The 277,862-nt window shown below is 38.1% G+C and overlaps 3 protein-coding genes and 2 long non-coding RNA genes across 23 annotated transcripts; 2 read left to right on the top strand and 3 right to left on the bottom strand.

The window, feature by feature from the left end:
- Positions 1–14,215: 14,215 nt before the first annotated feature.
- Positions 14,216–17,518, bottom strand: LOC145546296 (uncharacterized). The gene is made up of 3 exons (XR_014082732.1): positions 16,901–17,518; positions 15,880–16,051; positions 14,216–15,155 (listed from the first exon to the last, which is right to left on the bottom strand). It is a non-coding gene; the product is annotated as an uncharacterized LOC145546296 (long non-coding RNA).
- On the top strand, positions 16,988–102,984 carry KLHL5 (kelch like family member 5). 10 transcript variants are annotated; one of them, XR_014082712.1, is made up of 14 exons: positions 16,988–17,283; positions 44,287–44,763; positions 45,890–45,988; positions 61,909–62,091; positions 65,075–65,211; positions 65,708–65,904; positions 70,818–71,030; positions 79,962–80,148; positions 87,035–87,259; positions 90,436–90,598; positions 94,790–95,002; positions 96,950–97,121; positions 98,841–99,191; positions 102,064–102,984. XR_014082712.1 is itself a non-coding variant. In XM_081592739.1 (14 exons), exons 3-14 carry the CDS (start codon positions 44,381–44,383, stop codon positions 102,118–102,120), a joined length of 2,229 nt encoding a protein of 742 aa, XP_081448865.1. In that variant the 5' UTR covers positions 22,508–22,679; positions 23,443–23,477; positions 44,287–44,380; the 3' UTR covers positions 102,121–102,984. The 10 variants fall into 10 exon arrangements, 7 of the variants coding, with proteins under 7 accessions (XP_081448855.1, XP_081448844.1, XP_081448890.1 ...); XM_081592739.1 differs by lacking the exons at positions 16,988–17,283; positions 98,841–99,191 and adding exons at positions 22,508–22,679; positions 23,443–23,477; XR_014082716.1 differs by lacking the exon at positions 45,890–45,988.
- Positions 102,985–117,137: 14,153 nt separating this feature from the next.
- Positions 117,138–192,142, top strand: WDR19 (WD repeat domain 19). Its single transcript, XM_081592593.1, has 37 exons — positions 117,138–117,264; positions 120,411–120,502; positions 120,794–120,859; positions 123,088–123,213; positions 125,170–125,285; positions 129,286–129,401; positions 132,774–132,854; positions 134,609–134,721; positions 134,994–135,167; positions 139,735–139,805; positions 140,498–140,670; positions 140,758–140,872; positions 141,756–141,862; positions 142,811–142,933; positions 147,229–147,378; positions 149,289–149,436; positions 149,566–149,770; positions 152,715–152,874; positions 153,062–153,172; positions 157,065–157,174; positions 160,944–161,001; positions 163,138–163,278; positions 163,359–163,441; positions 163,923–164,006; positions 165,234–165,380; positions 165,701–165,825; positions 167,693–167,805; positions 169,878–169,946; positions 176,366–176,443; positions 178,444–178,540; positions 178,738–178,862; positions 181,908–181,989; positions 183,635–183,785; positions 184,382–184,505; positions 185,255–185,331; positions 185,663–185,787; positions 191,827–192,142. Exons 1-36 carry the CDS (start codon positions 117,259–117,261, stop codon positions 185,772–185,774), a joined length of 4,029 nt encoding a protein of 1,342 aa, XP_081448719.1. The 5' UTR covers positions 117,138–117,258; the 3' UTR covers positions 185,775–185,787; positions 191,827–192,142.
- On the bottom strand, positions 182,198–184,082 carry LOC145546276 (uncharacterized). The gene is made up of 2 exons (XR_014082708.1): positions 183,996–184,082; positions 182,198–183,717 (listed from the first exon to the last, which is right to left on the bottom strand). It is a non-coding gene; the product is annotated as an uncharacterized LOC145546276 (long non-coding RNA).
- Positions 192,143–193,289: 1,147 nt separating the features above from the next.
- On the bottom strand, positions 193,290–266,248 carry RFC1 (replication factor C subunit 1). Of its 10 annotated transcripts, none has more exons than XM_081592670.1 (26): positions 265,671–266,248; positions 254,389–254,514; positions 247,896–247,971; positions 246,058–246,199; positions 244,944–245,066; positions 224,567–224,799; positions 223,579–223,656; positions 219,685–219,762; positions 218,430–218,517; positions 216,810–217,081; positions 214,283–214,390; positions 211,102–211,281; positions 209,848–209,952; positions 207,391–207,790; positions 205,769–205,878; positions 204,153–204,267; positions 202,594–202,685; positions 202,268–202,405; positions 202,023–202,118; positions 201,801–201,899; positions 200,477–200,631; positions 200,232–200,349; positions 198,699–198,844; positions 197,104–197,317; positions 195,710–195,901; positions 193,290–194,685 (listed from the first exon to the last, which is right to left on the bottom strand). In XM_081592670.1, exons 4-26 carry the CDS (start codon positions 246,122–246,124, stop codon positions 194,602–194,604), a joined length of 3,291 nt encoding a protein of 1,096 aa, XP_081448796.1. In that variant the 5' UTR covers positions 246,125–246,199; positions 247,896–247,971; positions 254,389–254,514; positions 265,671–266,248; the 3' UTR covers positions 193,290–194,601. The 10 variants fall into 10 exon arrangements, with proteins under 10 accessions (XP_081448796.1, XP_081448807.1, XP_081448758.1 ...); XM_081592681.1 differs by having other exon boundaries at positions 246,058–246,196; XM_081592632.1 differs by having other exon boundaries at positions 205,769–205,881; positions 266,145–266,248.
- Positions 266,249–277,862: the final 11,614 nt, after the last annotated feature.

Raw genomic sequence — 277,862 nt, 5'->3', positions numbered from 1 at the left:
GTTGTAAAAACATCATTCATTCATTTACTTATTAAGTGATTATTGAATCCTTTATTTATTTATTGGCCAGGCCACAAGCTTGCAGGATCTTAGTTCCCTGACCTTGGCAGTGAAAGTATGGAGTTCTGATCACTGGACTGCCAGGGAATTCCCTATTGACCCCCTTTTAAGTGCTAGGCACTGTCCTGTGTTCTGGTGTTCAAAAAACAGTATGTCTAGAAAACAGTAAATAGCACAAAATATAAGGATAAACTATGCTATGCTATGCTAAGTCGCTTCAGTCGTGTCCGACTCTGTGCGACCCCATAGACGGCAGCTCACCAGGCTCTGCCGTCCCTAGGATTCTCCAGGCAAGAATACTGGAGTGGGTTGCCATTTCTTTCTCCAGTGCCTGAAAGGGAAAAGTGAAAGTGAAGTCGCTCAGTCGTGTCCAACTCTTAGCGACCCCATGGACTGTAGCCTACCAGGCTCCTCCGTCCATGGGATTTTCCAGGCAAGAGTACTGGAGTGGGGTGCCATTGCCTTCTCCGAAGGATAAACTAAAGACTTGTAAAATTCTGGTTTTACTTTTCTACACTGCATGTGTGTGTGTGCTTAGCCATGTCCAACTCTTTGAGACTCCATGGACTGTAGCCTGCCAGGCTCCTCTGTCCATGGAATTTTCCAGACAAGAATACTGAAATGGGTTGCCATTTCCTTCTCCAGGTATTCTTCCCAACCCAGATATCGAACCCACATCTCTTGCATCTCTTGCATCTCCTGCATTGGAAGGTGGAGTCTTTACCACTGTACCACCAAAAGCAGTAAAATGAGACTCATTAAACCTAAAGCAATGTGATTACTGTTACAGAATCCACATGTTCAGTTCCCATTAAAAAAAAAAGATCTTTCATTATGACAATCCAAGTGAAACAAAAATGCATTGTCTTAGAATATTAATAAAGAGTAGGCAAAATTCATGGTGAATAAAGAATAGGTACAAACTTTTATTCCCATTCTCTTGTTTTCTGACTTTAAAATAAAAACAGTGGTACCAGATATCTCCAGTCTTTTCCTCCTGCTCACTTCATTTTGTACTCTCACCACCAATCCATTTCCATTTATCCTATTTCTTGTTCTTACCCACCTAGCCCTAGGCTTTATGGAACAACAGGTGAGCTGGGGATAGGAGTGAGGAAACAAAGGTTGTCCTGTGAATATATATTGTGAATATGAATTAACTGTTTTTCTTCTGATTGGGTGCAACAATTTGATGGACAAATTGGAATCATGGATTAAGGGACTTTAGGACCTGAGTCTAAAAACAGTCAAAACTGGAGTATGACTTCAAATATAAGACTTATTTTATGAACAGTGGTAAGGACCATTCAAAGGAAGAGAGGAATTGATGAGAGTTATGGCCTGCACCAATCAATGGACTGAGACATACCAGATTACAGGTCAGGCAGTGTCTCCAGTAGAGATGCTGGTAGGGATGGGTGGGAAACCCTGTTCATTAGTTCTCACAGGTGTCACTAAGTGCTCAATGGAGCCTCTACTTCCCATTTTCACCCTGTTTTGATTCCCTCAGACATTCTATGTCCCATTTATGAATACAAACATTCCAATCATAACTTTACCAATGAAGATGAAATTGATCAAGAAAGTATTTAATTGACAAAACCATTGTCAGTTTAAATTCCTGGATGAATTTCCTTATAAGAGCAGTTAAACCACTTCTATGTTTTTCCTCTTTAATTTTGATTTTACTGAAACTACTTGCTGTTAGTATCTGTCCTTTTCTATGAACAATACTGCTTTAGTTCACAAACTCTTTCGTCCTTACTAAATTCTATGGATTTGTGAGTTTCGTGCGTGTGTGGTAGTATTTCTTGTAGATCTACTTCTTTCCTTCCTACCCTCTTCCACCCAATATGAACTTAGGCTGGTAATCCTATCCTAGAACACCTGGAAAACAGACTTCCCTAGCAGCTCCATGGGTGCTTTGTCAATGATGGGCTGTTTCATGTTCTCTGCAGCTGGCTTTCTCTGGTGCTGTACAGATGGTGGATGTCAGGAGACCAGTCCAGGGTCCCTTAGTCCCAGGTCACGCCTGGCTGCTCTGAGGATGTAAGGGATCCGGGTCTCATGTGCATCCATGCATGCTGCGTGCTCAGTCGTGTCCAACCCTTTGCAACTCCATGAACTGTAGCCTACCAGGCTCTTCTGTCCATGGAATATTCCAGCAAGACTACTGGAGTGGATTGTCATTTCCTACTCCAAGGGATCTTCCTGACCCAGGGATTGAACCTGAATCACTTGCATCTTCTGCCTTGGCAGGCAGATTATTTACCACTGTGCCACCTGGGAGTGTCTCATAACTGGCCTACAATCCATCTGCTGGATACTAGTGTGTCATCTCCAATTTAGAAAATCATGAGAAAATTATTATATGCCCTCAGATATTTCAGGAATCTTTTATTGTCCTCAATTATCCTCTTATATTTTCATCTAATTTTTATAAATACTTTTGATCATTTTGCCTACACTTACTAACTGCTTAAAGGGTTAGCAGAACAATAATCAACAAGTTCCAAGTATCCCCTAGGTCAATCCTCCAGGATTCAATAGCAAGGGTGAAAAGGTTGAAGTATCTTACTTTTTCTGACTGTCATAATTTGCCCATTGAAATGTTTTATTATAGAAAATTGCCACATAAAATACATCACTAAATACTTGGATTTTAAACACCACCAATCACTAAAATGTAAGAATTAGGCTGCAGTTTCTTGAAGGTAATCCAACTTAAAATGACAGTGCCTTGATTGGTTGGTTGGTTTAGTCACTAAGTTGTGTCCAATTCTTGTGACCTCATGGACTGTAGCCCACCAGGCTCCTCTGTCCATGGGATTTCCCAGGCAAGAGTACTGGTGTGGGTTCCCATTACCTTATCCAACAGTGCCTTAGAAATAAATAAATATGGGTTGTGCTCACTTTGGATTTTATCTAACTTTTTATTTTGAAGGCAGAACTGAAGCAACAGAAAAGTTAGAAACAAGTAGATAAGCATCTAGTGGTGTGTAGGAAATTTTCTTTAACAATGTTGTTTGTGACTTCGGAGGACAGAGATGTATTAAGCTCTAAACCTCTAAGTGTGTAACTCTGACATTGTTAGAATTCAGTGTGGATATTTACCCTAAGGAATTGTGAGAGCCCAAGGGACTCCCAGAGCTTAAGAAGTGGGTAAGAGTAAAGGTCACTCTTCTTTAGATGTTTCCCCCTTGCATCTGAGCTCTCTCTCTCTCATATTTCTGTACCATCACCTATCTGTCAGCGAAATGTGAAAGCTCTGCAGAATAAGTTATTTCTAAAGATTATTTGATTTTTAATGGCCCATAGATAGATCAAAATTTATTTAACCATACTCCACTTAAGTCATTAAAATTTTTTTTATATAACACCACAATGTGAGTAGTCACATGCATGTATCTTTGTGAAAGTTTAATTACAGAATTTAATTATGAAGACAAACAGTGTGAAGATTTTTGAGGTTCTTAATTCATATAGACAGCTGTCTCCAAGAAAAACTGTGTCAACCTATACTCTGCCCACAGTGGATGAGAGTGCCCTGTATCACCACACTTAATGCTGGCCATTTTATTCTTTTAATCTTTGTCAATTTGAAAGGAAAAAAGAATGAAAAACTTGTTTTAATTTGTTTTTCTTTGATTGCTAGTAAGTCTGAATATTTTCCGGAGAAGGCAATGGCACCCCACTCCAGTACTGTTGCCTGGAAAATCCCATGGACGGAGGAGCCTGGTAGGCTATAATCCATGGGGTCGCTAAGAGTCGGACACGACTGAGCGACTTTGCTTTCGCTTTTCCCATTCATGCACTGGAGAAGGAAACGGCAACCCACTCCAGTATTCTTGCCTGGAGAACCCCAGGGATGGCAGAGCCTGGTGGGCTGCCGTCTATGGGGTCGCACAGAGTCGGACACGACTGAAGCGACTTAGCAGCAGCAGCAGCAGCAGCAGCTGAATATTTTCTAGATTTTCTGGCAGTCTGAATTTCTCCTCTTGTGAATTGCCTCATCATGTCTTTTTCTGGAGCGCTCATAGACTTGTTGTTGCTTTAGAGGCCTCTTTTCTCTATTGGGAATATGTATCTTTTGCCATATGTGTTGCAAACATTTTTCCCAGGTTGTCATGTTCCTTTTTGTTTTGTATACAGTGGGATTTTTCCTCCCCCATTTTGTGACAATTTCCAAAGCACCTTCACAAATATCAGATTATAAAAGGAGAATGACTACAAATCTGCAGTTACTCACCCACTGTGGACTCTACCCACCTACTTCAATGAAGGAATAAAACATTAATAAACCTAAAACCCAAGAGATTATTGATTCTGCTCTAGTGTTAAACTTCCCTAAGTTTATATTTTGTATCTGAGACTCGGGTTCTGGAATTATTTTAGCATATCTATAATTCTAATGGGAAAAAGTCTTAATAATTTTATATTGTGTGCTAGATGCAATTTTATTTTTTTAATGAGAGAATCCTTTATCTCAAGGAGCTGCTCTTACCAGAAAGAACAACATAGGTTTTAAAAATATATAACCACTACCCTGGTGGTCCAGTGGTTGAGAATCTACCTGCCAATGCAGGGGACATGGGTTCAGTCTCTGGTGCGGGAGGATTCCACATGCCGAGAGGCAGCTAGGCCCATGTACCACAACTAAAGAAGGCCAAGCGCCTAGAGCCCATGCTCCCCAACAAGAGAAGCCACCACAATGAGAAGCCTGCACACAGCTAGAGAGTAGCCCCCACTCGCCGCAGCTAAAGCAAGCCCTCATGCAACAATGAAGACCCAGCACCGCTAAAAATTAAATAAATTAAAAAATAATAATAAATAGTCTTAAAAATTATGGTTTGGATTTAAAGTCTGTGTAGTTATCTCTTATCATATGAAATACACACTTGTAATACTTTACATGAGCAATATTTTTTCTATTTTTCTTTGTCAAAACTACCCACAATTCCTTTACTGTATTCTGTAGAAAGATCTTTTTGAGGTCAATAAAAACAATGTGCTCATGTGTTCAGTCATGTCCAACTCTTTGCGACTCTTTGGATTGTAGCCCACCAGGCTCCTCTGTCCATGTGATATTTCAGGCAAGAATACTGTAGTGGGTTTTGTCCTCCAGGGGATCTTCCTGACCCAGGGATTGAACCCACATCTCCTGCATTGCAGGCTGATTCTTTACTGCTGAGCCATCAGGGAAGCCTACCCTCAATATCTTCACTATATTCTGTGGAAAGATCTTTTTAGGTTAAAAAAAATAGCAATTATCAATGACATTTATTGAATATTTACTATGTGCTACTACAGTCCTGGGTGTTCATTGGAAGAACTGATGTTGAAGCTGAAACTCCAATACTTTGCCCACCTCATGCGAAGAGTTGACTCATTGGAAAAGACCCTGATGCTGGGAAGGATTGGGGGCAGGAGGAGAAGGGGACAACAGAGGATGAGATAGTTGGATGGTATCACTGACTCCATGGACATAGGTTTGGGTGAACTCCGGGAGTTGGTGATGGACAGGGAGGCCTGGCGTGCTGCGATTCATGGGGTCACGAAGAGTCGGACACGACTGAGTGACTGAACTGAACTGAACTGAATTGCACTACACATTCTTGACCAAAAACAGACTACCAATTATTTCTCCAGAAAAAAAAAAGCAAGGTTTATTTAGTATCAACAAAGAATTGCAATCCAGGCTCTGCAATTATGGCAAGCCACAAGCAAGTCCCCAGCAAAAATGAAGAGGAGAACTCTTTTTATAGAGTGCGAAGGAAGCTGGAAGGCTATAGTAAACAAAGAGTGCATAGCTTTTCGTTGGCTGAGTTGGGACAGTCTCTCATTGGCTGATCTCTTGTCAGGTAAGAAGAGGAGTCATTTTTCTTCCTGTTGGGCTCTCCTATCATTGTAGGATATGAGAGTTCCCCTCTCTGATCTGCTCACTCTATTTAATTGAGGTTTCTGTTGATTAATTTTTCACAACATTATTGAATATTTATATGGATTATTTTATTCAACCCCTAGCAACTTTCTGAGTAAGTTTCTACTGTGATTCCATTTAGAGGCAAGGAATATGAGGTACAGAAAAGTCAAATAATGTACTTAAAATCACATTGTTAATAAACAGTCAAGCTAAGCTTCAAACCCATCGAGTCTGACAGTAGACATAGTGCTCTCAACCACTGTGCTATAGCGCCAGTTTCAGACTGTGTGAGAACATTTATGAAATAATAATAACAGCAAACACAAATATAGCCTTTTCTGTGTGCCAGACACTGCTCTAGTTCAGGGTTTCTCAGGAATGGCACTACCAACATTTGGGGCTGGGTAATTCCTTGCACGGAGCTGTCCTGTGCATTGTAGAATATTGAGCAGCAGATTCCATTAGCAACCCTCCCCCCACCAGTTTTGACAACAAACAACTGTCTCCAGACAATTCAAGAAGTCTCTGGGGTGGGCAAAGATAGTTCCCAGTTGAGAGCTACTCTGGTAAACTCTTCACTTACTTTAAGTCATTTAATCCTCATAACACCCATATGAAATAGTTACTAACATTACTTCCATTTTACTCACTTCCGACCAGTTTTATACATGGCATTCTAATTATCCAGAAAGTGAAAGACTCATAATCTGGATCAGTCTAATTACCTCTCGTTGTATTACTTGCAGATAAGCCATCTACTTTTGCAACACAGCCATGCTTGGATTAACACATTTTGTGGGAGGAAATAATCTTTTATTAATGAGATCTGGCTAAGCATAAAGAAGTTTGGGGGAAGCTCCAATGTCCTCATTCAGTATGCAGTTCATTCAACAAATATTTACCGAACATTTCCATGGTGTCAGGCAGTGTTCTGAACCTTGGAGATGAAATGGTAGATGAAGCAAAGTCCTGGTGCTCCCATTCTAGCGGGTGTGTATGTTCCAGGGACAGATGACAGGCAAGAAAATCACAGCAATAGTTTATTTTCAAATAATGTTGTGTTCTAGGGGAAAAAAATAAGAGTATGATGTGCTAACAGAGAGTTGGGCAAGGTACATGTTGGTTTGAATAAGAATGTTAAAGAAGGCTTTCTATCATTTCTTTTATATGGCACTAAGGAAAAGCAGGAACAGAAAATAGGCCAGTGGTTGCCAGAGGCTGGAGGCAGAGGAGGGGTTGACTACAAAGGCACAAGATGGAATTTTTAGGGTGATGGAAATATTATCTTGATGATGGTGACACTTACATAACTGTATGCAAAAACTCTAGAACTGTACACTAAAAAGGGTAGATTTTACTTTATGTAAATTGTAACTCAATAAACATAATTCTCTCTCTCTCTCCACATAGCCTTTTTACTGCTTTAGAAACAAACATTACTGAGAAACATGCTGGGAGGTCCCTGGGGCTGAGAGTGTGGGTCAGAACCTGAACTTAATTAGAGAGTGAGAGAGAGCCTCAGATCAGGCTGACGGGAGACCACAGCGCTGACCTTTCTTGCCTTGTTAACCTTCAGTGGCTGTGGCGAGGTTGTTGCAAAGAAACTTGTGGCCACGTGGACACACAGGAGTCGCCCATTAGCAGCCACTGCAGCCTAGCCAACGTGGGACATACATCCGGCCCCTCAGAGAACCAGAGAAGATGCTCACCATCGCTCAGACCACAGGCTGCGGTTCACTGAGCTGCCTTTCCTTTGTTCACCTCCCCTCCGGGGGCCATCTGGTTTGATCTGCCACCACTGTGTTTAGAAGGCTGGAGAGTGGGCAGAGTGCACCTGAGGTCTTCACCCACAGGCCTCCGCAGAGGTGTCAGGCCTTCACGTGCCCAGCCCACACATGGCTGCTTTCCCTACACTGGCCCCACTCCATTACCTGTGTCAGGAAAAGCACAGTCTGTTTTCACTAACAAAACCCACTGCAGTGAGATAGCAGCCTGAATGGGAAGGAACGTGTTGGGGCCACTTTCCTTGAAAGGAATAGGAGGCAGGCTTGTCTGCCCAGACGGTACAGTGAGAGAGGGGAGGCCACAGGGAAAGCCACCCTAGAATGGATTCCTGGGAACACTGCAGTGTCTTAGCCTCTGGGAACAGCTTCTGGCAACGAATCTGACCTTGAAATGTATTATCATGTTAACGACATGTATCAAGAGACAGAAATCACAACTGTAACATTTTTCACCATTCTAGCATAGAACAAGCTTTGACTCTTTAGGTAACAGAGAAAAATCAATTGCTGAGAGTCTGAAAGTTTTAGATCCAATAGGTCCAGACTCTGATAATTAAAAAGAAAGGAGAAAAAAAAAAAAAAAACTGGCTGCAACAGGAGAGCTCTTCTAAATCTAATTAATACTAGTTCTTGATTTTCTTGGAAATGGAGGGGAGAAGAACAAAATGCATTCATAATTTGAAATTGAAACGCCCTCTCGTTGCAGCCTGTTCTTTTTTTCTGAGACTGTACCTACTGCACCTAATACTTTCAGATGCTGAGTGATTGATTTTCCTCTATTTCCTAAAGAGTCAAAGGTTTTTCTATTCTAACATCACAAAGAATGTTTCCATTGTGCTTTTCTGTCTCTTGATACATGTAATCTGTAAGTAATACTATGTCTTGATTTTCTTAGGGACAGGGCAAAGGAGAATGAAATGTTTGTTTTCTTCCCTCTTTGTCTTGCTGAGACCAGTAAATCTTAGACTGTCTTCGAATGTGTACCGTGTGTGCCACCTTCTAGTCACTCACTGTTTTTGTATCTCAGGTCAGCTGCTTGTTAACCAGAACCTTTCCTCAAGTATTCTGTGCTAAGTATAGCCACTGAATTTAGAATGCAGGTGTGAACAAAGGGATGTGTGCTATAGAAAAGATGACGAACTGGAGGAGTAAGAGGAAGCACAATGATTGATAAGAACTTTTCAGTTTACATATCTGTCTGAATCATCTTTATTTAAAACTCTCTCCCATAACAAGTAGCACAGTGTCTTCTATGCTGTAGGCCTTTTCGTCACATCTGGTGAGTGCTGCTGCATGAATATTCCATAAGCAAACCATCAGCACCATGCCAAACCTAAATGCTTAACCCTGCATAGTGGTTGTAAACTTGTTCTCTGAGACCATTAAGATGGAAGCCGGATAAGTGGTTCCTGTCTGTTAGGTGGTGAACCCAGAAATAATATTTCAAATATGAAGATCCTGGAATATTTTTTAACTCACAAGAAATCAACATCAATTAGTAGTATTGCAACTTTCATTTTTAAAAAGCAAAACAAGTATATTGAGATGCTGGAAGAATTTTTTTTTCTTGCATGAAAATACATACCAGTACTTTGTGTTCACTCCTTTCCTTAAAAGTTTATAGAATCCTAAATTAAGGATCTTCTAAAGTTTAATGAAACTGGTAGTGTAACACTATAAATTAGAGGAAAGTTTCCATCCATATATGTTATAATGTTAATAGGTAGAAATGGCCTTGCTCTAATAAGTAGCTGTTTCTCAAGGCTTCGTAGGGAAGGCGTGCTTTTTTTTATCCCTCCATTCATTCATTCAACAAATATTTATAAGTGCCTGTCATCATAGATGTGGGTTTAGAGCCTTGGGTTCTTGGAATTAATAACAGTAATAATAATAGCGAACATTTATATAGTAATGAGTGAAAGTGTTAGTCACTCAGTCGTGTCTGACTCTTGCAATCCCATGGCGCCTCTGTCCATGCAATTCTCCAGGCAAGAATGCCGGAGTAGGTTGCCATTCCCTTCTCCAGGGGATCCTCCCGACCCAGGGATTGAACCTGGGTCTCCTGCATTGCAAGCAGACTCTTCACCATCTGAGCTACCAGGGAAGCCTATCCATATATGTTGTAATGCTAATAGGTAGAAATTGTCTTGCTTTAATAAGTTGCTATTTCTCAAGGCTTCATAGGCAAGGGGTGTTTTTTAATCTATTCATTCATTCAACAAATATTATAAGTGCCTGTCATCAGAGACGTCTCAACTAGTCAGGGAGGCAGACAAGTAAACCAATGTTCATAGCCCATTAAGTACCAGTGGTGATAGAGGAGGGTACAGGATATTATGGGAACACAGAGAAGGAACAGCCTCAGCATGGAAGATTAGGATAATGATTGCCAGAGCAGGTCCCATTGAGTTGAGCCTTGAGGGACTCACACAAGTTGAGATTGGAAAGGCTGAACTTGCCAGAGGGAGGAAAGCTATTTGAAAGTACAATTACAGAAGAAATGATACATCTGGACACTGCAGATCATTCAGAATGGACACAGGCCTGGAGAGGGGTTAGATTACAAAGGATCTTACAACAACTCTAAGATGTTTGAACTCTACCTTGAAGGCAATGGAATCACTGGAGCTTATTAAGCAGGGTCCTGGGGGATGAACAAACTGAGGTTTGTGTTTAGGAGATGGGCAGGAAGTGTTTAAATTGTTTTACAAAAACCTTTTTTTTCCAGTCAGAGCATAGCCTGATTATTGGAGGCCTACTTACAAATGAAGGAATGGAAATAAGTGCACGAGAGAATGCACATTCTTTCCCCTGTCCTCAGCAGGTTTGCTGGGGTGGAGGCGGGGAGAGGAGGACAGAGAGGCTTTTTTTTTTTTAATTTTTGGTAGAAAGTTGGCTTTACTCATCACTTATTTACATTATCTCAATCATGGCATTTCGGCATCCACCCGCCCCTCCATGATCATTAACCTCAGAGCGTGAGCCCGTGCCTTGCAGGGCCCTGCTGAATGGTTACAAGCCGCAGGCAGGGAGGCAGGGTTGCAGGGCTCACCTCACAAGGCTCAGTGCCCTCCGACTCACAGGCTCTGAGCCTAGTGACTGCTGCCCTGCCTGCCAAGGGCCACAGTGTTCCCATGGGTGGGACTGAGCAGACTGTGTGTTGGAGGTGATGCCAGGTCTCTGCTCAGGACAGGATCTGACAGGGCCATCCGTGACAGTGATATGTCCTAGACTGCGGGTGGACAGACCTGTTGGACCCATCTGGGTCCTGCCACTGACTTGCTGGGTAGCTTTAGACAAGTCCCTTCTTGTCCCTCTGTCAGTCTGTTTCCTGGTACTTACGGCCAGGGAGGTCTCCTGGAAGCCCCTCCTGACTCAGAAGCGAGTCAATACCAAGTCTGCACTTCTACGGAACTGTGACCATGGCTTTGTGCTTTGAAGGTCCCTGTGTGTCTGCGGCTGGTGGGGGGCATCTCTCCCCATAGAGCCGCCCTTGCCATTGCTTTTCTCTCCTTCGAACAGGGCTGCCCTCCAGTGAGAAATCCTCAAGACTGTCAGCACCTGACTCAGCTGTCTCTGCTGCCCTGTACTGCCAGGCCCCTGTGCCAAGAAGGGTGTGCTTGAAGGACAGTTCTTACGTGAATGCTCTGAAGATGAAAAGAAGTGACCTGACAGTGAGCTTAGAACGACCTTTCCTCCATTAAGAGAGTTCCACCTAAAGAAGGAGCTCCCTGTGATTGGACTGGGACTATGCCAGCACCCTCTGACCGGAAGTAAGAACTGAACAGGTGTACAAGTCCAGCGGTTGTGCCTGGGACAAGCCTGATGCTTCTCATGTAAAAGACACAAAAATGACCCTACCATGTGGAGAAAGAAAAAGAGCCAGGAGAGAAGGAAACTAGGCAAACTGCCTATAAATTTATACCTGCCCTTTGGGGATGGATGTTTGTTCCTGGAAGAATGGAAACCTTAGGAGAGCAGTTGAACAAATGAATGGAGTTACAGGTGCTGTTTATATTTTTCATAATAATTTCATTTTCATTTTCCTCTAGAATTTGGTCTTTAAAAGTTCATTTTGAAAATTCTAGATTGGCTTGGCTGTGGTAAAGAAAGCTGAGGAAACTTTTTGTTTATTTTGGTGTTTGCATCAAGCTCAGTTGGTAAAGAATCTGCCTGCGATGAAGGAGACCCCGATTCGATTTTTGGGTTGGGAAGATCTGCTGAAAAAGGGATAAGCTACCTACTTCAATATTCTTGGGCTTCCCTTGTGGCGCAGCTGGTAAAGAATCCGCCTGCAATGTGAGAGATCTGGGTTTGATCCCTGGGTTGGGAAGATCCCCTGGAGAAGGGAAAAGCTACCCACTCCAGTCTTCTGGCCTGGAGAATTCCATGGACCGTATAGTCCATGGGGTCACAAAGAGTCAGACAAGACTCAGCGACTTTCACTTTTTTTGCATCAAGTTAAAAGGGGGAATGAATTGCCCTGGGGAACCAAGAGAAACCAGAATGAGAATCTGAGGTAAAATTCAAGGGGACATATTTTGGGTTGGATTTACTTGGCCACCTGTTCCTCCCAACATGGAAAGTCTCCTTCCAGGGGTATGATCTGCTCAGACCTCTTAAAGCTGTGTATTTTCATAGGAGGAAATGTCGCCTGCATGGGCAGGCAGATTCTTTACCACTAGCACCACCTGGGAAGCTCCACATAGTAAATACTCAGCAACTATTTTTTGAAGTGATGAATAACTTCAGATAGGAAAGATAGGTTGTATTCCTTTTCGTAATAGCCAAAGGGCTTTCATGAAATTTATCTTATAACTGGAAAGATCCCCTGGAGAAGGGTATGGCAACCCACTCCAATATACTTGCCTGGAAAATCCACATGGACAGAGGAGCCTGGCTGGCTACTCCATAGGGTCACACAGAGTTGGACACAACTGTGTATTTTCATGAAACATAAGGATGTTTCATGTCAAAACATGCAGAACAACAATACTGTTAAAAGTAATCCTAAAGCCTCTAAAAGCAATCCCATTTGTGAGATACAGATTTTGAACATAGATGCTACATAAAATGATATTTAAGCCTTTAATCCTCCCCACCCATACAACTGATAATCAGAGAAGAAAATGAAAAGTAAAACCATTTTTTTATCAAGTGCAGCCATACACTAGGATTAAGTTCTGTTTGCTATCAGTACTACACCTTAACTAAATTCAAACATTAATTGTCACCCTCCCTATCATGATTACTCTCGACTAAAATCATTTGAGGATTCAAAGGACATTGTATTGGCACCATTTATCAAGTTATCAGTAATCACATTTTAGGTTCAATTATTCCACTTCTGATTGCTGCTATATCATCTCAGGGAAAAAATACTAAGACTTTGACAGTATTTATTGATCTATTATTACTCTCTGATTCTATGGATCCATTTAAGGGCCAAGTTGTAAGATTTTACCATAAATTCTTAGCTGTAAATGCTTCTTCAATTCCTGTTTCTTAGTATATTGCCAGAATAAGAAGTTAAAAACTACCATTTTCTAATTCTAATTTTAAATAAGGTAAAACCAGGCTGCAATTGAGACCTCATTAATATGTCTAAGTCAGATGACCCCAGTTACAAGATAAATTTCATGAAAGTCCTTTGGCCATTGCAAAAAGGAATACAACCTATTTTTCCTATCTGAAGCCATTCATTCCTTCAAAAAATAGCGCTGAGTATCTACCATCTGGAGAAGGAAATGGCGACCCACTCAAGTATACTTGCCTGGGAAATCCCATGGGCAGAGGAGCCTAGCAGGCTCACAAGTACATGGGGTCACAAGAGTCGGACACGACTTAGTGACTAAACCACCACCACCACCATCTACTATGTGGGGCTTCCCAGGCGGTACTAGTGGTAAAGAACCTGCCAATGCAGGAGAGATAAGCTCCCTGGGTGGGGAAGATCTTCTGGAGGAGGGCATGGCAACCTGCTCCAATATTCTTGCCTGGAGAATCCCATGGACAGAGGAGCCTGGCCGGCTATAGTCCATAGGGTTGCACAGAGTTGGACACAACTGAAGCGACTTAGCACGCATGCACACATCTACTATGTGACAGACAACACTGGAAATTTAACAGTGAACTAAACAGACAAGGTTCTGCTGTCCTGGAGTTTATATTCTAGTGGGAGTAGAGAAACATATAAATGTCAGATAGTGCTAAGTGGTGAGAAATAAGGAGATGGCGTGGGGGTTATGGTTTGCAAGTTTATATAGAACAGTCAGGAAAGGTGACATGAAGGAAAAGGGAGAGAGTCGTGTGTATGGCTAAGAGTGTTCCAAACAGAGACATGCAAAGACTTCACTGGCAAATGCTTGGTGTGATGACAGAAAAGAAGTCCACTGTGGGGAACAGCCTGAGAGTAAGCATGTTGTCAGCTGAGGCCAACAGCAGGATGTCAGGTCATAAAGGACGTATATTTGATTTGCTTTCATTGGGGTGGTGGAACAAATAACCTGAAAACAAAATTAGTAAATCAAAGAGAATAGATTTCAGCTCAGTTCAGTCACTCAGTCATGTCTGACTCTTGGCGACCCCATGGACTGCAACCCACCAGGCCTCCCTGTCCATCACCAACTTCCGGAGCTTACTCAAATTCATGTCCATTTAGTCGGTGATGCCATCCAACCACCTCATCTTCTGTCATCCCCTTCTCCTCCTGCCTTCAATCATTCCCAGCATCGAGATCTTTTCCAATGAGTCAATTCTTCACATTAGGTGGCCAAAGTATTGGAGCTTCAGCTTCAGCATCAGTCCTTCCAATGAATGTCCAAGACTGATTTACTTTAAGATTGACTGGTTTGATTTCCTTGCAGTCCAAGGGACTCTCAAGAGTCTTCTCCAACACCACAGTTCAAAAGCATCAATTCTTTGGCTCTCAGCTTTCTTTATGATCCAAGTCTCACATCCATACATGACTACCGGAAAAACCGTAGCTTTGACCTTTGTTGGTAAAGTTGTCTCTGCTTTTTAATATGCTGTCTAGGTTTGTCATAGCTTTTCTTCCAAGGAGCAAGCGTCTTTTAAATTCATGGCTGCAGTCACCATTTGCAGTGATTTTTGGAGCCCAAGAAAATAAGTCTCTCACTGATTCCATTGTTTCCCCATCTATTTGCCATGAAGTGATGGGACTGGATGCCATGATCTTCGCTTTTTGAATGTTAAATTTTAAGCCAGCTTTTTCACTCTCCTCTTTCACTTTCATCAAGAGGCTCTTTAGTTCTTCACTTTCTGCCATAAGAGTGGTGTCATTTGCGTATCTGAGGTTATTGATATTTCTCCCAGCATCTTCATTCCAGCTTGTGCTTCATCCAGCCTGGCATTTTGCATGATGTACTCTGCATATAAGGTAAACAAGCAGGGTGATAATATAGAGACAATATAGACATACTCCTCTCCCAATTTTGATAGACTTCAAACAATATATTTAGCATGAAATAAAGGAGAAGGAATTCCTATTTCTTAAATTAGGATTCATTTTTTTTTTTACAACTGCAATTGTAATCTGATTTGATTGTAATGCTTTTCTAGCCCTTCTCACTATAAACCCAAAAGACTGAACTAAATTTCCAAAACTGAACAACAAATAATGAGGAAACAAAACAAAACTATGAGAGCAATGTCATTTGCTGTGAATGTGCACAAATGTTAACACGGAGAAATCAAATGAAGGCTGAAAAAAAGCATTCAACTCCAAAAATTCAGGCTGTGGGTTTCACAGCTGTCTTTTGTAATTAAAGACAATGCTATTCAAGTAATTTTTATCCATGCATGTAGGTGTGATTGCAAAGAGGGAGTGGGGAATCTCTTCCAGGTGGCTCTGATTAAAAAAAAAAATGCATCCTGTGCTTTGTGGTTGGAGCTCTCACTGGGATTTTGTAAAGTATCTCTTCCTGATTGCAACAGTTTAAAATCAGCCCATCCACTTCCTTTTGAACTAGCAGTCCATATCAATGCCTCAGTGTTTTATATTCTGTTGGTTTTTCTAACCACTTCCCCAAGTGGGAGTGTACAAAAATAGATCCCTAAATCTCCCAGCCACCCCAGGCTGTTGCCACGAACCTGATTGGCCAAGGTGTTCTGCTGTTGACTTGACCCATCAGTCTTCTGGACCATTTTCTTGCATTGGGTTTTCATTATGGACACATGCTAAAGATCTCCAGCGCAAATTTCATTTTGGGAGGACTGACCAAATGCAACCTCACGGACAGGATGACAATGTATCACAGGAGCACTGAAATTGCAAATAATGAACAGACGCATTACTTTGAGAACAGAAAACAAGTGGACATTTCCTTTACACAACACTTGGAGACAAACTAAGGAAACCTCTTCCTTCCCTTATCCACCATGAGCTCCGTGGGTGCAGGGACCTTAGCTGCTGTGCTTAAGACTGATTGAGTTAAGCTATATGAAGTGCTTTCGATTGGTGTTGGGATATAGGCGCTGAATAAACTGAATTCTCAGCACCTGGCATATATACATAAACACGCACACTATATATGTATAAATACATGCATTAATATATATTGGCTAGGGGAATGAAGAAGGAACCAACTTCAGCGGAATTCCTATTATGCCACCATTAGAAAACAATGATTATGGCCCCAAAGTTGAGAATCGTAATTATCATGTCACGTATCCACAAACCCACTATGGAGCGCAATAATTACCAGCGTGTTGCATGGGGGAAGGGGTATAGAGTCTGGAGAAAAGAGGCAACTCTTGGTGAGTTCCCCCAAAGCTTTAGAACAATACAGTCCTGTCCTCCAAGGAATGAAAAAAAAACCCAAAAAACAAAAAACACAGGCCGGCTCTCTGATCGCCTTCCAGCCCTGCAGAGGGACCTCTTCCTAAACTTCCACCCCCAGGAATTTTCCCTTATCCCAGTTTCAAGGGGCAGGGAACAACCGGAATCTTTGTCAGGTCCTCCGCGCCCCGCCCCCTCCCCAGAGCCTCTCCCAGCCTGACGTCCCCCTCCCCCACAAGCGCCCCCTGCTGCACCCCGCCGCTCCCCTTCCTTCTCCCCCAACTGCCCAGGCCGTCGGCGCGCACCAGGCCAGAGAGAAGGGAAACCACCAACCCCGCGGCAGCGGCGGTCTCCCGGGGCAAGCGGGCCGGCGGGGGCGGGGCGGAGCCTGGCGGAAGGGGGCGGGGCGGGCAGCTGCTCGCGCCGCGCCGGGACTGACGGGCTAGCGGGCCCCCGACCCCCAGCCGCCAGCTCGCCCCCCTCTAGCGCTGCCTGAAGAGTTTCTAGCCCCCGGCCTCGCATCGCCGGACGGAGGGGGAGTGGCCCGCCCCGGGCCGGCCGGCGGCGGGCGTGAGGCCACCGGGAAGGGGTTGGGGGCGCCCGAGGGGCCGAGCATCCTTCTCCTCAGCCCGCCGGCCCCCGCCTCCCGCCTTCCCTCCGCCCGCCTGGCCGCCCCGCCCCGCCGTGACCCCCGGCCGCCTCCGGAGCCCGACGCGGTAAGTGCGACTTCTTCCTTGGCGCCGGGGAGGGGGCCGCGGCGGGTTGGCCGCGCACCGAGGCCCGCTCCCCGCCCCCACGGGACCCTCACGCCGGGCCCTCGGGGAGGCGGCCCGTGGCGTTTAGCTCCGGAGGGTGGGCCAGGCTGTGACCTCCGGGGGTCGAACCGCTGTCCGTTCTCCCGCCGCTCAGTCGCGAGCTTGGAGCGGCATCCGGGCCGCTCTTGAGTTATGCAAAGTTCTAGACGCGGGCTGCGACGTGGGCTGCTGTCCAGAATCAGTGCTTCCTCCCGTACTCTTCCACCAATAAAACTTAACTGGAAACCATTCTGGATTTTTTTTTCCCCTCGTTACCCTCAGGCTACCATAGGCTAAGTTTTTAAGTAATTGCCTCACCCTGGGAGTGTGGAAAATAAGAAAGAGACTTTATTTCAAGAAAAACCAGCATGTCTGGTTGAAACTTTTTCATTTAGGGATTTCAGTTCTGGTTGAAACTTTTTCATTAGGCATTTCAGTCGTACGCAGAGATCAAAACACAACGAAGAAAGTTTGCTGTATTAAAGAGTAAAGCATTTCTGCCGTCTTTATTATCGAGTCATTAAAAAGATTTTTTTAGATAATTGATACATTTACAAAATTCACAGTACAGACGAGATACGCTGTCTCACCCCACCCAGCAGTATTACCAGTTTCTTGCGCATTTTTCCAGAGATTATGTATATGTCAATGTCTTTGCTTCTTTAAAAAAAAAAAGAAATACCGAAGTGTTGTGTATTAAGTGCCTAGCAGTTACTGGTACCCAATAAATGGCAACTGACCTTCCGTTTAAAAAACAGTTTAATAAGTCTTTTTGGTTATTAGACCGCTGAAAAACCAATAATGACCTCTTTAGTTTTTAAGCACAGTGAATATGACTATATTGTGAATGTGTATGTTCTGTTGGCTTCTCAAAGTTATGTGAATACTTCTACACAAAGGTGACACTGATATTTCGAGGTACTGGGACAGATAGGGAGAAATCAGTATGAAATTGTAAGAAAATAGAACTTGATGTATATAATGGTTCCAAAAATGATTTAAAGCAACTTAGTGTCCATATGGTACTGTGGGGTAAAACAAAACTAAATGTAAAGTTGAAGCAGAGCAGGAAAAAAAAAAGACTACAAACTACAAAGTCAAGGGTAAGATAATACCTACCAAGTCCGTAAGATCCTGTACTAGAGGCGAGTCACAGATTTGGCTCTGAACATCGCTTGCAGCCAGGGAGAAGAAAGAGAAAGGAATAAAGTAAGTTTCAGGGTATTTCGAATTCTGAGATAAAAACAGACCAGTTCTTCTGCCTAAGCCCAGCATTTTCGAATAATTAGGCCTGAGAGGAACGTTTTCTCATGGGGCCTAATAAGATTGTTGTGATGCAGTTGACAACATCTTTAAAGTATCTCTACAGAAACTGATGAATTTTGGATAACAATGTACTTCAGTATAGAGCAATAGTAAGACTCTAAAGGTAAGTTCTGTGAAGGCTTAACTTGATCCATTCATAATGTGTAGAGTTACCTAGAATAGTATTTCCCAAACTGTGTTCTGAGGCATGAGAAATCAGTTTATTTCTTGAAATAAGATTTTAGCGTAAATAAGTTTCAGATAACTGGCTTAGACGAATTTCAGTTGGTTTTTTTTTTCTCAATTTCTTGGCTAATGTTACAGTTTACTTTCGTAAAGGGGGATGTATTGTATGACATTTTCCAAATTTATTTGATATGGACCACAAATTGAAAACCACTGAACCTGTAGAAGTGGGTGGATTGCTTATCCTTCAGGCAGTCTTTTTGAATATTTCTTATAGCTAAGATTTGATAAGAATGAGAGCAAAGGGCCTGAGGTTTACCAATTTATTAAGAGCCAAAGTAAAGATAAAAGTAAGAGTCAGAATTTTAAAATGTGTATATGTACTCAGTTGTGTCCAATGCTTTGCGACCCCTTGAACTGTAATCTGCCAGGCTTCTCTGTCCATGGAATTTCCCAGGCAAGACTACTGGAGTGGGTTGCCATTTCTTCCTCCAGGGGATCTTCCTGACCCAGGGATTGAACCAACATCTCTTTGTGTCTTCTGCACTGGCAGGTGGGTTCTTAACCACTGCGCCACCTAGGTAGCTCAGAATTCTAAAATATTTTACATCAAAGGGAAAGGCTACTTTCCCCCAGAGTTCTTTTACAGTTCCTCCTTGGTCTGCAAATTGCCTGTGGGACCAAATGATCTCTAGAACTTCTTCCTGTTGTTCTGTCCTTCAGGGAACTTGGGATCTTGAATTAAACTAGGTTTAAAACCCCTTAAAGGATGATTTGGAGAAGGCAATGGCACCCCACTCCAGTACTCTTGCCTGGAAAATCCCGTGGATGGAGGAGCCTGGTAGGCTACAGTCCATGGAGTCGCTAAGAGTCGGACACGACTGAGCGACTTCGCTTTCACTTTTCCCTTTCATGCACTGGAGAAGGAAATGGCAATCCACTCCAGTATTCTTGCCTGGAGAATCCCAGGGACGGCAGAGCCTGATGGGCTGCCGTCTATGGGGTCGCACAGAGTCGGACACGACTGAAGCAACTTAGCAGCAGCAGCAGCAGCAGCAAAGGATGATTTTAATTATTCTTGGATATAGATACATTATTAACATTCGCTTTTTATTCCAAACACTACTGGTACTATTACTGTCAAAACCTAGAATTCTGTAGCTATAAGACATCTTGGAAAGCATGGTACATAATGGAAAGGGATTTGGAGCCAGAAAATCTGGGATTGTGCCGTTAATGTGCAGGGTTGTTTCCAGTAAGTTTATGAACCTCTCTGAATCTGTTTCCTTATTTGTAAGATTAGAATGATGACAGTATGCAGTTCATTCAATGAATGTTGAGAGTCTAATAGGTACTGAGTAATAGAAAAACAGCTTTAAGAGTGCAAATGAAGTAATGTATCAAGAATCCTTTACTATAAATTATTTCCATTCCTGAGTATAGATGGCAAGAGTTTGAACAGCAAGAAATATCATCCTATCGAAATATATGTGGCCTGTGAGTTTCAGATAGCAAGTAGTGAGAGTTGAGAGAATGAGGGATTAGTCCAAAATTTTGACTCCGTTCAGTTCTTGCGTTTGGATTTGGAGACTTAGGATAATGAGGGACACTTCCATAGAAAGTATTCTATAAATCAGTGGTCCTGATCCTTTTGGGCACAGGGATGCGTTTCATGGAAGACAGTTTTTCCACAGATGGGGCGAAGGGGGGGGGGGTGTTGTCTCAGGATGAGTCAAGCACACTACATTTATTGTGCACTTTATTTCTATTATTATTAATCAACCCTACCTCAGATCATCAGGCATTAAATCCTGGAGGTTGGGGATACTCTGCTATAAATGGTTCAATACTATATAAAATGTTACCATCCTGAAGATAAATTGAGGGCCAAAGGTATTCATTGTCTTCATTTATGTGGTAAAAAAAAGACCCTCATATCTTAGTGGTTTAAAACAACAGAAGATTGTTTCTCAGTCATGCTAAGTGTCCAGTTAGGATCAGCAGGAGAGCTCTGTTGCAGTAGTCATTTAGCGCCCCAGATCGTCAGAGGCTCATCTTAACACCTGCTTCCACATTTGTTAGGCAGGGGGAAGGATGTGATAAATTGCACATTGGCTTTTAAAGACTTTTAATGACACATATAACTTCCACTGCCATTTCATTGGCCAAACAAGTCATATGACTGCAACCCAACTTCAAGGAGGAGGGGAAATGTAATTCTATCTTGTACCCAAAAAGAGGAGAATGGGAATAATCTTGGGATGGTCTTTTGGACTACAACTAAGCAGACTTTATAGTTCCATGAGTTAACACAGTCTGAATAAATAAAATCCAAACCATGTTTTTCAGTATTCTATTTAGGGAATAGAAAACAGCATTTCTTTGTGTATATGTAATCATAGAATTATGCTAATGAGAATTATAAAGAACATCTTTTATTAATTGGAACTGAAGTGCTTTTGAAAACTCCCAATTAGACAAAGTGTTTGGCCAAGTGAATTTCATTATTTTTTAATTACATGTCCATTCAGTAAACATTTGTTAAATGTGGTATTGTATGAGGCCCTGTGTTAGATCCCATGAGGGTAAAAAAGCTGAATGGGAAATTTACACCCCAACAGAAAACAGCTATAATTGAATTCTCTCTCTCCTTTTCTTTCTCTTTAAAATAACATAAACAATCTTTTAATATGATAAAACTTGTTTATGTATATCTACATCATTACACTTTGCTTCTAATCATCTTTTTTGGTCTTATAAGCAGAAAGAGTGTTTTGTTAGAAAAGGGATATAGCTCTCTGTCAAAGAATCCAAGGGCAGGAAGTGCATTTGCTCAGAGGCAACTGGCATCTGTAGCAGAAAGTTAGGAGCTGGAGCTGCTTTTCCTTTCCATATCTGTATAATTTCTTGCCAGTGTCTCTCTCCACACATATACTTCATTCTTCTTTACTCTGTTGGCTGGCTTTCTCTATTCTGCTCTTAAATGGGTACATTTAACCTAAGAGTTCACAGACTTAAAGGAAACGAATTAGAGCCTTTGGCCATTTCAGAAGAACTACTCTTTTTCTAAGTGCCACATCTTGGTTAGTTCTTAAGGTAATTTACTGTCAGAGTCTGGAAATGATCGAGTTGGCCCTAAAGTATAACAAGTTAGGGTAATTGACAACTTTGTAATAGAGAGGCAGTTCTAATAGCTTAGGATGAAAGAAACCTGTGATGTCCGTGAAAGCGCTACTACATAATTAACATCAGCTGGCAAATCTGGTGGGACAGGCTGATTAGAATAATAAGGATAAGAGGGTAGAACTGGAGCCGATTTGTAGCAACAATATCCCCTCCCAGAACACTGGCAGATGCCATCTCCATTGTAATACTGTCAGCCATCTCTTTTCCCTCTCCCAAGGTACAGATTACTGAATTGTCTAATGCTTATAAATCACCTACTTCTGATGCTAATACAGGGCTCCCTTGTTTCTTCCCATGACTAATAATGCAGGAAGACTGCTTTTCTATTCTTTTCTATCCTTCAAATTGGTCTAGACAGTCTCCTTGGACATTTTACCCTTTAACATGCTGTTGCTATATTTCTCCACCAACTTAACCTATTTTTATTGTCAATAAATTTTCATTCTTTTTTTTTAAACTGTGTACTTAGCTTTTCTAGCAGAGTTCCCTTGACATTCTTTACCTATGCAATGTCTCTGTTCATTTGAGTTGAAAAACATCCATAGCTTCACTTCAGCAGATGCTGAAGGGATGGACTGTGGAGAGGGATATGTTACCTGGAAGAGGGCATCCCAAGGAGAAAAGAGTAACAACAGAGGAAGGTGAGTAAAAGCTGTGTATGAGATTAGGTGGGATTTATCAGGGCTATATGTTAGGCTAAAAAGGGCAAAAAGAGGAATGAGTTTGGATTCAGATTGTAGAACATCTGCAACCTCATTTAAACTGCTATAGGCTTGTTTACTCAGAAGATATCAGACAGGAACCACAGCTGGCTGGCAAGGCAGCGTCACATATTCCTCATCAGTGCTTGTGATCCTTACAGCAGGCCATGTGAGCAGTTTATGGAGCCACCTGGGAGACATCTCTCCACATGAAAGCTTAGGTGCTAGGAAACAAAGCTCACATCAGGTAGATCCCAGAGCCGGCTTGGCTTAAAACACCTCATGTCCCACAGGAGACATTGTCTCTTATATGACTCCATAGATTTAACTTTCAGGGTCCCCTCAAGGGATGTGCCAATTTCAAGAGCTATCACACCTAGGAAAGTCAGAGCCGTGGCTTCTTATGAGGTATTTATAGTTCATTATAATTCCTCTGAGTCCAGATGCAAATTTACTAATCAGGGGCATCATTTTTACTTGAGGAATGTTGCCAGGTAACATAGTTAACATACCTACTTCATTAGATTGCCAAGGAAGTAGAAGCAAGAGAGTTAACTGAAGGTTGGTAGTAGAAGAGAAAAAGATTTTACCCACACTTGTCATTATCCACAGTATCTTCCATAGCCCTTTTCATTTGGGAAGTATTCAGTAATATTCATTTTGCTAACTTTAATGTTGTGTGTTTTAACTCTTTTCATAACAGGAAGTATGAGATAGAGGGAAATAGAGAAGAGAAAGGTAAGGCTGGAAGGTAGGCCGGGACCATTAGATTGTCAAAAACACTAAATTCCATACTAAAGAGCTTGGCTTTTATTTTTTGGGGGGGTTGGGGGTGGGGAAGTTTTAACTAAGAGTGATGGGATCAAGAATTACACTTTGAAAGGTTAACTTTGGCTGTAGTATGGAGAGCAAATTAGAGATTTAGATTTGAGGAGAGTTGGCTCATTTCTACTAAATCTGCCCTTCTTTGGGCAGAGAGTTCTGTGATAAGCAGAAAGAAGGGATACTCAGTTCTGTGCTCTGCAGAGTTTAGAATTACTGGACAGATTCTGTGTGGTACGTTGGATGGAGGGGCCAAACCACTCGTTTTTCTAAGTTTATTTGCCATCCCCTCTCCCAACTTGGAGACTGGGAGTTTGAAAGAACGGCTTTGAACTTCCTGAGAACATTGGATTAACACTAAGAAATAACCCTTGCCTCCACTGGTCTCCACTAATCACCATGTGACTCACTTAGATTGCCTTATTTTGCTTTTTGCTGCTGCTGCTAAGTCGCTTCAGTTGTGTCCGACTCTGTGCGACCCCATAGACGGCAGCCCACTGGGCTCCACTGTCCCTGGGATTCTCCAAGCAAGAACACTGGAGTGGGTCGCCATTTCTTTCCCCAGTGCATGAAAGTGAAAAGTGAAAGAGAAGTCACTCAGTCGTGTCGACTCTTCGTGACCCCATGGACTGCAGCCTACCAGGCTCCTCCGTCCATGGGATTTTCCAGGCAAGAGTACTGGAGTGGGTTGCCATTGCCTTCTCCATTTTGCTTTTTACCGGAGTTAAATTATAAAACAGTCATTTGGTGGCTTTTTCTCTTCTTTCCTTTTTGTTCTGTTTTTTAGTTCTTGATTGTAGGTCAAGCCAGGGAGTTTCTTTAATGGCTAACTGGTTTAACATTTGTAGTGATTAACCACTTCTAATTATAAGCTGTTGAGAAACATAGTGCTTTACATTTTTCTCCTGTTGTTTACATTTACCTTTTTACCCTTTCCTTACCTAGCTTAACACTGTTCTATCTAATATAAAATGCAGTTTGTAAAATCTGATTGGTCCTACAAAAGAGTCAAGTTAATCTGTGATTGACACATTGTGTTCCAAGAACTCAGGCAGTTTTGCTTGATTATATTAGTGTCTCAAGAGTACTGATTGCTCACTTTTTTCCATCACTGTAAAGCTACAAACAAGACAGAAACACTTACTGGATTTTGTTTGAGTCAGTGAAAAACAAAATTATAGCTATCCAGATTATTTTTATGGCACATACATAAGACAGCTGTGCGCATGCCAAACATGAAGTATGTGTCAGGAAGTTAGCAGTGGTTTGCCATCATATTTATGGTATTAAGATGTTCATGTTTGTGTCACAACAAACATATATTCACAAAATCAGGAGTGGGCAGCAAGGAAATCTTTTTTACCTGTCACAAGTCAAAGAGCTATTTAAAAGTAAATATTTTGTTATAATTGAGCTTCCCTTGTAGCTTAGTTGGTAAAGAATCTGCCTGCAGTGCAGGAGACCCGGGTTTGATTCCTGGGTCGGGAAGATCCCCTGGAGAAGGAAATGGCAACCCTCTCCAGTATTCTTGCCTGGAGAATCCCATGGACAGAGAAGACTGGCAAGCTGCAGTTCCTGGGGTTTCAAGAGTTGGACACTAAGTGACTAAACCACCACCACCACCATTTTGTTATAATTATGCTGTAGTCTTCAGAATATCAGTTGTGATAACTTGTATAGATAAGTTGGGGATTAAAAAGTCCATAAAATATTAATTTAGCTGATTTTTTAAATGTTACTTGCTCTTCTGCTGTCTGTAAGTACTGATACACTGTTGAGAAATGAAAAGGTACTTTTGATATTAATGTGGGTCAGCACTTCATCGTATGAGAATTAGTGACAGAGGTTGGCAGGGAGCTTAAGTTGGGCAGAATCTGTGAGGCATTTGTACTTGATGAATAAATGCCACATTGGCACTTAATTGTAATAATGTTCAACTTAATAGTATATTGTTACATTAGGAGTGATATGTTAAGTCTGTCCTATGGCTGTCTTCTAAATAGCTAACCTTGATAACCTAGATATCAAATCAACTATACTCTGAATCTGCTTCCCAGTTTGCACAATGGTAGTAATTACCTACTCTACCTTCTCACAAGGTAGTCATGAGCTGCAAATGAGAATACCTTAAAAACAAGAAGCAGTGGGGTATCCTTGACAGTGTGTGGTCTTTACAATCAGTCCTGGATTCAAATTGAACCCTGCTACTCACCATTTATTAATATATGTAATCTCACTTCATTTCAGTGTCCTCATCAGTTTCAGTTCAGTTGCTCAGTTGTGTCTGACTTTGCGACCCCATGGACTACAGCACACCAGGCTTCCCTGTCCATCACCAGCTCCCAGAGCTTACTCAAATTCATGTTCATCGAGTCAGTGTGCCATCCAGCCATCTCATCCTCTGTCGTCCCCTTCTCCTCCCGCCTTCAATCTTCCCCAGCATCAGGGTCTTTTCCAGTGAGTCAGTTCTTTGCATGAGGTGGCCAAAGTGTTGGAGTTTCAGCTTTAGCATCAGTCCTTCCAATGAACATTCAGAACTGATTTCCTTTAGGATGGACTGGTTGGATCTCCTTGCAGTCCAAGGGACTGTCAAGAGTCTTCTCCAACACTGCAGTTCAAAATCATCAATTCTTCAGCCTTCAGCTTTCTTTACGGTCCAACTCTCACATCCATACATGATGACTGGAAAAACCATACCTTTGACTAGATGGACCTTTGTAGGCAAAGTAATATCTCTGCTTTTTAATCTGCTTTCTGGATTGGTCATTGCTTTTCTTCCAAGGAGCAAGCAGATACGCAGATGACACCACCCTTATGGCAGAAAGCAAAGAAAAACTAAAGACCCTCTTGATGAAAGTGGAAGAAGAGAGTGAAAAAGTTGGCTTAAAACTCAACATTCAGAAAACTAAGATCATGGCATCTGGTCCCATCACTTCATGGCAAATAGATGGGGAAACAGTGACAGACTATTTTTGAAGGCTCCAAAATGACTACAGTGTCCTCATATATAAGGATAAAAGGGATGAACCCTGTCTGCCCAAGTGACTGTAACAATCAAAGGCCACATTCAGAATAAAGTATTACATGTTACCTTACACATTTACACATTCACAAAATGGTAGCTGCTGTTACAAATTCAAATTCTTTTTCGATACTTGTACACGCTACTTACTGAATCCCATTTAACTGAAGAGAAAATCAAAGATGGAAGAGGTGAAGTGATTTGTCCAAATTATGTGCTAGCTGGTGAGAGGCTCGGTTATTGGCTCCAGTTTTTTCTCCTGTGTCACTTAGGGTACCGTTAATAAGTGATTATGTGGGGCAGTGAGAGCAGAAACACCCCCACCATCTACCTCTGCACTGGCTCATGGCTTTAACCTAATGCACTTTCTTCCCTCTGTAAAATGTACTTACTGATACCAAAGACTGAGAAATGACTCATGGCTGAGTAGGCTGCTCCAGGGCAGACCTGCACGACTTTGTGCCTGCCAACTGAGTTGGGTCCTTACCGAAAGTTGGTTGTGTTTATTCACAAACCTGTTTTTAACTGTTATGCTTGTTATAGTAACTATAAAACATTAATAAACAAATTAATGGGAGTGTAAGGAAAAGATTTATTCTTCAAAATTAAGTTGACTGCTTTGGTGTATCATCTCAATATAAAGGAAACAACAAATTTGATGAAGCCTGGAAAACTGTAAAAGACTAGGGGGAAAATCCTCAAAGTCGAAAGCAAAGCCTGTCAAAGTGTTCAAATCCGTGGTCCAGCTAATTGGTTCTTTAGGCTACTAGTGATTCTCAAGGAATCTCCAAGCCAGACTTCAATAGTATGTGAACTGTGAACTTCCAGATGTTCAAGCTGATTATAGAAAAGGCAGGGGAACCAGAGATCAAATTGCCAACATCCGTTGGATTATCGAAAAAGCAAGAGAATTCCAGAAAAATACTTGATTGATTAAGCCAAAACCTTTGTGTAGATCACAACAAACTGTAGGAAATTCTTAAAGAGATGGGAATACCAAACCACCCTACATGCCTCCTGAGAAATCTGTATGCAGGTCAAGAAGCAACAGTTAAAACAGGACATGGAACAACAGACAGGTTCCAAATCGGGAAAGGAGAACATCAAGGCTGTATATTATCACCCTGCTTATTTAACTTATATGCAGAGTACATCATGCAAAATGCCAGGCTGGATGAAGCACAAGCTGGAATCAAGATTGCTGGGAGAAATATCAATAACCTCAGATACGCAGTTGACACCACCCTTATGACAGAAAGTGAAGAGGAACTAAAGAGCCTCTTGATGAAGTGAAAGAGGTGAAAAAGCGCTTAAGACAACATTCAGAAAACTAAGATCATGGCATCCAGTCGCATCACTCCATGGCAGCTAGATGGAGAAACAATGGAAACAGTGACAGATTTTATTTTCTTGGGCTCCAAAATCACTGCAGATGGTGACTGCAGCCATGAAGTTAAAAGACGCTTGCTCTTTAGAAGAAAAGCTATGGCCAACAGCATATTAAAAGCAGAGACATTACTTTGCCGCAAAGGTCCATCTAGTCAAGGCTATGGTTTTTCCAGTAGTCATGTATGGATGTGAGAGTTGGACCATAAAGAAAGCTGAGCACCAAAGAGTTGATGGTTTTGAACTGTGGTGTTGAAGACTCTTGAGAGTCCCTTGGATTTCAAGGAGATCCAACCAGTCAATCTTAAAGGAAATCAGTCCTGAATATTCCTTGGAATGACTGATGCTGAAGCTGAAACTCCAGTACTTTGGAGACCTGATGTGAAGAACTGACTAACTGGAAAAGACCCTGATGCTGGGAAAGATTGAAGGCAGGAGGAGAAGAGGACGACAGGATGAGATGGTTGGATGGCATCACCAACTCGAAGGACATGAGTTTGAGTAAGCCCCGGGAGTTGGTGATCAACAGGGAAGCCTGGCGTGCTGCAGTCCATGGAGTCACCAAGAGTCAGACATGACTGAGCGACTGAAGTGAACTGAAGGAAGTAAGGAGCCCACACCGGAATGTAGTTAATGTAAATTAACTATATCACTAAGCACTGTTTGGATCCACTGACACTTTTTTCATGGTAAGACTTTCTCCTTGAAGGAAGCAGGGCATTAATTTATATTCTGGCACAACCTTTGTATCTTGTGGTGGATACACCACTGGGCTGTTGGATTCGGTATTCATACTCTTTCAGAAGTGCTTTTAAGTTCTCTCTCCATTTATAGAAGCCATAAGTGGAAATCATAGATGGTGGGTCATGGTGGGCATGGCTTATGCAAGAAAGAGGACCCAAATTCAGTAGGAGACCCATAACAAATATGTGGCATTAACCCTATATGAAAAGATTTGTGAATGAATGTGCATTTATGTGTTTAAGTTGAAATAAAATCTTTAAGAATATCTTTAATAAAATCTTTAAGCAATCCCACTGCTGGGCATATACACCGAGGAAACCAGAATTGAAAGAGACACGTGTACCCCAGTGTTCATCGCAGCACTGTTTACAATAGCCAGGACATGGAAGCAACCTAGATGTCCATCAGCAGACGAATGGATAAGGAAGCTGTGGTACATATACACAATGGAATATTACTCAGCCATTAAAAAAAATACATTTGAATCGGTTCTACTGAGATGGATGAAACTGGAGCCCATTATACAGAGTGAAGTAAGCCAGAAAGAAAAACAACAATACAGTATACTAATGCATATATATGGAATTTGAAAGATGGTAACGATAACCCTATATGCGAGTCAGAATAAGTGACACAGATGCATGGAACAATTTTATGGACTCTGAGGGAGAAGGTGAGGGTGGGACGTTCTGGGAGAATAGCATTGAAACATGTATATTATCGTATGTGAAACAGAACACCATTCCATGTTCGATGCATGAGACAAGGGCTCAGGGCTGGGGCAATGGGATGACCCAGAGGGATGGGATGGGGAGGGAGGTGGGTGGGGGGTCCAGGAAGGGGAACACATGTAAACCCATGGCTGATTCATGTCAATGTATGGCAAAAACTATTACAATATTGTAAAGTAATTAGCCCCCAACTAAAATAAATAAATTTATAAAATTAAAAAAAAAAAAAGAATATGCAAATACAGTTTTTATGCTTACTAACTTTTTCACTTAATGAACCAGCTATGGATTTCATCCAACAAGGGGGCTTTTATTATACTCAGAGTTCCAGCTAACTAGAAATGTATCTTTGACCTCTGCAGCTGTCTTAGGATCCTGTGCTTGCCCCTATATATATTTACCATGCAGTATTACAACTTTAAAATTGAATGTGAATTCCTGTGCTGTAATTGGTTCAAAACTGGTAGTCCTTTCTGTAGCCTTCATAGAGTTTCTAGTCCAGGGAAGAAAGCACACATTAAGTAAATAATTTCAATGAGATGATTAAGTTATCTGAGCAAGTAGTTTGGATGCTATGTCACCATATAGCAAGGAGGCATAATTTAGTTTAAAGGTTAAAATTTACCCCACTTAATTTTTTTTTACCATGCTCTTAAGTAAGTCATAGATCACAATGCTTTTAGGGTACAGCAGGAAATAAAATCCTTGTGTTAAATGGCTAGAACTATGAAACTAGCCTTTATTTTCTGTGTATATGAGAGTTTCCAGCTTCTGAGTTTTCAATCTACCATGTAACTTAAAAAGTTAAACTAAATCTCTTAGTTTGTTATACTGAATTTAAGTTAAATACTTACTTTTAATTTTACTGATTAATCAGAAATATTTCCCAAATATTTTTAACAGAATGAAAGACTTAACATGCTAGAAATTTAAATTTGTATTTCAGACTGTATTTCTAAGCTTATTTTCGTTACAAGGGAAATTTTGATGTCATGTGTTTTTGGTAACTATTGGAAAGAATGCAAAGATAATAAGTGTTAACAACCCAGGATATATCTATCCAGTCTTAAATTTCTGGTTTCTTAAATAGATTGCAGATTGATTTTTTAACTGTAAGCTAAACATGGGCTTACCAGGTGGCTCAGTGATTAAGAATACACCTCCAGATGGAGGAGATGTGGATTCAAACCCTACGTTCGGAAGATCCCCTGGAGTAGGAAATAACAACCTGCTCCAGTATTCTTGCCTAGAAAATTCCATGGACAGAGGAGCCTACAGTCCATGGGATCACAAAAAGTCTGACATGATTGAGAGACTGAGCATACATGCAGGAAAATAGGGTTCTAAATGCCATATTCCTTGCTGTTTGGTTGCTAAATACATAATTAAAGCCAGATTTGTCTAAAGTTACTCAATCTTCCTGAAACTGTATCCTTCTTGTATATATATCAGTTCAGTTCAATCACTCAGTTGTGTCCAACTCTTTGCCATCCCATGGACTTGCAGCATGCCAGGCTTCCCTGTCCATCACCAACTCCCAGACTTTACCCAAACTCATCTCCATTGAGTCGCTGATGCCATCCAACCATCTCATCCTCTGTCGTCCTCTTCTCCTCTCACCTTCAATTTTTCCCAGCATCAGGGTTTTTTCAAATGAGTCAGCTTTTCGCATCAGGTGGCCAAAGTATTGGAGTTTCAGATTCAATATCGGTCCTTCCAATGAACACCCAGGACTGATCTCCTTTAGGATGGACTGGTTGGATCTTCTTGCAGTCCAAGGGACTCTCGAGAGTCTTCTCCAACACCACAGTTCAAAAGCATCAATTCTTCAGCGCTCAGCTTTCTTCACTGTCCAACTCTCACATCCATACATGACAACTGGAAGAACCATAGCCTTGACTAGACGGACCTTTGTTGGCAAAGTAATGTCTCTGCTTTTTAATATGCTTTCTAGACTGGTCATAACTTTTCTTCCAAGGAGTAAGCATCTTTTAATTTCATGGCTGCAGTCACCATTTGCAGTGATTTTGGAGCCTAAAAAAATAAAGTCAGCCACTGTTTCCACTGTTTCTCCATCTGTTTGCCATGAAGTGATGGGACTGAATGCCATGATCTTAGTTTTCTAAATGTTGAGCTTTAAGCCAACTTTTTCACTCTCCTTTCTCACCTTCATCAAGAGGCTCTTTAGTTCTTCACTTTCTGCCATAAGGGTGTTGTCATCTGCCCTTATATCTGCGGTTATAGATATTTCTTCCGGCAATCTTGATTCCTGCTTGTGCTTCCTCCAGCCCAGCATTTCTCATGATGTACTCTGCATATAAGTTAAATAAGCAGGGTGACAATATACAGCCTTGACGTACTCCTTTTCCTATTTGGAACCAGTCTGTTGTTCCATGTCCAGTTCTAACTGTTGCTTCCTGACCTGCATACAGATATCTCAGGAGGCAGTTCAGGTGGTCTGGTATTCCCATCTCTTTCAGAATTTTCCACAGTTTATTGTGATCCACACAGTCAAAGGCTTTGGCATAGTCAATAAAGCAGAAATAGGTGTTTTTCTGGAACTCTCTTGCTTTTTCGATGATCCAGTGGATGTTGGCAATTTGATCTCTGGTTCCTCTGCCTTTTCTAAAACCAGCTTGAACATCTGGAAGTTCACGGTTCATGTATTGCTGAAGCCTGGCTTGGAGAATTTTGAGCATTACTTTGGTAGCGTGTGAGATGAGTGCAGTTATGGGGTAGTTTGAGCATTCTTTGGCATTGCCTTTGGGATTGAAATGAAAACTGACCTTTTCCAGTCCTGTGGCCACTGCTGAGTTTTCCAAATGTGCTGGCATATTGAGTGCAGCACTTTCACAGCATCATCTTTTAGGATTTGAAATAGCTCAACTGGAATTCCATCACCTCCAATTGCTTTGTTCATAGTGATGCTTCCTAAGGCCCACTTGACTTCACATTCCAGGATGTCTGGCTCTAGGTGAGTGATCACACCATCATGATTACCTGGGTCGTGAAGATCTTTTTTGTACAGTTCTTTTGTGTATTCTTGCCACCTCTTCTTAATATCTTCTGCTTCTGTTAGGTCCATACCATTTCTGTCCTTTATCGAGCCCATCTTTGCATGAAATGTTCCCTTGGTATCTCTAATTTTATTGAAGAGATCTCTGATCTTTCCCATTCTATTGTTTTCCTCTGTTTCTTTGCACTGATCATTGAGGAAGACTTTCTTATCTCTCCTTGCTATTCTTAGGATCTCTGCATTAAAATGGGTATATCTTTCCTTTTCTCCTTTGCTTTTCGCTTCCCTTCTCTTCACAGCTATTTGTAAGGCCTCCTCAGACAGCTCGTTTGCTTTTTTGCATTTCTTTTTCTTGAGGATGGTCTTGATCCCTGTCTCCTGTACAATGTCACGAACCTCCATCCATAGTTCATCAGGCACTCTGTCTTATCAGATCTAGTCCCTTAAATCTGTTTTCACACTTCCATACTTAACCAACTTATAAATAACATATTTCTTCAGACTAGCTTCTTAAAACACTGACCTCTATGAGGTATTTACTGTGCAATAACTGATTCATTTTTTGAGAGCTTGAAACAACCAATGATACTCCCTCCACTGCTGTTAATTAGTGTCACTTCCAAGAAGAAAAATTATCCTGTTGTAAAAACTGCTTTTAATTCTTGAGGAGGTTACTAATAGCAGTAGGATAGAATTTATGTTACCTAAAACTACTTAATGTTCTTACACTGTAAGCATTGTTATTTTACCCAAGACAATTGTAATTTTATTGTAGCTTATGTAGTTTGGGGATTTTTGTTTGTTTTTTTGGAAACATGTCTTATGTTAAACACTATGTACTTTTTGCATTGTCCAGACTTCTTTATTATAAGGACATGTTTCTTCTTTTAGGCTAAATAGTAGAGTATTGCCAAAATAATGGGGCCTGTGACTTGAATGGATAGAAATGAATAAGCTGGTTTTGTTTTTTCAAAATGGAAGTAATTTAGATTTTTGTTTTCTCATAAACAAATTTTAATTCATTCTTAACCAGTGAGAATTGTTTGTATTATGGAGAAAAAAAAAGGAAGGTAGTTTCCTATTTGGTTTTATATATATTAAATAAATGTGTAAAGTAACAACCAGATGTTATTAGAATTATTCTTTAGCATTTATAATTTTCAACTGCTATTATATTTCTTTGTGTGAAATTTTAATCAAAAGTGGTTAAGAGGTTAACAATATACTTTGAAAGAATATCTAAAAGGTTTTTTAAATGTTTGAATTATCACATCACACAAAGGCTGATTTCTAAAAAAAAATTAATAAAGTATTTATTTTGCCTAAAAAAAAAAAAAAAAAAAAATAATCTGTTTTCACTTCCACTGTATAATCATAAGGGATTTGATTTAGGTCACACCTGAATGGTCTAGTGGTTCTCCCTACTTTCTTCAATTTAAGTCTGAATTTGGCAATAAGGAGTTCATGATCTGAGCCACAGTCGCTCCTGTTCTTTTTTTCGCTGACTGTGCTTCTCCATCTTTGGCTGCAAAGAATATAATCGGTCTGATTTCGGTGTTGACCATCTGTTGATGTCCATGTGTAGAGTCTTCCCTTGTGTTGTTGGAAGAGGGTGTTTGCTATGACCAGTGTGTTCTTTTGGCAAACTCTATCAGCCTTTGCCCTGCTTCATTCTGTACTCCAAAGCCAAATTTGCCTGTTACTCCAGGTGTTTCTTGACTTCCTACTTTTGCATTCCAGTCCCCTGTAATGAATAGGACATCTTTTTGGGTGTTAATTCTAGAAGGTCTTGTAGGTCTTCATAGAACCAAATTCAGCTTCTTCAGCGTTACTGGTCGGGGCATAGACTTGGATTACCGTGATATTGAATGGTTTGCCTTGGAAATGAACAGAGATCCTTCTGTCATTTTTGAGACCGCATCCAAGTACTGCATTTTGGGCTCTTTTGTTGACCATGATGGCCACTCCATTTCTTCTAAGGGATTCTTGCCCACAGTAGTACATATAATGGTCATCTGAGTCAAATTCACCCATTCCAGTGCATTTTAATTTGCTGATTCCTAAAATGTCAACGTTCACTCTTGCCATGTCCTGCTTGACCACTTCGAATTTGCCTTGATTCATGGACGTAACATTCCAGATTCCTATACAGTATTGCTCTTTACAGCATCAGGCCTTACTTCCATCACCACTCCCATCCACAACTGGGTGTTGTTTTTGTTTTGGCTCCATCTCTTCATTCTTTCTGGAGTTATTTCTCCACTGATCTCCAGTAGCATATTGGACACCTACCGACCTGGGGAGTTCATCTTTCAGTGTCCTATCTTTTTGCCTTTTCATACTGTTCATGAGGTTCTCAAGGCAAGAATACTGAAGTGGTTTGCCATTCCCTTCTCCAGTGGATCACATTTTGTATATATATATAGCTCATATATATGTATATAACATATATATGTAACATATATATATATGTTAATTGCTCAGTCATGTCTAACTCTTTGCAAGTAACATACATAGATATAAGAAGGATACAGTATCCTTCTTACTTAACCTATTTATGTTAATATTAGCGTTTATATAGCCACCCAGGCTTCCCTCATAGCTCAGTCAGTAAAGAATCTGCCTGCATTGCAGGAGACTGGGGTTTGTTTCCTGGGTCGGGAAGATTCGCTGGAGAAGGAAATGGCAAGCTACTCCAGTATACTTGCATGAAGAATCCCGTGGACGGAGGAGCCTGGCAGGCTACAGTCCATGGAGACAGAAGAATCGGACACGACTTAGCGACTCAACCCTAGTAGCCATCCATGTTTGAAAATGCTGACATCTTTGACCTCTTCCTATCCATTTGCCATGGGCATTTTATAAGGCCTGTCCCTGTAATAGGTTTTAACAGCCACTCCCCTTTCAGATCTCATTGCTTCTAACCAAGGTTACTATCCTCACACCTCAAAGTTTTCTAACTGATTTTCCCACCAATGGCATCTTCCCTTACAAATCCATTCTTCACTTGCCAAATTAATTTTTTTTAAGGCATACTTCAAAATTCTCAACTCAAGAACCTCATCTATTCCCAAATAAAAAACATATTTACTCCTTGATAATTAGTAAGGGTTTCATTCAAAACCCTCTTCAGCTATATTTTAAGACCTTTCAGATGAAGGTCTGTGCTATTAATTTAGTCATTTATTCTTTGATCTAAATTCAGGAAATGTTTGAATGTTGTACACTGTACAAGTTGTTAGGAGTATAGTGACCCCTGCCGTGATGGATTTTGCTGTCTATTTTCTCATCTTTGAGTTCTTTCTACATATAGCACAATTCATTGAGTTTATATAATTACAGGATTCTTTTTTACCTTTATAATGTTTGCTTTTATGAGTTTGAAAAAGAGGTACAGAGTATCTGATATATTTCTGGAATTAAAGTTAAATCTCACATCTTTCCTGATCTAGGTACTTAACGAACATTTTCTGCTTTCATACATTTTAAAATTTTAGTGGAATTAAATGTCTTCAAATTGTTAAAATAAGCCAAATTCTGATAAAAGACTTAATTTGACAGTTTTAGAAGTATCCTTGAATTACCAGACTGTGAAAGTTTCTTTGAAATCGTATGTTGTAACTTATTTTAGTTGAGAGGAAAACTGGGGAAGTGAAGTGCTGCTGAGTTAGTACAGTAAATTAGTTCTTAATGTGTTTTATGCCGTATATATTATTGGTATATAAAACATATACCATATATATGTTTTATGAGATATATATATATTTAGTATATATTAAAACTATAGGAATAGATTCATTAAAATTGATTACCCATAAAACAAACACTGTTGTTTGTGAAAACTCTATGTGCAGAGAGTTTTGTATGATAGTGATTACCCATATAAACCAGTTACTGGATGGCTGTAATTTGAATTGCTGAGTGAAGCTATAGCTTTGAAAGCCACACTGTTGAAGTGAATTCATCAGCAGTCTATCTTAATGACATCTCAGTGTTGCTATTGTCATATTGAATAACTTCATCTTTTAAATTCACAAACTAACATTTGAGCAGTTTTGAAGCAGAAGTTGCATGTGGATTCCTTAATTACATTTTGAAAAATGTATTCATAATTGACACATCTATTTTAAACAATGTGTGAGCCTTTGTATCTCACGTTTAAGTAAAGCAAGGTTATTAAAGCAAGAAAGAGCTACAGAATATAATTTGATAATCAGTTTGAAAAAAATGTTATGTCAATCTGAAAAGACATTTGTTGTTTAGCCAATAGATGTCAAAGTGATAAAAATTTTTATACCCAAAGAACGAAATAGAAAAAAAGAAAAAGGTTTTCTCACCAGCAGTAAATGTTTTCTAATTTCTTTTTAACACTCAATTCTTAAGTTTATCTTATAATTCGAGAAGTGTACATTTCAAATATATGTCTTTTATTATTGCTCTTGTAGTTACTGGATTCATTCATTCATTAGAGAAATATTTATTCAGCACCTGTCTTTCAGATACTGTTCTAAGTGCTAGGTACAGCTGTGAGCCAAAGCTCTACCGCAGCTAATTTGTGGTGAGCATAAAGATAACAAATATGGGAATAAACATGTAATATGCCTGATGGTGACAAGTGCTATTAAAAAAAGGAAGAGGGTCAAGGAGATAGTGATGATGGATCTAATTTTTATATGTAACCCTTGCAAACCATTTTGATAATTTAACAGTGTAATGACTTTTAATATGTATTGATCTTTCATCAGTAATTACTGTAAGAAGTACTTCTCATCAGAATTGCATAAATTTTTGAGTGAAACAATATGATATTGTATAGTAAAAGTTACTGAGACAGAAGAAAAAGTGTTATTTAAATAAACTCTGAATTCCATGCCATGAAAACATTAATGCTTAAGTTTGCTACATATTTTTCATAAAGAAACTATTTGGCCCAAGAATTCAGTATTAACACTGGAAAGTAGTTCTATAGACCCTTTTCTATCATGGTGAGTATAGCAAGCTACTTTATCAATAGATAATCTTTAATAGATGTTGTTAAAGTGAAGATTTTTTTTCCCAAAATACATACCCAGGCTTAAACTTAGGCAGAAATTGTTAGAGACCTAGCTATGAAGGATTTTTCAGCAAATTTGGTCTTTGAGGAGGATTTTCCAACTTTGCTTACCTAAATTCTCTACATTTGTCGTCATTACCCTTATTCAATTTGCCATTTAAAACTTTTCTTGGATTGATTATTAGAGGAGAAACTAAAGAATTAAGAAGTAAAATAACAGAATTAGATCTTTTATTTTAAATATTTTAATGGTCATGTCCTCTTTCTAAGTTCTAATTTTTCTTTGATTAAACTTTCTAGAAGGGAAGAGAAGATACTGGCAAATTTTTAGAGCTAGGCCTCTAATTCTCTCTTTTTATTTCTTAATTCTTCAGTTTCTCGTCTAATCCTTATTATTTCATGACTCCTTTTAGAGGGGTTTTCAACCCCTTGAATAGACGGCTTAGTGCTTGTCTTTTCTTTCCTTTTAAAATCAATGCATTTAGAAAGTCACAGTCTTACAGTAGAGGAATTATCCCACCTACAGTGACTATCCAAGCCATCCACTGTGCTTAGGTACCATCCCTTTTTCTTTTATCAAAGTCTCACTTTTTTTTGCTCCAGTGCTGCCGCCTACAATCATCAGTCTCACCTTCCTGTTGGATCATTCTCGTCATTCTAATATGTTCTATATATTTTAAAATCAACAAATACGTAGACAAAATAGATCCATTACCTTGATTCCTCTCAATTCTTCCAGCCGTTATCTCATTCCACAGCCTCACTATGGAACAGAATTTTCTGAAGGTGTTGTCTATACATGCTGTCTCTTATTTCTCATCTTCCATTAACTCTTCAACCCATCACAGTCTGACTTTCGTCCCCAACCCTTTACTGAAACTGTTCCTGTCTGATTTGGCAAAATTTTCTATGTTGCCAATTCTATAGACATTTTTCTTCGCACATGGTACCTGACCTCTTATTTGACATAGAGACCATGCCTTTTGCCTTAAAACACCTGTGTTCCTTGACTTGCCTAACACCAGGCCCTGCTGATTTTCCTCTGCTTCATTGGTTATTCCTTCTTGGTGTCCTTTGGTGCCTTTATCTGGTAGAGTTCTTTGGAGCTTGGAACTGAGTTCCAGGAACATTTTTCCAGCTATCTAACATCTCCATCTTGATGTCCCAAAGTTACCTCTAACTTGAAAAGAACACTAATTTTTAAAATATCATAGCTAATGAGGGAATATGAAAATGGGTATAAGATAAATGTACTCAATATTTTTATTATAATGGGAACAACCATGTGGAAATGCTAGAAAAAAATGCATTTACAACAGTGAGAAAATGAGAAAAGAACAAAATAAAAATTTTAGTAAGGCACAGGGCCTATAGACAAAAGATTTAAAAACCTTACTGTTGAGCATAAGATCTGAGTAAACTAAAACATGTATGCTTTGATGTGAAGCCTTGATATGGTAAAATGCCAATCATCTTAAAGTTAATATACAAATTTAATACAATTCCAATTGGAATCTTAATAGGGTTGGAGTTTTTTTGAGAGGATTGGGTAATATTGAAGTATATATGGAAGAGTAGATACTAAAAATTAGCTTAAAAATTATTGTACAAGAATATATGTGGAGATGGGAACTTTAACAGATATTTAACATTTTATAAATGTACTGGAATTAAAACACTGTAATATTGGCATAAAAATAGACAGAGTGGAACAGAATTATCATCCTGATTTGCTAAAATTCATTACAAAAATAATACCTCAATTTAGTGGGAAGAGGGTTTATATCAAAATGATGTTGGTTATAGAGGGCTCATACTGGAAATGTGACTACCGCACAATTTCACTCATCTCACACGCTAGCAAAGTAATGCCCAAAATTCTCCAAGCCAGGCTTCAACAGTATGTGAACCGTGAACTTCCAGATGTTCAAGCTGGTTTTAGAAAAGGCAGAGGAACCAGAGATCAAATTGCCAACATCCGCTGGATCATCGAACAAGCAAGAGAGTTCCAGAAAAATATCTATTTCTGCTTTATTGACTATGCCAAAGCCTTTAACTGTGTGGATCACAACAAGCTGTGGAAAATTCTGAAAGAGATGGGAATACCAGACCACCTGACCTGCCTCTTGAGAAATCTATATGCAGGTCAGGAAGCAACAGTTAGAACTGGACATGGAACAACAGACTGGTTCCAAATAGGAAATGGAGTATGTCAAGGCTGTATATTGTCACCCTGCTTCTTTAACTTATATGCAGAGTACATCATGAGAAACACTGGGCTGAATGAAGCACAGCTAGAATCAAGATTGCCAGGAGAAATAATAATAACCGCAGATATAAGGGCAGATGACACCACCCTTATGGCAGAAAGTGAAGAAGAACTAAAGAGCCTCTTGATGAAAGTGAGAGAGGAGAGTGAAAAAGTTGGCTTAAAGCTCAACATTTAGAAAACCAAGATCATGGCATCCAGTCCCATCACTTCATGGCAAATAGATGGGGAAACAGTGGCAGACTTTATTTTGGGGGGCTCCAAAATCACTGCAGATGATGACTGCAGCCATGAAGTTAAAAGATGCTTGCTCCTTGGAAGAAAAGCTATGACCAACCTAGACAGCATATTCAAAAGCAGGGACATCACTTTGCCAGCAAAGGTCCATCTAGTCAAGGCTGTGGTTTTTCCAGTAGTCATGTATGGATGTGAGTTGGACTAGAAAGAAAGTTGAGCGTCGAAGAATTGATGCTTTTGAACTGTGGTGTTGGAGAAGACTCCTGAGAGTCCCTTGGACTGCAAGGAGATCCAACCAGTCCATCCTAAAGGAAACCAGTCCTGAATGTTCATTGGAAGGACTGATGTTGAAGCTGAAACTCCAATACTTTGGCCACCTGATCCAAAGAGCTGACTCACTGGAAAAGACCCTGATGCTGGGAAAGATTGGGGGTGGGAGGAGAAGGGGATGACAGAGGATGAGATAGTTGGATGGCATCACCAACTCAATGGAGATGAGTTTAGGTAAACTCTGGGAGTTGGTGGTGGACAGGGAGGCCTGGCGTGCTGCAGTCCATGGAGTTGCAAAGAGTCAGACACGACTGAGCGACTTCACTTTCACTTTTCCTTTTGTGCGCTGGAGAAGGAAATGGCAACCCACTCCAGTGTTCTTGCCTGGAGAATCCCAGGGACGGGGGAGCCTGTTGTGCTGCCGTCCTTGGGGTCGCACAGAGTCGGACACGACTGACTCAACTTAGCAGCAGCAGCAGCTGCAGCACTGGGCCTGTGAAAATAAATAAGGATACACTCACTTTAGTTTTGAAACTATGAATTTTATGAAAGTTAACTATCTTTTCAAATTTACAATAGACATACTTTCAACCCAGCAATTCCACTTCTGTGAATAAATTCCATAGATAACAAAAGTCTCACAAGGATTTTTATTTCAAAATTATTTTAAAAACAAACGTAAAATCAATCTGCATGCCCACTAGCAAGTTTAATAAATTGTGTTTTACAGTTATGAAATATTATGCAACTATTAAAAAGATCATTATTACTTTATATTTCCATGTACATAATTTTGGTGAGAAAAGCAGAATGCTAAAAATACGTATATAAGATCTCTTTTATAAAACAATAATAAAAATTCCTATGTATGTGTATGTAAGTTTGGTTATGAATTTTATAAACATGGAGAAAGATGTGAAAGGCTATACACCAAGCTGTCAACATTGATTACCAGGAAGAATGAGTGGTGAAGATCGACAAAATAAGTGTCTCTGTGAAGAAAAGCATGCAATGTGAACCTACTGATGTAGAAGGATGGAGCAGAGCGTTGTATATACATGCATATGTGTGTATTTATGCAACTAAACCCATGATTATTACAGCAATGGTTAAAAACTGCTGCTTGGCCATTGCCAGCCAAAGATGCTAGTTTCCCTTTAATCAGAGAGCCTGTTTCAGGGGCTGATCTCCCACCTGTATCTCTAGCCTACTCAGAAGAGCTTCTCTACTTAAGAGGTATTTATTTAATGCATTTCTCAATTCCCCTGTGAAAAGGGTCTTTGGCCCCTCTTGGGACTGGAGGTGTGGTTCAACATTTTAACATTCACATCTTTGGATTTCTTCTCTATCACATATTGAGAAATGTCTGGCATCTCAGTGGCCTTTAAAGTCCATTCTTGTGTTCAGGCTTCAACCAGTCAACCAAACAGCAAAACAATTAAAATTAGTTATTTGAGCTGGCACATTGTAAATGGACTCTCTGGTAAGTGTTCTCATATTGACAGATTGAATCCAATTTAAAATTTTATTTGTATAAGTTATATTTATTAAGATATATTCTTTATTTGTAATGTTCATTTAATTATTCTTTCCTCTGCCACAATAAATATCCCTCTTAAAAGAAAGATCTTTGTTATTTATCTTTCTACCTCTTGTGGTGCCTTAAACATATAAATGCTTGGTAAATATTATACTTATTTGCATGAAGACAGTGATGGTAAGATCATCATGAACTGCTGCAGTGGCCTTTCTTCATTGTGTTGGTCTATACCGGTGGCATTTCTTCATTGTGTGGGTCTGTACTTGCAGATATTTACCATCTCTGGCCTCTGCCCACTCAGTGCCCTCTTTTGTCATTCCAGCAACTAAAAATCCACATCCCCTACTTTCAGGGTGTGGGAGCAGAGGGGTTGGTGCTACTTGTGTTGAGACCCGTAAGGCTAGAGTAATTGGAGAAGCCTTTCTGAGGGGCAGCAGTGCCAGTGATAAACCTTGAAGGATGAGTGGATTTCGAAAACTAGAAAAATTGAGACACAAACAGCATGTGAAAAAGGAAGCACCATAATGTAGACTCTGAAGTGATGTGTCCATGTTGGAAAATAGTTAGAAACAAAGTTGGATAGGTAGAGTGAAGTTAGAAGGTTGTGGATAGAAGGAGTCTGACAGAGGTGAAGAAGAGGGAAAAGTATCATTTCATACTCTAATGCATACTGCATACTACTGCCAAATTAACTTTCTAAAAGCATTGCCCTATTCAACAGTCCACTTAACATTGCCCGCTAGCCTTTACACTTTCGCTCTGTGCTCAGGACATTTTATGTCATCTTACGCATGCAACTTTGTCTCTTAGTACTCCTTAAAATTAATTAGGAATGTCTGGTTGGCTGATCAAACTGATAGCTCCCCCTCTTTCTTTGTCAGTATGCTCACTTCATGCTTTTATTGATACATTTCTTCCTTGATAAAACCTTTCAACATTCTGCCTACGCAACCTCTTCCCATTCTTAGAAGCCTTCTCCCTAATCAAACTGACCCATAGCACTCCACACCATGCTGATATCTCCTTTCTCTTTCTTATAGTATTTATGGTTTGTTGTACAGTGTTTCACACAGAATTGTATATGGCTTTTCATGCCTCTCATTCTTATGTCTCTGAATAATTTTTATTCTCCTAAAGAGCTGTGTAAGGTTAAGGTATATGCCTCACAATATTTTGTATGCCTCCAAAGCAGCTTTTGTTTTTGGTCATTTGACATAGCATTAGATATTGGGCATCCTGAAAGCTCAAATTCTGTATTTGTAGGTAACAAAATGTTATACTGCAGCATTATAGTGTTTCTTATATTTAAGTTCTCATTTTTTGTTTCAGTAACTCAGTTTAACTCTTTTTGAGGGTGAGAACAAAGATGTATGTATCTGTGTCCCCCACAATGCCTGGTAGAGTGTCTTGCTCACAGTTACCATTCAGTATTTTAAAATTTGATTGTATTTGATAGATTTTTATTTGCTTTATCAATGTGCCTTAGCTATAACCATGTTCAGACTATTACTTTGTTTTGTCAACAACAGAGGGTACCATTAGGGTATTTGTACACCCGAGAAATAAACCTATCCCAGTCCTAGGTATCAAGGTATCTTTCTTGAGCCACATTTTCCTTTTGCTAAATAGTGTCATAGAAATTTGTCTACTGTACTAAATCAGAATGGCTCAGTCATAATTATAGAGCCATACTGACTTCAGGTTATTTATTTGAAAAAGAGTAAGTACTGTCATATTTTGATCCTTTGTAGTTTCCAAACTTTTTCTTTCTCTTTAGTCTTCTCAACATTCTTTGCTCAAATGAAGTCTTACCCAGTATCGTACTATATTAATGAAACACCCTCCTTTCCTTAAGGGAGAAGATAGAAGTGGAGAGCAGTAAACGGGAGCCCCACCTTTGTATTTATCCTCCTTTCTCACCCCCATCCAGAGTACAGCTTCAACATCACTATAACTCATCTAATTTAAAAATGCTTTCTAAAAAAGTGATTGTGAAATTTCATTTAGGAACTTAGTATAAAAATAGAAATATTTTAGTTTTACAGTGATTTTTAAGTACAAAGGAAAATGCTGTGGAATACATTTCTTGTTTCAGCAATAAAAGAGTTAACACACTAAGCAGCAGAGACAGACACTGCAACGGGATAGTGCTTTCTGTCTCTGTCATTTGTGGTTTAAGAAAAGGGGGTGGTGTTCTGCATTTAAAAGGACTTTAATGAATGCTGTCAGTGTTTGTGAGAGCTAATGGTCAGTAAGGGAAAGGAGAGCAGGGGAAAGTCTAGCTGCTTCAGGATAGGTGGATGAGAGTTTGCTCTGATTGTACGGAATGTTCCACCGTGTTTCATCTTTTTTTCATTGTCCTTTGTTCTTTATAATCTGATATATTGGTATAAAAGTAAATGTAGATATATATGTGAATGTGATTTATTTTCCTTTCAATTTGTTTATTGTGTACAGCAGGGCATATACTTCTCTTGTCTTGGTTGGATGCACAAATCTGTGTGCAGTGCTTTTTGCCCGTTGCCTAGACGATCACTTGGTTTCTCTGAGGATGTCTGGTTCTCGTAAAGAGTTTGATGTGAAGCAGATTTTGAAAATCAGATGGAGGTGGTTTAGCCATCAAGCATCATCTCCTAATTCTACAGTTGACAGCCAGCAGGGAGAATTTTGGAATCGAGGACAGACTGCAGCAAACGGTGGGAGAAAGTTTTTAGATCCATGTAGCCTGCAATTGCCTTTGGCTTCAATTGGTTACCGAAGGTCCAGCCAACTGGATTTTCAGAATTCACCTTCTTGGCCAATGGCATCCACCTCTGAAGTCCCTGCATTTGAGTTTACAGCAGAAGATTGTGGCGGTGCACATTGGCTGGATAGACCAGAAGTGGATGATGGCACTAGTGAAGAAGAAAATGAATCTGATTCCAGTTCATGCAGGTTGATTATTTTTTTTACTGTTAGAAATGGGGTGTGGGGGGATATTCTCTATACTGTTTAAAATAATTCAGTATTACTGTTTAAAATCTATGATTATACATATATATGCCTCTACACACACATATATATATATATATATAATAGTATGTATATGTGGTACTTTTAGTGGGATTTTTTTAATGTTCTAATATTGATTTTAATTCTGGAAAATTATAAAGACAACAAATAACTTTCATTTTGAAATATCTTGTGTTCCATATATAGATCCGGCTCTGCCTTGAAAATAATATATAGTAGCAGTTTTATGCATCATGCCTTGTAGTTTGCTTCATTCATGTACCTTCTGTAGTCTTATAGCAAAACTATAGGAAACATTTCTGTAGTACAAAAAATTTTATGACATTTCAGTTTGCAATGGATTATAGTCATTTTTTAATTTTAATGAAAGTGAAAGGTTTTACAAGGAGATCCACATTGTAGTTGGCAGTAATTTTTATTTATACCATTGTGGTTGTCAATAATATTTTTCTTATGGTTATTTCTCTTTGTCCTATGTTGCAGCCCTCTTGACTAAAACAGAGAATACAGTAGCACGTCTCTTTCTAAGATGACAGCTACTAATTCCTGTTACGTTCACTTCACTGAAAATTGTGCTATTTAGGGAAATGAAAGACATTCCTTCAGGAAAATATAAGGGAACATAGAGGAGCTAGATGTGGTCAGCTGGTAAAAAGGGGGCAAAAAGAAGGGGAAATGAGTTTGAAAATTAAAAATTGGTTAAATTCATATGACTTTATCCATCTTTACCCATGGAGCCCTGCTTTACTTTTGAAATGAATTTTCTTCTTAATCAGTTTAAACTACTATCACATCTTAAGAAATAAGTTAGAGCCTGAAAGTCACCCTTCTGATTCATCTTCACTCCAAAATATTTAAAGGCTTATTTTTCTTGATTAATTACTGGATCCTTTTTCTTTTAAAATTTCTCTGTAGGTTTTGATAGCACTTGTAATTTGTATGTTGGTTATTATTAATATAGGCATCATAAGAGATGGAGACAAAATGAGTTCATATATTCAAGTATCTCTTACTTGGGGTATTTACCACCTTCTCTTCTAATCTTCAGAATATGGAATTCTGAACTGTGGTGTTGGAATAATAACAAATATAGACCAGTCATCTATGCTCATTTGTGTAATGGAGAGAGGGGAATATCTTTACATAGGTAACTAGTATATTTAATTTTTTTAAATTTAATTAGTTCATGATTTAGCATTATATTAAGAGAATAGAAGCCACTGATAATTTTCATATGGAGATCATTTGAATTAATATGGTTTCATTGTTTTGTGTTTTCTTTGGATACTTGTTGCCATAAAAGGAATAATTTATTTAGTGAAAGGTTCAGGGTTTACCATTTTTGTGAGAAACCAAAGAGAAATCATCTTTGCATTTGAAAATCAATATAATGTATCACGAATATTTTAACAAAATTAGAAAAAAAAAGGGTTCATTTATTTACCAGCGTAAGTTATAAAAGTGTTAACATGTGTCTACTACCTGGAGAGATTATACATATGTGAGGGAGTATAAAGTTTATATACATGTATATAATCCTACGTTACACGCACATGGGTCACTGTAATTTACTTCCTTACAGCAAAGGTAGTTTGCAAAGCTAATGATTACCAACATTAAGTTACTCTATTCTTTAGTATCCACATTAAAATGTCACCTTGATGGGATATTCATTATGACAGAAAAAGATGGCTTTTTTTTTGGACTGAGATTGCTGTATGCATAGTTCAAGAATATATAATTGACGTTTTTATTTGTAGGAGTTATAAAAATCGGAAAATTATATTTTCTAAAATTTAAAATGAATGTAGTTGTTTTTAAAATGCTAATAGAGAAGATTGAGAAAGTAAATAATAAGGGAATAAACAGTTCACATCTGCAGTGACCAAACTCTAAAATATTATTTCAAAAATGTACTTAAAATGTCTTTGATTTTTAGAGATGAGAGGAAATGTGTCAAAGAAATTTAATATTCCTGGTGGCTTAAAATTTCTATCCTAACATCTTACTGCAAAAAAAGTAAAAATCATTTTAGACTTTAGAAATGTCATTTGTGTGTGTACTTTTACTTTTCCATTTTTTTTTCCAGATTAAATGTATCTAATTTTCATATCCTTCTTCAATTCTCCAGCTCTAAGTCTTTGATCTTCATCATGAGGATACATTTATTTGCCGCCAGCTTTTTGATTAAGTGAGCAATCTCTCTAGGTGGTTGCCCTTCTACTGTAAACAAATCAAAAACTATCACTGTTAATGTCAAAAGAAGCTACACTGACATTCATCAAATTTTGTATATAATTTGGGAATAGTTCTTTTCCTTATATAGTATTTGCAGTAAAATATATAGCAAACATTTTATTTCAGTATACCATAGACTGACGTGACATGATGGGGGAATACGTATGATATACGTTTCATCAGTTGTATTCAAACGTGCCTGACTCTTCAACTTATGGTAATTTCTGCTGTCTCACATCTAAGTGATTTAAAAGTTTCTTATCTTTTAACTTTGATCTTGTGTCTGTAGCTTAGCCACTTTCTCTCCAATGTTGTTACTTTGTTATTCAAATATGAACTTCGATTTTTACACCTTGAGGAATTTTAGGCCCTAAGTAACAGAATTGTGACCTTTTGTATGAGCAGTAGGTTTCTATGACTGTAACTCAAGATGAATTTTCACCAGGGCCAGTCAGGTTTACATGATAGCTCGTCATGGGACCGTAACATAAACACGGTTTACACTGTATTTGATTGTCCAACTTAGAAATTATGGAATTTTTACATAGTGGAGAAATTTTCATTATTTCAACCTTGTTTATAAAGTTATAGATTAACATTTTTTACATCAGACTATTTTTTAGTCAATATATATAAAATACTACTGTATTTTATAAATATCCCAATAAAATAATAGCTAATACTGACTGGGTATTTAATATCTGTGAGACACTGTTCTAAGCATTTTAGTACTATATTACATCATTTAGTCTTCACAGATTTCTGAGTTAGATTGCCACTATTGTCATTTCTAACTGTAGAGATGAGGCCAGTGAGGCATGGAAAGGTTAAGTAACTTGCTCAAAAATAGTAAGTAAAATGAAACTGCATTTTTAAAAAACTAAAGTTTATATTTTTACAATACTTTCAGATTTACAGGAAAATTACAGAGATAATGTAGTGAGTTCCTATATATCCCACACCCAATTTTCCCTATTATTTCCCTAACAGTTATTAACATGTTAGAATATGGTGTATCCATTACTGTGAACCAATATGATACATTAGTATTAACTAAAGACCATACTTTATTCAGATTTCCTTAATGTCTAAATACCTACAGTTCTTTTTCTCTTACAGGATCCCACCCAGGATACCGATTACATTTAATCATCATATATCCTTAGGCTCCTACAGGCTGTGACAGTTTCTCAGACTTCCCTTGTTTTTGATGACCTTGGCAGTTTGGGGAGTAGTGGTTAGGTATTTTGCAGAATGTCTTACTCAGTTGGGATTTGTCTGATACTTTTCTCATGATTAAACTGGGGTTATAAGTTTTAGGGAGGAAGACCACAAAGGTAAAGTGCCATTTTCATCACACCCAAATCAATGATAGATATCATCAATCTGACATTGTTAATATTGACCTTGATCTCTAGGAAATAGCTGCATTTTGAACCCAAACCATTAACATGTAAATTTCATGCACAAATACCAGTAGGCAGTTCTGTGACTTTTCATTTAATCACTGAATTCACTTTGGATTAACATAAAGTTACTGATTCATTCTAACCAGTTTTACCTTCTCTCCTCAACTAATTTTCTCAGTGTGGTTCTTGAAAAAAGCCACCTCTGAGTGACTTACAGGTATAATCTCTTGACAGCCATTTACCCACAGTCATCTCATCCATCGTATTCATTGCTTGCTATTCTGTTTCAGCAGATATCCTTAAACTCTTCTGTTCCTTGGTCTGTTGATTTGCCCTTCTTTGACTCGTCTTGAAGACATTTAGGCCTTTCTCTCCCAACAAGGGGTTATGTTAGTAATATAGCATTTCTAATTCTTGACCCTTATTTTTCTCATTAGATGAAGGATTCTTTATTTATTAGAGGTCTAGATTAGGACAGATCTTAATAGGACCATACATTTTAAACCCAAGAATTTATGTGGAATTAATTGAAGGTAATTAGTAGTGTCTCTTTCTGTTGTTGACCCTTTTTAATGTTAAGTTTTTATGTCAAACATCTTCTTGTTTGAACCAGTCTATTAATTCTGATTCATTTTAAAATTAAAATCTTATACATCTCCACATGAAAAAAACCTTTGCTTCCGGGAATGGCAAAGAAGTTCTACTATATTGTACCTATATCAAGGAAGGATGTATTGTAATGTCCTCCTCACACATAAGCCCAAGTCATATCTTGGATTCCCTTGACATAAGCTATAGAACCTTTCCCCAGAAAACCCTCTGTATGTGTGTGTCTATATGTGCATGTACGTGCACACATATGTTAAATATTTTATATAGGGTTCAGTTCAGTCACTCAGTCATGTCCGACTCTGCGACATCATGAACCGCAGCACGCCAGGCCTCCCTGTCCATCACCAACTCCTGGAGTTTACCTAAACTCATCTCCATTGAGTTGGTGATGCCATCCAATCATCTCATCCTCTGTCATCCCCTTCTCCTCCTGCCGTCAATCTTTCCCAGCATCAAGGTCTTTTCCAATGAGTCAGCTCTTTGGATCAGGTGGCCAAAATATTGGAGTTTCAACTTCAACATCAGTCCTTCCAATGAACATTCAGGACTGATTTCCTTTAGGATGGATGGACTGGTTGGATCTCCTTGCAATCCAAGGGACTCTCAAGAGTCTTCTCCAACACCACAGTTCAAAAGCATCGATTCTTTGGCACTCAGCTTTCTTCCTAGTCCAACTCTCACATCCATACATGACGACTGGAAAAACCATAGCCTTGACTAGACGAACTTTTGTAGACAAAGTAATATCTCTGCTTCCTAAATCCCCTAAAGCCTATCTTTACATTGTATCAATCAGTGTTCTTAGTTTTAAGCAACTGAAACTGGCTGGTTTAAACAGAATAGAAATTTATTGGAATCATTAATTCCCAAAAAGAATTAGCTTAGCAAAACGACTAATGGGTTCTAGAGTTGCACAACTGACCTTTGTAAGTCCAAATTTTTAAGGCAGAGGAAACTTTTATGACACTTACTGCTTATATGTTCATCCATTAGGAACTAGACAGTGAAGTTTTACATTTTTAGAATTGGATAAATTAGGCAGGAAAACAGTGATACAGACATACAATCACTCATATGCACAAAGCCATATAATTTGGCCATTTGACTTTAGGGAGTATGTTAATAGCGAATAGGCTAAGATAATATAACAAAGAGAATCAGAAATACAGTGCCTCAAATAAAATAGAAGTTTATTTCTCTGTCATCTCAGTTCAGTTCAGTTCAGTCGCTCAGTCGTGTCCGACTCGGCGACCCCATGAATCACAGCACGCCAGGCCTCCCTGTCCATCACCAACTCCCGGAGTCTACCCAAACCCATGTCCATCAAGTTGGTGATGCCATCCAGCCATCTCATCCTCTGTCATCCCCTTCTCCTCCTGCCTCCAATCCTTCCCAGCATTAGGGTCTTTTCCAATGAGTCAACTCTTCGCATGAGGTGGCCAAAGTATTGGAGTTTCAGCTTCAACATCAGTCCTTCCAATGAACACCCAGGACTGATCTCCTTTAGGATGGACTGGTTGGATCTTCTTGCAGTCCAAGGGACTCTCGAGAGTCTTCTCCAACACCACAGTTCAAAAGCATCAATTCTTCGGTGCTCAGCTTTCTTCACTGTCCAACTCTCACATCCATACATGACTACTGGAAAAACCATAGCCTTGACTAGACAGACCCTTGTTGGGAGAGTAATGTCTCTGCTTTTCAATATGCTATCTAGGTTGGTCATAACCTTCCTTCCAAGGAGTAAGCATCTTTTAGTTTCATGGCTGCAGTCACCATCAGCAGTGATTTTGGAGCCCAAAAAAATAAAGTCTGACACTGTTTCCACTGTTTCCCCATCTGTTTCGCATGAAGTGATGGGACCAGATGCCATAATCTTAGTTTTCTGAATGTTGAGCTTTAAGCCAACTTTTTCACTCTTCTCTTTCACTTTCATCAAGAGGCTCTTTAGTTCTTCTTCGCTTTCTGCCATAAGGGTGGTGTCATCTGCATATCTGAGATTATTGATATTTCTCCTGGCAATCTTGATTCCAGCTGTGTTTCTTCCAGCCCAGCATTTCTCATGATGTACTCTGCATATAAGTTAAATAAGCAGGGTGAAAATATACAGCCTTGATGTACTCCTTTTCCTATTTGGAACCAGTCTGTTGTTCCATGTCCAGTTCTAACTGTTGCTTCCTGACCTGCATACAGGTTTCTCAAGAGACATCTGTCATCTCACAAATGGGCAAATGGCTCAGGGCAGACAGGTAGGTCTGCTACCCAAGTTCCCTCAGAGACCTAGGTTCCTTCCATACTCTTTCTCCATCCCATAGGGTGTTATTCTTTCTGTATGGTCAAAGCTTCCTCAGCTCCCCCTCCACATTCTAGCCAGTGGGATTGAGCAAGGAAAGAACAGGGAGGACGTTAAGCTATTAACACAAATTACAGATATCAGTTCGGCGAATGTGACATTGTTGAAAACCTAGTCACATGGCCTCAGTGAGTAGCAAATGAGGTTCTGGTGTGGTCTCTGCCTGGGTCGCCGAGTGTCCAGGTAAAACTCACTACTGTGGTGGATGTGAAGAATGGTTTGGGGGTTATGATCAACAGAGTGCAAGAGGTAAAGAGAGCTGGATAGAACTCTTCAGAATCCTTTTGATCTAATTTTTGATGAGTTTTTTTTCGATATTGTGTACTTTTCTTTTTTACCACTGAGACATTAGCAAATAGAGATAAGCAAAAATGAAAAAATAAAAATCACTAATTACCCTACCACCTTGAAATAATAACTTAGCAATTTGAGGAAGTGTTCTTCCAGTATATTTTATACTAGTATAGAATAAAAATATGTTTTTAGAATAAAAACTGAATTTTGTTGTGCATAGTATTTTGCAACATTTTTCCCTTGACGTACTCCTTTCCCTATTTAGAACAAGTCTGTTGTTCCATGTCCAGTTCTAACTGTTGCTTCCTGACCTGCTCACAAATTTCTCAAGAGGCAGGTCAGGTGGTCTGGTATTCCCATCTCTTTCAGAATTTTCCACAGCTTGTTATGATCCACACAGTCAAAGGCTTTGGCATAGTCAATAAAGCAGAAATAGATGTTTTTCTGGAACTCTGTTGCTTTTTCGATGATCCAGTGGATGTTGGCAATTTGATCTCTGGTTCCTCTGCCTTTTCTAAAACCAGCTTGAACATCTAGAAGTTCACAGTTCACATATTGTTGAAGCCTGGCTTGGAGAATTTTGAGCATTACTTTGCTAGCGTGTGAGATGAGTGCAATTGTGCGGTAGTTTGAGCATTCTTTGGCATTGCCTTTCTTTGGGATTGGAATGAAAACTGACCTTTTCCAGTCCTGTAGCCACTGCTGAATTTTCCAAATGTGCTGGCATATTGAGTGCAGCACTTTTCACAGCATCATCTTTCAGGATTTGAAATAGCTCAACTGGAATTCCATCACCTCCACTAGCTTTGTTTGTAGTGATGCTTCCTAAGGCCCACTTGACTTCACATTCCAGGATGTCTGGCTCTAGGTGAGTGATCACACCATCATGATTACCTGGGTCGTGAAGATCTTTTTTGTACAGTTCTTTTGTGTATTCTTGCCACCTCTTCTTAATATCTTCTGCTTCTGTTAGGTCCATACCATTTCTGTCCTTTATTGAGCCCATCTTTGCATGAAATGTTCCCTTGGTATCTCTAATTTTCTTGAAGAGATCTCTAGTCTTTCCCATTCTATTGTTTTCCTCTATTTCTTTGCACTGATCATTGAGGAAGGCTTTCTTATCTCTCCTTGCTGTTCTTTGGAACTCTGCATTCAAATGGGTATATGTTTCCTTTTCTCCTTTGCTTTTCGCTTTTCTTTTCACAGCTATTTGTAAGACCTCCTCAGGCAACCATTTTGCTTTTTTGCATTTCTTTTTCTTGGGGATGGTCTTATCCCTGTCTCCTGTATAGTGTCACGCAACTCTGTCCATAGTTCTTCAGGCACTCTGTCTATCAGATCTAGTCCCTTAAATGTATTTCTCATTTCCACTGTATGATCACAAGGGATTTGATTTAGGTCATACCTGAATGGTCTAGTGGTTTTCCCTACTTTCTTCAATTTAAGTCTGAATTTGGCAATAAGGAGTTCATGATCTGAGCCATGTCAGCTCCCAGTCTTGTTTTTGCTGACTGTATAGAGCTTCTCCATCTTTGGCTGCAAGAAATATAATCAGTCTGATTTCGGTATTGACCATCTGGTGATGTCCATGTGTAGAGTCTTCTCTTGTGTTGTTGAAAGAGGGTGTTTGCTATGACCAGTGCGTTCTCTTGGCAATACTCTATTAGCCTTTGCCCTGCTTCATTCTGTACTCCAAGGCCAAATTTGCCTGTTACACCAGGTGTTTCTTGACTTCCTACTTGTGCATTCCAGTCTCCTGTGATGAAAAGGAAATCTTTTTTTGGGTGTTAGTTCTAGAAGGTCTCGTAGGTCTTCATAGAACCATTCAACTTCAGCTTCTTCAGCATTACTGGTTGGGGCATAGACTTGGATTACTGTGATATTGAATGGTTTACCTTGGAAATGAACAAAGTTCATCCTGTCATTTTTTAGATTGCATCCTAGTACTGCATTTCAGACTCTTTTGTTGACTATGATGGCTACTCCATTTCTTCTAAGATCATGGCATCTGGTCCCATCACTTCACGGCAAATAGATGGGGAAACAGTGACAGATTTTATATTTGGGGGCTCCAGAATCACTGCAGATGGTGACTGCAGCCATAAAATTAAAAGACACTTGCTCTTTGGAAGAAAAGTTTTGACCAACCTAGACAACATATTAAAAAGCAGAGATATTATTTTGCCAGCAAAGGTCCATCTAGACAAAGCTATGGTTTTTTCCAGTAGTCATGTATGGATGTGAGAGTTGGACTAGAAAGAAAGCTGAGTGCAGAAGAATTGATCCTTTCGAACTGTGGTGTTGGAGAAGACTCTTGAGAGTCCCTTGGACTGCAAGGAGATCCAACCAGTCCATCCTAAAGGAAATCAGTCCTGAATATTCATTGGAAGGACTGGTGTTGAAGCTAAAACTCCCATACTTTGGCCACCTCATGCGAAGAACTGACTCATTGGAAAAGACCTTGATGCTGGGCAAGATTGAAAGCGGGAGGAATGAGATGGTTGGATGGCATCACCCACTCAATGGACATGAGTTTGAGTAGGCTCTGGGAGTTGGTGATGGACAGGGAGGCCTGGCGTGCTGCAGTCCATGGGGTCACAAAGAGTCGGACATGACTGAGTGACTGAACTGAGCTGAAATATAAAATTTGGGGCTTTCCAGATGGCTCAGTGGTAAAGAATCTGCCTGCCAAGCCAGAGATGTGGATTTGATCCCTGGGTTGGAAAAATCCCTTGGAGAAGGAAATGGCAACCAACTCCAATATTCTTGCCTGGGAAATCCCATGGGGTCGCAAAGAGTCAGACACGACCTAGCGACTAAACAACAACAAACTTAAAATTAGGTCACAAAAGGCAGAAACCCAACTCAAACTGACAAGGGAAAACTAAAGTTTTTGATTTACAGAAGTAAATAAAAGCTCAACTTTTGATGTGATGAATCCAAACACTCAAATAATGCCAGAAATCCTTTTTTTCCTCCCTTTCTAGATTCTCTTTTCCTCTGTGATGGCATTTCCTTATGCAGGCTATCTGTGTGGTAGCAAAAAGCCGCTAGCAGTTCCAAGCTTACTTTTTTTCAGCTTAGCCTCCTCAGTGGAAAGAGAGTGACTCTTTTCCAAGAGTGTCAACAAACATCTGGAAACAGACTCTCTCTGGCCTTGTTTGGATCTCATGTCCACCCAACTGATCGTTATTGCCAGAAGATGTCACACTCCTATTGGCCAGGCCTTGGTCCCTTGCTCACCTCTGCCCAGTGGGAGGAGTCTCCTCTGCCCAATCCCTGAGAGCTGAGGTAGGGAATGTGTGGTTTCCCAAAAGGGAGAGATGGATCCCCTAAGAAAGAATCCTGGATAGGCAAAGGCAGTATCCAATAAAACAGCCTGCTATGGCATTAAATGTTCTCCTGTATCTTTTTAAATGGCTGAATCATTCTATGCACAGACAAAACTTGCGGTTACTTAACCAATATTTTCCTATTGGAAACAACCTGTGATAACCCCCTCTCCCCTACACCCCCAGATCTCTGTATACAGATGACTATTTCCTCTAGATAAAGCCCCAAGAGTGTACACATTTTTTAGGGTTTTTGATCTGTATTCTCAAAGTCGTTTCAGGAACATCAAGTGTGTCCATACTCAGTCGCTTCAGTCACGTCTGACTCATTGTGACCCCATGAACTGTAGCCCCACCAGGCTCCTCCATCCATGGTATTTTCAAGGCAAGAACACTGGAGTGGGTTGCTATGCTCTCCTCCAGGGGATCTTCCCGACCCAAGGATCAAACCTGCGTCTCCTATGGCTCCTGAATTGCAGGTGGATTCTTTACCCACTGAGCTACCTGGGAAGCCCTTCAGGGGTGTTAAGTATTTTAATTCTCAGCAGCATTGCATGAGAGTGCCCCCTGGCCCTTCTCCTTCACACTGGTTATTGTTTTAGAAATTTTGATTCTTATATAAACAGCATTTAACTCTCTTCACTACAGATATTCTGGCCACAGGGCCAGCAGAGAATGCCTTAAATTCCAAAATATTTCTCTTGAGAAGGGAAGAGGTGAAGGTATTCTTTTTCTTTGCCTCTTGTCATTTCTCTGTATGCACCTCGCATTGTCCTCGCCTTAAAAGAGATGACTCCAATTCCTCTTCCTCATTACTCATCTAAACTCGTAGTTTCAGTAATCAGATCTCACCTGTTACTTGTTGCCTTTCCAGATACTAGCCCATACTGACCTTTCCTTTCTGTGTATTCTGATACCAGTTACATTCCAATTGGGAATGTACAAGATGATTTGTTGGAGGAATGGTAAAATATAGATAATTGGAATGTATTTATTTACATTTTATCTTTTAAATCTCTATTTTTTTGTTTTATAATACAAATAATTGTATGATGATATATGTATATCTTTTATAAACTCAAATGTGTATATATTGGGGCACATGCTCAAAAGTGTACTGTAAAGAATATGCATAAAAATTTTTTTAGAGACTGCTAGCCTATACTAAGCAACTTACATTCTTATTTTAAATTTGTGACTCTGAATATGTGCAAAAGATGCCAAAAGATTCATGATATAGTCATTTGCACTTTGGCAAAGGCATGAATTCTGAATGCCAAAAGCTCTGAAGCAAGTGGCTAGGAGTAAATCACTTACCTAAAGAGTGAGCCAGACAGACCATGAATAGAGTTTCAATGCAGCTTTGTTTTCTACTCAAAATCATATGGTGTATAATCCTTGGGAAGTGATTTTTAAAACTTCTTTTGAAAAAAATTACTCCGTTAAGAAAGCCTAGTTCAAGTACTTCCTTAGTGGTCCACTGACAAAGACTCAGATCAGAGCTCCCAATGAAGGGGGCCCAAGTTCCATCCCTGGTCAGGGAACTACATCCCACATGCCACAACTAAAATTCCTGCATGCTACAACTAAGACCCAGCACAGCAAATAAATAAATACAAAAAAAGAAAAAGAAAAGAAAGCCTAATGCAAGTTCTGGTGATGAAAGTGAAGAAATCTAAATAATTTGTAATAAAGAGGTAGTTTTGGCTGTAGTGCAGACTGTGTGTGTGCACACATGTAAAATCTGAAGAATTGCAAGTGATTATTGTTGCTATTACTTTTTTTCTACTTCATAAAACTCAGCTCCTCAAATTCCAAGTCCCTTCACTGAAAAAGAAAATCATATCTTCTTTGCATCCCCACAGTTTTAACAACTGGTGCAGTGCTTCATCTTAAATTGTTGGTGACTTGATTTGTTTGATACTTGCCTCTTTTCTGTGTTTAGGCATTTTTCTGACTTAAAAATTCATTGCCTACTGCAGATGGACAGTAAGCTAGAAATTAAATGTTTCCCTGTGACCTGGAAATAGCCAGCAGTATAGAGTTCATTATTCTATATTGAATGTCTGTTATAAAAGATTTGAATGATCTCATGATGCAGTTCTTTGAAATATGACTTACCATCTTAGTAACATCAAAGAAATAAAACTAAGTGGAAATGTTAGATATTTTCCTCTGTTACCATGCAGAGATCAAGTAGAACTCACAGACAGATGTGTTTTAAATGCTCCATAAATAGCCTATTCCCAGATGTTTATATTATGGGTTAGGATGTCTACTGGGTGTATTAAGTCAGTTCAGTCGCTCAGTCATGTCTGACTCTTTGCGACCCCAAGTACTGCAGCACGCCAGGCTTCCCTGTTCATCACCAACTCCCAGAGCCTACTCAAACTCCTGTCCATTGCGTCAGTGATGCCATCCAATCATCTCATCCTCTGTTGTCCCCTTTTCCTCCCGCCTTCAATCTTTCCCAGCATTAGAGTCTTTTCCAGTGAGTCGATTCTTCACATCAGGTGGCCAGAGTATTGGAGTTTCAGCTTCAGTGTCAGCTTCAGCTTCAGCATTCCTTCCAATGAATATTCAGGACTGATTTCATTTAGGATAGACTGGTTGGATCTCCTTCCAGTCCAAGGGACTCTCAAGAGTCTTCTCCAACATCACAGTTCAAAAGCATCAATTCTTCAGCACTCAGCTTTCTTTAAAGGTCATTTTAATTAGGAATTAGGAAATTTCGTTATAAAAGTTAATAGTGCTAGGGATCATTTTTCAGGAAGACAACCAAATGAACAACAGTGTGTAAGACAAAAGACTGAGATTACAGGTCTTTCCGTTGACCTTTGAAAAGTGAGGCTCTACTACAGGAGTTGATTTACCTTGATTGTATACTTATTCTATGCTAGGGCTATGCATTCATTACTTCATTTAATAATCTTCCCATGAGGGATCCTCTAAAGATAGTATTATGTATTACTTATCTGTATTTCTGTTGGAAGTAAAACTTAGAGAAGTTAAACACTGGTCCAGATACATGGTGACAGAGTCAAATCAGCACTATGCAATAGAAAGCAATTTCTGCAATGACAGAAATGTTCTATATCTGCACTGTCCAATCTGGCAGCCACTAGCCCCATGGGGCTACTTGAGCATTTGAAATATGATTGGTTCAACTAAATAAGTGAATTTTTATTTTCATTAAATTAAAATAGCCACATGGGGCTAGTAGCTACTGAATTGGACAGCACAGCTCTAGAACCTTCCTAAAATACTCTTAATCATGCACCATACCACTCCAGTTCACACCTCCAAACCAAAGCACATAATAGGGAAAAAACGTTAATAGTAATAATAATGACACTATAAACTACACAGACCCAGAATATTAAAAACATTTGATTAGCCAGAAATAGTGATATTATCTCTACACATAGAAACCTAGGAGACTCCTTTTCTCTTATACCTAGCTAACGGGCAGTACAGAGTAATAGACTTTTGTCTAAGATCTTTAATTCTAGTGTCGTCTTGTTGTTAAACTATCCTCATTCATTTTGTACTATCATTCTCCTTTCAAACCTTTAGTCTTTGCACTCACTGATGCTTAGGGCAGAGGTTACCAAAAATTTCCATTCCTTTGTGAGTGGTTTGACCAACATTCTGAATGCCTTCAGGTCCTGGCTTTGTGTCCAGCTGCCTGTATGTCCTTGGTTGATCGCTTTGTGCTGTTCTGGGCCTCAAAATTTTCTCATCTGCAGAGTAAGGGAGTTGAATTAAATGACCACATAGGTTCTTTCTAGATAAAAAGATTCTGTATATAATGGTTATAATGGCTAGGGTTCTATAGTTGTATGGATATGCAGTAAATTCTTTTTTAAGTAAATTCTTACATTATTAAAATTGTATGTACAAAACCCCAAATTTCCTAGAACAAAAAATGTTGGAAAGCTGTGCAGCTTTTCACGTGTGATTAGCTCTGTTCCTACCTCTTTCATGTTCCTTTTGTGAATGGATGGCTTCAGTCTTCCACAGACTACAAATCAGAAACCTGTACTTCTTTTGATCCTTCATCTGAAGCAGTGGGAATGATTGCTATACCCAGAAATCTCTGAATTAATTGTCGCATTGAAATAATATGTTCAACACGTCATTGAAATGGCATGTTTAACACATGATAGTAAATGAAGCCTTGAAAGCGAATTAAGTTAAAAATGTTATTTTAGAAGCACAAATAGTTGTTTGTTAATGTGTATGTATTTAAACAATTTTAATGTTTTACCATTATGCTCATTTTGAAAATAACAAGTATTCTATTAAGTTCTACTAGTTCATTTAAAATATTCAAAGAAATTCAGTTTACACATGTTTGAAGTATCTATTACGTATATCAGTGTTTTGAATCTGTACTGACTTTATAATGTATGCATCTCTTGTCTGAAGTGTATCTATGGTCTTTAGCCCACAGTGTGTTAGGATCACCTGTAGGGCTTTAAAAAATACAATTTTCAGGTCTTACTTCAGACCTGCTGAATCAATCGTAAGGAATTAGACCTTGAACACAAAAGCTGAAATGTTTTCCAGATTGTCCTGAGTCGTGTCTTGGATTGAAGAACTAAACACCTTGAAAGTTCTTGACAAGAAAAGAGATGGCCCTTTTATTAATTGGACTTATACCGACTTCAAAGCTAGCCTGTAATAATTTAGTGATGTTACTATTATAAAGTTCTGTTGTTCTTTCAGAATTAAACATTAACGTGTGTTTTGATGATGGCAATTCATCATTCAGAAAACACTCAGCTAATTCATTGCCCAGTCATTACTGAGAATTTATTATAAAGTATAAGAAATGTGATGCAAAATATAGGAGCACCCCTCCCGCCCCCGCCAACTTTACTTCATGTGTTCTTATTCTTGAAAGAATTTGGGCTTATCAAATCAGATGTTTGGAGACTTCCCTGGCAGTCCAGTGGTTAAGATCCCACACTTCCACTGCAGGGGATCAGAACTAAGACCCTGCATGCCATGCTGTGCTGTCACACACACACACAAAATTAGGTGTTCTAATCTTCCCTCATCCTTAGATCACTAGTCCTCATAATCATTTGTCAGTGTTTTGACAATAGAAAACTACATTTTATTGAGAAATGTTCTAAATTTTCAAGTTGGTATTCATCAAAGTCAACTATTTGTTTTTGGTTATATTACATTTTACCCTAGATTTTAAAATAGTTTCTAATTTTCATTTATTTATATAGGCAACATACAGTTATATAATACTCAATATGTTTTTATACTAATGATCTTAAATGTAAAGTTGAGTATTTTATATCGTGTTTCTCAAGTCATTACACCAATAATATTCATAGTGTGCAATATATACTTTCTAGATAATCTATATTTTGCTTCTATTATCATTATTCACAGTTATCCTCTAAGAGCATTCTTTAGGACCCATATCTGTATGACATTGAAGATGCGATGGGTAGGGAGGCTTTAGGTAGAGATATTTAGTATTCATGGCCCTGCTAACTTTCAAAACTGATACATCTGAATCAACATGAGAGTTATTACAAGTAGAATCTGTGTATATAATCCTAGTTATGAACACTCATGTATATTTTGCCTCTTCCTCCATGTAAGTCCTCAGTGCTCTTGGCCACTTTAGCTGGGAGGTGACACAGTTCATTTCCACTGTAAGACCACACCCATCTGCAAGAAAGGCTGGGAAATGCAGTCTAGCTATGTTCTCAGGAGAAAAAGGGTTTTGGTGAACACAGATTTCTCTGCAACGGCCCTATTTCTGCCATGATCAAACTCTGACTTTTGGCAAAGCAGTTAATCTCCTTGGCTTCAGTTCCCTTTATTATAAAAGAGTCAAAGACTTTGATAAGGTTATTAGATATTTACATTAAGAAAGTTCTCAAGATATAGTGAGGCTTGATTCAACAAAGCATTTATCAGAATCATAATATCCTTAAAAGTAGATCTGATGAGAAATGAGTACTAAGTTATGGCCCAGTCGGTGGTTTTGTGGTTAATTGCATAACCACAGGATGTTGATTACTTGATTCAGGTAATCTTGGAGAAGGGATCTTAGGGGGAGGGGGAAAGGGGTGGATTTAGGATTTCATTCTCAGTCTCAATCTTTTCACTTTTTTCCATCAATAAATCATAATGAAAATATTGAACTCATACTCCTCACATTATAATTTGGAAATATCAAATAATTTTTAGATACCATCTAAAATTCTTTGGATTAGACCATCAAATTCTTTTAATTTGTAATCTAAGTTATAGGTTACCCAGGCTTTTGAACACTGATCAGAAAATCAAATGAATTATTTACAATACTGTTTTTATGATCAAATATTTTGTAGTGTAAACAGTTGTCTTACAAATGAACTGTGAAACATAACCCATTTTTAAATAAAGATGGCTTGGATTTATATCTGCAAAATAGTTTAATTGCTTTCCTGCCTTCAAAAAGTGATCTCTTATACCCTTAAATATAATGTTGGAGCTATGGCTATCAGTATGAATATAGTTTGGCTCTTCTTCAGCAGAGATGTCATATTGACCAGAGAAGAGACCTCAAGGACAGGCAAAGAGTATGTGTTATATAGCTGTTAGCTAGAAGGTACCACATTTACTCAGAATGTTTGTAGGACACACAAATGATTTGATCTATCATTGATTTAAAAAGGCAAAAATGATAGATGATTATACATTAATATTGACTGGTATCATTCTGTTACATTTGAAGACTTTGAAAGGACTTAATAGGAAAGATACTTTTAATGTGTTCATAACGTTTCAAAACACGTGTTCTCTTTCTTTTCAGGACTTCCAATAGCAGTCAGACATTATCATCCTGCCATACTATGGAGCCATGTTCATCAGATGAATTCTTCCAAGCCCTTAATCATGCTGAACAAACATTCAAAAAGATGGAAAACTATTTGAGACACAAACAGTTATGTGATGTAATTTTAGTTGCTGGTGATCGCAGAATTCCGGCTCACAGGTAAATTGTTTTCTAAATTTCTATATGTGTGAAATACTTCCTTGATCATTTAGTAATGTATGTTGAGGTAACTTGTTCTAATTGATTATTCAATGGAGTATTTTGGTAAAGGAGTATATTTCATGGACTCTCTGCAAAGAAAACAGTGCATATGAAATTACTACACAGTGCGTGCTCAGTCGCTTTAGTTGTGTCTGACTCTTTGTGACCCTATGGACTGTGGCCCACCAGGTGCCTCTGTCCATGAGATTCTATAGGCAAGAATACTGGAGTGAACTGCTATGCCCTCCTCCAGGGGATCTTCCCGACCCAGAGATTGAACCTGCATCTCTTAAGTCTCCTGCACTACAGGCAGGTTTTTTTGTTGTTTTTTTTTTAACCGCTAGTGCCACCTGGGAAGCCCTATTACACACTAAATGACCCCAAAAGTATTCCTTTCCCTCTGCAGAAGCATGAAAACAAAACATACCAGCCTGAAGTTTGTCAGTATCATTTGGTATAGTTTTCAGCTACTATTTAAGCTGCACCCCACCTAATTTTATCTGTTGTATAACTTTCAGTAAACTTAGTGGAAATTAAAGTGGTGATCATTTAGAAACAAACTGGTAGAATGGAGTGGCAAAACTGTTGAGTTTTAAAATAGCCAACTCTATCCCAACTTCTTGGGGTAGAAAATGGCAATCCACTCCAGTATTCTTGACCGGAAATTCCATAGACAGAGGATCCTGTCAGCCTACAGCCCATGGGGCTGCAAAGAGTTGAACATGACTGAGCGACTGAGCACCCACGCACATCCCAACTTCTGTTTGCTGACCTCCAGAAAATGTGAAAGACAGTAGTGCTAGGAAATAAAAGCATTTAATAGTAATGAAGTATTACTTTTTGTTGTAAGAAAAGGAAATGGAAGCTGTTTAATAAAGAACAATTTTTCTCCTGATAATTCCATATTTAATTGTTCAGTGTTAATCACCATTATGATCCCAGAGGTTTTTTTTTTTTCTAATACCTTTCAAAACTAATTAACACTGTGTCCCAAAAGTTTTGTTAAACCTTCCAAAGTGAAAGTAAAATTAGGAAGCATGGGCTAGGTCTTATAGTCTTTAATGCCTGAATCAGCATACATTTATTGAGATGCTACTATATGTTGTGACCAAAAGTCCATGTTGTGAGTGTGGGTTTATTAGAAAGATATTTCAACCAGAATTTCTAGAGGCATTTCAAATTTCCTGTTTCCAAAACAGAACTCAATACCTTACCTGCAACACCTGTGTAAGACACCATCATCTCACTTAGATTATTTGTGCAAGAAACTCCTAACCCCTCTCCCTGTTTTCACTCTTTTCCCCTACATTCTGTTTGCTGTACAGCTGCCAGAGTGGCCCAGTAAAATGGAACTCAGATGTGGTTGCTCCTTTGATCAAACTTTCTAATGCTTCCTCACGTTGCAGCGTGAAACCCCATGTCTTCCCCGTGACTTCTGTGACCTAGCCTGCCGTTACTTCTTTACCATGCTGCCCGCCATCTTACTCACTCCGCTTCAGCCGCTCTGAGCCCCTCGTTGTTCCCTGCATGTGGCAGGCAAGCCACGTCTGCCTTTTGATGTTTGCCCTGGCTACTCTTCTGTCTGAATGCTGTTCCTAAATAGCTGTATAACTAATTCCTGCACCTCCTTCAAATTTTATCTCAAGTGTCACCTTCCAGTGAGGCCACCTATTTAAACCAGCTCCCCATTTGCCCTTACCCTACATTTTCCCCCATGGCACTTATCACTTCTTGCCATAATTTAGAATTTACTTCTGCTGTGTATTGTTTGTCTTCTTGTAGACTATGACTCCATAAAAGAAGGGATCTTTTGTCTAGTTTTCACACCAGTATATCTCAAAGTATCTAGATCTCTTTGCAACTCCATGGACTGTATCCCACCAGGTTTCTCTGTTCATGGGATTCTCCTAACAAGAATACTAGAACGGGTAGCCATTTCCTCCTCCAGGGGATCTTTCCGACCCAGGGATCAAACCTGAATCTCCTACACCTCCAGCATTGGCAGGCGAGTTCTTTACCACTAGTGCCACCACTTAAAATCTAATTTTGCATATATGTGACTATCAATAATTTGGACAGAGACATACCAATTATATAATAAAGTATTATTATAAAAAGATACAAAATATACTTTTGTATTGTGGTAACAAAGATACTATAATTTTATAACAAAATATAAACATTATAGTATACCCTAATAATTTAAAAATCATAAAAGTTAAAAATAACCTGCTAAAACTAATGTCAGATGTCTCCCATGTATTTATTACTTATATAATTAAAAAAAAAAAAGAAAAACCTTTGGTTGTTTTAAAAAACGATAAGCTGGATAACCTTTACATTTTTCCCTGCATTTCATATATCATTAGTTTAAATGATATTACAACTTTTTTTCAGGATGTTAAAAAGGGATATTTGAGTAGTGAATGAGTAAATCATTTACATCAGCAGAAAATTTTCAGTAATGGAAATTTATTATTCAAAGGAAGAGACTAGAAGTTAGGGAGCTTGGGATCACCATGTACACACTGCTGTATTTAAAATGGATAACCAGCAAGGACATACTGTATAGCACATGGAACTCTGCTCGATGTTATGTGGCAGCCTGGATGGGAGGGGAGTTTGGGGGAGAATAGATACATGTATATGTATGGCTGAGTCCCTTTGCTGTCTACCTGAAAACTCACAGTGTTGTTAATCAGCTATACTCCAATACAAAATTAAAAGTTAAAAAAGACACAAAAGGAAAAAACAAAGGAAGAGACTAGAGCATAAAGCAATTTATCAAACTTAAAATGCATTTCTCAGTACCAAACACTTTCTATGGGTAGCAAAGTTTTTTAAAAAACAGAAGAAAAAGAAGGAAAGAAAGCAAAGTGTTTACTACTGAACATCAGCTTTGATGTTGGCACTGATTTTTTTTCTTCTGATGTGTTCTTAGATTGGTACTCTCCTCTGTCTCAGATTATTTTGCTGCCATGTTTACTAGTGATGTCAGGGAAGCAAGACAAGAAGAAATAAAAATGGAAGGTGTAGAACCGAATTCCCTATGGTCCTTGATTCAATATGCATATACAGGTAATAAATCTGAAAATATGAATTTAAAACCTCTTAGATTTAAGTTGTATTATTAGATTTCAGATTTCTGCCTTTAATAAGCCTACCACAGTTAATAGTTCTGCTGTTATAATCACCACCCTTGGTGGTACCTTTATAGATAAAATCTCTATATTAGAACCTTTAAAATGGTTATTATAATTAAGCTTTTGAATGATATTTTTACATGTTAATATAATAATGTGATGAATTATATGATGTTTTTCAATTTTTGCATTATTACTAATTAAATCATTCTTTGAAAATTCTGGAAACAAGCTGTTCATTTTTTATTTTAGTAGACGTCACAAAGCACTAGTAGCTTTTTTTTCACATTTAGTACTTTTTTTCTTTTTGAAATGTCTTAATCTGGAATGAATGTAATGAGCTCTTAGAATTATTATTGTTTGTATCAATTACCTTATAAACCAAAGTTAATATAGTTCCATAATTAATGGCATTTCTTTTTATCATTAAGGCCGCCTGGAATTAAAAGAAGATAATATTGAGTGCCTGTTATCTACAGCTTGCCTTCTTCAGCTTTCACAGGTTGTAGAAGCATGCTGTAAGTTTTTAATGAAACAGCTTCACCCATCCAACTGTCTTGGAATCCGTTCTTTTGCTGATGCTCAAGGTTGTACAGATTTGCATAAAGTGGCTCACAATTATACCATGGTATGTATTTTTCAAAAAGCAGGAAGGCATATGCTCTTGCCTTATTCTTTATTGTTGCAGGCTTATCTGCATGTTGCTATTTTCTCATGGTTCTGCTATATGTCTTGAGGTTCAGGTTCACTGTCTAGTATGCCATATTTTCATTGAGGTCTGAGGGGAAAACCCCAAGTAATATTTCTACTGGATTTATAAGGCAGGCCTTAAATTATCACAGCCACTAAGAAGCAGAGCAGTATTTTAGAACTGTTTCATTCAAGATTTTCAATCTGCTACTTTTAAAACCAGATTTCCCCTAGACAATTTACCTCATAGCATATGGATGAATTTCAGAAATTATCCCCTTACTCACTGATGGAAGTTGGTGATAGTGATAGTGTATTGGTGCAGTACTAATACAGAAGATAGAAGGGTGGAAGAGGGAGGCTATTTATTAAGGATAAATCTGACTATATGTAGGAAGTATCTTTAGCTACCTAGAAAGATGTTCCTATTGATTGTAGCAAATTCTGTGCTGAAAATAAATCCCAGGGAGTTCTGATTCAGAAGGCTAGAGGATAATGGATACAAGTTGATCTAGGACAGCAAGAAAATCAGGGCATGTTGAGAGAATGCTGTTAGGACCAGCCTCCACCATCAAATAGTAGAGGGATTTGAGCAGCAGAGGTGTGTGGATTTTTAAGGAGTGACCATTTTGCCATGTGTGGGTTTTCACACCTGGGTAGTGATTGAAGATTTTTGCTTTAAATGCTTCATTTAGGGCAATGCAGCTTCTGAGAGAGGAAAGAACGTGAATATTCACATACACATATGTTATTATCCATGTTGCTGATTTTGTCAACATTTAAGAGAGATATTTTTGTCTACCCTGTATTCCATTCCCCATCCTTCCATTGAGTTGGTTCATATGTGAAGGGAATGACCAGTACTTTAGGAATCTTGCACTAGAGAAATAGAAATTGGGAAAAAATGACAAGAACTGATGTTTATAACCATTGGGAAGATTAATTCCACCTATTTCATAAGCTTAAGGCAAGGATTAAGTGAGTTAATAGAAGTTCAGCACTTAAAATAGTGATTGGTATATAGTACCAATTAAACAGTGGTTGATACATAGTATCAACCTGGTCATTAAATGACACCATCATCATCATCATCATCATTATTTATATTTATTCTCCTCCACACAGTAGGGATCTATGTGAGTGAGCAAAAGCCCTCAGGCAAAAGCACAGCTTTCATGGATGTTATTCTCCCTGTGGTGTAACTGTTCCTGGGAAATGTTTTTAGTTTATGATGTCAAACTTCTTCAAGTGAAAAAAGAGAGATTGTGTGACAGGGCAGTACTGTACAGACCTAGCATGGTATTAGGTTAATGTCTTATAAATTAAGTCCTTTGAAATATTCCCCCCCTCCCACTCCAGTCTTTATCCTTCCTTGTAGATTTCTCATTTTAATTTTTACACCTCAAGTTCAGATGCTTTTTGGAATAAAATACGCATAAGTAAAATAAAGCTGCATTTTTTTTCTTTGTAATCAGTTCATAATATCTCTTACCTACGAAGGAGTTTTATTCACATGCAAACATTTGTATGCATTTAGGTCATTCTTATTGTTTACAGTAGAGGCATAATTGCTACTTTAAGGCTTAGATATAAGTTAAATCTAAATTAGCTTGTATTTATAAAGCTATATTCATAGCCAGTTAGTTGTGGTAGCTTTTTTCCTCAAGGCCATTATTTGACTTTATTCAATTTCAACAGATACATAAAATTGAATTCTAATAAAAAGTAATTTAGAGACAGATTGTGTGATTTGAATTGTTGCTATGGGAACTGAATGAAAATGTATAGCCAAATTCAATCTTCAATTTAAATAAATCCCTCAGTAACTTCATTTGCTTAAAAACTATTCCAAAGGAGGAAAGAGCATAATGCTAGCAAGTGTTTGGTAGCATAATAGCTGTTTATATCATAAAATGGATTTAAAATATGAAGTAAGCACAGTGCCACAGAATGAAATCAATTGTCACAATTAGTAAATAGTGCATATACTTGGGATGTTCATTCATCCTGCATGAATACAAGTAGGAAGGGATGAGAAGTTCCTTCTTGTAATCCTGAAATGTGGAAACTTTTGTTCTCATTCTGACTGCCGCTGAACATGACCTGAAAAGCATCGTTTAACCTGTACAAAAAAGTCCAAGACTTGTTATTATCATTACAGATATTTAATGTCACTATGGAATAAATACAAACATTTGATTTTTGCAGTTTTAAATTTGGTTTCTTGACCTAGAAAAACTATTTAAAACATTGAATTTTGCTAAAATACCTGCTTCAAAACCAAATTAATAGTTTTGAAAAGCACTTTGTGTTTAACCTTGAGTTCAGTAGTATTTCCATAAGGTGTTGAAAAACTCCATTTTCATTTAATACAAATTATACCAGAATGGAATGGGCATTGTTCTGAAATAGATATATCAACAAATAAACTATTAAATGAATATTTGTATAATCTTTTTCTCACTGATGAAATGCAGTTAATATCATTTCAAAATATGGCAATAGTTACTTCAGTGTTGTATAACTGTTGATTGTACTATACACTATACTTGTGAACAATTAGAAATGTATATTATTTTGATTTCTTCAGAATCTCATCTAACATTAAATAATAAATATCTATTTATCTGTGTGATCTTTGTCCCTAAAGTTTTTGATGTCTGAATAATAGCCAATTGAGTTACAACCCCCTAGAGCTGAAGATTTAGGCTGTTTCTCATTTTTTTTTTTTAATATTATAGATAACAATACAGAGAAGCATCAGCTTTTTTCCCCCCTCTTATGAATTATTTACCAAGGATTAAGCTATTCATGGGATAGCTACAAGTTGAGAGCTTCAACATTTTTATAGCTCTTGCTATGTGTTATGAAATCATTTTATAATGTCAGTATACAATTGAGTAGAACAATTTGCTTGAAGCCATTCCAGCCCTGAGGTTTTATTAAAATATATTTCTGAAAAATGATAATCAGTCATTTTAAAATAGATTCATTTGGGCCTTTAACAAATCATGATGAATTGAAGCTATTGAATATAGTTAATTATTCATGTATGGTTTTCATCTTAAGAATTTCTACGAAAGGAATGAAATGTCAACCCAAGATATATCTTTGATCAGTACCTAAGTTGGGTTACTAGAGGCTATGTGGAAAATATAATTCTCATCTTAATATAGAAGATAATTTTTTATAGTCGTTATCTCTAGCTCTAATTTAAATAGCTTAAGTTATTTTTAAACAGCTCTAATTTAAACAGCCTTAGCTTTTTTACTAAAACTCTGTGCTGAGACAGCCATAGTGCATTAAGAAGCATAAGAAAAACATTAAGGGACAATACTTAGAGCATTTGCATTTATATTATAACTATATAAACAACCCATGCATTAAGACTTGTACACCAGAAGACTATTTTCCTTCTCTTTAGATTGTTTAGCATAGTAACCTAGTAAAAATTATTATTACTATCTCACACCTAAGGACAGTTTATCTTCCATTTCAAATTACAAAGAGCGTGATTCAAGAATGTGGCCAGAACTGAGTCATCTTCAGTCTAAGATCCTGGATTCCCAGTACATTCTAGTCAGCATTTTTGTTTTGGCTCTGAAGTCGCTAGGGGGCTCCAGGGAGCTCCAGTTCTTTATGTCTCAGCACAGAAAGAATTCAGTGAGAGGCCAATTCTGGAGCAGATATCACACTTCCATCATAAGTCCTCCTCAATATTGGGCAGGAGAGTTTTCTTGTCCCTACATGGACGAGGTGGGATTGTCGTGGCACTATGGAAATATTATTTCAGGTCCCAGTTGAGAGTCTTTCACTTTGAAATGTCACCTTTCCATAAAATACTGTTGTTGCTGTTTTTTATGTGTGCAGAGAGCATGTCCTAGGGGGTCATTAACTTACTGAGCTCACTGGGCAGGATGTGGGTCCCGTGCCACCATTGTTTTATTGTTTGGGAGCATGTCTCATACTTCTGTCTTATTGTTTTGTTGGTAAGCAAGGCTGCTTGGTTTTGTGGTTAAGAAAACCTGCTTTCTTGAGTGACCATTAACTTCCAGGAGTCTCCCATACTTTTTTTTTCTACTTACAGTCCCCTAGGGCAATTAACTATTTAATCGCCTATGTTGTCCCTTTACTCTATCCCTATCAGCTCTTTTTCCTATGAGATCGAAAGAACTTTGTACATAGATTGAGGTTAGATGAGATTAAAGTTTTCACATCAGACCTAAAACCCTTTGTGGTCTTATAAATAATACTAAAACACTTTAAAAGGCCAGTTTGGGTCTAGGATAGCTCTAAGGACACAGACTCTTGCCAGGCAGAGTCTGAGAAGACTTCCGTGGTCCAGAATGGTCTTGGGAAATGTAGCCACCCTAGAAGCCATTTCTGGGTAAGAGAAATACTTTACTCTTACCCAGGTATTTGGCTCCCCTGTTGGCCAAATTCTTCAGCAACCACAAATCTGAACTAACTTTTGATGTTGGAGTATCATATAAAGTGTCTTCTTTCATTTTTTCTATTGTCCTTTGAAAGACTTGTCAAAACTATTCCCTAACTTGAGCAAAGCAATACCAAAAGTCCTAAATTTATTTTTTAAATTGTAATACATGATACATCACTTTAATCCTGTGTATACAGAGAAATTAGAATTTTAATAACAATTACAGTTCAAATGTTATTTTCTACTTTTTTTTTCTTTTCCCCTTTTAAGCAATAATACATTGATAATACATTGTTAGAAAGGGCTAAAGTATAAACTGTGTTTTGGCATCTAATTAAGAAATATTTAGTTTCTTTTAAACTGTGATGGAAAGAAGAAACAGTATTGTTTATATACTCTTTTTTTTCCTCCAGGAAAATTTCATGGAAGTAATTCGAAACCAGGAATTTGTATTATTACCAGCCAGTGAAATTGCAAAGCTCTTAGCCAGTGATGATATGAACATTCCTAACGAGGAGACAATATTGAATGCACTTCTTACTTGGGTTCGTCATGATTTGGAACAGAGACGGAAAGATCTCAGTAAACTTTTGGCTTATATTAGGCTACCTCTTCTTGCACCACAGGTAAACGTTTTTAATTATTTAAAATCAATGCCATAATTTCAACAACTTTGAGTAGACACCATTCCACACCCACAGGCTCCACATCCCGAGTTCAACAAAACATAGATTGAAAATTTTTTTCAATCCCAGAAAATTCCAAAATGCAAAACTTGAATTTGTTCTGTGCCAGCAACTATTACATAATATTTACATTGCATTTACAACTGTTTATGTAGGAATTGCATTGTATTAGGTATTATAGGTGATCCAGAGATGATTTAAAGTATATGAGAAGCTGTGCAGAAGTTAACTGCAAATACTACATATTTAAATTGAGATACTGGTATCCACATAGATCCTGGGACCAACCCCCTGTCCCCAGAATACTGAGGGACTACTAATTACATTAATGTGAGCTAATTACAATATGCTAATTACATTAATTAATGTACATTAATGCTAATTGTGTTAGTCGCTCAGTCATGTCCAACTCTTCGCAGCCCCATGGACTGTAGCCCACCAGGCTCTTCTGTCCATAGAATTCTCCAGGCAAGAATACTGGAGTTGTAGCCATTCCCTTTTCCAGTGGATCTTCCTGACCCAGGATTAAACCTGGGTCTCTTGCATTGCAGGCAGATTCTTTACTATCTGAGCCACCAGAGAAGCCCATTAATATTAGCTTGTCTGTAGGTTTTTTCCCTAATCTGTTCAAGGTGGTTGTTTTATGTATGTTCCTATGAAATGTTAAGGTGAAAAGATAGTGAGCTAAAAATATTTGTTTGTTTTCAACCCAGAAAGTCTGACTACCTAAATTGCATTCATTAAGTAACATTGTTGCTTTGGGGTTAGTAATTTTATTTGACTCAGCTACAAACCTATCCTAGCAATTGAAGAATTAATAAAGCTGCTAATGAACACTGAGCTCTAGGAACCAGAAAATTTAGATTAATTCATGTGCCACACATTTATTAAGTATCCACTAAATGCTGGACTCTGATGATAAACAAATTAATGAGACATAGTTTTAACTCTGACATTTTAAAACTCTGTGACTTGGCATGTTCACATACCTTGGTTTCTTCATCTGTCAAGTGGAGATCACATCCTTTCTATCTCACAGGATTTTTATGAGGATCAGAAAAGTGCTCTGAAATAAAATATGCTATAAATAATGATAGTATATTTATTATCACTATTTTAGAATTGAGAGATACCTAGTTGGTGTATTCTCAAGGCAATTAGTCATAACATATATACATGCATGGTTTCCCCTTTTTACAATTTCAGTTGGAATATACAAAAATTTCCTCTGCCTGCTTGGCTGCTTTGGAGAAGGAAATGGCAATCCACTCCAGTATTGCCTGGAAAATCCCATGGACAGAGGAGCCTGGTGGGCTGCTGTCCATGGGTTCATAAAGAGTCGGACACGACTGAGCGACTAACACACACTTGGCTACTTATTTTGAGGCCTTAAGTAGAGTCCTTGAAAGAAAAGAAAAAATGAGCTATTACTGCTCAAAATCAGATTTTTTTGTTGTTGTTTCAAGTGCTGTGTGTTTCATTTGGTTTGTATTTATCTTGAGCATTATGTATTATTTCCAGCTGTTGTGAGCAAAAGTTACTGTTTGTTCTCTACCTTACAGAAACAAAAATCAGTGTGATACTTCACAAGAATGACTTCTCTCTTCAGAGGTAGAATATTGTGTGAATTCATAGGAGTGAAGGTGCATGACTTGACAATTCAGGAAAAATAACATCATAAAACATTTCTTAAAATCAGATTTAAAGAGGACTATCTTTATTGGTATCCAGCCTAATTTTTTTCCTTATCCTTCTCTAGAGGAAAGAAAATAAAGTCTGAAAAATCCTAGTAGACTTTGAAAAGAACCTGTGCAATTAAGTAACCTGACAATTTACTTCAGCCCTGTAGTTTCAAATATTTATGATACTGTATTTGCATGACTCTCAGAGACCTTTAGAATTTCTTTTATCCAGGATACTGCTGATAATCATAGTCATAAGATCTTAAGAGTTGAAAGGCATGTTGGAGATCATTTAGTCTAACACCTGTTGTACAAATGAAAGAACAGATTAAAAAAGTAAATCCATATGTTCAGAATCACAAAGTGATTGCATAAATCATGTTCTTCTGCACTGTGGTTTTATTTAACTTTAGATTAGAGCTAATAAGAGACAGGGTCTTCCCTGGTGGCTCAGTGGTAAAGAATCTGCCTGCTAATGCAGAAGACTCAAAGAGACTCGGGTTCGATCCCTGAATTGGGAAGATCCCCTGGAGAAGGAAATGGCAACCCACTCCAGTATTCTTGCCTGGGAAATCCCCATAGACAGAGGAGCCTGGTGAGCTACAGTCCATGGGGTTGCATAAGAGTTGGACATGACTTAGCGACTGAACAACAAGAGACAGAGGTAGACCTTAAACCCAAATAAAGTTGCGTGCCTTTTCTACTGAACTGTTCTGCCTCTTGCATGTTCTCCGTGTAAAATTGCCAGGTAGGGAAGATATCAGGTGGAGGAAGAAAACAATTAAAAAACCAATCAGTAATTACAATATAATGAGGTGAAGTCTGTGATAGACATGGCATTATGAAAGCAATCGGAGTGGCCCACCTAGACTGATAATGGAGAAGCTAGGAAAATCTCTTATGTGTCACTCAATTTGCAAGCCAAGTTAGTGACCCGAAAGAATGAGCATGATAGCCCAGAAAAGATAGGAGTCCTGGCTATGGAGCCGTGAGCAAATATATCATGTTCTGAAATCTGGAATAGCATGCATAGCTAAAGTTACAGAAACAAAAAGGACAATATTGAGAGATGAGACTGGAGAGGGAAACAGACCAGATTGTGGAGGAATTCTAGTCATGCCAAAGAACTGGGATTTTATCTAAGAGCAATGAGGAGGCACTAAAGGATTTTAAGTAGGGAATAGCATAATTATCCTTTTATTTTAGAAAGATTCTATGATTGCATTGCAGAGAACAGATTGGAGGGATCAAAGTAGAAACCAGCTAAGGAAGACTATTGGATTCCAACAAGTGAATTAAGCACTTAAAGAAAAAAAAGTGGAAGGTTGAGAAATTAATTACGACAGTCAAGAGCTATTTAGGAGGTAGGATTGATGCACTGGAATGATCGAATGTACAAGGTGAAGAAAAGAAAGAGTCCAGAATAATTCTGATTTGTGCAGTGAGGTTGCTGAAGGTGCTGTCAGTTAAGACAGAATACAGGATGAAGTATTGATTTTGAAGATGGGGAAGGAAGTAGAAGAAGCACATTCTCAGAGCTTATTGACACCTTTAATCCTCTTAAAGTCTAAGAAGAAGTTTTAGAAACTACTTATTTAGGTTGTTGAAGCCAAGGGGAAGAGAGTGACACCAATCAAAGAGAATGTAAAACCACTAGAAGTGGAACCCTAGGAGATATTAATGTTTAGTGGTAGTCCCAAATCTGCCTAAATAACTGTAGTACTATTGAAAAGAGATTGCAGATTCAAGAAAGGAAATTTTGGCATCATTAGATGCTGCAGAGAAGACAGATAAGGACAGTAAATGCATTGGATTAGCCCAGTGTTTCTCGAAGTGTGTTCCCCAACTGTAAGAGCAGTACCACGTGGGTAGTTGTTTAAAATGAAAATGATTAGGCTTCCACCTACTAAATCTGAAACTCTGGTGGTGGGGCCAAGCCAGTTGTGTTTCAATAAGCCCTCAGTGCATCTGATGCACACTCAAATTTGAGAACCACTATCTTAGCCCAGTGAGTAGCAACAATAGAAGCGACATTGCTCTGTATAATTTAAACAAGTTAATAACACCTCTTTGAGCAATGTTTTTTTTTTTCTACAGTGATAATACTATATGGCACCATTATGGCATTCAGAGATACTAGCAAGGTTCTTTTTTTTCCTTACTAAAAGTAAAGGGCAGATATGGAGAATTAGAGTTGTCAAGTGATAAAGTATTGAAGTAGACTCTAAAATCATCAAGAAAATCTTGGATTATATTCTGAATGTTTTATTTTAAAAGATAGGAAAAGAATGAAATTGCTAAGAGAGTAGATCTGAAAAGTTCTCATCACACACACAAAAGAAGATAACTACGTGGGGATGAATGTTAACTAGACTTACTATTCTAATCATTTTCCAATATATAGATATGTCAAGTCATTCTTTTGTACATCTAAAGCTAATGTTATATGTCATTCTTTTGTACATCTAAAGCTAATGTTATATGTCATTTATATCTTAATAAAAAATAAGACTGACAAATGAAAACAAAAAATGTCTAGTGCCTATCAAGTAAATGACTGATTTTTTAAAAATTACCATTACATCTGGCTTGGAGAATTTTGAGCATTACTTTACTAGCATGTGAGATGAGTACAATTGTGTGGTGGTTTGAACATTCTTTGGCATTCTTTCTTTGGGATTGGAATGAAAACTGACCTTTTCCAGTCCTGTGGCCACTGCTGAGTTTTCCAAATTTGCTGGCATATTGATGCAGCACTTTCACAGCATCATCTTTTAGGATTTGAAATAGCTCAACTGGAATTCCATCACCTCTACTGGCTTTGTTTGTAGTGATGCTTCCTAAGGCCCACTTGACTTTGCATTCCAGGATGTCTAGCTCTAGGTGAGTGTTCACACCATCGTGGTTATCTGGGTCATGAAGATCTTTTTTGAATAGTTCTTCTGTATTCTTGTTGCCTCTTCTTAATATCTTCTGCTTCTGTTAGGTCTATACCATTTCTGTCCTTTACTGTGTTCATCATTGCATGAAATGTTCCCTTGGTATCTCTAATTTTCTTGAAGAGATCTCTAGTCTTTCCCAGTCTATTGTTTTCCTGTATTTCTTTGCATTGATCACTAAAGAAGGCTTTCTTATCTTTCCTTGCTATTCTTTGGAATTCTGCATTCAAATAGTTATATCTTTCCTTTTCTCCTTTGCCTTTAGTTTCTCTTCTTTTCTCAGCTATTTGCAAGGCCTTGTCAAGTATGTGAGTGAAGATAAAAATTTACAAATTGAAAATGTTTCTCCTCTTTTCTAAATGTTTCCACTTTAATAATTTGCCATTCTTTTTTGGCAGAGAAAGTACATGATGTTACCCTAAAATGCAGAGTATAAGAGAGTCTGTATTTTGTAGTCCTCTCTCAGTGCCTCTGAATCATTTTCCGAGTGATATCTGGTCTTCCATTCATGTGATGCTTATATTACTGGATTCATGTTTTGTTCCATTACTGTTATCTCTCTACTTAAATATAATTAATCCCATTTATTCATAAATTACAGATACTGTCAGCATGCTAAGAAATATATTTTTCTGGTAGTAACTGTTGAGTCTTCTAAGACTTTACTTTCTACAATTTTTTCACATTTATTTTTATTTAGAAAGGACTAAAGCATTTCTGTATAACAGAAGTAATAGAAACACTGAGATTAATCTAAATGAGCCATTTGATGCATATTCATTAATGAATTGTAACAAGTAAAACTATATTTTGTGTGCATAGGATAACATGGAATGATTAATATCAGAATTTACACTCTGCCTTAGATCCTGAGACTTAGGTCTTTTTTTTCAGTTTTAGTATTTGTTTTCATTAAACTATAGTTGATTTACAATATTGTTAATTTCTATTGTACATCAAAGTGATTCAGTTATACACATGTATCAATTCTTTTTAATATTCCTTTCCATTATGGTTTATCATAAGACACTGAATGTAGTTTTCTGTGCCATCAGTTATATATAATGATTGACATCTGCTAACCCCAACCTCCCCCTCCATTTTTCCCTCAACCCCCTTCCCCTTAAAAATCACCAATCTGTTCTCTATGTTGAGACTTCTGTCTCAATTTGGCTTTTTTTGCCTTTCGCATGCTGTTCTCAGTTGCCAGATGCCACAAACTATTTTACAGTTACTTTTGTTGGAGTCTTCCTTCTCTTCCATTATCAAAATATGCACATATTCTCAACCTTATTAGCCATTAAGTAAACTCACATTTTTCATCCATTCAAGTGGCTGAAAAGAGAAGACAGTAATAATTGTTGGTGAGAATGTGGAGAAACAGGAACCCTCGTAGATAGCTGGTGGGAATATAAATCGTACAGACACCTTGGAAAACAGTTTGGCAGTTTCTTAAACAGTTAACATAAATGTACCATATGACCTAACAAATCTACTCTTGAAAATATATCCACACAAAGACTTGCACACAAATGTTCTTAGCAGCCTTATTCATAATAGCCAAAAACTTGAATTAAGTGCCTATCAGTTGGTGAATGGTTAGGTAAAATATGATGCATCCATACAATGAAGTAGTATTCAACAGTAAAAAGAAATGGATACTGATACGTTACACATCGATGAACCTCAAAAACATGATAAATGAAAAAAGCAAGACACAGGAGACCATGCATTGTATGATCCAATTTATACAGTGCATCTAAAGGCAAATCTATAGAGACAGATTAGAGCTTGGAACAGAAGATAGGAACCGAGATTAATAGTAAACAGGCATTCAGGATCTAATCAGGGTGATGAGAATGTTCCAAAACTGTTTTTATGGTAATGGTTGCACAACTTGGTAAATTTACTAAAAATCATTGAACTATATACTTGAAATGGTGAATTATACAGTATATAAAATATACCTTATGTTGTCAAATCAGTCCTGCAGTATATCAAAAGGGTAATACACTATGACCAGGAAGATCTTTTTCCAAGAATATAGGAATGGTTGAGTGTTAGGAAATCTGTCAAGGTAATTATATTAATAATTTAAAGGAGAAAAAGCCATATAATCATATCACTAGCTGTATAAAAGATATTTGGAAAAAATTAACCATTCTTAATTTTAAAACTCTAAAATAGGGAGAGAAGAAAACAGCATATCTATAATAAAGATAAATTATTTAAACACAGTAAAAAAATTAAATGCTGTAGTAACTATTATCCTAAATAGTGAAACACTAAAACCATATCAATTTAAATTATAAGATGGATACTCTTTATCGCTCTAATTCTTTAACGTTGCTTGGAAGGTTTTAGCAATTGCATCAAATAAATGAAAATGATATAATTGGTGTATACATTACAAAAAGGTGTAACTATCCCTATTTGGCAGTTATTATGATTGTATGCCGAGAAGGCAATGGCACCCCACTCCAGTACTCTTGCCTGGAAAATCCCATGGACGGAGGAGCCTGGTAGGCTACAGTCCATGGGGTCGCTAAGAGTCGGACATGACTGAGTGACTTCACTTTCACTTTTCCCTTTCATGCACTGGAGAAAGAAATGGCAACCCACTCCAGCATTCTTGCCTGGAGAATCCTAGGGACGGCGGAGCCTGGTGAGCTGCCGTCTATGGGGTCGCACAGAGTCGGACACGACTGAAGCGATTTAGCATAGCATAGCATAGCATAGCATGATTGTATGCCTAACAGGTGGAGTTTGATAAGGGAATGTGGTGAAGTAGTAGGTTAAAATACAAGTATGCAATAGTGAATAGAATTTTTGTCCTCCAGCAAAAATGCAAAGTGGAAATTCAATAATTTATTTCTAGTAACAATGAAAATAATAAAACTTGTAGGAATATATTTAATAAAAGATATGATACCTACATGAAGAAAACTAAACAATGGGAACGCTTCTTGAGCTGGAAGATGTATTATAAAAATATAAATTCTCCCAAAATTAATAAACTTAATGCAGTTCCTATTAGAATTCAAGCAGGATCAAGATGGTGACGGGGAATTAGACAAATCTGTCTTAAGTTTATATGGAAAGTAAAGACTCAAAAATAGCCCAGAAAATTATTAAAATGAATAGTGAAGGTAGATTTATGTCAGCTAAGCAAAAAATGTCATAAGACACTGTAATAGGGACTTCCTTGGCAGTCCAGTGGTTAAGACTTTGCCTTCCAATGCAGGGGGTGCTGGTTCCATCCTTGGTCTGGGAAGTAAGATCTTACATGCCCCATGGCCAAAAAAACCAAATCATAAAACAAGCATATTGTAACAAATTCAATAAAGACTTTTTTAAAAAGATACTGTAGTATTAGGGAAGGAACAGGCAAATATATCAGTGGAACAGAATAGAGAATCAAAAAACAGATCTCATATATCTTGAGACTACTATGATCAAGGATCAATTCAGTTGGGAAATGGAGGGAATTATTTTGGCCTAGAACTAGCTATTTGGAAGAAAAAGTATTTTTCAACTCATACTCTGTTTAAACAAAGATTAACTTCATATGGGTCAGTATCCTAAATGAAAGAAATAAAGCAATGAAGAGGTAAGTAGGGGGATGGAGAACCAAGCACAAAAGGAAGAGAAAGTCATGTTTTTTTCTTTTTAATTCATATTTTAAAGGCAGGGTATAACCATACTTGTGCATTTATGTAAAATTACATAGGTAAAAAATGTAGAATTCAATGAAGGACAAGGAATTTTAGTTCTTTTAAAGTAATCACCATTCGGAGTTCTTTGCCCCTTGGAAAAATTGGAAAGTTTGTTTTTTGCTGTTGTTGCGGGTTGAACATTCTTTAGAGAGGTCAGATAAATGCAGTCTAATTAGTCAACTCCCATTTATAATTATTCTTCAGTTAAAACTATTTCTAACTTAGTAAAATGATTTATTTTAGAAAATGTGGAAAATATAGAAACATACCAGAAAAGTTATTTTAAAAAGCACCAGTTTCACCACTACCCAGAGATAAGCACTGTTAAGATTTTAAAGCATACCACTTTTCCTTAGTTCTGTTTTTCAGTAAAATGTAAATTTTGTAAATGTTGAATATTTTAGTTAAAAATAAATGTCCAGACTTGGATTTTTTTTTAATGAGATAATTTCCATTTGTGAACATTTATGTTTATTCTTTTAGCCTCATTATTTTCTTGATCAGTCAATATACATACTCACTGTTTTTTTCTAGTTCCTAGCAGACATGGAAAATAATGCACTTTTTCGAGATGATATAGAATGTCAGAAACTAATTATGGAAGCAATGAAGTATCACTTACTACCAGAAAGACGGCCCATGTTACAGAGTCCTCGGACAAAACCTAGGAAGTCAACTGTTGGTACATTATTTGCAGTTGGAGGAATGGATTCAACAAAAGGTATTAAATAATCTTTTATTTGAAGAAACATACAAGATGAATTTTTGTTTTTCTTTGAAGTATAGTTGATTCACAATGTTGTTAGTGTGAGGTGTACAGCTATACATAGCCATAAATCCACTTTTTTTAGATTCTTTTCCCATATGGGTCATTACAGAATATTGAATTCCCTTTGCTATACAGTAGATCCTTATTAGTTATCTATTTTTTTATATAGTAATGTGTATATGTCAATCCCAGTTTCCCAATTTATCCCTCCCCTCTTCTCCCTGTTAACCATAAGATTGTTTTCTACATCTGTAACTCTCTCTTTTTTTTAAAGAAGTTCATTTGTACCTTTTTTTAGATTCCACATATAAGCTATATCATATGATATTTATCCTTCTCTGACTTACTTCACTCAGTGTGACAATCTCTAGGTCCATCCATGTTGGTGCAAATGGCATTATTTTGTTCTTTTTAATGGCTGATTAGTATTCCATTATATATATATATATATGTATCTCTTACTATATATAATATATATATGTATACCACGTCTTTTTTATCCATTCATCTGTCGATGGACATCTAGGTTGCTTTCTTGTCTTGGCTATTGTAAATAGTACTGCAATGAACATTGCGGGACATGTATCTTTTTTAAAGAAACAGAAAAAATGAATTAGTAATAACTAAGGTTTATGAGCTCCTTGGAGAAATAGCTGGTTCTAGCACTGAGGTAGGAAAAGTACAAGATAAGCCTAGAACTTGTAGTGCCAGAAAGTAAGGAAGTGCCCAGTGATGGAAACAGGTCAAGAGATACAGCAGACAGTTTGTAAGGGCTACCACTGTCCAAACCTGGGATAATTTCAACATCAAAATAAATAATGGTAGCAAAAGATTATAAATAAGTATTCATGAATTCATACTGATACAAACAGAAGGAGAAGGGAATGCTCTTCCTTACAGTAGAATACCAACTAATTAAAATATAGAAGCAAAGATAGGATTAGAAAAATCACCATTTGGCAATCATCATATAATAAATAATTCAGTCAATCATCAGTTCTCTAAGACTCATGGGTGAAAGTTTTTGAGAGCAGGATCTTTAGTCTCAAAGTATCTCCCAATCACTTGCTTATTAGTTAAGCATAGGTTATGTCTTATGGTAGAGAAACTTGACACACAACACCTAAACCAAATAATCAAAGGTCATATTGCCAGTAAAGAGACTAACCAGAAGCCTGTGCTTATGTCATGTACTGAGAACTCACCTGAACATCTGTGGTATTCTTGCCAAAAGTATATAATCTGGACTTAATCATAAGAAAAAGGCAAACAAATTCAAATTGAGAGACATGCTACAAAATAACTTATCTGAAGTATTCCAAAATGTCAACATCATGAAATACAAAAAAAAAAAAAGATTTAGGAATTTGTCTCAGATTACAGAGATATGACAGCTTTTACAATACATCATCTTGGATTATCTTTTACTGTGAAGGACATTAAAATGAAAGTTGCTCAGTCATGTCTGATTCTTTGCAACCCCATGGATAGTCTGTAGGATTCTCCAGACCAGAATACTGGAGTGGGTAGCTGTTCCCTTCTCCAGGGGATCTTCCCAGCCCAGGGATCGAACTCAGGTCTCCCACATTGCAGGCAGATTCTTTACCAGCTGAGCCACAAGGAAAGCCCAAGAATACTGGATGGGTAGCCTATCCCTTCTCCAGTGAATCTTCCCAAGCCAGGAATCAAACTGGAGTCTCCTCCATTGCAGATAGATTCTTTACCAGCTGAGCTGCCAGGGAAGCCATAATTGGGACAAATGATGAAATCCAAATAAGGTCTGTAGATTAGATAGCAGCATTGTATAAATGTTAATTTCCAGATTTTGATGATTGTATTGTGGTTTTGTAAGAGGATTTCTGTTGCTTCTAGAAGAAGCAACACTGAAATATTAAGGGATACAGGGGCATCATGATTCCCAATGGCTCAGTGGTAAAGAATCCACTTGCAATACAGGAGATATGGGTTCAATCCTTGGGTCAGGAAGTTTTCCTGGAGGAGGTTATGATAACCTACTCCAGTATTCTTGCTTAGGAAATCCCATGGACAGAGAGGCCTGGCGGGCCACAGTCTGGGGTCACAAAGAGTCAGACACGACTGAACGACTAAGCATGCATGGTCATCATTTTTGCAACTTACTCTGATGAAACAGTTCAGAAAAAAATTCATGCATACACATGTACATACATAGAAAACAAATGTAAAATATAAATATGCAGGAAATCTAGGTCAAGAGTATCTGGAAATCTTTGTACCCTTCTTGCAGCATTTGTTATTCATAGTAACGTTAAAAACAATAAACACCATGCCCAATGCCTACTCAATGCCAGATATTGTGCTGGAAGCTTTCTGTTTATGTGTATGTATTTTTTCTCAGCACACATTGATCTCCTCTTCCTCTGAATTCCTAGTACTAATAATTTGCAGTCTCCTGATAATACCTCTGACTTCTGGCTACCTCTGTGGTCTCAGTTCTCTTGTATTACTTGTGTGACTAAAACACTTGATGCAGTGGTCATATCTAAAGGTTTCTCCTCTCTGTGATATTTCTAAGAAATATCAAAACATGAGCTCTAATTGGAAATCTTGCATTGTTATTTAACTTTTAGGTTATAAAATATAAATAAATGTAAATAGAGCTATTATTGCACCTAGCATATAGTGCTATGTATATATAGATGCTTAAGTTTTAAATATAGACTTGATGACTCAGTGTTGTAGAAATACATAAAGATAACTGATTGGAGTTATAATGTAAGTATTTGAACATTTTTGGAGACCTCCACTGTCCAGATAACTGATCTGCAAATACTTATTAAATAACCTGCTGTATGTCTGGAACTAGTGCTTTGCTTTAGTCACTACCAGCACTTACTCTTCTCCTCAGTCTTTCCCTCTCTTTTTCAAGGCTTTAAATGTTATCTCTGTATTAATTATACTCTCACATTTTGATTTTTTATAATTTATTTTATTGAAGTCTAGTTGATTTACAGTATTGTGTTAATTTCTGCTCTGTAGCAAAGTGATTCAGTTATATATACATCCTTTTTTATTTTCTTTTCCATGATGGTTTATCATAGGATATTGAATATAGTTTCCCTGTGCTATACAGTATGACCTTGTTGTTTAACATTTTCTATAAAATGGTTTGCATTTGCTAATCCCAAACTCCGAGTTCATCCCTCCCCCACCTCCCCTCCTCCTTGGCAACACATCTATTCTCTATGTCTGTGAGTCTGTTTCTGTTTGGTAGATAAGTTCATTTGTGTCATATTTCAGACTCCACAAAATAAGTCTTGCACTTTGATTTTATTCCCATATTTCCAACTTGTATAAAATACCCATTTGACATTTGGTTTTCACCTTAAAAGTCATGTATTCAAATCTTCTCTGACTGTGTCTATCAGACTTGAGAACTTGTGATCACAGTTCAGTGCTCTTCAGAGGATATCAACTCTGGCTCATTTAAGCAAATAAGGAATTTATTGGAAGACTATTGAGAAATGGATAGGACTACATCCACTCCCTGATTCTTTATAAATTGTGCTTTAGGTTTTAATTCCAAGTTCAGACATCCATTTGACTAGCTTTAGGTCAGTCATAGGCCCTAAAACTCCAAAGACAATGACTGTCTTAAGTCCAAAAAAGAGGGGTTGTATGTATACATATGACTGATTCACTTTGCTGTACAGTAGAAACTAACACAACATTGTAAAGTAACTATACTCCAATAAAAAATTTTTTAAAAAAGAAAGATCTGCCTTTTCAGTTTTCTGGGAGATGGGTTCCTGGCTCCCATCAAGGATCATACATGCATAGGAAAAGTCCCCAAACTTGGGAAAGGAACTTGAATTCTAAGTAGCCAAGTAAACAATACTTATCTCCTCTCTCCTTCTCTCTCTCAAACTTCATTATGATAGTCACCAAGTGACTTCGTTCAAATGACTCCTAATTCCTCCAAATCTCCACTGCTGTCTTGATAATTCCAGTTAGCCTTCTCTCAGCCCACAAATTTTGATTATGTTAATTTTGTGGGAGTAGCATTCATTATTACAGTCCATGGGGTCGCTAAGAGTCGGACACGACTAAGCAACTTCACTTTCACTTTTCCCTTTCATGCACTGGAGAAGGAAATGGCAACCCGTCCCAGTATTCTTGCCTGGAGAATCCCAGGGATGGCGGAGCCTGGTGGGCTGCCGTCTGTGGGGTCGCACAGAGTCGGACATGACTGAAGCGACTTAGCAGCAGCAGCAGCATTCATTATATTGTTAATAAATGCCGGCATTATGCTAAGAACTTGACCTACATTGTTTCATTTTATCTTCCTAGCAACTTTCAGAGCTGTATGTTAATACTGCCCTCTTTTACAGAAGAGAATACTGAGACAGAAAAGTTAAATAACTTTCCTAGGCTCACACAACTAATTAGTGATGGAATCAAGATGCAGATAGGCATTTTGACTTTGGACACTATACTCTGCTTAATTCCCATGTTAACTCTTCTGTTAACATCCCACTGCTCTGCTCAAAAGCTTCAGCAATCTTTATTTATTTATTGCACAAGGTATAAATTCCTCTCTCTAGGTTTCAAGACTTTCTGTAATCTGGCCTTTGCAGTTTGACCAAATTTATTTCTAAGTCTCTCTTAATAATGAAATATTCTGAGGTTCTGTCCTACTCAAGCTATCTTCCCAGGCCTTATGTTATTCCCAGTGTCTTCATAATGAAGAGCAATTTGCATTAGTTAGATAGGAGTCTGATTATTGAGTTCTTGGTCCCTTCATATATCTGTTTAGTATAGACCCCCTAAATGAGCTAGTAATGGTTCTAAATAGCCATTAAAATGATATCAGGATATATTTGTGCTTACTTTTTTTTTAAAGGTCAATCCTTCAGTATAAATTAGGGAAGTTCCAAGCTTTTACATAGGATTTTTACAATTACTAAGATTTTGTTATTTGGAGATAATATTTTTTAAAATACATGTTTCAGATTTTAAAATCTTATGTCTTTAAGAATTACATTTGATATTAACAAAATAATTTTTAGTTACTAGTTTATATGACTCTGATACTGCTTAGTGAACTGGATCTAAAAGGAACAACTTAAAATTCAAATTAGAAATATTCTTTAAATTCATTAGTGAGGAGAGAAAATTAGCAGGGCCTTTTTATTTGAGGAAGAAAGAAGTTTTTAAGGTCAAGTTTAGAGTAATGATTCAAGTATACTGTTACATAAATATTTGTATCAGTAAAGTCTCATTTTGGATAAAAATCACAAAGATTATTAAAATTCAAAAATATTTTTCAACAGCTGCTATATACAAGAGTCTATTATATGACATTTGAGAATGCAACGATGGAAAAAGACTCCGTATTTATCTCAAATAACTTAAAACTTTTGTAAGGTAAATAAAAATAATAAAACTAATTTAAGAAAAATATATGCATACACACAGCCCTGGTGGCTCAGCAGTAAAGAATCTGCCTGCCTGCAATGTAAGAGACTTGGTAGAAGCTATGGGTTCAGTTCCTGGATCTGGAAGATCCCCTGGAGAAGGAAATGACAACCCACTCCAGTATTCTTGCCTGGAAAATCCCATGGACAGAAGAGCTTGGCGGGCTGCAGTCCATGGGGTTGCAAAAGAACCAGACACAACTTATAAACTAAACAAAAATATGCATACACACACGTATTAAAGACTTTCAAGGTTTCTTGCCATATGTATAATGGCAAAACTATTTCTAAATTTTAGGAGACATCAATAGCGTCAGTGCTCTGACGACCTAGTTGTGACAAATATTTCAGAATAAATGCTTGTCTTGATTGTAGTGCTATAAGAATAGCACTGATTGCATGTTGTATTAGAGGCTTAGAAGAGAGAAGTAGATACTAATTGAACTCTTCATAACTGAGGGTTGGCTCTTTGTTTGGAGGAGTGGTTCTTTTTTTTTTCTTAACTCCACTGTTCTTACCTCATAAAGAAAACAGAAGAGTTCTTTGGATCTTCTAATTCTTAATAACATGTAGACACCGTCATTCCCTAAACTTTCTACTCTTAGGGTTCTCAAAACATTGCATCCACTCTTAAGCTCTTGTCCTTCCTGGTTTTGGTGAAGTGTGTATCCCCCCTCCTCCTACGAAAGCCAGCCTCTCACCTAGGCCCTGATACTGCCCTTTCCAGCCTCCTCAGGAACTTGCACGGTTAAATAGGAGCCCTTCGTCTCCTATATTTTCAGCTTCCTTCCCGAAGCTAGATCCTTCCCATTAACTCAGGTTTATCCACTTTTAAAAACAAAACAAAACTTCCCTCAACCCACCAAATAATTCTTATCTCTCTCCATCTTTTTGTAGCCAGACTTCTTAGAGGAATGACTGATGCTCATTGTCTCCATTTCCTCACCTCCCAGTCCTGTCTCAACTGCTCAAACAAAGGACTCTCCCTAAAGTCATGAATGACCTCAATGTAGCTAAATTCAGTCATACTTTCTAGTCTTCATCTTACTTGATCCTCTCAGCAGCTGTGCCCTTTTTTACTTTGGCTTCCACCATGCTAAACTACCCTGCTTTCTTCCCTTCTGGCTGTTGCTTCTCAGCCCTCTTTGACAGACAGTCCTTTCTCACTTGACCTTTTAGTACCAGAGTCTGGTGTATGCACTAGAGAATAGAAGGAGATGAGGGCAGGGATACAAGCAAGGTTGAGATCATGCAGGTGCTTATGGAACATATTAGAAATATTATTGTCAGCGCTAATCCTATACTTTTATATGTCTAAGTTAATAAAATACTCAATAATGGTGAGCTTTTTATTTGCATAACTTCTTTCTGTTAATATTAAGGAGCAACAAGCATCGAAAAGTATGATCTTCGTACAAATATGTGGACTCCTGTAGCAAATATGAATGGGCGGAGGCTGCAGTTCGGCGTTGCAGTGTTAGATGACAAACTGTATGTGGTTGGAGGAAGAGATGGACTGAAGACTTTGAATACTGTAGAATGCTACAACCCTAAAACAAAAACTTGGAGTGTGATGCCTCCTATGTCTACACATAGGCATGGCCTTGGTAAGATAACTGCAGATTTTTTCATACTTTCATGTATAGGCCTGCAAGACATTTTCACATTCTTTACCTAGCAGAAGATCAGTGTCACATCTGCTGAGCCAGCAGCAGTCACCAGCATTCCCTCATGCTCCCTGTTATCTGAGAAGTAGAAGCAGAGAAAACAAGCATGTGTATGTGCAGCCAGCACAAGGGAAAACATGAATATTTAAGAATTATGGTGTAGCACGATGGACTGACAAGCCACCTTGTGACATATGTGTTCTATGTTGACATTTAGTGTTATCTAATTGAAATGCTTATTTAAAAATCTTCCGCAGTATTTTTTTTCATGTATATTCCTTGGTTTTTAAGCAGAAATGAATAAGATGCAGAAAAATTTTGAGGTGGCACAGAGAATGTCATGATAGAGACTTTTCATTCTTTAATTCAGTAATTCACTGAGCAAATATTGATTAGCATGTGCTGTGTGCCATGCTCTGTTCTGTAGGTACATAAAGATGAGGAAGACACTGTCTTCAAGAAACTGATGACTCATTCTGAAATGGACAGAAGGGAATTTGGGGATCTTGTATCAGATGACTTCTCTTTTCTCATAGAAAAAAATGGAAAGAATTGTTTGCTGAGAGTGAAGAGATGAACATATTATAAAATTAGATGGGGCTTGAAATGTATGTATATGACCCATATTTTGCTATATAACAAACCACTCCAAAACTTAGAAGCTTAAACCAAGAATCATTTCTTCAGTTCATGAAACTGTGCATCAGCTGGGTAGTTCTTCTAGTCTGGGCTGACTTAGACGATTTCCGCTAGGTTTTCTCATGAATCTGGAGTAGGCAGTCAGGCTACTTGGTAGTTGATCTAGAATGGCCTCACTCACATGTATAGTGTACACAGGCTATCAGCCTAGGCAGCAGAGGCAATTGGGCCACATGCCTCTAGACATTCAGGCTAGCCCAGTATTCTCATGGTAACAGTCACAGGATTTCAAAAGCAGCAAGAGAAGGTAAGTCCCAATGCACACACATTTTTCAAGCTGCTTCTTGGCTCATGTTTGCTAATATCCCATTGGCTAAAATAAGTCACATAGGCAAGCCCTGATTGAAAAGGTAGAAAAATAGACTCTACTTCTTGATGGGAGGATCTACAGAATCACATTGCAAATAGACACGTCTTCTGGGAAAGGGAGAATTTGTTACCATATTGTCAATTTATCACAGTTTGGAAAAGGCTTAAAATAGTTGCAATAAAGAATTTGATAGGTTATCATAAAAGATGAATGAGTTACAGTGAAGAGATAGTTGAGTTTAGATAGCTTGGCTTTGTACTATACCCAATTTATTAATACTGAGCACCAGAGTAGAGATTGCCCAAAATGCCAATGAAAATTATCTAGGCATGAAGCTTGGTATGGTAGTGGGAACAGCAAAAGATCAAAGAGACAAGGGATTCTACTAGTTGCAATTAGCTTTCAATGAAAGATGATCTTAAGTTTCAAGTTAGATAAGGAAGTAAAACCAGAGAGTTGGGGCTAAGGTACTGAGAGAGGAGCTTAAAATTAGCTACATGAAATTCAGCAAACAAAACTAAAACAGTATTCTTGAGTCCATAAAATCAACTATTACATAGGCACAAAATGGGAAGATGTATCTTAAAAGCAGCATGAATGAGGCTTCTAAATTTGTGTTGAGCATAAAATCCAGGGTCAAAAGTATGATTCAGCTGCAAACTTTTCCCTATTATGGGGAAAAGAAAAAGTCAATTCTAACTTAATGTAATTTCTTATAGTACATAGAATGAGAATGGCCATGATCTAGCTATGTCTTGTACAGATGAGATTGTGCATGGGATACTATCATTAGTTCTAGGTACCATACAAAAGAGTTTATTGAACTGTAGCAAGTTCAAAGGAGAATGATCAGATCATATCATTCAAAAGTGTCTTCTTTAAGCCTATATTTCCATTTTTGTGTTGTTTAGAACAGCTTTGTTCTTACTAATTTACCTTATAATAAATGTTTTAAACATTATTTAAGATAATGTTTGAACTTACAGAAGAAATCTTAAGTAAATTTTAAATTGCTTAATTACACCCACACACACGTAAAAATATAAAATTGTCTATGTTTTATAGCTAGAACTGGTAGGACTCAAATGAGTAGAATGGTATGTTGATTTGGTTCTTGCATGGACGGTGACTATGTCATCTGGCTATGATTTCACAAAAATAGATGTTTTTGTATCACAATATTTGTATTTTGGCCTTCAAGTGATATGTATTTATATCTCACCTGACTATGGTCTTGTCATACCTCTTGCCAAAACCCTCCACTGGCTTTCTGTCTCATTTAGAGTAGAATCTAAAGTCCTTACAATTGTCCCGACCACTACATGATCTGAGTGCACCCTTCCCCTTATCCACTACTCTCTCCCCCTTACTCACCAGCCTCCTAGCTGTATATACCACAGACACACTAAGCATGCCTCAGGGCCTTTGTACATGCTAGTCCTTTTATCTCATCTTCTCTTCCCCCAGATACCTTCAAGCCTGGTTTCCTAACTTCATTCACATTTCTGTTTAAACGTTGCTCTATCCGAAAGGTCTCCCTGATCCTCTCTACCCTTTTCCTTTATTCCCAAGTAAAATATTAGGTCCATCAGGGCAGAGCCCTTATCTATCATGCTCTATTATAAAGTACCTGACACATGGTAGAAGCTCAGTAGCTATTTGTTGAATAAATGAACATATGAATCTGACTTGGCTCTTTTGTGATGAATCAGACCAATATATTGTGCTATCAAATCTAACTAGAGCAAAATCTCATGAATTTGAATTAAAGGAAGAAAGGAATAAAATTGCTGTTTTCAAATATATTGTAAATCCAGATTGTTGAAAAATGTTCTAAATATGGCAAAATTGTGCATATTGTATGCTCTTTAAATAACTTCCCCCTGTTGGACCTCAAAATGCTGCCTCTAAAACTTTTAAGACCAGGGTTACAGTGCTATTTGTCCCCCTTACCCACCCACCTATCTATCAAAAAGAGCTGTGTTCCTCATAACCAGATATCTTTGTCATAAATTTTTGCTCAGTTAAATTTGCTTCTTAAAGGTTCATTTTACTTAATATTTCAATGAAAGATTTTTCAGTTTGCTTCTTTCCTGTCTCCTTGTAGGCGTGGCTGTACTGGAAGGTCCTATGTATGCAATAGGAGGACATGATGGTTGGAGCTATCTGAATACAGTAGAAAGATGGGACCCTCAGGCTCGCCAGTGGAACTTTGTTGCTACTATGTCCACTCCCAGGAGCACAGTTGGTGTGGCTGTACTAAGTGGAAAGTAAGGATATATTTAAAGTTCCACTTATATGTATCATGTCCAACTTAAAGATGCATAGAAATCATGAGAGAAATACTTTGAATGATGTAAACAAACTTTTCAGTCTCTTTTTTATAATAGTTCTAAATATAAATAGCTCAACATTAAGTTAGGGTTTTATTCTAATGTACAGATATTATAAATTTCTAGTTATTTTAAGTAAATTTTATATAAATATTCAATATAGTCAAAATCTGGTGGTTTATATAGCTTGAAAAGTTTTTTTTAAAGTTATATAGTCTTGCTCATATTTATCTAAATAATTCCTTCTATCTCTTCTACTGATCTTTCCTTACTTAAATATGTGTGTGTTTCAGTCGCGCAGTCGTGTCTGACTCTTTGCAACCCCATGGACTGTAGAACACCAGGCTCCTCTGTCCATAGGATTTTCCAGGCAAGAATGTTGGAGTGGGATGCCATTTCCTTCTCTGGGGGATCTTCCTAACCCAGGGACTGAACCCAGATCTCCTGCACTGGCAGGCGGAGTCTTTACCAGTGAGCTCTGGGGGAAGCCTTTCCTTACTTATGCTTCTTTCTTATCTTGGTAAACTGCTAAACACTAGAATGCATTTAGAAAGAAGGGTTTCCTTGTTTCTTGTCTGCTCTAAATAAACATATTTGGATAGTTCAGTTCCGTCACTCAGTCGTGTCCGACTCTTTGCGACCCCATGAACTGCAGCACGCTAGGCCTCTCTTGTCCATCACCAACTCCCGGAGCCCACCCAAACACATGTCCATCGAGTCGATGATGCCATCCAGCCATCTCATCCTCTGTCGTCCCCTTCTCCTCCTGCCCTCAATCCTTCCCAGCATTAGGGTCTTTTCCAATGAGTCAGCTCTTCGTATCAGGTGGCCAAAGTATTGGGAGTTTCAGCTTCAACATCAGTCCCCCCAGTGAACACCCAGGACTGATCTCCTTTAGGATGGACTGGTTGGATCTCCTTGCAGTCCAAGGGACTCTCAAGAGTCTTCTCCAACATCACAGTTCAAAAGCATCAATTCTTCGGTGCTCAGCTTTCTTTCTAGTCCAACTCTCACATCCATACATGACCACTGGAAAAAACATAGCCTTGACTATACGGACCTTTGTAGGCAAAGTAATGTCTCTGCTTTTTAATATGCTGTCTAGGTTGGTCATAACTTTCCTTTCAAAGAGTAAGCATCTTTTAATTTCATGGCTACAGTCACCACCTGCAGTGATTTTGGAGCCCAGAAAAATAAACTCAGCCACTGTTTATGCTGTTTCCCCATCTATCTGCCATGAAGTGATGGGACCGGATGCCATGATCTTAGTTTTCTGAATGTTGAGCTTTAAGCCAACTTTTTCACTCTCTTCTTTCACTTTCATCAAGAGGCTCTTTAGTTCTTCTTCTTTCTGCCATAAGGGTGGTGTCATCTGCATATCTGAGGTTATTGATATTTCTCCTGGCAGTCTTGATTCCAGCTTGTGCTTCCTCCAGCCCAGCGTTTCTCATGATGTACTTTGCATATAAGTTAAATAAGCAGGGTGACAATATACAGCCTTGACGTACTCCTTTTCCTATTTGGAACCAGTCTGTTGTTCCATGTCCAATTCTAACTGTTGCTTCCTGACCTGCATATAGATTTCTCAAAAGGCAGGTCAGATGATCTGGTATTCCCATCTCTTTCAGATCGAGCCACCACTAATAGCTCTTGGTTACTCAAAAACTAAAACATAGAGTATCTTTTCCAGGCCTTTCTTCCATAAAATGAAGACCTGTATGGTTATTAAATAAAAGTTGTTTGTTATATAACTTTACTCATTTAAAATGCTTTATCATCATCTCCAGAAGGAGAAAAGAATCAAGGTTAAAATACAGAAACTTAAAATTATTTGTAGGATTGTTACTGATTATTAAAAGATTTAGGTTTAGATTTTATGTATGATGAAGTACAGGCAGATAGAGATTAAATAACTCGTCCAAAGTCACAGCTAGTAAGTGATAAGTGGTAGAACCAGAATTCAAATCCAGAGAGTTTGGCTCCAGGGTCCATTCTCTTAATCACTGTACTATACCACTTTTCACAAAGAAGACCCAGGAATTCACTGTGAAGAGCATACAGTACCTAGAAACCTATTATACTGTGCATGTGTATATGTATTTTTAGTTATTGACATTTTCTAGTTGTTGATTCCTTCTAACATTCTGTGATCTGTATTTATATAGTTACCAAGTATTAGTTTAAGATGAGGACAGTTTACTGTTAAGGCAATAACATCAAAAAAATAGTTTTTAACATAAAATTTTAACAGGTTAAAGTTTCAAATAAATTTTGAATTCCATGCTATTAATATATTTTAAGTTTAAAACAAGATACTGCTGCAACTATATTTTGCTGTTTAAGATATGTTATCTTATTATTTAAGAACCAGTTTGAGACCTGGGTTCGATCCTTGGTCAGAAAGATCCCCTGGAGAAGGGAATGGCTACCCACTCCAGTATTCTTGCCTGGAGAATTCCATGGACAGAGGAGCCTGGCAGGCTATAGTCCATGGAGTCACAAAGAGTCAGACATTAATGAGCAACTAACACTTCACTTGAGTGGCACAGGTACTATAAATTATGAATTAAAATTATGAAATATGTCTTTTAAATATGTATATCTACCCAAATATAAACACTTAGAGTTTTAATGGGTAGAAATTTGATATAGATCAAGTGCTATTTCTTAAGAATTAAAAGATAGCTGAATATTAACTAAGGTATCCATAAATTCAAAATGTGTAAGCTTTTGTACATGCAGTAAAGTGAATTTATTATTTTACAAAAAACTGATAGAAAAAATATCTACAAAGAGTTTCCCAGGTTAATAGTAAGTATAAGAAGATTTTGTGCTTAATAAAAAATATTCATATGTTCACATATTTAAAATATTTTACGTATTTTAAGATCAGAGTAAAAATATTTTTAATTAGGGCTTCCCTGGTGGCTCAATGGTAAAGAATTCACCTCCCTGCTAGTGCTGGAGACTCGGGTTCTATCCCTAGGCCAGGAAAATCCCACATGCCATAAGGCAACTAAGCCCGTGTGCCACAACTACTGAGGCTATGCTCTAGGGCCTGTGAGCCATAACTGCTGAGCCCACGTGCCACCACTACTGAAGTCTGCACACCCTAGAGCTGTGCTCTGCAACAGGAGCAGCCACCACAATGAGCAGTACTCACACCACAACTAGAGAGTAAGCCCTGCTCACTGCAGTTAGAGAAATACCCACACACCAATGAAGACCTAGCACCACCAAAAATAAATAAATACATAAAATTAATTTTTAAAATAATATTTTTATTAGTGCAGTAATAATATAATTAATAATCTTAGTGCAGTATATTGATTGATAATGAATTTCTATTGGTTTACTAGGCAACATTTAGAACATTAACATACCAATGAATGTAAATATGGTATTTTAATGTCCTGAACATTGTCTGGTAGATGAGTATATTTGAATCGATAGTTCTGTTCTCTTATTTCACTATTACAAATACATCCCAGATGACAATTGACTGTACAGCTGCTCAATAATGTAACTGTTGTCCTGCTTCTACTTCTTACTGGGTGTCCACATGCAAGTTTCTTAATCTCCGTGAATCCCAGTTTCTTTACCTGTGAAACAAGGATACAAATAGTTTGTCATAGGATCACTGTAATGATTAAATTAATACATGTAGAGTGCCTCGCTTGAGGAGTGCTCAGAGAAGGTTAGTTTCTTTTATTTATCACCAAGTCCTGTCTTAGCTATTTAAGAAATGTCATGGTATATTTATATACCATCTTTTATCTGTTTTAAGACACACTTTAACATCTCTAAAATTGTGATGTATTCTACAGTCAGTGGTAACTTGTCAGTTAGATGGCATCTGTGAAAAAGTTGTCTTTGCTCACATGAGTTTATGTTTTCTTTTTTATGTATGTACAGAATGATATGTAATATATACAAATATATGATATATACATGTGCCATTTAATAGGTAGCACATCTTCTTTCTTAATGGCACATAGATTGACAGTATTTCTTATAACTGATGACACCTTGAATTCAATGAGTTAACATAAGAATAACCTCTTTCTTTGTCCTATGCATAATAATAGCACTGTCTCTTATTTACCATTCAGTTTGTTCTTTTTATAGACTTTATGCAGTTGGTGGTCGTGATGGAAGTTCCTGTCTCAAGTCAGTAGAATGTTTTGACCCTCATACTAATAAGTGGACACTCTGTGCACAAATGTCAAAAAGGAGAGGGGGAGTAGGAGTCACTACCTGGAATGGATTGCTGTATGCCATCGGAGGACACGATGCGCCTGCGTCCAACTTGACTTCCAGGCTGTCAGACTGTGTGGAGAGGTATTTCCTGTGAAAGAAAAGTAGGAGTGAAGAAACAAACCTAAGCCTCTGACACTTCCACACAAATTAATAACTCTTTTTTTTGTTTTGTTTTGTTTTTAATTTTAATTGGAGGCTAATTACTTTACAATATTGTGGTGGTTTTTGCCATACATTCACATGAATCAGCCATGGGTGTACATGTGTTCCTGATCCTAACCCTCCCTCCCACCTCTCTCCCCATCCCATCCCTCACGGTCATCCCAGTACACCCTGAGCATGCTGCCTCATGCATCGAACCTGAACTGGCGATCTATTTCACGTATGATAATATACATGTTTCAGTGCTATTCTCTCAAATCATCCCACCCTCACCTTCTCCTACTGAGCACCCATGTACAAGGCAGTTCATTATGAGCTCTGTAAATACTGGGTGGTCTGCTCAGGCCATCTCTTGATCTGTCTCCAGCAGCCCCCTCAGAGTCATCCCTCAGTGTTACCTTAGAATTGATTACAGAATTCATTAATTGAATCCTATGACAAACATTTATTGTGTACCTATTTTGTACTGGACATTGTACCTAATAAGAAAAGGAGTCTGATGAATTTTACAGAGAATGAATTAGGAGCTGGAAGCCAAATAAGCGAAAAGGAGAGGGACATTTCTGACGTGTTTTGATATAAAATGAAGTAGTATGAAATAGTAAAAGAAAATAAAGGGCTAGTAAGACTTAAAAGTTAAACAAGTTATCCATGTTCAAAACTCATATATGGGTCTAGGTAAAGAGCCTGACGTCAACAAAAGCTCTGGACAGTGGTTCAGGCCCCCATCTTCTGTGATCAGTGGGATGGAGAGAATTGAAGGGATTTAGGAAGTAGATTCAGTAGGAGTGTGTATGAACACACCAGAAAGGTATATGTTTCATTCAGGAAACTGGGAGGCAGCCACTGTCACTGGAGAACACAGAATGATAGAAGTGGCAGGAAAGTAGTCGGGGGAGGTCGGGGCAGATCATGTAGAGTCTTGAGGCCCTGTTAAGGATCTTGGATTTTAAAGAGCAATGAAAAGTTAATGAATATGTGTATGTGTGTGAATTATTTAACAAATTATAAATGACTAAAAGAAGGATAAAAAATGAAGGTTTGTTGATGACAGTGAGTGCTTTCTATGAAATAATAAGCAGAGTTGGTGTTTTTTGAGAAAGCAAGATAGTTACACCTACGTTTCATCTGTGTCAGGGAGAAAATAATTCAGACTTTGCTTGCTGCATGTTAAAATCCAGGAAACATATATGGAAGTCTTTAAACACTTTGTCCCATAAATTACAGACCCACTATAGGACCACACCCAGTGAAAAATTGTTCATTAATACAAGAAGCATATACAAGTCATTTGGAAGCAATATAAGTCATCTTAGCATGGTGTATCTGCTCTTAGACAATTTGGGAGCAGTTCTAGTTAACATACTTCATGAAAGGGACAAGAAACTCTAAAACTGAGCAGTTAACAGTGATTGAGGGGAATTCCCTGGCTGTCCAGTGGTTAGGACTACAAGCTTCCATTGTGAGGGGTACAGGTTTCGATCCTAACACCACCCCCCCAAAAAAACACAGAAAGCAAAAAAAGCTGCAATTGAGGCTGTAAGTCATCTTACATAGAGCACCCATCTTATATAGAGCTTCATGAATTGATTTCCTCAGATTTTCAGTAGGCAATCTAAAACCCTAAAGCAGTTTTAAACATTTACATGAGCTCTTTTGGACTAGTTTAAATGTTACACATCTGAAAATAATTCTGTTGTAATTTAGAAGTTTTCAGGAAAATACTGATTTTTTTTTCTCTAAAATGTGTTCAAATGTACTTTATGTAATAGATAATAAGACATAAAATAGAATTAAAGGACAGAAGGATTTTATGTAAAGTGTTGTGAGAATAATGTCAGCTCCATTTCTAAAATTTCCTTTCAGATATGATCCTAAAACAGATATGTGGACTGCAGTGGCTTCTATGAGCATCAGCAGAGATGCCGTGGGGGTCTGTTTACTTGGTGATAAATTATATGCTGTTGGAGGGTATGATGGACAGACTTATCTTAATACAGTGGAGGCTTATGATCCCCAGACAAATGAGTGGACCCAGGTATGGCATTTCATGTTTCATTATTACACTTACTGTATTTTTGTTAAAAACAATTATTTTGGTAAAACAGATCCTAATTATGTCCAGTATCAAAATCCATAACATAAGCATGATAAAGTCATCTCTTAATTAAATATAAGAAAACAGAGGGAATTTTTAATTTTATAGTATAGTTAAAATTCAAAATTACCTTTAAAGTGTGAGTTAATGCTCAGAGAAATTATTAATTCGTTATTATTGTTGTTGTTATTACTATTATTAGCTGCCACCATTTGCTTACTGAGAGTTGATGAGATGTTCTAGCATCAGTAGAGCAGATAGAACCACAAGAGGCTGTAATAAAGAAAGGAGAGATTGTGGAAAATTAAAAAATTGAACCACTTTCCCATAGATGAGCAATAATTTTTAAATACTCAAGCAGCTGATATTTGGGAACAGAGAAGGACATGGCAGCCCACTCCAGTATTCTTGCTTGGAGAATCCCATGGACAGAGGAGCCTGGCAGGCAACAGTCCATGGGGTCACAAAAGAGTTGGACATGACTTAGCAACTGAACAACAACAAATGTCTGGTTATAACCTAATAAAGATGGCAGTCTTACGTAACATTAACAAGTAAGAAACTTGACTTGGGAAGCTTATTAACAGAAAAAATTCCATCTTTATCTATTTCTTTAAAAGAGTCTAGAGCTTCTGAGAATGATCTTTTGAGATCTTTGTTTCCATCATCACCCAGAACAGAACCATGAATTTTCTGCCTCTGGCACTCAATTCAATATCTGGGACAAAAAAGGCACTTAGATCTTTAATTGAGCCAAGGTTTACCTTCCCAGACAGTAAAGAATCTGCCTGCAGTGCAGGAGGCCTGAGTTCAATCCCTGGGTCAGGAAAATCCCCTACAGAAGGGAATGGCTACCCACTCCAGTATTCTTGCCTGGAGAATTCCATGGACAGAGGAGCCTGGTGGGCCACAGTCCATGGCGTCGCAAAGTGTCAGACATGACTTAGCAACTAACACCTTCACTTTAACCTACATACAAGGAGTAGTGGTAAGTACTGTCAAGATAACAGAATTTATGAGAAGCCCTGCTATCATAGAACTTAATTACTTGGGTCAGTGAGATCTGCACGTGTAAAGGGAGGATCCACAGTTTGGAGCATGAAGTGTTGGTATGAAGTTGGTATGAAGTGTCACATGGTCTAGGCAGTGAGTGGCATGGGAAATCAAGAGAAGAGAGAAAATGGTTGTTGAGAGGGCTTCAGTGAGGAAGAAGTGGGATTTAATGTAAGCCTTAATGAATGGATCTAATTCAAAAAGGAAATCATATAAGAAAACATGAAATAAATGTCACTAAAGCAGAAATATGCAGACTATCTTGAGGAAGTGGGGCTGGTTATAAGGCTCCGTGCTTGAGAAGAGTAGGAATTCTTATTGGAGAGGAAGATTGGCATCAGGATGGAGGTCTGTAATGGTTAACCTAAAGAGTTTGGTAGTGAGAAGCCAGTGGAGACATTTAACCAAGAGAGCAATGCAGAAATAGAAAGTCCACATGTCAGAGGCTGGGGCCAGAGTAAATTGGGTTGGGGCAGGGTAAGTGAAGGCTGGGTGAAAGGACATTTAGAAGGTTGCTTCATTTCTAAGGCTTGAAGTGTTGAATACATAGATGGATTCAAGAGATATTACCAAGTCCTGTTAATTTTTTCTTTATACACTTACTAGGTTGTATAGAGAGGTGCAGCTTCTGGAGAAAACAGCAAAAGAATGATCAGAGAGTGTCTTAGTAGATAATGAAACAGAGCATTAAAAGAAAGGAGAGAGGATTTCAATAACAAAAGAATGAAGAAGATGTGTCATTCATGAAGTTGTGAGGACCTTTGAGAATGTGATAGAAGCAGAAGCCACCACACAGTGTAAAAAGTAAAGAAAAGATTAAAAGGAAATGTGGGAGCTAGAGGGGCATACAATTTTAAAATAACGATAATGATAGACAGTTAACACTTAATACATTTTATGTACCCGGCTCTGTTCTAAGCACTTCACATTAAAGAACCTTCCCAACAACTCTATGAGGTAAGTACTATTATTTCCTCACTATATTGGATGAGGTGTCTAAATAGCTGACTCAATGTCACACAGCAAGTAAATGGTGGCATTAAAATTTGAGCCTAGGATCTTTTTCACAATTAAAGATAAAGACAGGCGAGTTGACAGAAAGCAAAGTTGAAGGCATTTTTCTGAAAAGAAGGACAGGAAACAGAATTGAGGGCAAAGGCAGGAGGAAAGTTTTTATCCTCCTCAGACTGGAGGAAAGGTTTTATCCTCCAAAACTGGAGGGGAAGATGAGAATATGAGGATTGAAAGACAGAAAGTGTTTTCAAGTGAAGAGAATGGTAGGTAAAGAGACTTAGATTGTATGACCTTGATCTTATTTTTTAAATAAGTGAGATCACTTGGTGAAGGGGAAAAGGCATAATTTGAGGACTTGAGTTAGAGCTACAAGATTTCATTAGAAACTACCATCAGCCTCCTACCATGGCAGAAGTGGTTGTGAATGATAACTGAAGAACCCAAGAAGAGATAGAAGAATCTCTTTTCCTGAAATGTATTTCATTTAAGCCCTTAGGCCAGTTGTAAGGAAATCTATTTCAAACTTGCTATTACAAATAATGCTTTATACTAAATCACTCTGTATCAGAATTCATAATCTGTGACCACACAGCCCTTTGGTTTACATGCCATCTCCATTACTTTTTAAAATTTTTTTTATTGAAGTACAATTGATATACAATATTATATAAGTTACAAGTTACAATATAGTGATTCACAATTTAAAGATTATACTCCATTTATCCATACTATAAAATATTGACTATATTCCCTGTGTTGTACTGTGTATCTTTGTGGCTTATTTTATACATGTGTGTGCTCAGTCGTGTCTGACTGTTACCCTATTGATTGTAGCCCACCAGACTCCTCTGTCCGTGGAATTCTCTAGGCAAGAATACTGGAGTGGGTTGCCATTTCCTCCTCCAGCAGATCCCACCCAGGGATCAATCAAACCCACTTCTCTTGGGTCTTCTGCATTGGCAGGCAGAATCTTTACCACTGTGCCACCTGGGAAGCCCCATTTTATACGTAGTTATTTGCAATTCTTAATTCTCTACCTCTATTTTTGCCCCTCCCCTCTCCCCAGTGGTAACCACTAGTTCTCTAGATCGATGGGTCTGGGTTTTGTTGTTGTTGTTGTTGTTACATTCACTAGTTTGTTGCATTATTTAGATTCCATATGTAAATGATTTTAAAGCTCCTAAATGTGAACTTATAACCATAGTATCTGAAAAATAAATGTTTTCCATTCAATGGTCCTACAAATGGACAGGAGGACATTTATTTGTATAGGAAATGAAATATGATTATGAAGTCTTAAGCCACCACTCACCCCACTACCAGCATTGACCCAAAACAAGGTGACCACATTGCGTTTAGTAAATTCTCAAAGCTAAACTTTCTAGCTAGTTATCATGATAACATCAACTATTCACAGGGTAGAGACAGTGTCTTGAGTGTTTTGAGAAAAACTACTAATTATAGACATTTTGATTTAAATGACTTGGAAGTTACTTCTAGAATACTGTAAGTAAGTATGGTTTTAAAATAGGTTATTTGATCAAAAAGATGTAACAGTGATCAAAACAACTGATTCAGGTGGAGAACAACCATGAATTCGCTCACATTGAAGTCAGGTGTATTCTTAATTGGTCAGGAGAGGAGAGGCAAAATGACTAGAAGGTCATTTTGATATCATGTACAGGTAGCACAGTGGTAAAGAATCTGCCTGCCAAGCAGGAGACCTGGGTTCCATCCCTAGATCGGGAAGATCTCCTGGAGAAGGGAATTTCAACCCACTCAACTGTCCTCCCAGGATAATCCTAAAGACAGAGGAACCTGACAGGCTACAGTTCATGATGCACAAAGAGACACGACTGACAGACTAACCCCCACCACCATTGACAAAAACACTTTATGACATATCTGTACATGCATAGATACAAAACAGAACTCTTCCCAAATGCTTAATGTTTTAATTCTCTTAGCTCAAACGCATAGATTCTTACGGGGCTCAAAATAGTCTTTCTTTTAAAACTATTCTTGTCTACACTTATCTCCACTATGAATTACCCCAGTGTCTAGAGTACTTTTGGGGAAAAAAAAAAAAGACAATTAATGAAATATTTAAGAATTGTTCCTTATTCATAAGTTAAGATTATATTTTTTCCCAAGTGTCTCATATTTCTATCTCACTGTTCTCACTGTTGTAGAGTTTATTCACCACATTTGTTTTTACTCCCAAGAAGCTAGGTGAGTGATATGTATTATTTATTCACTCTTCTAACAAGTAGTAGAATGAGTTTAGACTTTTCAGCCATGCCGAGAAGGTCATCAATAACTGTGAAGTTAGTGGTTCTTCCAGAGTAAGCAGATCCCAGGCATGCGGTATGTTTTGTGTACTCTCTGAGACAGCAAAGTCACGGCCATTCTGGATAATACTTGGTATTTTCTCCATATTAGTCACAAAGTTACTTTAAGTGTTCAGCCTTGCCTCACATCCATATTTTACATCATTTTGGCCAAAATAGCATTTCACATAGTGCAGTTCCTGATCTATCTTTAAAAGTCATCTTTAAACAGAAGTGAATGCTACATTATTATGTTATATACCCAAAACGATTTAGTCCTTGAAGCTTTGGCATCAGGAAGGAGGATCTCGTTTAAGAAAAGGGCCAGCAGAAGAGCTCGGACAGTAGGGTTCGAGCAGCAGCTCTTTGCCAACCACTGTGAGCAAACTGTTTCAATATTTCACTGGCTGTTGTGGTATTATCAACATTTTTACCCACAATCCCAACACAAGTCTTGTTGGTTTTTTGTTTGTTTGGTTTTTTAGGTTGCTCCACTGTGCCTCGGAAGAGCTGGAGCTTGCGTTGTGACTGTGAAACTTTAACTTAGTGCTTGTTTTTCTAAATGAAGATATCTTCTTCCTTTATGAATTTAGTATAATTATTCTACTATCAATGGATACGTTTTTAGTAAATTTGCAACGCCACATTCCTGGGCACAAAGTGCCTGATCTCTAAATGAAGATGTTAAAACATGGGAGGAAAGAGCAGAAGAACCAGGATTAAAAACTTTCACTTCTTGGGAAATCAAAACTGCATCTGGTGGATTGTGAATGTATGTTCCTGATATGTAAAATATGACAACAAATGCACTGCTCCTAACACAACCCAGGGTTAACTGGGAATTTCATTTCTTTTAATAATCAAGCACATTTTACTGATACTATTATCTGGATTTCTTTTATTATAGTGCAGATACATCTGATAAAACTTCTAATGTATTGCTTTGTAACTTTATCATACATGAGTTGTAGTAATTTTTATTCATTTGTTTGCTTAACCACGACCACTGTTTTAACAATATACTAAAGATTATGCATTTAGTTTTTTTCAGGAATAGCTGAATTTTCTGTGCTTTGGTTGTGAGTTTTATTTCTAAAATTTCTAAGTGAATCAATTTAATGAACATTAAAGAATTATAACAATGACCAAATAAAAGCTTGTTTTGATCTTTGGGATCTGTTTAAATATTCATTCCATCCAGATTCATCAAGAACTCCATATTATGATATTCTTCATTTGGAACTGCAACAAAGTATTTTACCTTAAATTCAAGATATGCAAATTTTGTGGAGAAAATAAATGCTATGTACCCTCTAATGTTCTTTCACCTAAGTAGTATTTAATTATATAAATTTGTTTTCTTTTATATTATTAAAAATGTTTTGATTTTGTCTTTTTATATCGAAGAACTGTTTGGATATTCTTATGTCTCAAGTCTGTATTTGCCTCTCCTGCCTTGTTTCTTACCTTTTGCCAGAATTAGTAATCCTTTGTGCATCTTTGTAATCAAACAGTTTGGGGGGGATGGGCTTATTGAATGTTTGGAAAATGAGTTTAAAGTATTTATTACCCAAAATTTTGTACATTTGTAAACTCTTAATTACACATGTGAATGTTAATACTCTCAGTGAATTATTTATTGTTTGCACAAGTGCACTGGGCAGTATTATTTTATGATAAATTCTTTAGGGTATAAGTCGTTAACTTATATCTTAATATAAAAAGTATAAATTCTCACCTTTTAAAAGTTCATATTGTGGTTAATGTGTTTTTACATTCTGTATCAGTGTAGCCTTTATTTTAGTTGCTTCCTTTAAAGATTAAGCTTTTCCTTTTTTTTTTTTTGAGCTGATTTTGAATACTCATGAAATTTTTCTACCTTTGAAGTCAACAAACTTAGGACTTCTATTCTCAAAGAAAATTCCATGGGCATTTTACTGGTGTGGGTACTAAGAAAATAGCAGTGATCATGACAAATATATTATTATTTCATATATTCATTATAGTATGTATATGAATTCAGATATTTTCCTCACAAGGAGGGATCAGCTGTAGAGTATATTTATGTATTTAGGGTAAGAGAGAGAAGAGGAAAAAGGTATAAGAAACAAAACAAAAATTTCAAAAGCAGAAATGTGTCTACATCATCCCTTCATGTGGAGGCTTACGCCTGGATTTGAAAGGAAAGTATTTATCCTTGTGGTTACTTCTTATCTCTATTCATCATTCACTCTCTCATTCCCTGTGCATGCAATAGAGTCAGACTCACCTTAAAGTAAAGGAACTGATTCTTGTCCCTGAGGATCTTCCTTTCCTTTATGGGATTCATTAGAACAGTTCCTTTGATTTTCTATACCACTGGAGGGCCTCTCTAATGGAGTTTTGTAGTCAATAGGACCTGCCCTTCTGGATACAAATGAAGAAAATGAATTTCTTTTCTCTCGACAGAGCATTTGCCAAAACATGTGTTCTTCTCTTAGACTGGGATCTTGTAAATCTAGAGGAAAATATGGCCCTTCCTTGTGTGCATCATCCAACACTGCTGTCTTAACTTGAACTATGAGCTTCTCCATTATCCCAATGAACATCTCATCCAGCTGCTCTTTATTTTAGCCCCAATTAATGACCACCTTATGAAAAATAAGAGTATTTGTGAACTATTGAATACTTATGAATTAGGAGCCAAGTTTTTTGCATGCATTAATGTACTTAATTGTTCTCCTTTTATTATTCTTCTTACACAGATGAGGAAACTGGGGCATGGAGAGTTTAACCCCAAGATTATATATAGCAAGTTAGTGTCAGAGTAGGGATTCGGGTGAAGGAAGTCTGGCTCAGGAGTCCATTCTGTTGGCACTCCTGCTTCTAGGTAGAAAAAGAAGTTTCATTTCATGTGAGAAATCATTTATTTTAATTTAAAAAAACTTTAAATAAATCATTTAGTTTAATTTAAAAGAATGTTAATGCTTTAGAAGTAAAATTTATCAGTTATACTCTTAACAGAAAATTTTGGTTCCTTGATATTGGGGGGATATTGTATTTAAATAAAGCTCATATGTAATTTTATATACATTTTGCTTTAGAAAAGTAAAAGTAAGTAAACATACTTCCAAGTTTTATGAATATTAGGTAAATTTCATGGTATTTTGGATGGCTCAATCATAAACAAATCAAAAATAAGCTTTATGGGACTTCTCTGTTGGTCCAGTGGCTAGGACTCCACACTCCCAATACACGGGGCCCAGCTTCAGTCCCTGGTTGGGGTCCTGGCTCCCACCTACCACAACTAAAGATCCTGAATGCTGCAATGAAGATCAAAGATCTCACATTTCACAACTAAGACCTGGCACAGCCAAATAAATAAGTAATAAATACATTTTTAAAAAAATGTTTTATTGCCAACAAAATAGATAACCTATATGAAACAGACAAATTTCTGGAAATACACAAATCACTAAAACTGATTTAAGAAATAAGTCTAAATAGATCTAACAAGTAAAGAATTGACTCAATCATCAAAACCTCTCAACAAAGAAAGTTCAGAACCAGAATTTGGTAGACTTCACAAGTTTATAAGACCAGCATTACCTTGATACCTAAGCCAGGCAAAAGCAGATTTTATACCATGACAAACAAAGAATTTATTACAAAAAGATAGGGATGGTTCAAATACAAAAATCAATCCATCAATGTAATTTACCACTTAATAGAATGAAGAGAACTCAGCTAGAAGAAACTATAACAGTGACATGAAAATAAAGCTCTTCATTATTAAAAAAAGATAACATTAGCATCTCAGTTGACAAGAAAAAGCATTTGACAGAAACCAATACCCTTTAATGATAAAAGCACTCAGCAAACTTGTAAGAGAATGGAATTTCCTCAACCTGTTAAAAGACATTCATGAAAAACCCACAGTTAACCACACAATAAATGATAAAAGACTAAAAGGTATTCCTCCAACATTGGGAAAATGTCCACTCCCACCATTCCTAGTCAACATTGTACAAGAAGTTCTAGCCAAAGCAATTAGGCAAGAAAGAAAGAAAAGGAATCGCAATTAGGAAGAAGTAAAACTCCATTTGCAGCTGTTTTGATCCTGTATATTAAAAATCCTAAAGAAAACACATACACGCATAACTATTAGAGCTATCATTAATGTTACAAGGTCAACACACAAATGCTAGCTGATTTCTATATACTGGCCAAAAGTGTAAGATGAAAATTAAAAGCATTTCATTTACAACAATTGGGAATAAATCTAACAAAGGAGGTATAAAGCTTGTACACTGAAAAGTACAAAACATTGCTGAAGTAAGACCTAAGTAAATGGAAAGACGTGTGCATAAATTGGAAGACTTAAGATGGCAATACTCCACAAATTATAGATCCAATGCAATCCCTGTCAAAAGTCTAATGGACTTTTTTGCAGAAATGGAAAAGCCAATTTTAAAATTCCTATAAAATTTCAAGGGACCCAAAAGAGCCAAAACAATTGTAAAAAAGAATAGCAAAGTTGAAGGACTTTCTTATATCAAAATTTATCAAAACAGTGTGGTACTGTTACAAGGATAAACATATAGACCAAAAGCATAAAATAGTCCAGAAATAAACTATAGTCAATATCTTATGGTCAGTTGATTTTCAATAAGAGTGCTAAGACCATTCAATGCAGAAAACAGTCTCTTCAACAAATGGTGCTAGATGCATGTATGCATGCTCAGTCATATCCAATTCTTTGCGACCCTATGGACTGTAGCTCACCAGGCTCCTCTGTCCATGGGATCTCCCAGGCAAGAATACTGGAGTGGGTTGCCAGTTCCTCCTCCAGGGAATCTTCTCAACCCAGGGCTCGAACCCACATCTACTTCGCAGGCGGATTCTTTACTGCTGAGCCATTTGGGGATCCCCAAGTGCAAAAGAATGAAATTGGACCCTTACTTTACAACATATTGTTGCTTAGTCACTAAGTCATGTCCGACTCTTTTGTGACCCCATGGACTGTAGCCTGTCAACTTCCTCTGTCCATGGGATTTCCCATGCAAGAAGACTGTAGTGGGTTGCCATTTCCTTCTCCAGGGGATCTTCCTGACCCAGGATCAAACCCAAATCTCCTGCTTGGCAGGTGGATTCTTTACCTCTGAGCCACCTGGGAAGCATGTGCTGTGCTGTTCTTAGTCACTCAGTCATGTCCAACTTTGTGACCTATGGACTATAGCCCACCAGGCACCTCTGTACATGGGGATTCTCCATGCAGGAATACTGGAATGAGTTGCTATGCTATCCTCCAGGGGATCTTCCCAACCCAGGGATCCTACCCAGGTCTCCTGCATTGCACGCCACTTCATATCCACTAGGATGACTGTAATTTTAAAAAGAGAAGGTGTTGGAGAGGATGTGGGGAAATTATATAGCAAAGAAAATGGTAAACCAAGGTGGGGCTTCCGACATCAAGAAAGTTATTGAAAGAAGACAGAGGATGAATAACTGAGTCTCTGGGCCTGAAGACAAGCAGAGCATCTCTTCGGTTTTGAAGCATTTAAATGTAATTAGGCTAAATCTCATGTTTTATTAAATTTCTTCAGACTTGGCCTTTTGTTTACTGAAATATAGGAAGGTTGAGTCAACTTGATTGTGTGGCAGATACGTGCTAAGCATGTCATATATATGTTCATACATTTAATCTTTTCAATAGCCCTATGAAGTAGATATGATTATACCCACTTAATGATGACTACCCTGTGGAAAAGATTAGAGAAAGTGAATGGGGCATGGAAAGAAATGCCGAAAACTTTGGAATGAATAGCATATTCTTTTACACATTAACTAAGAACATAAAAAGGTATTTTATACTCAGGGCTAGCCTTAGGATTTGAAAGACCTGATGTAAGCAGAGTGTGTAAGGGCCTTAGCTCTGTTATTCTAGGGGTCCTCCTGTGAATATGAGTATCATCTAGAAGAAATCTAATGGCAGGTCTTGGGCCTCTGACCACTCCTGCCCTGTAAGTCTGATCCTGTGTGTTTATCATAGACTATTCTAGCATAACAGTTACATTACTTATCTATAATTTCTATTTTTTCAGAAGATTATTTCTGAAACAGTAACTGTTCCCTAGGTCCCAAATATATCCCATTGCTCGGCATTTTTAAATACTCTCAGAATGTATTGATATCTTTTTTGAAGAAAAATTCACATGTCTGGCATGTTTTCAAGAAAAATCTTGAAGTCTGCAGCTACTTAAGACAATATTGACATACTACTAGCCTTATTTTTCCTATTCTCTTTTTATTTTCCTTAATTTCTTTCCCTCCCTCTGGTGTGCTTGTCTTCTACCCTTTTAGAGAAAGCATTATCTTCAATCATTTACCCTTGGTGGATAAGTCCATCCAGAAGTTTTTAAATCATTAATAGTAATTATTGAAACAAGGGATACGTTTTAGTCACTGCATGATCCCTAAACACCCAGTTATTTTTAATAAATTCAAATCCCGAAATACAGTATATCCTTAGGTGTATTCAGAATATAGGTAAGTCAGTTTCTACCTAAGGCTCTTTATGAAACAAAATGCCTGGATCATGTGATTAAGTAGATAAAATAATTGTTTTATGACAAGCTTTAATCTAATTTTCAGAGTAGCTAGTTTTGTTATATCAGTAAAATCACATTAACTATAAAGATTCAATGTTTGTTCATAGGTTTTTCTTTTAAGGCCAAATTCATATAACATAATATTAATCATTTTAAAGTGAACAATTCAGTAGTAGTTAGTATATTCATAGTGTTGTATATCTGAGGTTACTGATATTTCTCCCACTCTTGATTCCAGCTTGTGCTTCCTCCAGCCCAGCGTTTCTCATGATGTACTCTGCATATAAGTTAAATAAGCAGGATGACAGTATACAGCCTTGACGTACTCTTTTTCCTATTTAGAACCAGTCTGTTGTTCTATGTCCAGTTCTAACTGTTGCTTCCTGACCAGCATACAGGTTTCTCAAGAGGCAGGTCAGGTGGTCTGGTATTCCCAACTCGTGAAGAATTTTCCACAGTTTATTGTGATCCACACAGTCAAAGGCTTTGGCATAGTCAATAAAGCAGAAATAGATGTTTTTCTGGAACTCTCTTGCTTTTTCAATGATCCAGCGGATGTAGGCAATTTGATCTCTGGTTCCTTTGCCTTTTCTAAAACCAGCTTGAACATCTGGAAGTTCACGGTTCACGTATTGCTGAAGCCTGGCTTGGAGAATTTTGAGCATTACTTTACTAGCATGTGAGATGAGTGCAGCTGTGCGGTAGTTTGAGCATTCTTTGGCATTGCCTTTCTTTGGGATTGGAATGAAAACTGACCTTTTCCAGCCCTGTGGCCACTGCTGAGTTTTCCAAATGTGCTGGCATATTGAGTGCAGCACTTTCACAGCATCATCTTTCAGGATTTTAAATAGCTCAACTGGAATTCCATCACCTCCAATTGCTTTGTTCATAGTGATGCTTCCTAAGGCCCACTTGACTTCACATTCCAGGATGTCTGACTCTAGGTGAGTGATCACACCATCGTGATTATCTGGGTCATGAAGATCTTTTTTGTACAGTTCTTCTGTGTATTCTTGCCACCTCTTCTTAATATCTTCTGTTTCCATTACGTCCATACCATTTCTGTCCTTTATCGAGCCCATCTTTGCATGAAATGTTCCCTTGGTATCTCTAATTTTCTTGAGGAGATCTCTAGTCTTTCCCATTCTGTTGTTTTCCTCTATTTCTTTGCATTGATCGCTGAGGAAGGCTTTCTTATCTCTCCTTGCTATTCTTTGGAACTCTGCATTCAAATGGGTGTATCTTTCCTTTTCTCCTTTGCTTTTCACTTCTCTTCTTTTCACAGCTATTTGTAAGGCCTCCTCAGACAGCCATTTTGCTTTTTTACATTTCTTTTTCTTGGGGATGGTCTTGCTCCCTGTCTCCTGTACAACGTCACGAACCTCCGTCCATAGTTCATCAGGCACTCTGTCTATCAGATCAAGTCCCTTAAATCTATTTCTCACTTCTACTGTATAGTCAGAAGGGATTTGATTTAGGTCATACCTGAATGGTCTAGTGGTTTTCCCCACTTTCTTCAATTTAAGTCTGAATTTGGCAATAAGGAGTTCATGATCTGAGCCACAGTCAGCTCCTAGTCTTGTTTTTGCTGACTATATAGAGCTTCTCCATCTTTGGCTGCGAAGAATATAATCAGTCTGATTTTGGTGTTGACCATCTGGTGATGTCCATGTGTAGAGTCTTCTCTTTTGTTGTTGGAAGAAGGTGTTTGCCATGACCATGGCAAATAGATGGGAAAACAGTGGAAACAGTGACTCACTTTATTTTTCTGGGCTCCAAAATCACTGCAGATGGTGATTGCAGCCATGAAATTAAAAGACGCTTACTGCTTGGAAGGAAAGTTATGACCAACCTAGACAGCATATTAAAAAGCAGAGACATTACTTTGCCAACAAAGGTCCATCTAGTCAAGGCTATGTTTTTTCCAGTGGTCATGTATGGATGTGAGAGTTGAACTATAAAGAAAGCTAAGCGCCAAAGAATTGATACTTTTGAAATGTGGTGTTGGAGAAGACTCTTGGAGATCCAACCAGTCCATCCTAAAGGAGATCAGTCCTGGATGTTCACTGGAAGGACTGATGTTGAATCAGAAACTCCAATACTTTGGCCACCTGATGCAAAGAGCTGACTCATTTGAAAAGACCCTCATGCTGGGAAAGATTGAGGGCAGAAGAAGAAGGGGACAACAGAGGATGATGGCATCACCAACTCAATGGACATGGGTTTGGGTGGACTTTGGGAGTTGGTGATGGACAGGGAGGCCTGGTGTGCTGCGGTTCATGGGGTTGCAAAGAGTCGGACACGACTGAGCGACCGAAATGAACTGAATGTTGTATAACTACCACCTCTATCCAATTCCAAAACATTTTCATTCTATCTAATTCCAAAACATTTTCATAAGCCCCAAAGAAAACCCCATGGCCAGTTAGTGCCCTACCTGACCCCCTTTCCCCAGCTCCTGGCAACCAGCAGTCTGCATTCCATCTCTGTGAACTTATCTATTCTGGATATTTCATGTAGAATCATATGACATGTGGCTCTTTACGTCAGGCTTCTTTCACTTAAGATATATTCAAGATTCATCTATATTGTAGCATGATGTGTATCAACACTTCATTCCTTTATATTGATGGAACAATATCTCACTATGTGTATACCAAAATTTGCTAATCCATTCATGGACATTTGAGTTGTTTCTGCCTTTTGACTAATGTGAATAGTGCTGCTATGTACATATGTGTACAAGAATTTGTTTGAATCCCTGTTTTTAATTCTTTGAGATAATACCTACGAGTGGGATTGTTGAGTCGTGGTAATTCTATGTTAACTTTTTAAGGAACCATCAAGCTGGTTTCCAGAGGAACAGAGTGAGCATAGGTTTTTTAGCACAAGTAGCTATCCATCTTCAGAAACAAAACAGGCTTTCCATGTGCTTCTTTACATTTGGCATACTCTAGACCAATGGTTCTCAACTCTGTGCACCACAGAATTTAAAAAGTGAGAGAGAGAAAGAAAGAAAGAAAAGGTAGGCTTCGTCTCTAGAAGTTCTGTTTCAATAAATCTGGGTTGAGCCTAAGCTACTGCAAGTGAGCCCCAGCCAATTCTAATGGCAGTAAGGATTAAGAACTACAATATGAACTCAGGGGAAGTAATGCAAAAAATTTCTCCAGAAAATAGCAATCATTAACTTGTCATGGACCCAGAACTAATTTTAATTTATTAATTTCTTTGGCTATTTGATTCACAGTCAAGTATCTGCACCTAGAATCATGCTTGGCACAGAACTAGACAAAAATAATTGGCTTAATGTTGAATCTTCAATTATATTTTAAGCTTAAAATTAATCATATATAATAGCTATTAATTTTTAAATGACATTAATATTTTTAGCTACTAATATTCCTTAGGAAACCAAAGGGAACTGTGCTCAATTTAGGAGCCCCTGATCAGATATTATTTTTGAATATACTATCTTTCCCTAGTTATTAATTGTCATGCTTATTAGACTTTCTACATAATATTGGTAGAAAATTATTTATTTTCTCTAATGGGCAAAGTTAAAGTTTGGAAGTATAAACAATAAATTGAAGGCAAAACATAAGATGATCAAACAATACTGGCATTTACTGGAAATGTTGTATACAATAAAAATTTTCTGTATCATCTCTATTTATTTTAAAAATCTGAATTCCACCTAAATTTCCTAGTTTCTTTATATGTACTTAGTATTAAATGTCATTATTTTCCATCCCCAATCCCATACTATCCCTCTTTCTCTTCACCATGGAAACTCCTCTTTCATTTTCTCTCTTTCTCTGGAAAAAAATTTTTCTGGTATTATAACAAGTTAGGTTATTTTTCTCAATATCCTTTTGACAAACTTCATGCTATTTTTTGCCAATTTTTATAGCAGATTCTGACAAACATTTTTCATAATGCCATACTTTAACAAATAAATTAGAGGTTCCTGAAGACTGCTATCTTCAGGATAGCATATTTAAAAGACATTTATTTATACTTAAATAAGCAATCAATTTTAAGTTATTCAGTTTATTTTTTAAAATAGCTCTGTGCACTCTAGAATTACCCCCTACCATAGGTTGTATAACGGATTGGCTAACTCTTCAGTACCTCTTTCCCAGCACGTGGACACCAGATCCTTTCCCAGATGAACAGGCTTAATCATGTCCCTAGTTCTTAAACTTTAGAATGAGACACTGTATTTCCCTCCTTTCCCAAATATTCATTTCAATTCAGTCATTCAGTCATGTCCGACCTTTTTGCAGCCCCATGCACTGCAGCATGCCAGGCTTCCCTAGTGATGGGAGTCCATCACCAACTCCCAGAACTTGCTCAAACTCATGTCCATCCAGTCAGTGGTTCCATCCAACCATCTCATCCTCTGTCGTCCCCTTCTCCTCCTGCCTTCAATCTTTCCCAGCCTCAGGGTCTTTTCCAATGAGTCAGTTCTTCACATCAGGAGACCAAAGTATTCGAGTTTCAGCTTCAGCATCAGTCCTTCCAATGAATATTCAGGACTGGTTTCCTTTAGGATGGACTGGTTTGATCTCCTTGCAGTCCAAGGGGCTCTCAAGAGTCTTCTCCAACACCACAGTTCAAAAGCATCAATTCTTCATCACTCAGCTTTCTTTATAGTCCAACTCTCACATCCATACATGACTACTGGAAAAACCATAACTTTGACTAGATGGACCTTTGTTGGCCAGCTAATGTCGCTGCTTTTTAATGTGCTGTCTAGGTTGGTCATAGTTTTTCTTCCAAGGAGCAAGCATCTTTTAATTTCATGGCTGCAGTCACCATCAGCAGCGATTTTGGAGCCCAAAAAATAAAGTCTGACACTGCTTCCATCGTTTCCCCATCTATTTACCATGAAGTGATGGGATTGGATGCCATGATCTTCGTTTTTTGAATGTTGAGTTTTAAGCCAACTTTTTCACTCTCATCTTTCATTTTCATCAAGAGGCTCTTTAGTTCCTCTTTGCTTTCTGCCTTAAGGGTGGTGTCATCTGCATATCTGAGGTTAGTGATATTTCTCCCGGCAATCTTGATTCCAGCTTGTGCTTCATCCAGCCTGGCATTTCGCATGATGTACTCTGCATATAAGTTAAATAAGCAGGGTGACAATATACAGCCTTGACGTTCTCCTTTTCCTATTTGGAACCAGTTTGTTGTTCCATGTCCAGTTCTAACTGAAGCTTCTTGACCTGCATACGGATTTCTCAGGAGGCAGGTCAGGTGGTCTGGTATTCCCATCTCTTGAAGAATTTTCCACAGTTTGTTGTGATCCACATAGTCAAAGGCTTCAGTGTAGTCAGTAAAGCAGAAGATGTTTTTCTGGAACTCTCTTGCTTCTTCTATGATCCATCAGATGTTGGCAATTTGATATCTGACTCCTTTTCCTTTTCTAAATCCAGCTTGAACATCTGAAAGTTCATGGTTCATGTACTGTTGAAGCCTGGCTTGGAGAATTTTGAGCATTCTTCTGCTAGCATGTGAGATGAGTGCAATTGTGCAGTAGTCTGAACATTCTTTGGCATTGTCTTTCTTTGGGATTGGAATGAAAACTGACCTTTTCCAGTTCTGTGGCCACTTCTGAGTTTTCCAAATTTTCTGGCATATTGAGTGCAGCACTTTTACAGCATCATCTTTTAGGATTTGAAATAGCTCAACTGGGATTCCATCACCTTCACTAGCTTTGGTCGTAGTGATGCTTCCTAAGACCCACTTGACTTCGCATTCCAGGATGTCTGGCTCTAAGTGAGTGATCACACCATCATGATTACCTGGGTTATGAAGATCGTTTTTGTACAGTTCTTCTGTGTAGTCTTGCCACTTCTTCTTAATATCTTCTGCTTCTGTTGGGTCCATACCGTTTCTGTCCTTTATTGTGCCCATCTTTGCATGAAATGCTCCCTTGGTATCTCTGATTTTCTTGAAGAGATCTCTGATCTTTCCCATTCTATTGTTTTCCTCTATTTCTTTGCACTGATTACTGAGGAAGACTTTCTTATCTCTCCTTGCTGTTCTTTGGAACCCTGCATTCAAATAGGTATATGTTTCCTTTTCTCCTTTACCTTTAACTTCTCTTCTCTTCTCAGCTATTTGTAAGGCCTCCTCAGACAACAATTTTGCCTTTTTGCATTTCTTTTCCTTGGGATGGTCTTGATCACTGCCTCCTGTACAGTGTTATGAACCTCCGTCCATAGTTCTTCAGGCGCTCTGTCTATCAGATCTAACCCCTTGTATCGGTTTGTCACTTCCACTGTATAATCTTAAGGGATTTGATTTAGGTCACACCTGAATGGTCTCATGGTTTTCCCTACTTTATTCAATTTAAGTTTGAATTTGGCCATAAGGAGTTCATGATCTGAGCCACAGTCTGCTCCTGGTCTTGTTTTTGCTGACTGTATAGAGCTGCTCCATCTTTTCCCAAATATTATTTTACATAATTTTGTATTCGGGTAAGGATACACATATTTCCAATGGATACAAATACTTCCAGAAGAAAACCACAACCAAATATACTTTTACAAATTTTCAAGTTTCATTATAGATAAGTGAACCTGAGGGGAAGTTCCCTGATGGTTCAGTGGTTAGGACTCGGAGCCTTCCCTGCCATGGCCGGGGTTCAGTCCCTGGTCATGGAACTAAGATCCTGCAAGCTGAACAGCATGGCCAAAAAAGAAAAAGAAAAGTGAAGTTGATAATTGTCACTACAGTGGCAATCATATTGCCATATAAAAAGGTATCAAATTAACATGTTGTACACCTTAAATCTACACCACACTCGATGTCAAATATATAACTCCATTTTTTAAAAGTAGAGCTGAGAAAGTTAAGTACATAATCTAAGTTACTAAGAGGTTGTTATTGGGTTCACATTGTCTACATCTTCCCCTGTACCTCATTACCTCTAAATAGCCTTCTCTTTCATCCACAGATTGAAATTCTGCCTATTCTGTTACCCTAAGGAGAAAAACAGAAAAATAAAAAACAAGAAACTAGGCATTAATTAGGCTCCCTGCTTTATGTAAAATAATAATACCAAATGTTCCTTGCAGCTTAAAAATAAATTGACAATTGACTTTTCAGAAGGCGTATACCTGGAAAAAAATTGTTGCTTTGTAACACCATGAAAAATAATACAGAGGATTTAGGAAACTAATTTAGAGAACAGTGGTCTCAGTGTAATCCAGAGGGGCATCATCAGCATCACCTGGGAATGTGTTAGACCTGGAAATCCTCCAAATCCACCCAATGACAACTAATCAAAGACTGGTGGTAGGGCCAAGCAATCTATGTTTCACCAGGTTCCCAAGGTGATTCAAACACCCGCTAAACCTCTCAAATAACACAGTAAAGTTACAGAACCAATGATCTAAATGATTCAGCCTCAAAAGTTGTAGAAAGGAGCTGAAAAAATTGATTACTTACTAGGGGAAAATTAAAACCTATTTTATTTAGGATTGTATCCTCTGTTACTCAGTACTGTCAGGTCAGTTTATTTCTCTTGTTTAAAACAACAGACAAGTTACAATTAAAGCAGGCAGATATTTTTATTCGACAGACACTCCCAAGACATGGGAGCAGGCCATGGTCATAATGATCCCTCTTGGCCTCTCCCTTTTTATACTTCCCGTCTCTTCCTTTTGGTTGTGCCCTGTACAAAGTAGGGCTTGTACCCACCAGCAATCAAGAAAGGGAATGCAAATGGGCATACACTCAAGGTCAATTGGCATCTGCAAGTTATGTAATTGCAGGCTCTGTTGTGCATGTCTTCCCATAATTCTGTTTTAATAAGATATATATGTGTGTGTGTAGAATATTTATGAACCCTTAATTGGCTCCTAGTTGCCTAAGCTTACTTGAGGAAGCCCCTGTGGTTAGGTTGTACCCACTGTGTGCCTAGGGCACATGTGCAGGAGTTAGAAAAGTCTCTGTGGTTATTTCTATAGCATCTGTGAATTCTCCTGAGTGTGTCTGGGAGGGGTTTTAGAGATCAGCTTGCATCCTTTTTGGCTAGGCCACTCCCTGTTGCGCATGCCTAACTTGCTACCTAACAGTACTAATCACCCTAAAAAATGTGCTTTATTATTTGACCTAAATAACTGTGTCAAATACACATATATCATAATTATAAACACAAAGTGAAACTGATATACACACGGACAAAAACTAGAGAGAAATATAGCACCCTAATTAATACATGGATGTGAGATTTCATGTTTTGTTTCCTTTCTCTTTTTAACTAATTTAATTCTCCCATATCGGGTAAACATACTACATATAAATTCGTAAGCTTTTCTCCTGTTAATTGGTCTTCTGTCAGTTTAATTCTCAGCCCCTAAAATAAAAAGTTTCTTCCTCTTAACATTCCCTAAATCTAAGAAGTCCCATTCACTCTTTTAATTATTATCAATACAAAAACAATTTCCGAATTTCTACTTCTCTAACCTTTTTCTCCTTCACCCAATCACCTATTAAAGACATCTCCGTTTAAATGTGTGGGTCTTGCAGCCAAATTTAAATATCTGAAGACACAAATATATTCCCAGCCAAAATCAGCCTTCAAATCGAATATCCTTTGAACAGCTGCAGTGTGAGCTCTCTGCATGAACTGCGTAAGAGTACTGCCCCCACGAACCAACTCCCGCCTCTTCTTATACAACGCTCAGCTCCTTGAAGCTCTCAGCGTCCCTACCAGCCACCACTGATTTCTTTGTAGTCAGGCCCTAAATTTACGCAGGCGCCTTCTAGATCTCACAGAACCCTCCCCTCCCGTGTGTCTCCGATGTCATCCAATCAGGGTCTAGCCAGAAAGCCAAGGCTCAGCAAGGCCTCACGACGCTCAACTACTCAGGGCCTTGCTTCGCTGGCATCACGTGACCCAAGTCCCCGCCTCCCTCCCACTCCCCCCGAGGTTGTTTGGAGGCACCGCCCTTCAGCTGGCGCTCGCTGATTGGTTATTGCTCGCGCGGTCTCCTGGGTGACGGGAACGCGGTAGCTTTCTTGAAGAAGACTGGGTGCGCTTGCGCACTTGTTAGATCGCAGGGCTGCTGGATCTTTGAGATGAAGGTAAATAACTTACAAACCCGGGAGTGCGGGAACATGCGACCACTGGCCCTTCCCTTGAACTCTCCGAGAGTCGCTTTGAAGATAGAGGCTTGTGACCTCCCTTTCTTCTCCCGAGTGCTTGAGAAATGGGGAAGGGAGCGGGGTGACCAGGGAGAGCAGAGGCGAAGCTGAAGAAACAAGGCAAAAGGAAGGAAAATTGAAGAGGAGAAGGCGGGGAGGGAGGCCTCTCATTTCTGGGACCGCGGACGGAGTTGGTGCGTTTTGGCCACCTCTCCACTGCGGAAATGAGCAGACGGGATCTGAAGAGACTCCAAATTCGCCCTAATTCACACGGCGGGCAGAACGAGTTTGGGGGGAAAAAAAAGCTTTTGGAGGGTCTTGGTGAAGTTGGCTCGTTCGAGTGTCAGGAGCTGCCTCATTTCTTGCAGCTAAACACCTGGCAAGCCTCGCAGCTGTTCAGCTCCTTGAAATGAGTGAAAAGCTCCTAAAGAATCTCAAATTGTATTGGCTGTGACTGGCGCGATTTACAGATCACCTGGTGACGGTGTATATTATTGACGAGGCAATCTGCATGCACAGATCTCAATCTCTAGAGCGTCATCCTCTGCATGCACCGTTTTTAGGATTGGGCTTCTCATGAACCCCATTCCCGGGTCACTGGCTACAGCTCATTCACTCTTCACCTTACCAAGCAATACCCCCGCCCCACTCCTAGTGCCCCACTCCCCACTCCACCCAACCCACCGCCGCACACAGGCCCTGATCTGGCATAGAAATGGAAAGCTTAATTTTTTTTTCATTGTTTTGTACATTTTCGTGGCTATAGTGGAAATTGGAGTTGTAATCTTAACTCACATTTCTAAAGCTCTCCACCATTTACGAAGTACTTGTAGCTCAGTTGATAAAGAATCTGGCTACATTGCAGGAGACCTGGATTCAATTCCTGGGTTGGGAAGATCCCTGGAGAAGGAAATGGCAGCCCACTCCAGTGTTCTTGCCTGGAGAATCCCATGGACTGTAGCCTGCCAGGCTCCTCTGTCCATGGGGTCGCAAGAGTCCTACACGACTTAAGAAGTAAACCACCAGAGTAAGGAGATATTGTTATTCCTGGTTTACAGTTGAGAATTCTGTTCTTGAGGCCATTTAATAGTCCTGCTTTAAGCCCTACGGCTAACAGGTGAAAAGCAAAATCAAGAGTTTCCTGGTGGTCCAGTGGTTTGGATTCCTTTCTTTCACTGTCAAGGGTCCAGGTTAGTTACCTTGTTAGGGAACTAGGATCCCACAAGCCATGTGGGGTGGCCAAAAAACAATTGTATTAAAAAATAAAGATGGGGGGGGGAAGCAAAATCTAAAGGTTCATTTTCTGGTTGTGAAGCTAGCACTTTTTTACGGGGTGTTTGTGTATGGAATGCCTGTTTAATCCTTTGAAGAAAAATAGTGTGTAAAATCACAACCAGAGGAGGTGTACCAAGAAACTAGTGACATTCAAGTTTAGGGAGCCCTCACTTGTATGTAGGAGTTCCAGGGCAATGTGGTCATAAAACTGCAAAAGTAAAATGCTTTTATACTTTTTTTTTTTAAGGGTGTCTTCTTGCGCCACACAACCTGGATGCACCTGTGATTATAGGCACCTCTGTTTTCAATAGAGGTGGATTTGATCATCATTTTAACGTAGTAATTGCCTGTGATTGGTGTAAAATTTAGACCATTGGAAGATTTTTGTGTTACCATTGAGACTATCACACCACCTGCAGTTGTATCTAAATTCACTTGCCTAGATATAGGCATCATTGTTTAATTTTTAATTTAACCTAATGTTAAAATGTAAGTTTATTCATTCAAACTCTTATGGTCCTGGATGTTTTGTATCAACAGTGTTTAATTTAAATATAATGTGAGCCAGTGTACTTTAAAAAATTTAGTAGCCACATTAAAATGTTTTTCAAGAAACAGGTAAGGTTACCTTTCGTAATATATTTTGTTTTACTCAGTATGTCCAAAATATTATCATTTCAACATGTAATCAGTATGAAAAATTATCAGTAAGGATAGTTTGCCTTCTTTCCTGTATTGTCTTTGAAATCATATAGTCATGTGTGGTTTATAGCACATGTAAATTTGGACTACCTTTATTTCAAGTCCTCAATAAAATTCCAAGTACACACGTGGTTTGTGGTTTCTATATTGGATGTGCTCAGTGGTATTTGACCCTTTGCAACTTCAAGGACTGTAGCCCTCTCCAGGCTCCTCTGTCCATGGGTTTCTCCAGGCAAGAGTACCTGAGTGGGCTGCCATTTCCTCCAGGGGATCTTTCCGACCCAGGGATCGAACCTGGGTTTCCTGCATTGCAGGAAGATTCTTTACCACTGAGCCACCTGGGAAGCCCTCCATATTGTATATACAGTTCTTTGTTGTCTAAGTGAAAAGAATGATTTTTTAGTTGAAGAAGTATCCACCCAATAGCCAAACTAAACACTTAAAGTGTATCTAATGGAGAAAGGAGAAAAACTAATTTTGAAGGAGGTACAGATATTTTGTATTTCTGTCATGGTTAAGGTTTTTTAATAGCAATTTTATTAAGTTTAATCTCCCCAAATCCATGCTATTAGTAATTAGCTAAATTCCCTGATAGCTCAGTTGGTAAAGAATCCACCTTCAATGTGGGAGACCTGGGTTAGATCCCTGGGTGGGGAAGATCCACTGGAGAAGGGATAGGCTACCCACTCCAGTATTCTGGCCTGGAGACTCCCCATGGACTGTAGTCCGTTGTGAAGAGTTGGACACGACTGAGTGACTTTCACAAATTCAAGTTTAAATTTTTTTAATTTTTAATAGTTATAAGACACTAAATCATAAATTTTTATAAAATTAACATTTAGAAACATTCAAAAGGAAAAAAGTCTTATAGTAAATGCTCCTGTGTATGTTGAGGTCTGTACTTGACCAGCCAGATTATGGTTATTTGGTTGGTTGGTTGGTTAATTGGTCATTTTATTTGTTACACTGTTGACTTCTTTTGGGTAAGCTCTAGCATAAGCCTTCACCATCCTGAATCCTACTGTTTTCATCATTATGTTTTGACATCTTTTCTGACCAGCTGTTAATTGTATGTTTTAAAATATAAAAATTGTGTTGTGCTTTTTTAGCGTGTTTTCTCACTACTAGAAAAGACTTGGCTTGGCACACCAATACAGTTTACCTGGCAGAAAACATCAGGAAACTATCTTGCAGTAACAGGGTAAGATACCAGTGATTGTTAGTAAATCATCCTGAGTCCACATGGTTGTATGCCCACCTAACCACACCATCTTTTCAGTAGAAACTCTTGAATGATGGTTGCATGGTGAGAAAAGTAATATATTAATTTCCATTAATATCACAATTCATAGAACATTTCTCTAGTGATAACTTTTTATATACAAATTATGAAACTCATGAGAAAATATAGAAATCACTTGAATGTATAAGAAAACTCTTTAGATACATAAGTAAAATTTAAATCATATCTTTTTGTTCTAATTGCTTTTAGAGCTGATCATATTGTGAAAGTCTTTGATCGCCATGGTCAAAAAAGAAGTGAAATCAACTTACCTGGGTAAGTGCAGAGGTAGATCAAAAATTTTTTTAAACTTTGTGGCCTAAAAGATAAAAAAGCACTGTCTTAAAACTTATAATCAAGTAGAATTTTCTAATTTATGTCTAACTTGTAGCTCTTCTTTTGCTTTCTCTATTTGCAAAGAGATTTAGTTTTGTTGTATACCATAAGCAGTTAATGAAATAGATATATAGCATATAAATTAAGAGTTTAATACATTCATTGACAGATAAGCTTTAAGGCAGAATTGTAAAATGAGTCTATGTGAAAGAATTCTTATTTAATTATAAACAAGCCTTAGTGTATATATTTGCAGATAAGCCCTTATTGATGTAGTATTCCTCTCTAATATAAATTGGAAAATAGTTGCTTTCCACACTTTTTTTTATCCTTTTTAAGGAAGTCATTCTAGATTATAGTAAGCATAACTTAGTGTGATCACTCCCTGTATTAGTTATTTTACCCATAGTCTTAGTGGTTATTATGATGTTTGCATAAGACCTAAGTGGTCTTAAGCTGCCAGGCTTTTTAAATTCACATTAGCCTTCTGTAGTTTATCAGCCACCATCTTTGCAAATCAAGTGGCTCTACTTACCTCACACCTACCTAATGCCACCATTTTAGCATTTCTTATTGCTCTCTTAATTGTTGCTTCTGGTTTCTATATTCTGGGGAACTGAGGGCAAGCTAGTTATAATTATGTTTAAAATAAAGTAAAAAGGCACTTAGTAAAAAACTTCTTTGAGTAAGTTGTATGAGCTTTATTGCATAATCTCTGCAACATCGCTTTTGGTTATGCAATGTCTTTATTTTTTTTGCTTCTGAGTTCTTTTGCTGTATTCAACATAGCTGAATTAGACCAACAAAAGATGACCAGATAAACAAAATGCTATAATATGTTGTCTTTCATGATTTTATTAAGAATTTGAAAGCCTCCCTCTTCCATACCTCTCAAAATCTGTGAAAGTACTGTAGAAAATTAAGATCCCAAAACATATTTTAACAGTTTGAAGAATAAAATAACTGAAGTGATTCCCAGATGTCTTAAATGGAAAGCTGAGTGTTGCTTCAGGGGCACTCAAAGTCTGGGAAATAATGCCTGATCTGAGGTGGAGCTGATGTAATAATAATAGGAATAAAGTGAAGTCGCTCAGTCGTGTCTGACTCTTTGCGACCCCATTGGACTTTAGCCCACCAGGCTTATCCGTCCATAGGATTCTCCAGGCAAGAATACTGGAGTGGGTTGCCATTTCCTTCTCCAGGGAATCTTCCTGACCCAGGGATCGAACCCAAGTCTCCCGCATTGCAGGCAGACACCTTAACCTCTGAGCCACCAGGGAATAAAGTGCACAATAAATGTAATGCACTGGAATTATCCAGAATCCATCTCCCTAACCCTGGGTCCATGGAAAAATTGTCTTCCACAAAAGGCCAAAAACGTTGGGGACCACTGGGCTGGTGCCCAAAAACAAACAGTCTCCTAATGAAAAACAGAATCAGAGAAGGAAGAAAAGGTTAATGTCCAAGGAAGTTCTTAAATTATAATAAACATTTGGAGTAATTTTAAACAATAAGAAACATATTAAATAGAGCATTTCCTATTTATAACTATTTTGTTACCTTCTTATCTATCTAAATCACTCTCCTTATTCTATTCAATATTAAGATATGAAATGAAAATAACTTTTCTTACTATGTATTTCAGAATCCAGTCTTTCTTACTGTTTGCAATCCTACATCTAGCCAGCCTTGATCTGTTTAATACACAGCTTGTCTAGATATTTCACTTCTTATCATACCTTTTTCCCTCTGTGCATCTGAAATAACCTTTCAAAAGTTGATCACACAAATTTCCTCTTGATTCCAGACGTGATTCCTTTCTAGAGGTGCTTGATGAGTATTTTACCACAAGAGCCCGGCTCTTTACAGGTGTCAAGAAAATCTGCTAACCTATTAGATATAATTGCATTTAATATAGTATGTGAAAATGATATTTAAAATAGAATTCAAAATGTTTCCATCCCCTCAACAACAACAAAATTGGTGTTCGTGTTATCCAGGCAGTGAATATGGAGTTCTATTTCTTACTTTAGAAAGTTTATGACTTTAAAAATAGATTAAATGGACTTGCTGTAGACAAAAATCACAAATAGATGAGTGTTTAAATTTCTTTCCCCTACTTAAAAAAAAAAATGTATAGTGATGTTTTGTTCTCTTTTTTAAAAAAGTAACTGTGTTGCTATGGATTGGGACAAAGATGGAGATACTCTAGCAGTGATTGCTGAGAAATCCAGTTGCATTTATCTATGGGATGCCAATACAGACAAAACCAGTCAGTTAGACAGTGGCTTCAGGTAAGGATAACTTTTTTTACGTTTTAAATCTTCACTTAGAAATACTGTTTGCAGCTTTGATGCCAAAAAGATCTTACTACATTCATTATAAATATGCACTGATGAGTTATTTTCTTATAAAGGGAAAAATTCATTTCTTTTTAAATTTGTTATATATAATCCTATTAATTTTGCCCCATTAATTAGAATATAGCTATCATTATAAAGTATAAAGAGCTTCTTAAAAAGTTGCTTTCAATGGAATAGACTAAAAAGTGCGAAGAAGGGAGAAAACATTTATGGGAAAATCTGAAAATAGGATGACTGCAGGCATGACTGGATCTAGGGGTTGTAATGATGCAGTCTAGATATCTCACAGCTCTTTCTTTCTCTGTATTGACTTCTTCTAAGTCAGACTGTCTCTCTCCTTTTTAATTCTGTTGAAGTATAGTTGATTTATAATGTGTTAATTTCTGCTGTGCAGCAAAGTGATTCAGTTATACATATAGGTACTTTCCTTTTCATTTTCTTTTTCATTGTGGTTTATCACAGGATATTGAATATTGTTCCCTATGCTATACAATAGGTCCATGTCGTTTATCCATCCTATTTATATTTAGACTCTTTTGATGGCTACTGGAGGGTATCAGCCTCTACCATTCTTCACAGCAAGTTATGCCAGAGAAAAGAGCATGCCACTATTACATCACCAGTATCCTCTCAGTTCTTTAAAAGGTCTCTGAATAGGGTAGGCAGGGCCATGGGATCCTGCTTGTGAAGGTGGGGCAGTTCACAATGGAAGAAATCTTGGGCAGACAGAATAAATTACAGATCTCCACTAAAATAGAAACTGTTTGCCATATGGAAAAGAAAAACTGGTCAGTATTTACAACTGAAACTGCAATTTTGACCTTGAACAAGTTGCTTAACCTCTGCTTAAACCTCTGTTTCTTCGTATATGTAAAATGAGTCTGTAATAATATCTGCCTCATAGCATCATGTGGCCTATAAGTGCAGGAAGAGATCACACATCTACCATGAGATTAGACTTTACTTTTCCGACTTACTTATCAAGGAATAACAGAGCAGGTCAAAACATCCCCCTAGTGCAGCTTCCCTTGACCCCGCAAAGTGATGCACAAGAAATGCATCCACAGGCAATAGTGTCTGACCAACATCAAGTCTTACTGGATCTGAGAACCTTCACTTCTTGCTCTGTCCTTTTCCACTTCCATACCTCACTTTTCAGAAGGATGTTACACACTCTGTGCTTCCATTCAAGAAAGTGAAAGTGTTAATCGCTCAGTTGTGTCCAACTCTTTGTGACCCCATGGGCTGTAGCCCGTCAGGCTCCTCTGTTCATGCAGTTCTCCAGGCAAGGATACTGGATTGGGTTGCCATTCCCTCCTCCAGCGGATCTTCCAACCCAGGGATCAAACCCGGGTCTCCCACATTGCAGGTGGATTCTTTACCATCTGAGCCACCAGGGAAGCCCAAACCTCCTTCTGAGATACCCTTAATAGTGACAGAGCTGGAAAATCTATATCCTTTTTCAAATCATGAATTCCCAATAATTTTTTCAGTTTACTGTATCACATTTTTAGACTTTTTAAAAGCTTAAGATGTTATCCATTAAGATTTTACCACAATTAGAGTTACAACAATCATTAGTAGACAGATTAATAACTGTCTTATCATTAGTTATCTCCTGAAATTTGAGATTCTTTCATGACTGAATTGAAGCCTTTTATTCATTATACATTGGTATTTTAGGTCTCACTGACTTAAGATCATTTTATAGTGTCTCAAAATGCCTTTAGCACTTATTCTTTGTCCTAAATCATTAAAATAGTAATTTTATACTTCAGCTTCTAAGTAGATATTAGTTATTTTGAAATTCACGAAGCACTTTTTAAAAGGACTGCTTAGGAGGTTATGGTTGTAAATTGTTTAGTAATTTATATCTTAATGTTATAGGGATCAATTGTCTTTCCTTCTTTGGTCAAAATTTGGAAGTTTCCTGGCTGTTGGAACTGCTAGAGGAAATTTGCTAATTTATAATCCTCGGACATCTCGAAAGATTCCTGTCATTGGTAGGTTACAGCTGGAAACACTGCTAAATATTTGGGATGCTTTAACATAAATGTAAATTTTATCACCTCAGATTTCCCTGATATTGCAGGGGAAATTTTTTAGTTTAAAATTGACTTCCCTTGTCAAGCCATACCTCTGTCTAACTAGAATATCCATCTTCACTACCTACTAAGAACCTCCCAGGTTACATAGAACCAGTTGCCCTAAGGTGAGTGAGCCTGTACCTCTGGACACCAGTACATTAATAGCAGGGTTTCCATCTGTCCCTTTTTCACCCAGATTATGCTTCTGGCATGGAGTAGCTCATATGCCTATCAACACATTAGTAGATGGGGTAAAACATTTGGCGACTTCTTGGACAGAGTATATCCATATTCGTATTTCTGACCCCTCACTCTCTCCAATCACCAATTTAATCTAGGAGTTATTTTTACCTCAGGGGATATGACTGGAGGCTATGTGTATTTATTCCTTCTTTGAACTTCTTGATTCAGCCTCTTTGATTCCCCTAGCCTCTGGGCACTTAGCATCTGACTACCTAAAAGAAATAGTATTAACTTTTTTCAATTGTTGTAACATCATGCTGGTGAGGGGTGAAATGGATATGCTTAATTACATACAAGTGGCCAGTATAAGTTACTACTAATGGAAGAATTAAATGCTGGAGATAATAATGCCCACAGAATACTTGAGAAAATGCTTTTCAATTAAAGACACTTATTCATTTCAAATTATTTTCACATATATGTATATCTTTCATATGTGTATTTTTAGCACTCTAACTATATAGTTACATCATTGATCCATTTGAAAAGTTGAACTAAAAAATCAGCTTTCACCATATAAATTAATTTGTTTGACTTCAGTAGGCATTTTCTGTATCCCACTTCATTTACAGGCATGTCCTACCAGTTAGCTTACAGTCCTTAGATAGCTTGACACTTGAGGTAATAAGAAAATAATTTGTCAAAACGTGATTATTTTGTGTCATTATTTGTTCATATGTACATGATTTTATATGTGATCTTTGTATTTAATATGAATATTGATTCTAATCTCAGTCTAGTTTATTAACTGTGTAAAATAGACCTGAAAATATTCAGGTTAATTGTACATTTTAGGCCCTTTTGCTGCCTCTTTCAGAGTTTGTTGTGATTTGTGGCTGTGCTTTTTTTTCCTTTGAAATAATTTAGTTTTCTAAAACCAAGGCATTTTACTTCCAGTAGCAGCTACACAAATGCACAATCAGCAAGTGGTTTTTACAGTAACTAAATGTTTGTTCCCTTGTTACATCTTGCTCTGATTTCTTTCCTTGAACTGGGTTAGATACAGGCAATTCTCACTTTGCATGATTCTAACATGCATGAATTTCATTGACCACAGTTTACTTAATATTGCCTGTCTCCCGATAACATGATTCACATTTCAGTGACTGTGGTATATTCCTGTAAGTTAATATTAATTAAATGAGTCAGTACCTGCCCAGAACACTGTTAAGTCAGCACATGAAAGTATATCACTGATGTTAAGACTAACCTGAGTTCTGAGCACTAGAAGAAAAGGAGAGATTTTCTTCTCTCTGTCCCGAGTGTAGGATGAAGTTTGTCCTTGGCATCTTTCCACCTCTCTTAATGTACTCCTTTATCCCTTCTAATACCTATTACTTTCGATACCCCAGTTCCATTGTACTACCTAAATCTCTTAATCTATGATCAGCAAAATCTCCTATATCCGAGTCTCTTCTCTGAATGTTCCCTTCATTTTTGTGCTCTGGTCTCCTGGTTTGAAATACTACCTCTGTAGTCCCATGTTTGTCTCTTCCAGACTCTTAGACTGATACAAGCAATTGCTTACTCAACAGCTCCAATGAGATTTCTAGTAAATGTCACTAAACCCTGCAGCGTTCCCTGTAATCATTGCTATCTTTTCATCCTCTTAGATGGAGAAGGCAATGGCAACCCACTCCAGTACTCTTGCCTGGAAAATCCCATGGACGGAGGAGCCTGGTAGGCTGCAGTCCATGAGGTTGTTAGGAGTCGGACATGACTGAGCAACTTCATTTTGACTTTTCACTTTCATGCATTGGAGAAGGAAATGGCAACCCACTCCAGTGTTCTTGCCTGGAGAATCCCAGGGATGGTGGAGCCTGGTGGGCTGCCGTCTATGGGGTCGCACAGAGTCGGACACTGCTGCGAAGCGACTTAGCAGCAGCAGCATCCTCTTAGATGTTTAAGCCAAATCTTACCGTTATCCTGACTCTTATCTTCCTCATACCCTCTATACCAAATGTGCCAGAAAATCTTACAGGATCTGCCTCCAAATATGTCCAGAATCAACTGGGCTCATCACCTCTACCACCACCACCACCACCATGGTGTGGGGCTCAGACATCTTCTACCTGCATCTCTGCAATCTCTGAACTGGTCTCCCTGCTTCAACTCTTGCCCTGCTATAGGAATATTCTCAACTCAGAAGCCCGAGCAAGCCTCTGCTCAGAAATCTCCAGTGGGTCTTCATGTCACCCAAGATCAAAGTCAGAATCCTTACAATGGCTAGCCAAGCCCTCTATGACCTGGCCCTTAAAAACTGTGATTTCATCTCTTAGTTACCTTTCTTTACTTTCTGGCCTCCAGCCACACCGTTCTCCTAGCTGAGCCTCTAACACACTGGACACACTCTTCCTTCAGGCTCTGCTGACTTAATAACTGTTTATTTAGAGCCTGCTTTCTACAGAGATACTGTATTAGGTTCAATAAGGGGTACAAGGAATAAAATAAACATGATCTCTGTCTCAATAACAGCTAAAATAGCTAACACTTATATAGCACTTCTGTATGGCTGGCACCCTTCTGAGTGCTTTAGCTCATTTGATCCTCAACCCTGTGAGATAGCTTCTACTATTATCCCCAATTTTTGGACAGTGTGACTAAGGAATAGAAATGTTAACTTACCCAAGGCTTTGTGATAAATAGTGGAGCCACTTACTCAAAATAGACAGCCTGCCTCCAGAAACTGTATACTTAATTAACCTTGGGACCCTTGAGTATTTATCTATTCTAGGACCTTTAACAAATACCTGGTGTCAAGCCATGTGATATCCACCCCAAAATGTAGTTTTTGCACTGGCTAGATTGTTTCATTAAAAAGCGTTCTGATACTTAGTGGTTCTCTAATATCCCTCACTAGCTAAATGACTCAGTTCTTACATAAGTCTCACTAAGGTGCATTCCTGTTTGTACCTCAATATTGTCACAAATCATGGTATGTCTTTTAATTATATACAAATAATCAAAATTGTGTTGTTGAATCTGCTTATGCCAAGGGTCTCCCACATCATAAAGCTGCATATAATAAAGATAACTTCAGTGCTTTGAGATTTACTTCTTTTAAGACATTACTGTGATAGGTTTTGGAGAAGGCAATGGCACCCCACTCCAGTACTCTTGCCTGGAAAATCCCATGGACGGAGGAGCCTGGTAGGCTACAGTCCATGGGGTCGCTGAGAGTCGGACACGACTGAGCGACTTCACTTTCACTTTTCCCTTTCATGCACTGGAGAAGGAAATAGCAACCCACTCCAGTATTCTTGCCTGGAGAATCCCAGGGATGGCGGAGCCTGGTGGGCTGCCATCTATGGGGTCGCACAGAGTCGGACACGACTGAAGCGACTTAGCAGCAGCAGTGATAGGTTTTCTTATATGGTTAAACAAACAAATTTGTCTAGGGGTGGGATATCTTTTACATATAAGGACCTATGCTCATATTCACATAAAAAGTTAGATAATAGGATTGCCCTTATATACAGTTATCTTGATTTAAAACTTGGTTATAAACTGTTTTAAATAAGGTTGCTTAGACACTAAACTGCTTTGATGAGATTTTAAATTCCTTGTTTGTTAATTTCCATAGTATATTATCTAAACTTTAAGATTACCATCACAGATTTTGTAAATTATTTTTTTGAGAAATCAATATGTACAAAAATCATCTCTTTTGCAGGAAAACATACTAAGAGAATCACATGTGGATGTTGGAATGCAGAAAACATGCTTGCTTTAGGTGGTGAAGATAAAATGATTACAGTTAGTAATCAGGAAGGTGACACAATAAGACAGGTAATACAGTAACATCTCTTTGATTTGCTATGTTCAGATTTTCCTCCAAAATAAAGTTTGTCTATCAAACTGACCTATAAAATTTTAAAATCTCTGTGAGAGATGTTTACAATAACTTCATATTCTAAACATCAAGCTTTTTCTTTTTATGTACTAGGACATTTTTCTTTTAATACGAATATTTTTTCCAAATTTCCTCCTTTGTACACTTCCCATTGGCTAGTGTTAGCTTGGATTATCAGCTCTGTGGTTATAATCAACCATTGTATTTGTGAATATCTCTTACTTTATATGTGTATTTACAATGTGAATCTTAACCACTGGACTCAGATCTGCCTGATTCTAAAGCCCACTCCTTTAACTGATATGTTATATTGGTTCCAAACTAATCCTAATTAAATTTAATTTTAGGATTAAATTTTACTGCTGTTCAAATTTCCCAAGATTAAGGGAATTTGTATTACCCATAGCTATATAATCTTATCAGTGGCAAAATTTCAATTCGGATGACTTGGCTTATGATTTAGTATTTCTAGAGCAATAGTGACTGACACATTCTTTGAATACTGCTAGTTACATTAATAGGTCCTACATTAGCTATTTATTCCTGCATAACAAATTACCCCTGAAACTTGGCAGTTTAAAACAACAGATATTGCTTTGCCGTTTTTGTGGGTGAATAGTCCAGACACAGCTAAGCTGAGTGCTTCTGCCTCAGGGTCTCTCATGAGGCTGCAGTCATTTTAGCAGTCTACTGCAGTCTTATCTGAAGTCTTGACTAGGGACAAGTCTATTTCCAAGCTCATGTGGTTGTTGACAGGCAGGCTGTTAAGCTCAGGGCTTAGCTCCTCTCACTATTGACTGGAAGCCTGCCTCATGTTCTAGCCACATGTATGTCTCCATAGCATACCTCACAACAAAGCCGCTGGCAAGAGAGTAAGAACAGTCATTGAAGACTTAAGCCACAACCTCTTGATAAATAACCTGATCTCAGAATTATTTTTGCCATATTCTGTTCTCTAGAAGTAAGTCACTAGGTTCAGCCCATACTCAGGGTCTGGGTGGCAGTTGCACTAAGGCATAAAAACCAGGATGTGAGGGCCATTGTGGACCATCTTAGAGGCTGCCCACCATAGGCCCCCTACTCTCAGGATGAGAAAACTAATCATGATAAAACACGTGTAGCCTTATATGATTGTCAAATATGTGACATAGCTTACAAACCCTGTAACATTTGTGAGATAGAGGAGATAAATGAATGTTGGATTGTGAATTTGTAAGAGTGAAGATCTAAATCAGTCAAGGGTGTAGGCTAAACTATTGTAACAGAGACCCAAAATGACAAGGACTCTAAGAATATAGTAGTTTGGGTGGCTTTTTCCTATTTCATTTTATCATGTAACAGAGATAAGAAGGTCATCTGTGTATCTCTGCTTCTCCAGGTTTGTGTGAAGTCCCCCTTCTTTCCTTCCCCACCCTTCCTTCCATCTTATTGTTTTGCCATTTATTAGGGTGTTTTGCCCTCATTAGTACCACATCTGCATTTCAGCCCCAGGGAAAGGAAAAAGAGAAGTGGAATGCAAGAAATTTTAAACTACCTGATCTGGAAGATGCAGTCATTACTGCCATTCATATCACATGAACCTAGTCATATGGTCAAACCTAAATGCTGCCATGGAAGGTGCAAATTTAGTCTGCCTAGGTGACCATGTACCCTGCTAAAACTTGTTATAGAGGATGTTGGAAGACTTTTATCAGTTGCTGTCATTCACGCCAAGCAGAACAGAACAAAGATAAGAGGAAAAACTTACTATGCCTTGTTCAAGACTGGAATGACCGAAAATTTGGGCTTTGATTGAGAATTTGCAGAAGTCTGAAGAAGAAAGTTTGTTCTTGTATCTGGAAAGCTTTGAAAGTGAGGTAGAAGTAACTCAGTCATATTGAGCAGACCACAGCATGATTCCAGTGATTCTTAAGGAAGCCATTGCTGTAAAAATAGTTTCTAGAAACCTTGTAATTTTCATCAATCTGTATTGGTGTCCTTTAGAATTCTAATACTACAGGTCCCCCTTCTTGTGTCCATACCAGACATCGTCAGTAGATATTGGCATCTTTTTCTTCACTGAATCAAGACATGACCTTAGAATACTTTTCCACATATAATGTCCCAGGAAGCCTCTACCACTGAGCTATTATTTGCATACAAGATAACTATTTCCCATTTTTAATCCCAAGAATTATGCTTCCAGAATATGACATACTGAAGTTGTAATTTAGTAAACAAAGCATACATTATAAGTATTGTTTCATCTGGTATTTTCTCTGAATTGCTTATACTTGGCTATTCTGCAGAGCACTCCATTGTTACTCCTGTGGATTTATTTTTATTTATCCTGCTTGTCTTGCTTCATAAATCTGAAGATTGCTGTCATTCATCAGTTCTGAAAAATTCTTAGTCATTGTGTATTTGAAATTTGCCTCTTGCCCTTACTATTCTCTTTCTGCAGCAACTGTTAGACATATGTTGGACCATCTTATATCACTTAATCTCTCTTTCATAGTTTCTTTTTGTCACTCTGTGAAATCTTCAGGAGAATTTCCACAAATCAGTTCACTTATTTTTCAGATATGTCTAATCTGCTATCCCATCAGTCCTTCCCATTTTAATGACCCTAATTTTTATTGGTGGAAAGGACTTTGTACTTCTTTTTTAAAACCTGCTTGGACTTTAAAAGAAAGTGTTGTCTTTTCTTCTATTTATGAGTCTTTTTATGTTTGTAATCATTTTTAAAGTATTTTATGATCTTTATCTGATAATTCTGTTCTTTTTAGATCTGCTGACCCTTGCTCTTGGTCCATTGCTTGTGAATTTTCTCATTTTGAATTGTGAGCTCATCTCCTGTAGGAAGTTGTTTGCAGCCTTGGAAGAGGCTTTAGATTTGTTTTTGCTGAACACTGCAGGGAGTTTCTAGACCACTCAGAGTATAACTTTGGACCTTAGACCACAGCATAGGAGGGAAACTGATTTGAAATGAATTTTTTCTAACCAAAGCCCAGCTCAAGTCAAATGGGTTCATTATCATCTCTCTTTATCAGCCGGATATATGCAGCATCAGTTCCTGTACTCACTTTGCTTTTCAGTTTGATCTTTGGTTATGGTCCACAGAAATCTTCCTTACCTTCTTTCAGGCTTATCTTAGCCATTTAATAAGATACATGTTCAGTTTCATCCTGAATTTCTAGAACTTTGTAGCAGTAGGGTTTTCAGGTTGTTCAGTCCAACGTATTCAGAAATGAAAGCAAGCTACCTGTTTTGTTAATGGAATTTGGGTGTAGAGTTTATTCATGGTGATAGTATTTTCACCTCCGCAGACAACAGTGAGATCGGAGCCTAGTGACATGCAGTTTTCCGTGATGAAGACTGATGACCGAACCTCTGCTGCTGAAAGCACAGTAAGAGTTCTAAATCCAAGCCCAGATTATTTTGGTAATTGTGTAGGATATACTGTCTGCTTTTCTAAGATGGTTCAGAATCTCTAGTGTTACAAAAAAAATTATGGTACATCACTTATTAAACCAACATAGACCCCAGTTTCTCAGGCCTAAATGTTGTTTTTGCTGCCACCTAATATCAAAACAATTGAAGACAGCGTCCTGTCACACTGTTGCTGCTCTCCTTACGGCAGCAAAAATAGTGGGGGCGCCTTGACAAACAAGAGTATTGATTTCTATATCTTTTAAAATTTTTCATTCTTACCAGATGTGGGGACCAGAATGCCAGAAATTACTAGTTTTATTTTTTAACACGTTAGATTTATTTTCCCTGCCACATTTTAACATTCTGAAGTCCAGATGGTTTTCACAATCAACAAGAATGTATTTAATGAAGTAATGTTTTTCTTTATTTCTTAAAAAGATGTATATTGATAATGACTCTTAATCGATAGCATCTTCAAAGCAAGGAAATATACCAAAGTGTTTCTCTTTTTATATACATATCCATTACCCTTAGTGAGCCCACATTGGTAATGTATTCTTCTCTCTCAACACAGTTACACTCTCAGCTGAGAATTACAGTTTAGTATTGGCCTGTGAATAACAGGGATACTAGTCTAGCCACATTGACCAATGCCCTGCAGGTGATGGGAAAAGTGATGATATAAAAAGCTGAGCTAGATTATCCACAAAGGTGTGGACAGGTAATCCCACATGGCTCAAAATAAAAATCAGATGGCCTTAGGGTAGAAGAGTTGCTATACTCTGAATGTGAGTTTAATTCCAATGATACTATGTCACACTTACCTTCTTGTACTGCACAGTACTCTTATTAGAGGTACAGAGAATTTTAAAAAGTTACTCCATTGAGCTATTTTAGTATACTTCCAAGGGTATATTGGGTATGTGTAAACCCAAGGATCCTTCCCAGACTACATTTTAGGAAAATGTTACAAATGTTTTGAGTTAGTCACATTGTTTCCTTACTAATTTATAACATTTAACACTAAATTTGGCTCAGTTGTTTGCTAAATTAGGTTTATGCTGTTTGAATTTGCTTATTTTTGGGCTCCAAAATCACTGCTGATGGTGATTGCAGCCATGAAATTAAAAGACACTTACTCCTTGGAAGGAAGGTTATGACCAACCTAGATAGCATATTTAAAAGCAGAGACATTACTTTGCCAACAAAGGTCCGTCTAGTCAAGGCTATGGTTTTTCCAATGGTCATGTATGGATGTGAGAGTTGGACGGTGAAGAAAGCTGAGCACTGAAGAATTGATGCTTTTGAACTGTGGTGTTGGAGAAGACTCTTGAGAGTCCCTTGGACTGCAAGGAGATCCAACCAGTCCATCCTAAAGGAGATCAGTCCTGGGTGTTCATTGGAAGGACTGATGTTGAAGCTGAAACTCCAATACTTTGGCCACCTCATGCGAAGAGTTGACTCATTGGAAAAGACCCTAACGCTGGGAAGGATTGGGGGCAGGAGGAGAAGGGGACGACAGAGGATGAGATGGTTGGATGGCATCACTGACTCGACGGACATGGGTTTGGGTAAACTCTGGGAGTTGGTGATGGACAGGGAGGCCTAGCGTGCTGTGGTTCATGGGGTCGCAAAGAGTCAGACACGACTGAGCGACTGAACTGAACTGAACTGATTAGTCTTTTCATGAAGTACTGAGCATTCCTCTCATAATTCCTTTTTTTGGCAGATAAGTGTAGTGGTTGGCAAGAAAACTTTGTTTCTTTTTGATCTGAATGGACCAGATACCCCAATTGATCTGGAGTTTCAGCAACACTATGGCAACATTGTCTGCTACAGTTGGTATGTACAGAAGCACAATACAGAAAGAGTGTTTTTCCTTACTAATTATAATGTGTTTCGTTTTTCTCTGTAGCATTTTCACTCCTCTATGTGACATTTTCTGGATTGCAGCCTGTGACTTAATGTGTGAAACTACCTAGCATGTTATCTGGCAAATAGGCCCTTGATAAATGATATTCTCTATTTCCTTAATGTTAAGGTATTTGTTTATTACTGTATTGCAAGTGACAGTTAATCTCCCTTTTACTGTATTATTGCCTTTGTTGCTGTAGGTATGGTGATGGCTACATCATGATTGGTTTTTCACGTGGATCTTTTGTGGTCATTTCCACTCATATTCAAGAGATTGGTCGAGAGATATTTCAGACTCCTGAGCATAAAGACAATCTAACCAGTATTGCAGTATCACAGACCCTTAACAAAGCTGCTACGTGTGGTGACAACTGGTAAGTTATATTCATATATTCCTAGGCAAGCTTATTTAAGGAATAGTCAAGAGATTCAACAAGATGTTAACTAATGTCAATCTATCTACCATACTTGCACTATTAGAACATGTTTGCAGTTGAAATTTTCTAAGATACTTTTACCTTTGCCTTGAACACTCAGGGTAAAACCTAAAATACTAAATGTGTACCAAATACAAAACCTAAAATGGAGTATACTTGAAAATCAGTCATAAAAATAAAATGGGCACTTCTGGGTAACAGGGAGTAAGCACCCTCCACCCTGTCTCTCTCACCAAATACAGCCATAAAACCTGAAGAGAACCCATGAAACAGCTATGTAAGGACTCTGAAAAATAAATAGTAGCAGGCAGATTGGAGAAGAAAGCCAGCGTTTGAAGTACCACTGAGCTAGCGGTGAGCCTCCTGTTTGTCTTCTGGTCTCTCTCAGCCAGAACTCAAGGCAGCCTGAGACCTGGACATAAGCACTGCAGCAGAGACAGAGAGAGGTCTGAAAGAAGCCCTTTAGTTCTGGCTCAACTTGCAGTAAAGAGAACTCCTAACACTTAGACTAAGTTAGGGAAATCCCTCAATTTTCTCTTTCCCCCCCCTTCTTTGTTCTCTCATGCCCCAGCCACCAAGCAGTCCACCATGACAGTGACAGCAAGGACCCACAGGCACCTGAAATCCTGAAGGAAGCTAACCTTCCTCTCCAATTGGGGGAGCTATGGTCCCAAGAAGATGGGGCATACCCCCACTGTTTATTTTTCTCTCTGTCCTCTCACTGCTTGGCTGCCGGTGCAGTTGTAGGAAGACCCAAGCAGAGTAACTAGAGCCCAGATTTTGTGCTGGAAGACCAAAAAGGGGAAGCCCAGGTATATTCTGATATACCTGGGAGGTCCTAGAGAAGGAGGAACTCTGGAAAGCGATCCTGTAAAGATATTTATGAAGTCCCAGGTTCATCTCTGAGCTGTGTGTGTGTATCACATCCTACATGCCTGACAAAGACTTTGAGAACTGAACTAAGGGATAGACCATAGCCCAGGTCCTGTACTGGCCACTGAGTGGGCCATACGAGGACATACCCGAATACCACTGCAAAGGGTTTGGAAGTGTAACAGACATTGAAATCATAGCCCACAGAAGGCTGGTTGAAATGTGTGGCCCGAACCCAACTGGGCCAATCGCCTCCTTAAAAAAAAAATTTAACTTCCTCCATGAGATTTAAACAAAACAGGGTCTCATAACATAATTTTCAAAATGTCCAGAATATAACTCCAAATTGCTTGACACGTGAAGAATCAGGAAAATTTTGACTCACTTGAGAAAAGATAATCAAAGAACACCAGTGCTGACGTGATGCATGTAGCAGCTATTATAAAAATGTTCCAAAAGGTAACAGCATTCTCAAAACAGACTGAAACATAACCTCGGGGGTGGGGCGGAGGGGGGGGATGGGAATGGAGCCTATAAAGAAGAACCAAATGGAAACTCTAGAACTGAAAAAATTAATACAGTGTATGTAATATCAGAATGGAAATCACAGAGTAAAAGAGTTGGTGAGCTTAAAGATAGATCAATAGAAATACCCATTCTGAACACAGAGGAAAAAAAAGATTAAAAAAAAAAACAGAGCCTCAGGGACCTTGAAACTACCAAAATGTCTAACATTTGTGTCATAAAAATCTCAAAAATAAAGGCTGGACGTGTCTCACATTTGACGAAAGACATAAACCTATATATTATACAAGCTCAGCAAACCCCAAAAAGGATAAATCCAAAGAAATCTAGGCCCAGACTCATCATGATTAAACTGCTAAAAACTAAAGGCAAAGAACAGGTTTTGAAAGCAGCCAGAGAAATGACAGCAGATTTCTCACCATAAACCATAGTGACCAGGAAGAAACTCATAACATTCTTAAATTGCTGAAAAGAATTGTCAACCAAACTTCCATCTATATCCAGTAAAAATAGCCATCAGTAATGATTAGGAGAATTCTCAGATGAGGGAAAATGAAGAGACTTGACTGCCAGCGGGCCTCCTCTAAAAGAAGTACTGAAGGAAGTTCTTCAGATAGAAGATAACAGATGACAGAATGAAACTTGGAACATCAAAAATAAAAAAAAAGGCAACAGAAACGGAAAATAACTGGGTAGATAAAGGGAAGGTGTTGGTCACAAAGGCTGCTGGTGAAATCACATCAAGAACTTATATTTGCTTGTGACTGTGGGCTGCTATGAAGGGCATGCATGTGCATAAAGGGACTAGTGTTCATTTAGCATCGCTGCAGGCCACTTGGCCAAACAAAATAGATGCCAAGGTGGCTATATCATGGTGTAACTTAGTTAAACTCTCAACAGACTTGGATAACACTATAAACCAACTAGACCTGCAGACATCTACAGAACATTCTACCCAAAAACAACAGAGTACACATTTTTTCCAGGCACCTGTGGAACATTCACCAATGTAGACCATAGCCTGGAGCATGAAACAAACCTCAACAAATTGAAATTGAAATCATACAAAATGTGTTCTCTAGCTATCATGTAATCACACTTGAAATCGGTAACAGAAAGATAACAGGAAATTCTCTGTATACTTAGAAAGACAGCCTACTTCCAAATAATTCATGGGTCGAAGAGTAAATCTCAAAGCAAATTAGAAAATACATAGAACTGAGTGAAAATGAAAATGTACATTTATCTGTTGTTGTTCAGTTACTCAGTCACGTCCGACTCTTTGTGACCCCACGCATGCCAGGCTTCCCCGTTCTTCACCATCTCCCAGAGCTTGCTCAAACTCATGTCTGTTGAGTTGGTGATGCAATCCAACCAGCTCATTCTCTGTTGTCCCCTTCTCCTCCTGCCTTCAATCTTCAATAGATGTACATAGCAATATCTATTTCAGGCAGCTAAAGCGGTGCTGAGAAGAAAATTTATACTACTAAATTGATATAGAGGAAAGAGAAAAGACATTTAATCAATTATCTAAGTTCCTATCTCAAGAAACTAGGAAGAGCAAAATAAGCCCAGAGCAGAAGGAAGAAAGTAACAAAGAGCAGAAATTGAAAATAGGGAAAAAATTTAAAAGCTGGGGTTTGGGGGGGGAAATTGATAAATCTCTAGCAAGGATGACAAAAATAGAATACAGTTCACCAATATCATGAGTGAAATAGAAGTATCACTACAGATCTGAAAACCACTAACAAAGCAATACTACAAACAACTGTATACTCAGAAATTTGACTTGGAACATAGGAAACAACTCAGCAGAGGGTACGTTTTTATGTGCCTACTGGCCATCTGTATGTTGTCTTTGGAGAAATGTCTATTAAAGTCTTCTGCTCATTTTTCAATTGGGTTGTTTAGTTTTTTTGTTGAGTTGTATGAACTGTTTATATATTTTGGAGATTAAGCCCTTGTCTGTCACATCATTTGCAAATACTGTCTCCCATTCTGTAGGTTCTTTTCATTTTTTTTTTTAATGGTCTCCTTTGCTGTGCCAAATCTTGTTAAATTTGATTAGAGCCCATTTGTTTATTTTCACTTTTGTTTCTATTGCCTTGCTAGACTGACCTAAGAAAACATTGGTATGATTTATGTCAGAGAATGTTTTGCCGATGTTCCCTTCTAAGAGTTTTATACTATCTTGTCTTAGATTTGTCTTTAAGCCATTTTGAGTTTATTTTTGTGTGTGGTGTGCACAAAAGGGTGCACACCACCCTTTTGAGGATGTGCTGTGACATCTGATCTATATGCAGCTGTCCAACTTCCCCAGCACCACTTGCTGAAGAGACTGTCTTTTTCCTATTGTGTATTCTTGCCTCCTCTGTTGAAGAGTAATTGACTATAGGTGTACAGATTTACTTCTGGGCTCTTTGTTCTTTCTGTTATTTCTTACAGTCACATGTGGACCTACAATTATATCAAAAGTTTAATTAAATGAAAACAGGGAAAATATATGAAGGAAGCACTGGGAGGGCGGAGAAGGGACAAAGGAAGGAGACAGAAAGAAAGAAATATCACTATTAGGTCCCAACATCATGCTACACAGTTTTCACTTGCATAAGCCTACTTACCCTTCCCAATAACCCTTTGAAGTAACATTATGCCTCCACTTTTCAGAGCTTTCCACCTAGGCCTTTCCACATCTTTCTGTTATACCTCTCTTATTTTTGTAGGAAAGAACTCTTGGAGCAGTGGATGGGGGGAGGGGAGGGGAAGACACATTAAAAGAGAAACCTGCTTCATGTTACAATAATCAGTACTGCTCAGGGGAAAGTTTCCCTACTCAAACTTTTCCTCAGGATCTTCAGCCTCCTTGTTCCTGACTGTAGATCAAAGAACTAAGCTGGGCACCACTCCCACCCCCATATCAACAAACAAAAATTTTAAAGAAAATATAATTAAATATAGAAAGTTTAATATTTTCTTACCTTAACCCTATATATCCTCCTGTACATCCCTTTTTGGAGAACCCTGACCTGTTCCATAGCTTATAATTGCTTGAATTTAACTTAGTGCTCATATTTAAAATATATATATGTATTTTTTTGTTTTTCAGCATTAAAATCCGTGACTTGGCAGAATTAAAAGACATGTATGCTATAATCAACCTGGATGATGAACATAAAGGTATTGATTTTTCTGATGCAAAATGACATTTGGTCATTTTAGTAAGAGAGTAATGTGTTTGTTAATGTATGATTTGCATTCATTGTAGGAGGAAGCAAAATAACACCTTTCACTAGAATTCCCTAAAGTAGCCTCTTTATTAGTAATTATGTTGAGTCATACTCCTTGACTGGGCTTCCCAGGTGGCTCAGTGGTAAAGAATCCACCTGCCATTGCAGGAGGCACAGATTCAATCCCTGGGTCACGAAGATCCCCTGGAGAAGGAAATGACAACCCACTCCAGTACTCTTTCCTGTGAAATCCCATGGACAGAGGAGCCTGGCGGGCTACAGTGCATGGGGTCACAAAAGAGTTGGAAATGACTTAGTGACTAAAAACAAAAAACTTCTTGACTAGGAGGATGTGAATATACTTTGATTCAAAGATTTCTGTTGTATTTTATCCCAAATCCAGTTGCAAAATCTCAATTCTTACATATTTCCCTTTGAGCCAGTTTTGAATGCATTGGGGCTCATGCTTATAAGCCAATCCCTGATGAATATTCTAGTCTAAATAAAAGCTACTCAAACTATTTTTAAAACTTTGAAGATTTTTATACCTCTGGTAGCTTAAGTGAAGGTATTTAGTGTGCTTGGTTTCCTGTAACAGCGTATCTGTTTTTGAATAATCCTTTATGTGCTCTGTCATTTCAGGGCTGGGCACCTTGTCCTGGACAGATGATGGCCAGCTGCTGGCACTGTCCACCCAGAGGGGCTCGCTGCACGTGTTCCTGACCAAGCTCCCCATCCTTGGAGATGCTTGCAGCACCAGGATTGCATACCTCACCTCCCTCCTTGAAGTCACCGTAGCCAACCCTGTTGAAGAAGTACGAAAACAGTGTTATCTTTATTTGTTAATAAAATTAAAACAGTGTTAACAGTTGATTCACTACTGCTACTTTTCTTTATTATAGGAACTGCCAATCATGGTTTCTGTCGATGTGGAGCCCAACTTTGTAGCAGTGGGACTTTATCACCTGGCTGTGGGAATGAATAATCGAGCTTGGTTTTATGTCCTTGGTGAGAATGGTGAGTGTAAATCCAGTTGTTTTCTTATCTAACATATAATTTGTTTTTTTGTCTGTTTGTTTGGGAAGCACTAATAGTTTCTTTTAAGATCAAATCTTTCTTTTTCTTCAGACATCTCTTTCTTAGCTTAAATGGTTTTGCGAATCTTCTAAAAATTTTGCATAGTTTTGGGAAAGGTTTTGTTCTTTATCTTTGTTGTGAAGACACTGTGGTATCCTGAGCAGATTGTGATCTTTAGAATTGGGCCCTGGGTTCAAATTCCCTTCTGCGCCTTTTAGCTGGGTGGCTGTAGACAAACTGTAGACAAATTCTTTACCTCTCTGAGCCTTGGTTTCCTCATCTGGAAAATGAAGATTCTTCTAGTTGTAAAGCGTTACGAGAAAAATTATGTGGAATAAAATATGTGATCTACTTTTGCTCATGGTCTTTCTTAGGCACCCGTTGGTCTGGTAGGTACTTAGTAAATGTTAATTCCCTACCCCTCCCACTGTCTTCTTTGAATAATGACCACTGACATCTGGAGGGAGCCTCACTTTTTCTTCTTCTCCTCCTCCTTCTCCACCCCTTTCCCACAGGAGGTCAGATGTCCTTCAGGAATAGAGCCAGCCTGAGAATTATCCTCAGATGTTCCATTAAGCTTCTTGTCACTAAGGTTTAATTTTTGGTTGTTTTGCAAGTGACTTTTTTTTTTTTATTACTTTGTTTCTTATGAACCGCTATGAAATTCCTAAAGGCAAATTTATATGGAAACTAAGATTTTCTTTAGAATGGCTTAAATAAAACTTCCAGGTTCAGAATATTCTTTCAAAGGCACACGATTAAAACATATTTGCAGATCATTAGATCATTTTGTTTATATTTTATTGTGTTTTGATTACTACAGCTGTTAAAAAATTGAAAGATGTGGAATATCTGGGGACAGTAGTCAGTGTCTGCCTTTATTCTGACTATGCATCTGCACTTTTTGAAGGCAAAGTCCAGTTACATTTGGTAAGTATTTTTGATGTCCTATGGCCTGCTCAAGTCAGTGATGACAATGAATAGCCTAATGTTTTGCAATCAAGAACTTTGGTCAAGAAGCAACCATGTACAGACTAGCTAGAAAGCCATATGTGATAAAAGATTGACAAAACTCTTTACCCTTCTGCATGAGATTAACCCTCAATTAACCCTTTAACTCTGTTCCCAAGAAACCCAACAAAGTTTCAGCTGTGCTGCTCATAACATTGCTTGTGTAAAAATGGCCATGTAAAGTGCATCTAGAATGAACTGTAAGTAAGTTTAAAATTGATGGGAATGCCATAGGTCTGGCTTCCTGGAATGGATTGACCCATGTGTTTGGTCCTGTCACTGGTGGGGATCTTGAAACTATGCCCCATGAGTTGTTCAAGAGATGTTGGCCCTTGAAATATGGGGCTTCTCAACCAGGACACTTCCCACATGTATTTCTTGGCTCTTTACTTCTGGGAAGCCAAAGAGATTAGCTTCAAGACAACTGCAGAGCCTACTGCAAAGACTATTACTGTTAAAGAAAGTGAAAGTGTTGGTCGCTCAGTCCTGTCCGACTCTTTGCAACCCCTTGAACTGTGGCGCGTCAGGCTCCTCTGTCCATGGAATTCTTCAGACAAGAATTACTGGAGTGGGTAGCCATTCCCTTCTCCAGGGGATCTTCCCAACCCAGGGGTCAAACCCAGTCTGCTGCATTGCAGGTAGATTCTTTACCATCTGAGCCACCAGGGAAACTCGTTAAAAAGGTTATTTAATGTGCCCTGCTGGCAAGCTGGGTTCCTGCCTGATACCTTTCTGAGTAAAGTGGTTTATCTGGTGAGCCTGAATATTTAGTAGAATTTAAGAAAAAGACTCTCTCTTACCCCCCCAGATGTTGCAAACCAGATTTATTCAGTTAAGTCTATGAGCCACTATTATTCTTTGTTTTAGATAGAAAGTGGAATGTTGGACGCTCAAGAAGAACGTGAGATGCGACTTTTCCCAGCAGTGGATGATAAGTGCCGTATTTTATGTCATGCCTTAACTGGTGATTTCCTCATCTATGGCACAGATGTACGTGTTGTCTTCTGTAATATAGAACATGGGAAAATTTCTCATTTTTACCTTGTAATTTATTATATATGCGTGTGTATATATATATGTTATATAGACACTAGATGTGCATGCATGCATACATGCTCAGTTACTTGTTTGTGTCCGACTCTTTGCAACCCCGTGGACTGTAGTCTTCCTCTGTCTGTGGGATTATCCAGGCAAGAATACTGGAGTGGGTTGCCATGTCCCCCTCCAGGGGATCTTCCCAACCCAGGGCTCAAACCCATGCCTCCTGCATTGGCAGGCAGAATCTTTACCACTGAGCTACCTGGGAAGCATTATATGTGCAAAAAATTATAAACATTATATATGTATGTAGAGCACATTGGTATGATTTTCTATTATCAAATGCTTTTGTAACTATAAGCAACTTTGATGTCACAATGAAAAGGACAGACTTTGGAGTCTGGACAATCTGGGCTCAAATACTAGTCCTCTTACTTGCTGCTTGACACTTCCCAGTCTCATTTTCCTTGTCTTGATGCTTTCAGGATTTAATTTGATGACAAATGTAAGACACCTCATTCGACTTTAGTTGTCCAGTGCCTACATTTAACGGGCATTTAATTAAAATTAATTGAATATTGAGAATCCCACTTCAACCTTTTGGTCATTTGAACCACCAACACCCTGTATTCTTAAATATTACATTAGCTACATGTACATAAAACATAGTTTAGTAATAGCATTTATATTTGTAAAAACTTTTCAAAGATTTTTCAAAGCATATCATACCTGTTACCTCGCTTAGCCTCTAGAAGAATTCACTAAGTTGGTTTAAAAAAAAAAAAGGCAGTATTTTCCACATTTGTTGCTATTGTTCAGTCGCTCAGCCATGTCCGACTCCTCCATGGACTGCAGCACACCAGGTTTCCCTGTCCTTCATTAGAAAAACAATTAATCACTATTTCAAAGGTTCTGTTTTCTCACATAGTTTTTTTAAAAGAGCATATTTTAAAACATGCTTATTGCCGGAAGAGAGACTTTTTAAATTTGACCCAAAATCAGTTTTTGAGCTTATATACACAAGTAAGGTAGGTCTCATGTATCAGATAAAGTGGTGGTGATATGGTAAATAAGTAGTAAATAAATTAATACTACATTTGTATAACACATAACAGTTTATAAAGCCCTGATCTCACTTATTTGATCTCATTAACTCTAAAATAAGCAGGGAAGCTATATATATATGTATATATGTGCTTATATATATTGTATATATATGCTTATGTATATATAGTGTATATAATATGATATCCACATATAAATGATACCATATGATTGTCTTTCTCTGTCTGACTTACTTCACTCAGTGTGACACTCTCTGGGTCCATCCATGTTGCTGAAAATGACGTTATTTCATTCTTTTTTGTGGCTGAGTAATATTTTATTGTATGTATGTACCACACCTTCTTTATCCATTCATCTGTTGGTGGATGTTACGTTGTTTGCATGAACAGTTTTTTCTTTCAGCACTTTAAAGATGTAGCTCCTCTGTCTTCTTGCATACATTTACTCCAGTGAAATCTCCATCATTCTTATCTTTGTCCCTCTGTGTGTCATCTTTTTCCTCTGACTGCTTTTAATATTTTCTCTTAATCGCTGGTTTTGAGTAAGTTAATTGTGATGTGCTTTGATGTAGTTTTCTCCATATTTCTTGTGCTTGGGTTGTTGAGCTTCTTTGAACCCAAGGGTTTATAGCTTTAATAAAATTTGGAACATTTTCAGCCATTATTTCTTCAACAATGTTTTTCCTCTGTCTGTTTGCATTCCAATTTCAGAAAGTCCAATTACTCATATATTAAACCATTTTAAGTTATCCCACAGTCAATGCTATTTAAGTTTTTTTACTCGTTTTTTTTTTTTCTCAGTTTCATTTTAGATAATTTCTACTGCTGTATTTCAAGGTTACTAGCCTTTTTTTCTGTCGTATTGAATCTGCCAGTAGTTTCATCCACTGTATTTTTCATTTCAGACACCATAGTTCATATGCAGAAGATACATTAGAATCTGTTTTTATATCTTGCATTTATCTATTTAAACATATGCCATAACATTATATTAACTGTTTTAGTTACCTTATTTGCTAATTCTAATATTTGGGTCAGTTCTGGGTCAGTTTTGATTGATTAATTATTGTCCTCAATATGGGTTATGTTTTTTCCTACTTATTTGCATACATGGTACTTTTTCCTTTTGGGGGTGCTGGATGTTTTGTATTCCTAAAGATACTTGTGAGCTTTGTTCCTGGAATGCAGGTAATTTGCTTGGAAACAGTCTGATCCTTTTGAGTCTTGGCTTTTGTGATTTGTTAGGCAGATGTGGAACACTACTTTTGTTTTGTTGTTTAGTTGCTAAATTGTGTCCAACCATTATGCAGCCCCATGGACTATAGCCCCCAGGCTCCTCTGTCCATGGGATTTCTCAGGCAAAAATACTGGAATGGATTGCTATTTCCTTCTGTAGGGGATCTTCCCAACCCAGGGACTGAACCCCCATCTCCTGTGTCTCCTGCATCGGCAGGCAGCTTCTTTACCACTGAGCCATCAGGGAAGCCTGAAACACTGCTTAGTCTACAACTAATTATTTCCCACTTTTGAGGCAAGATCTTCCTTTGTACTCTATCCAATATCCTGTGAATTACGTTTTCTAATCTGCCTATTGGAAACAGTCACTGTTCCCAATCCTGTGTGAGTGCCAGTCACTGTTTCCTCCAATGCCTTTGGATGGTTCTTTTCCCTGGCTTTGACAATTTTCTCATAAGTGTGCAGTGATCAGTACTCTGCTGAAGACTCAAGGTGGAGGACCCTCTGAAGATCTTCAGGGCTCTCTCTCAGGGCATCTCTCTCCTCTCTGGTATCATACCCTGAAAGTCTAGCCACCTCCCTTCTGCCTCACTGAATCCTCAGCTCTATCTCCTCAACTCAGGGAGTCGTGCTCCACCTGCATGTTCCCTCCCTTTGCCATGGCTTGAAAACTCTCACAAGGCAAAAACGGGAGCAGTCACAGGACTTGTTTCCCATCTCCAAGAGACCATTGTCCTATGTGGCCTTATTCCAATATCTTGAAAATTGGTTTTCATGTATTTTGTCTGTTATTTTTGGTTCTTTGGGGTGGGCAAGTTAAGTCCGGTCACGCTATCTTGGCCTGGATAGAAATGTAAGATGTTAACATGTGTTTTTATTTTAATTAAACTTTCTATTTTGAGATCATCGTAGACTCACATGCAGGTATAAGAAACAATACAGAGAGATCCTATAAATCCTTTTCCCAGTTTCCCCCAATGGTAACATTATATTACATATCACAACCAGGGTATTGACATTAACAGGCAAAATATAGAACAATTCTGTCACCACCAGGATCCTTCATGTTGCATTTATCTCCACGTCCACTTTCTTCTTGCCTCTACGTTATCCTTAATCCTTAATAACAATCTGGCTTTTCTAGTCTATTCCAATGGTCTGTGTGTCTGTCCCCCCACCAGTACTACACAATGATTACTGTAGCTATAAAAAAAAAAATTAACAGACTAATTTTCCCATTTTTTTCACAACTGTTTTACCTATTCTAGTTCCTTTGCAGCGCCATATAAATTTTAGAATAATCTTGTCTGTATCTAAAAAAAATCTTGTATATCAATTCAGGAGAAATAACATCTTTACTCTGACACCAATCCATAAACACAGTATACCTCTCCATTTATTTAGATATTCTTGGATTCTTTCATTAGTGATTTTTAGTTTTCAACACACAAGTCCTATGCATGCTTTGTTAAATTTACACCTAAGTATTTCATTTTTTTGAGTGATTATAAATGGTATTATATTTTTAAATTTTGATGTCTACATGTTCATTGTTATTAGAGAATTATGATTGTATCTTGTGGGTTTTTGTTTATTTTAAACTTAATTTTCTAATTTATTAACAGCAAAAATATTTAAAATAATATGACTTGAAAGTTACTCTTAACCAATAAGAGTATTTCTTACAAGTGGAAAATCTGAAAATCAATTAAGCTTTAATATGACTAAGGATATTAGAACTAATAATAGACTGTTGACTCAGATGTACATACACGTTTAAGTTACTTTCTTGGATCTTTACTTTGCTTATATAGTAAATCTTATTTTTAGACTCTTGATCAAAAATATGACTTATTTTTTTCAAATTAGCAAATATGCTTAATGTAAATGCTGAAATGTCAGTATTTTCTTGACAGCTTTTCATTTCTGTGACTGGATTTTTTTTAGACTGGTGTCATTCAGTATTTCTACATTGAAGACTGGCAGTTTGTTAATGATTATCGACATCCCGTCGGTGTGAAAAAGATTTTTCCTGACCCAAATGGGACTAGATTAGTTTTCATTGATGAAAAAAGTGATGGATATGTCTACTGTCCAGTAAGTCTAGAAAAGTTTTCAAATAGTTTTTTTAAATGGCAACATATGGGGAAAAAAAGTGTTTTTAAAATATATTTCATGTATGAGATCACTTTCTCTTAAACAGTGTGGAGAATTATAGTACTTTGTTATTATGTTTGTGATGTATTTGTGATTTGTTTTCATGACTGTTTCCATCTAGAAAACTTTTTACATTATTTTGTAATTTTTAAGTGTTAAAAAATCTTAGACTTTTTAATGGAAAGAATAGTTCTTATTCTGCATTATTTTAACCTTATTTATGGCACACGATTACAGTGTATCTTCAGGTAACATATGAGTTTTCTCTCTGGAAAAGCAATGGCTTCAGAGAGCAAGGACTGTTCCCTGTCCTTTCTGCCTGCCTCAGTTGATTTTCCTCTTCTCTTAAACATCCTGAACACAAAGGAAAGATTTTTTTTAATTAGGTGATTTAAAAACAGATGAATCCATTTTTAGGCTTTTTTATTGTTATTCAGTCATTCAGTTGTGTCTGATTCTTTGCAACCCCATGGATTGCAGCATGTCAGGCTTGCCTGTCCTTGACTATCTCATGTCCAAGGTAAAGGAAGTTTTTATCTTGGAGGAGTTTGCTCAAAGTCATGTCCTTTGAGCTGGTGATGCCATCCAACCATCTCATCCTCTGTTACTCTCTTCTCCTCCTGCCTCCACTTTTTCCTAGTATCAGGGTGTTTTCCAATGAGTCATTTCTTCACATCAGGTGGCCAAAGTATTGGAGCTTCAGCATCAGTCCTTCCAATGAATATTCAGGGTTGATTAAGATTTTTAGATTTAGTTACTCTTATTTTTAAACATCCTTAACTTTTACAAGGCTAAATTTATAAAAAAAAGAAAATATTGTAGTTTTACCTCATTTATTATACTTGGATTTTTTTTTTGATATCCAGTTAATGATTTAGTATACTCTTGTTCATAGTTCATACAGCCTACAGCTGTGCTTGGACCGAACCTTAGCAACTGTTCCCAGGCATCTGAGCTTTATCACAGTGAAGACACATTCCCTGAAGACAGCTCTCACTTCACGATATACTCTCCTAGATAGTAAAACTTCCTTTCTCCCTTCCCTTTTTCTTTTCTCTTCTCTTTATTTCTTTTCTTTTCTTTCATTCTTTGACAAATGTGTAACAGGTTTCCACAGAAGTGCCTGGATTATTTATTCAAAATTCCTAATATTCTAGTTCTTTCCAACCCATTTCTCAGTTACAAAATAAATGAGGAAAAATGACCTGAATGTAAAGATGACCTTGAGTTCCCCCTACTTAATAAGGAAATTCAATCTTGTAGAGATTTCCTTTCAGGATGTATATATAAGCCTATCTGCCTGAGTTTATAGGAATATATGGATTGATTTTTTTAATAACTTATATTACTGTAATTACAGTTTGTTGGAATACATTGTCAGAATGCGTGTTTTTAAATAAAATGTACTGAGTGGAATTTATTTAGATCTCAAATCATGTATGAATTATTTTGTTTCTTCTCTAGTTGGAGCATTTCTGTACCCAATATTATTGAAAATTTTCTAAGCACAAGTGTGTTCATAGTTAATATTTCTGTCATCATTTTGAGCAACTTCAACTTTTTTTCTTAACCTGAAGCTTTGTGTCCAGACTTGTAGTTTTTCCTGCAAATTCACCAAATTTTAGATAAAACCCTTGATTTTGCATGTGTAACGACAGTTTTTTTCAATCCACGCTTAGTACAGGAAGGGGAAAGGAACCTTTTCTTCACTTAGAATGTTGGCGAGTTGAATGTGAGTTGGTAAGTTTTGCCGGCTAAGGCTGCAGACAGGCTCCATCCTACCAAGGCAATAATAATGATAATGGTTTAAGTGCAGACTTGGGTAAAATCTGTAAATCCTTAATTTTTAGGTTGATGATGCTACATGTGAGATTCCAGACTTTTCGCCAACCATTAAAGGTGTTCTTTGGGAAAACTGGCCAATGGATAAAGGTGTATTTATTGCCTACGATGACGATAAGGTGTACACATATGTCTTTCACAAGGACACTATCCAAGGTACTTACTCACTTTTTTGTATGTTTGTTGACAATTATATTTCCATTGCTCTAAAATTAAAACATTCTCTTTTTAATGTGTGTTCTGAGTGTTAGCTTTCAACGTTAAGGTGTCTGTTTTATAATATAGGATCCAAGGTCATTCTGGCTGGTGGCACCAAAGTTCCTTTCTCTCATAAACCTTTGCTGTTATATAATGGAGAATTGACCTGCCAGACCCAGAGTGGAACAATAAACAACATCTACCTTAGCACTCACCGCTTCCTTGACAGTTTAAAAGACGTGGGGCCTCATGAACTGAGGCAGATGCTGACACAGACTTTAATGCTAAAAAGGTATTGCTTAAACACTTCTTGTGGAGCTTCTCACTTCCTTTTGTGATTTTAAAGGTCAAATTTTGTGAAAATAGATGAAAAGGAATTCCCTAGCCGTCCAGTGATTAATAAGACTATACTCTTCCAATGCAGGGAGCATGGGTTCGATCACTGGTTGGGAAACTAAGATCGCACATGCCACACAGCATGACCAAAAAAAAAAGAGATGAAGATAATAGTATTTACCTCATTTACTTCATGGGATTATCATGAGGCTCAGATATGATCGATTTGAGAATATATGTAAATTCTAAAGGAAGGGCTTTTGTACTGTGGGAAAAGCCCATCAGAACAAAAAGGGTTTCTAATCTCCCAAATAGCACAGTTATTGTGAAATTCTAATAAATTTAATTATTTCAACACTCCCTTAATTTCATCATAACAAAGTTTGATTTTATCTTACTTGAGATTTTTTTTTTCCCCTGCTTTTTCCTCTCACCTCTTAGGGCCACAGTGAATTCCTTTGTGTAAATGTTGCTCTTCCTCAGGGTCCCTTGGGCTCCTTTCTTCTCTTTTCACACTAATTATTCTTCCAGAGGGAATCTCCTCAACTGAGTGAAGTTGCTCAGTCATGTCCGACTCTTTGTGACCTCATGGGCTGTAGCCCACCAGGCTCCCCCTTCCATGGGATTCTCCAGGCAAGAGTACTGGAGTGGGTTGCCATTTCCTTCTCCAGGGAATCTTCCCAACCCAGCGATCGAACCTGGGTCTCCCGCATTGTAGGCAGACGCTTTACCGTCTGAGCTACCCCTGCTTTTACTTCTCACTTCTTAGGGCGACTGTGAATTCCTTTGTGTAAATGTTGCTCTTCCTCAGAGTTCCTTGGGCTCCTTTCTTATCTTCTCACTCTAATTATTCTTCCAGAGTGAATCTCCTCAAAAGTGGTTTCAATACCATATATATGAGGTTGACTCCAGAATATGCATCCTTGACTTAAACCTGTATCACCACTGCCTCCCAGTCCTGTGTAGCTGGGAGTCCACGAGTTCCTCAAACTTGCGTCATCATCTTTCCCAGCCTCCTTTCCTCCCCCTGCCTGAATCACGTTGTGCACATGCCCTACAGCACACACCCACACACATGCATACACACCCACACACACGCATACACACCCACATGCACCCAGGTCTTTTTCTCCTCCACTATTCCCCCACCTTAACTCAGGCCCTCCAGTGGAGTAATGTGTAGCAGAGCGACTTCTGACGGCTCTCTCTCCAGGTGGCCTCAAGACAATCTATTCTCCACACACTTTGGAAAATGTGAGTCTGATCCTCAGTGATTTCCCATTGCCTTTAGGAAGAAACCCCTATTTCTTGGGGACCTCAGCCTGACACACTCAGCTCTTGCTGATTTAATACCAGCCTCACCTGCCCCCACTCCTCCACTGCTCTCTGTCCACTGACTGCTTGATTTCAATAATTTTTCATGATTTCCTGCCTTGGCATGTGCTGCTTTCACATCTTAGACTGCTCTTCCCTGTCTGTGTAGGTAGTAACTCCTCATTCTCCACCATTCAGCAGAGCCCTCTCCTCCAGGAAGCCCCCTACCACTGGCAGTATAGATTGAAGCCTTTCTTATGTGTTGCCTCAGAGCCAGGATCTGGTGTGCAGAGTGGTTTAGAGCACATTGTCTCTTACCACTAGGCTCGTTTTTTAAGGCCTCTAAGCCTCACTTAGGAGAAGGCAATGGCAACCCACTCCAGTATTCTAGCCTGGAAAATCCCATGGACGGAGGAGCCTGGTAGGCTGCAGTCCATGGGGTCTCTAGGAGTCGGACACGACTGAGCGACTTCACTTTCACTTTTCCCTTTCATGCATTGGAGAAGGAAATGGCAACCCACTCCAGTGTTCTTGCCTGGAGAATCCCAGGGACGGGGGAGCCTGGTGGGCTGCCATCTATGGGGTTGCACAGAGTCGGACACGACTGAAGCGACTTAGCAGCACTAGCAGCAAGCCTCACTTTCCTCCTTTATAAAGGAGAAATAATAATAATACATAGTGAAGAGGGTTGTTAGGGTGATCCAGCAAGAGAATTTATGCAAAGCACAAAGCACAAAGATGCACATATTATAGGCACTCTGGTACCTCTGTCATACTGTGTCGTAGTCCTCTATTTACTCGCCTGTCTCTTCCACCTTCCCCAAGTGTGACCACCTAAGGACAGGGACTGCATTTGATCCTTACATCTTGGTTCCAAGCACAGATCCTGGCACATAAGGGTGCTCAGTGAGTGTGTGTTGGGTGGAAACTAGATTGATGACTAGATGGGGAGGGTGACATATTCGTTAATATAGGGGTCCCACAGAAAGTCTCATTGACATTTGTGGTTCAGTTTTAAACCAGAAGTCAGCAGGCCTTTTCTGTTATGGTCAAAATGGTATTTCAGGCTTTAAGGGCCATAGGGCCTATCACAACTACCCAGGCTGGTTGTCGAAGTGAGAGAGCAGCCCAGACAGGCCGTAAAGGGTCGGCGGGCTAGTGGCTGTCCTCCACTCACACTTTATTTCCCAAAGCAGGAAGCTGCAGGCCATAGTGGGCTGACCTGTTTTAAATTTCCCAGCCTATAGGAATAAAATGCTAATGTTATTAGACTTATATGACAGCAAAAATAATTTTCATATGTGTGTGAAGTAAACCAAAAAATAATTGAGTAGAATTAGTTACTGATGAGGGAGGGTGGTTACACAGTGTAGACTCAGATTAATTCAATAAATTCAGGAAAAAACATCTGTACAAAAAGGAAGAAAAGTTTATGTAGTTTTTTTATAACTTGGAAATGATTTAAGATTGAAAAGTATTTTTGTAAAATTTGTCTAAGGCATAACATTAAATTACATACAGTCTAAAAACTGCCTAATAGGGAACAAATAGAGCTCCTTGATTATGCTTATGTATTCAAATGCCAGGTTTTCTAATGCCTGGGAACTGTGCAAGATTCTCGATGATCAGGCTGCTTGGAATGAACTGGCCAGAGCCTGTCTACACCACATGGAAGTGGAGTTTGCAATCCGTGTTTATCGGACTATTGGAGATGCTGGCATGGTGATGTCCTTGGAACAAGTAAAGGTAAACAGCATCTTATGGGAATTATCAGATTAGCATTTAAATGATACTGAGTCAAACATTTAAATTTCTGCAGTTAGTCTTACCTAGCTCAAAAACTGATAGATACTACCACGTTTTCCTAAGCACAGTCCTTAAATAAAAATTAAACCCTTGAGTTTCTTCTCATTAAAAGTGTTTTTATTTATAGGGAATAGAGGACTACAGTCTTCTGGCAGGACATCTTGCCATGTTCAGCAATGACTTCAACCTGGCTCAGGACCTGTACCTGGCATCCAGCTGCCCTGTTGCCGCCCTTGAGGTAAGGCAGCAGATGAGGGAAAGAACGAGCAAAGAGGCTCTCACCTCTTTTAGAATTAACATCTCTCAGCACCAGGCACCACATACCTTCCCCCTCCTTGAACCCAGACTTCAGCTTTAAGAACCTCTGAGTATTCATTAACCTTAGAGATATTTTCACTCTGTGTTCGATGGAGCAGTAAAAGGCATGGTATTGCAACATTACCAAATAATTTAGAGTCAGAGTGTATCCAAAGAGAACAGATTCTGTAACTTACAAAAACACATACAAATGAAAACAGTCATCATTTATTGAGTGCTTACGTGTACCAGGTGTTTCCTAAGTGTTGACATAAATATTTTAATTCATTCAACCCTCACAACAGTCCTATGAGATAATACTATTATTTTCTCTGTTTTCCAAATAGGAAAACTGAGGCGCATTTATCATTTATTGTGTGACAGTCTCTTGTGTGTGAAGAGGGGTAGGCTAAGGCTTGTGTATCATCACTAGTTTCCCAGAGGTGAGCGTTGCAAGGGAAGGACCAGAACAGAATGAAGGACCTAGGGCCACACGAGGTAGGAGAGAACTGTGGCTGTGTAGAAGAGCGGTTAAGAATGTGGACTTCAGAGTTGGGCGTGACTGGTTTCAAATTCCAGCTCTGTGTGGACAAGTTATTCCATGTCTCAGTGCCCTAGATCCCATTTAAAGGAGGGATAATAATATCTAGCCCATAGGGTTGCCATAAAGACGTAAGAATGAGATTAGATCTTTGGGAACGGTGCCAGATTGACTGTAAAGACACAGATGGTGGCTGTTGTCAACTAACATTGTTCCACCTCAGCCAACATTTCCACAGCCACATAGAGAAAGCGTATTTGCTATTGATTTCACGACTTCTCTTTTTCAAATTGTTCTATAGCAAATTTCATTTTTAAATTTTAAGTGAACTGAATTTTAAGAAAAATATTAGATGATTTTCCAGTGTTATTGGCTTCCCAGGTGGCACTAGTGGTAAACAACCTGCCTGCCAATACAGCAGATGAAAGAGATGTGGGTTCGATCCTTGGGTCAGGAAGATCCCCTGTAGTAGGAAATGGCAACCCACTCCAGTGTTCTTGCCTGGAGAATCCCAGGGGCAGGGGAGCCTGGTGGGCTGCTGTCTATGAGGTCACACAGAGTTGGACACGACTGAAGCGACTTAGCAGCAGCAGCAGCCAATACAGCAGATGAAAGAGATGTGGGTTCAATCCTTGGGTCAGGAAGATCCCCTGGAGTAGGAAATGGCAACCCACTCCAGTATTCATGCATGGAGAATCCCATGGACAAAGGAGCCTGGTGGGCTACAGTCCATGGGCTTGCAAAGAGTCAGACGTGACTGAAGCAACTTAGCACTCATGCACTCACAATATTATTTGAGATGACTGGGGACACCCTGAGAAATTTTCAGATCTTGGATTGGTATGTGCTGGAGTAGGAACAGGGCTTCACTGAGTGAGGGCAGAGATGTCATCCTCGCTCTTCTGCATTAGCTGTGGACACTTGTCATGTGCTCCTGGCTTTGTAAAGGAGTTAAACTGATGGCTTCACAATGGGAAGAGGTGACTGCACCCCATTGTTCCTTTAACCTCACTTTGAAGGCTGACAGGTTAGCTAAGTAAAAACGTTGGAGGCAAAGTCCTACTGCTCAGCCCTGCCACACACTAACAATGAGACTGTGTGTGCAAAACGAGCCTCTTCTTGCCTCAGTTCTGGATACCTAAAATGGGCACAGGAACAGCTCATTACAAAAGGCCTAGTTGTGGAAAGTAAATAGGCTAATGTCCTAGAGCAGAAAATATCACTTGTAAAATGTTAGCCATTGTTAATTCTGTACAAAGGGTGAATAAAGTGAGGAATGAACTCCAGAAGATTAATGGTTTACTCTTTAATGGTTAGTTTTTTATTATTATTTATTTTAAATGAAACAAAGATGAATATTTTAATGAAAAAAGGAACAATTCACAAAGAAGATAGATATCATAAACCATTAGACACTTAACAAAGAAAATACATAAAGCAAAAATCAGAAGAAATAAAAGGGAAAAGAAGCAATATATAATCATAGTGAGACATATTAACATTTCTCTGAGACTATTTTATCAAGTGCAGAAAAAAGAATAGGAGCATCTTGAATGATGTCATTAATAATTTAAATATGATAGATTTATATTTAATTTATGTTAATCATATCCTGTGTGCTAAGTCACTTCAGTCATGTCCGTCTCTTTGTGATCCAGTGAACTGCACCCACCAGGCTCCTCTGTCCATGGGATTCTCCAGGCAAGAATACTGGAGTGGGTTTGTAATACCCTCCTGCAGGGGATCTTCCAGACCCAGGGGTTGAACCCACATCTCTTAGATCTCCTGCACTGGCAGGTGGGTTCTTTACCACTAGCGCCACCTGGGAAGCCCTAATCATATCCTACACAAATATATTTAAAATTTTGTATCTCATGTTATTAGATGCCCATAGGACATTTAGAAAAATTGGCAATTTCAAAAAGTAGAATTCTTTTTTGTGTGTGCGATTCAGTTATACATATACACATGTTATTTCTGAAATTATTCTCCATTATAGGTTGTTACATCACACTATTCCCTGTGCTATACAGGAAACCTTTGTTGCTTGTTGCATATCTGCTTTTTTAATTTGGAAATCTAGCATTCTATTCATACTAAGAAAAACAAGTGGAATCAAAATGTCATTAATTTTTTAGTTAGGCAAAAATTCATATGTTTTTAAATATATATATATGTTATACATGTTATATATATGTTTACAAAAGCTTTTCTACTATGCTTGATAAAGACTTGAGAAAGAACATCCAAAAAAGAAAAGAAAAGATGGAGAAATTGGAAAACATAAACAAAATGAAATGGGAGCACTGAATATGAAATAGAAAAAGTGAAACAAACTAGATAAAAGTAAAAGATCCTCATATAGTCCAGTTGTTTTTAAACATGGCTGTTCATTAGAAACGGAGCTCTGGCAAAAAAAGAAAAAAAAAAAAGCAGTACCTGGGCATTTGTATTTGTATTTTTCAAAAAAATTCCAAGATAATTCTGATATGCATATGGATTTTAAAAAGTGATTACAGGTTTTTCTATTAAATGGTAGTTTTGGTGATACAGAATTCTATAATTTTTCTATTGACCAATCATAATACAATGATATTAAGTGAGTAATAGTTACATAATCACAATAGTAAAAGATGTTTATCAGTTTTCACAACCAATATCCAGACAAAAAATAAAAAATAATTGCAATTTCAAGCCATAATGGGAACATGATTAACCTAACAATATAAAATAATTACATACAATTTTGGAATTGTGGAATTGTGCACCAGGCACAGATAAAAGACCTCAGGAGCCAGAGAGAAAGACACGTTCACATTTTATTTATGTTTGTTACTATTCATCTCATGATGCAGGTTCAGATTTTCTCAGAAAATAAGATCGGTTCCTATAGTAAAATATTTCTCAACTTGTTCTTTATTATCCCCCCTCTAAGAAGAAATACTAGTTTTAATTTAGTTGATTGAATTAATTTTAATTCAATTTAATTTTTTCCTATTGAGACAAATTAAATACTAAAGAGAATAAGATTTTGTTTAGGATTGAGTTTTGGAGGGCCGTGAACCATTGTAATAGCCACAGGCCCTAGAATGCACAGGCTCAGTGGTTGTGGCTCACTGCTTAGTAGCTCCGCAGCATGTGGGATCTTCCAGGACCAAACCCATGTCCCCTGCACTGGCAATGGTCCACTGAGCCACCAGGGAATGTAATCACTTTTATTAAAACCAGCACTGTATGGTAACTGTGCAGAATAATTTGCTATTTGAAATTAATATCTTTCTCTTTCTAATAGATGAGAAGGGATTTGCAGCACTGGGACAGCGCTCTACAATTGGCAAAACGTTTAGCCCCAGACCAAATACCATTTATATCAAAAGAATATGCTATTCAGCTGGAGTTCACGTAAGTCTTCATCTTTATATGTTTCAGTCAGTATCTAATTATTGAATATCTTCAGTTCTAAACTGCTATTCATTATAAGGCCATTGATTTAATAATTAAATCCATGGATTTAATAGTAGCTTCTTAGGTGGGAAAAAACCATATTAATTATAGATCCAAAAATGTTTTATTCTAACTAATGATGTCTTATCCATGTATCTATCCACTCCCTATCAGCATCAAAATCTCAGTTTGGGTCTAAGCCTTTTCCATATTTAGAATTGTTTTGAATTGAGAAATATTGTTTTGAAACACATTTGGGCAACAACAGCTACACATAGCGTCAAGGTGACTCTGCTTTTCTTAATCTATGATCATGACCTTGACCTCTTTGAACACTGAGGATTTGCAGTGTGAATTCAAGGCATGGTGAGAGATGCTGGGCTTTGTTCTACAACTCTATTTGCTTCAACTTGTACTTCTGCTTTTTAAAATTGAATTGCACATGGATGAAAATTCATCAGTTAATGTTGCAAATCAAGCCAGAAGCTTTTCAAGGTGAATCTGCAGTGCTTGAGTAATAAGCCCAGCTGATGCATGATGAATATGCTTCACAGATCTTGCCTACCTTTGAAAATGCCATAATCTGTTCTTAGAGATTTAGAAATTTCTAGTGTTCTTAATTGCTGGACAGTCTTAACTGTCAATAGTCTTAATTGACAGACTATACATTTTTACTTCAGTGCTACCTAAAAGTGTAATTTTAGAGGCATTTCAGGATCCAATTTTAAACTCACATTCAGCTGTGGTTAATGTCACTAATGCAGATACCTTCAGAGACAAGAAATGAATCATTCATTGACAAATATAAGTTTGCAAGTATATGTAGTCACAATAACAACTACATCATAACTGGGCAATTTCTTTTGACATTTATTATAGGATATATCCATTTTTAAAAAGTGTAAAATGGGAAAAACACTGCTTCTTGAACAAAGAAAATATGGTTCTAACATTAAAAATCATTTTTATGTAGTTCCATTTTATTTTCATATAGACTTCATAGTCATTGAGAATATTGACAGATAATAGTGGTAGAAATTACTCCATGAAAAACTACTCTTTCATTTCTAACCAGGATACCTTATTTAAAAGTTCCCATTTTGCAAATAAAAGCTTTTTGGAGATTTTATTTCTTCTCAGTCAATCTTAATCTAAATTTATCACATTTCTTCCCCTTACAAAGTTAATCCAGTATATTGAAAAGAACAAATAGGAATCTTACTGCATAACACAGGAGAGGAGGCCTCAGTGCCCTGGCCCTGCATCTCTGTCCTGAGTGTGACTGGGGCTGAGAGTGAAGAGAAGAGGGTCACTACACTGGCAGATGACCCACCCTCCCCTGTTAGAGCACAAGCACTTGAGTAAGCTCTGGAACTATCCAGAAAACTTCCATTGTTCCTCCTTTCAGGAGAATCAAAGTCTTTGTAGCAAACCCTCAAAAACTGTCTCATCATAGTCAGGTGAGCTGAGCCAGTTGAAAGTCTGATGTTATTGATACTTTTTTAACCCTTTCTGCTCAACATGTGACTGTGAAGCCATCAGTTTCCATAGTTTTCACTGTTATCTCTATGCTGACCCCTGGGCCCTGATCTAGATATGCAGCCAACACCCAAATCAGGAGACTTACCCTTGTGATAATCATAACTAATTAGGTATAGCTCATCACCATCTGGTACCCCAGTAGCTACCAGGTGCTGATTTTTTAGAAATATTTATTTATTTGGCTGCGCCAGGTCTTAGTTGTGGCATGTGGGATCTAGTTTCCTGACCAGGGAGGGATTGAACCCAGGACCCCTGCATTGAGAATGTGATGTCTTAGCCACTGGACCACCAGAGAAGTCCCACCAGCTGCTGATTTTGATTCTAAGACCCTGGACCTGTGCTCAGTTCCAACAGTCTGTTTCATTCTACATCCAAGACATTGATTAGATCAAAGAAGGACCCATCTGTCATCTGTGGGAAGGATTAGCTCTCCAGTCTGACATTAGAATCATGAGCTAGATCCACATGAGAGTTCCAAAATAAAATAATTAAATAAAGTACATGAACTAAAATACCATAAAAATAAAGTGAGAGTTCCCAAGTCTCAGGTTAGCATCTCTTAATTGGGCTTGCTCAAGGAAAACCACAGGTTCCTGAAGGAGGAACCATCAGCAGACATCTCTATCTGTGTTGATGTAATTGGGTCCAAATATGGAAATTGCTGGGCTTCCTGGGTAGCTCAGCTGGTAAAGAATCCACCTGCAATGCAGGAGACCCTGGTTCGATTCCTGGATCGGGAAGATCTCCTGGAGAAGGGATAGGCTACCCATTTCAGTATTTGGGGGCTTCCCTGGTGGCTCAGATGGTAAAGAATCCGCCTGCAGTGCAGGAGACCTGGGTTCAATCCCTGGGTTGGGAAGATCCCCTGGAGGAGGATATGGCAACCCACTCCAGTATTCTTGCCTGGAGAATCCCCATGGACAGAGGGGCCTGGCGGGTTACAGTCCATGCGGTTGCAAAGAGTTGGACACAACTAAGCACAGCATGGCAGCATTAGAAATTCCCACGTAGGAACACTGCTGACTGTGAAGCTCTGGGCTGTCCAACAAATTCCTTGTCACCAACAGATGAGAAAATTGAGTGAAGCTGAGGGAGGTTGACTGGTCTAAGCTGATTTTTCAGAGCTGAATAATTTATTCTGGAGGAGATAGTTTCTTAACGGATAGTGGATCTCCAGATGGATACTAGGCAATCACTGATCCATTCTGTTCCAAGCAGTAAGAATGAATTGAGGTAATAAATATGACTGCTAGATATGCAGATCCATATTAGCATCCATCATGGGAAGAGGGAGCAGTATTATTTATATTTCCTGGTGTCTCAATGGTAAAGAATCTGCCTGCCAATGCAGGAGACACAGAAGACAAGAGTTCGATCCCTGGGTCAGGAAGATCCCCTAGAGAAGAGAATGGCAACCCATTCCAGTATTCCTGCCTGGGAAATCCCATGGACAGAGGAGCCTGGCGGGCTGCAGTCCATGGGGTTGCAGAGTCCAACACGTCTTAGTGACTAAACAAACAACATGATACTTTTTATCAGAATAAGAATCAGGGCCCTTAATACTGTCATCCCCAGTATTTTCCTTAATTTCTACACAGATTCTGTCAATACATATTGCACTTATAAACACTGGGTATTTGGGGGAAATAAAAAACACATTGCTTTTTATGGTCTCATGATTGTCTTTAGAACCCCAAAGGAAAGGAAGAAAGGAAAGTTTGTCGCATAGTTGTGTCCAACTCTTTGCGATCCCATGGACTATAGCCCACCACATCCTCTGTCCATGAAATTCTCCAGGCAAGAGTACTGGAGTGGGTTGCCATTCCCTTCTCCAGGGGATCTTCCCTACCCAGGGATCGAACCCGGGTCTCCTGAATTGCAGGCAGGAGACTACTGACCAACCTCAAAGGAGATAATTAAGCAAAAGTGACCAAAAAATTTAACGTAGCTCCCCCAAATGCCTAGCATACTACAAAGTTAGTACCTTACACTCTTAGCATAATCTAGCTTAATACCTATTTTTAAAGTAGCAAAATAATGGCCTGCACTTCAAAGAATGCATGCCTAAACATTGTGTATCACATCTTTCATGTGCTTAAGGAACTCAGTGACAGATTATCTTTTAAATCTTATATATGTAAACAAAATACTTAACTGTGTATTAAAATTCACTTTTTTTTTTCAGAGGTGATTATGTAAATGCTTTGGCTCATTATGAGAAAGGAATAACAGGTGATAATAAGGTAACCTTGAATAAAGATAAGATATGCATAGTTATCTTCGAGTTTGTTGTTGATTTCCTGTAAGAAATAATCTTATTTGCATTGTATTTATTTAGTATGAAGCAGGTGAGTCTTTTTTTTTTCAGTTTATTAACAACTTTGCAAGGACATAGTTAAATAATTTTAAAACACTTTGAACTCTTAAAAACTGACATTGACAATATTTTTATCTGTCTGAAAAAGCTTTGTTTTCTGTTTCACCCTAAATATGAGCTTTTTATTGAGGTTGGGAGTAAAATTTGTATCCCTTTCCACTTACAGGCTAGCTATGATTTTCATAAGGCTTTTCATTTCTCTCTTAAAATGTTTCAGTAACCACTTTGAAAGTGAATTCCCAGTCCATAAAGGTTTTTCTGCCATTTTATTCCTCATGCTGTATCTTTTATGATTAACCTGGTAAGCATATACTTTATCCACCATTCCAGTCCATTCTCTTGTCCCAGACCATCCCAGAATTTTAGCTCAAGAAGATAAATTTTGCGATAAAAATTTATATTTTTGTTAGGTGATGTCAAGATTGAAAATCTTTTTATTTTCTGTTTTATATCTAGCCTTTTATTACAAAAGTGATAACAATGTCATTATAGTCAATTTGAAAAATCACCAAAGTCTGTTAACCTACAAAGTGAGAGTTCAACCTTCTCTGCTCCAAACACACTCCGTAATGATGACTCCTGGTCATGACCTTACATTATTTCCATCCAGAAGCTCGTCTAGGCATATAGATATGTATACAATGGGGATTTCTGCTAAAAATGAAATCATTCACTTCCATTCTCTCAGCAAAGACCAACTGAGAATCCGTTCTGTGAAAGAAAAACAGCATTTTGCCTATGGTCTTTCCAAGTCAATACATATGAATGTTTTAATTTTTTAAGAGCTTCTAAATTTTCATTGTTTGGATGTATCATGGTTTTTTTCCATCCACTCCCTTGTTGAATTCAAATAACTATAATTATAGTTATTTGGGGTTTTGTTTCTATCAAATACACTGTGGTGAATATTCTGCCTAGTATTAATATATGTATCTTAGCTACTTAAGATCGTATTTCTGCAGGTTATATTCTTACAAGTGGGATTTCTGTGTCATAAAATGTGTGCTTTCAATTCTTTAAACTGCTAGATTGCTCTCCAAAAGAACTTGAATCGCCTAATTATATCCTTTGTTCATTTATCTCTTGGAGTTTTAACAATTTCTTTGTTTGGCTGCATCTATTCTAGTTTATTCTTAACTATGTTATTAAATACAGTCACCACTAGCCACATGGGGCCATTTAAGTTATTTAAAATTAAATAAAATATAAAACTCAGATCCTCTGTCACAAATAAATAAAGGTTTTATGTTTCATCATGCCTAGTAGAGAAATCTTTAATTTGATAAATGTTTTCTCTCTTAATTTTATTTGTAGCATTTATGCTATGTACCCAGTATATTTCCTTTCACATAAAATTTTATACCAAGAAGACATACAAAGATATGCAAGGTATTATGACAAAGGTGCAATAAAAATTTGGCCTTGAGCAGAAAAGATGTAGACTTCTAAAGCAAAGAATATGACTTTGTAACAGATGATTTTTTTTTTTTTTTAAGATTCAGTATTATTTCAGAATCTTCAGATTTGCCAGCAAAGACTATTGAAAGTAAACCATAACCTTTAGGCTCGTTTTAGATTTAAATTGTTTGGCTAAAATACATAATTTTTTACAAATGAACCTACTTAGAAGACAGAAAGAGACTCACAGAGAATGAACTTATGGTTGCCAGGGGAAAGAGTGGGGGGATGGGATATAGTTAGGGAGCTTGGGACAGACATGTACACATTGCTATACTTAAAATGGATAACCGGCAAGAATCTTCTGTATAGCACGTGGAACTCTGCTCAATGTTATGTGGCAGCCTGGATGGGAGGACAATTTGGGGGAGAATAGATACATGTATATGTATGGCTGAGTCTCTTTTCTGTTCACCTGTATCACAACATTGTTAATCGGCTATATCCCAATACAAAGTAAAAACCTTTTAAGAAATAAATAAAAATAAAATACATCATTTTAAGTTAGGATGTGATTTGTTAGTTATTTGCCTTCTAATTTCAGGAACACGATGAGGTGTGCCTGGCTGGCGTGGCCCAGATGTCCATAAGAATGGGAGACATCCGCCGAGGGGTTAACCAAGCCCTCAAGCACCCCAGCAGTGTCCTTAAAAGAGACTGTGGAGCCATCCTGGAGAATATGAAGGTAGAGTTTCCTGTGAATAAATATTCATGAGGTCTCATACACAATAAAACTAGTATTTTGATAATCTCATACTATTTTAGCAATTTTCAGAAGCAGCTCAACTATATGAAAAAGGTCTCTACTATGACAAAGCAGCATCTGTTTACATCCGCTGTAAGAACTGGTAAGAATCTGCTATAAAATGTGTTCTGAGCAGGTGTGGAAATGAATGTGTGTAGATGCCCTCCCCTCTGGTTTTCTTGCTCCTCCTCCCAACTGTGAAGCTATTGCCTCTGTCTGGGCCTTCCCTCCATCGCCTGTTTTTCTTTATAGATTAGTTCATCTCAATAGTTCTTTTTCCCGAAGAACAGCACATTTTCTTGGTTTAATATGGCGAAATAACCTGATCAGATAAATTAGCAGAATAAAAAAGCTCTATTATCCACAAAGAGTCAATGAACTAGCCTTCATTTTCCCACAGAGGGTGGGCTGGCGGGGTCGGGGGCCCGAGAAAAAGCAATTAAATCTTTTAACTGTAAGAGCCAAGATATTTTTAAGATCACGATAACTGTTTCTTGAATCCTAAAAGTTAACATCTGATTGTGGGAAGCTACTTTTGGAGCAAATGTAGCGCTGACATTATTCTCCTAAACCTACGTTTCTAGGGCAAAAGTTGGTGAGCTTCTGCCTCATGTTTCTTCTCCAAAGATTCATTTGCAGTATGCCAAAGCTAAAGAAGCAGATGGAAGGTTTGTACAATGTCTCAATTTTACACAAAGCTAAAAGGATGTTTTATAAAGTAATTGTTGATATCTGCAACCTTCTAAGAAAGGCAAAAACAGAAAACATCTTTACTCTCACCTGGCTTGAAGTGCCAGGCTATTAAGTTTTCCCCATACTTTATATAGTTCACCCAGTCCTTTATGTATTTATATGTGGACTACAATCTCATTTTTACTTGAAGGTTAAATACTAGAAGTTGAAATTTTGATAGAGTTATGGCATGAAAATGAAATTAAGCAATAGTCATTTTATTAAGGAGGATAACTTACAGAGGCAAAGAAAAGTGAACAAACATGAATTTCATGGCTGCTCTGTTTAAGCTGAAAAACAGTATTACAGTATAACAATGAATTGTTGGTACCTTAAATAGACAAAGATTTTCTGGAACTTAATATAAGAAACTCAAATGCACTGGGAGGAAATGGACTAAGACAAGGAGTGCCAGAGGAGGAAATACAGTTATGAAATTATATTTTATACAAATGTGAAAAAGCTCCATCTCACTAATGGTAATTAAAGCAACAGCATATCATTTTAACTTATATTGGGAAAAGATTTATTTTAAACTAATAACCATATTGTCAAAAAGCACTTGTTATGCATGACTAATGGTACTGTAAATTTCTAAAGTCTTTAGAAGGTTATTTAGCAATATGTGTTAAGAAATTTTTAAAGGTTACTTCCTTCTACTTTTAGAAAAGTAACCTTAAGAAAGAGATATACACTAAATGTCTTGTTAAAATGGAAAGAGCTAGAGAGCTCATGGAGACTGAACAGAAGTCTTGAGCTCCATCTAGAGGTCAATACACAATGATTTTTATAGATTACTGTTAAGCTGTATCTATAATTGTGAAAAATTCCTCATTTTCTGTTCGCTAAAATAAGCCTGTATTACTGTGATAATCTTTCCACTTTAACAAAACAGTAAAATATAACAAATTGTATATATATGATTCAGATGAGAAAATACAGTTCATTATTGGTATTTTACTGTTAGTTTATCAAACCTCTAAAAACAGCATATTTTAGTTCATGGTATTCTTTCTGATAAAAAACGAAGAAGTACAAGAAAAGTGAGCAACCACCATTAATAAAAAAAAAACCAAAAACCAATATCCCAAACATTTATTGACATTTTTCTCCCAAATGTGACAGGGTTGAGAAAGTTTGTTTGAACTAAGTATCTCTTATAGATACAAAGAAGCTGTTGTGGCTTATGAGAATGCAAAACAATGGAACAGTGTGATCCGCATCTACCTGGACCACCTCAACAATCCAGAAAAGGCTGTCAGTATTGTCAGAGAGACCCAGTCCCTGGATGGAGCTAGGATGGTAGCCAGGTAATGTAATGCGTTATTTTTGGACTTCCAAAAACTAGCCTTTAAAGAGAGCCCCCACTTCCCCTTGTCAAATAAATCATTTCAAATGGAATATTTATTTCTTTTCAAAATCATATTTAAGTGTTTAAATTCACAGGCTGTTTGTTATGGTCAACATACAAGAGTATGTTTACCAAATACAAACATATGGTATAGAACTACAGTTTACCCAGTATGTTTTTACTTTGGAATGGTTTCTCTGGCTTGAAAAAGATTTTTATTTTGTGAATGACAGACTTCTTTTAAATGAGTCAAGCTAATTAAAGTACTCTTTGCTTTAGATTTTTTCTACAGCTAGGTGACTACGGATCTGCCATCCAGTTTCTTGTTATGTCCAAATGTAATAATGAAGCTTTCACACTGGCTCAGCAACACAACAAAATGGAAATCTATGCAGACATTATTGGTAAATATCATTGTTTTCCTCAATTTCTCTTAAAGATTCTATCTGGTCTAATAATCAGATTAGTTACATCCACAAGCACATGCACACACACCATTTGTGCACAGGCACACATGTAACTATATGTTTCAGGATCCCTACTGTCACCTTCAAAGTGACATGGAATCGTAAGACCACTTTGAAAAATTAAGGTGTTTCAGGTGACTTCCACGGGAGGCCAGATTTCCCAAATTCTCCTACTGATTAACCAGTGGTAAAGGAAGGTTTCCAAAACAAAAGTAATAAGAAATGCAGAATAACTTTTGAAAAAGTAATTGTGTTGATAAAATCTAAAAATTGAATTGTAAATTAAGAATATAGGATGTGTTTGTTTTTTAAAGATTTTGAAAGTCTGAAAGAAAATTTTATATTCTGAGAATACCAGCTTATAGATTTTCTTCCCCTATTTGTAATTATTCTTAGAACTTAACTGAAATAACTTTCAGATTTTTCACCTCATGGGCCATATATAACCTTATTTGTAGTGTGATTTTTCTCTTTTTTTATTGTGGTAAAATATACAAAACATAAATTTACCATTTTAATAATTTTTAAGTGCACAGTTTGGTTGTGTGAAGTACATTCACATTGTTGTACAACCATCACCACGTCTGTCTCCAGAACTTTTTCACCATCCTAAACCCTACCCATTAAACTGGCTCCCATTCCCCTCGCCTCCCAGCCTGGTAACACTGTTCTACTCTCAGTCTCTATGAATTTGACTATTCATGGTACCTAAGTGGAATTATAATATTTGTCCTTTCCTGTTATTTCATGTTTTAAAATTCAAAAAAATGACCATAAGAAATGATGGTGGGATTCATAAGAAAATTTTTGTTTCAGTCTTCAAGGGAAATAATAGGTAAAAGCATCTTGTAATATCTTCAGAAGTCATTCAGATAGTTGGAAATATAAAGAGTTAAAGAAAAAAAGAAAGTACAGATAAAAGTCACATTATAATTATTAATGTTTAACATGGCCGATGACATTTCTATCCTAACGTTACAAGTCATCATTGCACTAAAGCATTTAAGTTTTTCTAATTTCATAAGGATGTGGCTTATCCGATACACATGAATACACAGGCCCTCCAGTCCCCAAACATAACACACACTTTCCTTCATCTTTCTTTACTCTCTTCTTTTATAAACTCTTAATCTGCCTTGGTCTGGAGACACAGGGCTGTTCATACTCTGGTGCCCTTTTGGGCCTCCAACTCCCGTGAGTAAATGTAAACAATGAATTGGAACTCCAGCAGCTTTGGAGTCTTCTGTGCTTAATATGTTTAAGCCTCAAACTAAAAGAACAACAGCAAAAAAGGAAAAACAGTAATTATCTTTAATAGCATCTATTATCCACTTGAGTATCATCTTCCCTGTCTGACAAATACACACTGACTATTGTTTAAACCAGGCATTGGAGAAACTGAGAAAGGAGATGGGTTGTGTGTGCATTATGGTTAACTTGCCTCCCAATTGTTTTGAAACCCTAGGAAAATCCTGGATTGTTCCTGTTGTTTTAGGAAATGAGATTGAAACTTTTAAAGAAAGATAAAAGTCCATAAGGGTAATGTCAAACCATAACCTAGCTTCTCACAAAGCTTCATAGCATCCTCTCCTGATTGCTGTTTAGAGAGAAAAGAAAGTGGAACAGTTGATCTGTGAGATTATTATGGTGAATGTGTTTTGTGATGAAAAAGACACTGATAATAATATTTGCTGTTCAGAGATTTTAATTGCCTGTTTTTACATCTTGTTTTTGAATTAGCAATAAGAAATAAACAGGTTATGCTCAGATATTTTACTCAATGAATTTCTGATTTCTGTTGTAGGTTCTGAAGACACCAGTAATGAAGACTATCAAAGCATAGCCTTATATTTTGAAGGAGAAAAAAGACATTTTCAGGCTGGAAAATTCTTCTTGCTGTGTGGCCAGTATTCACGAGTGAGTATTTGCCAAGAAAACATACTTTGGACTCCACAGGAGCGACTAGAGGAAATGTGTTAAAACATATTATGCTCCCAGACACCCAGATTTGAAATCTCAAAGTCAACCTTGAAATCTTCCACACTCTGCCACACCCAGTCACCTCCTTCACAGCTGCCTTCATTACCTCTCTCACAGCTCTCTCTCTTTATCATTCTGACCACCATCCACATAATCCAGACCCAGGTCACCTCACTTGAGATTGTTTCCTATTTTCCTTGTTTTTAGCTTCTCTCTTTATAAATCATGCTTCATTTTGTTCCCCAAATGGTACTGACTTTGACTGCCAAAGAATCGCTAAAGCAGAGTTACAGTGTTCAAGCAAGGGCCGTAAACAAGTGAACCTGTGGAGTAAGGCTTGCGTTCAGTGAGTGAAGGACAGGGACTGCTGGATGGCACCTCGTATGAAGGAAATAGCTGCTACTTATCCTCAAAAATGTGTTGCCATTCAGGAGTTTGGGCCTACTAGTTTCAGATCATAGGATTTTACATAAACGTAAGTCTGGGTCAGTGTTGAAATATAGGCCCAGATATTTGTATAACATCTCTCTGACCAAAGAAACATGTCTGTGTGTGAACTTGGCCTTCAGGCCACCAATTTGCTGTTCTGGCCCTTTAGTTCTTGAGTCTAAATTCCTTTGCTGGATTTTCCACAATTGATCAACGAGCCTGAACCTCCCAGAGTGGCATCTAGCTTTTTACAGTGAAGAGTCCTACTATCCCACTAGCCTTTCCCATCCTTGTTCTCTACTGGGCTCCTCTCTGCCCTCTTCCCCACCTACCACAGACCTGTTCATCTCCAAGTCCTTTTCCTCTGTGGTACCTTTAAGAACATCCTTTCTTCCTCACACCAGCTATAAAACCAACTGGCAATACTGCTCATTTGTGAGTTTAGTACTGACTTGCACACACTGCTATATTTAAAAATTTTAAATAGATAACCAACAAGGACATACTGTGTATAAATAAATTGGAAAGAAAATATTGCCCATTTGTTTCTGAAGCCTTCATAGCCATAAATGTCATCATAGTTTTGGCGGTATGGTGTTTAGGAAGTAGACAACCGTGGTTTAAAATAATTGGTTTTGGGGATTTCCCTGGTGATCCAGTGGTTAAGACTTCACCTTCCATTGCAGAGGGTGTGGATTGGATCCCTGGTCAGGAAGCTAAGATCCATGTCCCCTGGCCAAAAACCAAAACATGGGGGGGAAAAAAAGAGAAACAGAAACAGTGTTGTAACAAATTCAGTGAAGACTTTAAAAATGGTCCACGGCAAAGCAAAAAAAAAAACTTATAAAAAAATTGGCTCTTTGTATTACCATCACATCACATAGATCCCCCCAATGAGACTGTACATGATACAAAAAGACAAGCTGCAGAATACCCGTAACTGGTATTTTCCTTAGCAGCTGCTACTGCTACTGCTAAGTCGCTTCAGTCGTGTCCGACTCTGTGCGACCCCATAGATGGCAGCCCACCAGGCTCCGCTGTCCCCGGGATTCTCCAGGCAAGAATACTGGAGTGGGTTGCCATTTCCTTCTCCAATGCATGAAAGGGAAAAGTGAAAGTGAAGTCACTCAGTCGTGTCCGACTCTTAGCGACCCCATGGACTGCAGCCCACCAGGCTCCTCCATCCATGGGATTTTCCAGGCAAGAGTACTGGAGTGGGGTGCCATTGCCTTCTCTCCTTAGCAGCTAGCACAGCCTTATATTCAGAGCAGCAGGTTGTCAGTAAATGATTTGTTGAATGAATCAATGAAAATAATTGTATCTTCCTATCTAAAGAGGGCACATTTTTCATTCTTATTTCATTCAAAATCAGAACTAGATTCTTCAGACTGGATCATTCTACTTTTTAAACTACACTCAGCCTTTTAAGTATGTGTTGTATGACCCAACATGGTGCAAGCTCCTGGTTGAGATGAAGATACTTGCACAAACTGTGATTACTATGTGTATGTGAAAGCTTTGTGCTTCCCGTTGTGAAAGTAGTCTGAAAATTTTTAATTGTTATACAATTCTCCTTTCAGGCACTTAAACACTTCCTGAAATGTCCAAGCTCAGAAGATAATGCAGCAATAGAAATGGCCATTGAAACTGTAAGTAAACTCTGTAATGAAATTCTCAAGAATGCTAACTTTTTAAAAACTTTCTGAAGAAATTTCCAAACATTTACAAAAGTAGACCTAACAGTATAACAAATTCCCAGGTACCCATCATCTCATTTCAACAGCTAACACATGGCCCATTATATGTTATTCCTACCCCCACCTTCTTTCCCTGTATTGTTTTAAAGCAAATCACAAATATCACAAAAATCACAAATACTATTTCATTTGTGAATACAAAAATTGTCTCTGAAAGATAAAAACATTTGGACTTTCTTTTAGATGTAATTTGCATCCAGTAAAACGCACAAATCTTGAATATACAATTCAGTTAGTTTTTTCAAATATGTACACCTGTGTAATCCCCACCTAGCTCAAGCTCCCCAGAAGGCCCACCTGTGCTCCCTCCCAATCCGTGCTCCTCAACAAGAAAGAAAAGAAATGTTAGTCACTCAGTCGTGTCTGACTCTTTGCGACCCCATGGACTAGAGCCCGCCAGGCTCCTCTGTCCATGGGATTCTCCAGGCAATAACACTGGAATGGGTTGCCATTCTCTTCTCCATGGGATCTTCCAGACCCAGAGATTGAACGCGGGTCTCCCACATTGCAGGAGGATTCTTTACCATCTGAGCCACCAGGGACATCCTTGCCTCCCAACAAGGGTAACCACAATTCAGACTTCTGTTCTTATAGATTAGTTTTACATGTTTATGAATTTCATGTAAATAAAATCATACATAATTCTTTTTGTTTTTTTTGGCTGCTCTGTGTCTTCAGTACCGCATGGGCTTTTGGCTAGTTATAAGGAGCAGGAGCTGCTCTGTAGTTGCGGTGCGCGGGCTTCTCATTGCAGTGGCTTCTTTTGTTGCTCAACACGGTCTCTGGGGCACGCAGGCTTCAGCAGTTGCGGCTCCTGGGCTCTAGAAGAGCACAGGCTCGATAGTTGTGGCACACGGGCTTAGTTGCTCCACTGCATATGAGATCTTTCCAGACTAGAGATCAAACCGGTGTCTCCTGCCTTGGCAGGCAGATTCTTTACTACTGAGCCATCAGGGAAGCCCATATGTTTTCTTTTGTATCCAGTTTCTTTTGGTCAATAGTAAGTCTACAAAGGCAGTTATCACATGTGTCAATAGTTCATTCCTACTCTTTGCTGTGTAGTATTCCACCATGTGACTGTCACAGTTTCTTTACCCACTATTCTATTAATGGACATTTAGCTTGTCTCAGTTTGGGCATATTAGGAATTACGTTGCCATAATGCTGTTCGTATCCTTGTGTGGACATAAGCACTCAGTTTTATTAGGTAGGTATCCAGGAGTAGAATTATTAGCTTACAGAATATATATATATATCTTCAGCAATAGTTGTTGTAGTTCAGTTGCCCAGTTGTGGCTGACTCTTTGTGACCCCATGGACTGCAGCACGCCAGGCTTCCCTGTCCTTCACTATCTCCTGGAGTTTGCTCAAACTTATGTCCATTGAGTCAGTGATGCCATCCAACCATCTCATCCTCGGTCTCCCCCTTCTCCTGCCCTCAATCTTTCCCAGAATCAGGGTCTTCTTCAGTAAAACATCTCTTCACATCAGGTGGCCAAAGTATTGGAGCTTCAGCATCAGTCCTTCCAATGAATACTCAGGGCTGATTTCCTTTAGGATGGACTGGTTGGATCTCCTTGCAGTCCAAGGGGCTTACAAGAGTCTTTTCTAACACCACAGTTCAAATTCTTTGGCACTCAGCCTTCTTTGTAGTCCCACTCTCACAGCTGTACATGACTAATGGAAAAACCATAGCTTTGACTATATAGACCCTTGTCACCAAAGTGATATCTCTGCTTTTTAATACCCTGTCTAGGTTTGTCACAGCTTTTCTTCCAAGGAGCAAGTGTCTTTTAATTTCATGGCTGCAGTCAGCAATAGTAGGTATTGCCAAACATTTTTTTCACATTAGTTGTACCAGTTTCACTCTAGCAACAATGTAAAAGAATGTAGTTGCTCCTCATCTTCACCAGCACTGATCTGTTTCATTGCTACTATTGTGATAGATATGTAGTGGTATCTCATTATGGTCTTAATTTCATTTTTCTAAAGAATAATCATATTGAGCATTTTTTCAAGTTTGTTGGCTATTTGAATGTCCTATCTTAATAAGTTCTATTGAGATCTTTTTTTATAATTTTTAATGGTATCATCTCATTCTTACTGGTTTGTACAATTGTATTATATATTCTGGATACTAATCTTGTCATCAGATAGAAGCAGTGTTATAATATGTATTGATATATTATCCCTCTTAAGGGCAGAATAACATCTCACTGAATGCTGTATACCTTGTCTTTATTCACCAGTGGTTACATGTTTGGGTTGCTTCCTCTTGGGGTCAGTTATGAATAATGCTGCTGTGACCATTTGTGTATAAGGTTTCATGTGGACACATGTCTTCATTTCTCTTGGGAATATACCTAGTAGTAGAATTGCTAGGCCATATGTCAAGTCTACATTTAACATTTTGAGGAACTGCCAACTGTTTCCCAAAGCAGCTACGCCATTTTACATCCTAGCAACAATGTATTAAAGTTCCAGTTTCTCCAACAATAATTTCTTGATATTATCAAACATCTAGAGTTCAAATTTCCCCAATGTTGCATGAGTGCCTTTCAGTTGGTTATTTCACATCATATCCAAACAAAGTCCTTGCGTTGCACTTAGTTTACATGGGCCTTAAATCTCTTCTATCAAAAGATTGTTCTTCCCCTATCTCCCTTTCTCCCTCCTTCTGGCTCCTTTTCTCTTTTCTTCCTCCTCCTCTTCTTCCTTACCCCTTCTTTCTTCTCCTTTCTGCTTTTTTCCCCCTCTCTCTACCCCCTTGTCACTTATTTGTTAAGAAAATGGGTTATTTGTGCTGAGGAATTCCTGACATTTAGATTTAGCTGATTGCATGCTTGTGGTATAATTTGTTTCTCTACCTCCTACACCTCCAACTAACTAGGTATTACTTTACAATATTGTAATAGTTTTTGCCATACATTGACATGGTATTTCGTTAGATATAGATTTGATTTTTTTTTTGAAACACTACTTCGTAGATGATGCCATGGATTTCTTTTTTTTAAAAAAAATATTATGTATTTGGGTGCTCCAGGTCTTAGTTGCAGCACACAAGATCTTTTTTAGTTGTGGCACACAAACTCTTTGTTGTGGCATGCGGGATCTGGTTCCCTGACCAGGAATCCAGCCTGCGCCCCCTGCATTAAGAGCCTGGAGTCTTAGCTACTGGACCAACAGGGAAGTCCCAATGCCATGTACTTGTTATGTCATCACATTAGCAGACCCAGGTCTTAGTTCAGGCTGCCATAACAAAATACCACAGACCAAGTGGCTTAAACAGCAGACATTTATCTCTCACTCAGTCCTGGCGGCTGAGAAGCCTAAGATCAAGGGACCTGCTAATTTGATTCCTGGTGAGGGCTCGCTTCCTGGCTTGCAGACTCCAAAAAGAATCTTAGATATCCCTGGAGATGATCCAACCTAATCTCCATTTACTGTCAAGGAAACCAAGGTCCCAGAAGATGATAAAACCAACCTAAAGACAGAAGAATAGAGCTAAGACCAAAACCCAAGTCTTCTTTCCAACCAGACTGCCTGATCACAGTCCTCTAGGTCAGTGCCCTGTGCTACAGCCCAACTGGCCACTTTCACCCGAGCAGTCGAGGGCTCCCATCCCTTTCTTCCTCTGCTCTTGCTGTTACCCACACCTGAGACACCCTCCTCCCTGCAAGCTTGCCTCCTACCCAACAGGCGGGACCCACTTCACATGCCACTTCCCGCAAAGGTTTTCCTGAACTGTCCTCTGGATGTAAATTAAGCCTCCTTAGAATCCTGTGAATACTTTGAACCTCACTTACTGCTACAGTTAACCCCCTTCAAATTAATAGCCCCTCTAGGCCAATGGCCCATTTCTTTCTGGAGTGTTTAGCACATTGTGGACACTCAATAAATACTCACTGGAATGAACACATATTGGCCCCATTTCTGAAAGTACTGTGTAGGTGATGTTAGTTTCCTTCCCATTCCTCTCCTTTCCACCTTGAGAACCCGCCCCTGAAAAAAGAATCACCTTTACTCATGACATGCATTTTCACACAACCTGTATGTTGGTATCTGCTGATTATCAACCAGAAGGCACAGCCCTTAATCCTTTGAGAACATCTTTAAAATGTTCATAGCTCACCCACCCACACCCTCTGCCCCTCAGGGTTCTGAAATACCTTCTTGGTGTTTGTGTTGGTGGACAGGGGCTGTAATGGACCCCAGGTTGGGAGTCATTACCAGCATGAACCCACAATACAGATGGGAAAGATGGGATTGTACCACATCCATTAGCTTTGTTGGGGGCCTGCTCACTGCTTTGCCAGTCAGGTTTTGCCTTCTCCAATCATAACCTTCTCTGAAGGGTCACTACTGATCTCTTTCTTGCTAAATACAGACGTCTCTTCTCAGCCTGCACCCTACTCCATGTTGTGGTAGCATTTTATACTCTTACACCATATCTTTCTTGAACTTTTTTTTACTCCCTTAGAACACTGCTTCTCCTGGTTCTCCAGTTACCCCTCAGATGGACCTTCTCAGCCTTCTTCTCCAGCTCCACTGCCCTTCAGTGGAAGTATCCTCAGCACTCTGTCTCCATCCTTTTAATTTTCATTCTGAGTGGCTACATCTCTTCTCTCCTGGCTCCCCTTTCCATTTATCCTAGTGTTTTGGATGTGCTCAACTCTCTGAAATTCAAACTTAACTAGGCATCATTTTTTGTTTGTTTGTTTGCTCTCTCTGGCAACACTATCTGGCACTTGATTACTTGTGTACTAACATATTTAATCCTTACAACAATTCTTTGAGTTAGGTATTATCTTTATCTCCTTTGAGGTCCCAAGAGTGACCTGCTCTGGATCTCACAGGTGACCTTTTGACCTCAGGCGGACTGACTCCAAAGCCCTTTGCTTTAACCATTTCTTCATACAGGTTTATTCACCCAAAGCCATGGACGAAAGCCTTGAAGTTGATGAGCTCTACCTTTTCATCCTTCCTTACAGCTGTGGGCAGAGCAGGGACAGCAGATTGGTCAAAGCTTAGCTTTCTTGCAGTGAGGACTACGGGCAGTGGAGTGTGTGGAGATTCGGCAGCCCTAGAGCCTATGCCCCCAGCCCCCACCACAGGTTCACGAAGGTTCATGAAGACCCCTTCTGTGCTCACAGTCTCCCTCTGCTGCACAGAGAGCTTCCGAACTTCTCCTTACACTTACCCTGAGCTGTGGTGAGCTAGGCCTCGTGTCGCTCTGTCCCTAATGAGTTTCCTTCCTTTTCCAGTCGCTTTTCTCACCACATCACTGATGTGACAGGAGGGCAGGGCTCCTGCTCCTTGGTTGAGCTCCAGTTGGGCTCTTGCCTCACCTCTTTTTTTATAGACACAAGACTCTTAAGCCTCCAGATCTTGTCAATTATTATTCCTACTAACTAAAACTAATATATTTCCATTCTCCAATTTGGTAAATAATTTTCCTGATCAACAATTTTCCTGATCAACACTGCCCAACCTAGCAGTGATTTAACTCTGAGTTTTATGGAGCGGACTCTGACATCTGGATCTCCAGGCCAGGTCCTCCGCAGAACTCCACCCCACACTTCCAGCTGCCCGCCCACTTCTGGGATCCCCTGGCCATACTTTCATTTCTGCTGTAGATTACCAGTAACCACGTGTGAGCATGTGTCTTCAGGGAGCTGCTGGAGGTGAAGCATTTAGGGGTGCGTTGTTGTGAATGGCCCAGTTCCTGTGCTCAAGATGGCATCCTCTCCATGTCAAAATCATTCACCTTAAGAAAGTGTTTATTGAAACATCCAAGGAGTATATTCGCTCTGTGTGTAAAAATAATACTACAGTATTTTGATACAGCAACTTAGAAAAGCTAGAGCTTCTAAAGATGGATTTTTATTCATGGCGACTTTACAAATGAATGACAGGCTTCCCAGGTGGTGCTAGTGGCAAAGAACCTGCCTGTCAGTGTAGGTAGACATGAGACGTGGGTTCAATCCCTGGGTTGGGAAGATCCCTGGAAGAGGGCATGGCAACCCACTCCAGTATTCTTGCCTGGAGAATCCCTTGGACAGAGAAGCCTGGCAGGCTGCAGCCCATGGGGTCGCAAAGAATCAGACACGACTGAAGTGACTTAGCACGCATGCACAAATGAATGAAGACAGAGACCCTGAGCTTACATCATGGTTTAGGCACTTGACTATAGGTGTTTTTACACACTTTTAAAATTCTGTCTCCTCAGCAGAAGACTTTTTGTCCTTCCTCTCCATTCCCTTCCTAGGTTTAAGATGCTGAACTTACTGTTTCTTTCTTTGCCTAAACAGGTTGGTCAGGCCAAAGATGAACTGCTGACCAGTCAACTGATAGACCATCTTATGGGGGAGAGTGATGGCATGCCCAAGGTACTAAAGTGTTTTCTCCACTGGGATTCTTAAGTATCTTAGTTGTGCTCTTACTTTTATCTGCCCTGTTTTGGAGCCTGGCAGACTACAGCCATGGGGTCGTAAGAGAGTCAGACACAAATGAAGCTACTTAGCACACATGCATGCACTGTTTTTATCTGTTATTGCTTTTGCATCATAGATGTACAAACTTTTCTCTCTGGATGCAGCCTTAGATCATCTAGACAGATCCTGCATTTTAGATATTGTGTGCATTCACTCTTGGAAATTGGCATCACTCCCTGTGATGCCATGCCCTTCTGGGTAACAATTCTCGCCACCTACCATTTTCCACAAATGTGGTAGAGTTTTATTTATTCTTAGAACTTTGAAAAATGACTATTAAAATCATGAGTTAGCACTAATCCTCCAAAATCAGTGTACTTTGTTCATATTTCAAAAATTATGGGAATTAATAAAAATCCTATTTACTATAAAAGTAACTCACCAAAAAGTAGATATCATTAAGAACATGTTTTCAGAATAGGTGACTTTCTTAGATTTTGTGCAGAAGTTGGTCTTCTCTCAGTCCTGATAAGGACAGACTCCTTTGAGAATGCCGCCCCAGAGCCTTTTTTTTTCCCTTTTGCTTTGGTGTTAAAGGGAAATGGTCTGTTTGTGAGGAACTCGAGTACAGTTGACCCCTGAACAATATGGGTATGAACTGCGTATCTGCTTACACATAGATTATTTTCAACAGTAAATACTGTGGTACTACATGATCCCAAGTCAGTTGAATCCATGGATATGGAGGAACTGCAGATACAGAAGGCTGACTATAAACTACATGCTGATTTTCAGCTCTGTGGAGGTCAGCACCCCTAACCCCATTGTTGTTCAGGGGTCAGCTGTAAATGATTTGGATACAAGGTGCTGAAACTCATACCTGGAGAGGATTGGCCATCCTGATCCCGAGTCCATTTCCTATGTTTTATAGATATAAAGACACTGAGACCCAGGGAGGCTCAGAGAACCTGCCAAAGAGCACAGGTCCTTAAACTTACCAAACCAACTCACCTTATATCCACTTATTCTAATAATCAGAAAACCAGTATCAAGTATGTGAAATTGTTTAGAGTTAAAACAGGAGTGGAAAATGGCCTCAAAAACTTTTTATAGGTGTAAAACTTTTTGACATTTTGTGAAGTTGGTACATTGTCCCAGCACACCTTTCCATCTGAAGCACACGAGAGAGAACTCTACGGACTAGGGTTAGGAGCATAGACTCTGACGCTGGTTCAGATCCTGGCTTGGGAGAGGTGCTTTGTTTCAGTACATAATCACACCTTCCTCCCAGGGAGGGTATGAGGATTTAATAGAGTTGTTATTTCTCAAGTACTTAGAATACTGCCTGGCACATATTAAACTCTGAATAAATACTTGATAAATAATTATTTGTTGACTCTTTTAAAAGAAAAGGTTGTTTTTAAAAAATGGCCTCTTAACACAAGCTACATTATTTTGGGGGGTTTTTTTGGTCACACTGTGCAGCATGCAGGATCTCATTCCCAACCAGGGATGGAACCCATGCCCCCCAACAGTGGAAGTATGGAGCCTTAACTATTGGACCACTAGGAAAGGCCCTCCTTATTGGGTTTTTAAAAGACAATTTTAACGCTCAGTTACTAGAAAGGCTTCCCTGGTAGGGCTTCCCTGGTAGCTCAGTCAGTAAAGAATCTGCCTGCAGAGCAGGAAACCCAGGTTCGATCCCTGGGTCAGGAAGACCCCTTGGAGAAGAGAATGGCAACCCACTCCAGTGTTTTTGCCTGGAAAATCCCATGGACAGAGGAGTCTGGCAGGCTGCAGTCCATGGGGTCGCAAAGAGTCGGGCACAACTGAGTAACTGACACTTTCACTTAACTAGAAAGTAAATGTGATTCTAAATGAAAATGTAAAATTTTAGGTATTTTCCCCCATAGCTAATGCAGAATGTGATGTTTCTCTAATGACTTGTATGTCAGGATGCCAAGTACCTGTTCCGCTTGTACATGGCCCTGAAGCAGTACCGAGAAGCTGCCCGGACTGCCATCATCATCGCCAGGGAAGAGCAGTCTGCAGGTGGGTCCCCAAAAGCCATGGTTTACTCCCCAAACAAGTAGTAGAAGCATGCTCCAGAAAACATGGAATGAAATAAATCATTCTTTATTAATAACTTAATAAGACGATTTGACAAAATCCACCTGTTAAATGGTGGTCCACAGCAAGTCCTCAGATTTCATCCTTTTCAGTAATGTCATTTACCACCTCTTTTCAAGGAAACTATCGGAATGCACATGACGTTCTCTTCAGCATGTATGCAGAACTTAAATCTCAGAAGATCAAGATTCCGTCTGAAATGGCCACCAACCTCATGATTCTGCACAGTTACATACTAGTGAGGGTGAGGCCTTTGGGTGATGTGGGATATAAGCTGGGCACCTCTCCACTGGATTGGAGCCATCTCCCAGAACTCTATATTGTTAACTGAAGAAGCAAGATACAGGATAATTATATAATATGCTGCCTTTTGTGTACAAAAAAGCAGGAAAATATATATATATATATTCATCCCAAGTAAAATTAGAAATGCATTAAAAAAAAAAAATTAGGAAAAATAGTTTCCGAAAGGGATCAAGGCAGAGGTGTGGTGTAGCACTAAACCCAGTCAAGGGAGAAGAGGGAAAACAGGTCCCTCCATATAGAATATCTTTTTGAAGCAGATAAATGTGTTACTTGGTCAAAAAAAAAAAAAGATTTACTAAAAACATTTTTGTTTAACCAGAGTTTCCTAGTTTATTAATTCTAGGGTAATGAATTTTATACAGTTCCACTGTGCTTTAATCCTATTTAGTTTTCATCTGAATATAAAATAATACTGAGAAAATTTAGAGAATATAGAAAAGTATAATGAAAAATAATTTTCTCCCTTTAAATCCATCATCAGATATAACAGTTGTTAACACTGTTGTACACTATATTCTCCATACTTCTAAAATACATGTGTGCACCATTTTGGGGGTGCCTCCCAAGTGGCTCAGTGGTGAAGAATCCACCTGTCAATGCAGGAGACATGGGTTCGATCCCTGGGTCAGGAACATACCCTGGAGAAGAAAGGCCAACCCACTCCAGTATTCTTGCCTGGAAAATCCCTTGGACAGAGGAGCCTGACAGGCTACAGTCCATAGGGTCGCAAAAGAGTCGGACATAATTTAGCAACTAAACAGCAGCCATTTTTTTAAAATTAGGAATATATTTGTCCAGTTGTCTATTTCTAATTAGTGATTTTTAGTAAAAATATAGAATATGCAAACCTGAAATACTTCTATGTACAGTTTACATAACATGTGTATGTATATATACATTATTATATACACACATATCTTTGTAAAAATACAGGTAGACTCCAACTTACGTACTTTTCCAAATTTTCATTTATGTAAAAGTACGTCTTCCCATTTTAATGCTAAGTTGGTTTTCAGGCCAGTCCACAAGAGCGTATTCAGTTTGGAAGCTTCCTATGTTATAGCAGTCATATTATGAATGACTTAGATCCTAACTATGACCTATAACAGCACTGCCAAATAGAACTTCTACAGTGATAGATGTGTCCTATATCCATTAGCCTGGCTGTGGAGCACTTGAATTACACATAATGCAACTAACAAACTAAATTTTATATAATCTTAATTTTTTAATGTACCTACATGTGACTAGTGGCTACCATTTTAGGCCCCACAGGTCTACTGTGCTGTGCTTAGTTGTTCAGTCACGTCCAACTCTTTGCAACCCCATGGACTATAGCCCGCCAGGCTCCTGTGTCCATGGAATTCTCCAGGCAAGAATACTGAAGTGGGTTGCCATTCTCTTCTCCAGGGGATCTTCCCAACCCAGGGATCGAACCTGGGTCTCCAGCATTACAGGCGGATTCTTGACCGTCTGAGCCACCAGGGAAACCCCCACGGGTCCACAGTACCTATTGTAAGAGAAATCTGAGAATTCCAACCTGCAGCTACCCAGAGTGCATTTCCTTTTGAGCCACAGGAGGGCTCTTGTACAGAAAGGACTAGAAATAGGGAAGGAGGGCTTTCTCGGCGGCTTAGACATGAGTGGCGGTGCCATTGTGCTGAGGCACAGAATCCAGCCAAATGGAGCCTTTAGGCATGGAAGGGAGGACAGAAACAAGTTGGTGAAAGATGGGAACACAAAATATGGATTCCTGTTAGAAGCCCTCCGGGACCAGGGTTTTCTTCCACCAAAAGCCATAGGGATGGCTCTTGAGCCTTCTTTTCCTGTGGCTCTAAGAGTGGGCCCATCACTTCCCCTGGGCCAGACGTCCCCCACTGAAGAGCCCCCGTATAACTTTTCCCTCCACTCTACTCCTTTATCCCAGCACCGGATATTTTCAAGAGTTTTAACTGCATCTGGCATTCAAAAGGGAAACTCTTAAACCTTATCAAGTAAGAACTGATATAAAAGTGTCACAGGCCTCTTTGACACAAAGGACTGGAGAAAGCCATTCACGTTTCAGGGGAAATGTGAGACTTGGCATTGGTGGCTGCTTCCTTCCAGAGCTGGGACAGGGACTCTGGCTGAAGGACAGCCTGGGACCTCTGGACATGGATGGCTGAGCTGGGCAGTCTGAGGCCCAGGGAGTCAATGGAAGGCGACTTCAGGTTCAGTTAATATTTATTAATTATGTTGCAATGCTCAGTTAATTACACTATCATCCATCTGCTCAGATCTGGTGGAGGTTACAGCTGGGAGGTACTCTGTACTCACCCTTCTTCACCTTCTCACCAAATGGCGCCACTTCCGACTCCCCATCTGTCTGCTTCTCTCCATCCCCACTCCCCACCCTCTCAGGGCCTCCTCCTCTCACCTGGACAACAGCAGCAATATGGTGGTCTGGCCCTGCCAACTCCTCAGCCTCATGTCATCCTAAGAGGACCACCTCCTCGCATCACACACCCTACTCGTGCTTACCTAAGCTCAGGCTCTCCAGCCATCGTTGCCCCTTTGCCTCACACAGGTAGCGCCCTCTTCTTGAAAACAGCCCACCCTCTCTCCTCCTGCCTCACTAACTCAGCTTTCAGGTCTCACAGCAAGTTGGTAAAGTTGTTATTGTTACTCAAGCTCCCCAATAAAGGCCAGTAAAAGATGTTAAGCGATCTAGAGCCAAGTAAAAAAGCAGGGTGGAGAGCAGGGTAAGGCCGGGAAGGCCATGAGGGCAGGCAGCAGCTGCCGGAAGGAGAAATAAGGGAGAAACCTCAAGTGAGTGACATGAAAGTAAGACTGCAAGAATCTCGTGACCACCCTGTTCAGGATTACAACTGAGTTGTTTATTTGGGAGAATAAAAGGTGAATTAGTGTTTTTTTAATTTTTTAATTGGAGTATACTGAATTAGTGTTAAAAGTCTCTAAGAGTCAAATATGTCACTTATTTCAGATTCACGTGAAAAATGGAGATCATATGAAAGGGGCACGTATGCTTATCCGGGTGGCCAATAACATCAGCAAATTCCCATCACGTGAGTGCTGAGGGGAGCCAGTTGTCCCCATTTCTGCCTGAGTGTAGCATGGTTAGGATCTAGCCTCACTAACTCGGCCAGCCTCTGTTCTCTACACGCAGTAAGTCATTTCATCCTCACAACCACCCCATAAAGAGGTATAACCGGCATTCCCAAGACCACCCCCAGGTTTGATAATTCACAAGGAAGACTCATATAACTCAACATAGAGTAGTGCTAAGGTTCAGATTTATTATGAGGAAAGGATACAAAGCAAAACCAGCAAAGGGAAAAGGTGAGGGGCAGGGTCTGGAGGTCAGGTGCCAGCACCCAAGTCCCCCCTGTGCTGTCACACTGGACACACTCAGCGCCTCCAGGCAACACGTAATTGGTGTCTACCAGGGTGCGCGTGACTCAGTGCCCAGGGGTGATCTTGGGGGGCTGGCCACATAGGTACCCCCTGATTAGCAGGTACCCAGTCTTGACTCCCAGAAAGCAGATGCTCAGTATAAACCCCATTGTTTGTACAAAGGCCAGGCACAGGGAACCATTCATTCCCTGTTCTGGAAATGGTAGGAACTCTCCCAAAATCCAACTTCCCAGATCTCAGGTTCAAGCAGGTCTTTTTCAGGCTACCAGTCTCCAGTTTGCACACAAGTGTCCTATTTTCTCTACTTTACAGATCAGCAAATTTGGGCTAAAGAAGTGAGGTGGCACTTGCCTGCAATCACACAGTCAGCTAATAAGTCTTACCCTGTGCTCTCAGCCATTGTAGGTCCCTGCCTCTGAGAGAGGACCCAATATTCTAAGACATGTCGTCATAACATTTTTCAGTGATTAGATTTTGTCACATTCTATGACAGGGTCAAATTTTTCTACAAAGCGTCAGATATCGAAGGCTCAGGGACTTTGTGGGCCAGTCTTTGCCGTTTTGGCGTGAACCACACGTAAATGAGCACGGCTGTGTTCCAACAGAACTTCATTCTTTCGGACACTAAAATCTGAACTTCCTATAACTTTCATGTCACAAATTATTATTCTTTTGATTTTTTTTCAACCATTTAAAAATGTAAAAGCCCAGGGACCATACAAAAACAAAGGGCTAGATTTAGCTCACAGGTCACAATTCACCCCATTCTTTAAATGAGTTCATTTTTGTTACATGAGAAAGACTAAAGAACTATATGTGGCTGGCAAAGGGTGTGCTAGACAGGCACTCTCCTGATTGCTGGCGGGAACAGACATTGTCTCTCTAGAAAGCAGTCTGACAATTTGCACTGAGCGCACGCGCATATCTGTGTGTGTATTTTTTAAGTTATGCTCTTTGAGCCAGTAATTCAACTTCTAGGTATCTGTCCTGAAGAAACAAGTGCACTCAGGCTAGTGCATAAAATTGTTAATCTCCCTACTCATTCATCAGCTGTCCTGTCAAATGCAAAACTTTTATCTTCCAGGCAGGAAAGGAAGCATGCCAAAGGTTACCTCAAGGGAGTGTGGGTCCCCCGAGTTACAGGCAAAACACAGTATCATCAGGGGAAAGACACCCGATTCCACTGCTGTGCCCTTTCCTCCTCAAACAGTCCATCACTGGTTCTTTGCCCGAAAAGGCAGATTGAGAGAGATGCGATCCTGGCATTATGCCAATGCTCCTCCATTTGCATTGCAGACATCGTACCCATCCTGACGTCCACTGTGATCGAGTGTCACAGGGCTGGCCTGAAGAACTCAGCCTTCAGTTTTGCAGCCATGCTGATGAGGCCCGAGTACCGCAACAAGATAGACCCCAAATACAAAAAGAAGATCGAGGTGATGGTCAGGTACGTGGTGACAACTGTTCCTACCATCTGGTCACAAGTATATTTTTCAGAACACAGCTACTAATGTGTGGGCTGAATAAGAACGCAGATTGGGGATGGCAATTAGGATTGTACTCAGCTACCAGGAGCAGGAAACCCACTGACGACTTGAATAAGTCAGGATTTGTTTGACTCATACACAAGGTGTTGTAGTCCCAGGCTGGTACCTACCTCTGTGTCCTGCCTGTCACCGAGGACAAAAAGTTTCCTCCTCACAGCTGCACAGCTGTGGTTGTCTGACATCATGTACCCTGTTCAAGGCAGGAAGAAAGAAGTAGGGAAATCAAAAGACGAGAAGGTTTTTCCCTTGTTAGTTAGGAAGGACAGTGTATTTACATCTCACTGGCTAGTACTCTGCTGCGTGGCTCCCTTTAGCTGTGAAGCATATTGCTGAGTAAAAACAAAGCTCTGTTGGCCAGGAAAGAGGAAAGGATGGCTGTTAGGTAGGCAGCTCCTCCCTGGGCTGGAGCATGGGCCCATAGTCTCTAGTTTGTATCTCGAGTCTCAGGACCTGATTATGAAGAAAGAGGTGCATTTCATGTGATTCTTCCTCACAGGAGACCTGATACATCCGAGACAGAAGAGGCCACAACCCCATGTCCCTTCTGCGAATTTCTTCTCCCAGAGTGTGAACTCATCTGTCCTGGGTGTAAAAATAACATCCCATATTGCATTGCAACAGTAAGTTTCTTTATCATTTCTCTTTCTTTGCATGTATATAATCTATAGCCCGCCTGAATACTTGATGTGTTAACACTTTCTTTGCTTCTGAAATAATCTTACCTCTCAAATTTCCTGCAACATTTAGCATATAATTGCATGATCAACAAAGCTGAAAGTTGTATTCAAGGCATATAATAACCTAAAGAAGTATGAGGCCCTGCGGAGCAGGAGAGCCCAGACTTGGAGATCAGATGGTCCTATGCTTAGATCCTCTTTCTGCCACGTACTGGCTGTATAACCTGGTGTGATTTGCTTTTTACCTCACTAGGTCCCTCCATAATAATCTCTTGTCTATTGAAATGAACTGCAGGTTGACCAGAGAATGAATATGAAGCCTTAATTCAATACCTGGCATGCTGTAGCACTTAAGTGGTGGTTTTTATTATAAACTTTAATATTAAGACGTATTATTAGAAAATACTAAAATGTTTGTTCATCCCTAGTCTAATATAAGCTTTATTTTAAAGGAAAATAAATTTAGGTAATGTCACAATACCGAAGATTATTCTTTTATACACAAATTTGATAAAGTCTGGCTTTAGTCCTTTTGATGTCATCTCTTCTTCATCAGTTACCCACCTATTATCATTATTATTATATCATGATTTAGAGGTTTGGCTTTTAACTGTAACCATGTCCTGTAATTGAATAATAGGGGAAATGTGAACAATAAAGATGAGTTTTATTCTTCAATGTACTATTTCCAGGGTCGACATATGTTGAAGGATGATTGGACGGTGTGTCCACATTGTGACTTCCCTGCTCTGTACTCAGAATTCAAGGTGTAAGTTATATCATTTCACTTAGTCATACAGACTTATTATCAAAAAATAGACCTTCTATTCAGCCAGTTTCTACTGAGGTCTCTTTTATTTGTTCATGTTCCTAAAAATCTCTAAAAGACTCAAATTGTCTTCTTGGGAAAATCTTCTATGACTTTTGAGAACATTTTCCTTAAAGGGACTACTGCATAAGACTGAATGCTCCTAATTCTTAAGTTGCGTGATGTCCGTGTACTAAGACATAGAAAGGAACAGTTGCTTTTCAATGACAATAACCCAAAGGTAAAGGAATACTATATATTTAATCTACTCTGCCTTTCCCTCCCCAAACAGCATGTTAAGCACTGAAAGCACATGTCCTATGTGTTCAGAAAGATTAAACTTTGATCAACTGAAAAAAACCTCTGACTGTACCCAGTACCTGCGAACAGAAGTGGAGCAATGAGCGGCATGTGCCGGTAAGTACCAGATCATCCACTCACCTTCTCAGGGCATGGGATCCACAGGGCAGACACAGCTTTACAGTGTGTTCTGCCGTTGGTTCCTTTTTGTGCGTCATGGAACCTGTCAGATTTGAACAACAAACTAAAACACAGGTTGTACAGTCTCCATGGTGACAAAGGTTATTTGACTGAATAGCATCGTGGATTCCAACCAGAGTGTATTTTATCAAGTCACATGGGTTTCTTTTTAACCAGTTCATTGAAACTATAGCTAGCTATTAAAATGGAGGTTGTTTTAGTTCATAACTCAGGAGAGTAATTGTAAAAATTTTTGTTGCCAGAGACCTGAAAAATTCCCATTTTTCTTTCCAAGTTTCATTTTTGTTGCATAGAAGCAGCACATAACCCTTCCACTCTCCACTGGGAAGAACTTACTCATGTGGCCATACACACTGCAGGGGAGGCAGGGAAATGCAGTCTCTAGCTAGGAAGCCAAAAGCCCCTGCCAAAAGCTCCTCTCCGTTTTCACAAAACCTGTTCTTGCATTCCTTTACTCCCTCAGTAAACTGCAGCTCCATCCAACCAGCTGATCAGGATGGAAATCTGGATACCCCCAGTCACCCAGTCCATGGGCAGGTCCTCTCAGTCTACCTTCAGTGTACCTGGTTCCCTTCCACAGGTGGAGCTTTTGATTGCAGGTGAAAAGACAAAGAGCCTCTTTAAAAGACCCCTATATGAGCTGGCCCCAGCCTCTTCCTCTGCTTATTCTGCTGCAGCCCCACTGGCCTTTCACTGTTCCTTGGACTACAAACTGCTTTCTCTACAGCACCTGCAGTCTCTCATATTCCCGCCAGCAGCATACAAGAGTTCTAGTTTCCCCTCATCCTCACCAACACTTGTTATTGTCTGCCTTCTTGATTACAAACATCCTAGTAGGTGTGAAGTGGTATCTCACTGTGGTTTGATTTGCATTTCCCTGATGATAATAATGTTGAGCATCTTTTCATGGGCTTTGTTGGCCACTTGTATATCTTCTTTAGAGAACTGTCTGTTCAAATCATTTGCCCATTTTTTAACTGGGTATTTCATCTTTTCATTGAGTTATAAGAATCCTTAATGTATTCTAGGTACGAGTCTTTTATCAGATACGTGATTTGCAAATACCTTCTAGACAGTATCCTTTAATGTACTCAAGTTTTTATTTTGATGAAGCACAATTTATCTGGTTTTTTTTTTTCCTTTGGTTGCTTGGTGTCATGTCTAAGAAGCCATTGCTTAATTCTGGATCACAAAGGTTTTACAGTTACATTTCCTTCTAAGAGTTTTATAGTTGTTGCTCTTATATTTATGTCTTCAATCTATTTTTGTGTATGATGTGAGGTATGGACCCCGTTTCCTTCTTCTGCCTGTGGATGACCAGATGTCTCAGCACCGTTTTGTTGAAAAGGCTGTTCCTTTCCTATTATTACTAGATTATTGTCTTATTATATAAGTTCTTTATTTGTATGTTCTAGATATGTCTTCATCAAATTTATTTTGCCGATATTTTCTCCCACTGTGGCTTCCCAATTCTTTTTCTTAATTTATATATTTTCTAAGAGTTGATTTACAACGTTGTATTAGTTTCAGGTGTGGAGCAAAGTGAATCAGTTATACATGTATTTTAGTGGTCTTCTGATGAGCAGAGGATTTTTATTTTGATGAACTATATCTTAGCAATTTATCTTATTATTATGACTTTCTGTGTCTAAGAAAATATTTCCCTACTTGGAAGTCAGGAGCATATTCACCTATGTTAGCTCTGTGATCCATCCTGAAGTTATTTTTGTTTACCATGTGAGGTAGGGACTGAGATTTCTTTTCTGCCTCAATTAGATATCTACTCTTCCAACAGCACTTGTTGAAAAGTCTTTCCTCATTGAATTGCTTGCATGCCTTTATTGAAAATCAGTTGGGTTTTCAGTATGTCCCCTATTTTTATACTGCACTGTTTTGATTACTGTGACTTTATAATACATCTTAAAGCCAGGTATTGTGTATCCTACAACTTTGTTATCTTTTCTAAGATTGTTCTGACTACTTTTACTTTTCTTTCTGTTTCTCTATAAGATTTTAGAATCAGCTTGTCAGATTCTGTTTTAAAAGCTTGCTCAAATTATGATTGGGATCCATTTATTTTTCTGTTGCTACATATTTAGCATCTTAATATATATTTAATATCTCAATTTTGAGGTATAATTAATCATCTTGTGTTAGTTTTAGGCATACAACATAATGATTTTATGTTTATATTATGAAATGATTACCACAGTAATTAACATCCATCACTGCACACAGTTAACAGGTTTTTTTGAGAACTTTTAATATCTACTCTCTTAGCAACTTCCAGATATATAGTATTATTAACTTATAATCACCACACTGTACATTACATCCCTGGGGTTTATTTGTAACCGGAATTTTATACCTTTCGGCCACCTTCATTCTGCCTACCCCCCACCCTGGGCCTCTGGCAACCAACAAACTGTTCTGCATCTGTGAGTTCAGTGGGGTTTTTTTAACTACACATATAAGTGAGATGGGGATTCCCTGATGGCTCAGACAGTAGAGTCTGCCTGCAATGCAAGAGACCCAGGTTCAATCCCTGAGTTGGGAAGATCCCCTGGAGAAAGAAATGGCAACCCACTCCAGTATTCTTGCCTGGAAAATCCCATGGACAGAGGAGCCTGGTGGGCAACAGTCCATGGGGTCCCAAAGAGTCAGACACGACTAAGCAACTTCACTTTCACTTTTCATAAGTAGATAGTACAGTTACCTGTCTCTCTCTCATTTCATTTAGCATAATGCCCTTAAGGTCCATCTACATTGTTGCAAACAGCAGTATTTCCTTCTTTTGTATATGTATATACACAAGATATACACCACATATATTTTGTTGAGGGCTTTTCCAACTATGTTCAGAGACACTGGCAATGTAACTTTCTTTTTTGTAGTTTCCTTGTCTGGTTTTGGTATCAAAAGTAATGCTGGCCTCATAAAATGAGTTTGGAAAAGTTTGAGAAGGTAATTCTTTACATGCTTGGTAGAATTCACCAGTGAAGCCATCTGGTCCTAGATTTTTTATTACTGATTCAATCTCCTTTACAGTAATTGGCTTTTTTTTTTTAAATTTCTTCACGATTCAGTCTTAGAAGGTTGTGTGTTTCTAGGAATTTATCCATTTCTTCTAAGTTGTGCATTTTGCTGGCCTTATAGTGTTTCATATAAGTCTCTTACAGTCTTTTGTATTTCCATGTTATTGAATATCATATCCCTTCCTTCATTTCTGATTTTGAGTCCCCTTTTTTTCTTGGTGAGTCTAGCTAAAGGTTTATTATCTTTTGTGGGAAAAAAAAAACAGCTATTAGTTTCACTGAAGTTTTCTATTGTCTTTTTAGTCTCCATTTATTTCTGCTCTTTGAAATTTCCTTCCACTAACTTTGGGCTTAGCTTGTTCATTTTCTAGCTCCTTAAGGTGTAAAGTTAGGCTGTTTATTTGAGATCATTCTTATTTCTTCATGTAGGTATTTATTGTTATGAGTTTCTTTTCAGAACTGTTTTTGTTGCATCCCATAAGATTTGGTTTGCTGTATAGTTGTCACTCAGTATTCGTGGGGGATTGGTTCTAGGACCCCTAGTGGATACCAACATCCATGGATGCTCAAGTCCCTTATTTACAATGGTGTAGTATTTGCATATAACCTATGCACATCTTCCCATATACTTTAAATCACCTCTAGATTACTTATATAACTGAATACAATGTAAATGCTATATAAAAAGCTGCCAGCATTCACGTTTTGCCTTTTGGAACTTTTTGGTACTTCTCCTGAATTTTTTTGATCCATGGTTGGTTGTATCTGTGAATACAGAACCCAGAGATACAAAGAGCCAATGATATTGCCATTTTCAAGGTTTTTTTTTCCTCTTATTTCTTCTGTGACCTCAGTGGTTGCTGAGTAATATGTTTTAATTTCTACATATTTATAAATTATCCAGTTTTCCTGAAATTGATTCCTAGTTTCATATTTCTGTGGTCAGAAAAGATGTTTGATATGATTTCAGTCTTCTAAATTTATTAAGACTTGTTTTGTGGCCTGACATGTGATCTGTCCACTTATGCTTGTTTAGTCCATCTGGTCAAACACATTTAATGCCAATGTTTACTTACTGGTTTTCTGTCAAAGGAAGATTTATTCACCCTACCATTATGGTATTGCCCCTTCTCCCTTGAGATATGTTAATATTTGCTTTATATTTACAAATGTTATATCCTCTTGTGGAATGATCCCTTTTATCAGTATATAATGGCCTTATTTGTCCTTTATTACAGTCTTCGTTTTAAAGTCTATTTTGTCTAAGTATAGCTATTCCAGGTTTCTTTTGATTTTTATTAGCAAGGACTATCTTTTTCCATTCCAGTCTGTGTGCCCTTAGAGCGAAGTCTTGTAGGCTGCCTACAGATGGATCTTGGTTTTAATCTATTCTCTTTTGATCAGAGAATTTATAGTTAAATAGTTACTGATAGATAACGGACTTACTACCATTTTGTTTTCTGGCTGTTATTCCTTTGTTCTTGCTCCTTTCTCTCCTTTTGTGATTTCACAGTTTTCTGTAGTTGTATACTTAGATTCTTTTGTCTACTATAGGTTTTGCTTTGTGGATACCGTGAGACTTACATAAAATGTAACAGTCTATTTGAACCTGATAAGTTCAAATGCATTTTTACTCTCCTTATCCACATTCTGTTTCTGACATCACAATTTACATCTTTGACTCCTGAGAGTCCCTTGGACAAGGAGATCAGTCTTGGGTGTTCATTGGAAGGACTGATGTTGAAGCTGAAACTCCAATACTTTGGCCACATGATGCAAAGAACTGACTCATTTGAAAAGACCTTGATGCTGGGAAAGATTGAGGGCAGGAGGAGAAGGGGACAACAGAGGATGAGATGGTTGGATGGCATCACCAACTCAATGGACATGAGTTTGAGTAAACTCTGGGAGTTGGTGATGGACAGGGAGGCCTGGTGTGCTGTGGTTCATGGGGTTGCAAAGAGTCGGACACGACTGAGTGAACTGAACTGAACCTTATGTATTATTAACAAGTTATTGTACTTATAAAGCTTTGCATTATGAGAAGGATATCTATAGAATAGTTTATATACATAGTTTATTTACTTTATGGATATAATAAAATATTATTATAGTTATTTTTACTCTTGTTTAACTTTCACACTAGTTATAAGTACCTTTCATTAGATTAGTCTGAATTTATATTTACTTTTACCATTGAGATTTACAGTTTCATGTATCTTCCTATTATTAAGTAGTGCCCTTGCATTTCAGCTTAAAGAAGTCCCTTTAACATTTCTGTAAGGCCAGTCTAGTGGTGATGAACCTCTAGCTTTTCCTTGTCTGGAAAATTCTTTCTCTCTCCTTTAGTTCTGAAGGATGGCTTTGCCAGATAGACTATTCTTGACAGGCAGTTTTATTCTTTCAGCACTTTACAGGCTAGAAGAGAATGGCCTGATGTTCTCAAAGCTTCTCCTAAAAAATCTGCTGACATTCTTATGGGGAGGAGGAGGTTCCCTTGTACATAACAAGTTGTCTTTTGCTGCTTTAAAGATTCTTTCCTTGTCTTTAACTTCTGGCAGTTTAATTGTCATGTGTCTTGGCATGGGTCTCTTTGCGTTGAGTTACTGAGCACTAACTTTGCATTTCCTCATTCTTCTCAGTAAGGTGGCTGTTGTCAACATCATCCTCACTTTATAACAGAGGTTCAACAACTTGCCCATACAGTTTTAGTCAACTGAAAGGCCAAGACTGAAACTCAGTACTAATTATAGACTGAAAATTTCTCACCTACATGTAGTGATCCTGCTTCACATTCCAGAAATGAGCAAAATATCTTTATCATGCTTAGCTTTTTTTTATTACTAAATGCCAGTTTATTACTTGAAACCCTTATAAAAGCATATGGGGTTTTTGGGGGGGTTTTTTTTGGCCTTTTTAGGTATAATGATCCTGAGAAGACAGCATTTTTCCACAAGAGGCTGTGTTTCTGCCCCTAGCAGATTTAGAGATGGTTCTTCCTGGATACAGAAAAAATAAGGTCACGTCTCCAGGTCACCACTTTCAACTTCTGTAGAGTGACAGTGATATATAACATGCTGTTATTTATACTTTGTATGTTTCCTCTTCTGAGTCTTACATATTCAATGCTCTGTACTGTTAATAGTAACCTATGACATAATTGTAAATATTCAGCTTTTTGATATCTTTTATATTTTGAAATATCTCCTTTAAAATAAATAAACATTAAATATTTGTAATGTTTTCCTGTATTTAACGACAGAAAAATAAAGTAGCTTTGAAACACTGAAGTTTAGACAGCGCAGATGTTAACAGCGTTAAAAAGTTTAAAGTGAGAGGCTTACACAAATCAAGGCTATTTAGCAGAATCAGTCCTAGAATAAATCAGTCCTAGTAAAATCAATATTTGAAAGAATGAATGAAACTATAAGCTTATGTTTCCTGAGTCATTATACTATGTAATAAAGAATTCCTGTCAAAAAGTTAAATCATTTGACTTCTGCTGAAGATGTACATTATTCAGTATCTTCCCCAAGGTGGCCTTGAGGGTTCCTTCCTTATAGTATGGGGTGTGCTATACTGTGGTACATATAGTATAGTATAGTATGGTACCATAGTATAGTACACCCCATACTATCCAGGTAAGTATATACTTCCTTGCCATCCAAAACCAAAGTCTGAGCAGAAACAGGGTCATGTAGCCTAACTCTGAATGTATCAGATGATTGATAGGATTTTAGTGAATGTCTAAGCCCCTTATGGGTAGGTTTAATGATAATGACTTGTATCACTTGTGTAGCCACCAGCATCCTGAGCATTACAGAGGTACCTACGAGCCTAGGGTAGAAACCAAAGTGCCAGTGAAGTTTTACAGCACCAGGTATCCATATGAATACTCCAGCTTTATAATCTCTTTTTTCCTCCCAAAGGCTGGCTAGAGGCCTTGGCCTTACTAAATGATACAAGTCATTAACATTAAACTTACCCATAAGGGGCTTAGTTCACTAATGAACATGATTGTACCAAAACTTAATAGCCAAGATTCAATGGATCTCAAAAAAAGCAAGTATGCTGCAAGGATGATGTGTGGCCTCCAGTGGCTCCAATAAGGATTTACTGGTTGCTCCAAATCATATTGAACAAGTCAAGGACACAACCTGCTGACCTGGGTGCAAGGAGATTACAATTACAGTCTCTTTCCCAGGGAGCACAGAGCAAGTTAACAGACACGACTTGCATATCCAAAAGCGACAGAAGAATATGCGTAAGAAATTCATGCTCACCCCACTGGTGAGGTGAGGCAGTCATCAATCAAGGAAATCTTCACTGAAGCAGAAGTTTCCAGCAGGGCTTTAACGAAAAGAGGGACATGGCTCAGTAGGCAAAGGCTTAAGGAAACATTTTATTCCCATAATGAACTTAATCTACATGGAAGACATTTTTCACACTGGTAAATACATTTTAAATGTCTCAAAACTTCATCTTGTTAAAGAGGTGAGAGAGACAATCAGTTCCCTAAAGGCTGGGAACAGAATCCCGATTTTACATTCCTTTTAACGCATACCTCACAGAAGTAGCACATACCTCTGAGCATTTACTGACAAGATTAAATAATCGCTAGACACCCAAACTCCAGGCTGGTTCCACAGCCTCAAGGCTCCTCAACAAGCGCAGCTGCAGGTACAATCAAAAATCCCAGCAGGGGTTTGTAGAGCCTGTCAGGACAGAACTGGCTCTCCCAGGGACAAAGTCAACAAAAGCCTGTGTTCATTTTGTCCCAAACCAGAGGAAGATAAGAGTCTGAGCCAGCCTAGGCCTTTCTGGTTTGAACCTGATGAGCTGAAACTCTGGAAGGTTAGGAATGTCTGACAATCCTTCTGTAGCCACAATACCCTCTAGTAATAACAAAGAGGCCTCTCCATGAAATTCTGTTCACAGCAAAGGTGTGTGTGGTTGACTTTCACAGGGGTAATGATGTTTAGAATTAGAGTTTGACTCTTCAACTGCAAAAGTTACATGTTTTACACAAGAGGTTAGTAGGAATATAGTTAGCTTTTGTATCCAATCATTTGCAAATTAGTAAGGAAAAATATACCAACATAATATTTTACTGTACAAGATAACAATCTTAAGAATCTGTACATGTAGCCTGTGAAACATTTTTATTCCTAGTCTATATTTTGCAAGATATTTGACAATATACAAAGAAAACCCAGTTCTAGGTGGTGATTATTTTGTATTATGATTTATTTACAAAAGTTCACCACATTATAGTAACTATGCTTTTTAAAAAATCGGGACTGGTCCCATAATGGCCATTAGGATAAACTCGTAAGCCTACAAAAGCCGCCTTAATACCTCTGTTCCCAGACATATTACTGTTAACTAAAAATCTGACTCCAAAGCCCACATGTAGTTTCTAATTCTGATTATACAGTCATTTTGAAGTACAATCTTGTTAGACTCACAGGGGACAGTGGAGGACCTACACAGTCCTATTAACCTCTATAAGAGGCGTACATCAGCCTACTGGTTACGTCTTTCTAGCTGTACCACCGTTTATTTTCAATGAGACCATAAGGTTGTCCCATTACACTAAAACATGATTCCTTTGGGAAAACAAGATATTCTCCTAAGACCAGCTGAGACTGGTCAGCAAGGTAAGCAAAAAGTAGCTGTCAACAGTGAAAGAGTTTCATTTCTTTGAACTTTTTCCTTTTCCTTTTCTGGACTCCTTATCTTTTTCTGATTTTGAAGGCTTTGAAGATTTTGTCTTTTTCTGTTGGGAGGGAAAGATGCACAAAATAGTTAGCATTTGTGTTTATGGGTAAGTTCATCTCTACAATAAATCAAATCTTTATCCGCAACTTAATAAAGAAGCAAGGTTGCAAACGCCTATATCCTGAACTGCGGCTACCCTTGATGAGCTTGCTAACAACAACTGGCTAGGTGTGTGGCCTTTAACTACTGAAAAGCTATTTAGCCTCTAGAACTAGAATATGTTCCCCGATATGCAGTTTCTTAGACTTCAAGTATAGATACACTTAGGAGAGACAAAACAAGCAAGAGATAATTTACACACACAGTAATGCTTTCATGAAGAATTGCCTTTTCTTTCAGTTTCAGATTAGAGATCCAAACACACAGTTTGAGCAGGGGAAGGAGTGGTATGTCTAGACAAGACTAGCGAGAGCCACACTGGACAGGCCACGATTCCCACCCCTACACATACAAAACAGAATCGAGGGGCATAAATGATAAACGCACCCACACCAAGGATAGGAGAGGATACAAACTAGATTTCCTTTGCCTTGGCCCATGGTAAACAGTGGACCGACACCATAAATGAGTTTAATCTTTCCTAGGAAAAGATGAGGATGTTTTGCTCTGAGAAGTTTCTATAGGCAGTTCAATAGCTACAGCAAAAAAACAACAGAAGGGAGAAATAGTTTCATTAAAAATGCTTTTCTTAATTATGCTGTGAAAATGTGTCTGGGTAAAGCACACAACAAGGGCAGAAAAAAAAAAACAGAACAGTCCTTTCTGCAACAGAGAATATGACCATCAATATGATGGCCTATTTTCTTGCTATCAGGCTCCTACACCTTATAAGAAACTGTTTATAAAGTCGAAATCTATACTTTCTCTACCCTTGGAACTGTGATGGACAAAAAACCTTTTTCTCAGCTTCCTCTGCTACTTGCTTAACAGGCTCTGAATAATTTCAAAAGGCAAGTTACATACAAGGTAAGCTATTTTGAGGGAGTATCATGACTTCTCCTATTGGTATATTAAAATAGTACCTTGATCATAGCATCAGTTTCCAAAGTGTCCTGATCTTTCTCATCTGATTGAGAGTCATCTTCATTTAACTCTTCATTGTATTCAGAATCCAGCGATGGGCTTGTGCTATGTCTGTGTGTCTTTACTGCCTGGAGTGAATATGGAGTAAGGTGGACTTCTTTATTGTAAGCTCTTGTGAAGGCTGCTTTCACCTACACAAATGGAATAGAGGAAGGTTTTTAAAACTTCAAGTGTCAAAACAACCCCTTTAAACTCTATAGGCCTAGAGGCTTTGAGAGACCCTAGGAACCCCTTGAAATTGTTTGTAAAATATGCATGCATGTACATGTAAGTCTATCTATATGCATTTTTCTATGGAGAAGTTCCATATTTTTCATGACATTCTTAATAGAGCCCATGACAAAAAATAAGAATCAAACATTGTAAATCAGGGACTTCCCTTGTGGTCCAGTGACTAAGACTCTCTACTCCCAGTGCACGGGGCCCAGTTTCAGTCCCTGGTCAGGGAACCAGATCCCACATGCTGCAATGAAGACTTGGCACAGCCAAATAAATGTATTTTTTTAAAAACTGTAAATCAACTATCTTTCAATAAATTTTTTAAAAAATAAGAATCAGTATTTGGGGACATTAGGCAGATTTCTAATAATCATTTTAAGTCATCATTTTTTTCTATTCAGTGCTCTCCGCAGTTCTACAAAGTGACAAAGTTGATCAGTAAACCAACAAATCAAAAAGGATTTACAATAAAGTACAGACTAAAGGTGGCCTTTAATTATATATAAATTACATTTCCCACAAAAACAGGTTATTTCAAAATACTACACAACTTGAAAAGCCTTAACTTCAAGCTTCTAAACCTAACTGCTGAATTCGTGCAAAAATTCTAACAATGGTTGTCTCTTGTGAGAATTTACCTATAGTCATTCCCATAGTCAGGTCAAAGTTCTAGAGAAGGCAAGTCACAGAGAATATAACTTCCAGAACAGCACCAAATAAAAAGGCACCAGGTGAGGTCTTAGATATCACAAACTCATGTCACTTTAGTTTTTTCATGCTCATTATAAAAAGTCTGTGTGTCTGTTACTCCCCCAGGCTCATCTGCCCATTCTTACAAAGAACACATTTATTAATACATGTGCTCCTCAGATTTCACATCATGCTTCCCCATTTAGCATAAAGCAAAGATAAAACTATAAATTACAAAGTCAAATCCCAAAGTCTACTCTTAATATTGTACTCAAATAGTATCTTTGGAAAGTGCAGACCATAAGCAAAAAGCATTTAAGAAAAAAAAAAATTAAACTTTTGAAAGCATCTAAAACATTTCTGAAATACTCCTTGTATATGGTCATTATAACGTGTTGGAGAACCAGTGGAGTACACAGTTTACCTTGGGATCCAGTTTAGAGAACGGACTAGGTCTGCCTCCCCAGTTGCTAATTTCCATAACGTTCTCGAAGTCATCTTTCATCAAATAATACGCGTCCATAAGAGCAACAGCGTCTGGTACTCCTCCTACCCCCTGTGAGGCCAAGGGCTGCACAAGTGCATCCCTTACATGTGACAGATAATCCATGTTTACTGTCCTTTTGCTGGAGTGCGTTCTTAAATCAAAACAAAAGAGATACAACTGTAGTCACTGGCAAACTACCACCAGCTCACAGGTTGCTGGAATTTAATCCACTTTTAATAAAGTTCAAAGGAATGCTTACTAATTAACAGCTGGAGTAGGGAACGCTTAGCACTTACACGACTAGGGTTATGGATACACGTTAGTGCATCTGCACAAATACAGTGGGAGCATCAGACAGGGACACCTCGGCAAAGTGAGGCTTCATCTTTAAAAAGCAACGGGCGAGAACAGGAAAAGAGCTGAGATGCAGGCCTTCAGCTTTAGTAATGAGAAGAGCCCTTTCCTGCTTCTGGAGGCCACCTACGTCTCTTGGCTCACAGTCCCTTCTTCCATCTCCAAGTCAGCAGAGGAAGAGCGGCACCTTCAGATCTCTGCCTATCTGCTGCCTTCCCCCACCACTTTTTTTTTTTTTGGTAAAAACACTTAAATTACATTGGGCCTATCCCGATAATCCAGGATAACCTTACCATCTCAAGATGAGAATAAATTCGTATCAAGACATTAAGTTTTGGTAATTCGTTACAGCAGCAATAGAAAACTAATACAGGGTAGCAAAAAAAAAAAACAAAAAACCCATACCACAGGCAATGAAGAGAGCACATAATAGGAAGTAGATTCTATAGGAACAGAAGAAAGGCACATCTTGGTTCAGTTTTAGATAAAAGTTAACAGTAGACTAATATTCTCTTCAGGGACCAGAAAGGAAAATGCAATTATTCAAGTAGCTCTTCATGGTTAAAAATGAATCCCTAAAGTTCACCTAATATTTGTGTGCACATACATTTTCTAAGTTTCTGAACTATAACAGAATTTTACCAAATAACAAGAATTTGTGAACTTCTTAAACTCCTCTAAGGACACTGGTTTTCAATTACCCGAGTATCTACCTTCTGTAACATGCTAAACTGTATCCCCTACCCCAAATGACCAGGTCAGTTTACTATTAGCATAGGAGGCAAAAAGTAGTTCATTTATTTAAATAGTTCCCTTTCTCCTATTAAGTTATTTGGAGACCAAGACATTATGTATGCCTCCTGGTAATAGACATACTCACAGTAACAACAAATAATAGCACTACCTCAGATTTATATAGTTTTAAAACTTAACATTATGGCACATTTACCATCTGGCTTTATTTTTCAAAGTATCCTTTTAAGTAATAAAGCAAGTGTTACACTAATTATAGATAATAAAACTCAGGGCCATGAACTTATCCATGATCATTTATCTAGTTAGTCATAAAATCAAAACTAAAACACAAATCTTTGTGACTCATGCTGTCATTATTAGATAAAGGCTAAATATACTACACTCTGATTTTAAAATGTCGAGCATGGAGTAATACCGCTTACCTGAGACTCATATGCAAAGCTAGGTCCTGAACAATACGATCGTGTTTGCCCATAGATGAGTACTTCCCCAACCAACTTGGGAAGGTAGGAAACTGGGTCATGTACCCCCTCATTAACTCTCCAGGAAGAACACTGGCATAAATGGCCTAAAAAAAAAATTAATTGCAGTCCACAAGTTAAATCCAGTACTAAGTTGCTTCTTTAGCAGCTGCTGGCTTCCAAGCAGTCTCTGGAAAGTAAGTCAACACTGTTCCCCCATGCCCACTTCCAAGATAGTCACGCCTTTTCCCTCTGTCTCTGATTTGCTGATATGGGAAGCTTCGACTTGAGAAAACAACTAATTGCTGTAAATGCCTTGACCAAAACATGTTATGGCCCTCAGAGGTCATCTCACCGACCCCAGCCTCCTCAGCCAGCTGATCTCAACACACCAGTTACTTCAGGTCAATGTCACAGAAAAGATTTTAAGAGGGATACAATTGTCTTTAAAAATATATATGTATATTGATAGGCCCAGGTCATTCAAAGCATGGAAAATCTAATAATTAGAGAAATAAGTAAACTGGCATTTGAGGAAAGTTCTTTTTTTTTTATAGGTATCCTTGGTTATCTTTTATAGCCACAGTTTTTAACTTTTTTAAGGCTGGAATTATACACAAATTTTCTACCCTGCTTTATTCTAACAATTTTCTGTCATTAGTATTCTTTATCTTAGATCATCTTTACAATTTTAAAGGCTGCATAAACATACAATCAAGAGGATTTACCATAATTAATCAGACTCCTATTGCTGACCATAGAGATTTTCTCCCATTTCTTGCTATCAGAATTAATACTTTAGGGAGTATTTTTGCACATTAAGTTCTTGCTGTGTTTAGCATTATTTCTTTAGGATAAATCCTCATAGGTAAATGAATACTTCTAAAACATAATAAAAAATATATCTTTAAAAGAAGAGTAGACCTTCTAGAAGTCCCTTGCTTGTTACTCAGGTCAATAATTAAATAGGCAAAACTCAAGAGCAAATAACAATCTTAACAATGAAAGTTTGCAAAATTCTGTTTGAGTAAAAGATATCAACCTACATAAAGTGCTCAATATAAAACTGCCTCTGTAGCAAGGAAGTTAAAGAAAATCAGAATTCATGTATCAGAAAAGTGGCTGTGGACCTGCCCCTGCAGCATTTCCTCGAGAATAAGCTACTTAGTAACAATATGGGAAAGCCAAGAATGACAAAAAAAAAATGGATTCTTAAGATAAAAGAAAGCAAATGAAACTAGATTCACATCTTAGTTAAGACCGTGAGGACCAAAATCTAACTTTCCTATTCCATATGTCTATTTATATAAAAACATTGAAAAATAAGGCTAGATTAAGAACAGAATAGTGACCACAGGATACTTTATAAAAGACCGTATTTTTGCCATTAAGAGTTTAAATGTTTATCTGGTATTCAAATAATTACAGGAGCTAAAAGCTATTTTTGTTCTAACTATAACAGAGTCTGCACTTTAAGGGGAGCCCTGTGCTTACCTGTGTGGGCAGAAGACTCCAGTTTTGCTTATTTCGGATTTGACGGTCCACTAGGTCACCATCACATATGCTGTCTGCTGCTCTGCTTAAAAGCATCAAGTGCTTTTTCATGTCACCCCTGCAGGAATACACCAGTCTGGGTTACACCACTGTCCACACTCCACATCCCTCCCTCCCAGGGTACCTGGCCTTCATAGGGCTGTGAGGGTGCTGATCCTAACTCCTTGCTACCTCTGAACACTCACCCTGCAGCTATAGGCTTCACATGTATGTAGTTCTCCTGGACAAAGAGGGGTGCTATTGAATAATCATGGAAAAAGAGATCTGATTTGTCCATAAGTGACATATGAGCAGTCTCCTCTCCAGTTACAAATACTTTCCGGGCAACATCAAACGGGCCCTAAAAGAGAGAGGGACATAGCTAATAGAACAGCCAATATCCAAAACACTGACAGCGCCAAACGCAGGCTAAGATGTGGGGCAACAGAAACTCCATTTCATTGCTGGTAGGAATGCAAGATGTTACAGGCACTTTGGAAGACAGACCTTACAAAACTCATCATCCCATCCAGCAACTGTGCTCCTTGATATTTACCTAAATGAACTGAAAACACAAAATAACCTGCACATGAATGCTTATAGCAGTTTAATTCAAAACTGCCAAAACCTGCAAGTAATCAAGACATCCTTCAACAGGTGAATGAATGGATAAACTATGGTATATCCAAACACTGTACTACCATTCAGCGCTAAAAAAAAAAGTTATAAAGCCATGAGAGGATATGGAGAAGCCTTAAATAGATACTACTAAGTGAAAGGAGCCAATCTGAAAAGGTGACATACTATATGGTTCCAATTGTACGACATTCTGAAAAACTCGAAACTATAGAAATGATAAAAAGATTAGTGATTGCCAGGGGTTGGGAGAAGTGAGGGATGAAGAGGCAAAGCAAAGAGGATTTTTAGGGCAGTCAAAGTATTCAGTGCAATACTACAATGGTGGATATACGCCATTACACATTGTCAAATCTCACAGAATGTATAAAACCAAGAGCAAACCCTAATGTTAAACTATGGACTTTGGGTGATAATGATATGTCAGTGTAGGTTCATCAATTATAACAAATGTAACACTCTGGTAGGGGATGTTGATAGTAGGGGACAATATACAAGTCTGGGGACAGGACATACCTAGGAAATCTCAATTTATATAGACCTCTAGTCTAGTTTCAGAGAGGTCAACTATAAACCATTTGAAACAAGATTATTCTTGTTTCAAAACCATTCAAAACCTGAAACCCATACACAAGGGACTCTGGAAAAGCTGTGTTATAACTACTAAGGCATAAACTTCCTTTCTCAAAATTTACAATTACACTGACAGTCTTCAAGGAAAAATATGCTTGAATTAAAACACTTCTATTAGCAGCTATATCTATATTTATTTACTATAAACATCCATAAGTTGTGTAGATGTCTCTATGAACTATAATAACTTTCCATTAGATTAATACTGATAGGAGAAGAAATGCTTTGGCTAAGAAAGTAGGAAATGGAAATTCATTTTACCAGTTTGATATCCTTTTTGGCTCTCTGAGAATCAGCCTTGGCCTGGTCATAGGTTAGTGCCTTATTTCGTGCACACCACATATTCAGATTGTGTAAAACCTAAAAGAATCACAAGCAAGATACTGTCAAGATAGGAAAATACTGCCACTCCCCATCGCCAAAACACTAAAGGCATCAGTTCCAAAGAATTGTCAACTGCTATATAACATACATTTAATTTACCTGTCTGATGTCTTGATTAGCTCCCAAAATTATTTCATTCATAGCTGGAGGGGGGATCTTTAGACCCTCTTTAAATGCAATAGACATCATAGCACCCTGAAATTGACAAGGGAGGATGAACCTTCAGTGATTTTTTTTTTAATTCACATAATCAGATATTTTAAAATATTTATCAGGTACTTTTAAAAATTGACCCAAAAATATACATGACAGTGTGATGGAGAAAAAAATTCCAATTATCATACCTTAATCTGTTCAACCCGAGGTCTTTGAAAACGAAGATCAAAACAATAATGAACCAAAGAGCGAATCTTGGGATGATTTCTATCATTGCACATACAAATAATGGGAATTTTTGTATGTTTTATCAGGCCAATTAATTCCTGAAAAGCAAATTTGCAACATAAATGTAATTTGTGGAAAAAAAAAAATCACAAAATGTATGTATTTTAGGTTTTAAAACCTACTCAGCAACATGTCTTAATTGCCGTAATTATAATTAGCTCTTCAAATTTTTTTTTAAAACCTAAAAATTAACAGTACAACTACAAAAATACAGTCCTTTTATTACCTGAATTCCTCCCCTGTCCTCATTGCCAGCCATGCCATCTACTTCATCCATGATGAGAGCATGCTTCATGCCTACTGAATGGACTGTTCCACCTGACCCATGGTGAGAAGCAATGGGATGGGACACACAAAAAAAAATGTTGTTCAAACACTGCTGCTTAAAAAAAAAAAAATACATATATACACACATATATAAATAACATAGGTACATGATACAAAATTCAAAAGGCACAAGAGTAAGCAGTGAAATTCTCTCTCACCTCTGTCCACTAGGGTATGCAGTTTCTCTCTCTAGAGACAAATCACGTAAACAAACTCAGGTACGTACCCCTTAAGAGATATCCTACATGTTAAAAACATGTATACATAAAAATATACACCTTCAGGACTTCCTTGATGGTCCAGTAGTTAAGACTCGACTCAGCACTTCCATTGCAGAAGGCATCGGTCTGATCCCTGGTCAGGGAACTATAATCTCACATGCCACATGGTATGGCCAAAAAAATAAATAAAATGGAATTTCTATTTTTAAAATACACACACACATATATCTTGGTTTTACCACTTAATATATTTTCGTATTCTGTTTCTTATCTGTAGATACAGAACACCTCATTTTTTAAAGGCTGTAATATTCCATTTTACACATATCAAAAATCACTTTTCATTGATATAATATGAAGATCCTTCAATCTTTTGCTATTATAAATTGTATGAAATGAATATCCCTACATGTATGTGTCATTTTGCATATATACAAGTATAACAGTTGCTAAATTCCAGGAATCAGAATTTCTGGGTTAAGGGTATGTCTAATTTATTAAATAACTTCAAGAAATGCTGTCAAGATTGCTCTCCAGAGTTGTACCGATTTACATTCCCAACGATCATGCATATGTGTGACATTTCCTGAGCAAATTCTTTTTAACAATCATCTCTACCATTCAGTGACCATGCAAAATACCATAGATTCTAAATATGCAGTATGGTCTGTAATTTGAGTATCTTATTTTCCCCATAAACTCTGGCCACACCAGACCACTAGCTACAACCTGAAAGAGTGGCACTTTCATACTGTGTCTTGTCTCCTCCTCTATTGCCTTTGCCTGAAATAATCTCTTCCACCCACAAACTATTCTCTTTCTCATTCTTCAAGGCCCTCTGAACAAATGTCACCCTTTCATGGTAGCTTTCCCCAATGTCCCAATTAGAACAATTCCTTCATCTACAGGCCTCTATTTCCTCACTCATCATACTTTGTTAGTTATTTATTAACTTTCTTCACAGGATTCACTCTTGAATCCTCTAAAATCTGCATGACTATGTCCATGTATATATTTTTAGCACATTCTCAGAAACCACTAAGACCTAAAACAAAAAAAAAGTTAACTACTGCCTATCAGGGTTATGTCATTCTCTCAATAACCCCAGGATTTAATAGGGTGCTTGGCACATAGTAATGTTCCATCATAGTAATGTTACTGAACGTTGAAATGAACCCATTTTTCTTACATAACCTCCCCCCACCCCTCTGCCCCCCCCAAAAAGAAACCCACATACTTGAATAAAAGCCTTTGATGCTGGTATTATTCAGCGACTCAGCAACAATCTCCTTCAAACTGTTCTTACTCCGAGTGTCACTTGCATTCAGTTCCACATAGCTATATCCCAATTCCTAATCAAAATGTTGGAAAACATTACTATCACAATGCAAATTATTAACTCTCCCCACAAAAACAAAGCAATTAAGAAAGAGGCTAGAAACGTCACGTAAGTAACCATGGGTAAAAAGATAAAGTAGAATACTAAGAGACAATGAGATTAACTATAATATGAATCACAATAAGAGATTTTTTAAAAATATCATATACATACATAACACAACACATAAACACACACACAAGTGTGGTCTTAAAACCTCAACTGCTACATATAACTAATCTGGAAGAGCGTATCTGAAACAAGCAATTTTACTAAGTTCACTTCTTCAAGTCCCCAAAAGAATAAAATATAACTACCCCAAAATTTCAATACCAGATATAAAATTAAGATATCAAAAAATACCTTAAGATAACAAAAAGTAATCATTGACTCTTCAAGATAAACTATAAAGTTAAATTGTTCTTTGTCAAATTATCCCAATAGATAATTTCCCTCTCAAATTGTGAAAAATCAACTAACTTGGGCTTATTTCCCAAAAGTGATCATTATGTTAAGGCATTATGCAAAACCATTAATTTCACAAAAAAGTAATGATAATAATAAAGGAGGGAAAAGGCATCATTTTCACAATTGTAAAGACTAGGGAAAACATTTTTTGTTTTTGTTTTTAAATGTTAAATAATAGAGTAGAAAATATATAGTTATTATACGAGCTAAAAATTTATGGTCTGGTCTATAATAAAAAAGGCTAAACAAAAACATCAACCTATGGGACAAAGGGTTGGGAAATCCAGTAATAAATTTAAAGTAAGTTTAAAATCTCTCATTTAATTTTTCTGATACTACTTCATGTATTGTTTCACACTATTCTGATACATTTGGACTCCCCTGGTGACTCAGCGGTAAAGAATCCACCTGCAACGCAGGAGCCATAGGAGACTTGGGTTCAATCCCTGGGTCAGGAAGATCTCCTGGAGAAGGAAATGGCAACCCACTCCAGTATTCTTGCCTGGAGAATCCCATGGACAGAGGAGCCTGGCGGGCTACAGTCCATGGGGTCACAACGAGTCGGACATGACTGAAGTGACTTAGCAGACATTCTGACACATGAGTCCTGGTTTGCTCCAGTGCCTCATGCTCTCACTGTCAAGAGATGTGGCAAATATAGAGACAACAAGAGCAAAGGCAGGATCCCACAGTGGTGAAGAGTCAGACTGTCTGGGTTTACACTGTGCTACCACCCTCCTCTACAAATCTGTTTCATTTGTCACGTGACAATGGCAAGAGTACATATATTCGGTACACAGAATTCTTCCTACAGGGGCATATAAGATATATGTAACTGTCTGTAAGACATATTATCTATAGATTATGCACCCAAGGGCTTATCTGCACACAGCCTGGCACACAAGTAAATATCCAATATTTTTAAAAGGGTGAAAATGACAAAGAGGCCCAGAACCAAAGCAAACCATAGAGGTTAGATTTTAGAAAAGCAATGACAGAATACCCACCTGACAAACCAGAGAAGCTGTGGTTGTTTTGCCAACACCAGGAGGACCTGAGAGCAACACTGCTTTAAAACTGGAGCCATCATCTTTGCCAGCAAATTTACCAAACTTTGCTGCTAGGGAAAAAGAAATTCCAGAATGTTAACCTTTACGACTTAACAGAAATGCGGGAATGACAGGAATAACTGTGCATTAAGTTAGCATCCAAGAGCAGTCCTCCAGTTTCATTGAAAATTTGCAAAATATTTTTTTGCAAAGTTTAAGCAATAGTTTCCCAAGCATTTAGTGAAATTCTACTCCCTACCTCATCTTCACTCAAATAAAAAAACTTCAAAACAATAATTTTATGAGCTTCCTTTCCTACAAAAGCATAGGTCATTGAGCAGACTACCTGGGTTTTGGAAGAACTGCAGGTGACTTAACCCCTGTTTCCTCCTTTGTAAAATGAGGGGAACAACAGCAATGTGCCTGGAGGGGAAGCTGTGAGGATGGACAAGCTGAGCATAGAGCCTGGCATGTCTTAATAAATATTAACAAGAATGACCACAAAAAGAATGAATTGAATATGTTGCGTCTGCAACTATCCTGCCCAGCTCAACTCCTCCCCTTATCATGGGGGCCTGGAACATAATAGATGCTCAATATGTACACAAGGACTGAGAGAGAGATGGTTAAGTCCACCTCAGGCATGGGGAAAGGGACTACAGCTCGCCTGAAGCCTTAAAATCTCTTCTTTAGGCACACAAAGCACTTACACCACATTTTATTTGGTTTTGAAAGAGAAAACGGGTCAGTTTAACCCTGTATCATCAAAATTATATTATTTAAATATTACAAATAAACTGGCACTGTTGACCAATGTCTAGTGACGACCTCGCTGCGAATAACCCAGCCATCACTTTGGAAATTCACTACGATGCTCACTAAATTTTTCCTTTTTATTTCTCACACGATATCCCCCAGGGTTGTGGCTGGAATTCAAGACTTTACTAGCATTTGTGACTGGAAACTTCAGTTCCAATAATAAATACTTTGGACATAAAATATATATGACTGTTCATTTTCCATGCCTAGCAAAAAGTAAACATGCTACTGGGGTTCTTAGGCTGCCTACTCTGCAGCATGCCTCAGCTTTTTACTTGCACCTTTTCCCCCAAGGCTCTCTGGCCCTCTCGGGGGTCTTGCTCTCACGTCTCGGACCTTTGTACGTGTGCTCTCCCACCTGACGCTCCCCTCCCTTCACCAAGCTAACTCCTTTTGAGTTTCCAAGTCTTAGCTTAGCTATCCCTTCCTCTAGGGATGGGAATCCCTGTCCACACTCTTCCAACCCCTGAGTGCCCTACACTTAACCCTGTAACAGTAGGGTTAGGGTTAGGTTAGCACAGGACATTTTAATTGCTGGTTTATCTACATCTCCCTCACTGACTGGAAGATCCTTAAAGGGGACTGTGCTTTGTTCACAACAGCACTTTTGGGGTCTAGTACGACACCGAGGCTCAGAGCAGGCTCTTAATAAATGCTTGCTGAGAGATCAATAACCAACTATTACACTTCCTAACCTATGTGTTCCTGAACAATGACATGGTGACAGACACACACAAGAATGAATGAAGCTGTAAAATCACCGTGTTTCTTATCTTCGGATGGACTCTTGTGCCAGTTTTGGAGCCAGCGCAGGAGTTTGTTGGCACAGCTCTGGTCACCTTGCTGTCCAATTATGGTCTTGAGCGAGGTTGGCTTATACTTATCCACCCAGAGCAAACTTTCCACTCTGCTTTCACTGCTGTCATCAGCCAAATTCCTAGCCCGGCTGTCACCATTTGTTTCCTCAGCCGCCTGCTCCTTGAAGTCCAGGCCTCTCTGAGACACACTTGCTTCCTTTTTTAGTGACTTTATAGAGCTTTCCCTTTTGGGAGTCAGTTTGCACTTTTTAGATTCTGATTCCTTCTTAGTTGGACTACTTTTTCTTTTTCCTTGGTCATTTTTTTGGGGTGTTCTTTCCAATTTGGATTTTTCTTTCTTCATCTTAAAAATTGGAGGAAAAAAGAAACCTGATGAGATGTACAGAATTTCTATCCTGCTAAATGTACCCTAGAGGGCAAGCTGAGGTCCCCAGGTGAGCTACTCAACCTGGGTCTGTCTTCTCACAATGGACTCTGCTGTTGGTGGAAATCTCCACGTTCCAAACTTTCAAAAAATAAAATGAACACACCAAAAGCATCCACATGCAGTTTTAAAAATGAGAGTTAAAAAAAATGAAACTAGCTTTTTGAAAGCAATTAAGTATTATAAAAGTAGTTGTAAAAAAAAAAGAAGGATTAAGAATTTTTGCTTTGTGACTAGTTAATATTTTATTCCTCCACAAAAACATTTATACAAACGTTCATAACAGCATTATTATATTTTATATATACGAATATTATAGCCAAAAAGTGCAAACAACCACTTTTGACCATCAGATGATGAACAAATAAAATGTGGTACAGCCACACAATGAAATACTGCTCAGCAGTAAAAAGGAGAGGAGCACCAATGTGTGCTTCAATATAGCTCAACTTTGAAAAGGTGGTAGGTGAAAAAAGATAAGAGGGCCACATATTACATGTTTCACTTTATACAAAATGTTCAGAATAGGCAAATCCATAGAAAGTAGAGTAGTGGTTTCCAAGGGGTGGGTATGAAGAGTGACTGATAATGGATTAGAGTTTTTGTGGGAAGTGATCCAACTGTTCTGGAATAGACAGTAGTGACAGTTGCACAATCTTGTGAATATACTAAAAACCACTAACATACATTTTAAAACAAGTGAATTTTATGATCTATTAAAACTAAAATTAATGGGAAATTTGGCGAAAAACAAGGTACTAGCATTATATTGAAGTATCTCCCCAAGATATTTATCAACTACAAAAGGAAAAACTGTCACTTCACTAGTGGAAAAACCAGGCAGAAATCATATGAACTAAGTAATAAAGGCTAATACCACCAATAATAAGACATATCAACATCATGCACAGCTGATATGATGCACTGAGGAGGACAGTGTCACTTATATGGTCTTCTTGCCCAAAATACATAACCTCAATCTCACCATGAGAAAAGATCAATAGCCCAAATTGAGAGACATTCTACAAAACAACTGACTGGTACTCATCAAATCAAGGTCATAATAAGACATAGGAAAGACTTGCAGAACTCTCATAGATTGGAGGAGACTAAGAAGACACAACTCAACGCAGTGTGAGATCCTAAGGACGATGGGGCTAAATGTGAAGTTAACACATTTAGCATCAATGTTAATCTCCTGGTTTTGAGAACTGCACTATGTTATGTAAGTTGTGAACATCTGGAGACATGGATGATGGGACAATCCAAGTCATTCCCCAAGACTTTTCAAACTGGAATAAACTGGAAGATCACCTCACCACTTGGGTGACAGAGCTGGGGACATCAAACTTGGCTGCTGGCACCCCTGTGTCCCACACATGGACATGTATATAGAGGAAATGAAGGAAGCGAACACTAGGAGAAGTAGAGAGACAGAAACTGAAAGAGTACTAAAAGCACTGCAGTCTGTAGACCCAGCAGTTCCTACATCAGACTTCTCAGAGTTTACTTATGTGAGTCAAAATGGTTCCCTCTTTTGCTAAAGGTAACATGGGCTTGGTTCCTATCACAACTGGAAAAGTCCCGATATAGTTCTACATGCAAATGATTTTATCATGCTGATATCTATGATATAACCTTCAAAGAATTCTTAATCAAGAAGTTCGGCACAGTTTTACTGTAAGAATAAGGAAAATATGGACAGTTTAATCAGTAATTAATAGATATGGGAAGTACAATGTATGGTCCCCTCTTCCTCCTCATACTCCTTTGAGAAAGGTGAAGAAATACATCAATGACAACAGCCTACAGCTGAGTCCACCTACTCAAACGGAAATAAGGGAAGTTCATTGCAGTAGGAGGAAGAGTTAATTTTATGGCCCACAGGCCTGTATTCACCCAAGAAATGTCTCCATGAAACAGGATGTATGTCTCTATACACCAACATAAATAAGTCAAGTTCATTTTATACAAACCTCAGCTTCAGCGGCTATTTCATACTTGGACTTCTTGCCTGGCATAGTTCGAATCAGATTCAACAGGCCATCTTCATCAATAATATTTGTTCCCAAGGCTGCTGCCTATTAATTTAAAATGCAAATCATTGAAACCGTTACTTTCTGTAAAAAAAAAAATGATTCTCAGGCTTGTCAGAAGGTGAAAAACCACATTTGTAAACTAGGTAACACTGGAATATTTTTTAAAACAGTATGCGTGAAAAAGCATTGTTAAAAAGAAAATAACAGAACCTCCTCTAAGAATGGTAGGTTGGCACCCGGGGTATCACACTGCCCCTTTTGTGGACTGCTTTCCCTTTTCCTCTACCCTAAAAAGGTCAAAGCCTCTAGGGCCCAAGTCCAGCTCTTTACACCCTCTCCCAGGCTCGACTGGCTGGTAGATATTCTCCCCTGCTAACAGAACTCCAGTGTGTTCATCTCCAAGGGATGACTTACAACTGGTCTAAGAATCAGAAGAATCTTCATCCTCCCCAAACTCTATCACTATGAATGGCCACAGGACAGCTCTGGCCAATGAGACTTAAGTGGAGTTCTATAAGAGGTATTTCCAGGAAAACTCTTATGAGGTCAGTTACACCTAGTGTAAAATCTTGCCACTGCTCCCTATTTCCTGCCTTGAATGTGAACTTGAGAGCAGCAGCTACCTTGCAACACAAGGCAACATGCATGAAGACAGAAGTGAAGGATAGAACTAAGTCTAGTTACATCACTGAGGGGCTGAACCATCCCCAGCAACTGCCTACCTCTGGAATCCTCATAAGGTAAGGAAATAAGCAGCTATTTGTCAAAACCACAGTCAGTCAGGTATTCTATTATTTGGAACTAAGTATAAAAGAGTTTCCAATTAAAAAACTCAAGATGGAGTCCACAGCAGCATATATAGGAATACTTAGGACTAGAAGAAGAGGAAAACTGCATTTGCTTCTAGAGGAAAACTGCATTTTCTTCTACCTTCAAAAAAAGATTTTGGCTAGAATACTACACTAAGAAAGCCAAGTAAATAGGAACTGTGTCTTCAACTGGAAAACCAAAATCCCAGGTGAAAGCCAAACAACACATCTGTGGAGAAGAAATAACGTAGAGAAGAAATTACTTTTCCATTTTTTCTCTTCATTTCCCTCTGTGTAAAGGACATTACTACGTATGGTCACATCGTGAGCCTGCCAAGGCAAGCAGGCTATTTCACTGTGCTGAGAACACAGCACTACCCACCTTGTCACTCTTGGATTGACCACTGTCACGACCCATGACCAGGTAGTTTGTTTTCTTGCTGACATTTCCTGTTACTTTTCCCCCATAACGTTCAATTAGAGACTTGGCCTCATCTCGTTCAATGGACTCCAGCACTCCTGTGATTACAAATGTAAGACCTTCCAAGCAATTTTCAGCTCCCTAAAAACCAAAATGTTCAAGCAGAGAGGAAATTACATGGTAGCTTTCCAAAGAAATATTTGGCATCAAAACTGCAGGAAGTTGATTTTTCTCATTTGACATCATAAATAATCTCAGCATGAAAAAATCTGCAGGAAATTTACAGTGAATACACAGAAACTGAAATTAAATCCTGAGAAATTCTTATGTAGGTTAACATTTAACAAGGTTATAAAACCAGCAACAAAAAATGTATGTTCAATATGGTTAGGAAAGCTTATTAAAATTATCCATTCATACTATCCTCACTTTTTAAAAAATATTTAAACTACTAGTTAACTTGTATAACTTTAATGAAGCAACCAGATGTAATGCACCTCCAGAATATCTTGCTTCTGCTAAAAAAAGTTTCAAATCTGAAAAAAACTACACAGGTTTGAGCTCTTACCCTATCACTCCCTCTCTTGATTGAAAAGTTAATCTGATAAGACAAAAGACACTCAGCAAAAGAAGGCTAGATGGAAAAGACATTTAATCTTAATTGGAACTGTGTATAGGTACAGATTTTTTTTAATTTCACAATATGGTTCAAAATGGTATAACCCCAAGCAAAATGAAAAATATATAAGTCATTCCAAGTTACTTATTACTTTTGAAAAGAGAACAGAGATCAATACAGACTTAAAACATGCTTGCAAAGCAGCAGCTATGCAAAATTCAAAGACTGCCCTAATACAAGCTCAATCCTTCACCATAAAGGTGAAGAATTGTTGTTGGGAGGGTAGGGGGAGTGTAGTAACTCTGTGTGGAGAGAAAAGGTTTGACTAACAACATCTCAAGGTCCCTATGACTCTAGGATTGAAATGACCTTGTGGGTCTCCCTACCACGCTCTTTCATTCTCTCTCATTGCAGGACCAGCAAACCACCCAATATTCTCAACCTCTTCTCCAATATTCCCTCCATGGCCTTGCTTTCACTGAAACTTGGCCGCCCACTAAGAACACCACTTTGGCTCAAGCCCTCTCAAGCAGAAGCTTTTTTATCTTTCATACAGGAGGCAAGCCTGGCATCTTCCTCCAGCCTCCTACACAGCCCACTAGCCCCTTCTGGCTCATCCTCTGCCCCTCTTTATTATGGGAACTACACTTCCATCTGTGATCTGAATCCACGCTACCCTTCTACATTCTCAGAAACCTCATAGTACCTTTGATTATCCTTCTCTTTCTGGGATATCTTCAATCTCTCCCTTTCTGGTAGATCAATTCCATCATCAAAAAAAAAAAACATGCTTTAAGCATCTGACTCAGTGGTAAAGAATCTGCCTGCCAATTACAGAGATGATGGTTCAATCCCTGATCTGGGTAGATCCCCTGGAGTAGGAAACAGCAACTGGCTCCAGTGTTCTTGCCTGGGCAATCCCATGGACAGAGGAGCCTGGTAGGCTACAGTCCATGGGGTCGCAAAAGAATCAGACGTGACTGAGCGACTGAACAACAACAAACCTTAAAGACACTCACATTTTCCCCCTAAAGCCACCTCCCATTTGTAGCTAGAAGTCCTCTCTCTCCTATCCCCTTCACAACCAACATCATCTACTTATGCTGCCTCCATTTCATCTCCTCCCACTTTCAACCCACTTCCACCAGGTTCTGCCTCCATCATTCTATCAAAACTTTTGCTAAGATCACTAAAGATCATTCACATTACTAAATGCAGTGGACAATTTTCAGTCTCCTCAATGATTTTTTTTAAAACTCTCTCCTCCCTTTGCTATTGTGATATCACCTTTACCAGGTTTCTCTCCTATATCTGTGGCTGCTGCTTCTCAGTCTGTTTTTGGGTTTCACCCTCCTCCACTTCATGAGGAAGCTAGGTCCAAGGCTTCTTCTCATTCTGTCCTTGTTTGCCAGGTGACATCAAGTCCTTCAAATATTTTCTACATGCCAATAATGCCCAATCTTTTGCATCCCATCGTGACTTCTGTTCTGAGCTCCAGTCCTGCAAAGCTACTTGTCCACTGAATATTTCCATGTGGCTACCTTGCATACATCTAAAGCACAGCATGGTCACAATGAACTCATTATCATCTCCCCAAATCTGCTCTGCCTCCAGCCACATCAGTATCCACCCACAGATGCTCACGCCAATAACGAGGCAATCACCCGATGCTCATTCTTTCTCGGTTCCCACTCCCAATTATCACCACATCCTATAGATTTTCCTTTTTCATTGAAGCTACTTCACTTCTCAGCCTGGTCACTGCTACTACCCTAGACAAGTCTCTATCATTTCTCACCATCTCTCCTAACTGATCTGCCTGTATTTATTCCCCTCTCCCTCCACTGCACTCTATATTTAGCAGCCAAGAGTGCTCAGCCTGAAATGCAAATCTGGTCATACTGTTCCCCCGCCGGCAACTTCACTTAAGGACCAGATTCCCTAAAAGAATATCTGATTTTTCCCTTATGGCACATATCACAATTATAATAATTAAGTACCATGAAGGCAAAAAGCATTAGTCTTGCGACTGCCATATCCTACTTCCTAATTTGTAAAGATGGTGACTAATGTTTTCCTATTCTTTTTTATCTATTTATTTACTTTCGGCTGTGCTGGGTCTGTTGCTGTGTGGGCTTTTTCTTGTGGTGAGCAGGGGCTACTCTCTACTTGCAGCGTGAGGGCTTCTCACTGCAGTGACTTCTCCTGTTGCAGAGTATTGGCTCTAGGGCACGCGGGCTTCAGTAGCTGCAGCGCGTGGGCTCAGTCGCTGTGGTTTCAGGCTCTAGAGCACAAGCTCAGTAGCTGCAGTGCACAGGCTTAGCTGTTCCACGGCATGTGCGATCTTCATGGACCAGGGGTCGAACCCGTGTCTCCTACATTGGCAGGCATATTCTTTACCACTGAGCCACCAGGGAAGCACTGTTCATTTTTAATTATTAATTCTCTGCTACTGTAGACATAGTGAATACATACATGCACCCATAGGCCAGAGGCCTTGAAACATCCTCTCAATATTCTTACCTTTGGTATTTCTTTGGAGCCCAGAGCTTTGGGACCTTCTCGATTTAAGTAGCTTCGGTAAGCTTGATAATTAGTGCGTCTCTTTTCAGCCTCGTCAGGACTTACAGACTTTGGGGAGACGGAAAGAAAACTGAATAAAGTCATGCAAAATTCTTACAAAATTAAAAATACGTATCAAAAAATAAATAAAAATACCTATCAATAAATAAACATTAAGTCACTTCGGTGCTTGATCCTGATACTAACATTTTCAGCCACACACGTATGCCCCAATCTACACACACCAGGCTTAGAGACAGCCCTGCCGTCAGCCCTTCTTAAACCCTTCAACTCTCTCTGAAGGCACAAACCTCAGGATAGACTGAGCATACAAGCCAAGTTGCTAGCCCCAAGCCACAAAACAAAAAGATGTATTTTATTTCAAAAATTCATGTGAATTTAAAATTCTATTCCATAATATATCATGTGTATTTCAGTGGAAAAATTAATTTTTTCCCAAGTAAACAATCACAGAAGAAAATATACTGTTTTTATCCAAAGGCTCTGAATACCCTTAAAATAACTTATCCTCTGTACTCCTGGGGAAATAAGCACTACAGTCTGAGAATTAATGGCTTTATATAAACACCTGGCTCAAACGAGGAGCAAGCTATACTCCAAAAAGCAGACACATTCCATATGCCACCACTCTTCCTTCTGGGTCTAATCTCTCCTATTCTGTTTCTCTCAAGGGATCTGACCATGGGTGTGTCTCAGAAAATACTGGGGAAATCTTTTAAACTGTAATCCCTGGATGCACTCCAAGTTTTTGATCCAGAGACAGGAGGTATAACTAGCATGTGTATATTTGGGGAAAGAACATCCTAGATAATTAAGAACCACTACAAGAATGATCTCTGTCATTTTTTCCACTTCCTAATTTTACATTATTTTTAACTTGTAAGCCACCTCAATCTCCTCTGAGAGTAGACAAAACACCACTTTTATACAAATAAATGATTTGATCAACAAAAGAGAGTAAGGTGCTTTGGTTTTGAGTTAATTGTGCCATAGGCTATAGGCTAATCCTAGACTCTAATCCTACTTTTTAATAGTGGTTCTCAAATGATGGTGTGCAACCATATCATCTGAGAAGCTTCTTGAAATATACCTGCCCAGACCACATGCCCTGGGAAATCATATTTTTAACTAGTGTCATAGGAAAGTACAATGCATGCCAAAATGAGAAAATCATTTATAACAATAATTCTGTGAAAAAATAACTGAATTATAAACGAATTATAAAAGAAATCTGAAGCACATTCATTTGTGAAGTCAAAATTATTTGACTGAGATAGACTGAATTTATAAAACAGACTTTCATGTTCCCAAAACTACTTAAGTTCTCTGAGTCATTTCTATTCCAACTTTGAAAAATAAGGTGAATAGCAACAGTATCATTTAAAAATTATTCTGTTTTAATAAAAATAGACAAGCGTCTGTAAACTGAACATGTTTAGTGTCTGAAGAAAAATATTCATTCTCCAGCTAAGTACTTTGTGAAGAAAAATCTGAGACCAAAAAGTTAATTGTTCCCTTAAGCGTATTTATTAGCATTGACCAAAAGCAAAAGCATCTAGAAATCATCAGCATTTTAGTTTTTCACTACAAAATAATGGTGATGAGCACTTAAAATAGATAATATTCTGCTTTTAACTCCAAGTGTCAAAGAGGCTTGAAGGAACAGTGGCTTCTCTTATGATCCTAATAAGGTGATTTCAAACCGGAGACTCTAAGAAACAATTCTCAAATACATATGAAAACAAAAAAAACTTCTAAAAATTATTCTGCATTACTTCACTGTTTATCCCTCTGAAAATGATTTCAGTATCTCAACAATGTTAAACAGGAGCAAAAAGGCATACATTCAGGACAAATCCAAATAAGTTATTTTAATAATAATAGCCAAAATTTTTATAGCATATATTATGTACCAGGCACTGTTCCAAGCGGTTACACACATTATCTCATTGCATACTATTATTATCCCAATTTTACAAATGAAGAAACCAAAGCAGAGAGAGGGGAAGTAACCGGATCAAGGTCACATATCTGCCCAGTGGCAGGACTATGATCCAAAACTGGCTCCAGAGTCCATGTTCAGAGCCACAATGTTATATTACTTTTTTCTGGCCTTAGAAGACCTGAGTTCTGCCACGTACTCACCAGATGATCTTGGGAAAGCTACTTAAACCCTTTCAGCCTGTTTTTATCATCTTTAAAAGTTGAATAATAAAAGTAAATATGTCTTGTGGTGAAGATTACATGACATATCACCTGTATGAGCACAGTATCTGATACACATTAACGCTCAATACATACTGGCTTATTTAGCTATATTATTAATAACCTATATTCTGCAACAGCATCTTTACATAAGAGGGTATTTTTAAGGTACTATAATGCCTTATAAAGTTAGAGACAAAACTCGAAAACAAACCAGATCAACACACAGCCCCACAATGATACCCTTTTCAAAAATGTCTACCTCTTTTTTAGCTGGAGAACTTTTGATTTTCTTAGGAGTTCTTGTCTCTTTTAACTCAATAACATTTTCTTTTCTTTTTGAGGCCATAGACTCTGTTTCTTTATTAGAACTCTCTTCTTTTTTTTTCAAAAGTGCCAGCTTAGAACTAGCTTTTGGAGAAGTTTTTCCTGTTTTATGAGCTGATGACCTGGAACGTTGCTGGGATTCTCTTGAACCTTCACACTTAGTTTGCTTCTTAGGGCTGAAGTTCTTTCTTTCATCTGAAAATTGTTCTGTTTTTATGAGGAAGAAAGGATTATAAATGTTGTTTTTGCAAAATGATACCCAATATCAAGATTATTTTTTCATTTTTCAACAGAATAATCTTAGTAGGACATAATGTCATATGGTGACTTCATAACATTCACATTAAAATTTTAGTTCTTCAGTTTATACAAAATATTAATTTTTAAAAATTAAATATTTGTATATTATTTCTTTGTGTAACCAGTTCAAAATAAGAGATCTGCCTTTTTAAATATAAATTATTCATTAATTGAAATGAGATGGTAAACTACATCTGAGAACATGGACTTTATTCCACAGATAAACTTCAATGATCTGAAATTCACAGAGAAAAGTTACTAATTAGAATATTCTGTCACATAAAAATTCTGTTTGTAATAAAGTCTGAAAGAATCCCGGGATTTCCAGACTAAAATTATATGAACAGATACATCAATACTTATAAGATTAAGCCCATCTATTAGCATCTAACCACTAGCACATGGTTAGATATCAGGACCACTTAAAAAAAAACTTAAACCTACAGACAACTAGCAGAAGAGCTTCAGATGACCTGGACGATGATGATGCAACCATATGAGCTTGAAACATCTAATCTTTTCTCTTCATGTATTCAAGTCCACACACTTGCACTACACTTGGAAATTAACATGAAGCCAAACAACAATTACAGAGCAGACAGGCATTCTGTACCAGCTAACATCCACATAGTTTGCCAAGCATCTAAGTCGAACATGCTTCAGTACTCCTATGAAATGATGTCAACCTCAGAACACCAGGCAATTATTATACAGAGTGAAGGAAGTCAGTAAGAGAAAGACAAGTACTGTATATTAACTGTATACAATCTAGAAGATGGAACCAATGATCCTATGTACAAGGCAGCAAAGGAAACACAGATGTAAAGAAGAGACTTTTGGACTCAGTGGGAGAAGGCAAGGGTGGGATGATTTGAGAGAATAGCATTGAGACATACATTACTATATGTAAAACAGATAACCAATGCAAGTTTGATATATGAAGCAGGGCACCCAAACCCGTCACCATGTGACAGGCACCTGTCACACAGGTGCTGTGTGACAACCTGGAGGGATGGGGTGGGGAGGGAGGTGGGGGTGGTTCAGGAGGGAGGAGACCTATGTATCCTCTGGCCGATTTATACTGATGAATAGCAAAACTATCACAATATTGTAAATTATCCTCCAATTAAAATAAATTAATTAATTAAAAAAAGAATACCAGGCAATTATTGAACAAAATGTTTAAACAAAAAGTTACATGAAATTTCTTCAATAAAGATAAATGTTCCGGCTTACTTTGTTCTGCTAGTTTTACCTTTATGAGGATATTTAGGTTTCTCTGCTTTATATAAATTGACTTGTACAGATGAAAACGTCTCTCTTTCTTCTGCGTCCTTTTCAGCCTAAGAAAATGTAAAAAAGTGTCAAATGCGACAACAGGAAAATTTTTACCACAAAGTATGTTGTTAAAATCAACCAAAGATTAAGGGTCATCTTCCAAAGTAGCAAAACAATGCAATAAATTTTCATTCATTCTTACACAAAATTTCTGGGGCAGATGAACACTTTCAATTTTACAGATGAGAAAATAGATGAGAGAGTATAAAAATACACCTAAAAAAACTATCCCAGTTGTTCCTCGCTTGTGACTCTGAAAATGAAAGCCTTGTTTCTGCTGCTTTCATCTCAATTCTCAAACTGTTAGCATCATGCAGTTAACAACTAAAATCTAACCCAAAAGACTAACAACAATCTAAAGCTCAAAAGAAAAACAGAGTACCTTCTCAAAAGAGAAAAAAATGTCCATTCTCTCCACTGCTCTTCAAAACTCCATTTTACAGAAAGGTCAAAATTGGGGTGTATGATGCAGTATTTTCAACTTGAATGTCTTTAGATGAAATAATAAGGCTTTTCTAATGACAAAATCTCCACCATTCCCTATATTGCCTTACATCTGCCTGCTGTAAAATCTCTTAAAACGGTCAGATTGATACTGACAATATTAAGAGAGTGCGAAAAATGGTCAGATTGATACTGACAATATTAAAGAGAGTGTGATTCAATAGAAATAAGGCTAATTTTTTGGAGATCAAATGCTTAAAGAAAAAAATCTTGATGCTTTCAGAGATTCCCCAAAATACTCATTATTTGAGACTGTCCTAATACAGATCTTAAAGTCAGTTAGCTACAAACAGCAAATTATGCTTTTAAAAAGACAGTAATATTATAGTTATTAAACTTTAGATTCCACTGGAATCTTTATTTATCAGTGTTATTCTCTGAACAAGTAAATAAGAACCTCTTTGGGACAGAGAGTAAGTCAAAGTTACAATTTGTTTTTTTGTGAAGAAGGGTTCTGATTAGCTTTGGTCCTATCAACATTCCTTTAGGAAGAATAAGTTTCTCAATGAGCTTCCCCAAAAACATTTTTGTTAACTGAAATAATTTTAAGCACCTCTCTAGAAGAGTTATTCATGGTTATATCTCCAGACCCTAGAATACAAAGGTCTGAAAGGAAACACTGATTTGTATTGTATATTCAGAGTGCAAACAGCCTGGTAAAACACTACCTTTTTGGTCTCGGGTTCTTCATCCAACATGGCTAACGTTCTAGCAAACTCTTCATCTTCGTGCAGTTGTCTCTCCAGCTGTAAAAAGTGTCAACACAGTGAGTTGCTTTTTTTTTCTTTTATAAATAAAAAGCATTAAAATGCTCAGTTTGTGATACTTAAAAGAAACTGGAAAAACATTTTCTAGAAAGTAACTGACATTTTTTCACTTAGAAGTTAAGTATCACAGGTTTGTTTTGCTAAGTCAAATTAGATTGCAGAACATATATTGCTAGTTTTGCAGGCAAGATAGATGGATCTGAGCATAAAGATCCAAGTCTTTAGCTTTTTCTTAATGGTCCCAATGAAATACTTACAGATCTCTCATTTCTATTTATTCTAAACTCTAAGAAGGGCTCAGAAAAGAATCATTATCCTAACACAAAAAGCAATAGCCTGGGTGGGGGCACAAAAAACTGACTAAATCAAGAAAATTATATAGTTTCTTTGCACATGACAGTAAGATACATACTAATGCAACTATCACTAATATCATCAAACTTCTATTTTCAATTACTAACTCAAATGTATCTGTTCTTTTTTTTAACTGAAGTATAGCAGACTTAACAATTTTATACTAGTTTAAGGTATACAACACAGTAGTAATTTATCTCTTTTAACTTCTGAAAATTTAAGTCATTATACCAGAAGTTTTCCTAACATGCTAATATAACACACAGACATTCTAGTTACCTCGTTGTTATTTCCAAATATTACTATTTTTATTTCCAGTTAAATGGAACTCTTACAGAAGAGAATGTGTGGAAACAGATTATACTTCTCATTATAAATTTATGCTCCCTGATAAAATGGCCTAATACGATACATTATTCAAACAAAGAAAAGGGCCTCAAAACCAATCTGAAAGAAAAGATTTGCAAACTGGTATAAGCCTGGTAAGAACTCAGTAACCAAGCCTCCTCTTCTTTATAAAATGAATTAACTCAAGCTACACAGAACGATAAGCAAGCCAACAGACGCACATCAGCATGCTCTCTGTTGCCGAGCATTTCTTCACCATAACTGAACTACACATCTAATTTCTAAAAAAAAAATCTTCACCATATAAAGTTCCTCCAAACTCTAAACTTCCAGTGGTCTTGCAAGGATTTCTGGTTGAACTTTACATCATTTTTCTAAAATTTCACACTACATAGTAGTATACTTCTGGTAAACAGGATTCTAGTTGTTTTAGAAGAAATTTAAATACTTTCATTAGAAATTCATTATTGGTAATTATGGTATTATGTGATCAAAAGTCATATTTTAATACAATGTTTATTATAGCAGATAGTGTTTAACATATTGACTTGCAAGTTAGATTCTGGGCACACATTTACTACATGAATAAACAAAAAGGTGAAAGTGAAGGGGAGGGGAGGAAAATAGAAGCTCTTAGAGGGATAATTAAGAAGGACATCATCAGTCAGTTATTAACACCATGAAAGTCCTTCATAGACTAATAAATAAATTACCCAAACAAGATTCTGAAAGAATGTGACAGAAATGGGAAAATAGAGGATTGTGATACAAAGTTCCAAACCTGGTTTGGAAAGGATAGGGTAAGCCTTCAGTCTTTGGAACAGATAAGAAGTCAGGTCCCTAAAACTCACTCCACAGTTTTACCTAGGCCATGTGTGCTACCCTGAGTCATAAAATTCAGTATAGACAGTAAGATGGAAAAAGATTTTGAAAACACAAACTATAAACTGCCAAATCAATAAAACGTGAACAGTCACATACACTGCAGAAGACTGGAATACTGTTCTCTCACAACAACTGTTATCAAGAGCCTCTTCCTTGCCAAGCACTAAAATGGGTGCTAATGTACAATAGCTGTGACATAAACACCCCTGGTAGGTAGAGTTTAAAGTCGATGTACAGGAAGACATTTAAATAGCAACTTAAGAAGACACTTAAATGTTAACAGTAGCTGCAGGGGGTTCAGCAAAGTACACAGAAGGGATTGCTAACATAGTTTAGGGAATATGAGAAAGCGACATTTAAGCTAATAAACAGGAAGAGGGTTCAAACAACAGGTACCAAGGTCTGAAGCCTCTGACAGAGATGAACACTTGTCCTTGAAATAACCTTCTTCCCTTGGTTTCCATAAAATACCACGCTTTCCTGATTGCTCCACTTCGGTAAATCTCTGCTCGATCCTCCTCCTCTTCCTGACCTCTCATTGTTAACAGTGCCCCAGAGCTCAATCCTGACACTTCTTTCCTGTTTACATTCTCTCCATGATCTCATCTAGTTACACTGGTTTTAATACCATTCAAATGCTACTGATCCCAAATAAGTATCTTCAGCTTAGACCTCTCCCCTGAGCTCCAGATTCCTCTACCAACTACCCACTCTGCATCTCCATCTGGAAGCCAATTAGGCATTTCTGAGCAAGACAGATTTCTTGACTTCCCTGTACCAACGTTCCAGTCTTAATAAATGATAACACCATTCACCTAGTTGCTCAAGCCAAAAAAACATGGAGTTATCTTTGAATCTTCTCTTTCCCTCATACCTTACATTCAATCTATCAGCAACAACTTGAAGGTTATATCTTCAAAAAGCACATACAGATTATGACCACTTTTCACCACCTCTTCCATTACCACCACCCTGGTACAAGCCAACACTGTCTCTTGCCACCCCCCCCAACTCTAACAGTCTCCAAACTGATCTGATTTTGCCCCACCATGGTTTATTACCTTCATAACAGCCAGAGTAATTTTCTTTTAAGATCCATCAAGTCATGTCATTTCTCTATTCAGTACTCCAATGGCTTCTCATCTCACAGAGACTAAAATCCAGACTCCTTTCCATCCCAAGTCCTTCTGGTAGGTACCAAAGACCAGTCATGACTTAATAAGATTTGCTGCTATTTCTTTCAAAGTCATCAAGCTCAAACATTTCTACCTCAGGAGGCTTGCACCTGCTTTTCTCTCTGTTTAGAGGAAATCTTCCTCCAAGTGGAGGGAAGTTACCACTTAATTTTATGCCCCAATGTCACTTCCTCAGAACCCACTCCAGTACTCTTGCCTGGAAAATTCCATGGACAGAGGAGCCTGGTAGGCTGCCATGGGGTCGCTAAGAGTCGGACACGACTGAGCGACTTCACTTTCACTTTTCACTTTCATGCACTGGAGAAGGAAATGGCAACGCACTCCAGTGTTCTTGCCTGGAGAATCCCAGGGACGGGGGAGCCTAGTGGGCTGCCGTCTATGGGGTCACACAGAGTCAGACAAGACTGAAGTGACTTAGTAGCAACAGCAGCATCATTTCCTCAGAGGGGTTTCCTAACCTCTGATTTAAATAACCCCATTGATTGCCCCCAAAAGTATCTATCCCTTTACTTGTCCTCATAGCATTTATAATGACCTGACATTATTTTTTTTAACTGCAGTACCCTTAACACCTAGAAGTGTGCCACACACTCAGTAAGTGCTCAGTAAACACTTATTAAATGAATATAACAGGTATATTACAAACATTACTCTGAATGAAGGTAGATTTAGGGATCACTAACATATGCATACTACTTAAGGCCACAGAAGTAGATGAGATTGTCCATAGTGAAAAGAAAAGAGATATGACCAAGTTAAATTATTTTAATTATACTAAAGGAAGCTTCCATTCAAAGAAATCTAATAATAAATCTTTAAACAATTATCCTCTGCTCTCATCATTTATCTTTTATATAAATTTAGGTTTTCATATAGTTTTATTTTAACTTATTTTACACATAACTCTTAGAGGCTCAATTCAAAATAAGACTACTCTAATTGTCTGCCTGAGTAGACTAAATAGTAAGTGACAACTCCAATGATTACGATTATCTAATGAAAATGCCAATACCTCTGCATCTTCATCAAGTTGTAATTGCTTGGCGATGGCTTCATCATTTAATCTGGAATCATCTGCATTTTGTGAAGGCTATATTTCAAAGAAAATCAAGCATGAATAGCATAAACCTTAAGTTCAAAGTAAGGTGCTTTTTCTTAAATGTAGACGAATAAATATTGGGTTGGCCAACAAGTTCGTCTGGGCTTTCTGTAAAACCATACGGAAAAACCTGAATGAACTTTTTGGCTAACCCAATACACCAATGAGATAAATAAAGTCTCAACACAGCATCAGCCAAAAAATTATGTTCACAGCTACTCCATGATCACATTCAATTTCCTAATGAGCAAATATCCTACAGACAGATCATTCTCACTTATTCATTGAAATATTCAAAAGAAATATCCCCAAAATCCTATCTAATGTCTTGACTTCAGAAATAGCCCAGAACATTGGCAAACCAATAGTGAGAGAAATTACACTGCCTTATGGAGACACTAATGAAATCAACACACACACACACACACCATGTGCCAGGTTTCCACGCAGGGAACTACTTTCATTTATTTATCTGTATTTCCTAAGTGTCCAAAAAAACTGAATCCAACCATCAGCCTGAAAGGTCAAATGTACAGAGTGGGTGGGCTCTATTCTAAGTTACATATTCATGACCTCACTTGGGAACAATTACATTGTCCAGTTTTGTCTAGCTGAGGCTAACGGTAAAATTAGTCTACATTCTGAGTATTTAAATACTAAGAATTACAATTTATTCTCATGATTTAAATGATCTTTTCCCACTTTCGAATATTAGAAGCTTCAATGTGTGATATGCCAATTTCTTCATGCTCCAAAATAGCAGCCACACATTTTACCCAAAGGAAAATTATTTTCATCAATAAAATGTTGATCTATTTATAAAATTCACATTTCACCTCTTATTAACAACAGTGAATGGGTACATATCCTGAACATTCTTGACTGCATGGAGAACACTCACCTCTTTTCTTCTGCTTGCCACCATCTTCTTATCTGATCTTTGGATACTTCCAGTTCCAAAATAATCAAGCACTGATGTGGGGGTAAGTTTTATTGGTGACAAAGGCTTATTCTTGGTCTTAGTGTTTTCCTCATTCTTTTTCATGTTTGATGTTCCAAGATAACTATTTGTAGATCCTCCATTTTCTTTTGATTTAGAGGCTGTCTTCTTACACACAAAGTCATCGTCTTCATCTTAAACGAAACATAACCAAATGTGGTTTGATAAAACATCAATTCTATATAAAAACAACCATTTCCACCAACTTTCTAAAAAATATACACATGCTATGGATGCTAATGACTTTTTTTTCTTCCTATCTCCTAAATTCAACAGTTACCCTCACATTTACCAGTGCTAGGTCTGTAACACACCATATCCCCCAGTGACTACCCAGAGTACATAAACATGTATATTTATTCACATAGTCAACAAATATTTACTGAGTGACTATTATGTGCAAGGCACTGAGGATACAGAAGTGAATAAGACAGACAAAATTCCACACAATTATCCTTCAGTTAAAAATAAACAAATTTTTTTAAAAAGACAAAATTCCTGCCCCTAGAGAGCTTGGAGCCTAGAAGAGGAAATAGATACAAACAAACATATGCCATCAAGTTATAAGTGCTATGAAGAAAAGTAAAACAGAATGAAAGATTGAGAGTGGATGAAGGGTTCTCTTTTAGATAGAGTAGTATAAACAATCTGATTTTGGTATTGACCATCTGGTGATGTCCATGTGTAAAGTCATCTCTCATGTTATTGGAAGAGGGTGTTTGCTATGAACAGTGCATTCTCTTGGCAAAACTCTGCTAACCTTTGCCCTGCTTCATTCTGCACACCAAGGCCAAACTTGACTGTTACCCAGGTATCTCTTGACTTCCTACTTTTGCATTCCAATCCCTTATGATAAAAAAGACAACTTTTTTTGGTGTTAGTTCTAGAAAGTGTTGTCGGTCTTTACAGAACCGTTGAGTTTAACTTCTTCAGCATTAGTGGCTGGGACATACACTTGGATTATCATGATGCTGAATAGTTTGACTTGGAACTGAGATCATTCTGTATTTTGAGGTTGCACCCAAGTACTGCATTTTGGACTCCTCTGTTGACTATGAGGACTACTCCACTTCTTCTTAGGGATTCTTGCCCACAGTAGTAGATATAATGGTCATCTGAATTAAATTTGCGCTTTCCTATCCACTTTTAGTTCACTGATTCCTAAAATATCAATGTTCACTCTTGCCATCTCCTGCTTGACCACGTCCAATTTACTTTGATTCATGGACCTAACATTCCAGGTTCCCATACAATATGGAGAATTTTCAGCAGAGTTGTGAGTATTCCAAGTTAAGTCATGTCCTTTGGATTACGCAATGTCAAGAGATAAAAGTAAATGCAGGGAGCCCATTTAGGAAGCTGTTCTGCATAGTTACAGAGGAAATGCTGAAGCCTTGGATTAGGGTGGTAGCTGCAGAGGTGGTAAGAAGCAGAGTACAGCTATACTTTGAAGGTGGAACACATAGCAATATCTAACCACTGAAGACTTTAAACACTTTTGCTGTGTTACATTTTATGTTTCTAAAATGTTTTCACTGAACATCTGGCTTTAAAAGTCTTTCTAAGCAGGTGTGACAATACATAACTAGAGACCCCAAAAATACACCTCAAAAGGACCTCAGTAAACTTTTTTGTTTGGTTCAGTGATTCACCAGATAAAAGTCTTTTCACTTTGGCCTAATAAAAAAAAAAAAAGAAACCCAATGAAAAGAAAAGTCTAAAAGGCAGTCTCCAGGTCACTCTGGAGGAGTGGGGGCTCACTCTTTAAGTTTGTTACTCAAGGCCACCTATGAATGAGCCTTGCTTCCTCTCTAGTACTCATTCAACCACTAGTATTTGCTAAGGGTGTTACGTGGCAGGAACTATGCTATTCCTAGGTGCTGCCAGCTCAAACATAAAAAGTACCTAAGATATATAAAAATCAAAAAGGATTTAGTCTTATTCTCTATTTATTTATATTAAAATGAAACTATCAACAATGCATAAATAACTCTTAAAGGTTTCTGAGTGCTAAACATAAAAAGTAATCCACTATATAAAGCAAAAATATAACAAACATCTCAGAGAATGCCCATTCAGCTCGCTACAAGTCCACTTTCCCTAAGGACTTACACCCTACTCTACATCCCAATGGCCTCGTATCATCACAGATATATTTATTAGATGGTTCCATATTCCATAGGGCTTCCCAGGTGGCGCTAGTGGTAAAGAACCCGGCTGCCAATGCAGAATACCAGACTCAGGTTCAATCCCTGGGTTGGGAAGATCCCCTGGAGGAAGGCATGGCAACCCACTCCAGTATTCTTGCCTGGAGAATCCCATGGACAGAGGAGCCTGGTGGGGTACAATCCATAGGGTCACAAAGAGTCAGACACAACTAAAGCAGCTCAGCAAGCATGCACATATTCCGCGCCATCACAAATGGGATGAGGAACGGGCACTTGAACAAGGAGGGCCCAATCTTACCCTTAATCGTTTTGCTGGACTCACGTGTTTAAACTAAGGTGCTAAAGGTCTATTCTTACATTCAATGAGACCCAACAATGACCTAATAAATTCCATTTTGCTCACTACAAGCTAGGTTTTCTTCTTAAACTGCAACCAAAGATTTTAATTAAAATATACTTGTTTTACTTAGCTTCAACAATAGCCAGTCTACCTTCAAGATTAAATTAAAAATTCATATCAATCCTTCCAAGCACATGCAAGGTTTGATACACTTACCGGATTTCAGTTTAACCACGTGTTGACAAGAGTCAACAGGCTAAATTCAGTCTCTCATATATCTGTTCTCCCTAGTTGACAATCAGTCCTTCACTTTCCCTGCCATCTTATTCAGACAGTTCTGCAAAGTCTAGGTGACATTATACCCATTCCACGTAGGTACAACAGCCACACAAATCACCCACAGCAGTCCTAGTAACCAGACAATATAATCTGAAACTTCTCTCCTTCTAAGATAACAACAAAATGAACTGTTATAGAAACCCAAACTATTTTTTTTTTATAATTTATTGTTTGTCAATTTTAAATCCCTACACTCAGTTAAGGTGCAGCACAGACAAACTATCAGTGTTCAGCAACTATTCTACCTTAGTAGCCAAAACAAATTACATAAAATGCCCTTAAAAGAAGATTCAAAACAAAATTGCTGATATCTGGCTTTAATAAAAATAAGAAAACAACAAACCTGGAAGCTCCTAGGTATGGATAGCCAATACATCTCCTTAGGCTGTAAGTGCAAAATTAAAAGCATAGCTAGTATATATAAGACTTTCAATCATATCTGAGAGCTTATTAAATTTTATAATTTTTACTCGGTTTAAGTTCAACAACTGTACTTTTGGGGAGGAAGGACTCCTTTAATGGAGAAAAATAAATTAAATTGTATTTACGAAATGACAGTCCTCTACTAGTTTTTCTCTCACTTTAAAAATGTCAAAGGCAGTAACATTTAATTTCCACTACATCCACCCATGTGTACAAGCAGTATGACAGAAAATCTTAGAACTGAATGGATCGAGTCAACCACTGTGTTTTTCTGTTACAGTTTTTCCCCCTTCACTCAAGAACTTCATTTGTATACAAAATATTGTAACTGTCCTTAAGGAATTAATTCAGATGAGATCAACCACTGCTACCTCAGAAAAGGAAACAACAGTATTAGAGATATTTGCAATCCCTAGCTTAACCCTTGGAGAAGGCAATGGCACCCCACTCCAGTACTCGTGCCTGGAAAATCCCATGGACGGAGGAGCCTGGTCGGCTGCAGTCCATGGGGTCACTGAGAGTCGGACACGACTGAGTGACTTCACTTTCCCTTTTCCCTTTCATGCATTGGAGAAGGAAATGGCAACCCACTCCGGTGTTCTTGCCTGGAGAATCCCAGGGACGGGGGAGCCTGGTGGGCTGCCGTCTATGGGGTCGCACAGAGTCGGACACGACTGAAGCGACTTAGCAGGAGCAGCAGCAGCTTAACCCTTTCTCTAGAAATCTCCTAAATATTCTCGGGTAACAGACTAGTATGAAATTTAGTGAGATCAAGGATTTCTAAGACTATCAGATAAAAAGATTGTTGGCAAGGGTATAGGGAAATGGGACCTTCATATACACAGAAGGATTTTCTGATATTTAAAAATAGTAAACTTTAAAAAACCTTTATGGGGGGCAAACCTGCAATATATATCAAAATCTCAACTATGCATACCCATTAGTCAGACCCAGCAATTCCACCTCTAACTAATTAGTCTAAAAACAAAACAGAGACTTCCCTGGGGATCCAGTGATTTAGATGCCACGCTTTCACTGCAGAGGCCGTGGGTTCAATCCCAGTTAGGGAACTAAGATTGCACATGCTGCAGCCAAAAAACAAACAAACAAAAAAAACATGCACACAAAGATGTATGTACAAAGATGCTTGTCATGGCATTTGTCCATTCAAAAGTATAAAGAATAGACTATAAGAGGGTAAGAAAAGATGAAAAAAGAATTAGGGACTGGAACTTCCCTGGTCCAGTGGTTAAGAATCCACCTGCCAATGCAAGGGAGATGGGTTTGATCACTGGCCGGGGAAGATTCCCCATGCCGAAGGGCAACTAAGTCTGTGTGCTACAACTTCCGAGCCCACGCTCTAGAGCCCATGCTCTGCCATAAGAAAAGCCACCACCACAAGCAGCCCACGCACTGCAACTAGAGAGGAGCCCATGCTCACTGCAACTAGAGAAAGCTCGTGCAGCAACAAAGACCCAGGGCAGCCAAAAATGGTAACTAAATAAAAGATGAACACAGTTGAGGCAAAAAAGACAGCCTCAACTATGAAGTGGCATCAAAGACAGAGGTAAGTGAACACTGTTTATAGAGTGGGAAAACAAATTACCAGAATATCTACTATTATGTTCAATCCTATAATGGATTCTATGCTGCAGCAGAAAATTACAATGCATATACATATTTACTGACATCAAGATATACTTATGTTTAAGTGATAAGAGACGTAACAAGATGTTTAGTGATATACCTAAATCTACTCATTTATGCTTTTAATTCATGTTCAAAGATCTGAAAAGAATAAAATGTTAGCAACTTTTATCTCCAGATAGGGGATTATGGGTGGTTTTAATTTCTTTCATCGTATGTTTTTCATCTTTATATTACATTTGTCTTTCTTTTTAACCTACATCTAATATTTACAACAAATCAACTATCTCCTAGAAACTCTCTGTCCCTTTGGCTTTCTGAGACAGAAAGGTTTGGCTTTAGCTTCTCTCTCTGTTTTTCTTTGCTACTTCTTTCATTACTTATTAACATCTCTGCTTATTCTGTCATTAGCTTCAGGGGGTACATGGTATCTTTCTATCTAATATATGATATAATAAAAATTTATAATAGCTATCATTATTGAGCATTTAACTTCGTGCCAGGTACTCTACTACATTCTTTAGAATCCATTACCTTTAGTCAACTAGTTTTCTTATTCAATACATGGACTCCACATGTACTGAATGTGTTTTCCACATTCCTGGCAAACACAGACTGGGCTTAAACACTTTCAAAATAGAGCAGTGTAACTCAACGCAGCCTCCTCTTTCTTTAGTGAATAGCACTACTGTACTCTTTAGGAAAGTTCTTCCTTATATTAAGCCAAAATATCTCCCTGTGAATTCTACCTATTTTCCTTTTTTCACATTCAGCATTTGAAGACTGTTCTCATTCTCTTCTTTAGCTCCTCTTCCCTACAAATGCAAACAGTTTCAAATGACTCACCATTTGAGTTACTGGGAAGATTAGATTTTTAAAAATCAAACTGCCCAGTATAGCAACTCACCATGCTATAATAAACATTCAATAAATAATAAAGCAGTATTCTCTGGTAAAAACAATACTGAACCAGAAATCCAGAAAACTAAAATTCTAACCTGACTTCAACTTATTTTAATTAACTATCTGAGACTCACTATCCTCCTCTGCAAAATGTTGGACCAGACAAACTCTTCAGATTTTCCGTCTATAATTCTGAGAATCCGTGGATGGTCACATAGATTTTGTAGCTTCCGTACTCAGTACTGGTGAGAATGTGATAAGTATGTACTAATATAAACACTTACTGTGAAAGTGTAAACTAGCACAACTTTTCTAGAAAGTAATTTGGCTAAGAAGTTCATAACATTCAGCATAGTAATTCTTAGAGATAATCAGAGGTGCTGACAAATACTTATATACAAATATATTCATCACACTATTGAGAACATAAAAATGTAAGCAACAAAGTATTTAAAACTGGGCTATATAAATTGTGATCTAATCATATAATGAAAGTGAAAGTGTTAGTTGCTCAGTCGTGTCTGAATCTCTGCAACCCCATGGACTGTAGCTTACTTGCCAGGCTCCTCTGTCCATGGACTTCTCCAGGTAAAAATACCATTTCCTTCTCCAGGGGATCTTCCCGACCCAGGGATGAAACTCGAGTCTCTTGCATTGCAGGCAAATTTTTCTACCGTCTGATCCACCAGGGAAGCCCAATCATACAACAGATTCATGGAAAACCAAAAATGTATCACTTTGTTCTTTTAAGTTAGCTTTAAACATCATTCCTAAAATAGAGTTTCTTTTCACAGCCTTCTCTACTAGAGATCTCTTTACAATAGTGGAGGGTAATAGAGTCCTTCTCTGAAATTTTGGCTTAGAATACATGGATTTAAAATTAAAAATATTTTCAAGCTATAGATTCCAAAAATATATTATACCTAAACACAAACATAATTTTATAAACATTTTCATAAACACTGAGTAAAATGTAATTTTCAAGAAAAAAATAAATATTCTGCATGAAATATCAAGTATGTTTTCATTGTACTAAGAAGAAATTGTATCAAAGTTCCTTTTTCTCTACTAACCACACCAAAAAAATGGTTCTTCAGGCCCTTGGAAAGCAGGAGCAATTCTAGTGAAATACAGTTATGCAAGAAGAAAAAAATTAATGTTTGATTTAATACTTATTTAATGCCTCGTAACGGAGAAGGCAATGGCAACCCACTCCAGTACTCTTGCCTGGAAAATCCCATGGACGGAGGAGCCTGGCAGGCTGCAGTCCATGGGGTCACTAGGAGTCGGACACGACTGAGCGACTTCACTTTCACTTTTCCCTTTCATGCATTGGAGAAGGAAATGGCAACCCACTCCAGTGTTCTTGCCTGGAGAATCCCAGAGACAGCGGAGCCTGGTGGGCTGCCGTCTATGGGGTCGCACAGAGTCAGGCACGACTGAAGCGACTTAGCAGCAGCAGCAGCAGCAGTGCCTTGTGATTTGTGCACTTATCCATAGTCTTTATAGTTATGTGGGGAAAACTAACACCAAAACGTAAATTCATGATCCTGTTTCTTAGAGAGGATTTCATCAAGGTGAATACTGAAAAAGTCACAGGCATATCTGAGAGCATGCTGTCACCTTGCCTTTTCACCTTGCCTTTCACCTTTTTCACCAGAAAACCTGAGCAAAGCAGCAGTTCTGCTCTCTCTGCCTTATGACTTCTGAACTAGCCATCTTAAAATCCCTCTGTGCTCACATGCTCAGTCTTATCCAACTCTTTGTAACCCCATGGACTGTAGCCCACCAGGCTCCTCCGCCCATGGGATTTTCCAGGCAAGAATACTGAAGTGGAGTGCCATTTCCTATTCCAGGGGATCTTCCCGATCCAGGAATCAAACTCGCACCTCTTCTGTCTCTTGCATTGGCAGGTGGATTCTTTACCACTAGCGCCACCTGGAAAGCCCCCTAAAACTCTTTTGGCTCTGCTGCTGCTGCTGCTAAGTCGCTTCAGTCGTGTCCAACTCTGTGCAACCCCATAGACGGCAGCCCACCAGGCATCCCCACCCCTGGGATTCTCCAGGCAAGAATACTGGAGTGGGTTGCCATTTCCTTCTCCAATGCATGCATGCATGCTAAGTCGCTTCAGTTGTGCCCGACTCTGTGCGACCCCATGGACAGCTGCCCACCAGGCTCCTCCTAGATATTTCAAAAGCTGTACCAAAATATTATGAAGTTCTAGAAGGCAAAAAAGGCCAGGGATTAGAACAAGGCAACTAGCTGCTTGACAAAGACCATCATTTAACAGGTGTTGTTATGACCAACCTCACGTAAAATAAACATTTTACAATTCTACACAGTGTATAGGGATGAAACATGCCAAATAAAGTTATGGTTGTTTTCCTTTTTTAACATTTATTCTTATTTTCTAGTGAACCTAAATTTGTTCTGCCTTGTCAGAAGCCAAAGGCAAAATTGTGTTCTCTTCTTCCCAGAAACTTATAATAAAGTAGTGATAGATAAATCTAAGTTAAATTTCTGTGACCTACTTGAAAATATGGCAACTGAACACTCAGAATCTCCCCCCAGGATATCTGACTCCTTATAAAAACATCATTTATTTTTATTTATATACAACATAACCTCAAACATGGTAACAGTCACCACGTAAACTAGCATTATCCAACACACAGCAGAGGAACTGCCTGGAAAAGAAGATTGCTTTGCCACTCTGAGTTAGATACGTTCATTTATTTACAAGGGTAACAGATGAAAGAACGAGAAAACAATGTGCAGCTCTCTAAAAAAATCTAATTCTGATGTTCTTACTGCTCAGAGTTTGGGATTCTGATTTTCTTCCTTCAGCGTGAAACACACAAAAACCAAATTAATGGAGACCATGCTGGAGAATCTGGTTACAGAGATTTAAAATAATTTATTTTGCAACAAGTCAAAAACTAAAAAGGGAATCTGAGTCTTTAGAGACTTTTTCTACTAAGTTCTTTTTTAATACCTCCATGAGTCAAAAATCCCAACTGTAATTTTGGTTACAAAGAGAAAGGTTCATGCATATTTCAAATCTTCAATAAATATCTGTCAATTAAGTGGACAGAAGAGAAATTACACATACCACCTCTGCAAAACTTATGGAGTGTGAGAATCAGATATTCTGTGGTGAATCAGATAGCTTTCAGTATAATGAAATATAACTGAGACTGACCATCTTTAATCAAGAAATCAGAGATATCATGATTCTTTACTAGTAAATCCTCTTACAATCAAATGAAGTCAATTATATTTTAACAATAAAAATATTTAATAATCCATGAGGTATACAGTGAGGTAGGTAAGCAATGATATTTATCATTAAGAGATACAAGCACTGACTTGTGCTGTGATGTTACCTACCACAGAGTCCCCACCACAGCAAGAATAACAGTCCATGGAAAGTCACAGCTGGTTTCAATTACTAAGAAAACCCAACACAGGAGAAGAAAGTGGAATACTTTACTACTTACTCGCCTCCTTCCTCCAATTCCACTGCATCTCTCAGGAAAAGGAAAAGAAAAAGGAGGTTTGGAGTTAGGGGAGGGAAGGCTTGGACAACTGGCCACAGGTACATTTTCCAGAGCTTCTAAGGCATGAAATCAGTTATAGAAGGAAACCTGACTGACCAGAAGCATTAAGGGAGTGGTTCAGCAATGCAATTCCCCGCTTCCATTCACATTTCAAGTCCCTGCACATGAGAGAACATAATGACTCTGGTTTCGGTGTTATGACTAAGCATAAATCACCTGTATATTGTTTTATTAGTACTTAATGACATTTTCGTAACATAATCCTACTTAGCATTTTGGAATACAACTCTGTGTCTCTCATAGTTTCACAAGTGCCGGACAACAAAATACATGTCACTATAGCAAACAACAGTCTGTTCATTTTCAGAGATGCTTCAGACGAATAATCATTCCAGATACTCTAGTGCTTCACTATTCAGTATGTCCTTTTCAATTCTCCCTCTCCGTATGCCACTAAATTTTTTTAGGTCAAATATTGAAAGAGGAATGAAGGGCAAAGTAGGCAAAAAATATTCTAAGAAAGCATCTAGCTCTTATAATGACGCTTTGGTCAAAATAAATGTGAATAAAAATTGCTAAAGGGTATCAGTGACTTTTCAATCATGACATAAAATGGAAGAAGTCTCTAAAGATTAAAGAAGAGAAGTAGAGTCCTAATTTCAAAACGAGAAAGGCAAATCCCCAACTACAATAGAACCAGAAAGCTTTGGTGACAATTCTATGCAACAATATCAAGAATAGGTCAAAAAGAGAGTATTTACAGATGGCCAACAGGCATATGCAGGCTTTCCTGGTGGCTCAGTGGTAAAGAATACACCTGCAAATGCAGGAGATGCAGGTTCAATTCCTGAATTGGGAAGATCCCCTGGAGAAGCAAATGGCAGCCTACTCTAGTATCCTTGCCTAGGAAATCCCATGGACAGAGGAGTCTGACAGGCTATAGTCCATGGGGTCACAAAAGAGTTGGACACAACTTAGCAATTAAAACAGCAACAGGCACATGAAAAGACGCTCAACACTGCAAATTATTACAAAAATGCAAATCGAAACTACAATGAGGTACCACCTCACACCAGTCAGAATGGCCATCATTAAAAAGTCTACAAATAACAAATACTGGAGAGGGGGTGGAGAAAAGGGGACGCTTGTACACCGTGGTAGGAATGTGAGCTGGTGCAGCCAATATGGAAAACAGTACTGAGGTTACTCAAAAAACTAAAAAGCCAGAACTATCACATGACCCAGCAATCTCACTTCTGGGCATATATGCAGACACAATTATAACTCAAAAAGATACGTTCACACCCCCATCCCCACCCAATGCTCAAAGCAGCACTATACACAATAGCCAAGACATGGAAACAACCTAAACGTCCACTGACAGATGAATGGATAAAGGAGATGTGGTACATACATACAATGGAATACTACTCGGCCTTAAAAAAGAATAAAATAATGCCACCTGCAGCCATATGGTCACAACTACAAATTACCATACTAAGTGAAGTCAGAAAGAAAAAGACAAATACTGTACAATACAACCTACATGTGGAATCTAAAATATGACACAAATGAACTTATCTACAGAACAGAAACAGACTTACAAGAGAATAAACTTGTGGTTGCCAAAGGCGACAGAGGTGGAGAAGGGCTCCAGTGGGAGTTTGGGGTTAGCAGTTGCAAACTATGATATATAGAATAGATAAACAACAAGGTCCTACTGTATAGCACAGGAAACTATAATCAATATACTGTGATGGAAAAAAAATATGAAAAAGAATGTACATATATGTATAACTGAATTACTTTGCTGTACAGCAGAAATTAACACAACATTGCAGATCAACCATACTTCAATTAAAAAACTAAAACAAAAAAAGTATTTAATAGAAGCAGAGGATTCACTAACATTAAACTACACTGGCCTAAGCCATCATTTATTCCTTGAGTTATAGGACTAGTAGATGAGAAGAATACTAGAAACAAGGATGTCTGGATTTCAACAAAGAATCTACCAAAATTGTCTTTTGATAGGCCATGGCAGGGTTTTTAACCTCTGCATTATTGACATTTTGAGCCAACTAATTCTTTGTTGCAGGGGGTTTGAGCATTGTAGGATGTTTAATAACGTCTCTGGCCTCTACCAACTGGATGCTACAGGATCCACCAGTTGTGATGACCAAAAATAGCATTCCAGATTTGCTGAAGTTCCCCTGGGAGGCAAAATCACCCTTGATTAAGAAGTACTGATTTATGGCAAAATGGAGACATACAAGATAAGTAACAATGGTTTCTGAAATTCATAAGTAATTGAACAGTTATTCAAAGGAAACTGAAAAGCTGTATCCAGGGTGCTGATAATGGATCACGTTCATTTTGAAAAAGGTTTCTTTGTGTGTGTGTGTGTGCGCGCGCGCACGCACGCTCAGTCACTGAGTAATGTCCAACTCTTTGGGGCCCATGGACTGCAGCACGCCAGGATCCTCTATCCATGGAATTCTCCAGGTAAGATTACTAGAGAGGGTTGCCATTTCCTACTCCAGGGGATCTTCTTGAGCCAGGGATTGAACCTGTATCTCCTGCATCTCCTGCGCTTTACTAACAATTCAGAAAAATGTACATAGATAGGTTCATCAAATTGGAAGATATGAAATTAGATGATATGAAAAAAAAAAGTGGATGGGGACATCCAAAGAACTACAGAATTCATCCATGGTGAAGGTTTGTGCAATGGTTTGAAAGCTGATTCTTTGAAAGTAAGTTTTTCTAAGGAAGGTCAGCCCTAATATAAGGTAGTTTTAAAGATCAATGAGACAGATAGGAAATACAAGCCATATAATAATCTTATTCTGTTCATGAAGTCTGTAAAAAACTGCTTTGAAAAAAATTTACGCTACCATACGAGACAAAACATATGTTAACATTATTATGGTCGAACTCCCCCTGCCTTTCACTGTGGACACAGGGGTTTCAAGTAGAGTAAGAGACTCCTACACAGATGATACTGTAATTAAGAAAATACAAGGTATAATAATACTAGGTAGTAGTAATCTAGTTTAAGTAAATCTGTGAAAGTTTACAAATTGAATCTCTCTCCCAGGAAATGCTTCCTGAACCTCCAAAATAAAAGCGATTTCTCTCATGCCCAAATATCCTTGGAAGATATTTCTATCACTGTTAATTGTTTCCTTATATTACAATTTTTAGTATTTAAAAGAGATAACCTGATAGTTTATAAGCCCTTGAAAATAGGACAGAACTTTATTCTCTTGTCTATTTCATAGATTGTCCAGTACACTGTTGGGCATATATGGTGAACCATCACATTTGTTAAATAATAAATTAGTGAGAATTTAATATTTTAAAAATATTTATTTGGCTGCACCAGGTCTTAGGATATAGGGGATCTTTAGGTGCAGCATGCAAACTCTTAGTTGCAGCATGTGGGATCCAGTTCACAGATCAGGAATCAAACCCTGGACCCCTGCATTGTGAGCGTGGAGTCTTAGCCACTGGATCACCAGAGGAGTCCAAAGAATTTAATATTATTAAATAAAAGTATTCAAATTTAAAATTTTAAAAATAGATGACAGAATCAGGATACAAAAGCCTGGAATCAAGATAAAAATGTCAAGAGCTTCAGAAAAATATTTAATAAGAATAAATGTAAAGTTCCTTTTCTGGACCTGAGAATCATAGAAGCCCCATTCTATTCTTCATAATATAGGTGGATGAACTATATTCTTAAAAACGAATACCACCGAATCTCAAGAAATACTATTCTTTTTTTTATTTTATTTTATTTATTTGGCTGCACTAGGTCTCAGTATGTGGATCTAGTTCCAGACCAGGGATCGAACCCAGGCCTCCTGCATCAGGAGCACAGAGTTTTAAGCCCCTGGACCACCAAGGAAGTCCCACTACTCTCTTTTAAGTGATCATATTCTTCATTGTGAACTGCCCCCTTATTGATAGTTAGATATGTTCTATTACAATGAAGCATAAACAAGGATATTCATATAAGAATCCAATATCCAAAATGAGAATATGAGAAAAATTAAAAGCATACTATTAAATTATATGCAGAAGTTTAAAAGAATGAGACACAGATCTTTCTATACTGAAAGAAAGAGGCTGGGGCAGGTGGGGAGGGAGGGCGGAGAGAAAAGGCAATAAGAAAGGAGGAAGGGAGGGAGACGTTAAGTTATGAAAAACCAAGCTACAGAAATGTTACAAGATGCCACTCTCAAATAAATACATGTGTGTATATATGTACATGTATATTATATATATATATATATATATATATATATTTTTTTTTTTTTTTTCATCTGTCCCTGGTGCTCAGATGGTAAAGAGTCTGCCTGCGATGCAGGAGACCTGAGTTCAATTCCTGGATGGGAAAGATCCCCCTCGAGAAGGAAATGGCAACCCACTCCCGTATTCTTGCCTGGAAAATGCCACAGACAAAGCAACATGGCGGGCTACAGTCCATAGGGTCACAAAGAGTCAGACACGACTGAGCGACTTCACCTTCTTTCTTTCATATTATATAGTTTAAATTTATATAGCTATGTAAGGCAAAAGGGATGGATGAAGGAATGGAATATTTTTTACCTGAATTAATTCTTTTTCAGTGAGAATGTGTTACTTAAGATAATTTTAAATAACATTAATGTAAATACTCATCCTCCAAAACCTAAACTTAGTTTCTTTTATAGTCTTAGTGCACAAATCAATATTAGTTTTTGAACAAGTATAATGAAAGAAATATAATTCTTAAGTTTCCTCTCACTTCAAAGAAATTCTGTCTCAGTCATGCTAGGTTTCCCTGAAAAGTCTAAGAGAAGGTCTCTATCCTATATAAAATCCATTTCCATTTATCCAGTACTCAAAACTATATAGGTCATTAAAAATTAGTATATACATCTCCAGTAATATTTTCTACTGCTATTTCCCCAAGTCACAGATACTGCCTGGTAAACCTGGAGAACACCACATTCCCAATTTTTTCCCACTTAATGTTCCCCAAATAATTATAACTTTAAGAGCACTATCTGCCTCTGGAATTATGTGCTCACTAAAAATTACCAGTCATAACAACCCACAGAATGGGAGAAAATATTTGCAAACAAAGAAACCAACAAAGGATTAAATCTCCAAAATATACAAACAGTTCATGCAGCTCAATATCAAAAAAACCCACCCCAAACCCAATCAAATAATGGGCAGATCTAAACAGACATTTTTCCAAAAAAGACATACAGATGGCTAAAAATTATATGAAAACATGTTCAACATCACTAATTATTAGAGAAATGCAAATCAAACCTTTAATATAACAAGATATCACCTCACACAGGTCAGAATGGCCGTTAACAGAAAGTCTACAAATAATAAATGCTGGAGAGTGTAGAGAAAAGGGACGTCTTCTAGACTGTCACTAGAAATGTAAACTGATACAAAAAAACTAAGTATAGAACTACAACATGATTCAGCAATCCCACTCCTGGGCATACACCATAATTCCAAAAGGGACACGCACCCCAATATTCATTGTAGTACTATTTACAAATGCCGAGACATGGAAGCAACCTAAATGTCCACCAACAGAGGAGTAGATAAAGAATGTGTGGTACATATATACAATGGACTATTACTCGGTCATGAAAAAGAATGAAATAATGCCATTTGTAGCAACATGGGTAGACCTAGAAACTGTCATACTGAATGAAGCATGTCAGACAGAGAAAAACAAATATCATGATATTGCATATATGTGGAACCTAAAAAAAAAAAAAAACAAAGAAATGAATTTATTTACAAAACAGAGTCACAGATAGAGAAAACAAACTTAAGGTTACCAGAGGAAGAAGGGGGGATAAACCGGAAGATTGGCATTGACATATACATACTTCTATATATAAAAGAGAGAACAAATAAGGACCTATCATATAGCAGAAGGAACTCAATACTATGTAATGACCTACATGTGAGAAGTATCTAGAAAAGAGTAGATATATGCATATGCGTAACTGATTCACTTTGCAATATACCTATAACTAATACAACATTGCAAATCAACTATACTTCAATAAAAAAATTTATTTTTTTTTAATTACCAGTCATAAACAATTCTCAAGACAGGGAAAACCCTATTTTCAAACAAACACCCACAGCTCCTGATGAAACTGCATAATAAAAGGTCACCTTTTGCCACACAAAACTCAAGGTCTCTCACTTCATTAAACAGCTAAAAGTAAATATATTTACCCAGTACTTTGGATTTTTACCAACCTTCAAAAACATTCCACTACAGTCAACAGTTGCTATGAAGATATGTATAATATAAAGAATTTTTTCCCTTTCCTGTAATTTGGGAAACTAACGTAGTTAAAGTATTTTAAAAATCAGTAAGTAATAGAAGATAAGTTTAGTCAAACAAAGTGATGATGAAAAGTATGTCATGGAGCTAAATGATAAGCCTAAAGATCTGTATAATAATATAGCCTAAAGACTCATATGATAGTACAAACAAAAGCACCTGAAATAGGTTAAGTTGGTTATTTTCTAAAGTCATGTTATTTCCTAAATATATTCCTCATTGTTTATAAAGCACTATGCAACAGAAATAAAATGTGATCCACATTTTAAAAAGTAGAAAGAATAAATAAAAAGTAGAAAGAAACAGATAAAATTAATTTTAACAATATATTTCATGTACCCAAAAATATTCAGATGATTTCAACATGTAACAGATGCTAAAAAATTATTAATAAGATAATTTATCTTTTTTTTAAGTCTTTGAAATCTATACTTCACACATACAACCTTTCCCACTTGGGCTGATCACATTTCAAGTGCTCCAAAGCCACAAGTAGTAGTTCCTATTTTGGTCAGAGAGCATCTATAACATTAAGTGGGTCAAATACAATTTCTAAATTTCTAAAGCACAGTTACATAATCAAAAGAAGCCCTAAATACCTAAGCAAAAGCAAATGTCTTTAGCATAATCTTTAAAGGCAGATGTAGGTAAACAATCAAGTCAAAATATAAGAATAACAGTTAACACTTACTAAGCATTTCATATGTACCAGACCCTACTTTAAGTGCTTGTCAAGCATTATCTCATTTGATCAAGCACAAAAGCCTCTGATGCTGGCACTAGTAATACCCGCATTTTACAAACAAGGAAACTACGACACAGGGAAGGTAAATGAACGTTTAACCCAGGCAGTAGGAGGTTTAACTCAGGAGCTCATGATCTTAATCACGATACATGCTATACTGTAAGAAAAAAAAAAAAGTTGATTTAAAAAAGATAAAATATGGAATAGTAAAGCAAAATCATTTCTTTAGGAATTAATAGGTTATTAAAACTGAATCATATAATTCTTCTCCACAAGAAGCTCCAAACTCCAAAAAAAAGAAAATAAAAAAACAATTTTAGGTTAGCATTTTTATTTATAAACTATTATTACGACACATAATTTATTTAAATTTATAATGATAAATGTTTATATTTATAATATGAATATTTATTCATAATCATCATCAAAAAATTGTAGATTTAGCTTTAAAAATGAATAAAAAGATTATTTTGTACTCAAGAAATTTCAAGTTTATTTCACGCTGCACTTTTCTGTTTTACAAACTCATTTTATTTCTGATCTCATTATGCTAATTTTATTGCAGACTTCTTTTTAACAGCCTCATTCTCTTTTATGAAGGGAAGGAAAAGGGCTTATCTTTTTCCTATTCACCTACCATTCAAAGGTATAAAAAAGTATGAGAAGATAAAACAGGCAAAAAAAAAAGCTAGCTTCTTTCCTATATCTCAATTCTAAGAAAAAGCAGAAAACTATATAATAGCATCATATTAGATGGATACATTGTACCCCAAGATTCTTTGATAAAACAAGGAGACAACGTTCACTTTCACACGCATATACCCTTGGCACAATGACATAAATACTGTCTAATGGTCATAAAAATTTCAGATAAGATGTCAGTTATCTCCTCAGAAAATAACATTCAAAAATACCTGGTCTGAAGTAAACAGTCCCATGTTAAAGAAAACCTGTGACCAGAGCTTAAATTGTCTGACCTTTCTGTGTACTTAAAAAAAATCACAAGATAAGGATAGCCTTGATCCCCGGTTGAAGGCCATCGCTGTCTGCCCACTAACTTTGACGTTTTCAGGGTGTCACTGGAAAGCCTGATCACACCACCTTCAGTTACATAATAAACCTATCACCATACTGGTTTTAGTATCCCTCCCACATATTTAAAACTTGACAAAGGTGGCCAGATGTTAAGAGGGGGCCTTTTAATGGAAGACTGCATTTGCACAACGTGCCTGAGCAGATATTTAGCAACAAAACAGGTTCAAAAGTCAACCTGCCACAAGCCATAATGAAGAAACATCTCAGCTTACAAGAAATGTTATAGAAAATATGCTCATGTCACTTAGATTTTCCCTTTGGTATTTGAACAACTTTATCAAATATGCAAATGTTTCAGAGAGCCTGCAAAGCTCATCTGTGGCCTTCTTTTGTTTTTATTTTTCCCTTTTGACAGCAGGCTATTTATGTTGCAGGCACCTTTCATGTGCATCACCCTGTTAAGTTGTCCCTACTGTCCTATTCAATTAGAGTTTCTGCTTTACAGAAAGAGAGGCAGAGTCACTGACCTTTAGCCCTTTAGAGTTAGATGGGAACCAAGGATGTATCCCCCCCAAGCAGGACTTCTTTCAGCTTCTTTCTATAACACAAGGACTTCTTTCCTGTTTCATTCCCTATTTACTGACCCAATTTATCTACCATGGGTACCTTCATGCTCTCAAGTACCAGCTCAAACATGTAATAAAATTCCAGTAACACTAACACATGAAAGGTGAATTGTAGGGTATGTGAATTCTATCTCAATAAAGCTGATGCTAGAAAATAAAAAAAATTAAACATAAGCAGGCTAGTAACATCAACTTTCCAATTATCCTAATAGTAAATCATAGACAGCATGGCTCTACCACAGGTAATCCAAAAACCTAATCTATAACTCATCTCCCAAATGTTTATAGATCAGTCCCTTACTATTGCTGTGTGGCTTCCCTGGTGGCTCAGACGGTAAAGCGTCTGTCTGCAATGCTAGAGACCCGGGTTCGATCCCTGGATCAGGAAGATCCCCTGGAGAAGGAAATGGCAACCCACTCCAGTACTCTTGCCTGGAAAATCCCATGGACAGAGGAGCCTGGTAGGTTACAGTCCATGGGGTTGCAAAGAGTCGGACACGACTGAGTGATTTTACTTTACTTTACTATTGCTACCTTTTAAAAATACTTATTACTTCACTCACAGATTACCGTAAGAGTCTCAGCCTCCTCAATTATTATTTTTCCATTTTCCCTGCTACGTTAAATTATTCCACCTAGTTTTTCAAGGTCTCCCTAAATTGGCCTCATATACCACTCATTTCTCATCATGTGGGCAAGCAATCTCTTTGGGGTCCTATGAACATATCAAGCCTTGTGCTGGATTCTGTGTCTTAAATAATCCCATCCTATTAACCAGATGGGCTTCCCTGGTGGCTCAGTGGTAAAGAATCTGCCTGCCAATGCAGGAGATGTGAGTTTGACCCCTGGGTCAGGAAGATTCCCCTGGAGAAGAGAATGGCAATCCACTCTAATATTCTTACCTGGCAAATCCCATGGACAGAGGAGCATGACAGGCTACAGTCCATTGGATCACAAAAGTCAGACACAACTGAGAGATTAAACAACAACCAGACGTATTCTTTCCCTCTATCACCTGCTCATCCTTCAAGGATTAGACCAAATCTTACCCTCTCCATTAAGCTCTCTCCCTAACTAGTGCATACTGCAGCCTCAGGCAATTCCTACAGTACTTAGGAGTCTTTAGTCCTATCTTTATATTCCCAGCACCTAGTAACCAGGATGGAAAAGACAATCAATAAAAGCCTGTTGAATGTAAGTTGTAACATGCTGTCCCCAAATAATTATGTGGTTTTTACCCTATCTCTTCAAACCAGGTGTATTCACTTCACTGGCAACACAAATAGCTGAGTGCTAAAAATAATGCTGTCACAGGTTTTCCTCAAGATGAACAAACCAATGAGGTATATCAGATGCTCTCATGGCCCCCAAGCATTTTTATTAGGAACTGATTTAACAGGCTCTGTGAATTTGAAGACAGTCTCCTCTAGGAGTTAACAATGCTCAGATCAAAACGACTTTATAACAAATCCATCCTAAGTTTTTTTCCCCTAAGATGACAATGTAATTCAGGGCCTCTCACTATAAAATAATACTGCAATTATTTATATACTATGACAATTATTTATACTATGACATCTTAAGATTAGTGTACATTTATAAATGTCTTGTTTTTGGACCACTCAAAACAGATCAAATAAATATAAACACAAAAACAAGCGTATTTTTAAAGCCACTATTAAATCTTTAGGGTCACCAGAGAATATAAGGAATTCAAGTCACAAGCTTTTAGATTAGAAGGCACAAATTTGCATAGTCATTATATACTTAAGATTGTTATGACTTAAAAAGGTAAAAAAAAAAAAGTTTTTAAACAATCCAGTAATAGCTTAATATATGATTCAAGACATAGAATCAACATATATGGTCTGATATGGAGCACTTTAAATAAAAATTCCAAAAAACAACTACCCTTTTGTTGGCCCTCAACTCAAGGAAACACCAAAGATAATTATAGCTTTCCCCTGGAAAGTACAATTCTACACAGAGAAAAAGGCAACTGAAGTTCAGTTCAAAGTGAAGGAGATACATTTAGATACCAAGAGAAGTTCAAGAACACAATATACAGTGCACTTCTCTCTAAAACAAACATATTTAGTTCCCTTACCTGTTTCTGAAATGTACGTAACAGGATCCTGCTGTCGGATTTTAGCAGGTTTAGAAGACAGTGGCAATTTTTCTGGTCGCTTTTTGGCATTTTTTACCTGTACTGTTTCCTCTGATTCTGAATCTGAATACAAGAGGAAAATAAAAACTTTGAAAAGAAACAGTATTAATATAGTGTGCTTTTATTTTTAAGTTTTTTATTGGAATATATAATTGCTTTATAACATTGTGTTAGTTTCTGCTAACATAAGTGAATCAGCCATATTCATACATCCTCTTGGACCTCCCTCCCACCCTACCCCCATATAGTTTGCTTTTAAAGTGGGTTTTTTTTTTTTTTTTTTTTGCCATGAAACAAACAGCCTGTGGGATCTTAGCTCAACCAGGGATTGAACCCGAGCCCACAGCAGTGAAAGCACCAAGTCCTAACCACTAGACCACCAGGCAATTACCTTAAAGTGATTATTATTAATCAATTCCTCAAGATTCCTTTCCAAACAAATCTCTTTTTTAAATTCGCTTAGATTATCACTACCTATTGGTTAAGCCTTTCTATTGCCGCGGTAATAAATCAACACAAACTTACTCGCTTAAAACAACACAAATGTATTATTCCCAGTTCTGGAGGTTAGAAATCCAACTTGGGTCTCTGGACTAAAATCAAGCATCAGGATTGCTGTGATCCTTTCTGGATACTATATGGAAGAATCCATTTCCTTGCCTTTTCCAGTTTCTAGTGACTGCAAGCATTCCTTAGCTCATGGCCCCCTCCCTTCATCTTCAAAGACTACAACATTAGGCCAAGTCCTTCTCACATTGCCATCTCTCCAGTTTTCTGACCTCCTTCCACAGTCAATTTCTAAACCTCTTCTTCTGCCTTCCTCTTCTTTGTGACTACACTGGGCCCATACAGATAATCTCCCGATATTAAGGTCATCTGATTATAAACCTTAATGTTACCTATAATTTTAATGTCACCTCTTTTGCCATGCAACCGAACATAGTCACAGGTTCTAGTATCTACAGTGTGGGTATCTTTAGGGGCCATTATTCTGTCTACCACAGTCTAATCACCCAGAGCACTTAAAATACCAATCAAGACAAAGTATAAATACCTAGTATATGTCTGGTACAAAATAGGAGTTTCAGAAATTTCAGTGTCCTTCCTCTTCCTCTCACCATGCATTTATAAATTCTGTCTCATACAGTTCTAAAATGTATCAATTATATTTTCACTTTCCCAAAAGATGGAAACTTCTGGGGAATAGAGATATGTACTTATTTCAAATTCTTTATTATATACAGCAGTAAAAGACTCACAATAAACATTCAAGTACTTTTAGAACCTTTGCTATCACTGTCAAAATCCTGATAATGTATAAATGCTTCCTTAGGTTACATTCTTAATTTTAATTTTAAGAATTCATACTGGATATATCTTCTCCAAAAAAATCAAAATCTAAAACTTTCACCATTATTTTAGCACACCATAAAAGGCATGCATAAAAATGTATGTTCCCTATCTTAAAAATACAGCTGACCCTTGAATATGAGTTTGAATTGTACATGTCCACTTGTACAGATTTTTTTTAAATAAATATGTTGAAAAAAATTTTGGAGATTTGCAACAATTTTAAAAAAACAGACAAACCACACAGCTTAGAAATACTAAAAAAAAATTAAGAAAAAGGTATATCATGAATGCATGAAATATATGTAGATACTAGTCTATACCTACATAGGTATAAGGTGATCTTTAATATAAAATTAATCTGTATTAGTTTTCTAACATTGCTTTCAAAGAATTACACTACTATAAAGTATGCCTCTCTGTAACTGGGTAAACTGCATAACAGCCTATTTATCATAATAGGTAAGTGGATTTTTTTATGTAACAATGTTTCCAATACTGTATTATGAATATGACAGTGTTACAGTCATACTGTATGCCAAAATTTTGTTAACAGATTCATTAGTGCATAGGCTAGGCTATCATGAAGCAATCCTATCAATTACACCAGGCTACCATAAATCAATCATACTGCTGCTTCTTCATTATCAATGCATGAATTGTTATACCTGTATATACGAATTTCCTTTTCACATTATCTTTTCATTTCTGATGTCAAGAGTTAGTAATACATATAAAATCTACATCTGTATTATAAGAGTTAGTAATATGTATAACATCTACAGTATTTTGTATTATATTAGACAATACTGATGTAGGTACTGAGGTTCATCTTGTAAACAGATGACATAAACTTATAGTATCAATAAATACAGTACAGTGCTGTGCATGTATTTTTCTTAAGATTTCCTTAATAACATTTTCTTTTCTCTGGTTTACTTTATTGCAAGAATAGAGTATAAAATATATAACATACAAAACATGTGTTAACTGACAGTTTATGGTATTGGCAAGGTTTCTCATCAACAGTAGACTATTAGTATTTAAGTTTTGGGGGAATCAAAAATTGTATGTAGATTTTCAATTGCAAGGGGTGTGAGAACCCCAACCCTCATATTTTTCAAGTCAATCTTATAGTCAAAGTTTTTAAAGTGTGTTTGTTCCTTTTTAACTGCAACAAAAAAGGACCAAATCAAAAGGACAAAAATGGAGTTTTAGATCTTTGTAAAGCAACATTTTATGGCACTCTTTTTCAAATTCAGTTTCCAAGAACCTCAGCTTAAAGAGAAGTTAATACAAATACTTTAGCATATTCAAAGTTAAGTTTCAGACATGCCATATATACCACATCTCCACACAACAAAACTTTATTAACATATTTCAGCTCTGATAAATTCTGTAGTATAATAAAAGTTGTTTTCAACTCTACTTGAACACAGAGCCCTCTTCTCACAGCACCTATTAACATTATAGAGAACATCAGCTCTAACAGATAGAAAATGAAAATTTTTAAACTTGAAAACTCCTGAAAAGAAATATTACCCGAATCATAGATGATCCTCTTTTTCTTGTTTGACTGCTTCGGCTTGAACTCATCTTCTTTACAAGAACTATTTACCTATAAACATCACAGTGTAGTTAGAATACAAGGAAGCCTATATAACTTAGCTATTTTTTCCTCGTTTTTCCTCGTTAGATTTGAGCTCAATAGTTCACAATCAGAGAAACCCTGCCCCTACAAAAAACAGTTTCACTTGTCATACTGGGGTGGGAGTGTTACGGGTATATAATGGGTAGATAAGGGATGCTATTAAACATTCTACAATGCACAGGACAGTCCTCTACAACAATGAATTATCTCACCCCAAATGTCAATAATGCCCTAATTAGACTAAAGAATAGGCCAGTGTGTGCGTGCATGCTAAGTCATTTCAGTCATGTCCGACTCTTTGCAACCTTATGGACTGTAGCCCGCCAGACTCCTCTGTCCATGTGGATTTTCCAACCAAGAATACTGGTATGGGTTGCCATTTCCTTCTCCAGGGGATTTTCCCAACCCAGAGATCAAATCCACATTTCTCAGGTCTCCTGCATTGGCACACGGGTTCTTTACTACACGAGTACCACCTGAGAAACCCTAAAGACTAGGCCAGACCCATCATCAAAAGGAGAGAGAGATCACAAACGCTGGTGTGGATGTGGATAAAAGGGAACCCTTGTGCACTGTTGGTGGAACTGTAAATTGGAGCAGCCACTATGAAAAACAGTATGGAAGTTTTTCAGAAAACTAAAAATAGAACTAACTACCACATGACGAGCAATTCCACTTCTTAGACTACATCCAAAGGAAGAAAAAACACTAACTTGAAAAGCTATCTGCACCCACATGTTCATAGCAGCATTACTTACAAAAGCCAAGACATAGAAATAACTCGTGTCAGTCAATGAATGAATGGATAAAGAAGTGAATATATGAATATTACTCAGCCATAAAAAATAAGGGTATCCTACCATTTCTAACAACATGGAGGGACCTCGAAGGCATTTTACTAAGCGAAATAAATCAGAGAAAGACACATACTGTATATCCCATTGTACATAGAATCAAAAGCAAAAAATAAAAAAGCATGAACTCATAAAAAAAAGAGATCATATCTGTGGTTACCAGAAGCAGAGGGTAGAGGGAAGGGAGACCTGGAGGAAGGTGGTCAAAAGGTAAAAACTTCCAGTTATAAGATAAATAAGTGCTAGGAATATGATGTACAACATGACGACTGTAGTTAACACTGCTGTATGATACATAGGAAAATTTAAGAGAGCAGATCCCAAGAGTTCCTAACACAAGGAAAAAAATTTTTCTTCCTTTTCATTGTATGTATATGAGATGATGGATGCTAACTGAGCCCACAGAGATAATCATTTCATAATATATGTATATGAAACTATCATGTTGTACACCTCAAAATAATCTTTTCATAATATGTGTAAATCAAACTATCATGCTGTATACCTCAAATGTATAGGTGATGTATGTCAATTAACCTCTCAGTAAAACTGGGAGGGGGGAGAATAAGCCAGATAATAATTGTATCAGGTGGGAAAGAAAGGATTGTAGAAAAAGCTGTATATTATTATTCAGTCCCACTTTCAACACTAACTTAAAACAAAGAGTAAAAGGATGTCAGATATTAAAAGGCAAGTGCTTCCTGAAAATGAAAAACTGAGACAGAAATAAAAGCTAAGGAGTTGTGGGCCTACCACGACTCAATGCCTGGTGGAAAACTAAATAAAACCAAGGCAAAGGGTATTAATAGTCATATTTCTTAGTTCTATACACATTTCTAACATATGCATAAAGTATTACTAATGTTTCGTAGGTAATACAACACATTTCTCACACATTCAAAATTTCCCAAAAAGAATCAAGAAAGCAGATAGTAAAAAAAAAAAAAAAACAACTGACTATAATCAATTACAAGATAGAAATGTTTCTATCCATTATAACAAAACTTCAAAAATATAAGAACAATCAACTAGCTTGGAAGAAAATGAGATGAATAAACCACTGTAATTCAAATATGCCACTGAACTAGAGGACAACAATAACTCAAAAGTAAGAGAAAGGGATATCCCAGAAGAGAGCCACAGAAGGGGAGCTCCAAATTCTGCCAATAACCTTAGCCCAAATCTGTGGCTGTCTCCTCAACTACATGTGCATGGAACACCCCAAGTGCTGACCTAATAAGGTTAAAACAACAAAGATTTCAGATGCTGCTCATAACAAGGTGTACAAGAGTTTGGAGTTTGAGTTCAGCCAAGTTAACTGCCTGCTAAACTAAAAGAATCAACATCCTGTGGAGGAAATAACAGAATCCAAAGTTATTACACTGTAAAATTTACACTATCCAAGGTAAATCCAAAATAACCATACATACAAAGAAATAGGAGATGTGACCTGTGATGGTTAGTTTTATCTGTCAACTTGACTGAGCCACAAGGTCCCATTTATTTCATCAAACAAGATCAACTCGAATTTGCCTTGCCAGGTTTGGACTTGCTTGACGTCTGTCACCCCTTTCTTCCTTCTGATTTCTACCTTTAGAAATGGGAATGTGTATTCTATGCCTGTCCTACTATTATACCTTGGAAGCACATACTTTGTCTGGTTTCAGAGGTTCAAGCTGGAGAAAAATTTTGTCTCAGAATGCACCATACCTCAAGTCTCACCCATATCTGATTTAGATGATATTTAGATGAACCATTGGATTTCAGACCTTAGAGAGCTGATAATGCAATGAGTTAAGATTGTGTGGACTTTAGAATGAAAGAAGGTATTTTGCATGTGAAAAGAACATGAATGGGGGGTGGCTATTGGCAGAATATTATGGAATGAATGCTTGTATCCTCCCAAAATTCGTATGTTGAGTCCCTAACCCTCCAATATGGCCATATTTGGAGATGGAGTCTCTAAAGAAATAATTAAGGTTAAATGAGGTCATAAGGGTAACCTGGTTAGTGTCCTTATAAAACAAAACACCGGAGAGCTCACATGCACACACCCACTCTCTCAACCTCTCTCTCTCCCCACGTACTCACACCAAGGAAAGGCTGTGTGAAGAACCAGCAAGAAGGTAGCAGTCTGTAAGCCACAAAGAGAACTCTCAACAGAAACTGAATGGGCTGGAACCTTAATCACAGATTTCTAGCTTCCAGAACTATATGAAAGTAAATTTCTGTTGTTTAAGTCAGTCTATGCTATTTTATGGTAGACCAAAGTGACTAATACATGACTCAAGATAAAAAGGTACTTAACTGAGACCAATCCAGATGTTAGAATTAGCAGGCAATGTAATATTTAAAATAAAATATTCACTACAAAGGCAAATTGGAGATGACAGAAGAGTCAAAAAACCTGAAGATAGTAATAAAGAAATTATCCAGTCTGAAGTACAGAAAAAAAAAAAAAGAATAATAATGAATAAGCCTCAATTAGAGGATGAGATGCAGAGTGCATCACGAGAAACGCTGGAGTGGATGAAGCACAAGCTGGAACCAAGATTGCCGGGAGAAATATCAACAACCTCAGATATGCAGATGACACCACCCTTATGGCAGAAATTGAAGAAGAACTAAAGAGCCTCTTGATGAAAGTGAAAGAGGAGAGTGAAAAAGTTGGCTTAAAGCTCAACATTCAGGGACTTCCCTGGTGGTCCAGCGGCTAAGACTCTGTGCTCCCAACGCAGGGGACCCAGGTTCGATCCGCAGTCAGGGAACTAGATCTCATATGCTGAAACTAAGAGTTTCCATGCTGCAACTAAGACCTGGTACAGCCAAAATAAATAAATAAGTATTTATTTAAAAAAAAAAAAAAAAGCTCAACATTCAGAAAACTAAGATCAAGGCATCCAGTCCCATCACTTCATGGCAAATAGATGGGGAAACAGTGGAAACAATGGCTGACTTTATTTTTGGGGGCTCCAAAATCACTGCAGATGTGACTGCAGCCATGAAATTAAAAGACGCTTACTCCTTGGAAGGAAAGTTATGACCAACCTAGACAGCATATTAAAAAGCAGAGACATTACTTTGCCAACAAAGGTCTGTCTCGTCAAGGCTATGGTTTTTCTAGCAGTCGTGTATGGATGTGAGAGTTGGACTATAAAGAAAGCTGAGCACTGAAGAATTGATGCTTTTGAACTATGGTGTTGGAGAAGACTCTTGCGAGTCCCTTGGACTGCAAGGGGATCCAACCAGTCCATCCTAAAGGAACTCAGTCCTGAACATTCATTGGAAGGACTGACGTTGAAGCTGAAACTCCAATACTTTGGCCACCTGATGCAAAGAACTGACTCATCTGAAAAGACGCTGATGCTGGGAAAGATTGAAGGCAGGAGGAGAAGGGAATCACAGAGGATGAGATGGTTAGATGGCATCACTGACTCAATGGACATGAGTTTGAGTAAACTCCAGGAGTTGGTGATGGACAGGGAGGCCTGGCGTGCTGCAGTCAATGGGACTGCAAAGAGTCAGACACCACTAAGCGACTAAACTGACTGAGAGGATGAGATGACTGGATGGCATCACCAACTCAATGGACATGAGTTTGAGCAAACTCTGGGAGTGAAGGACAGGGAAGCCTGGCGTGCTATAGTCCATGGGATCGCAGAGTTGGACACGACTAAGGGACTAAACAACAACAAGCCTCAATTATTTGTAGTGCAATTCCAAAATTCTAATATATATACATATATGTGTGTGTGTGCGCATATGAATCTGTGTATGTGTGTGTATATATATATGTGTATATTATATATATATATATGTATATATATATATATAAGGACTCTTCACCTATAAGAAGAGGAGAGAATGAAGCAGAAATATATTTGAAGAAACAATGGTAAAAAATTACCAAATTCAAAAAAAAGATACAAAATTTACAGACTCAGAAGCTCACAAACCCTAAACAGTATAAATACAAGAAAACTACACCCCAGTACACCATGGGCAAGGCTGAAACTCAAAGATAAAATCTTTCAAAGCAGCATGAGAAAATAATACAATACATACAAGAGAAAACAATATAAATGACTGCTAACATCTCACCAGAAAAAAATGGAGACAAAAGAAAGGAATGGAACACCTTTAAAGTGCTGAAACAAAAAACTATCAATTCAAAACTCTATATCCAGCAAAAATATCCTTCAAGAATGGAGACAAAATAAAGACATTTTTAGATAAACAAAAACTTATAGAATTCACTGCCAACAAGCCTATTCTACAAGAAATGCTTAAGAAAATTCTTCAGATTTACAGAAAATGGTATAAGGGACTTCCCTGGTGGTCCAGTGGCTAAGACTCCATGCTCCCAATGCAGGGGGTCTGGGTTCAATCCTTGCTCAGAGAACTAGATTTTACATGCAGTAACTAAGAATTCGCATGCCACAACTAAAGATTCTGTATGCTGCCAACAAAGATCTAAAGGATCCTGTGTGCTGCAACTAAGACTGGGTGCATTTAAATAATTAAATAAACAAATATATTAATTAAAGAAGTATTATAGTAGATGGAAATTCAGATCTTTGATAAGAAATGAAAACACCAGAAGTGGCCAATATATGGTTAAGTACAAAAGATCAATCTTCCTCTTTTGTTTTTTTTTTGACAGCAGAAGACTGAGATTTTTATTTTAGTCTCACCTAGGAAATAAAAAAAGCTAATTTATGTGTTTAAATTATAATTTATTGATATTTTAATGACAGTTTAATTATATGTATTTGTAATTTTACTCTTAACATGTTTTTAAAATATTGTTTAATTATTTTTATCTTATTTACTAAGTAAGTTTCTATTGAGATATAATTGACATGTAACATTATATTAGTTTCAGGTGTACAACATGATGATTTGATATTTATATATATTGCAAAATGACCATAAGTCTAGTTAACATCCATCACCATATGTAGTCACAAACCAATTTTCCTCTGTTAATTCCTTTAAAATAACGTTGGTTTAGAGCAATAATTATTATACTGAATGTGGAGTATTAACATATATAGATATAATAATTCATATGCCAATTATGGCATGAAGGATGGGGTGGTAGTAAACCAACCTGTAGAGTTGCAAAATTCTCACATTTTACACAAAGAGGAACAATATTAACTCAAATACACTATTGGAGCCACTGCCTGCTTATCATAGTGATATTACATCTTAAATTCTCTGAAGCCCAAAGAGGATAGGAAAAAGAATAAAGCTTTCCTCCAAAGCCTTCCTTCATGAGAAGCCCAATACTGGAGCTCATGTCTTTATGAGCAAACTTTGGTTAAGTTTTCGTTAAAACAGTTAACAAAAATACCAAACTATGGATGCAGTAAGATATATTAACTAGAAATAAGTAATACCTTATTACTTTTCTTCTTTTTCTGCTAAATGAGTCGAAATTTATATTTACTTAAGGCTCTCAATACATCAAGTCTCAGAACTGAGTTTATTTTATACAATTCAACATTGCATCTGGAAAACTGACCTTGATTTCTTTTATTCCTTTCTTTGCTTTTAAACTTTCTTCAGCAGACTTTGTTTTCTCATTCTTTACTGTTTCACTTATAAGTTTCTTTCCACTTGGTATAACCCCAAAGAATTTTCGAATATCCTAGAAGCAAAAAAGGAGATTCATAAACAAACATTAACTGCACAAAATTCTAATTTCAATTGTAAAAAGGAACAACTCTACACACACACTGGTGTACTCTCAATCATGTCTTCATAATGATATAGTTCCAAGTGTGCACCAGCATCCTTTTTATATGCAAAAATTAACTGATAAAATTACCTGAGTTAAAAATAATGAGTCTAGGGAATTCCCTGGTGGTCCAGTGGTAAGGACTCTGAGGTTTTACTGCTAAGGCCCCGGGTTCAATCCCTGGTTGGAGAGCTAAGATCCTACAAGCTGAGCAGCACAGGCAAAAAGATTAAAAAATAATAATAATAATGTGCTTAATGAAAAGTAATTTTAATTCTCAGAATCTGGCCAAAAACAGGGCAAAAATAAACAAAGGAAATTTTTGCTAAACACAGCACAGTTACTAAAGAGGCAAGTAACAAGCATTTATTGATTATGCTTGCACATACCCCATCATCGCAGACACACTAGGAGAAAAGACAAAGAGTTGAAGAACATAATCCTTGCCTATGGAATTTATACTCCAGTTTGAGAGAAGAATAACTCTTACAACCCTGATCACTTAAGACCTTAATAACTAAGAACTTTGAAATTATTTCCCTTTACATGATTTTTCCAAATTCCAAAGGAAAAATTTTGATTACACTTGCTTCAATTACTCTACCTGTCAAATTAATCATACTAAAACATTTACAATGTAATTTATAATTAATATCACTCATCTTTCTTATGATACATATTCTCCCTACATTTTTAGATTTTCAGTTCAATTCAGTCTCTCAGTCGTGTCCGACTCTTTGCAACCCCATGGACTGCAGCACACCAGGCCTCCCTGTCCATCACCATCTCCTGAAGTTTACTTAAACTCATGTCCATTGAGTCGGTGATGCCATCCAACCATCTCATCCTCTGTCGTCCCCTTCTCCTCCTGCCTTCAATCTTTCCCAGCATCAGGGTCTTTTCCAATGAGTCAGCTATTCACATCAGGTGGCCAAAGTATTGGAGTTTCAGCTTCAACATCAGTCCTTTCAATGAATATTCAGGATTGATTTTCTTTAGGATGGACTTTTAAATTTAAGCTCTGAATAAACTGTGGTTTAGAGAAAAGGTAATAGACCTCAGAGTAAGAAATCCCTGGTATGAATCTCTGCTCTAGCACTTTCCAGTTGACCAAGGTATGACCTTGACTTTTAATCTGTTTTCTCATCAGTAAATAATACTAATACTAATACTCCCTACACTTAATGAGGATTAATTATGCATCTATCACAATTCTGGCTCAGTAAAAAGCCTCCCTTCTCCCTCGTTTATGAACTATTATCCCTCCATATCACTGAAACATCTCCACCTACAGTTCTCTACTCACAGGCAAGGAAGGGTATAAGGAACACAGAATATGAGAATTTAGGATCTGAATTCCAAAGAACTGAGTTCAAGAGGCAGTTGAACTATTTTCCCTATTTCTATCCTCAATGCTTATAATCCTGAGTCTTCAATCTTTTTTGCCTGTTCCAAGCTCTCTTTACAGTAGTGAGGACAATACCTGTTAAAAGTACTTTGTCAAGTGTAAGAAAGGTAACGTTTTTCCTCGATCCTGGCAATAATTGTCACACTCTTAAAATGTCAAAAACCCCAAATAAGTGTGTTCTGCAAACACACAAACACATAGCTTTGTGGTTAAGCCAATAAAGAAAACAGACAAACGAGGTACACAGACATGTTAAATTTTTTTGAAAGGTTACCGACTTCCCTGGTTTTATACACTCTTCTGTAAATTTCCTAATACAAAAAAGTCACAAACCATCCGAATAAAATCTAAGATATATTGTTTGCAAAATGGCACCTTAGCTATGAAGCTGAGACATTTGTGTCAGTTGCTAAAGAAAAAATAGATAATAAAGAAAGCCAGAAAGCCACAGCCTTCCGTATAATTTGCAAAGAATTGAATTTGAGGCTGACAACTACTTACTTTATTGCCTCTGGAGGAAATGAGAGTTTTACATTGGAGTTTCACTTTTGAAATTACCAAGTGAGTCTTCAAATAGTGTGATTTTTCAAATACACACACACAGCACACACGCACCACAGTTTAAAACTGAACATTAATAATCAGCTTAATGTCAGTGGTGGTTTTCCAACTGTGATGGAACCACAAATACTTAAAACCACAAAGAGAAAGAAAACAAAACATAATTCAGGAAATGGAACTATTGGTAACGTTGAGCTCTCTGACTTTTGTCTGTACCATACTGCCAATCCCAAGCATTTCTGCAATCTCTTCTTCCTAAGTAATTCTTCCTATTCACAACCCCTTTCTTTTTCCTTTATTCTACCCTACTTTCCCACTCCCCATGCCCTTACACTCTGACGGCAGAAGAACAATTAAATTACAGCATCCTGATCTTAACTCAATATCTACTAAAAATTTAAACTTTTGAAAAAGAAATTTCATTGGAATGGAAGTCATTCTACTCACACTTTTTTAGGCGTTACCTCCAAAGTGAGCAGCCATCTGGTGTATAAACATCTAAGAGGAAAAGGTCACCAATTTGACCTTAATTTACACCATGACTTCACCTTACTCTTTATTAACAGTCCCTACCTGGTATTCCAGGTCTTTAAAGATTTCATGAAATAAAGAACAAGACTAGTGACTAATCAAATTCCCAAATAATGGATCTAAACACCACTCTTACCTGCACAGAATAATTCTTGCTATACTGAGCTCATATACTGATGAGCAGAAAAAGGAACACGTTTTTAAATTTATTTTTATAATCTTAGCAAAGGGAAGTCCTTCCAACCAGAACATCAAGACTAGAAACTACCCATTAAGAAAGAAAAATTTGACTACATAAAAATAAAAGATATCATAAACAAAGTTAAAAAATAACTAACATGAAAATATCTACCACACGTTATACATAAGAGGGCTCCTACAAATCAATAAAAGATAATCCAGTAGAAAAAATGGATAAAAGTTACCAGTAGACAAATTATAAAAGAAATGCAAATAACCAAACAATAAAAGATGCTCAACCTGACAAATAATAGATAAATTAGAACTTGATTATTTTTCTCTAAGTATTAAAAGATTCATAATGCCCAAGTGTGTCAAAGGTGTGGGGAAACAGATGCTCACACACTACACTGCTAATAAAAGTAAAAATTGGTATAACCTTTCCAAGGTAATCCAACAACACTTATCAAAATTTTAAATGTGCATATCCTTTGTCCAAGGATTTCTCTTCTAAAAGAAATGGTAAAAGAAACAGTTTTATTTAGGGAAACCAAAAGAGTAGTAATTAACTCTTCTTACTTTCTTTTTTAATACTTATTAATTGAACATGACAGTTGAAATAAAGAAAAAGATTTAGGCAGAAATCACATAAACATTAAAACAAATTTTAGCACAGACAGCTAATAGCAACAAGTTTTTCACACTTCTACTTATAGCTACTGGACACAGATTTATCTCTTTTGCTGATTCTATGAAGTATAAAGGCAAATAGAATGATTTATCTCCATTTTATAGATAAGTAAGTAGAATTAAGTCTGACAAACATAAGCTTTTAGTCAGTTTTGCCACTTACTACTAGCCACTCGGGCTTCCCTGAAAGCTCAGTTGGTTAAGAATCCGCCTGTAATGCAGGAGACCCCAGTTCAATTCCTGGGGGGGGGGGGGGCGGAGATCCACTGGAGAATGCATAGGCTACCCACTCCAGTGTTCTTGGGTTTCCCTTGTGGCTCAGCTGGTAAAGAATCCTCCCGCAATGCGGGAGACCTGCGTTCAATCCCTGGGTTGGGAAGATCCCCTGGAGAAGGGAAAGGCTACCCACTCCAGTATTCTGGCCTGGAGAATTCCATGGACTATATAGTCCATGGGGTCGGACGACCGAGAGACTTTCACTTTCACTAGACACTTGGGGGCTTCCCAGGTGGCGCTAGTGGTAAAGAACCCGGCTGCCAATGCTGGAGATGTAAGAGACATGGGTTCGATCCTGGGTCAGGAAGACTCCCTGGAGGAAGGCATGGCAACCCACTCCAGTATTCTTGCCTGGAGAGTCCCATGGACAGAGAAGCCTGATGGGCTACTCTCCATAGGGTCACAAAGAGTCAGACACAACTGAAGCAACTTAGCACACACGCACCAGGCACTTGGAATCAATTACTTTACTTATCTGGCCCTCTGTTTCCTCATAATGCCACTTGCCTCACAAGATTCTTGTGGGGATTAGAGGTGGCACACCAGATTGCAACCTGGTCCTCTTACTCCAAATTCCTTTCATAGTTCTCTACTTGACCACGACTGCTCCCTCATAGTTTTACCATAATTCTAAATGAAAGTCACTCAGTCATATCCAACTGTTTGCAACCCCACAGACTATACAGTCCATGCAATTCTCCAGGTCAGAATACTGGAGTGGGTAGCCTTTCTCTTCTCCAGGGGATCTTCCCAACCCAGGGATCAAACCCAGGTCTCCCACATTGCAGAAGGATTCTTTACCAGCTGAGCCACAGGGAAGCCCAAGAATACTGGAGTGGGTAGCCTATCCCTTCTCCAGCAGATCAACCCAGCAATCAAACTGAAGTCTCCTGCATTGCAGGTGGATTCTTTACCAACTGAGTATCAGGGAAGCCCTGATAGGTCCTGATAACTCTAAGGATCTACGCAAAAGTAGCCACACCCCATCACTAGCAATATGGCCTTTCCCTTATTATTCCTGATACGTTTGATCCTTATGTGATTACAGACAGGCACCATGCCAGGAACTTAGGACACAAACAGGAAAAAGACCTCATAAAGTTACCTGGGAGACAAATTAGTATATGAAGAATTAAATACAAAAGAGCGCTAAGACAGAGCTAATCACAAAATTGTAAAAGCACCAGAAGCACCTAATATAGACAGCCTCAAGGACAGAGAAGTAAGACCTGAAATGGGTCCCAAAATGATTAGTATGAGATACTTTTGCTAGTCATAGAAATCTGAGTTTGAATACATTGCTATAAATTCCATGCAGGAGACTTGTCTATCTTACTCACCTCTGTATCTCAAGTACAGGGCCAGCACCTCAGATAAGCAGATGCTTAATTAATTATGGTTAAACACGAGTGGTTATTTCTAAGGTCAAGGACCTTCACACCTTGGCTCAGAAAGAGCGGTTCTTAACTGTGTAAAATGAAATTGACAGCAGATTTGTTTTTAAAGATTCCTTATTAAAATAAACTTTGAGATTAATTTGTGGGCATGACTTTATCTACTGCTCTTTGTTTTAAGGAATTTTAAGCAGGTATTAGATTAACATTATTGTGTATTATTTCCCAGGAAAATTATTCAAGTTGACTCTTCTATCATATGGTACTCTTGTCATATTACAGTATTGTGGCTACAAAAAAAATACTTTCACTTTTAGTATAATATTCTTCTTCACAGCTTTTCTCTAAAGCCTATTAACAGCTCTCCATGAACCTTAAGTTAAAAACTTCTGATTCACATACTCACACTGCATAAGCTAACTTACATCCATCTCAAAGTTAGGCACCCCTTAAAAACACACTGCTGCTGCTTGTTGCTGCTGTTTAGTCGCTCAGTTGTGACCAACTCTTGGAAGCCTCATGGACTAAAGACCGGCAGGCTCCTCTGTCCATGGAACTTGCCAGGCAAGAATACTGGAGTGGGTTGTCATTTTCTTCTCCAGGGGATCGTCCTGACTCAGGGATCAAACCCACATTTCCTGCTTAGCAGGTGGATTCTTTACCACTGAGCCACCTGAGCCTCCTAAAGCTTGTCTCTACTCCAGACCTCTGAGCTCCATATCCATGTAGCCAAATAGTCTGTCATCTTCACCTCTATCCAAATGCCCCAAAGGTGCCTCCAACTCATAACGTCCAAAACTAAGCTCATATTTTGAGGGTACTTCTTTCTCTCTATTTCCCACCTCAATTCACAGCACCAGGATTCAACCAAAACAGAAAAATGGGCACTGTTTTTCCTCATTCTGACCCTCTACCTCACCATCCTATCTAAAAATCTCCTGAATACTGCTGTCCTCTTTCTTCTATTTCTATTGCCAATGTCCTGATTTAGGGCTCCATTTACTTTATAAAAAAATATTTATTTATCTACTTGGTTGTGTTGGGTCTTAATTGGGGCACACGGGATCTCTGTTGCTGCATGTGGGATCCTCCACCATTGGCTCTTCACTGCAGCATGCGGGCCCTCAAGTTGTGGCTTGTGGGCTCCAGAGCGCGTGGGCTAGCAGCTGCAGCACCAGAGCTTAGTTGCAACATATGAGATCCTAATTCCAGGACCAGCGGTCAAACCTGCGTCCCCTGCATTGGAAGGCAGGTTTTGAACCACTGGACTGCAGGAAGTCCCTATTTACTTTTTTAAAAACCCTTAAATAGGACTTACTCTGTGCCAATGATTTCAACACTTAAAAAAACTAATTTAATCCACATAACAAAGTCTATGACATTCTTTAACTTTAATTCATAGATGAAAAAACTGAAAATGCTAACAAGACGTTTTCTAGTAAAAGTTTTGAAATATAAGACGTTCTTGAAGTGAAGTGAAAGTTGTTCAGTCGTGTCCGACTCTTTGTGACCCCATGGACTATACGGTCCATGGAATTCTCCAGGCCAGAATACTGGAGTGGGTAGCCTTTCCCTTCTCCAGGGGATCTTCCCAATTCAGGGATGGAACCCAGGTCTCCCACACTGCAGGCAGATTCTTTACCAGCTGAGTCAAATAAATGTAAGCAAAAGGGAAAGATCTGTTGCACTCTCCTACCCTAAGGTGTAACTAACAATTCTACAACACTATTAAAGAAAAGCATTGCCTATCAGGCAGCCCAAATGCAATTTTAATATACATATACGTAAGTCAAGACAAAGTACCAGACCTCACTAGTCTCAAAAAAAAAAATTATTAGTTTTTTAGAAGTTTCCAAATCAGCTAATTACAAATCTATTAGTAGAGTTAGAGATGGAAAAAAAAAAAAATTTTTGCAATAAATACTCCTAAACCTGCACAAAGGAAGCTATCATAATGACCTTTTAACTTTAAAAGATCAAAGTACAAAAGCTAATACATATTTACTTTGAAGTATAACCAAACAGCTAGTAACTTTTCCATTGCACATGGGCTCAACCAACAAACAAGTTATATCTGCCTACCAAAAATGCAAAGAGAAACCGTATCATGCCACTGTGTTCACTCACTTGAAGAGTACAGGATTTTATGCAAAATAAGCACTGCAGTGCTCTGTGGGGTTGGCTTTACTTCTGTATTTGAGAGTAAAGAAATACAAATATTTTTGATTAATATGTTTAATTCATCCACCAAATCCACAAGCAGAAATTGATTATCACCAACACACCTCACAAAATCTATCCAAATGCAAAAATCTTTAATCCTGAAAACCAGTTAAATGCAAAATGTATTAAATGCAGTATATATCTGACTAAAACTGTATATTAACAGCAGCACAGAAGAGACAAATGAAATTAAATAATTTTAAATTATATTAAAACCTTATACTTTAAAAACAACAGGTACGCTGTTGTAATGTAATCCCCCAAGTTCAGGAGAGAGATCTGTTCTCACCTCTCTTACTCAACACTCTAGTTAAAAAAAAAAAAAAAACCCATTAGACAAAAATAAATTATAAAAGGCATACCAGACTGGGCAGGAAGCAGCAAAATTATTTTTATTTGCAGCTGAAATGATCTTAAATAAAGAAAATCCTAAGGAATTTACTAAAATAAAAAGCAGAACCATTAAATGAGTTCTACAAGGTTGCATGATACAAGATCAATATACTAAAACCAACTGTATTTCTATACTTTTCACAAGAACCAGAAATGAAATCTACAATTCCATCTATAGCATCAATAAGAACAAAATAGCATCATCAATAAGAACAAAATACTTACAAATAAACTTAACAGAAGTGTTAAATCCATACTCTGAAAACTATAAAATATTGTTTAAAGAAATTAAAGAAGACACAAACAAATGGAAAGATAGCCCATATTCATGGTGCAGAAGACATTATGTTGTTAGGATGGCAATACTTGGCAAACTGATTTACAAATTCAATACGATCCCTACAAAATCCTAGCTGGCTTCTTTGCTGATTCTAAAATTCATATTTTAGAAATTCAAGGGATCCAGAACAGGCAAAACAATCCTGAAAAAGGTCTAAGTTGAAGGACTTACATCTCCCAATTTAAAAATGTACCACAAAGCTACAGTAATAAAACCAGTTCATTACTGGCTATAGGGAAGACACATAGATCGATGGAACAGAATTCAGTGTCCAGAAAGAAACCTTCACACTTATGGTAAACTGATTTTTGACAAAGGAGCCAAGACAATTCAATGGGAAAAGAATACTTTGCAAATGGTGCAGAAACAACTGGAGACCTGCATGCAAACAAACAAAAAAAAACCTTAGACCCCCTACTTCACACCATATACAAAAATTAACTCAAAATGGATCAAAGTCCTAAATGTTAAGAGCTAAAACTATAAAACTGTTAGAAGACAACAGAAGCATAAATCTACATGACCCTGGATTAGGTAATGGGTTTCTTAGATATGACGCGGAAAGCTCTGAGGAAGTGATGACTGACACCTGAATGAGTGAGAAAAAGGCAGAGTATTCCAAGAGGAGGAAGAGTATCCCAATGAGAGGAAATAACAAGAATAAAAGCTGAGACAGAACCAGCTTAACACACTCAAAGAACAGAGAGATGAGCCTGGAAAGGAAATAAGAGTCTTATAGGTCAAGTACTAGTACAAAAGGCAAAAGTTACATTATTAATACAAAAGGCTGACGACATTGATCCAGGAAAGCATTCATGCAGTAAACTTCAATGTGAAAGGTCTCCCCTAGAATGTGGCAATGAAGCAGCTTAGATCTGTTCTGATATCTCTCTCATCTCTCAAGTCTCATGCCTGTTTAATTCAAACTTCTGCATATTTTCAATAAATAACTACGACAGTCAATGAATTAAATATGTGGACGTTTTTAAAATGGCATCTCTCAAGTTTTATTAATGTTTTGAGCAAATAATTAAATCCTCATAGCAACCCAAATCATTTACATGGCTACTTTTTATTCTATTTATTTTCATTTCAATTCCTTTAATAGACATTACATTCACATGGTTCAAAAATTCAAAAGGGTAAAATGTCTCCCTCCTACCCTGCCTCTTGGACACACATTTCCCATCTTTGGAGGCAACAGATGTTATCAGTGCCCTTGTGTATCCTTCCCATCTTCAAGCAAATATGTATATATTCTTTTCTCTCCTTTTCTACAATAAACTGGCAGCATATTTTACATACTGTCTTGTATCTTCTTTTTTCACTTAACTGTTTTGGCAACTGTTCCGTATCAGGGCACAAAGTTTTCTCTTTTTGATGGTTGCACAGTATTCCATTTTGTATTTTACTCCTTTGATAACTTTTAATTGGAAAAGATGTGAGAAAAAGATGCAGCTCCCAGGGAAAGAGTTGCTAACCTTGCATCTATCGAAGGGCCTCAGAAGATATGTGAATCCCCTTAAGCGGTGTATATGTCCTTACGTATTTCTGTGGGCAGCAAACTTGCATACCATTCACCTCATTATCAAAGGGAGAGCTGTGATCCAAACAAAAGTTACGAACTACTGTACAATATAACATGTGTGCAGGTGTCTAATAAACATAGGTTGAACAGAATTTTGGTCTAGGATCTGCTCATTTTTGTACTACAGAGAGAACTAAATACCAATAAAATCCAAACTTGTTATGTTCTTTATAGAATCTTTTCCCTTTACAAACAGCAAAACCGATCCCTTTGACACCCACTTTTTTTGAGAATGGCTTTATTTTTCATCTCCACCTTGAACAGGAGTACTAAGAAGAACTAATTATGTAAAGTACCTGAATGATCAAAAGTTGACTACATAAGCTATCCTTCTCCATAACTGACAACATCAAAGGCATCTCTGATGCCCCTTAAACTCTTTAACGTTCCACACAGTCCTTCCTGAGAAATACAGATCATTAGTCATGTAGTTGTACGTTTCCTACCACATGCCAGGGACCAGAATAGAAGCTTTACATTTATTATTTTGTTTAACCCTCAAGACAATCACTCAAGGCAGCTATATTTCTCCCTTTTTACAGTTAAGGAAACATAATTTAAGAGGTTAAAGTTAAGCTATTTACTTTTTCAAAAACCATTTAACCCTTAAATGGCAGAGCAATACCAAAACATCACCTCACTCTTACCTTCAAGACTCCAAATCTCAAGAACTTTCCACAACTACAATGCAGTGCCTTAAGTCCTAATTACAGTCATTTTAGGGGGGTGGCATAATGTGGTGGTCAGAAAAACCTAATTCTAGTTCAATCATTTATTAGTTACATCACAAAGTGTTTTAAACTCTAAAGGCCTCCTTTACCATCTGTAAAACTGGATTGTTGTGAGGTTTAAATGAGAAAAGATATGTAAAACAAACAGCCCACATATCCACCTGAAGATACTTGCTACAAGCTGGCTTTTAGGCTGTTATCATTATTCCATCCTTCTCTGAGAAGAAACACAAAGGGCTGTAAAGTTTCCCAATCTGGCATAAAATTACACACACACAGCCCAGAATGTTGGCACTGTGACAAATACGCTGATTGAAAATAAAATGACTAAAAAAATGTCAGAGTAATTAAGTAGACTCCAGCTTAACGCAGCACGATAAACTGTCCTTTACATTAAAATCTTTCAAACACACACTAGTATCTATTGCCATTCTAGCATGAATGTTTTGTTTTGACGGCTGCATAATTATTTCATTATTTATATGGCTTATGCAGAATTATGCAGAGGTTTTTTTTAAGATTGTTTTTAACATCAGGTGACAAGCGATGACAGCTGTCAAATGCACTACAGCTGCTCCTCCCAGGTTTGCTCTCCCTCCTGTAAACAGTATTATCCCTTTAATTTCTATGAACTCATCTGAACAAAATAAAACATCCTCCCCGTGCCCTCGATCTCAAAACGGCTCTCTGATGAGCATTTCGTGGAGCTGCTAATGAGGAAAGTACGAAAACTGAAGGCTGAGAAACTTACTCATGAGAGCATTTCGCGGTGCTGTTAAAGACGAAAGTTGAAGGCCTGAAATTTGTTCACTAGAAAGGAAGTTTGTTCGATTCTTCTTCTCTGACACCCAAAGCTTGAAATCAACACTTTAGGCAGGACTCACACCGAGGCTGGAGGCAACACTTAACAGGAAAAGCAACTCTACCCTTGAGCCCCCCAAATCACCTTCATTACTCCCTTCCTTCCTCCCTTCCCCCAACAGTGGGAAAACGTGAAGCTGCCGCGCAGCACCAAGAGCGCTGCGCGCTGGCTGCGGCCGAAAGCTGAATCCCGCAGTGGAAGGAAAGCTGTGCGCCCAGCGCCCAGTTTGCAGCCCCTTTCGTGCCTTCGTTCCCTTCCGTAGCCACGCATCCCGGTCCTCCCAGACCCTCCACGCGAGGAGCGCCAGGTCCACGCCCTGCCTGCAAACTCTCCCCAGCCCCCCAGCCTTTCCCAGGGGCTCACCATTGCAGCCCACGGATGAAGGCGCGAGCAAGCAGGCCCGGCCGGCTTGGGGATCCGTTACCGGGACTCGGGATCCATTCGCGCCAACAACTCCCGCGAAGTGGAAGGAGGTCGAGGCAGCGGCGGCCGGTGATGACGTCAGGAGGCGCGCAGCTTCCTTTGGGTCCCCGCGGGAGGCGGGAGGCGCTACGTGAGCCCTGGTGCGGCCCTTGAGGCCGTCGCGACGTTGGCGTCGCAAAGCGCGGCGGGACCGTGGCCCGAGCCTTGTTTTGCGCCTTCGTCTGGGTAGGAGCCCGCAACTGGGGAGGTCTCGAGATCGATGTTCTCCGAGGGCGGGCACGTTTGGAGGTTTCATTGCCGTCCTTAGTAGATTTTAAATGTTTATATTTGTTAAAAAAATTAGGTGTATGTTTCACAAATTACATTTTAACATCTATTCTGAAATAAAAATTTCACCAAACCGTATTTACCCTGATCTTCTTTTAAATGTTTGACTAATCCAGTTGGTTTTGTTCACCTCCTTTTAAGTGGAGACCCAAAGTTTGAAAACACTTTTAGGGCAATTTTATATTGTATAATTCCAGAACAAAAAAGACTTTGATAAAATAGTCATTACCACCCATTCCATTTTATAAATGAAGCATATAACGCCCAAACAAGCTAGGGGCCCTAACTGGGAATCTAGGCCTCCAAATTCCCAAACCTACGGCAGCTACTGCCAAGTCTCTCAAAGGAATGTGTTGGAAGCCAAGGCATAAACGAGGTACATCTCCCTAGAAGAAAGATGACCCCGAAAGCTTTGGAGTAAACAAGTTTTATATTAATAGATAAGCAATGGCATTTTAGAATAGAATGTGACATTTGCATACAATTTTAAGAGAAAACTTGAGACCTTAAGTAGTTTAATGGGAAGAGCAGTATCTTCAGGTTTGGCCCTAGACTTTCAAATCCTTATCCACCCTCACCCACCCCTTGTTCTTGCATTTTATCACACCCAGTATCTCTGCAATGAAAGATAGCAAAGCCTTCAGGAATGAAACAGAGGTTAAGGTGGAGCTAGTGGTAAAGAACCTGCCTGCCAATGCAGGAGACATAAGAGACTTGGGTTCAATCCCTGGGTCAGGAAGACCTCCTGGAGGAGAGCATGGCAATCCACTCCAGTATTCTTGCCTGGGAATCCCCATGGACAGAAAAGCTTGGAGGGCTATAGTCCACAGGGTCGCAAAGAGGCAGACAGGACTTAAGCAACTGAGCATGCAAGCACAGAGAGCTCCTATTTATTAACTGCACAGCATAATATGTGCCAGGCAAGCAGCTATGGACTATCCCACTTTAACTCATCTGATGCCTACAGTGACACTAGCTACTATTATCATCCACAATTTACAAAGGAGTAAGATAGTCTCATGAACAGAACCTCAGTTCATTGGACCCTCTGATGCCAATATGCTAGGGTTCCTAGCCCTGCCACATGCTAATTGTGTGACCATGGGCAAGTTACTATGCCTCAGTTTCCTCAACTGTAAAACAACAATAATAGTTCTGTGTTCCTCATAGGGTTATTATGAAACTGTTCCTGGCACATAAGTGAATAATTTTTTAAAATCAGTTATTATTATCATTATTACACAAAGCTAGGTAATATCAAGAGAGATAGTTCCAAAAATGAACATACCTACTCCACAGTTTTGCTTAGGGAAACACTTGATTGGGGAGGAAGGAAATCAAATCTTTTGAGAAATCAATAAAAAACTACGAAGCTATTCCACATAAAAATGTACATGGCAGACATATCACAAAAGGTTTTGCCTGTAACTTCAGAGAACCTAAAGCAATTTATAGTGTTCACTGTGTTGTAAATAAGCAAAAAGTGAAAGTCGCTCAGTTGTGTCTGACTCTTTGCGATCCCATGGACATACAGTCCATGGAATTCTCCAGGCCAGAATACTGGAGTGGGTAGCTATTCCCTTCTCCTGGGATCAAACCCAGGTCTCCTGCATTGCAGGCGGACTCTTTACCAGCCAAGCCACCAGAGAAGCCCAGGCAAATAAGATGTATGTTAAAACTTTTACATATCTTTTACATTATACAAGTTTAAACTTTTGCATTTCTTTTTTAGTATTTTGAAGCCTTCCTTGAACATAGGCAAGACGTAAAAGACTAACTACTAAAAAGATACTGAACTGAATTTGTTAGATTGTTTTCTTTTTTTTTAATTTTAAATTAGATTATTTATCTATTTTTTAACTTTACAATATTGTATTTGTTTTGCCATACATTGACATGAATCCACCATGGGTGTACATGTTTTCCCCTTCCAGAACCCCCCTCCCACCTCCCTCCCCAACCCATCCCTCCTGGTCATCCCGGTGCACTAGCCCCAAGCACTCTGTATCATGCATCGAACCTGGACTGGCGATTCGTTTCACATATGATAATTTACATTGTTCAATGCTGTTCTCCCATGTCATCCTGCCCTCACCCTCTCCCATAGAGTCCATAATACTGTTCTATTTATCTGTGTCTCTTTTGATGTCTCGTGTAGAGGGTTATGTTTACCAATTAACTAAATACCATATATATGCGTTAGTATACTGTATTTGTGTTTTTCTTTCTGGCTTACTTCACTCTGTATAATAGGCTCCAGTTTCATCCACCTCATTAGAACTGATTCAAATGTACTCTTTTTAATGGCTGAGTAATATTCCATTGTGTATATGTCCCACAGCTTCCTTATCCATTCATCTGCTGATAAGCATCGAGGCTGCTTCCATGTCCTGGCTATTATAAACAGTGCTGTGATGAACATTGGGGTACACGTGTCTCTTTCAATTCTGGTTTCCTCAGTGTGTATGCCCAGCAGTGGGATTGCTGGGTCATATGGCAGTTCTATTTCCTGATTTTTGAGGAATCTCCACACTGTTCTCCATAGTGGCTGTACTAGTTTGCATTCCCACCAACAGTGTAAGAGGGTTCCCTTTTCTCCACACCCTCTCCAGCATTTATTGCTTGTAGTCTTTTGGATAGCAGCCATTCTAACGGGCGTGAAATGGTACCTCATTGCGGTTTTGATTTGCATTTCTCTGATAATGAGTGATGTTGAGCATCTTTTCATGTGCTTATTAGCCATCTGTATGTCTTCTTTGGAGAAGTGTCTGTTTAGTTCTTTGGCCCACTTTTTGATTGGGTCGTTTATTTTTCTGGAATTGAGCTGCAGGAGTTGCTTGTATATTTTTGAGATTAATTGTGTGTACATTGCTTTGTTTGCTATTATTTTCTCCCATTCTGAAGGCTGTCTTTTCACCTTGCTTATAGTTTCCTTTGTTGTGCAAAAGCTTTTAAGTTTAATTAGGTCCCATTTGTTTATTTTTGCTTTTATTTCCAATATTCTGGGAGGTGGGTCATAGAGGATCCTGCTGTGGTTTATGTCGGAGAGTGTTTTGCCTATGTTTTCCTCTAGGAGTTTTATAGTTTCTGGTCTTACATTTAGATCTTTAATCCATTTTGAGTTTACTTTTGTGTATGGTGTTAGAAAGTGTTCTAGTTTCATTCTTTTACAAGTGGTTGACCAATTTTCCCAGCACCACTTGTTAAAGAGATTGTCTTTTCTCCATTGTGTATTCTTGCCTCCTTTGTCAAAGATAAGGTGTCCATAGGTGCGTGGATTTATCTCTGGGCTTTCTATTTTGTTCCATTGATCTCTATTTCTGTCCTTGTGCCAGTACCATACTGTCTTGATGACTGTGGCTTTGTAGTAGAGCCTGAAGTCAGGCAGGTTGATTCCTCCAGTTCCATTCTTCTTTCTCAAGATTGCTTTGGCTATTCGAGGTTTTTTGTATTTCCATACAAATTGTGAAATTATTTGTTCTAGTTCTCTGAAGAATACCATTGGTAGCTTGATAGGGATTGCATTGAATCTATAGATTGCTTTGGGTAGTATACTCATTTTCACTATATTGATTCTTCCAATCCATGAACACGGTATATTTCTCCATCTATTTGTGTCCTCTTTGATTTCTTTCACCAGTGTTTTATAGTTTTCTATATATAGGTCTTTTGTTTCTTTAGGTAGATATATTCCTAAGTATTTTATTCTTTTTATTGTGATGGTGAATGGAATTGTTTCCTTAATTTCTCTTTCTGTTTTCTCGTTGTTAGTGTATAGGAATGCAAGGGATTTCTGTGTGTTGATTTTATATCCTGCAACTTTACTATATTCATTGATTAGCTCTAGTAATTTTCTGGTGGAGTCTTTAGGGTTTTCTATGTAGAGGATCATGTCATCTGCAAACAGTGAGAGTTTTACTTCTTTTCCAATCTGGATTCCTTTTATTTCTTTTTCTGCTCTGATTGCTCTGGCCAAAACTTCCAAAACTATGTTGAATAGTAGTGGTGAGAGTGGGCACCCTTTTCTTGTTCCTGACTTTAGGGGAAATGCTTTCTGTTTTTCACCATTTAGGATAATGTTTGCTGTGGGTTTGTCATGTATAGCTTTTTTTTTTTTTAATTAGTGTATTTATCTATTTTTTAACTTTACAATACTGCATTTGTTTTGCCATACATTGACATGAATCCACCATGGGTGTACATGTTTTCCCCTTCCAGAGCCCCCCTCCCACCTCCCTCCCCATCCCATCCCTCCAGGTCATCCCGGTGCACCAGCCCCGAGCACCCTGTATCATGCATCAAACTATAGCTTTTATTATGTTGAGATATGTTCCTTCTATTCCTGCTTTTTGGAGGGTTTTTATCATAATTGGATGTTGAATTTTGTCAAAGGCTCTCTCTGCATGTATTGAAATAATCATATGGTTTTTATTTTTCAATTTGTTTATGTGGTGTATTACATTGATTGATTTGCAGATATTGAAGAATCCTTGCATCCCTGAGATAAAACCCACTTGGTCATGATGTATGATCTTTTTAATATGTTGTTGGATTCTGTTTGCTAGGATTTTGTTAAGGATTTTTGCATCTATGTTCATCAGTGATATTGGCCTGTAGTTTTCTTTTTTTGTGGCATCCTTGTCAGGTGAATTGTTTTCTTTAGGAACATTTACTTGGAAATATCCTATCTCAGAAATGTACCAGATTTGAAATGCTCCTCCCCAAACATGGACTGGCTTGTGACAGATTTGACCAAAGAATATAGTGGAAATGATGCTATGACGGGTCCAAATAAAGCTTCCTAATAAAGCTTTTAGAGGACCAGTAGCTCCCATCTTGTTCTCTTGGAGCTTTGAGCCACCATGTAAAGCAGGAGGAGGGCCAGTTGAGTCCAGGCTTACAACCATCTCCACCAGGTAACAGGCTTGTCAGTGAAACCATCTTCGACACACCGTACCAGCTGCTGGTGGAATTCCACTAAATGACCCCAGTCAACACCATGTGGAGCAGAAAAATCACCTAGTCAAGGCTTGCTTAAATTCTCTGACCAACAGTAATGTGAGCATTATAAAATGATTGTTCTTTTAGGGTACTAAGTTTGGGGTAGTTTGTTGTAAAATAATAGATAACCAGAACAGCAATGTTTTAAAGAAACCAAAAGATAACCAAAAAAATAAGCAGGAACAAAATACTCAGACTTATTTTCTCCACTGTGGTGCTTTTTTACTGATGCACCATTCAACAAATATTTATTGAGCATCTACTGAGTGTCAGCACTTTTTTATGTACATGCTGGGAAACCATAGCAAACAAGACAGACAGTCCCAGCTTTTCTGAAGTCTGTATTTTTGAGGAAAAGAGAAAAACAAGTAGACAAAAATAAATTCTGTACTTTTAGATATGGGTAAGTGCTATAAAGAAATCGTAAGATTTGAAGCCTAAAGAGTGCTATGACCCTATTATTCTTGGTTGATGGTTTAGTCGCTAAGTCGTGTCCAACTCTTTGCCACTGCATAGACTATAACCCACTAGGCTCCGCTGTCCATGGGATTTCCCAGGCAAGAATACTGGAGTGGGTTGTCATTTCTTCCCCATCTAGGAATTGAGCCTGGATCTCCTGCACCGCAGGTGTATTCTTTACCAACAGAGCCACCTTTGTATTTTATGACCAAAAAAAGGAAAAAAAAAGATTGCTAAGTGGTTTGTGGCAAAATATGACACACATTTGTTTTCCATGGTAGAGAAATCTGAAGAGTGCTAAAAAGATGATCAAATATGATTTTTAAAAAATTTGTCTATAGGAGAGCAGCAGAGTTCCCTGTTAAGTTTGCTTCTACATGATAACTGCACCTGGATTTTAACCATTACAGGGCACTATTGTATAATAGTTTGAATTTTTTCCAAGCAAAAGGCCAGCCTGTGTGCACCTTTCATCTCTGCGTGGTCTTTCTTCAACAATGAGAATAAAATGACAATAGGTCATAACTACTCCCATCTCTCACTATTAACTGAAAGACTACAATAATGCATCTCCAGGAAACTGAGGATGCACAAAAAAGAATACAACAAACTAGGACTAATGATTTTTAGATAGTTTTTCTAGAGAGGCCCAGAAAAGTCATTTATCACTGATGTAAAACATTAGCCTATAAAGATTCCTTGCATGTTTTCTTGAAAGTATTTTCACCAAAACTATTTCCTCATGTTTTCCTTGGTCATGCTTTCCTTAGTTGAGCAGTTCTTAGTATAAATGTTTCTAAAATCAGCTGATGAATAAATACGACTAATAATTAATTTGTAAAATAACACCAGTAACAGATAATACAGCAAATAGATCAATGCTGCAGTTTCCCGAATTAAGAGTATCTATCTAAAAGCCTAAAATATTTTTTAAAAATTCTTTGCTTTTAATAATGGTTTGAGACATATCACAGAGAAGACCCATTTTAAGGGATATATTATGTATTGGATGTGATCCTCTGATACTCACTGGCCTTGTCTTAGTTATTAAAAGAAAAAGCTTCAAGGAAAACTTTGTAAAGAAAGTCAATTTTGTGAAAGGTAGGGCTCTCTTTCCCTCTTCCACTAAGGGATATATCACTGGTAGAAGAATTGCTGACATTCCATGGAGAACTCTTTACTTCAAAAGTTAGAATATTGACAGTAACATCTCTGCTAATATATTTCTAAATCTGTGAATAGTTTGGATTATGAGAATAAAAATTGGCTCTCTTTCCATAATGTATGTGAACACTCAGTCATGTCTGAGTCTTTGTGACTCCATGGACTGGAGCCTGTCAGGCTCCACTGTTAATAGAATTTTCCAGGCAAGAATACTGGAGCAGGTTGCCACTTCCTACTGCGGGGGATCTTCCTGACCCAGGGATCGAACTTGTGTCTCTTGAGCCTCCTCTGCCCACACCTCCTGTGCCTCCTGCGTTGGCAGGCAGATTCTTTACCACTGCCACCACCTGGGAAACCTCCCTTGCCCTCTGAAAATGACTTAAAAGCTATGTATTAGTTAGGAAGTGCGTAACTTGAATTTTGTTCATCCTTTTATAATCTATCTACTGCCATACATAAGTGAAAAACGATTGCAAAGGGCAATCTAAATTCTTAGTATTAATGCCTGTGGCTTAGTTAACTCATCTATGTGATAAAAATAACTTTTAGAGTCACTCTGAAATGCTTTTCAAGAGCACAATAGTTAACATTGTCTTTCGCTTAGACATTTATAAGTCAGCAGAAATCAATCGAGTTTTCACTGTGCAACAACAAATGTGACTTTCTGCCCTCTGGATAAATATTAGCATGTCCTGCTTTGCTAGGATTTATTGGAACATTTTCCTTGTAGAAAGCTGTCCGTTAGGCAGCTTGTCCTCTTCTGTGTTTGTGATGCCTGCTGAGATCCAGAATGGTGATGTTGACCTTGTAATCCATTTATGAACATAATCACCAAGTCATAATCTGTCACCATTAAAGTGGACATATTCTAACTTAGGAAATTAGGTAGTAACTAGGTCATTTATCTTAATTCTTGGATGATATCTTCTTGATGTGATTATGCTTGAGTAATCTAAATTTATATAAACTTGCCTGATAATATCTTACAAATAATAAAAAAGTTTGTTCCATTAATAAATCAATATCTTCCCTTACGTTAGAAGAAAGTTGCATTTAAAATAGTAAATTTAACAAAAAGCATATAACTTTACTTCTGGCATACGTATTTGATTATATAAATAAAATGTATCTCAAATTATGAATTAAATCCCTAAAATATTCATCTGCAGGACTTCCCTGGAGGTCCAGTTGTTTAGGCTCCGTGCTTTCACTGTAGCAGGCACCGGTTTGATCCCTAGTGGGGGAGCTAAAATCCTGCATGCCACATGGGGCAAAATAAATAAATAAATAAAATATGCATTGGCAAGGTTAAAGTTGTTTATAGACAGAGCAACAGGAATGCCAACCGTATTTTGTAGTGAGAGTAGATTTTACAATTAAGATAGTCTTTCATTCTCCAAGTCCTACAAATCAAAGTAGTTCTAGAATTTTTGTTGTTTCATGGGAATAATGTGAGGATGTATAATAATCATACAGCAAATAAAGGAAATTACCAGTTATAGGGATTCCCAGGTGGCGCTACTGGTAAAGAACCTGCCTGCCAATGCAGGAGACTTAAGAGACGTGGGATCAATCCCTGGGTTGGGAAGACCCCTGGAGGAGGGCATGGCAACCCACTCCAGTATTCTTGCCTGGAGAATCTCCATGGACAGAGAAGCGGGCTACAATCCTAGTGTCGCAAAGAGTCAGACATGACTGAAGTGACTTAGCATGCCCACACGCACACTAAAGAATGACCACATACTTGGATATTATAGACGTTTAAGACTCTTGAGAATCTGAGTTTCTATGATAGGATACACTCAGAATTGTTGTGCATATTTCAACAAAGTTTGCAATGAAAATATTTTTGAACTTCCATGAAAGTCTCACAGGTCATCTTTCTCAATGTGCAGTTTAAGTAGAATTGAATGTATTCACTGTTTATACAGAGTAGTGTATATTAGAGGGGAAAAAAATCTCGTAAATGAACCCAAGCCAGAATAGAAAAGACACATGAAAAAGGAATTCCAATAAATCCACATCTTTCATAAAATATACAGCAAAACCTTAGTCAGATGAAGTCTGATTCATTGCCACAGAAAGAATCTTAACAATAATTTCAAGATATCTGTTTAAACAGCTAGTTCCTATAGAGTTAACCTTGCTTTAAGAGAGTCAAGTGCTTTGTACTCTATGTTTTTTAAATATTATACCTGGTTTGATATCTTTATATAAATATTATCATTAGCTCTGGGATTAGCACTATATAGCATATCGCTAACACCTGGGATTTCCTAGACATTTTTCGGAAGATGTTCAGCTTGATCTAAAAACATGATTTACAAAACCTAACATTACCATATGTTGAAACCCATTACTAAAGTTGAATTTCGCCTCTTTTACCTTCTTCTACCTGTGTGCGTAATCTAAATCTGATCATGAGAAAATATCAAACAGACCAAAATTGAAAGACCTTCTATAAATTAACTAACCAGGATTCAGCAACAGTGTCAAGGTCATGAAAGACAAGGAAAGATGGAGAAACTGTCACAGATTGGAGAGGACTAAAAATACACAGTAAATAAATGCAATGTGGAATAATGGACAAAAAGGAAATTAGAAGGAAATAGGCTAAATTTGAATAAGATATGTACTTTAGTAAATAGTAGCATGGCATAGTATCCCCATTTTGATCATTGCAAGTGATTATGTAAGTTAACATGAAGCAGAACAGAGTGAAAGATGTGTGTGAACTCTCTGTACTCTTTTAGCCACATTCCTATAACTTTTTTAAATTAAAAAAAGAAGACCCTAAAGTGGATAGTTGTACCGTTAAATACACAGGACTGTCGAAGATAGGAAGCAAGAATTTGTTTTTTGAACATGTTAAGTCTGAGATGTCTTTAGACTTGGGATGAAAGAAATAGTCGCAACAAAGAAATCAGAAAATTTGTGTTTATGTCCAAGTAGCATGGCTAGAAGCTTAATAAAATTTTTGAGAAGCGTCCTCTGTTTTAAAAAAACTTGAGGGTATAATTAATAAATTATTGATAACCCTATATCTTAAATCTCTATGATTTCAGCAAAACATTTCTTCATGAGAATAATTTCTTGGTGAAACACTTTCTTCACTTGGTTTCAAGGACATCTGGTCTCCTGATTTTCTTCCTTCCTCAACAGCCACTCCTCAGATTCTTGTGTTCATTGCTCCTAATTTTCTTGTCCTTTTAATATTTGATTGCTCTAGGGCTTGCTTCTGTACTCACTGCCTGGTAATTTCATCCAATCTCATAGCCTAAGATACTACATGAATACTGACATTTCCAATTTTCTATCAGCTGCTGAATTTTCCTATAAACTTCAGACTTATATATCCATTTTCCAACTTCACATCTCCACTAATAGATATATCAAAGTTAGTCTGTCCAAAACTAAACTCCTGATCTTCCCTCATAAACCTGCATCTCAACTGATAGCATCCTACCATTTGCACAGAAAAAAAGAGAGAGGAGCCCCCAGGTGGCAGCTGTGCCCCCAGTGTAGTGAGAGGGCATGCAGTCCGGACTGTAGAAGTTGTCACCCAGGAGACAGGCAGATCAAGGGCTGTCATCACTGTGCCCTCTGAACAAAGCTACTGGGGCATTCACTCCATGACAGGAGGGAATAAACCAGGAAAAATGAAAGAGCAAGATTCATATAATGGAACTGAAACCATGAAAAGGTAAAGGAATTCCTAAGTTGTCAGCAAAGAGAAGTCCCAAAATGACAAATAGGCAGAATGGAACAGGCCCAGAGCATCAGCAGATGGAGGGGAACCAAGTTCTCCAGGAGGAGAAATCTGAGAAAAAAGATTGACACTAATAATAGAGATCAACTTTGTACTAAGAGCTATTGGCAGGTGTGGGAATTTGATAATAGCTACAGACAACTAAGCAAGTGAAAAACAAGGCAATTATTAAACTGTAAGAAAAACAAAAAGAAAGAGAACATAATCATAGTATACTACAATACTCAGCAATGAATAATATTTGTGTAAAAAATAATGTAAACTCTAAATATCAATTTAACCAAAAAAGTAAAATTTTTAACCAACAAAAAATGGTGACATAAGAAACCAAAATCTTTATCTACCGTGGAAGGGTATCAATAGTCTAAAATCAATGAACTGAAGGATAACAACAGTACCTGACTGTTATGCAAAGTCCAAATGTGGAAATATACAAATTCTAGAAGAACAGCTACAGAGTTGAAAGTAGGGGGGGGGACAGGGGAATAACAGTTCAGTTCAGTTCAGTTGCTCAGTCGTGTCTGACTCTGTGACCCTATGGACTGCAGCACGCCAGTCCTCTCTATCACCAACTCCCGGAGTTTACTCAAACTTATGTCCGTTGAGTTGATAATGCCATCCAACCATCTCATCCTCTGTCATCCCTTTCTCCTCCCACTTTCAATCTTTTCCAGCATCACGGTTGTTTCAAATGAGTCAGTTCATAAAAATAAAAATTAATTTTAAGAAAATCACACATGAAAAGCAAAACTACAAAAGCACTAAAAATATATGAGAATACCTTTATAATTTTGGGATGGGGACTGCTTCCCTAGCCCAGAAACCCAAAAGGAATTTAATAACTTGTAGAAAATGAAAACCATTTTCACATGTAAATATATTAAAGCAGAGTTCAGTAATATTCTGAAATTGATTGTGGAGATGGTTGCCCAACTCTG

This window comes from Giraffa tippelskirchi, chromosome 1, assembly GCF_054371585.1.
Source record: "Giraffa tippelskirchi isolate mGirTip1 chromosome 1, T2T-mGirTip1v1.2.pri, whole genome shotgun sequence".
Taxonomy (NCBI): Eukaryota; Metazoa; Chordata; class Mammalia; order Artiodactyla; family Giraffidae; genus Giraffa; species Giraffa tippelskirchi.
This window is presented reverse-complemented; position numbering and strand designations above follow the sequence as displayed.

Bases quoted from the DNA above. Each gene is read 5' to 3' on its own strand.
- KLHL5 (XM_081592729.1), top strand. From the start codon at position 44,381: ATGTCTGGTTCTCGTAAAGAGTTTGATGTGAAGCAGATTTTGAAAATC. The intron at 45,989-61,908 runs GTAACTAGTATA...CTTTCTTTTCAG, and splicing joins AGGGGAATATCTTTACATAG to GACTTCCAATAGCAGTCAGA. The intron at 80,149-87,034 runs GTATTAAATAAT...GTTAATATTAAG, and splicing joins AGGAATGGATTCAACAAAAG to GAGCAACAAGCATCGAAAAG.
- WDR19 (XM_081592593.1), top strand. The intron at 153,173-157,064 runs GTAAGGCAGCAG...TCTTTCTAATAG, and splicing joins GCCCTGTTGCCGCCCTTGAG to ATGAGAAGGGATTTGCAGCA. The intron at 178,863-181,907 runs GTGAGGCCTTTG...CACTTATTTCAG, and splicing joins ACAGTTACATACTAGTGAGG to ATTCACGTGAAAAATGGAGA.
- RFC1 (XM_081592606.1), bottom strand. The intron at 202,119-202,267 runs GTATGATAATTG...TGTCAATTTCAG, and splicing joins CTCGGGTTGAACAGATTAAG to GGTGCTATGATGTCTATTGC. The intron at 201,900-202,022 runs GTAAATTAAATG...TGATTCTTTTAG, and splicing joins CTAATCAAGACATCAGACAG to GTTTTACACAATCTGAATAT.